This window comes from Pseudophryne corroboree, chromosome 12 (genome assembly GCF_028390025.1).
Source record: "Pseudophryne corroboree isolate aPseCor3 chromosome 12, aPseCor3.hap2, whole genome shotgun sequence".
In the NCBI taxonomy this organism is placed as follows: Eukaryota; Metazoa; Chordata; class Amphibia; order Anura; family Myobatrachidae; genus Pseudophryne; species Pseudophryne corroboree.
In genome coordinates, this window is record NC_086455.1 from 8,424,694 (window position 1) to 8,670,796 (window position 246,103).

General features: G+C 48.8%; 7 protein-coding genes across 10 annotated transcripts; 4 read left to right on the forward strand and 3 right to left on the reverse strand.

Annotated features, from left to right (window-relative positions):
• Window positions 1–8,688: 8,688 nt before the first annotated feature.
• Window positions 8,689–22,610, reverse strand: NUDT17 (nudix hydrolase 17). Its single transcript, XM_063946883.1, has 8 exons — window positions 22,300–22,610; window positions 21,889–22,011; window positions 21,010–21,193; window positions 19,718–19,743; window positions 18,691–18,783; window positions 17,055–17,153; window positions 16,783–16,919; window positions 8,689–8,979 (listed from the first exon to the last, which is right to left on the reverse strand). The coding sequence occupies exons 1-8, from the start codon at window positions 22,372–22,374 to the stop codon at window positions 8,808–8,810; spliced, it is 909 nt and encodes a 302-aa protein (XP_063802953.1). The 5' UTR covers window positions 22,375–22,610; the 3' UTR covers window positions 8,689–8,807.
• A 7,597-nt stretch (window positions 22,611–30,207) lies between these two features.
• POLR3C (RNA polymerase III subunit C) lies at window positions 30,208–42,987 on the reverse strand. The gene is made up of 15 exons (XM_063946882.1): window positions 42,799–42,987; window positions 41,929–42,088; window positions 41,586–41,841; window positions 40,844–41,035; window positions 40,330–40,412; window positions 39,791–39,895; window positions 38,460–38,552; window positions 37,995–38,075; window positions 37,835–37,886; window positions 37,660–37,720; window positions 37,395–37,545; window positions 37,200–37,301; window positions 36,789–36,838; window positions 36,352–36,501; window positions 30,208–30,477 (listed from the first exon to the last, which is right to left on the reverse strand). Exons 2-15 carry the CDS (start codon window positions 42,073–42,075, stop codon window positions 30,390–30,392), a joined length of 1,611 nt encoding a protein of 536 aa, XP_063802952.1. The 5' UTR covers window positions 42,076–42,088; window positions 42,799–42,987; the 3' UTR covers window positions 30,208–30,389.
• Window positions 42,988–43,048: 61 nt separating this feature from the next.
• RNF115 (ring finger protein 115) lies at window positions 43,049–75,378 on the forward strand. Its single transcript, XM_063946884.1, has 9 exons — window positions 43,049–43,258; window positions 65,461–65,519; window positions 66,457–66,514; window positions 68,230–68,438; window positions 68,630–68,701; window positions 70,878–70,950; window positions 72,444–72,537; window positions 73,210–73,325; window positions 73,962–75,378. Exons 1-9 carry the CDS (start codon window positions 43,169–43,171, stop codon window positions 74,091–74,093), a joined length of 903 nt encoding a protein of 300 aa, XP_063802954.1. The 5' UTR covers window positions 43,049–43,168; the 3' UTR covers window positions 74,094–75,378.
• Window positions 75,379–89,476: 14,098 nt separating this feature from the next.
• On the forward strand, window positions 89,477–153,635 carry ITGA10 (integrin subunit alpha 10). Of its 2 annotated transcripts, none has more exons than XM_063946886.1 (30): window positions 89,477–89,914; window positions 103,209–103,320; window positions 108,093–108,202; window positions 108,450–108,538; window positions 110,831–110,945; window positions 112,276–112,403; window positions 113,254–113,402; window positions 114,064–114,214; window positions 114,313–114,478; window positions 125,970–126,043; window positions 127,379–127,523; window positions 128,293–128,441; window positions 137,380–137,523; window positions 138,098–138,301; window positions 139,599–139,729; window positions 140,374–140,540; window positions 140,756–140,898; window positions 141,329–141,439; window positions 142,028–142,113; window positions 142,515–142,656; window positions 142,776–142,868; window positions 143,130–143,206; window positions 143,294–143,383; window positions 143,597–143,681; window positions 143,937–144,050; window positions 144,146–144,232; window positions 145,131–145,244; window positions 145,921–146,016; window positions 146,563–146,676; window positions 153,009–153,635. In XM_063946886.1, exons 1-30 carry the CDS (start codon window positions 89,863–89,865, stop codon window positions 153,075–153,077), a joined length of 3,507 nt encoding a protein of 1,168 aa, XP_063802956.1. In that variant the 5' UTR covers window positions 89,477–89,862; the 3' UTR covers window positions 153,078–153,635. The 2 variants fall into 2 exon arrangements, with proteins under 2 accessions (XP_063802956.1, XP_063802955.1); XM_063946885.1 differs by lacking the exon at window positions 89,477–89,914 and adding an exon at window positions 99,793–100,002.
• A 1,191-nt stretch (window positions 153,636–154,826) lies between these two features.
• Window positions 154,827–161,676, reverse strand: TMEM79 (transmembrane protein 79). 2 transcript variants are annotated; one of them, XM_063946888.1, is made up of 5 exons: window positions 161,534–161,676; window positions 159,770–159,954; window positions 158,183–159,410; window positions 156,834–157,047; window positions 154,827–155,773 (listed from the first exon to the last, which is right to left on the reverse strand). In XM_063946888.1, the coding sequence occupies exons 3-5, from the start codon at window positions 159,237–159,239 to the stop codon at window positions 155,617–155,619; spliced, it is 1,428 nt and encodes a 475-aa protein (XP_063802958.1). In that variant the 5' UTR covers window positions 159,240–159,410; window positions 159,770–159,954; window positions 161,534–161,676; the 3' UTR covers window positions 154,827–155,616. The 2 variants fall into 2 exon arrangements, with proteins under 2 accessions (XP_063802958.1, XP_063802957.1); XM_063946887.1 differs by lacking the exon at window positions 159,770–159,954.
• Window positions 161,677–167,680: 6,004 nt separating this feature from the next.
• Window positions 167,681–175,431, forward strand: LOC134980193 (transmembrane protein 150A-like). Its single transcript, XM_063946889.1, has 8 exons — window positions 167,681–167,700; window positions 168,958–169,025; window positions 169,978–170,114; window positions 170,672–170,843; window positions 173,678–173,739; window positions 173,845–173,928; window positions 174,501–174,597; window positions 175,023–175,431. Exons 3-7 carry the CDS (start codon window positions 169,989–169,991, stop codon window positions 174,585–174,587), a joined length of 531 nt encoding a protein of 176 aa, XP_063802959.1. The 5' UTR covers window positions 167,681–167,700; window positions 168,958–169,025; window positions 169,978–169,988; the 3' UTR covers window positions 174,588–174,597; window positions 175,023–175,431.
• Window positions 175,432–185,714: 10,283 nt separating this feature from the next.
• Window positions 185,715–231,181, forward strand: SMG5 (SMG5 nonsense mediated mRNA decay factor). 2 transcript variants are annotated; one of them, XM_063946890.1, is made up of 22 exons: window positions 185,715–185,851; window positions 201,417–201,515; window positions 202,668–202,791; window positions 203,052–203,208; window positions 203,554–203,643; window positions 209,878–209,967; window positions 210,669–210,747; window positions 212,250–212,375; window positions 213,018–213,086; window positions 213,574–213,782; window positions 213,903–214,034; window positions 214,381–215,046; window positions 216,033–216,202; window positions 216,332–216,407; window positions 216,492–216,667; window positions 218,027–218,185; window positions 227,100–227,159; window positions 227,591–227,750; window positions 228,348–228,438; window positions 228,524–228,598; window positions 229,128–229,266; window positions 230,470–231,181. In XM_063946890.1, the coding sequence occupies exons 1-22, from the start codon at window positions 185,787–185,789 to the stop codon at window positions 230,551–230,553; spliced, it is 3,096 nt and encodes a 1,031-aa protein (XP_063802960.1). In that variant the 5' UTR covers window positions 185,715–185,786; the 3' UTR covers window positions 230,554–231,181. The 2 variants fall into 2 exon arrangements, with proteins under 2 accessions (XP_063802960.1, XP_063802961.1); XM_063946891.1 differs by having other exon boundaries at window positions 185,732–185,825.
• The last annotated feature ends 14,922 nt before the right edge of the window (window positions 231,182–246,103 follow it).

Consider the following 246,103-nt stretch of genomic DNA (forward strand, 5'->3'; position numbering starts at 1 on the left):
GTCACACACCCGCCCAGCCACGCCTGCGTTTTTCTAAGCACTCCCGAAAAACGGTCGGTTGACACCCAGAAACGCCCACTTCCTGTCAATCTTTCTGCGTTCGGCCGTGCGACTGAAAGCATTGCTAGAACATGTGCAAAATCACGATGCTATTTGTCGCGCGTGCGCATTGCGGTGCACACGCATGTGCAGTTTAGCCGTTTTTTTTCACTGATCGCTGCGCTGCAAACAACGGCAGCTAGCGATCAACTCGGAATGAGCCCCTTAATCCCCTGCTGTATTGCTCTCTCTGTATTGTATTGCAGCTGAGAACAATAGATGAAAGGCTTATGCTAATTACCTTGGTGCACCTAGGTGCAGCAGAGAGGCCAAGATGAGCGTGGCTCCACCTGTATATTATTTAGTAACATGGTGCATAGCGGAATTGTGCTTATAGGTGGTCATTCCGAGTTGATCGCTAGCTGCATTTGTTCACTGTGCAGCGATGAGGCAAAAAATGGCACTTCTGCGTATGCGGCGCAATGCTCACGCGCGACGTACTATTACAACGAGCGATGTAGTTTCACACAGGGTCTAGTGAAGCTTTTGAGTCGCACTGCTGGCCGCAGAGTGATTGACAGGAAGAGGGCGTTTCTGGGTGGCAACTGACCGTTTTCATGGAGTGTTTGAAAAAACGCAGGCGTGCCACGAAAAACGCAGGTGTGGCAGGGCGTGTTTGTGACATCAAATCAGGAACTGAACAGTCTGAAGTGATCGCAAGCGCTGAGTATGTCTGAAGCTACTCTGAAACTGCACAAAAAAACTTTGTAGCCGCTCTGCGATCCTTTCGTTCACACTTCTGCTAAGCTAAAATACACTCCCAGTGGGCGGCGGCATAGCGTTTGCACGGCTGCTAAAAACTACTAGTGAGCGATCAACTCGGAATGACCCCCATAGTGACCAGTTCTTCCAGTGCACATCAGGGGCCTGAAGGTCACTGCACAGTGGGTTATGTAGAGGGAGCCTTAGTACTTGTCCATAAGGGCCCTGTAGGCTCTTGTAGCGTCTAAGAGCCGCACAGGATATTGATGAATAGAGTAGGAACGTAGGAAAAGACCAATTAGTAACACAATCGCTGTTCTATAAAAACTTCCATTGTTACTCCAGACAGTTAGCGCCAATACTCTGCGTTACCAGGTCCCCAGGAATCTCCAGAACGGCTGGGATGTAGCTCAGCTTGGGGCATATGATCCATTACTATGATGTCAGCCATGCTTGGTAGTGTAAACACGAGAGGAAAGCTAAATGGCTTACAATCATACTATAGGGTGTTATTAGGCTGTTCCTCATTGCAAACCCCTGAAATGAGGATAGTACATATCCTCTGAGGGTTAATTCTGTCCTCATGGATCCAGTTGGCATCTGCTGTATATGAACTACAACTCCCATACGCCTCTCCTGAAGAAGCACCCCAGTGCAAGGTTGCAGTTACTCACATTGCATGTCCTGAGCTGCGCAGGAGTCCCAGCCCTGTTGGTTGTCCAGGAGGCCATAATGCAGATAATGAATTTAGTTGTTCCCGTGTTATTGTGCCACACACGGATTGGGTGGCTGTTCCCGTATGTGAGCGCCAGGCGGACAGGGCTGAAGCAATGATTCATCATTAATGAGAAGTATGTATAGTGGACATGGGAATTCATGGGAAGTGCAAATGTGCAATTAGTCGGACAGCTCCTTTAATTGTCAATTCTGCAGCACTAGATCTCACTAAGCACGTTGCTAGCTGCACATTGTCACATTTACTACTGAGCCCCTAGGACAGCGGTTCCCAAACTTTTTAAAACCACGGCACCCTTATGTTTCAGATTTTTTTTAACGGCACCCTAGGTCAAAAGTGTTTTATTGAGGAATTTAGAAATAAATATTAAATGAAGTAAATTGTGTTTATATGTCATCCTTAGGGTCAGTTGTGTGGTTTCCTTCTGTTTGGCCACATATTTTATGACTGGCAGCCACCGGCTCTGGTTCTGTCTATTACATTGACCATAAATAATTTTAATTGGTCCTGGACCACCAAGCCAAGGTACCCCCGCAAGTGCCCTGAGGCACCCCAGGGAGCCACGGCACACAGTTTGAGAACCACTGTCCTAGGGATTCACAGGCCTCAGTGAAATGCGTGGCTGAGCCCACAAGCTTGGTAAACAGAATCTAACCATGGATCAAACCGTGCTTTTAAATGTGTATGCCACCTTTTTAAAATATGATTTTATAACATATATATATATATATATATCTATACTAAGTTTTAGAACACTTTTCCCATGCCTTCTCAGCTATAAACTAACAAGTTTATAGACACTGAGTGTAAGATTCATCCATACCACTACCAAGGTTTGTTATAGTAAGGAGTAAAAAAAGGTATAAGTATATGTAATGGAGGAAAGGGGTCAAATAAGTGTCTGACAGCTGCTAAAATGTATTATCCATAAGTACAGCCTTTGTGCTAGAATCGTTGATTGGTCATACTACCATTACGAACAGTCACGTCTAAATTAACCATTAGATCCCCCCTCCTCCTTATCCAGCGCTAATCTCCTATGGAATGCAGCGCCATCTACAGGCAAAGATAGAGTACTGCATCCCGTCATTCATTTTGAAAATGTGTCAACAAAGTCTATGCATACTATTCCCTGTATACATTGTCTTTCCTTGTACTATATGTATTTTCTCTATCGTCCTAGTGGATGCTGGGGTTCCTGAAAGGACCATGGGGAATAGCGGCTCCGCAGGAGACAGGGCACAAAAAGTAAAGCTTTTCCAGATCAGGTGGTGTGCACTGGCTCCTCCCCCTATGACCCTCCTCCAGACTCCAGTTAGATTTTTGTGCCCGGCCGAGAAGGGTGCAATCTAGGTGGCTCTCCTAAAGAGCTGCTTAGAAAAAGTTTAGCTTAGGTTTTTTATTTTACAGTGAGTCCTGCTGGCAACAGGATCACTGCAACGAGGGACTGAGGGGAGAAGAAGTGAACTCACCTGCGTGCAGGATGGATTGGCTTCTTGGCTACTGGACATCAGCTCCAGAGGGACGATCACAGGTACAGCCTGGATGGTCACCGGAGCCGCGCCGCCGGCCCCCTTGCAGATGCTGAAGTCAGAAGAGGTCCAGAATCGGCAGCTGAAGACTCCTGCAGTCTTCTAAAGGTAGCGCACAGCACTGCAGCTGTGCGCCATTTTCCTCTCAGCACACTTCACACGCAGTCACTGAGGGTGCAGGGCGCTGGGGGGGGGTGCCCTGGGAGGCAAATGTAACCTATATAAAGGCTAAAAATACCTCACATATAGCCCCCAGAGGCTATATGGAGATATTTAACCCCTGCCTGGATTCACTAAATAGCGGGAGACGAGCCCGCCGGAAAAGGGGCGGGGCCTATCTCCTCAGCACACGGCGCCATTTCCTCTCACAGCTCCGCTGGTCAGGACGGCTCCCAGGTCTCTCCCCTGCACTGCACTACAGAAACAGGGTAAAACAGAGAGGGGGGGCAAATTTATGGCGATATTTTGATATATATAAAGCAGCTATAAGGGAGCACTTATTATAAGGCTATCCCTGTTATATATAGCGCTTTTGGTGTGTGCTGGCAAACTCTCCCTCTGTCTCCCCAAAGGGCTAGTGGGTCCTGTCTTCGTTAGGAGCATTCCCTGTGTGTCTGCTGTGTGTCGGTACGTGTGTGTCGACATGTATGAGGACGATATTGGTGTGGAGGCGGAGCAATTGCCAAATATGAGGATGTCACCCCCTAGGGAGTCGACACCAGAATGGATGCCTTTATTTATGGAACTACGGGATAGTGTCAACACGCTAAAGCAGTCGTTTGACGACATGAGACGGCCGGAGCCTGTCCAGGCGACTCAAACACCGTCAGGGGCTGTGAAACGCCCTTTGCCTCAGTCGGTCGACACAGACCCAGACACAGGCACTGACTCCAGTGGTGACGGTGACGAATCAACCGTATTTTCCAGTAGGGCCACACGTTATATGATTTTGGCAATGAAGGAGGCGTTACATTTAGCTGATACTACAGGTACCACTAAACAGGGTATTATGTGGGGTGTGAAAAAACTACCTATAGTTTTTCCTGAATCAGAAGAATTAAATGACGTTTGTAATGAAGCGTGGGTTGCCCCTGATAAAAAGCTGATAATTTCAAAGAAATTATTGGCATTATACCCTTTCCCGCCAGAGGTTAGGGAGCGCTGGGAAACACCTCCTAGGGTGGACAAGGCGCTAACACGCTTATCTAAACAAGTGGCGTTACCCTCTCCTGAGACGGCCGCACTTAAAGATCCATCAGATAGGAGGATGGAAAATATCCAAAAAAGTATATACACACATGCAGGTGTTATACTACGACCAGCTATAGCGACTGCCTGGATGTGCAGTGCTGGGGTAGTTTGGTCAGAGTCCCTGATTGAAAATATTGATACCCTGGACAGGGACAATATTTTACTGTCTTTAGAGCAAATAAAGGATGCATTTCTTTATATGCGTGATGCACAGAGGGATATCTGCACACTGGCATCACGGGTAAGTGCTATGTCCATTTCGGCCAGAAGAGCTTTATGGACGCGACAGTGGACAGGCGATGCGGATTCAAAACGACATATGGAAGTTTTGCCGTATAAAGGGGAGGAGTTATTTGGAGTCGGTCTATCAGATTTGGTGGCCACGGCTACAGCCGGGAAATCCACCTTTCTACCTCAAGTCACTCCCCAACAGAAAAAGGCACCGACTTTTCAACCGCAGCCCTTTCGTTCCTTTAAAAATAAGAGAGCAAAGGGCTATTCATATCTGCCACGAGGCAGAGGTCGAGGGAAGAGACAGCAACAGGCAGCTCCTTCCCAGGAACAGAAGCCTTCCCCGGCTTCTACAAAAGCCTCAGCATGACGCTGGGGCTTCTCAAGCGGACTCGGGGACGGTGGGTGGTCGTCTCAAAAATTACAGCGCGCAGTGGGCTCACTCGCAGGTAGATCCCTGGATCCTGCAGATAATATCTCAGGGGTACAGGTTGGAATTAGAGACAGATCCACCTCGCCGTTTCCTGAAGTCTGCTTTACCAACGTCCCCCTCCGAAAGGGAGACGGTTTTGGAAGCCATTCACAAGCTGTACTCTCAGCAGGTGATAGTCAAGGTACCTCTTCTACAACAAGGGAAGGGGTATTATTCCACTCTTTTTGTGGTACCGAAGCCGGATGGCTCGGTAAGGCCTATTCTAAATCTGAAGTCCTTGAACCTGTACATAAAGAAGTTCAAGTTCAAGATGGAGTCACTCAGAGCAGTGATAGCGAACCTGGAAGAGGGGGACTTTATGGTATCCTTGGACATCAAGGATGCGTATCTCCACGTTCCAATTTACCCCTCACACCAGGGGTACCTCAGGTTCGTTGTACAAAACTGTCACTATCAGTTTCAGACGCTGCCGTTCGGATTGTCCACGGCACCTCGGGTCTTTACAAAGGTAATGGCCGAGATGATGATTCTTCTTCGAAGAAAAGGCATATTAATTATCCCATACTTGGACGATCTCCTAATAAGGGCAAGGTCCAGAGAACAGCTAGAGATGGGATTAGCACTGTCGCAAGAAGTGCTAAAACAGCACGGGTGGATTCTGAATATTCCAAAATCCCAGTTAATGCCGACAACTCGTCTGCTGTTCCTAGGGATGATTCTGGACACGGTTCAGAAAAAGGTTTTTCTCCCGGAGGAAAAAGCCAAGGAGTTATCCGAGCTTGTCAGGAACCTCCTAAAACCAGGAAAGGTGTCTGTACATCAATGCACAAGAGTCCTGGGAAAAATGGTGGCTTCTTACGAAGCAATTCCATTCGGCAGATTCCACGCAAGAATTTTCCAAAGGGATCTGTTGGACAAATGGTCAGGGTCGCATCTTCAGATGCACCTGCGGATAACCCTGTCTCCAAGGACAAGGGTGTCTCTTCTGTGGTGGTTGCAGAGTGCTCATCTATTGGAGGGCCGCAGATTCGGCATACAGGATTGGATCCTGGTGACCACGGACGCCAGCCTGAGAGGCTGGGGAGCAGTCACACAAGGAAGAAACTTCCAGGGAGTATGGACGAGCCTGGAAACGTCTCTTCACATAAACATTCTGGAACTAAGAGCAATATACAATGCTCTAAGCCAGGCAGAACCTCTGCTTCAGGGAAAACCGGTGTTGATCCAGTCGGACAACATCACGGCAGTCGCCCATGTGAACAGACAGGGCGGCACAAGAAGCAGGAGTGCAATGGCAGAAGCTGCAAGGATTCTTCGCTGGGCAGAGAATCATGTGATAGCACTGTCAGCAGTGTTCATCCCGGGAGTGGACAACTGGGAAGCAGACTTCCTCAGCAGACACGATCTTCACCCGGGAGAGTGGGGTCTTCATCCAGAAGTCTTCCACTTGCTGGTAACCCGTTGGGAAAGACCAATGGTGGACATGATGGCGTCTCGCCTCAACAAAAAACTGGACAGGTATTGCGCCAGGTCAAGAGATCCGCAGGCAATAGCTGTGGACGCGCTGGTAACGCCTTGGGTGTACCAGTCGGTGTATGTGTTTCCTCCTCTGCCTCTCATACCAAAAGTATTGAGAATTATACGGCAAAGAGGCGTAAGGACGATACTAGTGGTTCCGGATTGGCCAAGAAGGACTTGGTACCCGGAACTTCAAGAGATGATCACGGAAGATCCGTGGCCTCTACCTCTAAGGAGGGACTTGCTTCAGCAGGGTCCCTGTCTGTTTCAAGACTTACCGCGGCTGCGTTTGACGGCATGGCGGTTGAACGCCGGATCCTAAAGGAAAAAGGCATGCCGGAAGAAGTCATTCCTACTTTGATTAAAGCAAGGAAGGAAGTAACCGTGCAACATTATCACCGAATTTGGCGAAAATATGTTGCGTGGTGCGAAGATCGGAGTGCTCCGACGGAGGAATTTCAACTGGGTCGATTCCTACATTTCCTGCAATCAGGATTGTCTATGGGTCTCAAATTGGGATCTATTAAGGTTCAAATTTCGGCCCTGTCGATTTTCTTTCAAAAAAGAATTGGCTTCAGTCCCTGAAGTCCAGACCTTTGTTAAGGGAGTGCTACATATACAGCCTCCTGTGGTGCCTCCAGTGGCACCGTGGGATCTCAATGTGGTTTTGGATTTTCTAAAATCTCATTGGTTTGAACCACTAAAGAAGGTGGATTTGAAATATCTCACATGGAAAGTGACCATGCTTCTAGCCCTGGCTTCGGCCAGGAGAGTGTCAGAACTGGCAGCTTTATCTTACAAAAGCCCATATCTGATTTTCCATTCGGACGGGGCAGAACTGCGGACTCGTCCGCATTTTCTCCCTAAGGTGGTGTCAGCATTTCATCTGAACCAGCCTATTGTAGTGCCTGCGGCTACAAGTGACTTGGAGGACTCCAAGTTACTGGACGTTGTCAGAGCATTAAAAATATATATTGCAAGGACAGCTGGAGTCAGAAAATCTGACTCGTTGTTTATATTGTATGCACCCAACAAGATGGGTGCTCCTGCGTCTAAGCAGACGATTGCTCGTTGGATCTGTAGCACAATCCAACTTGCACATTCTGTGGCAGGCCTGCCACAGCCTAAATCTGTAAAGGCCCACTCCACAAGGAAGGTGGGTTCATCTTGGGCGGCTGCCCGAGGGGTCTCGGCATTACAACTTTGCCGAGCAGCTACGTGGTCAGGGGAGAACACGTTTGTAAAATTTTACAAATTTGATACTCTGGCTAAGGAGGACCTGGAGTTCTCTCATTCGGTGCTGCAGAGTCATCCGCACTCTCCCGCCCGTTTGGGAGCTTTGGTATAATCCCCATGGTCCTTTCAGGAACCCCAGCATCCACTAGGACGATAGAGAAAATAAGATTTTACTTACCGATAAATCTATTTCTCGGAGTCCGTAGTGGATGCTGGGCGCCCATCCCAAGTGCGGATTATCTGCAATAATTGTACATAGTTATTGTTAACTAATTCGGGTTATTGTTGAAGGAAGCCATCTTTCAGAGGCTCCGCTGTTATCATACTGTTAACTGGGTTTAGATCACAGGTTGTACGGTGTGATTGGTGTGGCTGGTATGAGTCTTACCCGGGATTCAAAATCCTCCCTTATTGTGTACGCTCGTCCGGGCACAGTACCTAACTGGAGTCTGGAGGAGGGTCATAGGGGGAGGAGCCAGTGCACACCACCTGATCTGGAAAAGCTTTACTTTTTGTGCCCTGTCTCCTGCGGAGCCGCTATTCCCCATGGTCCTTTCAGGAACCCCAGCATCCACTACGGACTCCGAGAAATAGATTTATCGGTAAGTAAAATCTTATTTTCTTTTTTAAGCTGACTGTTTCCTATGTCTATGTCACCACAGAGATCGGTGCAAATATACATGCATATATTTTCTTTTTAATTGTATACAAACTCCAAATACTGCCCTTATTGAGATAACGGTCATGTTGCCTTCAGCTGCCGGAATTAAACACACTTTCCAGTTTCTGAAGGGTTAACTCCGCAGCTGTAGTGTAATATCCAACTCATTTCACCTATTTATGTATTTAAATATATAATGTAATGTATTTAGTCTCTATGGTTTTTACTGGCTGAAGTAGAGAGGACTCCTGTAAGATTCTTCCACAGACTTAAGAAAACAAATACAAAATCTTTTTAAGGGGAATAAACCCTTTTTTATTTATTCATTATATTTGTCGTGTCATGTGTGCCAACTGCCACCGGGGTGGCGCTGAGCGGTGTAAGCCACCTTGTATATCACTGGTTGTATTAGACACTGATGGCGTCCTTCAGACGCAGGGTATCCAGCCACAATGCCAGTGCGTACTTGGTCCCGGTGCTTACGCGTTCCACGTCCTCTCCATCGTTGGGTGCGGTGTTTAGGAGAGTTGCCAAGGGCAGATCCTTCTGTGCCAGCGTGCCACCTCTCACTTCTGTAATTCTATAAGGACATTTCGCTCATTTACCATTACAGCAACTGATCCACCAACTACCTCTGTGATGTTATAGAGACAACGCTGCATATTCTTAATTTAACATTCGCCACCTCCCTCTCTCTCCCTGCATTTCACTAGCTCATAAAATTGCGTAGCAGTGCTCCTCACAGTGACTGTAAAATAAATGTGAATGTGATTGTGGGGTTGACATTACCCTAAAACACAATGTAGGAGGAAAGCTCTGTAATCTTGATTGTATGACATCCCCTCATTACTTTGTATACCAGTGCTCCTAACAGTAACTGTAGGAGGAGCTCTGATCATACCTGCCTGTATCACATGCCCCTCCTCCTTACCACGTGTACCAGTGCTCCTCCCAGTGACTGCTGCCTGTATCACATGCCCCTCCTCCTTACCACGTGTACCAGTGCTCCTCCCAGTGACTGCTGCCAGTATCACATGCCCCTCCTCCTTACCACGTGTACCAGTGCTCCTCCCAGTGACTGCTGCCTGTATCACATGCCCCTCCTCCTTACCACGTATACCAGTGCTCCTCAGTGACTGCTGCCTATATCACATGCCTCTCCTCCTTACCATGTATACCAGTGCTCCTCAGTGACTGCTGCCTATATCACATGCCCCTCCTCCTTACCATGTATACCAGTGCTCCTCCCAGTGACTGCTGCCTATATCACATGCCCCTCCTCCTTACCATGTATACCAGTGCTCCTCACAGTGACTGCTGCCTATATCACATGCCCCTCCTCCTTACCACGTGTACCAGTGCTCCTCCCAGTGACTGCTGCCTATATCACATGCCCCTCCTCCTTACCATGTATACCAGTGCTCCTCACAGTGACTGCTGCCTATATCACATGCCCCTCCTCCTTACCATGTATACCAGTGCTCCTCCCAGTGACTGCTGCCTATATCACATGCCCCTCCTCCTTACCATGTATACCAGTGCTCCTCAGTGACTGCTGCCTATATCACATGCCCCTCCTCCTTACCATGTATACCAGTGCTCCTCACAGTGACTGCTGCCTATATCACATGCCCCTCCTCCTTACCATGTATACCAGTGCTCCTCCCAGTGACTGCTGCCTATATCACATGCCCCTCCTCCTTACCATGTACACCAGTGCTCCTCCCAGTGACTGCTACCTATATCACATGCCCCTCCTCCTTACCATGTACACCAGTGCTCCTCCCAGTGACTGCTGCCTATATCACATGCCCCTCCTCCTTACCACGTATACCAGTGCTCCTCCCAGTGACTGCTGCCTATATCACATGCCCCTTCTCCTTACCATGTATACCAGTGCTCCTCACAGTGACTGCTGCCTATATCACATGTCCCTCCTCCTTACCACGTATACCAGTGCTCCTCACAGTGACTGCTGCCTATATCACATGCCCCTCCTCCTGACCATGTATACCAGTGCTCCTCACAGTGACTGCTGCCTATATCACATGCCCCTCCTCCTTACCATGTATACCAGTGCTCCTCACAGTGACTGCTGCCTGTATCACATGCCCCTCCTCCTTACCACGTGTACCAGTGCTCCTCACAGTGACTGCTGCCTGTATCACATGCCCCTCCTCCTTACCATGTATACCAGTGCTCCTCCCAGTGACTGCTGCCTGTATCACATGCCCCTCCTCCTTACCACGTATACCAGTGCTCCTCAGTGACTGCTGCCTAGATCACATGCCCCTCCTCCTTACCACGTATACCAGTGCTCCTCACAGTGACTGCTGCCTATATCACATGCCCCTCCTCCTTACCACGTATACCAGTGCTCCTCCCAGTGACTGCTGCCTGTATCACATGCCCCTCCTCCTTACCATGTATACCAGTGCTCCTCCCAGTGACTGCTGCCTATATCACATGCCCCTCCTCCTTACCATGTATACCAGTGCTCCTCACAGTGACTGCTGCCTGTATCACATGCCCCTCCTCCTTACCATGTATACCAGTGCTCCTCCCAGTGACTGCTGCCTATATCACATGCCCCTCCTCCTTACCATGTATACCAGTGCTCCTCACAGTGACTGCTGCCTAGATCACATGCCCCTCCTCCTCACCACGTATACCAGTGCTCCTCAGTGACTGCTGCCTAGATCACATGCCCCTCCTCCTTACCACGTATACCAGTGCTCCTCAGTGACTGCTGCCTAGATCACATGCCCCTCCTCACCACGTATACCAGTGCTCCTCCCAGTGACTGCTGCCTATATCACATGTCCCTCCTGACCATGTATACCAGTGCTCCTCCCAGTGACTGCTGCCTGTATCACATGCCCCTCCTCCTTACCATGTATACCAGTGCTCCTCCCAGTGACTGCTGCCTATATCACATGCCCCTCCTCCTTACCATGTATACCAGTGCTCCTCCCAGTGACTGCTGCCTATATCACATGCCCCTCCTCCTTACCATGTATACCAGTGCTCCTCCCAGTGACTGCTGCCTGTATCACATGCCCCTCCTGACCATGTATACCAGTGCTCCTCCCAGTGACTGCTGCCTATATCACATGCCCCTCCTGACCATGTATACCAGTGCTCCTCACAGTGACTGCTGCCTATATCACATGCCCCTCCTCCTTACCATGTATACCAGTGCTCCTCCCAGTGACTGCTGCCTATATCACATGCCCCTCCTCCTTACCATGTATACCAGTGCTCCTCACAGTGACTGCTGCCTATATCACATGCCCCTCCTCCTTACCATGTATACCAGTGCTCCTCCCAGTGACTGCTGCCTATATCACATGCCCCTCCTCCTTACCATGTATACCAGTGCTCCTCACAGTGACTGCTGCCTATATCACATGCCCCTCCTCCTTACCATGTATACCAGTGCTCCTCACAGTGACTGCTGCCTATATCACATGCCCCTCCTCCTTACCATGTATACCAGTGCTCCTTAGTGACTGCTGCCTATATCACATGCCCCTCCTCCTGACCATGTATACCAGTGCTCCTCCCAGTGACTGCTGCCTATATCACATGCCCCTCCTCCTTACCATGTATACCAGTGCTCCTCCCAGTGACTGCTGCCTATATCACATGCCCCTCCTCCTTACCACGTATACCAGTGCTCCTCCCAGTGACTGCTGCCTATATCACATGCCCCTCCTCCTTACCACGTATACCAGTGCTCCTCCCAGTGACTGCTGCCTATATCACATGCCCCTCCTCCTGACCACGTATACCAGTGCTCCTCACAGTGACTGCTGCCTATATCACATGCCCCTCCTCCTTACCATGTATACCAGTGCTCCTCCCAGTGACTGCTGCCTATATCACATGCCCCTCCTCCTTACCATGTGTACCAGTGCTCCTCACAGTGACTGGTGCCTATATCACATGCCCCTCCTCCTTACCATGTGTACCAGTGCTCCTCCCAGTGACTGCTGCCTATATCACATGCCCCTCCTCCTTACCATGTGTACCAGTGCTCCTCCCAGTGACTGCTGCCTATATCACATGCCCCTCCTCCTTACCATGTATACCAGTGCTCCTCCCAGTGACTGCTGCCTATATCACATGCCCCTCCTCCTTACCATGTATACCAGTGCTCCTCACAGTGACTGCTGCCTATATCACATGCCCCTCCTCCTTACCATGTATACCAGTGCTCCTCCCAGTGACTGCTGCCTATATCACATGCCCCTCCTCCTTACCATGTGTACCAGTGCTCCTCACAGTGACTGCTGCCTATATCACATGCCCCTCCTCCTTACCATGTATACCAGTGCTCCTCACAGTGACTGCTGCCTATATCACATGCCCCTCCTCACCATGTATACCAGTGCTCCTCCCAGTGACTGCTGCCTATATCACATGCCCCTCCTCCTTACCATGTATACCAGTGCTCCTCCCAGTGACTGCTGCCTATATCACATGCCCCTCCTCCTTACCATGTATACCAGTGCTCCTCACAGTGACTGCTGCCTATATCACATGCCCCTCCTCCTTACCATGTATACCAGTGCTCCTCCCAGTGACTGCTGCCTATATCACATGCCCCTCCTCCTTACCATGTGTACCAGTGCTCCTCACAGTGACTGCTGCCTATATCACATGCCCCTCCTCCTTACCATGTATACCAGTGCTCCTCCCAGTGACTGCTGCCTATATCACATGCCCCTCCTCCTTACCATGTATACCAGTGCTCCTCCCAGTGACTGCTGCCTATATCACATGCCCCTCCTCCTTACCATGTATACCAGTGCTCCTCCCAGTGACTGCTGCCTATATCACATGCCCCTCCTCCTTACCATGTATACCAGTGCTCCTCACAGTGACTGCTGCCTATATCACATGCCCCTCCTCCTTACCATGTATACCAGTGCTCCTCACAGTGACTGCTGACTATATCACATGCCCCTCCTCCTTACCATGTATACCAGTGCTCCTCACAGTGACTGCTGCCTATATCACATGCCCCTCCTCCTTACCATGTATACCAGTGCTCCTCCCAGTGACTGCTGCCTATATCACATGCCCCTCCTCCTTACCATGTATACCAGTGCTCCTCACAGTGACTGCTGCCTATATCACATGCCCCTCCTCCTTACCATGTATACCAGTGCTCCTCCCAGTGACTGCTGCCTGTATCACATGCCCCTCCTCCTGACCATGTATACCAGTGCTCCTCCCAGTGACTGCTGCCTGTATCACATGCCCCTCCTCCTTACCACGTGTACCAGTGCTCCTCACAGTGACTGCTGCCTATATCACATGCCCCTCCTCCTTACCACGTGTACCAGTGCTCCTCCCAGTGACTGCTGCCTATATCACATGCCTCTCCTCCTTACCATGTATACCAGTGCTCCTCCCAGTGACTGCTGACTATATCACATGCCCCTCCTCCTGACCATGTATACCAGTGCTCCTCACAGTGACTGCTGCCTATATCACATGCCCCTCCTCCTTACCACGTATACCAGTGCTCCTCACAGTGACTGCTGCCTATATCACATGCCCCTCCTCCTGACCATGTATACCAGTGCTCCTCACAGTGACTGCTGCCTATATCACATGCCCCTCCTCACCACGTGTACCAGTGCTCCTCACAGTGACTGCTGCCTGTATCACATGCCCCTCCTCCTTACCATGTATACCAGTGCTCCTCCCAGTGACTGCTGCCTATATCACATGCCCCTCCTCCTTACCATGTATACCAGTGCTCCTCCCAGTGACTGCTGCCTATATCACATGCCCCTCCTCACCACGTGTACCAGTGCTCCTCACAGTGACTGCTGCCTGTATCACATGCCCCTCCTCCTTACCATGTATACCAGTGCTCCTCCCAGTGACTGCTGCCTATATCACATGCCCCTCCTCCTTACCATGTATACCAGTGCTCCTCCCAGTGACTGCTGCCTGTATCACATGCCCCTCCTCCTTACCATGTATACCAGTGCTCCTCACAGTGACTGCTGACTATATCACATGCCCCTCCTCCTTACCATGTATACCACTGCTCCTCACAGTGACTGCTGCCTATATCACATGCCTCTCCTCCTTACCATGTATACCAGTGCTCCTCCCAGTGACTGCTGCCTATATCACATGCCCCTCCTCCTTACCATGTATACCAGTGCTCCTCCCAGTGACTGCTGCCTATATCACATGCCCCTCCTCCTTACCATGTATACCAGTGCTCCTCACAGTGACTGCTGCCTATATCACATGCCCCTCCTCCTTACCATGTATACCAGTGCTCCTCACAGTGACTGCTGCCTATATCACATGCCCCTCCTCCTTACCATGTATACCAGTGCTCCTCACAGTGACTGCTGCCTATATCACATGCCCCTCCTCCTTACCATGTATACCAGTGCTCCTCACAGTGACTGCTGCCTATATCACATGCCCCTCCTCCTTACCATGTATACCAGTGCTCCTCACAGTGACTGCTGCCTATATCACATGCCCCTCCTCCTTACCACGTGTACCAGTGCTCCTCCCAGTGACTGCTGCCTATATCACATGCCTCTCCTCCTTACCATGTATACCAGTGCTCCTCACAGTGACTGCTGCCTATATCACATGCCCCTCCTCCTTACCATGTATACCAGTGCTCCTCCCAGTGACTGCTGCCTATATCACATGCCCCTCCTCCTTACCATGTATACCAGTGCTCCTCACAGTGACTGCTGCCTATATCACATGCCCCTCCTCCTTACCATGTATACCAGTGCTCCTCCCAGTGACTGCTGCCTATATCACATGCCCCTCCTCCTTACCATGTGTACCAGTGCTCCTCCCAGTGACTGCTGCCTGTATCACATGCCCCTCCTCCTTACCATGTATACCAGTGCTCCTCAGTGACTGCTGCCTATATCACATGCCCCTCCTCCTTACCACGTATACCAGTGCTCCTCCCAGTGACTGCTGCCTATATCACATGCCCCTCCTCCTTACCATGTATACCAGTGCTCCTCACAGTGACTGCTGCCTATATCACATGCCCCTCCTCCTTACCATGTGTACCAGTGCTCCTCACAGTGACTGGTGCCTATATCACATGCCTCTCCTCCTTACCATGTATACCAGTGCTCCTCCCAGTGACTGCTGCCTATATCACATGCCCCTCCTCCTGACCATGTATACCAGTGCTCCTCACAGTGACTGCTGCCTATATCACATGCCTCTCCTCCTTACCATGTATACCAGTGCTCCTCACAGTGACTGCTGCCTATATCACATGCCCCTCCTGACCATGTATACCAGTGCTCCTCCCAGTGACTGCTGCCTATATCACATGCCCCTCCTCCTGACCATGTATACCAGTGCTCCTCCCAGTGACTGCTGCCTATATCACATGCCCCTCCTCCTTACCATGTATACCAGTGCTCCTCCCAGTGACTGCTGACTATATCACATGCCCCTCCTCCTTACCATGTATACCAGTGCTCCTCACAGTGAGTCTAGGAGGAGCTCCGATCACACCTGTCTATATCACATGCCCCTCCTCCTTACCATGTATACCAGTGCTCCTCCCAGTGACTGCTGACTATATCACATGCCCCTCCTCCTTACCAGTGCTCCTCACAGTGATTTCCAGATGAGACTTTGTATTGGACACCTCGTAACCACCTATAGCACTGCTCCTCACAATGTCGGTAGGAGGAGCTATTTAATCTCTGTCTCGTACGTCTCTCCTTGTGACCGTGCACCTCCGGTGATTTTCAGATGAGACGTTTATGTCTGTATTTATGACACGCCTTCCTCATAACCATGTGCCTGTAGTAGGAGGAGCTAGGTAATAATCTCTGACGGATTCGGTATGATATCCCGGTTGATGGGAGGCTAGATTACAGACACCGGCATCCCGATACTATAAATCCCGACAGGGGAGGTAAGACTGTTCCCTCCCTCTCCCCTACTCCTTTCTGTGCCGCAGCCAAACCTTCCCTCCTAGTGCCTAAACCTAATCTCCCCCCAATGGTGACTAAATCAGGAACCCAGACATAATGATCTACGTATATACAGAAGTTCTCTGCTAGTTGTATTAAACGTCCCTTTACTTTATACACTAATTACATTTCGCATTTCTTCCTTGCAAAACCGTTTGTAATACAATATATTCTGTAGATTATTACACTACTGACCGCCCTAGAGAGGATATGGTATATTTTGTTGACTGTATAATGTTGACAGTATTGTGAATGTAAGCAGTCGGCGTGTCAACAATGGCTTTTCCCGTTCACATTTATTGGCTTAACCCTAAAACCCATTGCTGAGAATCACAAAGCTCTTACAAACTTGTGTCCTTGATATGTTATCTTACTTCACGGAGGTTTGTAAACCCGGAACATTCTTCCCAGAATCCTTCAGTCCTTCCTCAGTGGCGACGATTCGCTCTGCGATCTGTGGATCCAGCCAGACACACGCGCTCACCTCCTGCTCGTCTGGGCGGAGTTTCTCCTGTTACGAGGGAGAAGACACAGTTTATCCAAGGAAAGGTTCACGCTCTGCATGGATTGGACCCCCAGCGGATCGCAGTAGATCTGTATTAATATCACTATCCAGTTCAGCTGTCTACGTTTTACTGTGACCTACCTGTAGCTCTTGGTGGGTCTCGTTGGACGAGACAAGCAGGTAAGTGACGATATGATGGCGGATGGGCGGGCCTCTGCTCAGTAATGGCGGGAATGCAGACTAGAGGGGAAGAAGAGGGATTTTCCAATTAAGACCATAAATTAAACATCTCTCAAGTGTACCGAGCTTCACAAATTTTTCCACCATGACAGAATCCCCCCCCCCAATCACACAGGAAATGATGCCAGAAGACAGAATGGATCCACTGCACATGCAGGAAGTGATAAAAGAAACATAACCCAGATGCATGAAAGGAAGTGATGTCAGAAGACAGATTTGTGGCCACCACACTGTAGTCTCAGTAGACAAGTGTCCTTGCCGAACCCCCGCACACACAGGAAGTGATGTCAAAGACTGAATGATGTCGTCCGTCTCCCTCCCCCCCCAAACAGGAAATTATGTTAGACAACAGAGTGGTGCCCACCAGGGCCGCCTAAACAGCAGTGTAGGCCCCTGGGCACAGCAATGCACTGGGCCCCCTACCCATCCTCCAGAAGTAGGGGTGGGGGGGTGCTATAGCAGCAGGTTTGGTGTCCTGCGGGACCTGGAGCAGTTCTGCTAATTACTCTTTTACTGCACAGATGGGGCAGGAAGGAGAATACTAAACTGTAGAAGGGGGCTTTAGGCTGAATGAAGAAGCCCTGGTACATGACTTCCAGAGTGGTAAGGGGTGTTTAATACGTAGGGGAGGGTCGATAGTGGAGTGGGCTTAATATTTATCATTTTCCGGTGGGATGGCAACTTGCTTTACTGCAGATATCTCAAGTTCCTGGAAATAGATTTCTAAGCTTTCAATGGGATAAAACACTAGAGAGTCCCACCTTTCAGGAGATACTGTGAACTTGGGGATCAGAGTTCAGGAGCAAGAGCAATTCACCAACGAAAATGTAATACTGCATATTAGGTGTGTGGAGCTGGAGCAGGGACCAGCTGCTGGAAGGCTGATATCTCTGGTTCTGGGCATAATAGAGACAATCTGCCAGTGTCCACCAAAAGGGGAGAGTCCCAGCTTTAGGATTATACCTTCATAAAAACTCGAAATCAGACAGAACCCAAGATATCTGGCTGGGAAGTGCAATTAACAGGCTTGGATGGGGGCCACTGCTTTCAAGTCAGATATCTCCGGTTCCCCAGGGCCGATTTTCAAAAATCTGGTACCCCTGGAAAGAGGAGACCCTCATCTATCAGCCTAGGGCCCTTATACTCCTGGGGCCCTTGGGCAAGAGCCCATTGAGCCCATACAAAAAGACGGCCCTGGTGCCCACACGCACTGGAAATTAGACCAGAAGACAAAATGGCCTAGACCACAAACAGGAACGGAAGCAGAAGACATAATTAGCCAATACCACATAAGTGAAGTGATGTCAGGAGACAGAATTCCCACCTCCTCACACTTCGGCAGGGATGTCAGAGAGCAGACTGGCCCCTATCACACACAATAAGTGATGTCAGAAGGCAGATTGGTCCCTTCCACACACAGGAAGTGATGGCAGAAGATAGAATGGCCACCCACCCCACACAGGAAGTGATGTCAGAAGGCAGAGGCACACTTTCACAAGTCCTAAAACAACGCAAAACCATGTCATACAGAATTTACCTCCCAGAGCCCTAGAATGCTCCAGGGTTGATGGGCTTCCTGCAGACTTAATCCAGTTTCCTCCTGCAGTTCCCGTAGACCAGCTTGGAGCAGCTGTTTTGTGATAAGACAAAGGATGGGATCATAGTCACTAAAGAACATACACTTTCCCGTTGTTGCACATAATATGGACAGATGATTGTGGGAAGTAATGTACGTGTATAGCCAGTACTTACTATTGCAGCTTGTTTACCTGGCAGCCATTTTTGTCAAGGTACTTGTAGTATTTCTACATTGTATTTGCCTGGGTTTCCTCGGCTTAATGCGTAAAGTGTCACGGGAAATAAGAACTATCTGCTAGGGCATGGACAGAGACCAATATAAATAAACCTGTCCGTTGTGTAATCTGTAAAGTGTAAAGGTGTACTCTCTCCCTACCCTCATGAAATACAGCAAAGGAACGGCCAAAGAACTACTGATGGGAAGAGACAGATACATAATTGTCTGTCTTGCGTGGCTTACAATCTATACCTGTGGCTTTAGACTAGTGGTACCTAAATGTGGTCCTCAACCGTCTATATTTTAGGGAAATCCCTACTTGTGTAGATAGTATAATTAAACTGACTGAGGTGCTAATTAAGTCACCTGTATCCAAGCATGGATATCCTGAAAACCTGGACTGTTGGGGTGCCTTGAGGACCGCGTTTGGGAACCGTTGCTTTAGACCAGAGGTTCTCAAACTCGGTCCTCAGGACCCCACACAGTGCATGTTTTGCAGGTAACCCAGCAGGTGCATAGGTGTATTAATTACTCACTGACACATTGTAAAAGGTCCACAGGTGGAGCTAATTATTTCACTTGTGATTCTGTGAGGAGACCTGCAAAACATGCACTGTGTGGGGTCCTGAGGACAGAGTTTGAGAACCTATGCTTTAGACTGAAACCCTGGTATATTATTTAGGAGAGGTGGGGTGGCTTACGCTGGGATATGGCAGACTGTGGACCTGTTAGGACTACCCAGGGGAAAAGGACCCAGTAATCCGCTTACCTGCTCTCCTGGCTCCATGTGGCCTCCTGTGAAGAGAGGAAGAAGATGGCTGTAACATGGGCCAAATGTGGAGTAAACCAGTCATGGGGCTTGTTCCCCCTTGGCTCCACCTTCCCGGTCTCTACCACCTCTGCAGGAAGGCGATGTATGGCATTCACTACCCCTTCTGCGACAAAAAGCTCTCTGCCCAGAGCCCCATATGGTCCAAAACTGTCTCTAAATGTGAAAGCTTGCCCCACACACCGGTTGATACTGCCAATGCCACCGCCAGGACATTAAATAAAACCCTGGTGTGCCACCAGTGGGTCTGTTAGCATAGTGAGGGGTGCCGATTTATATTTTTGCTGGTGGGTGCTCAAGTCTGTGATGCCTGCCGGTGAGGGGGCCAGGCCTCAATAAAATGGGTATCGTCTCACTAAAATGGGCGTGGCCTCACAGGAAAAGACTACCTTACACCCCAGTTTTTGACCCTACACCAACAGACCTCGGCCACTACAGGGAAAAAAAATAATTCCACCATATTAAGCCCCACACAGTAATGCCCCCTGCACCATATTATGCCACACACCGCAATGCCCGTGATACATTATGCCCTACGGTAAAGCTTCTAATTACTTTTAAATTACCTGCTCGTTGCTCATGTCTGGCCGGCATGAAGGGGACCGCCACGGACAAGAAGGACCCGTCACGCTCCTGGCCGCCCATCACTCTCCGGAGGCAATTGAAAACAAGGGACAGGGCGCGGCTGTTATGGGGGAGACGCCAGGAGCACAGCACCGCAGATCGAACCTCCGTTCTGCGTGGTGGTTCCTTAATCCAGCTCTGATCCTTGAGACCTGGCGGGCGCTAAGCTGCAGGCAGGGCGTGTGCGCGCACGCCTATGGGTGCTCAGAATTTTCCGTGGGTGCTCGGACCCGGGAGCACCCACGGAATTGGCGCCTATGAGCGCAGCTGTGCAGAAAGTCCAATAGTGAGGACTGAAGCAAAAGCAGAACATACAGAGGGAGCCACCTTTAACTTGGCCTTTAATAGGAGTAACTGAGCCAGGTCAGTCAGACTTAATCCCCTGCTGTGATGACTTTATCCCCTGCTGTATTGTTCTCTCTGTATTGTATTGCAGCTGAGAACAATAGATGAAAGGCTTATGCTAATAAACCATGATGCACCTAGGCGCAGAGAAGCCAAGATAAATGTGGCTCCGTCTGTAGCTGAGGGCTCAATAATCATCTGATCATGTGGTGCCAGCCTGATACACGTACGTTTATGCATTGTGACCCGAGCACGATACAGACCTGGGGGTACCCAGACATTGGGGAAGATTGTGAGGGTTTTGGAGCGTCTGGTCAGCAGAACCTTGTTGTTGGCGGACTGCAGTAACACAGTGACTCCCACGTCCACGCCTCGGTTGCGTATCACCTCCGGTAGGGAGGCAGCCTGATCGGAACTAAGGTTCTTGATGGGGCAGAAGGTGGGTCTCTGTGAGAGGGGAATTTAGGATGAAAAGAGTTACATTTGCTTTTATGCGGGTTCATTACAACGGTTAAGTTTTGCATTTCAGAAAAACACACAAATATACATTACACGGGGTATTAGGGATAACCTCCAGCTTTCTGCTAAACCCGTGTCTCCATACTTCCTAGTCTGACACCTGGAATAAGAATATTAATACGCTACAGAGGGGGCTGCTGAGCCGTGCTGTCATCTCTCCGTTAATGTCAAATAAATAAAGCAGACTGCATGCTACCATATATCTCTGAAAGTCTTCCCCACGTCTCCGGTCACTGAGAATATGGCTATATTTTATTCTGTCTCCGTTGCCTGTTTACAACTCTCACACATCACATACACAGAGCAAAGGACAGAGCATTAACATAGAATTATCCTGGCTGGCAATATACAGCACAATCTGTGAGAAACCTGCCACCGATGGTGGTGTACAATCGTTCAGCTGGCGGCGGTTTCACATTAGTAATAGAATGGTACATAAAGATTTGCCCCAACAGCTTGTTGCATGGAGCAGAATGCATGGGCCCGGCCCGCTGTGGGCAAACGGTATTCCGGGTCCATATGCCGCCCTCAGAGGCTTCAATCTGTCCTTTCCTGGCCAGAGTCATCCCCACTTACAGGGTCTTTGTACAGTACCACAGCCGATGTTAGCGCCACTTACAGACCTGCAGCTGCGCTTTGCTGGAGCCGCCGAACGGCTGATCCGAGACGATGAATCGATTCTGATCCAGGCCGCAGTTCACAACCGCTCTGTCCTGATGTCTGTCGCCATACAGCCCAGTGATATCCTGTAATACATACACAGAGGGTCTGATTCCGGGACACACGTAACTCTGACAGAATTCTGTCCGCCGTCCGCACGCAGAAGTCTAGTGCAAATATCCGCCAGTATTCTGAGTCGCGTGGATGTGTCTGATTCCGAGCCACTCGGAGATACGTAAAAATGCGCATCTTCGCTGCGACACGCACGCAGTCTCTAAACAGTCGCTAGGCGCAGCCGCATTCGCTCTTGAGTACGACTCAGAATAAGGCTCAGCTCAGTCATACGTACCATTTCTGTACCCTGCCATTATTACCTGTACAAACTGTGCACACTGCAGCAGAGAGTTGTCTTTCCTCAGATAAACCAGGACGCGCTTTGCAGACTCCATCTTGGTTGGTCGCCGACTAGCCAACGTACTTGCATTATATATCTCTTTGCCAGCAAATGCTATATCTGGAGAAGGTTCCTCACTTCAGGTGTGGGGGTTTACTGTGTAACCTTATATACATATATTCATTTATTCTGTGTTTTCCCTCAGTGACAGTCCTGAAGGCATGGCTGGAAACCTGAATTGCTCTAATGCTGTATACTATATACACTTGTGCACTTTGAAACAGGAAGCAATGGTAACCCAGAATCCTCTCTGATTACACAACCAGAAGAGCTGGTGCGCCCCCTGCTGGCACAGTGCTGGAACTGACTGCAGTTTACCTTGTGCTGTTCCTTGCTGACCCATTTTTCTGCCAGCCAGGGCTGTCCGGGCCGGGCCTGCATCAGTGAATGCGCTGTTAACGGTTTCATTACTTAGTTTATGGCAGTATTCTTATTCTATACCATTTTTTTTTAACTTGGTATTTTTATAAAATAAGATCAGAGATGCCCTCATACTAACCCACTGCCACACGCTCACTGTCTATCTGCCCCTCCCCTTTAGAATGTAAGCTCTCACAAGCAGGGCCCTCTCCCCTCATGTGCTTCTCCTTCCCTTACATATATCTGCATTTAAATACATACGTTATGGTGGTCATTCCGAGTTGATCGCAGCCCGCAACTTTTTGCTGCTGCTGCTGCGATCAACTAGTACACGCCTATGGGGGAGTGTATTTTGGCATAGCAGGGGTGCAATCGCTTGTGCAGCCCTGGACTTACCCTGTGCGACGATCCCTGCGATGCTGGAGCCGGCTCTGACGTCAGACATCCGCCCTCCGTTCTCCTGGACACGCCTGCATTTTCCTTACCACTCCCCGAAAACGGTTTCCAACGGTCCGGATCCGCCCAGGTACACCTTCTTTCTGTCAATCTTCTTTGCGGTCGGCTCTGCGACCGCTTCCATCATAGGCCACGACGTAACCCGGCGACACCTGTCACTGGTCAACATCGCGCACGCGCAATGCGGCCGCCGCGCATGCACATTCCGGACCTGTTCGCACCGCAGCGATAAACCGCTGCGTGCGAATGGGTCGGAATGACCCCCTATATATGTCTTGTCTCTGAGCATTGTAGAGAAGCGTGGAACTACTAGTTCCAGCATTCCCAGAGCCTGGATTTGAAAGCCAGAGGCCCCTGAAGATTTTCATGATCTCTCCGCTGATGACTTTCCCTCACAATGTAATGGTGCCAGAATGGCAAGGAATCATTACCGCATTAAGGGCGATGATTTATGAAGCAGTGATAACACTTTTCTCTTGCTTCTCTGATGGGGAAAGGGTTTATCACTTCTTCCTCCTATTTAAGAAGAGGCTTGCGACGTTGGGGAAAGGTAGCTGCCTGTGATGCACATCGCCAGTCACAGAATTACCCGATAGCAGCTTCCGTCCCCTGGGCAAGTCTTCACACCCACCTTCTATTCATTTGTTAAATGACGTCTCTGGTTTCTTCCGGTTTCTGAAACTAGTTATAGGAATTAAAAAAAAAAATATATATAAAGTATGGGGGTCATTCCGACCCGTTCGCACGCAGCGGTTCTTCGCTGCAGTGCGAACGGGTTGGGACTGCAGCTGCGCGGCACCCTGCAATGCGCACAAGCGTCGTTGCCCGGCGACCGCCACCGCAGAAAGTGATCGCATCGGCGATCGCAAGAAGATGGACAGGCGGGAGGCGTTCCGGGGCGGATACTCACCGTTTTCCTGGCGTGGTGAGTCCAACGCAGGCGTGTCCAGGTGTTTGGAGGGCAGATGTCTGGCGTCAGGACCGGGACCTTCATCGCTGGATCCATCGCAGAGGGTAAGTAACAATTACCCTGGTCTTGTTTTGCAGAAAACTTTTTTAGCCTAGCAGGGCCGCACAAGCGTTCGCAGCCCTGCTATGCTAAAATACACTCCCCCATAGGCGGAGATTAGTTGATCGCACGAGCAGCAATAAGTTGCTACGTGCGATCAACTCGGAATGAGGACCTATGTTAGGTACCATCAGTAAATAAGCACTACATGGAGAAATATCAGGACCATGGGGATGTAGCTGAAACTGTTAAGCCAGAAGACACAATAGCCCCCACCACATACAGGAAGTGATGTCAGAAGACATATCAGCACCACATACAGGAAGTGATGTCAGAACGCATATTGTCAGCACCACATACAGGAAGAGATGTCATTAGACATTTTATCATCACCACATACAGGAAGTGATGTCAGAAGACATTTTATCAGCACCACAGACAGGAAGTAATGTCGGAAGGATTATCAGCACCACAGACAGGAAGTGATGTCGGAAGGATTATTATCAGCACCACAGACAGGAAGTGATGAAGGAAGGCATATTATCAGCACCACAGACAGGAAGTGATGTCAGAAGGCATATTATCAGCACCACAGACAGGAAGTGATGTCAGAAGGCATATTATCATTGGGTTGGCATACAGATATGATTTAGTCCCAATTTCTTATTATTGTCCAGAGGGTTTTGGCCCCTTTGGCTAGTTTGCTTGGTTGGGTCACTACTAGCAGCCACAATATTGACCATTGATGTAATTTGGCATTGCAGTGATTTGGGGACAATATTGCACTGTGTATGGCAGGCGCAGATTGAGATTTTTTTTTTAAAGTGGCCTCAAGTGGGCAACACAAAACTATGCAGGATCAGCCCACGATTAGCAGGCAAGGCTAAAGCCAGAATACATTCACATGCACATGTGGTGCAGAAAACCACACAGACACCACAAACACGTAGATGTGGATTCCCCATATTAGGCTGCGTCACAAACCAAAGCCCAGCAATGATTACAGCAGCAAGAAGCAATGTAGAAGGTCCTGCTGCAAACATGATAGAAAATGACCATGGAAAAGCCGCTCGTTTTCTTCAGAGAGTTTGCATTTTCCTTCTCTCACAGTTCTGCCGCTTTCAGACGTGACCCAGGAATTTGCTGGGTCTAGCGAGACGCCAAATTCCCGGGTCTCCGCTCCATGACCCTGGTCGGGAGCAGGGCTGTAGATCTGGGGGTGTTTCCTTTCACACATGCAGAAATCCCAGGTTCATGTGATATGTATAAAGAAATGCTCTTCTGTGTATTCTACAGCGCGTATCTAGCTCTGTCCAGACGTAGCCTGATGGGATTACAATCCCATTCGTCTTGTCCTAAGTATGGCTGTGTAGATGCCTCCCATTTGTCTGTGGGTTTGGCCACCTCCTCAGTTACTTGCAGCTGATGCTGGAATGGGCCATACTTGGAGTATAGCCCCATACACATGGGGAGAGATGTGTGCTGAGCGATCTGTCACAGAACGCTCCGCACACATCTCTTCCCCGCTCAGCACACAGCGCAATCTGTCACAGACCGCTCCGCACACATCTCTTCCCCGCTCAGCACACAGCGCAATCTGTCACAGACCGCTCCGCACACATCTCTTCCCCGCTCAGCACACAGCACAATCTGTCACAGACCGCTCCGCACACCTCTTCCCCGCTCAGCACACAGCGCGATCTGTCACAGATCGCTCCGCACACATCTCTTCCCCGCTCAGGACACAGCGCGATCTGTCACAGAACGCTCCGCACACATCTCTTCTCCGCTCAGGACACAGCGCGATCTGTCACAGACCGCTCCGCACACATCTCTTCCCCGCTCAGCACACAGCGCGATCTGTCACAGATCGCTCCGCACACATCTCTTCCCCGCTCAGGACACAGCGCGATCTGTCACAGAACGCTCCGCACACATTTCTTCCCCGCTCAGCACACAGCACGGTCTGTCACAGACTGCTCCGCACACATCTCTTCCCCGCTCAGCACACAGCGCGATCTGTCACAGACCGCTCCGCACACATCTCTTTCCCGCTCAGCACACAGCGCGATCTGTCACAGACCACTCCGCACACCTCTTCCCCGCTCAGCACACAGCGCAATCTGTCACAGACCGCTCCGCACACATCTCTTCCCCGCTCAGCACACAGCGCGATCTGTCACAGACCGTTCCGCACACATTTCTTCCCCCGCTCAGCACACAGCGCGATCTGTCACAGACCGCTCCGCACACATCTCCTCCCTGCTCAGCACACAGCGCGATCTGTCACAAACTGCTCCGCACACATTTCTTCCCCCGCTCAGCACACAGCGCGATCTGTCACAGACTGCTACGCACACATCTCTTCCCCACTCAGCATACAGCGCGATCTGTCACAGACCACTCCGCACACATCTCTTCCCCGCTCAGCACACAGCGCGATGTCACAGAATGCTCCGCACTCATCTCTTCCCCGCTCAGCACACAGCGCGATCTGTCATAGACAGCTCCGCACACATCTCTTCCCCGCTCAGCACACAGCGCGATCTGTCATAGACCGCTCAGCACACAGTGCAATCTGTCACAGACCGCTCCGCACACATCTCTTCCCCGCTCAGCACACAGCGCGATCTGTCACAGACCACTCCGCACACATCTCTTCCCCCGCTCAGGACACAGCGCAATCTGTCACAGACTGCTCCGCACACATCTTTTCCCCGCTCAGCAAACAGCGCAATCTGTCACAGACCGCTCCACACACCTCTTCCCAGCTCAGCACACAGCGCAATCTGTCTCAGACCGCTCCGCACACATCTCTTCCCCGCTCAGCACACAGCGCGATCTGTCACAGACCGCTCCGAATACATCTCTTCCCCGCTCAGCACACAGCACGATCTGTCACAGACCGCTCGGCATACATCTCTTCCCAGCTCCGCACACAGACCGCTCCGCACACATCTCTTCCCCGCTCAGCATACAGCGCGATCTGTCACAGACCGCTCCGAATACATCTCTTCCCCGCTCAGCACACAGCACGATCTGTGCGTAACTTCTAAGCAATCTAGTCAGATTGCTCTGTGTGTACCCCCCTTAACACCCCCGGGGCTCTAGATCCCCTAATTGTCTATTTACTAAGCCTTGGATGGAGGTAATATGGACGTAGTTAAAGTACCAGATAATCAGCTCCTAACTGCCACGTCACAGGTTGGTTTTGAAAAATGACAGTTAGGAGCTGATTGGCTGGTACTCTATCTCCATCCAGTAAATAGACCTCTAAATGTAGTAAGAAGCACAAAATATTATCTCTGCAACTGCAAAAGAAAAGCCACCCGCAGCACTGGATCCATCCCAACTCTCCAAGTGTGTCTCTTTGTCAAGAATAAATGACTTTTCCTTCTTACAATGGATTGGCTGGAGGTGTCGCTCCACAAGGAGGCTAGGGTGCAGAATATTTTCGCATTACGGGAAAGTTATGTGGATACTTTGCCGTCTTGCACGCACACGCAGGTTACAACTTGCAGACCAGAATACTGTTGGGAGTATTCAGGTGCAGTCGCCTTGGTATGTATTTTTTGTTGACTGCTCTGTCTTATATGTGGGTTTGAGGCTGCCCCTTAGAGGACTAAGTTACCCCCTCCCCCCAATTCTACTTCCTCTTATCTTTATTTTCCATTATTATTGTTAATATCCCATTCAGACATTCTGGGTTCAGCGTATGTCTGCAAGATCCAACCCAGGTCAATAGTCCCAGGTCCATGACTTGATTACGGTCAGGGTTTTTCCCGGGTTGATGACCCAGCATATCTGGAAGGTGCAACCCACATCCGAATTACTCTGGTCATTCCTAAAAGAAATTGATTGGCTGGGGACTGTAGCGCTTGGAGATGACATCATTTCCAAGCGCCCTCTGAAAGCTGGAAGACCCAGGTCTGGCGTGAAGGGTGAGGACCCGGGAATAACCCTGGTCATCACCCGTGTGTGAAAGTGGTAACCCCCGGCTTCAACTCATGCTCTGTGTGCCGGGTCAGAGTCAGACTGAAGCCAGGGTTTTATGTCTGAAAGGGGTGTAACTGTTCTCCTTACATGTGTCATATGTTCAATACATGTTTTTTTGTTTTGTTTTTTAAACAAAAAGAACAACTACACGGACAGGTAGACCGGAAAGTACTGCTGGGTACCTGTGTGCGAAACACGGGTGCACCTGCTGTAATAAAATACTTATTTTGTATACTCACATACAATATTGCGTGACTTTCCGAGTCAGCCCAGCCAACCTTACACTATAATGTGATGCCTGACCCAAGTACAAACAAACTTGTCCAAACTCACCGAGGAGATTAATGATGCTTCTAAGAGTATATATTTACTGTCAGCAGTCTGAGAAATACACCCTAGTACACACACTAAGTGACTTACAGTATAACCTGGAGATTTGGAGTAGAAGAGTGAATCCATGTAGCTTCCATTAAGGCAAACAGTTGTCACCAAATAATACACTTACATCCAGGCTTCTCTAGGAATTCCCAGCTGCTGCAGAACATCTTTGTGAAGTCTGTGACGTGGTTACAAATAACTTCTGCAACCATTCTCAGTGCTACCTGATAAGATGTTCTGCAGCAGCTGAGCTGCATGACTGCTGCGGAGGCAAACCTCCAGTATATACTTATTAATGACTAGGCTGCACATGGGGGGCAAGTCATAGTCATTTGCCCATAGTGTTCCTCTGACCCATATGGTCCCTGCCGTTTCCTCTCCATACCTCATTGTCCTGACACAATCAGATTACTTGTACAGCACTGTAGAACATGTAGCGCTGACTGACGGTACACACGTGCTGAGATATAGCCTATCACAGATAGAAAGAAGCCGGCCTAACAATGGCCCAGATTATACTCAGGTTAGCAGGATTATTGACCCCCAGAGTGTCAGTTATAGCTAGCAGCTCAGAAATCTCCAGCCACCAGAGTACCCATGGTAAAAAGACCTCAAGGTAACAGGTCTTTGCAGACACCAGGACCCTGCCTGCTGCCATATTGTAATTCTCTGTGTACCATTATCCTTCTGGCAAGCCAAACACCCTTCTCTTTCACCACCAGATGGAGCCGACACTGCGTCTGCTGATGACTGTATTTCCCATATTCTAACAGAAGTGCGCCACCATGTGGTTTAGCCAAGAAGCCATCATATTTCCATTTGAAAGTCTAGCAGGTGAAGGGATCACTAGCAAAGATGAAGGATGTACCTGCTGAGAAGATCTGATCTGTACATTCCACTCCGCAAATTATTTTAGTCTTTGACCTATTCAATTAAGTCCTGCATCCTTGCCTTGGGAGCTATGAAAAAAATAAATGGAAAATGCACCTGCTGGAATGAAACGTGCTGGAACCCCCTAGGATGATCGCATGTTATGTAGAATCTATAGGTTTCCACACGTTACCAGAGAGTTCATCGCATGGAGAAAATGAAGAATTGAATAGCTCCAGCTGTTATCCCACGCAGTAAACCCTGCACCAAATTGGATGTGCCCCTTAGAGCAGATTATTCATTAGACACCATCGTTCACCCCCCAGCTGTGGAAGTACTCCCTGCCTCGGACATAACAAAAACAAGTAACAGGGACAGCACATCCGGAGAACACAGTGAGAAGTATAGATCAAAAGGGAAGACCAGAGAACGTGAAGCAGTGAGTAAAATAATCTCCAGAGACGTCTCACTCTGCCCCTGAAATACTGAGCACCGGGACACTTCCAGATGACAGATATGTGCGCCATAATACAATTTATCTGTCACAGGCTTCCATTTTCAGGTACAGTACGCACCCTTTTGCAGCTTTTACTAATTACATCTTTACAGCTTCCATGTTTTTCAGACAAGAGACATAAGACACTGATGACATATTAACGCATCTACAAAAATGGAGCTTGGTGCACATTGCACCACGTACTCTCGAGGACGCCAAAAGCAGCACTGAAAGAAACATAAACCATAGATACACACTGAGAATTCGGTTTACTATATACTTGTATTTAACATTACATTCTGCCGACAAGAAGCTACTCTCATTAACAGAGCATAAATCTTCCAGAGGAATATACCCTGTGTGATAAAAAAAAACAACATTTTTATTTCTTTCCAATGTGGAACAGATGTCTGGGGGTAGACATAAATACAGGTCTTTCCGCAGGTCATACAGGTATCTTGGCTTTCGTGCTATTGACATAAGACTCCAAAATGAAGATGGTCTCATCCACCTGGATCTCACTGGCGTCCAGTCTAGGGGTATTAAAAAGAAGAAAAAATAAGAATTTACTCACCGGTAATTCGGTTTCTCGTAGTCCGTAGTGGATGCTGGGAACTCCGTAAGGACCATGGGGAATAGCGGGCTCCGAAGGAGGCTGGGCACTCTAGAAAGATCTTAGACTACCTGGTGTGCACTGGCTCCTCCCACTATGACCCTCCTCCAAGCCTCAGTTAGGTACTGTGCCCGGACGAGCGTACACAATAAGGAAGGATTTTGAATCCCGGGTAAGACTCATACCAGCCACACCGTACAACTCGTGATATGAAACACAGTTAACAGTATGAAACAATAGAGCCTCTCAACAGATGGCTCAACAATAACCCGATTTAGTTAACAATAACTATGTACAAGTATTGCAGATAGACCGCACTTGGGATGGGCGCCCAGCATCCACTACGGACTACGAGAAACAGAATTACCGGTGAGTAAATTCTTATTTTCTCTGACGTCCTAGTGGATGCTGGGAACTCCGTAAGGACCATGGGGATTATACCAAAGCTCCCAAACGGGCGGGAGAGTGCGGATGACTCTGCAGCACCGAATGAGAGAACTCCAGGTCCTCCTCAGCCAGGGTATCAAATTTATATAATTTTGCAAACGTGTTTGCCCCTGACCAAGTAGCTGCTCGGCAAAGTTGTAAAGCCGAGACCCCTCGGGCAGCCGCCCAAGATGAGCCCACCTTCCTTGTGGAATGGGCATTGACAGATTTAGGCTGTGGCAGGCCTGCCACAGTATGTGCAAGCTGAATTGTACTACAAATCCAACGAGCAATAGTCTGCTTAGAAGCAGGAGCACCCAGCTTGTTGGGTGCATATAGGATAAACAGCGAGTCAGATTTTCTGACTCCAGCCGTCCTGGAAACATATATTTTCAGGGCCCTGACAACGTCTAGCAACTTGGAGTCCTCCAAATCCTTAGTAGCCGCAGGCACCACAATAGGCTGGTTCAGGTGAAACGCTGACACCACCTTAGGGAGAAACTGGGGACGAGTCCTCAATTCTGCCCTATCCATATGAAAAATCAGATAAAGGGCTTTTACATGATAAAGCCGCCAATTCTGACACTCGCCTGGCTGATGCCAGGGCCAATAACATGACCACTTTCCACGTGAGATATTTCAGATCCACGGTTTTTAGTGGCTCAAACCAATGTGATTTCAAGAAATTCAACATCACGTTGAGATCCCACGGTGCCACAGGAGGCACAAATGGGGGCTGAATATGCAGCACTCCTTTCACAAATGTCTGAACTTCAGGTACTGAAGCTAGTTCCTTTTGAAAGAAAATCGACAGAGCCGAGATCTGTACTTTAATGGAGCCTAGTTTTAGGCCCATATTCACTCCTGCTTGCAGGAAATGCAGAAATCGACCCAGTTGAAATTCCTCTGTTGGGGCCTTTTTGGCCTCGCACCATGCAACATATTTCCGCCATATGCGGTGATAATGTTTTGACGTAACATCTTTCCTGGCTTTAATAAGCGTAGGAATGACTTCCTCCGGAATGCCCTTTTCCTTCAGGATCCGGCGTTCAACCGCCATGCCGTCAAACGCAGCCGCGATAAGTCTTGGAACAGGCAGGGGCCCTGCTGTAGCAGGTCCTGTCTGAGCGGCAGGGACCAAGGGTCCTCTGAGATCATCTCTTGAAGTTCCGGGTACCACGCTCTTCTTGGCCAATCCGGAACCACGAGAATTGTGTTTACTCCTCGCTTTCTTATTATTCTCAGTACCTTTGGTATGAGAGGTAGAGGAGGGAACACATACACTGACCGGTACACCCACGGTGTCACCAGGGCGTCCACCGCAATCGCCTGAGGGTCTCTTGACCTGGCGCAATACTTCTCTAGTTTTTTGTTTATGCGGGACGCCATCATGTCCACCTGTGGACGACCCCATTGATTTACAATCATTTGGAAGACTTCTGGATGAAGTCCCCACTCTCCCGGGTGGAGGTCGTGCCTGCTGAGAAAGTCTGCTTCCCAGTTGTCCACTCCCGGGATGAACACTGCTGACAGTGCTAGTACATGATTCTCCGCCCATCGGAGAATTTTTGTGGCTTCTGCCATCGCCGTCCTGCTTCTTGTGCCGCCCTGTCGATTCACATGGGCGACTGCCGTGATGTTGTCTGACTGGATCAGCACCGGCTGGTGTAGGAGCAGGGATTTTGCTTGACTTAGGGCATTGTAAATGGCCCTTAGTTCCAGAATATTTATGTGAAGGGCAGTCTCCTGACTTGACCATAGTCCCTGGAAATTTCTTCCCTTTGTGACCGCCCCCCAGCCTCGTAGGCTGGCATCCGTGGTCACCAGGACCCAGTCCTGTATGCCGAATCTGCGGCCCTCCAGAAGATGAGCACTGTTCAGCCACCACAGAAGAGACACCCTGGTTCGTGGAGACAGGGTTATTAAACGATGCATCTGAAGATGCGATCCGGACCACTTGTCCAACAGGTTCCACTGAAAGATTCTGGCATGGAACCTGACGAATGGAATTGCTTCGTAGGAAGCTACCATCTTTCCCAGGACTCGCGTGCAGTGATGCACCGATACCTGTTTTGGTTTTAGGAGGTCTCTGACTAGAGAAGACAACTCCCTGGCTTTCTCCTCCGGGAGAAACACTTTTTTCTGGGCCGTGTCCAGAATCATTCCCAGGAACATTAGACGTGTCTTGGGGACCAGCTGTGACTTTGGGATATTCAGAATCCAACCGTGCTGGCTCAGCACTTCCTGAGATAGTGCTACTCCCACTAACAACTGTTCCTTGGATCGTGCCTTTATTAGGAGATCGTCCAAGTATGGGATAATTAAAACTCCCTTTTTTCGAAGGAGTATCATCATTTCCGCCATAACCTTGGTAAATACCCTCGGTGCCGTGGAGAGTCCAAACGGCAGCGTCTGGAATTGGTAATGGCAATCCTGTACCACAAATCTGAGGTACTCCTGGTGAGAATTGTAAATGGGGACATGTAGGTAAGCATCCTTGATGTCCAGGGATACCATGTAATCCCCCTCGTCCAGGCTTGCAATAACCGCCCTGAGCGATTCCATCTTGAACTTGAATTTTTTTATGTATGTGTTCAAGGACTTCAAATTTAGAATGGGTCTCACCGAACCGTCCGGTTTCGGTACCACAAATAGTGTGGAATAGTAACCCCGGCCTTGTTGGAGTAGGGGTACCTTGATTATCACCTGCTGGGAATACAGCTTGTGAATTGCCGCTAGCACTGCCTCCCTGTCTGAGGGAGCAATCGGCAAGGCGGATTTTAGGAAACGGCGGGGTGGAATCGCCTCGAATTCCAGCCTGTATCCTTGAGATACTATTTGAAGGATCCAGGGATCCACCTGTGAGCGAACCCACTGATCGCTGAAATTCCTGAGGCGGGCCCCCACCGTACCCGGCTCCGCTTGTGAAGCCCCACCGTCATGCGGCGGACTTGGAAGAGGAAGAGGGGGAGGACTTTTGTTCCTGGGAACCTGCTGTTTGCTGCAGCCTTTTTCCCCTGCCTCTGCCTCTTGACAGAAAAGACCCTCCTTTTCCCCGCTTATTTTTCTGGGATCGAAAGGACTGAACCTGATAAAATGGTGCCTTCTTAGGCTGCGAGGGGACATGGGGTAAAAATGCTGACTTCCCAGACGTTGCTGTGGAAACTAGGTCGGAGAGACCATCCCCAAATAATTCCTCCCTTTTATAAGGCAAAACTTCCATGTGCCTTTTGGAATCTGCATCTCCAGTCCACTGGCGAGTCCATAAACATCTCCTAGCAGAGATAGATAGTGCACTTACTTTAGATGCCAGCCGGCAGATTTCCCTCTGTGCATCTCTCATGTATAAGACTGAGTCTTTTATATGGTCAATTGTTAACAGGATCGTGTCTCTGTCTAGTGTGTCAATATTTTCTGACAGGTTATCGGACCATGCAGCGGCAGCACTGCACATCCAAGCTGACGCAATTGCTGGTCTGAGTATAATGCCTGAGTGTGTATATACAGACTTCAGGATCGCCTCCTGCCTTCTATCAGCAGGTTCCTTAAGGGCGGCCGTATCCTGGGACGGTAGTGCCACCTTTTTTGACAAACGTGTGAGCGCTTTATCCACCCTCGGGGGTGTTTCCCAACGTAACCTATCCTCTGGCGGGAAAGGGAACGCCATTAGTAGCTTCTTAGGAATCACCAATTTCTTATCAGGGGAAGCCCACGCTTCTTCACACACTTCATTTAATTCATCTGACGGGGGAAAAACTACAGGTAGTTTTTTCTCCCCAAACATAATACCCTTTTTTGTAGTACCTGGATGTAAATCAGAAATATTTAACACCTCTTTCATTGCCTCAATCATGCAGCGAATGGCCTTAACGGGCATTAAATTTGACTCATCGTCGTCGACACTGGCGTCAGTATCCGTGTCGACATCTACTTGTGCCACCTGAGATAACGGGCGTTTTAGAGCCCCTGATGACTTTTGAGACCCTTGGACCGGCACAAGCTGAGAACTCGGCTGTCCCGCAGTCGGCATGTCGTCAAATTTTTTATGTAAGGAGTCTATACGTGCACTCATTTCTTGCCATAATACCATCCACTCAGGTGTCTGCCCCGCAGGGGGTGACATCTCTGCTAAAGGCATCTGCTCTCCCTCCACATCATTATCCTCATCAAACATGTCGACACAGCCGTACCGACACACTCCACACACACAGGGAATGCTCAAATAGAGGACAGGACCCACAAAAGCCCTTTGGGGGGACAGAGTGAGAGTATGCCAGCACACACCAGAGCGCTATATAATGCAGGGACTAACTGAGTTATGTCCCTAATAGCTGCTTTTTATATAATATACTGTATACAATGCCAATTTAGTGCCCCCCCTCTCTTTTTCCCTCTTACTGTATTGTAGAAATGCAGGGAAGAGCCAGGGAGCTTCCTTCCAGCCGAGCTGTGAGGGAAAAATGGCGCCAGTGTGCTGAGGAGATAGGCTCCGCCCCTTTTTCGCGGCCTATTCTCCCGCTTATTTTGGGATTCTGGCAGGGGTATTTACCTCATATATAGCCCCAGGGGCTATATATTGAGGTATTTTAGCCAGCCAAGGTGTTTTTATTGCTGCCTCAGAGCGCCCCCCCCAGCGCTCTGCACCCTCAGTGACCGGAGTGTGAAGTGTGTATGAGGAGCAATGGCGCACAGCTGCAGTGCTGTGCGCTACCTTGGTGAAGACAGGACGTCTTCATGCCGCCGATTTTCCGAACCATCTTCCTGCTTCTGGCTCTGTAAGGGGGACGGCGGCGCGGCTCCGGGACCGAACATCAAGGCTGGGCCTGCGGTCGATCCCTCTGGAGCTAATGGTGTCCAGTAGCCTAAGAAGCCCAATCCGGCTGCAAGCAGGCGAGTTCGCTTCTTCTCCCCTTAGTCCCTCGCTGCAGTGAGCCTGTTGCCAGCAGGTCTCACTGAAAAAAACTAATTCTAAGACTATAACTTTCTAAGAGCTCAGGAGAGCCCCTAGTGTGCATCCAACCTCGGCCGGGCACGAAATCTAACTGAGGCTTGGAGGAGGGTCATAGTGGGAGGAGCCAGTGCACACCAGGTAGTCTAAGATCTTTCTAGAGTGCCCAGCCTCCTTCGGAGCCCGCTATTCCCCATGGTCCTTACGGAGTTCCCAGCATCCACTAGGACGTTAGAGAAAAAAAGGGGTACGTTAAAGTGATATGAAAATAAGTTGCATAGTAAAACCATATGCCCTCTGTAGCATCCTTCTAGCTGAATAAAACGTGAGTACTCCCAAGGCTCAGCCATGCTTATTACTTATATCAGAGTTTCCTAAACTCAGTCCTAAAGGCAACCCAACGGTTCAGGCTGTACTCACTTGTTCACGTTGCGCTTCAGGCTCTCCAGCTGCTGGCGCTCGGGGCCACTGATCATCTCCTCGATCTCCTGCAGCTGGGCTTCCTCCGCCCCCGTGGCCTGCATGGAGGTGATGATAGCCTCAATCCTCTGGGACTTCTCCAGCAGCCGCCTGCAAAGAGCGGACGAGGACAGTTCTCAGCTTCTCACCAGCAGAGGGCGCAATAATGACAATGAATTCTAATATCCTGAACTCATGCCAACAAAACACTGGAGAGAGCACACTTTCTAACCTTTCAATGTAGTAGGAGACAACACCATCCCAGAGTCAGGACACACAACAAAGGCTGACACTTCTACCCATCAACTCATTAGTGATATCACTGAGGCAGAAGTGTGAATGCGAGACACAGGCGACCTGTAAAGAGATTGACAGGTGCTGCGATCCCAAAAACTCACTTGTTCTCCTTGGTCTCGAACTGTCTCCTCTCGATCAGATTGGCCACAGTCTGTAAGAAACAAGAGAATGTCATTATACAGCCGCTGGCATAGTTTCTGCCCAACACACTGACCTGGCCAGGCAGAAAGAGCCCCCCCCACCTTCTCCCCAACTTGCGTCAACAGTTGCGCAGTAACTCCTTCCCCAAGCCTGTAGGTGGCACTGTAATTAATGGTTGCAGTGCTGGAGTGAATTACTTTAAAGAAAAATCAATGCAACCCCTATAAGCTTGAATGGGGAAAAACACCCAAATAAAAAAATCAAACAAAGTAGTAATCACAGAGCTAAAACTAAAATCCAGATTTGACCGTCGTCCATCAGTAACCAATTTTGTAGCTGGGTAATGAAAGCCAGAGGTCGGGCACAAGTACCTTGTAGCATCTCTGCAGCAACATCCGGGCAGTGGGGAGAGGATTCACTGCATACAGATAGAATGTCCTAGACGGAGCGTGATCTGGTGTTTTGGGGATTTCCTGTTGGTGGAAGATAATAGAGGTCAGCTACATTTGTTTCACGACTAGATCGCATTTGTTGCCACTTTTAGGGGCAAGAGAACAGACACGGACCTGCAGGTTCACCAGATTCACAGACAGCATTTTATACAGCATGTCCTTGGCCTCCTTAGCGGGGATCATGGCGAAATCTTCCACCTGTTTTTGTTCCAAGTGTCTCTTCCGAAGGAGGAGGCGGAAAATCCGGGCGCAGCGAGAGCCGAACCTGCAGGGTGCACGCTGCTCAGTTTGTGCGCAGACTTTACAGCAAAACAAAACAATTGCAGATGGAAATGAGGACAGAGGCGGAGAACCGGAGGAGCCGGGGGATTATATTTACCTCTCCTGCACTATGGATTCCAGATTGGATGTGGCCAGCGATGCGACAGCTTTGTGCAGATCTTATGGAGCGGAGTTAAGTCACCAACGAAGAAATAGAACATTTTAACGAAAACAAAATTGACAATGCCAAAACTTTCCTACTAACAAAATACAACAGTTTAGAATAAGGATACTGATGACAAACATCCCACCGCCGCTTTCCCCCGAGCGGCCAACAAACTCCAGCTGAAAGCGAGAAGGAGAGGGAATTACCATGTGCGGCCCATGTCTGCTCAATAAAGAGCAATGCATATCATTTGTATTATAAAGCAGGTAGGACGCCGGAGAAATTACCGGATCATCAGCAAGGAGGGACAGGTACTGGTCTAGAACCTGCTTGGAAATGTTGTATCCTGATGGTAAAGATCTGAAGATCTAGAAAATGGAACGGCAGAAAGAGTATTTGTAAATCACTGGTAATGGAGCATACAATCCTGGTTCACAATAAAAAACATCTGAACTGGGGTGTACCTATTAATCAAAAACATTAATTAATTATATATATATATATATATATATATATATATATATATATATATATATACACACACACACACACACACACACACACACACACACACACACACGCACACACGTCTATTTTCCTTGTGTGTTTGAGCTAGGGGTCAGGAAAGTATATTTTGGCCAAAGGACTGAAACTCGCCATATATGGGCATACAGTAGGTGGTGTCGGCCTGTGCGGACTGGAAAGGCGACATTGAGGATAACGTTGTGCGGCGGAGAGTAGCCGGCAGTTACCTCATTAGAGGACAGCGGCTGAGTGTATGCGGCGTCCGATGAGGTGGTGATTTCACTCATTCTCAGCATAGTCCGGACGATCTCGCTGCTGGTCTGCAATAGAAGAGGGAGCACAATGCTGAATACCGGTGACTAGCGGCGCAGCGACCAAGGCACACGCAGGATTGAGGCTGGCACACACAGAAGCCTCTGAGAAATATGCCTTCCCCTCCACCATGCAGGTCCACAGGGTCTGATGTCAAAAGTAGACAGCACAAAAAGGCCAACACAATTTAATGTAGTTTTTTTTGGGGGTGTCATGTTGTACGTTAAAAGTCATGTCACCCCAATTAGTGTACCGCTGCGCTCGCCATGCTTCAGGCAAGGTGGCTCACTACTGCTGCGCTCGCCACAGGTTACTACTCCCAATCGTAGTCCACATGGATGGTACAGGATGGAAAAGTTACAAAAAAACAAACCTTGTGTTGACCATTTGAACAGCTCGTCCTTTCTACTGCCTACCTTTGACATGTCGACCTATTGCCCCTGTCAAGTCGACCTACCATCTGGATACAGTTATAAGTACACCCCATTTCCATACTGTATTTCTGCCGACTGAAAATCACTCACTACACTCAAAAACAGCAAATCAGCGGACAGAAGAGTCAGACAAGACTGTTGCTACCCACTGTGAACATCGGACACTTCTTAGCAACACCTGTAGCCATAGAAACAGTCCCCGTACGACATACTTTGCTTCTATGGCTACAGAGGTCATTCAAAAGTTTTATATACTCCCAGCCATGTCGGAGTACCAGCAATCGGGATGGTTTCAAGGGAATCCCCCAGTAAGTTACGGTGGCCATTTTGATTCTCTATTATATCTGAGCGGAGTTACCCTGTAAAGTAAGTGAGGGGAGAAAGAGAAGAAAAGATGGATCTACAGGACTCTACGGAGGTACATAAAGCAGAGGTCATAGCGGAGTATGCAGGAAAAGAAGTAAAGCCAATTTCGTCTGCCGTCCAAGTTGGCCGGAGGTGCGGGTTGCCATTTACAAGGCATGGCTTTGCCTTGTAAATGAATGGCACTATAAAAACACCCCAGTTCGGCTGGCAACCCGCACCTCCGGCCAACTCGGACGGCTTTACATCCCACCCAATAAATGTCACAGGTATAATGTTATTAAGGAAAAATATTCCTTTAAAGTGAACGTGGTCTTTAAAAGGGTATTTTCCACCTTCCGATGACTTGTCTCACGCTCGTCATCCTGCTACTTTTACTAACCACGGCACGTCTTCCATCATGTACAAACCAGATGCATATTATAGGTTATTCCCTGGTCTCCTAGTACCTGATCCATTTTATTGGACACTGCGCTGATGATGGCCTGGTCTCGGAAGTGCTGGTGAAAGCGCTCGCTGTTGATCTGCCAGTAAATCCCGTCGTCCTGGCTGGTCTGAGGGAGAGAGGAGATGGACGAGCGTCATCACACAGTGCGGCAATGCAATGACGGATGTGGCTGCTCTTCGGGGGTCGTGGGAGCTAAGGTCTCATCATGCCGCTGCTGTGGAGAAGCTGGCCGGCATGCTGGAGCCTCATCTGCGTAATAGCAGGACAAACACGGGTTGCCTACATTTGGTATAGCGCATATATTACCAATATAAGCAACAGGTCACACTTGCATGACATATATCAGGTTATACAATAATCCTTCAAAACAGGGAATATTTTCCTCTGCAGACACGATGTACCGGGACTGAGGGCTACACCATGACACTTACCGGGAATCGTGGTCATAAATATACTCCGACACAGTTACAACGTCCGTGCTCAGGACAGGGAAATATATCACGCTGCCCTCTGCTGGCCTGGGATGCTTACTGCACTAACCTCTGCTCCTGCCTCTTTCTTTTGCCTCTTGCTCTGACTGGCGCCTTCATCATCATCTTCGGATCGGCGCCTCTTCCCTCTCCCTGCAGAGAGCAAGAGAGACGCAGTTAGAAGCAGACAGTGCCAGCTCATCACTCATCGACCCGTAAATAACGCAGAGCCTTGCCGGTCTGTACGGAGAGCACAGCAGGGGTCAGGTTACCCCAGTACATGTGTCCCTGTAACACCATTATTACTAGGTATACCCTTAACGTAGGCCCATCATCTATACACTAATCAATTCACTTGTGCCTCATGCCGCAGTCGCCTGTAAAATCGGTTCACCCCGCAGAATTACTGTCCAAGGCAATTTAAGATTTCCGTATTGATTTCCGTACACTAGTACATGGCGGGTGGCTCAGTAGTAAGAGACACAGAATTTGCGTCAGTGTAATCACTGCGCCAGCGGCTCACTTACTATCATAACGTACCTATACAGAACGGCAGGCATCCGCTACGGTTCTTTCTTCCTTACCGATCATGGTGAGCTTGGGGACAGTAAACATCTCTTTCTCATTGGTCAACAAGGTGGGCGCTTGGGGCCGACGTCCTTCTGTGCTGGGCGGGTCCTCGGAGTCAGGGAGTGCCGGGCACCGCTGCACAAAGTGCGTGTCCACCAGCTGGGTGAAGGTTGCCAACACCTCGCTGTATTCTACGTTCTTCCCATCTGCAGGAAGAGAAAGGTCATAATCCCCCAGTACAGGCTGCAAGGGATAATGCTAGGAAGAGAGAGCAGAAGAAAAGGGCCCTGCCTGTGGGGGGCTTACGTAAAGGTGTAACCAGGAGGGTGAGCTGGGGAGAGGGGGTAGAAGGGAGGTCAGAGGAGTAATGATGAGGGCTGAGAGGCGAGTCTTAGGAGTCTATATGAAGATGTGGATACTGGGAAAGCGTCTGACAGGGAGAAGTAGCAAGTTCCAGAGCATTGGGACAGCACGGGAGAAGACTTGGATGCAGGAGAGGGCGAGACAGTGGCCAGTGGATAAGCGGAGAGGGTGGGAGGGAGTGCGAGCAGAAATGAGATTGGAGGAATAGGACGGAGTGGAGTGACTGAGGGCTTTATGTGGGAGGGTGAGGAGTGTAAATCACTGGGAAGCCAATTAAGTATTTGGGAGAGGGGTAAGGCTGACACAGAGCGGTGGGAAAGGTAAAGGAGAGGGTGGCAACTGTTTATATAGTTACATTATTCCTGTAATGGAGCGCAAGTAAGTGCGAATCACCTTCTATGGTCTCAGTCAGTCTGTCAGCCACTTTCTTCACCGCGGCGCTGAGGGTCATCTTCCCATTCAGAAGCAGTTCCTCCACAATCAGCTCCCCTGTGTCTCCGTACAGGGTCTTAGCCGTGTAGATGTAGCGCGGGTATCGGAGGATGCGCAAGTAGCAGTCCCCATGGGCGGTGTACTCCACAAAGCCACGTTTATGCAGCTGGTAGGTCACCAGGTTGTGCTGAATGAGGACACACAGCGACTTCTTTACCTGCGGGAAGGAGATACCACTCTGTAACGGCTGGAGATGTATGTGAATGAGCCCCGCATGTGACGGGGCGGTGATGCTAGAACTTGCCTGATCCAGGGAGGTCCCCGTGTCATTAGCAATGACTCTCAGCGGCTGGCTGCCGGTCCGTATGAGAAACGTCCCCACGCGGTCTACGATCTCCCCGAAGTGTTCCTGCAGCAGCAGAGAGCTGAGCCGGGCCTCCACCTGCGTCATGTCCACCTCAGCTCTGCACAGGGGATAAATACACAATGTATACATTATAACTAGAGCTTATACAGTCTGCCCAACACTGCAGGCCACTGGGTTACACCTGACCGCACAATGACTGGCAGGGCATGCTGGGACTAGTAGTCCTACCACAGCAGGGCACCATAGGTTGCTATGGCTGGCAGGCTATGCTGGGACTTGTAATCCCACCACACTGGAGATCCAGAGGGTGCTCTGGCAGGCAGGACATGCTGGAATTTGTAGTCCTACCATACTGGAGATCCACAGTTAGCACTGACACCCAGGGCATGCTTGCTGGGACTTGTAGTCCCACCACACTGGAAATCCATAGATTACTATGGCCGGCAGGGCATGCTGGGATTTGTAGTCCTACTTCACTGGAGATCCACAGGTTGCTGTGGCTGGCAGAACATGCTGGGATTTGTAGCATACCCTCCAACATGACCCGCCCCACTAGGTACAAAATGCTCTGTTTCTGGACTTCCCTCCTAATTTATTATTGCCATCACCTGTGAAGAAACAGCTTTCTTATCATTTAACTAGTTCAACACAGGTGATGGAAATCATAAATTAAGAGGGAAGTCCAGAAACAGAGCATTATGTACCTAGTGGGGCGGGTCATGTTGGAGGGTCTGTTGTAGTCCCACCACACTAGAGATTTACTGACAGCCAGGGCAGAGACACAGGTGATGCTACCATGGCACTCACTTGATTCCAGGTCCTGTCAGCTGCCACCTAATACCATCACCAGGCCCTGGCTCTCCGCAGCCGGCTCCCTCTGACAGGTGGTTTGTAAAACGTTCTAGGTACAGTAAGGGCCTGTGTGTCCGCCGGTGTTGTTAATAAAGTTTATTGTGAGCAGCACTCGCTTGTTTCAGGTTGGCTCTGAGGGCGGGGCGTTCTGGCCGCCGTGTCGCTGTTCGCGGAGGACTGAGAGTAGGGGAACAAGTTACGCCGTCGCTGGGATAGAGCGTCTGTGAGTGGGCGAGGCGCGCTGGCTGCAGTCTCGCTGGTGTTGGGAGGACTGACGTGACGCGGAGACCCGGAGGGAGCGGGAGGAGGAGGAGGACAGAGGAAAATGGCGGAGGCGGCGGCAGCGGCGGCGGCTGTGTCCCAGCATCGCTTCTTCTGTCATCACTGTAAGGGGGAGGTCAGCCCCAAGCTGCCGGTGAGTATCTCCAGGGCAGTCCGTGTGGCCCCCGGGGAGGGGTGTCAGGCATGGGGGGAAGGCAGAGGGGCACGGTATGCTGGATGTCATGTCAGCTCGCAGTGACGGATGGGAGCTGTGCCCCTGCCCTGAGATGGTGTTCCCCCTTCCCCAGAGTGTGGCCCCTGTAATGCAGGCTATACCCCTTACTGATATGTGCTGTGGCCCCTGGCATATACAGTAGGTTATACCTCCTAATGGTCTGAGCTGTTCCCCCCCCCCGGCCCGCCCCTAACATGCACATCCCCCCAGTGTGACATCTGTCATCTCCCCATCCCTGGTGTGAGCTGTGGCCCTTGGCATTACAGCTGTGGCCCCCACTCATCACTGGTGTAAGCTGTGGCCCCCACTCATCACTGGTGTAAGCTGTGGCCCCCACTCATCACTGGTGTAAGCTGTGGCCCCTGGCATGGAAGCTGCCTCCCCCCCCCCCCCCCCAATACTGGCTGGAGCTGTGGCCCCTGGCATGGAAGCAACCTCCCAATCACTGGTGTGAGCTATTGCCTCTAGCATGGAAGCTGCCCCCCATCATTGGTATAATCTGTGGCCCCTGGCATGGAAGCTGCCTTCCATCACTGCTATGAGCTGTGGCCCCTGGCATGGAAGCTGTCATGTCCCCCCCCCCCATTATTGGTGGGAGCTGTGGCCCCTGGCATGGAAGCTGCCCCCCCCATCGGTGGTGTGAGCTGTGGCCCCTGGCATGGAAGCTGCCCCCCATCACTGGTGTAATCTGTGGCCCCTGGCATGGAAGCTGCCCCCCCCCATCGGTGGTGTGAGCTGTGGCCCCTGCATGTATCCTGTCTGTCAGCGTTCTCTCTGTCCTGTGCTGGGATGGAGAGATGGTGATTCTCCCCTGTATCGGTGTCCGGGTACCTGTCACCAGCAGTGAGTGTTCCTATAGTGACCGCTATACTCACAGTGTGTATATACCTGTACAGGTGTCTCCGGGTTACCCATGTACAGTTATGTATAATACCCAGCCGTATACAGTCAGGTTATGTATAATACCCAGCCGTATACAGTCAGGTTATGTATAATACCCAGCCGTATACAGTCAGGTTATGTATAATACCCAGCCGTATACAGTCAGGTTATGTATAATACCCAGCCGTATACAGTCAGGTTATGTATAATACCCAGCCGTATACAGTCAGGTTATGTATAATACCCAGCCGTATACAGTCAGGTTATGTATAATACCCAGCCGTATACAGTCAGGTTATGTATAATACCCAGCCGTATACAGTCAGGTTATGTATAATACCCAGCCGTATACAGTCAGGTTATGTATAATACCCAGCCGTATACAGTCAGGTTATGTATAATACCCAGCCGTATACAGTCAGGTTATGTATAATACCCAGCCGTATACAGTCAGGTTATGTATAATACCCAGCCGTATACAGTCAGGTTATGTATAATACCCAGCCGTATACAGTCAGGTTATGTATAATACCCAGCCGTATACAGTCAGGTTATGTATAATACCCAGCCGTATACAGTCAGGTTATGTATAATACCCAGCCGTATACAGTCAGGTTATATGTATTATACCCAGCTTGGGGCTCCTGGGTGTCTCTATCTCCTATATATAGTAGGGTTATGATACCCGGCTGTATACAGTCGGTACCCGGCCGTATAGAGTCGGGTTATAATACCCGGTTATATGTATAATACCCGGCTGTATACAGTCAGGTTATGTGTTTTTTATCCAGCTCGGGGCTCCTGGGTATCTCTGTATCCCCTATATATAGCCAGGTGTATAATACCCAGCTCGGGGCTCCTCAGGTGTATAATACCCAGCTCGGGGCTCCTCAGGTGTATAATACCCAGCTCGGGGCTCTTCAGTTGTCTCTGCATCCCCTATATACAGTCAGGTTATGTATAATATCCAGTTTTGGGGTCCCCGTGTGTCTCTGCATCCCCTATATACAGTCAGGTTATGTATAATATCCAGTTTGGGGGTCCCAGTGTGTCTCTGCATCCCCTATATACAGTCAGGTTATGTATAATACCCAGTTTGGGGGTCCCCGTGTGTGTCTGCATCCCCTATATACAGTCAGGTTATGTATAATATCCAGTTTGGGGGTCCCCGTGTGTCTCTGCATCCCCTATATACAGTCAGGTTATGTATAATATCCAGTTTGGGGGTCCCCGTGTGTCTCAGGATCCCCTGTATACAGTCAGGTTATGTATAATATCCAGTTTGGGGGTCCCCGTGTGTCTCAGGATCCCCTGTATACAGTCAGGTTATGTATAATATCCAGTTTGGGGGTCCCCGTGTGTCTCAGGATCCCCTGTATACAGTCAGGTTATGTATAATATCCAGTTTGGGGGTCCCCGTGTGTCTCAGGATCCCCTGTATACAGTCAGGTTATGTATAATATCCAGTTTGGGGGTCCCCGTGTGTCTCAGGATCCCCTGTATACAGTCAGGTTATGTATAATATCCAGTTTGGGGCTCCCCGTGTGTCTCAGGATCCCCTGTATACAGTCAGGTTATGTATAATACCCAGTTTGGGGGTCCCCGTGTGTCTCAGGATCCCCTGTATACAGTCAGGTTATGTATAATATCCAGTTTGGGGGTCCCCGTGTGTCTCAGGATCCCCTGTATACAGTCAGGTTATGTATAATATCCAGTTTGGGGGTCCCCGTGTGTCTCAGGATCACCTATATACAGTCAGGTTATGTATAATATCCAGTTTGGGGGTCCCCGTGTGTCTCAGGATCACCTATATACAGTCAGGTTATGTATAATATCCAGTTTGGGGGTCCCCGTGTGTCTCAGGATCCCCTGTATACAGTCAGGTTATGTATAATATCCAGTTTGGGGGTCCCCGTGTGTCTCAGGATCCCCTGTATACAGTCAGGTTATGTATAATACCCAGTTTGGGGGTCCCCGTGTGTCTCAGGATCCCCTGTATACAGTCAGGTTATGTATAATATCCAGTTTGGGGGTCCCCGTGTGTCTCAGGATCCCCTGTATACAGTCAGGTTATGTATAATATCCAGTTTGGGGGTCCCCGTGTGTCTCAGGATCACCTATATACAGTCAGGTTATGTATAATATCCAGTTTGGGGGTCCCCGTGTGTCTCAGGATCACCTATATACAGTCAGGTTATGTATAATATCCAGTTTGGGGGTCCCCGTGTGTCTCAGGATCACCTATATACAGTCAGGTTATGTATAATATCCAGTTTGGGGGTCCCCGTGTGTCTCAGGATCACCTATATACAGTCAGGTTATGTATAATATCCAGTTTGGGGGTCCCCGTGTGTCTCAGGATCACCTATATACAGTCAGGTTATGTATAATATCCAGTTTGGGGGTCCCCGTGTGTCTCAGGATCACCTATATACAGTCAGGTTATGTATAATATCCAGTTTGGGGGTCCCCGTGTGTCTCAGGATCACCTATATACAGTCAGGTTATGTATAATATCCAGTTTGGGGGTCCCCGTGTGTCTCAGGATCACCTATATACAGTCAGGTTATGTATAATATCCAGTTTGGGGGTCCCCGTGTGTCTCAGGATCACCTATATACAGTCAGGTTATGTATAATATCCAGTTTGGGGGTCCCCGTGTGTCTCAGGATCACCTATATACAGTCAGGTTATGTATAATAATCAGGTCATACCTGTTTCCCTGACCCTCTTACAGTATAATCATTTGCTGAGGACGCACGTTGATTACTGGCACATTGTACAGTGCTGAGTAGTTATTATTATCCTTTATTTATATGGCGCCACAAGGGTTCCGCAGCGCCCAATTACAGAGTACATGAATAATCAAACAGGAAAACAGCAACTTACAGTTGAAGACAATATAGGACAAGTACAGGGTAAATAAACATAGTTACATCAGCAGATGACACTGGAATAAGTATCTGGTGGCAGAAGACTGCTGGAGTTGATGCAGTTGAAGATTATTAAAGTAAGAAAAGGATAAGCACATGAGGGAAGAGGGCCCTGCTCGTGAGAGCTTACAATCTAAAGGGGAGGGGTAGACAGACGGGTGACGCAGATGGGGTATATAGAGAGCGTAGAACAGAGGGTTAGGATGAGATTTGGCTGGGTTTGGTGAATTATATGAGTTATATGGGTGACCTGTTGTTCAGCAGCTGCTGTGGAGCTATAAATCCTAACGTGTGTGGTTATTGCATGCTGGGACTTGTAGTTCCACAATGCTTGGAGACAGAAGTTGATTATGTCTGATTTAGAGGATAGGGAGGTATCCAGCATTTCATCCTGGCTTTATAATAGCTCTCACCCATTCCCGGCATTATACTATTACTATAGCTCTCACCCATTCCCAGCATTGCATCCTGGCGTTATACTATTGCTATAGTTCTCACCCATTCCCGGCATTGTATCCTGGTGTTATACTATTACTATAGCTCTCACCTATTCCCGGCATTGCATCCTGGTGTTATACTATTACTATAGCTCTCACCTATTCCCGGCATTGCATCCTGGTGTTATACTATTACTATAGCTCTCACCCATTCCCAGCATTGCATCCTGGCGTTATACTATTGCTATAGTTCTCACCCATTCCCGGCATTGTATCCTGGTGTTATACTATTACTATAGCTCTCACCCATTCCCAGCATTGCATCCTGGTGTTATACTATTACTATAGCTCTCACCCATTCCCAGCATTGCATCCTGGTGTTATACTATTACTATAGCTCTCACCCATTCCCAGCATTGTATCCTGGTGTTATACTATTACTATAGCTCTCACCCATTCCCGGCATTGTATCCTGGCGTTATACTATTACTATAGCTCTCACCCATTCCCGGCATTGTATCCTGGCGTTATATTATTACTATAGCTCTCGCCCATTCCCAGCATTGCATCCTAACGTTATACTATTACTATAGCTCTCACCCATTCCCAGCATTGCATCCTAACGTTATACTATTACTATAGCTCTCACCCATTCCCAGCATTGTATCCTGGTGTTCTACTATTACTTTAGTTCTCACCCATTCCCGGCATTGCATCCTGACGTTATACTATTACTATAGCTCTCACCCATTCCCGGCATTGTATCCTGGCGTTATACTATTACTATAGCTCTCACCCATTCCCGGCATTGCATCCTGACGTTATACTATTACTATAGCTCTCACCCATTCCCGGCATTGTATCCTGGCGTTATACTATTACTATAGCTCTCACCCATTCCCGGCATTGTATCCTGGCGTTATACTATTACTATAGCTCTCACCCATTCCCGGCATTGCATCCTGACGTTATACTATTACTATAGCTCTCACCTATTCCCAGCATTGTTAGTGTAACAATAATTCAGGATTCCCCACCTAGGGGTTTCCCCAACTGTCTCCTGTGTGCTAAATGTTTCCTTATTGCTCTTTGTACTCGTTGATAGACTGGAAACATCCTAAAGATTCCGTATGTGTTTCCCGCTTGTGGCGACGCAGCAGTAATTCCAAGTGGAGTTACGCGCTTGCGACCTGGCTGCTGGAGTGGATGAGGCAGATTCCAACCTTCAGAGCTGCCCGTTCTCCCATGCCAGGGGGTTTGTGTTTCTGATATGACATGGAGCCTGTCTCACAAGTGGGTACTACAGGGGAGTATTAATTTGCCGCCACTTGCAGAGCCATGGAAAGATGTGAGTACTAGCATTGTATACAGACACTGCAGTAGTGTCATTGCCCCCTGCTGCCCTCCCTCTAGAGGTGTCTGCTATACCACCTGCGGTATGGGTTGGGGAGCCCTGCTATTTGAAGCAACGCTTTTTGATAGGATGGTTTGAACGCCCTGAAGTGTTTTCTGGAAGAGGGGGTGTAAATCCATCTCGGATCTGCTGGCTGAGCGTTGGCAGACACTTAAAATAACTCCAGAGAGAGCGAGAGAGACGGACTCCTTAATCAGACAGCCGCTTTCTGCTTTCTCACCCTGGGTGGAGATGTGACGGATTCACTTTCTCTTGCCCGGGGGCCAGCCGTGTGAGTTATGACATCGGAAACATGACGGGGAGAAGTCACCTGATTCATACCCAGCCTGGCAGATGCCATCGCACCTTTGTCATAAAGGAGCCTTTTTGCAGTTGGCAACCCTCCGGCTGCGGGCTGGGCTGTATCCGCCAGGGAATACTGTGTAGGAAATGTCAACGTCTTTCTAAATGAATCCCGTTCTTAGGGGTCTGGAATCTGTGCAGGATGGATAGGAGAGGCCTGGGGGCAGATGGTGGGAAACCTCAGGTAAAGTCCTGCAGGAGGAATGCTGCCTGTAATGTTTGCATTAGTCGGTGACAAAGGTGTAGGGGAAGCATCCTGGGAAATAGCTGAACAACTTGCTGAATAAAGAGAGCTTCCTTCATGTTTGTACGCAGTGCCGGCGCCCACACAAGTGACCGATTATCGGTAGATGGGAGAAACATGGCGTCGCTACTGCCGTGGCCAGTCTGAATGACCATAGCATCACTCGGGAAGTCCCGGCCTTGTAAACCGAAAGCACCAGTGTGAGATATAATCATGATTATTGCTAACGGCGTTTGGACCTTATCCAAGTCAGTCTGTCTAGATAAACTTTCACTTCTGACTGAGGGAAGGCCGTGCAGCAAGAGGCAGCATTTATGGAGTATGTAGCCCCAGCGTACGGACAGTCTGCCTGCTCTCTTTCCTCTATCACCCCCATCATGTACACACACACACACACACACACACACACACACACACACACACACACACACACACACACAGGTAGGGACACCAGGCTGCCGGCCAGCACACATAGAAACGGCTTATTATAGCCCATGAGAGACACTGGGCCTGACTCTGAGTAAGAGGCGTCTTTTTCATGGTCATAAAGTGTGAGTTTTAGTGTACAGCGCAGAAGTGAATTCTCTGTGTGTTTGCGTAATGGAGTAAGGCAGATATTGGGTGATCTCGCTGTGCGGGAAAATGGGCATTTCAGGGCGAGAATTGAGTGACGATAATGCAGTTCTATCTTGTGGGAGTATCACGGGGGGATGAGGATAATATGCAGGATCTCAACAGTAAGAATCCAGACACCTGTCAGAATCCCAACAGCCTGCATACCTGACCGTAAATGTAGCAGGTGGGTTATGTCCGGGGGCGGTCAGGATAAGGCACCATTTGGGGGTAGCTAGTAAGGGGGTGTTAGGGTTAGTCACCATGGGGGGAGGTTAGGGTTAAGCTGCGGGGAGGGGTGAGGTTAGAATCAGGCACCAGGTCAGGGTCAGGCTGTGGGGGGGGGGAGAGGTTAGGCACCACCAGGAGGGAGGTTAGGGTTAGGCTGTGGGGAGGGAGGTTAGGGTTAGGCACAATCTGGGGCAGGTTAGGCACAATCTGGGGCAGGTTAGGCACAATCTGGGGCAGGTTAGGGTTAGGCACAATCTGGGGCAGGTTAGGCACTATCTGGGGCAGGTTAGGGTTAGGCACCACCAGGAGGGGGGTCAGGGTTAGGCACCACCAGGAGGGGGGTCAGGGTTAGGCACCACCAGGAGGGGGGGTCAGGGTTAGGCACCACCAGGAGGGAGGTCAGGGTTAGGCACCACCAGGAGGGAGGTCTGGGTTAGGCACCACCAGGAGGGAGGTCTGGGTTAGGCACCACCAGGAGGGAGGTCTGGGTTAGGCACCACCAGGAGGGAGGTCTGGGTTAGGCACCACCAGGAGGGAGGTCTGGGTTAGGCACCACCAGGAGGGAGGTCTGGGTTAGGCACCACCAGGAGGGAGGTCTGGGTTAGGCACCACCAGGAGGGAAGTTAGGATTAGGCACCACCAGGAGGGAGGTCAGGCTGTGGGGAGGGGGGTTAGGCACAATCTGGGGCAGGTCAGGGTTAGGAACCACCAGGAGGGAGGTCAGGGTTAGGAACCACCAGGAGGGAGGTCAGGGTTAGGAACCACCAGGAGGGAGGTCAGGGTTAGGCACCACCAGGAGGGAGGTCAGGGTTAGGCACCACCAGGAGGGAGGTCAGGGTTAGGCACCACCAGGAGGGAGGTCAGGGTTAGGCACCACCAGGAGGGAGGTCAGGGTTAGGCACCACCAGGAGGGAGGTCAGGGTTAGGCACCACCAGGAGGGAGGTCAGGGTTAGGCACCACCAGGAGGGAAGTTAGGATTAGGCACCACCAGGAGGGAGGTCAGGGTTAGGCTGTGGGGAGGAGGGTTAGGCACAATCTGGGGCAGGTTAGGGTTAGGCACCACCAGGAGGGAGGTCAGGGTTAGGCACCACCAGGGGGGAAGTTAGGATTAGGCACCACCAGGAGGGAGGTCAGGGTTAGGCTGTGGGGAGGAGGGTTAGGCACAATCTGGGGCAGGTTAGGGTTAGGCACCACCAGGAGGGAGGTCAGGGTTAGGCACCACCAGGAGGGAGGTCAGGGTTAGGCACCACCAGGAGGGAGGTCAGGGTTAGGCACCACCAGGAGGGAGGTCAGGGTTAGGCACCACCAGGAGGGAGGTCAGGGTTAGGCACCACCAGGGGGGAAGTTAGGATTAGGCACCACCAGGAGGGGAGGTCAGGCTGTGGGGAGGGGAGTTAGGCACAATCTGGGGCAGGTCAGGGTTAGGAACCACCAGGAGGGAGGTCAGGGTTGGGAACCACCAGGAGGGAGGTCAGGGTTAGGAACCACCAGGAGGGAGGTCAGGGTTAGGCACCACCAGGGGGGAAGTTAGGATTAGGCACCACCAGGAGGGAGGTCAGGCTGTGGGGAGGGGGGGTTAGGCACAATCTGGGGCAGGTCAGGGTTAGGCACCACCAGGAGGGAGGTCAGGGTTAGGCACCACCAGGAGGGAGGTCAGGGTTAGGCACCACCAGGAGGGAGGTCAGGGTTAGGCACCACCAGGGGGGAAGTTAGGATTAGGCACCACCAGGAGGGAGGTCAGGGTTAGGCTGTGGGGAGGAGGGTTAGGCACCACCAGGAGGGAGGTCAGGGTTAGGCACCACCAGGAGGGAGGTCAGGGTTAGGAACCACCAGGAGGGAGGTCGGGGTTAGGCACCACCAGGAGGGAGGTCAGGGTTAGGCACCACCAGGAGGGAGGTCAGGGTTAGGCACCACCAGGAGGGAGGTCAGGGTTAGGCACCACCAGGAGGGAGGTCAGGGTTAGGCACCACCAGGAGGGAGGTCAGGGTTAGGCACCACCAGGAGGGAGGGAGGTCAGGGTTAGGCACCACCAGGAGGGAGGGAGGTCAGGGTTAGGCACCACCAGGAGGGAGGTCAGGGTTAGGCACCACCAAGAGGGAGGTCAGGGTTAGGCACCACCAGGAGGGAGGTCAGGGTTAGGCTGTGGGGAGGGGGATTAGGCACAATCTGGGTCAGGTTAGGCACCACCAGGGGGGAAATTAGGGTTAGGCACCACCAGGGGGGCAGGTTAGGCACAATCTGGGGCAGGTTAGGGTTAGGCACCAACGGGTGTGGTTCATCAAATCGACAATGTTTAGGTTGACCACTATAGGTCGACAGTCACTAGGTCGACATGGATGGAAGGTCGACAGGGTTTCTAGGTCGACATGTGCTAGGTCGACAGGTCTAAAGGTCGACATGAGGTTTTTTGTTTTTTTTTTTGTTTTTTGGTGTCGTTTTCTTCGTAGAGTGACCGAGATCCCAAATTAGTGCACCGTGTCCCCTCGCATGGCTCGCTTCGCTCGCCATGCTTCGGGCATGGTTCCTTCACTCCGCTACCGCTTCGCTCGGCACACTTTACCGCTCCAATCGTAGTCCACGTGGATCGTTAAGTATGAAAAAATTCAAAAAAAGATTATTATTTTTTAAAAACTCATGTCGACCTTTAGACCTGTCGACCTAGAAACCCTGTCGACCTAGAAACCCTGTCGACCTAGAAACCCTGTCGACCTTCCATCCATGTCGACCTAGTGACTGTCGACCTATAGTGGTCGACCTAAACATTTTCGACCTAGATACTGTCGATCTTCAGACCGGATCCCGGCACCACCAGGGGGGAAGTTAGGGTTAGGCACCACCAGGGGGCAGGTTAGGGTTAGGCACCACCAGGGGGCAGGTTAGGGTTAGGCACAATCTGGGGGCAGGTTAGGGTTAGGCACCACCAGGGGGCAGGTTAGGGACCGGCACCACCAGGGGGCAGGTTAGGGACCGGCACCACCAGGGGGCAGGTTAGGGACCGGTACCACCGGGGGGCAGGTTAGGGACCGGCACCACCGGGGGGCAGGTTAGGGACCGGCACCACCGGGGGGCAGGTTAGGGACCGGCACCACCAGGGGGCAGGTTAGGGACCGGCACCACCAGGGGGCAGGTTATGGACCGGCACCACCAGGGGGGGAGTTAGGGTTAGGCACCACCAGGGGGCAGGTTAGGGTTAGGCACCACCAGGGGGCAGGTTAGGGTTAGGCACCACCAGGGGGGAAGTTAGGGTTAGGCACCACCAGGGGGGAGGTTCGGGTTAGGCACCACCAGGGGGGAGGTTCGGGTTAGGCACCACCAGGGGGCAGGTGCGGGTTAGGCACCACCAGGGGGCAGGTGCGGGTTAGGCACCACCAGGGGGCAGGTGCGGGTTAGGCACCACCAGGGGGCAGGTTAGGGTTAGGCACCACCAGGGGGCAGGTTAGGGTTAGGCACCACCAGGGGGCAGGTTAGGGTTAGGCACCACCAGGGGGCAGGTTAGGGTTAGGCACCACCAGGGGGCAGGTTATGGTTAGGCACCACCAGGGGGGGCAGGTTAGGGTTAGGCACCACCAGGGGGGGCAGGTTAGGGTTAGGCTGTGGGAGCACAGATACTCTTATGTTATAATTGATTGTAGCTGGATGTGTGATGGACTTTTGCAGACATATGGCAGCTTACATTGACTAACATTTAAGAGATGTATTTGTTTGAGTGTACAGCTGTTTTGGTGGCATTTAAGGAAAGGGGAAGATGTCCTGTTCATCTTCATCGACGAATCAAACATTCCGCTTTATTACTAATCATGGTATTTATGATGGCTTGTAGAACATGCTTATGGCAGGGCTTCCATCTCTCCTGGTGATCCCAGCACAGATAAAGCACACCCCAATATACCTCCCCAAAGTGGCCCCTGACTGTCAATCGCTTTGCGAATAAATCCTCATTGCGAGCGCTGTTGTGAGATTATTGCGGCACATGAGCAGACCGCCGGTTATCGCTGAACTGATCAATGGCTGCTCGGTCAGTAGAATGTGATGCAGTGTATACAGGATGCTGTACTACCTCCTGCCGTACACTCACTAATGGTCACATGATCACCGGGGGTACTACCAGGTCTGAGAACACCCAGATTAAATAATTACGTTTATTAAAAAATAATAATACATTTCACCTAAATCCGAATAAAGTGTTGCGCTGGAACCTGCACATATTTGACATGCCCTGTAGCAAAATTGCAGACTAGCCCGGTCATTAAGGGGTTAAATATCCATGTATAGGAATAATAGACACACGTGTGATCCCTGGGGGTATTTTTAGACACTGTCATCTCCGTTTCCTCTGCCTCTAGTTTTGAGGTTCTGGATCTCTGTCTGGATCTTTTCTGGCTTCCTGGATTTCTGCTGTGACGCTGTTTCTTGCCACCTCTCCCCCCTGCCCCCCCCCCCTTCTCCCCGCACCGAGGGAGCTGCAGATATTGGATGGGGGTCAGTGTATGAAGGTACTTGCTGCATCATCCACCCTCACACAGCAACCCCTAAATCTGCACGGTCTGTTTCCCTCAGTAGCTCCATCTATGTTATAGATGAAGGTGAGGTGTACTGTTCCCTACAAGTCAGCACAAAATCTGAGATTACACTCTGCCCACTGCCATATTTCTGTGAAAGCTTCACACCTCCCAACTTGCTGAGTTTCTTCAATAAACTGCCTTGTTATTATACTGTACAGACCTTATCACCTCCTTTCCATGGTAAGATTTCATTACTTTATACAAAGGCTGCAAATAAGACGGTTTCCGGTTCGCTGGAAACACGGGTGACCTCACACTTGAGATGTGACGGTAGCGCCACTTGGTGCAGTGTCTGACGGCAGTAAGGGGCAGAGCTGTCGGGAGCAGGCGGGTATAATGAACCACAGTTTGGTGTCATTATGCGGGTGTACGCCGGCATCTTTAATGGCTTTGTGCATACGCCCCATCGCTAGGGTCTTTTGCATGAATTACGCGTCACTGAGTTAAAGCGCAGATTCTTGCCGTCTTTGACACAGAAATATGAAATGCAGATATTTAAAGCTGCTCTTAATATCATTGTCATTTTAATCTGGCTTAAACATGCTGAGCGGTGGCGGCGGAATAAACAGCTTCTTATTCTTATTACGTGTTACTCCTTGGTGTAATCGTGTTCTACGTCACTGTAAGCTATTGCCCTCTGTTATCGGTCACCATGGCCTTTATTATGCTTTAGGCAGTGTCCTTAGAATTGCTGACAGGATGTTTGCTGTGCATAGGAAAATTCCTTCCCCCTCCTCCCGGGCACGAGTCATGTGAATTATGTCCTGTTGTGTGGTGCACAGGGCTTGTAGTGATGAAGATGAGTTTTTCCATCCTCCAGGCGATATTATAAAGTATAATGTAATATATTGCTGCGGGGGTAACCGCTGCTCATGTTCTCTCTATACCCAGCAGGCTCCATCTTGCACGTTGTAATCCTGGCCTTGGCTCCTATTCCAGCAGCGCTGATTTAATTTCTAATACGCTGTACAGATACCTGCGTTACATACAGACTTGGCCGTAGCTGTGGGATGTCGGGTAATATTACAGCATTAACCAGAGGTACCCTTTACATGGAGGATGCAAGGTCCTCTTTATCGGCTGTGATTTTTCTCTCCTATTGTGACTTATATTAGATTGCAAGCTCATGTGGTCAGTTTGTTTCGGGTAACAACCTGAATCTCTGGCCTGTTGGCTGAAACATTACTGATTTGCCTATGGAATAGCACTGTGTGGTTTTATTCTTACATAGGGGGAGATTGATAAAGTACCATCCAATGTTACAGGCTGTGTCTGAAAAATGACAGGAGGTGATTGGCTGGTACTTTACCTCTCGCCAACCTTATCTTTCTCCAAGCTTTCACATATCTCTCCCAATAATTCAGTTATTTTGCTGGAGGAGCTAATTAATGGCCACCCGACGGAGCAATTCAATTGTTGCCCTGTTGGGGCGCGAGGGCTGCGGTGGACGCCCTTCTGCTTGCAGCCTCCTGAGGTGGCGAGCAGACGTACGGATAGTCTGTGGTTTGGGCGCCCTAACCATGACTTTACACTGTGGGGCTAAACCCAGACTTTTGGGAGCGATAAGCGCAGTAATGGGCTCCCAGAAACAATTGAATTGTTCGGTCCGTCGCCCGTTACTTACCGTGGCGCCCAAAACACGGGACCACGCTGTATGTCACTGTAATCCTCCCAGGCCCGGATCACAGCGGACGCCATGGTGGGGGCTTCTGTATACAGATACTAGTTCCAGATTCCAGCATGACATTTATCCTGGGACGGGAGGACGTGGCTGTGTCACTCCCATCATTGCATTTACTGCTGCAGGTGTCCATGTTCATTCAGCCTCAATTCTGGTCCTTGGACATCCGTATAGTGACCGCCGGCCCGGTCAGGTTATGTGTATGTTCTGCATAGAGGACTCTGGAGCTTTTATCTGTGTTCAGCCCTGGAGTGGTGCAAGGAGATGGTTTCCAGGTAGTGTATGTAGTGGGTGCCGGCCGCAGCCTCCAGGTAGGGTTAGCTAGACCTGGTAATCTGTGGGTGGGTGCTGAGCAGGTCTGACAGGTTCTGCGCATACTGCAGAGAACGGAGGTGGTGTGATGTCAGCAATTGCCCTTCCCTGTCTGACGTGTACCCCCCCTTTCTCTAACGTCCTAGTGGATGCTGGGGACTCCGTCAGGACCATGGGGAATAGCGGCTCCGCAGGAGACAGGGCACAAAAGCAAGCTTTTAGGATCACATGGTGTGTACTGGCTCCTCCCCCTATGACCCTCCTCCAAGCCTCAGTTAGGTTTTTGTGCCCGTCCGAGCAGGGTGCAATCTAGGTGGCTCTCTTAAAGAGTTGCTTAGAAAAAGTTTTTAGGTTCTTTATTTTCAGTGAGTCCTGCTGGCAACAGGCTCACTGCATCGAGGGACTTAGGGGAGAGAAGTGAACTCACCTGCGTGCAGGATGGATTGGCTTCTTAGGCTACTGGACACCATTAGCTCCAGAGGGAGTCGGAACACAGGTCTCGCCCTGGGGTTCGTCCCGGAGCCGCGCCGCCGACCCCCCTTGCAGATGCTGAAGATTGAAGAGGTCCGGAACCAGGCGGCAGAAGACTCTCAGTCTTCATCAGGTAGCGCACAGCACTGCAGCTGTGCGCCATTGTTGTCAGCACACTTCACACAGCAGTCACGGAGGGTGCAGGGCGCGGGGGGGGGCGCCCTGGGCAGCAATGTATAATACCTGTATGGCGAAAAATACATCACATATAGCCCTTGAGGCTATATGGATGTATTTAACCCCTGCCAGATATCACAAACTCCGGAGAAGAAGCCCGCCGAAAAGGGGGCGGGGCCTATTCTCCTCAGCACACAGCGCCATTTTCCCTCACAGAAATGCTGGTGGGAAGGCTCCCATGCTCTCCCCTGCACTGCACTACAGAAACAGGGTTAAAACAGAGAGGGGGGGCACTGATTTGGCGATATGAATATATATTAAATGCTATAAGGGAGGAACACTTATATAAAGGTTGTCCCTGTATAATTATAGCGTTTTGGTGTGTGCTGGCAAACTCTCCCTCTGTCTCCCCAAAGGGCTAGTGGGTCCTGTCCTCTATCAGAGCATTCCCTATGTGTGTGCTGTATGTCGGTACGTGTGTGTCGACATGTATGAGGAAAATGTTGGTGAGGAGGCGGAGCAAATTGCCTATAATGGTGATGTCACTCTCTAGGGAGTCGACACCGGAATGGATGGCTTGTTTATGGAATTACGTGATAATGTCAACACGCTGCAAGCCGGTTGACGACATGAGACGGCCGGCGAACAAATTAGTACCTGTCCAGGCGTCTAAAACACCGTCAGGGGCTGTAAAACGCCCATTTACCTCAGTCGGTCGACACAGACCCAGACACGGACACTGATTTCAGTGTCGACGGTGAAGAAACAAACGTATTTTCCTTTAGGGCCACACGTTAAGGGCAATGAAGGAGGTGTTACATATTTCTGATACTACAAGTACCACAAAAAAGGGTATGATGTGGGATGTGAAAAAACTACCTGTAGTTTTTCCTGAATCAGATAAATTAAATGAAGTGTGTGATGATGCGTGGGTTTCCCCCGATAGAAAATTATTGGCGGTATACCCTTTCCCGCCAGAAGTTAGGGCGCGTTGGGAAACACCCCTTAAGGTGGATAAGGCGCTCACATGCTTATCAGAACAAGTGGCGGTACCATCTACAGATAGGGCCGTACTTAAGGAGCCAGCTGATAGGAGGCTGGAAAATATCCTAAAAAGTATACACACACATGCTGGTGTTATACTGCGACCAGCGATCTCCTCAGCATGGATGTGCAGAGCTGAGGTGGCTGGGTCGGATTCCCTGACTAAAAATATTGATACCCTTGACAGGGACAGTATTTTATTGACTATAGAGCATTTAAAGGATGCATTTCTATATATGCGAGATGCGCAGAGAGATATTTGCACTCTGGCATCAAGAGTAAATGCGATGTCCATATCTGCAAGAAGATGTTTATGGACACGACAGTGGTCAGGTGATGCAGATTCCAAACGGCACAAAGATGTATTGCCGTATAAAGGGGAGGAGTTATTTGGGGTCGGTCCATGGGACCTGGTGGCCACGGCAACTGCTGGAAAATCCACCGTTTTTTACCCTAAGTCACATCTCTGCAGAAAAAGACACCGTCTTTCAGCCTCAGTCCTTTCGTCCCTATAAGAGTCATATCTGCCCAGGGATAGAGGAAAGGGAAGAAGACTGCAGCAGGCAGCCCATTCCCAGGAACAGAAGCCCTCCAACGCTTCTACCAAGTTCTCAGCATGATGCTGGGACAGTACAGGACCCCTGGATCCTACAAGTAGTATCCAAGGGGTACAGATTGGAATGTCGAGACGTTTCCCCCTCGCAGGTTCCTGTAGTCTGCTGTACCAATGTCTCCCTCCGACAGGGAGGCAGTATTGAAAACAATTCACAAGCTGTATTCCCAGCAGGTGATAATCACAGTACCCCTCCTACAACAAGGAAAGGGGTATTATTCCACACTATATGGTGGTACTGAAGCCAGAAGGCTAGGTGAGACCTATTCTAAATCTGAAATATTTGAACACTTACAAAAGTTCAAATCCAGATGGAGTCACTCAGAGCAGTGATAGCGAAGGGAAGAAGGGGACTATATGGTGTCCCGGGACATCAGGGATGCTTACCTCCATGTCCCAAAATTTGCCTTTTCTCACCGAGGGTACCTCAGGTTTGTGGTACAGAACTGTCACTATCAGTTTCAGACGATGCCGTTGGATTGTCCAAGGCACCCCGGGTCCTTACCAAGGTAATGACCGAAATGAGGATTCGTCTTCAAAGAAAATGGACGACCTCCTGATAAGAGCAAGGTCCAGAGAACAGTTGGAGGTCGGAGTAGCACTATCTCAAGTAGTTCTACGATAACACGGGTGGATTCTAAATATTCCAAAACCGCAGTTGTTCCGACGACACGTCTGCTGGTCCTAGGGATGATTCTGGACACAGTCCAGAAAAAGGTGTTTCTCCCAGAGGAGAAAGCCAGGGAGTTATCCGAGCTAATCGGGATCCTCCTAAAACCAGGAAAAGTGTCAGTGCATCATTGCACAAGAGTCCTGGTAAAAATGGTGGCTTATTACGAAGCGATTCCATTCGGCAGATTTCACGCAAGAACTCTTCAGTGGGATCTGCTGGACAAATGGTCCGGATCGCATCTTCAGATGCATCAGCGGATAACCCTATATCCAAGGACAAGGGTGTCTCTCCTGTGGTGATTACAGAGTGCTCATTTCTAGAGGGCCGCAGATTCGGCATTCAGGATTGGATGCTGGTGACCACGGAGGCCAGCCTGAGAGGCTGGAGAGCAGTCACACAGGGAAAAAATTTCCAGGGAGTGTGATCAAGTCTGGAGAATTCTCTCCACATAAATATACTGGAGCTAAGAGCAAATTTATAATGCTCTAAACTTAGCAAGACCTCAGCTTCAAGGTCACCCGGTATTGATCCAGTGGGATAACATCACGGCAGTCGCCCACGTAAACAGAAAGGGCGGCACAAGAAGCAGGGGGCAGTGGCAAAACTGCAAGGATTTTTCGCTAGGCGGAAAATCATGTGATAGCACTGTCAGCAGTGTTCATTCCGGGAGTGGACGACTGGGAAGCAGACTTCCTCAGCAGGCACGACCTCCACCCGGGAGAGTGGGAACTTCATCGGGAAGTTTTCCGCATGATTGTGAACCGTTGGGAAAGACCAAAGGTGGACATGATGGCATCCCGCCCGAACAAAAAACGGGACAGGTATTGCGCCAGGTCACGAGACCTTCAGGCGATAGCTGTGGATGTCCTGGTAACACCGTGGGTGTTACAGTCGGTGTATGTGTTCCCTCCTCTGCTTCTCATAACCAAGGTATTGAGAATTATAAGACGTAGAGGAGTAAGAACTATACTCGTGGCTCCGGATTGGCCAAGAGGGACTTGGTACCCGGAACTTCAAGAGATGCTCACAGAGGACTAATGGCCTCGGGAGCTAAGAAGGGACTTGCTTCAGCAAGTACCATGTCTGTTCCAAGACTTACCGCGGCTGCGTTTGACGGCATGGCGGTTGAACGCCGGATCCTAAGGGAAAAGGCATTCCGGAAGAGGTCATACCTACCCTGGTCAAAGCCAGGAAGGAGGTGACCGCACAATGTTATCACCACATGTGGTGAAAATATGTTGCGTGAGTGAGGCCAGGAAGGCCCCACGAAGAAATTTCAACTAGGTCGATTTCTGCACTTCCTGCAAACAGGAGTGTCTATGAGCCTCAAATTGGGGTCCATTAAGGTTCAAGTTTCGGCCCTGTAGATTTTCTTCCAGAAAAAAAATTGGCTTCAGTTCCTGAAGTCCAGACATTTGTCAAGGGAGTATTGCATATACAGCCTTTTTTGTGCCTCCAGTGGCACCGTGGGATCTCAACGTAGTGTTGGGATTCCTCAAATCATATTGGTTTGAACCGCTCAAATCTGTGGATTTGAAATATCTCACATGGAAAGTTACCATGCTGTTGGCCCTGGCCTCGGCCAGGCGAGTGTCAGAATTGGCGGCTTTGTCTTACAGAAGCCCATATTTGATTTCCATTCGGACAGGGCAGAACTGCGGACTCGTCCCCAGTTTCTTCCTAAGGTGGTGTCAGCGTTTCACCTGAAACAACCTATTGTGGTGCCTGCGGCTACTAGGGACTTGGAGGACTCCAAGTTGCTAGACGTTGTCAGGGCCCTGAAAATATATATATATAAAGTCTGACTTGCTGTTTATATTGTATGCACCCAAAAAGCTGGGTGCTCCTGCTTCTAAGCAGACTATTGCTCGTTGGATTTGTAGTACAATTCAGCTTGCACATTCTGTGGCTGGCCTGCCACAGCCAAAATCTGTAAATGCCCATTCCACAAGGAAGGTGGGCTCATCTTGGGCGGCTGCCCGAGGGGTCTCGGCTTTACAACTTTGCCGAGCAGCTACGTGGTCAGGGGGGAACACGTTTGTAAAATTCTACAAATTTAATACCCTGGCTGAGGAGGACCTGGAGTTCTCTCATTCGGTGCTGCAGAGTCATCCGCACTCTCCCGCCCGTTTGGGAGCTTTGGTATAATCCCCATGGTCCTGACGGAGTCCCCAGCATCCACTAGGACGTTAGAGAAAATAAGAATTTACTTACCGATAATTCTATTTCTCATAGTCCGTAGTGGATGCTGGGCGCCCATCCCAAGTGCGGATTGTCTGCAATACTTGTACATAGTTATTGTTACAAAAATCGGGTTATTATTGTTGTGAGCCATCTTTTTTTAGAGGCTACTTCTGTGTTATCATACTGTTAACTGGGTTCAGATCACAAGTTGTACGGTGTGATTGGTGTGGCTGGTATGAGTCTTACCCGGGATTCAAGATCCTTCCTTATTGTGTACGCTCGTCCGGGCACAGTACCTAACTGAGGCTTGGAGGAGGGTCATAGGGGGAGGAGCCAGTACACACCATGTGATCCTAAAAGCTTGCTTTTGTGCCCTGTCTCCTGCGGAGCCGCTATTCCCCATGGTCCTGACGGAGTCCCCAGCATCCACTACGGACTATGAGAAATAGAATTATCGGTAAGTAAATTCTTATTTTCCCTTGCTGTAACATCCCCCCCCCCCCCCCTCCTCCTGCCGGCACAATTCCTCAGCATCCTGCTCCGTTACAAGGTGACTTCACAGAAATCTGGGCCATTACGTACTGTGTGTAGCCTGCAGGTGATCGGCCGCTCAGTTCCTGCATCCTCCGCTCCGTAATCCTCAGATCCTCGTCACCAACAGGATTATACAATATAATGCACAAGTGATGTAACTGAGCACATGTATGAGGCATCCTTATATTAAATCGGCTATACAACTACCAGACGTTAAGATGGAGTCGGCATTTTCTGTGTAGGGAAGTGTGTGCTCCTTCGTCTGAGGCGGCAACCACATCATGCGCTGAACTAATATTCATGCCGATGAAACCTACCCGTGACACTGCTTGGTGCCTCGTACCTCCTACAGTTAAATTTTCTTGATTAGTGCCTTGTACCTCCTACTGGGTTATATTTTTGTCATTGGTGCTTCATACTTCCTACTGAGTTTTTCTTGATTGGTGCCTCATACCTTCTACTGAGGTATGATTTTATAATTTATGCATCATACCACCTACTGAGTAACATTTTCAAGATTGTTGCCTCATACCACCTCCTACAGAGGTCTAACTTCATGATTGCAGCTTCATACCTTCTACTGTGTAACCTTTTCATGAATGGTGCCTCGAACCTCTTCCTGACCTATATTGAGTTGTATTTTCCTGAGTGGTGTCCTCGTATGTCCTGCTGAGTTACATTTTCATGTCGCGGTGCCTCATACCCATACTCATGAATATTATTTCAGCCACAAGAGCGCCTCCGCTGTGGGTTGACGCGGGGGTTCCTTCTAAAACGCTGCCACATATGAGGAAGTTTTATTTGAAGAACTATGACTTTCAAAATTGCCTTTTTAAACATTGCACCACCGCCGTTCTGTCACGCCGGAGCCGCGTCTCCTCCTTGCACGTACGGCCTAGCTCCGCCCACTCTGTAAGAATGATGGAAGCCATTACACAGTGCCCGGTGTGATATTGCGGCGCAGCCTGTCAGAAAATAGGATGTATACGCAGCGTTCTGCGATAACCTTCCTTCCACTCGTCAGTCTATTTTGGGTCTGTGACGCAACGCCGCAGGGATACTATAATAAACCTGACAAGGTGTCTGCCGGGATTTGCGTCGGCGAGGCTGAGAGTCTATAAATACAGCTGGCTTCTTACACATCACCTCTCCAGGAGGAGCCCCGTCCGCACCGCAGCTACCTGTCTCCGCCAGCGTCTGTCTAATCTGTACACAAACCTGCTGTCAGATGACTGTTATTATGTCTAGGTGTAGGCTGACGCTTTTGTTATTTAGCGCTGGCTTGGTTGATGCCTGACGTTACTCTGTGGTGGATTCCTGCCTGCGCTCGATTAGAATATTGGAAGGGGATGAGAGAACAGACCGCCGTGGATGCGTCTTGCTCGGCTGATTCCGTATTAATCCGTCCTGGGCTCTCCTGTTTATTTGAGAAGATGACAGATGGGGGTGTCGTGTCTCACAGGGGCGCTCGTCAGGCAGCTGCCGTGCACAGAGGCGATGGCTGGTTACCCAGCAACTGCAGTGCATCTCCCCCCTGGTTACTCAGTGCACCTTGCCCAGAGGTACAGGACACGAGGAGCAGCAGGTGGCTGAGAGCAGACCTGAGTGCTGTGTATGGTCTCTGTACAGTAACATATTGCGTGCACTCTTATGGCCGGGCAGTGTAGCTATATAATGCTGGGTCCTAGAGGCCTACCTGTAGCTGGCCGGCCCGCAGGGATTCTACCCCAGATCACCTGCTGTAAAGTCACCTGGGTTAAGGAGACGCCATCTCATTAACAGTTGTGATTAAAAGTGACTGCTCAGATATTGTTATGTACAAAGGTCTGCTGATGATCTGTAATGTCATTAATGTGCCAGCACAGCGGCGTTCCTGTTATCTCACTGTCCTTTTACCCTGTGCTATAAACCAGCGATGGGCAGCCTGAGCTATCACCTGTAGTCTCAAGACGTGTATGCCAGAATACCCCTCGCCTGCCCCAAAACAGAACACCTGATCTCAGGATGGACCCAGAATGCTCTGCACCTGCCCCTCAGATCTGCTTTCCCCGAGCAGGCTTACTCTATACCACGTTGGTATATAGGGTGCCACCTGGTTGGGTGTGGTTCGTTGGGTTGACAGTAACTAGGGCAACCACTATTGGTCGACAGTGACTAGGTCAACACCTGAAATAGGTCGACACGGTCATTAGGTGCGCTTGTCACAGGTTACTATTCCTAATTGTAAAGTATGAAAAAGTAAAAAAAAATTTTTATAAAAGTGTATAGCTCATGTCAACCTTTTTTCATGTGTCGACCTTTGCCATATCGACCTTAAGCATGTCGACCAATAGTGGTCAACCTAATGAGTGTCGAGCTAAAGACCGGATACCAACCTTGTTAATGAGCAATGAAGGAGCCGGTGCAGATCCGGTAACACCTGAGAATATACTTCCTGACATATATACAGAGCTGTTCCCACGCACACGGTGTGAATATAAATATACAGAGCAGTTCACGTCAAGTATCTCCATATGGCCTACAGACGCGGCCTGTGTCTCGCATATTCACTGTCCCTGCCCACATCTGCGTCTCTCATCCTCGCTCATTACTATTTCCCGTTTTTGGAAATCCCCCATGTTGTATTCTTTCCATTTAAACCCCCTTTTTCTATGCTGGTCTATTAGCGGTCGCCTAAAGACAGGCGCCAGGCCCTACTGGTCTGCACCCGTCGTGTCGTGCGGCACCATGGACCGCCTCCCCCCGTCTTACAGGTTTCCCTTTTGTCATTGCAGGAGTATATCTGCCCGAGGTGTGACTCTGGGTTTATAGAAGAGGTGACAGAAGACTCAGGGTAGGTGCTATAAATGTATTCAGATTTTATTTATGATATTTTTTGCTGTATGTTTGGAAATTGTAAAATGATGCTGTCAGTAGCTCCTGTATATATGGTATGGGGATCAGTATGATATGGTATCTTGTATTGTAGGTGAAGTAATCCCTTAAGTCACTGGTACCTGGCAGTTGTGTATCTGAGCTCTTAGGGTGTACAGTTACCGGGGCGTTCTAGTGTTACCCGCTCCTGAAGTACTGCGCTCAGCCTAGGTGTCTGCGTACAGTAGTGGGGCGTTCTCTGCTGCCACCCGCAGGCAGGTCTGTACGTTGGGTCCTCTGAGAAACCACCCTTTTTACAGGGTATCTCCGAAGTGCTGAACGTAATGTGATGGCAGTCTGTAGTAAAGGTACAGGTGATACGGTTGCACATATCTTGTCAGCACCAGTATCTGATACATCGGCGTACGTGGTGTTTGACGTAGCCGTCACGGGGAGCTGCCGTCCCTCGCTTTGTAGATAATGTGATGAGATCACACCGGAACTCTGTCTGTTTGCGTGGACTCGTATAGAGCAAGGGCTGGATAAATGAGGAGATGCATTTTAATTGCACACTAGTGGTGTACAGGGTAGGCGCTCTTTGCAGTGCGAAAAAAGAGGCAGGGCGTATAGCCGCATTTGTCATGGTGCTACACACGATGCTATTGGTGTGAGGATAGGTGTGGGCACACCTGTATACATTCCACACGTATATGACCCTGATGAAGCTGATTCTAGGGTCGGGCGTTCTGGTGTGATACAGCAGAATGCTTGGGGTGTATACTGCATCACAGGCCGCTCAGCCAGTGACTTATTTATCTCTCCGTATAGGAAAGTTCATCGGTCAGAGCAGTGGAAATAGCTGGCTCAGTGATCTTTGTTCGGGGAGGAGTTAATAGTATACCTTGTTTGTGTCTCAGTTTCCTAGATTCTGGAGGAAGCACTTTAGACGACAATGGCTCAACGCATTTTGCCGAGGTAAGTGCTGCTCTCCTGCATGTAGTGGCGGCTGCTGGGCTGCAGAATAAAGTCGCTTTGTAGGTGGCGCATGGAAATAAACGACACTTTATGTAGGTCTGAGAGCTTTGTGTGTGCTCTGTAATGTTTGTTCTTCTGTGTTAATCTATATAAATTGCCGGCAGCGTGTTTAGGGCGCAGGAGGCAGATCTTCATCAGCCGAGTGGCGTTTGCCGAGTGCCGGTGATCCTGCAAGACACTCTTTGCCGTTTCTTGTCATTGTGTTTACAAATTGGCGCTCTACTGCCCTATGTCCGGAGTGGTGGGCGATGTGTAGGGGTTATATAGGGACCGCCCTTGCAGGGTTGGTATAGCACACCGATGGAAAAAGCAATCTGAGTAGGCAAAGGGATTCCGCGTAGAAGAACATGGATGTAGCCTCGCCTCTGCCGCACAGCGCTAATACTGACGTCACACGCTATTCTGTCCCATCAAGTGCTAAAATGTATGATTCATATGCGTGTGTGTGTCGGTAGAGATTTATAGAATGGGGGCCACCAGATATACAGCATGGAATAAACTGCCCTCCAGGTGGGTGTGCACAATACACTAGAAGTTGTCGGAGCTTTGCGTGACAGCCACGTGCGCTGCACGGGCCACGTCAGGAGTGTGCGACCCTTCTAGTTGTCTCCTGCAGCAGTTCTTCTCATTACGTAATGTTTGCCCTGAAAGCAGCTCGTTACTTCCTGGCGTCATCTGTACTCCATAATGTAGCTCGCTCACAAATTCGCAGTGCAGGAGAGTACCAGCTCTGCTGGCGAGAACGCAGCTTTCTGATTGGCCCGATGGGTGATACTGGGGTAACTGATGAAGTGTACACAGATAGACGTCTCCTATTCGTACGATAACTGCACCTCGCAGAAATGGCGGGTTGTAAAGACCATTAAGCGGCCATATTTGCTGTTGGGTGAAGCTGTCCCTTTATCTCTCTTCCCTCCTATCACACTGTGCTGGGGTCTGTCACAAGCGTCAGCGCTGTGCATCTGTAAGTGACCAATGTGTGCCTGGGTCAGTATAGTGGGCGGCAGCCGAATATTCCCTGCTCGCCTGAACCAATGGGAGGGGCTCGTTGTACCCGCAGACCAGCGCAATACGTGCTCAGCATTCTTAACAAGCAAAAAAACAAATCTACCGACCCCGATTTATATTCAGTAATCTGGAGTGACAAATACGATGATCTGAATGCGGTGGTGTTGGCGCAACAGGGCGGCATGCTTACTGGATGTGAGCGTCACGTGATCACATCATATCACGTGGCCCCTGTTTTTCCAGGCACACCTTCTGCTTCAGTCTCCTGGATGATGCAATTAACCGGGGGTAGTCCAAGTCTTTAACCCTTTCCGACTCCTATGGCAAAAAAGTCCGGCTGTGGCTGCCATTGCTCAGAAATATATGTGAGAAGTCGGCTGCATCCATGACCCCTATCCACTTGGAAATGTTGCCGCTATAAGTGCGCATTTGCACCAGCCCTATTCTTGGTGTAAGGAATCCGGCTGAAATCAGACACAACTCAGTAGCAATTCCACGCCCACAGCGCACCCAGCCGTAAGTGATGGCGCGGTAGAAATCCGTACAGCTGTGTTTCCGGTAATCGCCCCAGGCTGCGGCGCAGGCCCCCTGCGTTATCTGTAATTGCGCCGTTGCTGTATTGTGATGCCTCTGCATTTCTCCTCCAGCTCTGGGACCATTTAGACCACACAATGTTCTTCCCTGACTTCCGGAATTTCCTGAGTACTAGCTCCTTGGACCAAGACGCCAGAGATGGGGAGCGGCGTCACCAGCCCCACCCAGACATCCGGGTGACCCGCCGGCCTCCCAGGCAGCCGATGACAAGGTATCGGTCCCGTGTCAGCTCTCGGCCCGACCGATCACCCGCCATCGAAGGGTAGGTTCTAGATGGGTTATGGGGGCAAACGTGACTTAAAATAACCCGCAGCGACCTTTTCAGTAGACTTTATTTGACCCCGCCAGAGACTGGCAAAGCAGTCCCCCCCCCCCCCTCCATGATGGCGTTCAGTAGATATTTACTATGGGTTCCTTTCATCTGTACTGACACACGTTGCCTAATATCCACAGCATCATCCAACAGATCTTCGCTGGCGTCCTCGCCAACCCCCCCTTACCTGGGTCGCCTCATCCGTTTTCCTGGTAAGTAGCGCTGTATGGCGTGCACGTGTGTAAATAATAAGTGGGTAGTGTATGGACGGTGTATTCTGTCACTTAGTACATAACATGCAGAGAGTGCTGCGTGACAGGAAATAAGTCTTATATGACGTTTCTGAGAGAGAATATTGAAACCAAACGCACTATGGTATCTGTTAATTAGGTGACGAGCGTTGTTTAAAAATGTGTGATATGTGTGAAGACAAGGAGTAATAAATGAACATGAGAGAAATATATTGGAAACAATGCGGTATGTTTGCAGCTATTTTTTTAAAATCTTTGTAGAGATTAGGCAATGTAAAATGCTTTGGAAGGAGACGGTGGCACAGTGCGAGTTGTGCTTTCCACTAACCCTGAGCTTACCCTAACCAGCGATGTTCAGTGGTACGCGTCACAGGCCATGTTTTCCTCCTTCTGCCTTACCAGCGATGTTCAGTCGTATGTGTCACAGGCCATGTTTTCCTCCTTCTGCCTAACCAGCGATGTTCAGTCGTACGCGTCACAGGCCATGTTTTCCTCCTTCTGCCTTACCAGCGATGTTCAGTCGTATGTGTCACAGGCCATGTTTTCCTCCTTCTGCCTTACCAGCGATGTTCAGTCGTACGCGTCACAGGCCATGTTTTCCTCTTCTGCCGGGCGCTGTGTTGTAACGGCTATAGTGCTCGGTGGTGCCCTGAACTTCACCAGCGGTCTCACTCTCCTCTGGCCAGGCACTCTATCGGATGGCATGCAGCAACCACGGAACTTGGTGGTGATATCACCGGCTAACGGAGCGTGGCAGGGAATGTTCACTTGCCAACTGTAGCAGTGTCTCTCGGTAACCTTCTTGTCCTGGGAGAGACTGCTAGAGTTGGCAATTGATCATTCCCTGCCACGCTCCGTTAGCCGGTGACGACATCACCAAGTGCCGCTGCATGCCATTCGATAAGACGCCCGGCCAGAGGACAGCGAGACCACCGGTGAAGCTCAGAGCACCACCGAGCACTGTAGCCGCTACAACACAGCGCCCGGCAGAAGGAGGAAAACATGGCCTGTGACGCGTACCACTGAACATCGCTGGTTAGGGTAAACTCAGGGTTAGCGGAAAGCACAACTCACACTGTGCCACCGTCTCCTTCCAAAGCATTTTACATTGCCTAATCCCTACAAAGAGTCTAAAAAAATAGCTGCAAACATACCGCATTGTTTCTAATATATTTCTCTGGTGTTAATTTATTATTCCTTGTCTAGACACACACCACATATTTTTGAACAGCGCTGGTCTCCTAATTAACAATCCATCAAAACGTATTTTGTATACAAGCTGCTTAAAATACTCAGCGCTAGATGTTATCCCGGTGTCTGACCGGTGGCTCTATACCACCACAGATGCTGCAACGCGTGTGGCCAGCGAGACAATAAGCGTTACTGGAAATAAGACCCAATCAGTCGGCTAATGCTATGGTATTAACGTTCTCTGGGCCACGCTTCTGGCCGGAATGCCGTTATCTGGGAGTTACTTATCCATGCCAGCTGTCATTAATACCCCCCGCCCTCCCCCGAGCATCACACAGCTGGTGTGTGGGGCGAGCTCCGGAGGCAGACACACAGGTGCTGGTTACACGGAGCAGATTCTGTTACACTAGTGTACTGGCGTGTCCCGTGACCAGACATAACATACATGCAGTAGCTGCTGCCCAGCCCTCTGTAATGCATATATCACCTCGCTTTCTGTATTATTGCTGATATGTATACCGTTTCCCCTTACCTACAGTATGTATCCTATAGGTGACGAGTGTTGGCATCATACAGACTTTTACAGCGTAGGGTGACCGAAGTTATATAGCGCTTTCACAGCTAGCATCTTGATTGGCACTTTGTCATGTGGCGCTGTGCGCTCGTCTGGCCCCCGCGTCGCTGTGTTCAGTGATGTGACGAGATCTTTTCCACACAACCTGAGTAACGCACAGAAGCAGAATTACTCTGACATTGCTGCAGCGCTGGCCGGGGAGCGGTTGTAGTAACATCTGTAGGTGGGATGGCGCGATGCGGAGAAGCGTTGGGCGCCATTAATTCTTCACCTTGTATGTTAGAGGAATGGCAGCCATGCATGTTGTACTGCCCCACCCGTCTGCTATGGACAGCGATGTCGGGCTAGAGTAACATTTGGTTTTGCTTGAAGGAGTGGAATGCTGCACTCCAATCCGGGGGACTACGCCTGGGGACAGAGCGGCCTGGATTCAATAGTCACTCAGGTAATGGTGTTTCCTCCCCATGTGATCTGTGTACCGTGTGTGAGTGCTGTCTGGGTTCACCAGTCTCTGGTAAAGGTGCGTGTACACGTGTGTGAACACTCTCTGGGTTTCTCAGGTAAAGGTGCGGGTACATGTGTGAATGATCTGTGTTTCTCAGTCTCTCGGGTAAAGGTGCGTGTACACGTATGATCCGTGTATGACAGCTCTCTGGGTTCCTCAGTTTCGGGTAAAGGTGCGTGCATATGTGTGGTTCGTATGTACACACACTCTGGGTTCCCTAGTCTCTTGGGTAAAGGTGTGGGTACACGTGTGATCCATGTGTAAAGGCTGTCTGTGTGATCCGTGTATGAACACTGTCTGTGTTCCTTATTCTCTCAGGTACACGAGTGATCCATGTGTGAAGGCTGTCTGTGTTCCTCAGTCTCTCGGGTACACGTGTGACCTGTGTATGAACGCGGTCTGGGTTCCTTTGGCTGGGTACACACTTGCTAGAGCACATCAGATGTGACATTGTGTAAGATTTCCCCCTGCAAATATCGTTCATACACACTAAGCGATATAGGCCCTCATTCCGAGTTGTTCGCTCGCAAGCTGCTTTTAGCAGCTTTGCACACGCTAAGCCGCCACCTACTGGGAGTGAATCTTAGCTTATCAAAATTGCAAACGAAAGATTAGCAGAATTGCGAATAGACACTTCTTAGCAGTTTCTGAGTAGCTCCACACTTACTCTGCATCTGCGATCAGTTCAGTCAGTTTCGTTCCTGGTTTGACGTCACAAACACTCCCAGCGTTCGCCCAGACACTCCTCCGTTTCTCCAGCCACTCCCGCGTTTTTCCAAGAAACTGCAGCGTTTTTTCACACACTCCCATAAAACGGCCTGTTTCCGCCCAGAAACACCCACTTCCTGTCAATCACACAACGATCACCAGAACGAAGAAAAAACCTTGTAATGCCGTGAGTAAAATACCTAACTGCATAGCAAATTTACTTGTCGCAGTGCGAACATTGCGCATGCGCAATTAGCGTAAAATAGCTGCGATGCGAAGAAAATTACCGAGCGAACAACTCTGAATGACCCCCATAGTCTGCTGTACTGGATGACGACACCCGGCCACATCCAGTCTAATTCAAAATCTTTAGATTTCATGCTGAAAAGTAAAGATATTATACATCGTTAATGACCCGAGAAGCGTGCATCGTTCGCAATATAGTGAATACACACTGCACGATGTGAGCGATATATCGGGTGCACATCACGAAGTGTGTACCCAGCCTTAGTCTCTCGGGTAAAGGTAGGTGTACACGTAGGATATGGGATGCCCCTGCCGTAGCAGAGTTCCCGCATTCCCATAAAGCAGGGACCCCTGTCTAGGACTAGTTACCAGGGAGGGCGATGGAAGAGAAGGGACGTGAGTATGCAGAGGCCACTGACCCTGTGTTCTAGGTGACGGTCTTGTTGTGTATTGTACTCATCATCTGCTTTCTTTCACAGCTTTTGGGCCAACTGGAAAACACGGGACCCCCTCCGGCAGATAAAGAAAAGATCTCCTCCCTCCCGACTGTCACAGTAACTCAGGAGCAAGTGGGTGAGTCCGGCTGGTCCACTATGTGCTGTCTACTATGTTCTGCTTCATTTGTTAGTGTGTTTGACTAAGTTTTTTTTCTTATGATACTGTTCTCTTCAACTCCCTTTCACTGACCTTGCGGTAACTGCCCCTGCCCGTTCCCCTGACCTCACAGTTACTGCCCCTGCCCGTTCCCCTGACCTCACAGTTACTGCCCCTGCCCCTGACCTCAGTTACTGCCCCTGCCCGTTCCCCTGACCTCACAGTTACTGCCCCTGCCCGTTCCCCTGACCTCGCTGTTACTGCCCCTGCCCGTTCCCCTGACCTCGCGGTTACTGCCCCTGCCCGTTCCCCTGACCTCGCAATTGCTGCCTCCTGCCCTTTCCCCTGACCTCGAGATTGCTGCATCCTGCCCTTTCCCCTGACCTCGCGATTGCTGCATCCTGCCCTTTCCCCTGACCTCGCGATTGCTGCATCCTGCCCTTTCCCCTGACCTCGCGATTGCTGCCTCCTGCCCTTTCCCCTGACCTTGCGATTGCTTCCTCCTGCCCTTTCCCCTGACCTTGCGATTGCTGCCTCCTGCCCTTTCCCCTGACCTCGCGGTTGCTGCCTCCTGCCCTTCCCTATACCTCGCTGTTGCTGCCCCCGCCCTTTCCTGACCTCGCGGTTTGATGGGACTCTTCTTTTACTCAGATATGGCTCTGGAGTGTCCGGTGTGTAAAGAGGACTACGCTGTATCAGAACAGGTCAGACAGCTTCCCTGCAATCACTTCTTCCACGGAGACTGTATTGTGCCTTGGCTGGAAATGGTAAGTTCCTATTCTGCTCTCTCCATGATTCGTCTCCATTCACCTTTTTCTTTCTCTGGCCATGGAAGGGTTGAGCGTTACCAGCACTTTTGTCCTGACTGCAGACTCGGCTCCAGTTACCTGTAGCTGGTATTGGGGAGTGTTTGAGACCCCAGTGCCCTTTAGCTGATTCTGTGTAGGGTTTGAGGCCCCAGCACCCTGTAGCTGGTTTTGGGTAGGGTTTGAGGCCCCATTGCCCTGTAGTAGGTTCTGTGTAGGAGTTGGAGGCCCCGGTTCCTGTAGTTGTTTGTGTGTTGGGTTGAAGGCCTCAGCACTCGGTAATTAGACGTGTGTTGGGTTGCAGGTCCCAGTCCCCCATAGTTGTTGGTTTGTGTAGTGTTTGAGGTCCCGGAGCCCAGTAGTTAATCGTGTGTAGGGTCTGAGGCCACACCACCCGGTAGTTAATCGTGTGTTGGGTTCGGGGCCCTAACACCCGGTAGTTGGTTGTATGTAGGGTTTGATCCCGCAGTTCCTGCCAGGTGGTCTTGTGTAGTGTTTGACACTGGAGTGTCCTCTTGGTGGTGGGAAATGCTTTGTTCCTGCATATAATGTATCCACCATGTATTCACCCATCTCTTCCTTACTGTCTGTCCGCAGCATGATACCTGCCCAGTTTGCCGAAAGAGTTTGAATGGCGAGGACTCCACGCGACAGGCTCCCAGCTCTGAAGCCTCCGCTAGCAACAGCTACAGTAGTGACAGCCAAGGTCATGACCGATGGACCTTCTGAAGGCCCCCAGGCCAGCCATTCCTACAGCTTGTACAATGTATAAGGACAGGCAGTCTGAGAGGGTCCAACGACGACCCATGGCGGTCACCACAAATCACCTACTCGGCATCCACGGAATGAAGGGACCTAACAAACTAACCGTTGCTTGGCGCTCTTAACATCCAGAAAAAAAACAAACACTTTTTTTTATTTTTTTTCCGCAAGCAGCGACTACTTGTCCTTTTAGCCCCTGAATAGTGGAATTCTGTGTTTCCACCGTCCTGTGATTCTGCCTCTGATGATAACTGGGCCCCGGTGTAACCCCAGACTAGGCCCACGGCCCCTGAGGAGTCTGGAACCTTCTCAGCCAACCAATCAGAGACCAAAATGAGAGCACCCTCTGTTCCTATTGGTTGGTTAAACACACATGATCTGCTCATTATGTGCTCTAGTAGAGGGTCTTCACATGGCTCGAAATAGGACTTAGTGACTGGACAGTGAACCCTCAACTGTTTCCCCTTCATGACCCCCATTACCGCTTGCCTCCGTGGACACGCATTTCGGGGCCTTGGTTTTCTGTTTTGGGTTTTTTTTGTCACATAATTTTGCCCCTCTTTCCCAGATTTCACCCCATTTCAATTTTCCTTTGGCCGGTCGTTGGGAATATTGAAGTGGTTCTACGGGAGCAGGTTGGCAGGAATCTATAACATTAAATAATTGTAAATTACGATAAATATGTTCATATACCCAGTAACGCGGTGTGTGTCAGACTTAATTCTTCCGTCTATCGGCCAGAATACCCAGCTTATCCCGTCTGGCAGCAATCTGAGCTCTCTCCAGGGGTGAGTGTAGGAGTTCCGGCCTGGAATAGCGTGTGTATCCTGGTATATGCGCTTACCGGATGCCCAACGCTTTACGGGCACAGCGAATGGGTGCACCGAAGTCTGTTCTTCGGCCGCACGTGTGAATATAAGGCTCTGATCATACAAATGTGTTCCTGGTTCCTGACCGAAAGGCTACGGTGTCCTGTATATGGAGCTCTCTCCTAGACCTTTACAGGAGGCTGATGACCACCGGCAGGAATAGGGGAGAGGACGGCGACCGTGCTGTTTTTAAAGGATATTTATTTTTCAACAAAAAAAATTACATGTGTAAATATATATTTTTATGAGTTTTTGGTAAAACTGGAAACTGCTCTGCAATGGTGAGTTATTGGAAATGTTCGGCAATTATTCCCCTTGCCAATATAAATGTATAATCAGGTTAATATTAAATCATAATAAAAATGTGAAAATGGCTGTCGTTACAGAGTTGCAGTGCGGTGTATCGCTGATCCGGATACGTCTGCGTGGCATTGCGTCAGTTACCAGATATTTAAAACCGAATTTAATCCATTCTGAAAACCGTTTTGTACATCGCAAGCTGGATCTGTTTTACTAGTGAAAGCTATTGTTCTAGGCCAAAGGTAGGCAATGTGCGCCTCTCCTGCAGTGGGACTACACATCCCAGCATACCCTGCTACAGTTTTGGCCTGTCCTATCTGCAGAACTGTGGCAGGGCATGCTGAGATGTTGAGCCCCACAGCAGCTGTAGAGGTGTACATTGCCTACCATTGGCCTAGAGTGATTGCTACTGGTTTTCTACTCCTCTTCTAGGCTATTAGAATACTAAAGACTTACAGACAGGAAGTGTGATGTGCATAGAGACTTTCCCCCACCCCCCCATCACTACAGTTACTGAGTGTGAGGTCTTGAAATGATCAGTACTAAATACCGCCGGCCGGAATCCCAACCACACAATCCCGACAGGGGTGGCGAGTGGAATGCAGCCCCTTGCGGGCTCGCTTCGTTCGCCACGCTGCGGGCACGGTGCCTCGCTATGCTCGGCACACTATTATATTCTCCTTCTATGGGTGTCGTGGACACCCACGGAGGGAGAATATGTCGGGATTGTGGCGGTTGGGATTCCGGCGTCGGTATTTCGACCGCCGGGATTATGGGCGGCGGCATCTTGACCGCATCCCCTTGAAATTATTACCTAGATCAGGCATGTCCAAACTTTGGCCCTCCAGCTGTTGAGAAACTACACATCCCAGCATGCCCTGACTCAGCTTTAGCATTCTCTTACAGCAAAACTGTCAGGGCATGCTGGGATATGTAGTTTCACAACAGCTGGAGGGCCGCAGGTTGGACATGCCTGACCTAGATGTTTCTAATTGTGTAAATTTTAGTGATGATACATTGCCACCTTGTGGCAGACCTGTGTTACTTCCATTTATAAGTACAGTGCTTCCTACTGTATTTATCACTCCAATTTAGTTTCAAGGTTTGTGCCCATTTTGGCAGGCGCTTGTTAATGTCCTATCGGTGAATGTGTTTATGGTATCGGACGGGAAACAACCTGCAAGGTCATCTAATTTGCCTCTGTGGAGGGTGGTTAATCTTCCACACGTTCATCAGAAATGCACATTTAGCCTATATTTGGGTGTTACAAAATATCATGAAGAACAAGTGGATGAGTTAATGTCCACGTTTAAAGCAACACACACGTTTTCCTTTATTTTCATTAATCCCAGAATGGACAGAATCCTATTTTTTGCCAGGAGGAGTGTTTAAAATAAATATAAAATAAGCATTACATTACGCTGTCCAATGCACTTTTCCATACAGTGGGAATATCTACCCCTTCATATCAAATGTGCATTATATAAATGAGCATTTATGTACATGTTAAATGATTCGGTGATATATTTAGCGAACTAGTTTTCGGGAAGTCTCCTGGAAAAAAAACAACTGTCTTCTTCTGGGGACACCCACAAGTACTAAGTATACCTGGCTATATGAATGGTGATCAGCGGAAGCTATGGGAAACCGGCTGCAGTACTTTGTTTTCTTGATCGCAAAAGTGGCCTTTATAGGTAACTGTATGGGCTGCTGAAGGAAACTTTTCAGACGACTCATTTGCTAAATTACACCTCCTCCTCCCCCCAAAAACAAAATGTATTTTCCCACTGCCATGATATTAAATCGGGCGACATTATGAATATTGGTAAATGTGCCGCTCGGTCTGTACTGTAGTTTGTGTTGTGATATTCTTCAGTTCCTTTACTGTACGAGTCCCCAACATAGCGGCTCGGAGACTACTCCATAGGCCAGGGGTTCTCAGAGGCCGGTCCTCAAGGTTCCCTGACATGCCAGATCTTAATGATATCCATGTGTGTGCACAGATGATAAAGACAAATGGACTGAGGTACTAATTGAATATCTGTGATTGAGCGTCACCGTCTTTAAACCCTGGGATGTTTGGGTGCTAACTGCTGCCATAGACCGGTTTTCCCTACGTCACTATCGTCCTTGCATTTTGAATCATTCCCTTGGTTATAGAGATCTGCTTATGTTTATAAAAGCCTACTGAATGGATCTGCTATCTTTCAATAAATATTTACTCATCCTACAAAAGGCACTGATGCCTCACACCTCAGTGATGTTACAAGGTACTGACTTTTCAATTCATCTTATGTCTTTAGTACCTTCTGAGCTGATGTTGCCCGAGTAATCTGGGTATAGTGGTGGACTCAAGCTAGTAGCTGGATCACAATTCACTTCCCAGCCAAAAATAAACTAATTATTTTTCTGATTTTCATTGACTTGTAGCATCTACTAAGGTCCAGAAGTTCCATCATCCCAGGGGCATTGGGGTGGGAGGTTGTCCTATCCAAGATGTTTGGGTACAAAGAGGCCCTCAGGACTTGGCAAACCTTATCATATCTCAAATGCACCAAATTAGGTTCCCAGTAGGTAAAGCTTGGTAATTGTGGTACTGTGTGTGGTTCCCCGGCTTGTACGATCACGTCACAAAACTGGAAAGACCTTTGTCCACTCATCCTCCAAGATCAGGTAAGGCCATCCATCCACGTACCTCATGGACACCTCGTGGTTGTCCGCTTGCCCCACTGTGATATCGCCGCAGCTGTTGCACGCATTCCTATGTGTGTGTTGTAAAATTTGTTCCCATTTCATGTTTGTATTATAATAAATGTAGCAATTGTTCTTTTTCCCATGAGTAAACAGCGTCTTTATGGTACTAGAAAATACAAACCCATAAAGGAGCATTAAAGCTTTGACCATATTAAGGTATTTTGATGCTACATTGGAAACGTCAACGTTGCTTTATGACAATATAACACGATTGTGATTATTCTATTTCGTGTCGGTTGCCAATATCACCTGATCATGGTGGAAGTGAAGTGCATACTGCTTTATGTACTCAACGCCTTATTTTAGTTTTGGGACCATTTTTAGGTCTAAGTGTTGCACTTATTTTTATTTGTGGGTTCTATGGGTCCTAGGGTAGGATCTAGTGCAGGTATGGACAAGGGCCCTCATTCCGGGTTGATCGCTCGTTATTTTTCATCGCATCGCAGTGAAATTTCGCTTAGTGCGCATGCGCAATAGTCGCACTGCGACTGCGCCAAGTAACTTTGCTATGAAGATAGGATTTTTACTCACGGCTTTTTCTTCGCTCCGGCGATCGTAGTGTGATTGACAGGAAATGGGTGTTACTGGGCGGAAACACGGCGTTTTAGGGGCGTGTGGATGAAAACGCTACCGTTTCCGGAAAAAACGCAGGAGTGGCCGGAGAAACGGGGGAGTGTCTGAGCGAACGCTGGGTGTGTTTCTGACGTCAAACCAGGAACGACAAGCACTGAACTGATCGCACAGGCAGAGTAAGTGTGGAGCTACTCTAAAACTGCTAAGTAGTTTGTGATCGCAATAATGCGAATACATCGGTCGCAATTTTAGGATGCTAAGATACACTCCCAGTAGGCGTAGGCTTAGCGTGTGTAACTCTGCTAAATTCGCCTTGCGACTGATCAAATCGGAATGAGGGCCAATAAGCGGTCTTCCGGCATCCCAGCATGATCTGCCATAAATTTGCTCTCCGCATGCTGTAACTGGCAGGGCTTGCTGGAAAGTGTAGTACAACAGCAGCTGCCTACCCCTGGTCTAGTGCTAGACCAGGCTGCTGAAATAGCAGGAGAGTGATGTTGAAGTGACCTCTTCTGCAAATTCCTTAAAAGCGGCGGCTGGAAGTCTTCTGATCCTCTGTGACCTGTGTGTAACCAGTAGTTTGCAGGTGTCCCCGAAGGCTGATGACACTGGAGACATCGGCTGCCCCCCTGTTGTCATTTGGGGTTCTGCGTACCTGAATGTGGGTTTCCAAAAATGTCATCTCCAGTTTGCCAGCTGGGAACCTTTATCCTAGGACTCCAGTTGGTTTGCATCAGGCACAGTTGTCTCAAGTCCTGGGCTATTTGGTTTCCATACTTGAGGTGTCTTTTGGACCTTTGACCAGAGACCGGACAGTCTTCATTTAAGATTTTGTCATAATCATGTATTGGGCTTGTTCAACTTTGTCCTCTTATCCCTGAAGGTGACATTGGACCCTGGCTGTACATTTCAAGTTAACATTGATAATATGTAATTTAGGATGTTTATGGTTTCCAGGTAAGCTTTAATGCATGTTCGGATGGTGAAATGCGTTAGTGAGGATTATGAAGTGATATCAAGTGTTGCTTGTTCCTGGCTCTCTAAGCAGATGTGGGGGAATCTACCCGAATAGAAACCAGTCCTACAGATGTGTCCTCATACATCCAGCCTCAATACGCCACGCAGGGCGACATGCCTGGCAGGAGTGAGCTGCTAGCTCCCGCACAACTCCGCGAGCGTCTGGGCTCTTTTTGCAGGAAATGTGTCTTCGTTGCAACACAATGTGACCAGGATGCACCAGGGCTGAGCCGATTCATTTAGTATGCCACACTTGTATATCTGTGTGTGTGAATGAGTCTGTATACAGAGCAGAACTTGTATTAGGTATATAGATACAGAGACTCTGTCACACACAGATGTACAAGTGACACATTACTCAGCACATTCTCCTGATGCATCCTATTGCCATTAAGAAGCATTTCGGCAGTAACGATGGAAAATGCTTGGAGAGTTTCACGTGACCTGATGTCTGTGGCTTGTAGCAGTAATGATGTATGAGGACACCTTTGTATCACCGATGGTGAATAAATAGCCTCTTTTGGCAATGAGTCTGTGTAAAAGCAGCTATTAATGCTGGCCAGTTGCAGAGCCCCTAGATTGCAGGTTTGCGCGTTCTGCTGGGCCTGAAGTATCTATGTGGGGGAATGGAACACTGTATGATCAGGGTTCTCCCCATAATGAAACCAAGGTAGCAGCCTCTCATTGTGTTGTGGGAAGTAGCAAGCCCCATTTCTCTTATGCCCGAGGATGCTGGGGACTCCGTAAGGACCATGGGGATTATACCAAAGCTCCCAAACGGGCGGGAGAGTGCGGATGACTCTGCAGCACCGATTGAGCAAACGAGGTCCTCCTCAGCCAGGGTATCAAACTTGTAGAACTTTGCAAAAGTGTTTAAACCTGACCAAGTAGCAGCTCGGCACAACTGTAATGCCGAGACTCCTCGGGCAGCCGCCCAAGAAAAGCCCATCTTCCTAGTGGAATGGGCCCTAACCGATTTAGGCAATGGCAATCCAGCCGTAGAATGAGCCTGCTGAATGGTGTTACAAATCCAGCGACCAATAGTCTGCTTTGAAGCAGGAGCGCCAAGCTTGTTGGCACCTAAGTTTTAGGCCCAAATTCACTCCAGTTTGTAGGAAGTGAGGGAAACGGCCCAGATGGAATTCTTCCGTAGGAGCATTCCTGGCCTCACACCAAGAAACATATTTTCGCCATATACAGTGATAATGTTTAGATGTCCCGTCCTTCCTAGCCTTTATCAGCGTAGGAATTTCCTCATCCAGAATGCCTTTTTCCGCTAGGATCCGGCGTTCAACCGCTATGCCGTCAAACGCAGCCGCGGTAAGTCTTGGAACAGACATGGGCCCTGTTGCAACAGGTCCTGCCTTAGAGGAAGAGGCCACGGATCTTCTGTAAGCATTTCCTGCAGATCCGGATACCAGATCCTTCGTGGCCAAACTGGAACAATGAGGATTGTTCTCACTCCTCCTTTTTCTTATTATTCTCAACCCTTGGGTATGAGAGGAAGAGGAGGAAATACATAGACTGACTGGAACACCCACTGTGTCACTAGGGCGTCTACCGCTACTGCCTGAGGGTCTCTTGACCAGGCGCAATAACTCTGCAGCTTTTTGTTGAGGCGGGACGCCATCATGTCTGTGGCAGTCCCCACCGAACTGCAATCTGTGCGAAGACTTCCTGATGAAGTCTCCACTCTCCAGGACGTATGTCTGGTGAGGAAGTCTGCTTCCCAGTTGTTTACTTCCGGAATGAACACTGTTGACAGTGCTCTTACATGATTCTCCGCCCAGCGAAGAATTCTGGTGGCTTCCGCCATCGCCACTCTGCTCCTTGTGCCGCCTTGGCGGTTTACATGAGCTACTGCGGTGACGTTGTCTGACTGGATCAGAACCGGTTGGTCGCAAAGAAAGGTCTCCGCTTGACGTAGGGCGTTGTATATGGCCCTTAGTTCCAATATGTGGATGTGAAGACAAGTCTCTTGGCTTGACCAAAAGACCTTGGAAATTTCTTCCCTGTGTGACTACTCCCCAGCCTCGGAGGCTCGCGTCCGTGGTCACCAGGATCCAGTCCTGAATGCCGAATCTGCGGCCCTCTAGAAGGTGAGCACTCTGCAGCCACCACAGGAGAGATACCCTGGCCCTGGGGGATAGGGTGATCAACTGATGAATCTATAGATGTGACTCGGACCACTTGTCCAGTAGGTCCCATTTGAAGTCCTCGCATGGAACCTGCCTAAGGGAATGTTTTTCCCAGGACTCGAGTGCAGTGATGCACTGACACCTGTCTTGGTTTCAATAGGTCCCTGACTAGAGTCATGAGTTCCTTGGCCTTCTCTATCTGAAGGTAAACCCATTTCTGGTCTGTATCCAGAATCAAACCTAAGAAGGGCAGACGAGTTATAGGAACCAACTGTGACCTCGGGAAATTGAGAATCCAGCCGTGTTGCTGTGATACCTTCAGCGAAAGTGACACGCTGTTGAACAACTGCTCTTTTGATCTCGCCCTTATTAGGAGATCGTCCAAGTATGGGATAACTGTGACTCCTTGCTTGCGTAGGAGCACCATATTTCCGCCAATTACCCTGAAATTGGTAATGCCAATCCTGTACCGCAAGTGTCGGTACGCCTGATGGGGTGGAAAAATGGGAACATGAAGGTATGCAGCCTTTATGTCTAGATACACCATCAAATCCCCCCCTTCCAGGCTGGCGATGATCGCTCTGGGCGATTCCACTTTAAATTTGAACCTTTTCCCGTATAGGTTCAGAGATTTTAATTTAAAAATAGGTCTGACCGAACTGTACGGTTTCGGGACTACAGCCAAGGTTGAGTCATATCGCCTTCCTTGTTGCAGGAGGGGAACCTTGAGCACCACCTGTTGGAGATACAATGTGTGGATTGTATTTAATATTATCTCCCTTTCTGGGGGAGAAGCCGGTAGTTCCGATAAGGAAAAACCGGTGAGAAGGCACCTTTCGAATTCCAGCTTGTAACCCTGAGAAACAATTTTTATTGCCCCGGGATCCACCTGTGAGTGATATCAGATGTGGCTGAAGAGTCGAAAACGTGCTCCCACTGGGACGGACTCCCTTAGCGGAGCTCCAGCGTCATGCGGTGGACGTAGTAGATGCCGGGGAGGACTTCTGTTCCTGGGAACTAGCTGTGCCCTGTCCTCTGGTAAGAAAGGATGCTCCTCGTACTTTCTTGTTATTCTGCGACCGAAAGGACTGCATTTGATAATGTCGTGCTTTCTTAGGCTGTGAGGGAATATAAGGCAAAAGATCAGAATTACCAGCTATAGCTGTGGAGACCAGGTCCGAGAGCCCTTCTCCACACAATTCCTCAGCCTTGTAAGGTAAACCTTCCATATGCCTCTTTTAGTTGGCATCACCTGTCCATTGCATGTTCCACAGGACACGTCTAGCAGAAATCGACATAGCGTTGACTCTAGAACACAGTAGACTAATGTCTCTTTGGGCATGTTTTTTTATATATATATATATATATATATATATATATATATATATATAAGACAGCATCTTATATATATATACTAGGGTCAATAAAATGGTATCCTTATCTAGGGTTTCAATCTCCGCTGATAAGGTATTTGTCCACGCTGCTACAGCGCTATAAACCCATGCCGACACAATCGCCGGTCTGAGTAGTGTACCAGAATGTGTGTAAATGGACTTCAAAGTACTTTTACTGCATGCTATCTGCAGGATCCCTGAGGATAGCTGTTAAGTCAGCGCTACCTTTTGGGTAAACGTGACAAAGCTTTGTCCACCCTAGGGGAAGATTCCCATCGTATCTTGGCCCTAGTAGGGAAAGGATACTCCCTGAGAATTCTTTGTGGGAATCTGCAGTCTCTTGTCTGGAGATTCCCGCTCTTTTTCTTCATGAGAGGAGGGAAATTTACCTCAGCTTTCTTCCCCTTAAACATGTGTACCTTCATGTCAGGGACAGATGAGTCATCAGTGATATGCAAAACATCTTTTATTACAATAATCCTATATTGAATACTTTTCTGCCAGTTTTGGCTGTAACTTTGCATTATCGTAGTCGACACTGGAGTCAGACTCCGTGTCGATATCGGTGTCTATTATTTTGGATAGTGAGTGTTGTGAGACTCTGAAGGTCTCTGACATAGGGACAGACATGGGTAGATTCACTGTCTGTTCTCAATCTTTTGTGCAATAAATTTACCTAAGCACTTAATTTTACATATCCAATCAGGTGTCGGCGTTGTCGACGGAGACACCACTCACACACACATTTGCTCCATCTCCTCCTTACGAGAGCCTTTTACCTCAGACATGTCGACACACGTACCGACACACCACACACTCAGGGAATGCTCATCTGAAGATAATTCCCCCACAAGGCCCTTTGGAGTGACAGAGAGAGAGTATGCCAGCACACACCCCAGCGCTATATGACCCAGGAAAAACACAGAAATTTAATGTTTACCCAGTAGCGCTGTTATTATCTGCGCCGAATTATGTGCCCCCCCCCTCTTCTTTAAAACCCTCTCTTCTACCGTGGTATAAGCAGGGGAGAGTCCGGGGAGCTTCCTCTCATCGGTGCTGTGGAAAAAAACATGGCGCTGGTGAGTGCTGAGGGGGAAGCCCCGCCCCCTCGACGGCGGGCTTCTGTCCCGCTAAAAGTGTAAGATTGGCGGGGGCTCCTGCATATATACAGTGTCCAACTATATATATGCTCCTTTTGCCAAATAAGAGGTTTATATTGCTGCCCAGGGTGCTTCCGGCTCTGCAAGGGGGACGGCGGCGCGGCTCTGGGACGGACGGCGAGGGTGAGATCCTGCGTACCAATCCCTCTGGAGCTAATGGTGTCCAGTAGCCTCTGAAGCAGGACCTAGCTTCAGAGAGTAGGGCTGCTTCTCTCCCCTCAGTCCCTCGATGCAGGGAGTCTGTTGCCAGCAGAGCTCCCTGAAAATAAAAAAAACTAACAAAATACTTTCTATCAGTAAACTCAGGAGAGCTCACTGAAAAGCACCCAGCTCCTCTGGGCACAGTATCAAACTGAGGTCTGGAGGAGGGGCATAGAGGGAGGAGCCAGTGCACACCAGGAACTAAATTCTTTCTTAAAGTGCCCATGTCTCCTGCGGAGCCCGTCTATCCCCATGGTCCTTGCGGAGTCCCCTGCATCCTCTAGGACGTTAGAGAAATAGAAAATCTTGCTCCTATGGGATACATTCAGAATCCTGGTGTTGGGATTCCGACATCAGATCCTGACAGATCTCACCAGTAAGTGGTGGGGTTAGGGTTGGGCTGGGGGCTGGTAGGGGTGAGCCTGCAGGCTGGTTGGGTTAGGAATACGGGTAGGGTTAACATACTTTTGTCTGTAGGGATTCTGCTGTTGGATTTCTGACTGTCAGGATTTTGTACCGAACCGATTTCCATAAACCAGCTGGAAAGGCTGGGGCCCTATGTCAGTAACTGAATGTTGTGACTTCCCGCGCTCTACGTTTTGCTTTTATCTCGCTTATTAATGTGTAATGCAATTACTGCAACAACGGAAACAAGTCGGTTAAATGCGTTGGCTGCAAGTTGCCGTTGTTTAGGCAATTTGCCCGGCAGCTCCCGGCCACAGACATTACCGATCTTCTTTCCTGGCCCATAGAGGTGTAGCGCTAACATAATTCTCTGCAATGTGCGCATTCCCCAAGTATTGAATTTCCCCCTTTTGGTTTTCACACAGATCAGTGCAAACCATGGACAACACAATGGTGACTTTGTACGCCTGACTTATGTAAGACAAAGGACTGCAGGGGGCTCTACTTCATATTCTGGAGGCTACGGCGTCCGTGCATGATGGATGGAGTTTTACTCCTGCCTAGAAGACACCTAAACTTGGATTTTCAACGGCAATTTTAGAAGCTTCCAGTTGCAACAAAGTGATTGGTTCATAAGTGACTGTACACAAAAGTTGTGCCAATAAAACACTGAAACATTGAGACATGGATGACGCGGTTTGTGCAATAGCTTTCTGAGTTAATATTGAGGGCTGCTGTAATATTTATTGCCATTAGAGGGAGCCCTGATTGTTTTATTTTTTAAAATAATTTATACTCTTAATATCCTGCAATACCACTAGATGGTTTCTGTGTTCTTGATTCTTAACCCAAATGATGTATATTAGAGTGTAGAAGGAAGCCGCATATATATATATATATAGAGAGAGAGAGAGAGAGAGAGAGAGAGAGAGACTCTGAGAGAACATACAAACTCGACACATGATCCTGGTTGGAATCGAACTCCTGATGAATAGGTAAACAAAAATGCAAACATAATGGGGTAAATTTACTAACATGGGAGTTCTATTTAAGATGGGTCATTAGGCATAGCAACCAATCAGATGCCAGGCATCTTCTAGAAGGTGCTAGATAAATGAGAAGTGAAATCTGATTGGTTGCTATGGGCAACATCCCATCTCAAAGAACTCCCATCTTAGTAAATTTACCCCAATTTCGGAAGTGGCCGCAGTAGGGCACACAGCAGTGTTTGTCAGTCACCTGTGTAATTTTATGCAAATGCAGCTACAAGCTCCGTGGCCGAACGTGCGAGTTCTGAGACTCCCACCGTCATCGTCCGTACACACTGTAATACTGATTTGTGCATCCTTATACACCATCAATGGTCCGCTGTGTTATCTGCCACTGCTGTCACTCTTTTGCCCGTACTTTCCCTCATCTGCGTCTCGACTATTCATTCCACTCCCCACCCCCGTCTCATCTGACCCCTCTGTCACTTGTTTCTGTCCCTTGTTTTATTTACTTTTCTTTCATTTGCCCTTCCCTTGTTTTTTCTGCCTCCTCTGTTACTCATTTCCATCTATCACTCTGCTTTCCTTTTGTCTCATTTGCCCGCTCTGTCTCTCTGCCTTCCCCTGGTCTCTCCTGCTCCCTCTGTCACTGTGCCTTTCCCTTGTCTCGCCTGCCGCTCTGCCTTCCCCTTTTCTCGCCTGCCCCCTCTGTCGCTGTGCCTTCCCCTTGTCTCGCCTGCCGCTCTGCCTTCCCCTTGTCTCGCCTGCCGCTCTGCCTTCCCCTTGTCTCGCCTGCCGCTCTGCCTTCCCCTTGTCTCGCCTGCCGCTCTGCCATCCCTTGTCTCGTCTGCCCCCTCTGCCGCTCTGCTTTCCTCTTGTGTCGCCTGCCCCCTCTGCCGCTCACCCTTCCACTTGTCTCACCTGCCGCTCTGCCTTCCCTTTGTCTCGCCTGCCGCTCTGCCTTCCCTTTGTCTCACCTGCTCCCTCTGCTGCTCTGCTTTCCCCTTGTCTCGCCTGCTCCCTCTGCCTCTCTGCCTGCCCCCTCTGTCACTCTGCTTTCCCCTTGTCTCGTCTGCCCCTATGTTTGAACTTTGGTGCATGAAAGTCTCAAAATATCTATTGAAATGTTAGGGTCTCCTGCCCTGTGCTGCCACGTCGTCATGGCAACCGGGAGACAAGTGCTAGCGGAGTAACCTGAGAGCAGCTGATACTCCGGTTCGGGTCTTTTGCTGTGCAGTGGTTTACAGGCTCTGTGCACGGCAGGGGATCCGGTGCTGGTTTTTGTGCTCACAGTCTGTGAGGTCTGAGTGGGGCGTGGACAGCACCTGCTATGTAAGGCCTCTTCTCAGGTTAAGCAGATGCTGCTGAATCTTTGTTGGTTAGTTAGTTCCTGAAAGTTAGCCAGTACTGTGTAGCTTTGTATTTGTTGTTGCTTACTGCATATAGGCCTTGGGATTTGGTACTACACTCTGCCAATCCAGACCTAGCAGTAAGACTGGAGTCAGTCGTTTAACTTGCTGGGGTTCTTTTGCTACTCTGTGAACTTAGCAAGTTTGCGGCTGTATTCTCAGATTTGCCTGCCTAAATCCTGTCTCACTGTGCAAGGTGTTCAGGTGTCAGTTTAGTGGCAGTAAGCTGAACCTGTGCACTGCAAGTGAGGATTAGGATTGTGGAGACTCTCCTTGTGTCTATCATTCCATCTCTGACCAAGGAGTTTACTGCCACACCCGTTGGTAACCCTTTAGGGTTTTGCTGTTGCCCTTAGCAACAGCATTTCGGGTTCTCTACGTATTAAAACACAACATCTTGCTTTTTCCATCTGAGCATTCTTAATACTTGGGAGACACCCAGTTTCTTAGCCTCTGGGCTTCTCTGTTCACTTTGTGTTTATTTTGTTACCCTATCACCTTCTGTGTACGTAATGTCATATTCCCCAGTCTGTCTGTGAGTTCGTTTGTTTTGCATCCCTATCTGTTCAGACACCAATACACTCCTGCAGGCACTGGTGTGCATAACAGTTCAGACACCAGTACATTCCTGCAGGCACTGGTGTGCATAACATGAAATCAGTTGGGTATTTCAATTACCATAAACTTGGTTACAAATTTTACGTCTACTCAGTCTATTTACAGTATTAACATCCCAAAATGACCGGAGAATGACAGGACCACCTGCAATTACAGAAACACTTTTGTATATGTAAAGTATGTGCAGTGGACTATATGATATAATATACACATAGGATCCATCTCTGTGTCACTTATGCATGTTGTCTAATTTGGGATACACCACTGTGTGTATCACAACGCAGTTCGCCAGCATGGTTCAGCAGCAGTTTTTGATGTTCATTTGTGAAATGCGTTTGGTTACAACATCTAGCATTGCAGCTTGCAGCTCCGTGGCAGCAAAATGGGATTTCTGGGTGTCACCTTGAGAACGCATGCAAGACATGGGTGTGTAGCTGGAGTGCCATGCTGGTCTGACTGCGTGCATGTATATGATACAAGGGAGGTCATTCCGAGTTGATCGCTCGCAAGCTGTTTTTAGCAGCCGTGCAAACGCATAGTCGCCGCCCACGGGGGAGTGTATTTTCGCTTTGCAAGTGTGCGAATGCCTGTGCAGCCGAGCGGTACAAAAAATATTTTGTGCAGTTTCAGAGTAGGTCTGATCTTACTCAGCCCTTGCGATCACTTCAGTCTTTTTGGTCCCGGAATTGACATCACACACCCGCCTTCCAAACGCCCGGACACGCCTGCGTTTTCCCTACCACGCCCTCTTTCTGTCAATCTCCTTGCGATCAGCTGTGCGTATGGATTCTTCGTTAAATCCATAGCTCAGTAATGATCCGCATTGTACCTGTACGACGCGCGTGCGCATTGCGATGCATGTGCAGTAGACCTGATTGCAGTGCAGCGAAAATCGTCAGCGTGCGATCAACTCATAATGACCCCCAAGGAATGTTCATTACAACAGCCCCAGACCTGGAGAGACCAGCCAGGTAATCCTTGGAGGAGGGTTGGGTACGTAATCCTGGCAGTCACAATCCTGCCGGTCAAGATGCCGACAGCGGAATCCCAGCGGTCAAAATCCCGACGGATCCCAGTATGTTAACCCTGTATCCCACCTTCCCTGCGCAGCTTAACCCTGGGCGCCCCACCCACCAAACCCAATGGACTCTGAAGGCCCAGAGCACCCTGACCCATTTTTGGGTGTTGGGCTTAATGATGTAACTTTCTCCTCCAGACACCCCTTACTGGCCAGTCAGAGGCTTCTAGGTGTGACCTGGGAGTAAAATTGTGGTTGCACCATTCAGCCTTAACCAGGGTTGTCTAATAGCAGGGGTGCAGATGGGAACGTGTATCTGGGTGGGTGCCTGTCAGACATACGTGAGATTTGGGCAGTTTGGCCGAGCCCCAGCAAAAACCCGAGACTCTCGCTATGTCTGAACGGTATATTACTGGCTCTTTCTATTCGCTTTACTCCCACCACAGAATCAGCCCCAGAGTACGGCTGTCACAGTCCGTCCTACACCAAACGGAATATAAAGCTTCCGAGTCTCACAGATGTTTGCAATTCAGCCCACACGTTCTGCATCCTCTCCTTCATTCATACCTCGCCAGCACATCTTGTATATACGTTTCCCCCAAATATGTCACTCGTTGCAGCGGCCACCTCTGCTGGGAGGCCGTACCGTGACTCCACACCCAGCCAGCTGTGATGTAGAATGCCGTACGCTGAGCGGGCAGCCAGGTCCAAGAAAAACCAGGATTATTTTTAGTGGCCAATGAAAGCAGCTGCCTGAGCCAACAAGACACAGAGAGTGAGGACAGAGCAAGCTTTCAGCCTGTGGCACGGGAACACCCATCGCCATCCTAAACTCCAGGCACTTGGGAAATATAGATATATAGATTTTTTTATACTCTACTAGCTAAGAGCATGGAGCCACACAGTCCTCTCCTTATCCTGCTCGCTCTCCTCCACGGACAAGGTAAGACCACGGTTCCAGGCTGCTAAATCCATGTCCCACACCCTTAACTTTCATCCAGCCGTTGCGTGTTGTTACACTGATGTGCCCAGTGTTGCTGTCCCCATGCCTTAGGAATAAGAAGCGTATTCACAGTCCTGCGATATGTCATTTACCATAAAATACTTTTTTTTTTTAATATATATATTTTAGGATTTATGGGGAGCTGTATCAAGCCTTGGAGAGAGGTAAAGTGAAGACAGTGCCCAAAATAAACCAGTTTGCTTCTGCCACTTCATAGACTGTGCTAGACAAATGACAGAAGCTTATTGGGTGCTTTGGCGGCTTCTTCACGTTCTCTCTCTCTCAAAGGCTTGAGACATTTCCCCCTTGGTCTGACTAAACATGTGGAATTTCATGGTAACTCATTTGCTTCTGATGGCACGTGACTTTTCTTGGTAACTCAGGTCGTTGTTATTATTATTAATATTGTCATTGATGTGTAAGGCACCACAATACAGAGTATGTGTAATAATTTTATTACACACTTACGGTAGGAACTGTGTGGTGCACAGGGCATGTATGTGCTGCAGGCAATGGGATATCTGCTTGGATCAGCTTGATGTAAATGATGCAGTTATCATTATTATGGCTTATATGATGCCACAAGGGTTCCGCAGTGCTTAACAAAGTGCATAAACAAATGAGCAAAACAAAATAGTGACTTATAGTACAGGACAAGTACATTGTATATAAACATTCCGCATTGGGGGACAGGACAGTGAAATAAGCATCAGGTCAGCAGAAACCGAGGGCTAGGTGCAGATGTAGGAAGCATGGAGTAGATGTTAGTCTAGGTAAGAGAAGGAAAAGCACATGAGGGATGAGGGCCCTGCTCGTGAGAGCTTACATGCTGAACGGGAGGGGCAGACACAGGGGTGACACAGAAGGGGTAGACAGTGACCATGATTGGCTGGTAGAAGTTGCAGCAGTCTAGCTGGCTCTGTGTTATTGTATAAGCTTTATTAAAAGTGTTACGGAGTCTGAGTTGCTTTCTCTGTGTATGATAAATGTCTACAGCATGTGTTACATTGTAAGGCAGAGTTATTAACACAAACTCTCTGAAGATCCAGTTGCATCCTCATACTGTAACTTAAAACATGAAAATTGTGAAAACATTTGATTGCTGCGAACAAGCCCCTTAATTTATTAGTGATGGTCAGTAATTTAGGATGAGTGATTGACTTTAACAGAAATATGGCAGGGTGCTGTGATCCACTTCTGAATGATTTTATGAATGAATATATGCGATTTAACCATGCCTGGATATGACAGCAGATCACATACCTTCTAATCTAGGCGAAATGAGGATACTCTGACCATATAGAGAGTTTATTTACTGGTTTGGGCTGTGCTTTCTGCCGAGTCAGGAATGGGTTCAATTGTCCTACACCAGCCACCAGAAATGCGGTCATCTGTCTTACACCAGGAATGGGGTCACCTATCCTACACCAGCCACCAGGAATGGGGCCACCTATCGTACACCTGCCACCAGGAATAGGGTTATCTATCCTACACCAGCCACCAGAAATGGGATCAGCTATCCTACACCTGCCATCAGGAACGGGATCATCTATCCTACACCAGCCACCACGATTGGGGTCCACTATTCTATACCAGCAACCAGGAATGGAGTCAACTATCCTACACCAGCCACCAGTAATGGGATCATCTATCCTACACCAGCCACCAGGAATGGGGCCACCTATCCTACACCAGCCACCAGGAATTGGGTCACCTTTCCTACACCAGCCACCAGGAATGGGGCCACCTATCCTACACCAGCCACTAGGAATGGGGTCACCTATCCTACACCAGCCACCAGGAATAGGGTCATCTATCCTACACCAGAAATGGGGTCCGCTTACCTACACGAGCCACCAGGAATGGGGTCACCTATCCTTACACCAGCCACCAAGAATGGGGTCACCTATCCTACACCAGCCACCAGGAATAGGGTCATCTATCCTACACCAGAAATGGGGTCCGCTTACCTACACCAACCACCAGGAATGGGGTCACCTATCCTACACCAGCCACCAAGAATGGGGACACCTATCCTACACCAGCCACCAGGAATGGGGACACCTATCCTACACCAGCTACCAAGAATGGGGTCACCTATCCTACACCAGCTACCAGGAATGGGGTCATTTATCCTAAACCAGCCACCAGGAATGGGGTCACCTCTCCTACACCATCTACCAGGAATGAGGTCATTTATCCTAAACCAGCCAGGAATGGGATCATCTATCCTACACCAGCTACCAGGAATGGGGTAATTTATCCTAAGCCAGCCACCAGGAATGGGATCATCTATCCTACTTCAGCCACCAGGATTGGGGTCCGCTATTCTACACCAGCGGCCAGGAACGGGATCATCTATCCTACTCCCAGAGCCGGACCTAGGCATAGGTAAACTAGGCAACTGCCTAGGGCATTTGGCATACCTAGGGGCACAAGCAGCTTCTGCTGATTAAAATGATATGCGGCATGCCTATTTTCTGTGTGTAGCATTTCATATGCAGATACAGCCACAGTCTCACACAGTATATAGGCATGCAGCATATCATTTTAATCGTCAGAAGCTGCATGTGCATCCTTGCCACATAGCAATGCAAATAAAATGCATTTTAATCACAAAATAGGCACCTGATGTTAGCAGAGCTGCCAGCTGACTTACGCCAGGCATCTCTGCTGCATGGCGCACTGAGGCAAGATTTATGAGGACACATCTGTATCCAAGCAGAGGCAGAGGTCACAGTGTTAGTGGCAGTGTGAGTGCTGTGTGTGAGTGGGTTGGTTGTGTAATAGTGTTCAGCATATATGTGTAAGGGGCAATAAGTGTGTCATGTGTATAAATGCATTAATAATGTGCAGCATATGTGTAAGGGACATTATGTGTGTCTTTATGTGTATAAGGGCATTATTAATGTGCGGCATATGTGTAAGGGGCATTATGTGTATAAGGGAATTAATAAGGGTTGGCATATGTAAGGCGCATTATGCTTATAAGGATATTAATAATGTGTGTCACATATGTAAGGGGCATTACTGTGTGGTATTATGTGTATAAATGCATTACTAATGTGTGGCATTATGTGTATAAGGTGCTCTACTGTGTGGTGTGGTGTAATGTATAGAAAGGGCACTACTGTGTGGTCTAATGTGAATAAAGAGTAATATGGTGTGATGTAATGTGAATAAGGAGCAATTCAGTGTGATGTAATGTGAATAAGGGACACTACTGTGATGAGTAACGTATGTAAGGTAAAGTGATACTACTGTGTGATGTAACATGAATTAGGTACACTATCACATGATAAAGTGTGAATAAAGTTTCACTACTGTGTGGCATAATTTGAAGTGGGGGCACTATTGTGTAGCCATGCCCCTTGCCAGCAAAAACACACACCTTTTTGGGCTGTGTCCCAAATGTGCGCAATGTTCCTGTTTAAAATATAGGGGTGGGAACACCAAAATAAGGGCTGCTATGGGTGAGGGGTGATGGTGCTGGGAAAGGGGTGTAGGGTCAGAGGTGGAACTAGCGGTGGTGCTAGGGGGCACCAGCCAAAATCTTGCCTAGGGCATCATTTTGGTTAGGGCCGGCTCTGCCTACTCCAGCCACCATCTGCCCTACACCAACCACCATCTGCCCTACATTTGCCACCAGGATTGATTTATTTAAACAGGGACTTCTTATTTGGATCCCCTGTAAAGGCTGGTGAGGGCTGTGACTACCCGACCTGGCACTTCGGCCAGTCACTCCTTCAGCCCAGTCCCACATTAAGCAACATTTAGGTGTTTTTTTTTTTTTGTCATTTCCAGTGAACCGAGTGGCCTGCTCTCTTTCCTGGTCCTGTGTCAGTGTTTGTCCATCACCCACAGGGATATTCCTATTATGAAGCGTTGCATACTGTAGCCCCCACCCAGCCGAGGTGTCCTGAGCTGTGGGTGGGATATATTTATATATACTCGCAGTGTGTACTTAGAGCCCATGTCAGCCTATAATTTTCCATCTTCAGAAACAGAAAGAATTTTAATAACAATGTCTCTGACCTTTACCCCCCTGCACATGGCATCCTACCTCCCAACTGCCCCCACATAGACAGAGGGACTACATTTAGTCAATCAACAATGGAAAAAGAGGGACACATATAGGGACACTTTGTTAAAAAACTAGAACCATCCCTGGAAATGATTTTAAAATGTTAGCAAATGTATGGATAGAGACATTCACACTCATTGTGAACGGTTATGTAAATATAGTTATGGGGGAGATGGATCAAAGCTTGGAGAAAGATTAACATGGAGAGAGATAAAGTACCAACCAATTATACACGCTGTATTTTGAAAAATGACTGGAGATGATTGGTTAGTACTTTATCTCTGTCCAAGGCTTGATACCTCCCCCCCCACCATGTCTTACTAGACCTGTGCGGAAGGACAAAACCATAATAAGACCTGGGTGTATTTTCCCTGTAAACCACACTCTGTGTAAAGACCAGAGACATATAAAGACCGGTATGTTCTCCACGTGTTTGCGCAAGTTTCCTATGGCTGCTCCGGTTTCCTCCCACACTACAAAAACATGCTGCTATCTTACCTGACGTCTGACCAGCAAATAACCCCAGCTTGTATGTGTGTACATGTGACGGGGAATTAGATTGTAAGCTCCACTGGGGCAGGGGCTGATGTGAGTGACTGAAATAATAAGAATTTACTTACCGATAATTCTATTTCTCATAGTCCGTAGTGGATGCTGGGAACTCCGTAAGGACCATGGGGAATAGCGGCTCCGCAGGAGACTGGGCACAAAAGTAAAAGCTTTATGACTAGCTGGTGTGCACTGGCTCCTCCCCCTATGACCCTCCTCCAAGCCTCAGTTAGGATACTGTGCCCGGACGAGCGTACATAATAAGGAAGGATCTTGAATCCCGGGTAAGACTCATACCAGCCACACCAATCACACCGTACAACTTGTGATCTGAACCCAGTTAACAGTATGATAAACGTAGGAGCCTCTGAAAAGATGGCTCACAACAATAAACAACCCGATTTTTGTAACAATAACTATATACAAGTATTGCAGACAATCCGCACTTGGGATGGGCGCCCAGCATCCACTACGGACTATGAGAAATAGAATTATCGGTAAGTAAATTCTTATTTTCTCTGACGTCCTAGTGGATGCTGGGAACTCCGTAAGGACCATGGGGATTATACCAAAGCTCCCAAACGGGCGGGAGAGTGCGGATGACTCTGCAGCACCGAATGAGAGAACTCCAGGTCCTCCTCAGCCAGGGTATCGAATTTGTAAAATTTAGCAAACGTGTTTGCCCCTGACCAAGTAGCTGCTCGGCAAAGTTGTAAAGCCGAGACCCCTCGGGCAGCCGCCCAAGATGAGCCCACTTTCCTTGTGGAATGGGCTTTTACAGATTTTGGCTGTGGCAGGCCTGCCACAGAATGTGCAAGCTGAATTGTACTACAAATCCAACGAGCAATCGTCTGCTTAGAAGCAGGAGCACCCAGCTTGTTGGGTGCATACAGGATAAACAGCGAGTCAGATTTTCTGACTCCAGCCGTCCTGGAAACATATATTTTCAGGGCCCTGACTACGTCCAGCAACTTGGAGTCCTCCAAGTCCCTAGTAGCCGCAGGTACCACAATAGGCTGGTTCATGTGAAACGCTGAAACCACCTTAGGGAGAAATTGAGGGCGAGTCCTCAGTTCTGCCCTGTCTGAATGAAAAATTAGGTAAGGGCTTTTATATGATAAAGCCGCCAATTCTGAGACACGCCTGGCTGAAGCCAGGGCTAACAGCATGACCACTTTCCATGTGAGATATTTCAATTCCACAGTGGTGAGTGGTTCAAACCAATGTGATTTTAGGAGACTCAACACTACATTGAGATCCCAAGGTGCCACTGGAGGCACAAAAGGAGGCTGTATATGCAGTACCCCTTTGACAAACGTCTGAACTTCAGGCACTGAAGCCAGTTCTTTTTGGAAGAAGATTGACAGGGCCGAAATTTGAACCTTAATGGACCCTAATTTTAGGCCCATAGATAGTCCTGTTTGCAGGAAATGCAGGAAACGACCCAGTTGAAATTCCTCTGTAGGGGCCTTCTTGGCCTCACACCACGCAACATATTTCCGCCAAATGCGGTGATAATGTTTTGCGGTTACATCCTTTCTGGCCTTGACCAGGGTAGGGATGACTTCATCTGGAATGCCTTTTTCCTTCAGGATCCGGCGTTCAACCTCCATGCCGTCAAACGCAGCCGCGGTAAGTCTTGGAACAGACAAGGTCCCTGCTGGAGCAGGTCCTTTCTGAGAGGTAGAGGCCACGGGTCCTCCGTGAGCATCTCTTGAAGTTCCGGGTACCAAGTCCTTCTTGGCCAATCCGGAGCCACGAGTATAGTTCTTACTCCTCTCCTTCTTATGATTCTCAGTACTTTGGGTATGAGAGGCAGAGGAGGGAACACACCCACGGTGTTACCAGAGCGTCCACCGCTATTGCCTGAGGGTCCCTTGACCTGGCGCAATATCTGTCTAGTTTCTTGTTGAGACGAGACGCCATCATGTCCACCTTTGGTTTTTCCCAACGGTTTACAATCACGTGGAAGACTTCTGGGTGAAGTCCCCACTCCCCCGGGTGGAGGTCGTGTCTGCTGAGGAAGTCTGCTTCCCAGTTGTCCACTCCCGGAATGAACACCGCTGACAGTGCTGTCACATGATTTTCCGCACAGCGAAGAATTCTTGCAGCTTCTGCCATTGCCCTCCTGCTTCTTGTGCCGCCCTGTCTGTTTACGTGGGCGACTGCCGTGATGTTGTCCGATTGGATCAAAACCGACTGACCCTGAAGCAGAGGCCTTGCTTGACTTAGGGCATTGTAAATTGCCCTTAGTTCCAGGATATTTATGTGAAGAGACGTTTCCATGCTTAACCACAAGCCCTGGAAATTTCTTCCCTGTGTGACTGCTCCCCAGCCTCTCAGGCTGGCATCCGTGGTCACCAGAATCCAGTCCTGAATGCCGAATCTGCGGCCCTCTAGAAGATGAGCACTCTGCAACCACCACAGGAGAGACACCCTTGTCCTTGGAGATAGGGTTATCCGCTGATGCATCTGAAGATGCGATCCGGACCATTTGTCCAGCAGATCCCACTGAAACGTTCTTGCATGGAATCTTCCGAATGGAATCGCTTCGTAAGAAGCCACCATCTTTCCCAGGACCCTTGTGCATTGATGCACTGACACTTGTCCTGGTTTCAGGAGGTTCCTGACTAGCTCGGATAACTCCCTGGCCTTCTCCTCCGGGAGAAACACCTTTTTCTGGACTGTGTCCAGAATCATCCCTAGGAACAGTAGACGTGTTGTTGGAATCAGCTGCGATTTTGGAATATTTAGAATCCACCCGTGCTGACGTAGCACCACCTGAGATAGTGCTACTCCGACCTCTAACTATTCCCTGGACCTTGCCCTTATCAGGAGATCGTCCAAGTAAGGGATAATTAAGACGCCTTTTCTTCGAAGAAGAATCATCATTTCGGCCATTACCTTGGTAAAGACCCGTGGTGCCGTGGACAATCCAAACGGCAGCGTCTGAAACTGATAATGACAGTTCTGTACCACAAACCTGAGGTACCCTTGGTGAGAAGGGTAGATTGGGACATGGAGATAAGCATCTTTGATGTCCAGAGACACCATATAGTCTCCTTCTTCCAGGTTCGCTATCACTGCTCTGAGTGATTCCATCTTGAATTTGAACCTTTTTATGTAAGTGTTCAATGATTTCAGATTTAAAATCGGTCTCACCGAGCCGTCCGGCTTCGGTACCACAAACAGCGTGGAATAATACCCCTTTCCCTGCTGTAGGAGGGGTACCTTGATTATCACCTGCTGGGAATACAGCTTGTGAATAGCTTCCAATACTGCCTCCCTGTCGGAGGGAGACGTTGGTAGAGCAGACTTCAGGAACCGGCGAGGGGGAGACGTCTCGAATTCCAATTTGTACCCCTGTGATACTACCTGCAGGATCCAGGGGTCCACTTGCGAGTGAGCCCACTGCGCGTTGAAATTTTTGAGACGGGCCCCCACCGTGCCTGAGTCCGCTTGTAAAGCCCCAGCGTCATGCTGAAGACTTGGCAGAAGCGGGGGAGGGCTTCTGATCCTGGGAAGAGGTTGCTTGCTGCAGTCTTTTTCCCCTTCCTCTGCCCCGGGGCAGAAATGAGTGGCCTTTTGCCCGCTTGCCCTTATGGGGACGAAAGGACTGAGTTTGAAAAGACGGTGTCTTTTTCTGCTGAGAGGTGACCTGGGGTAAAAAGGTGGATTTCCCAGCCGTCGCCGTGGCCACCAGGTCTGATAGACCGCCCTTTATACGGCAAAACTTCCATATGCCGTTTTGAATCCGCATCACCGGACCACTGTCGTGTCCATAAACTTCTTCTGGCAGAAATGGACAACGCACTTACTCTTGATGCCAGGGTGCAAATATCCCTCTGTGCATCTCGCATATATAGTAATGCATCCTTTAAATGCTCTATAGTCAATAATATACTGTCCCTATCCAGGGTATCAATATTTTCAGTCAGGGAATCCGACCAAGCCACTCCAGCGCTGCACATCCAGGCTGAGGCGATTGCTGGTCGTAGTATAACACCAGTATGTGTGTATATACCTTTTAGGATATTTTCCAGCTTTCTATCAGCTGGTTCCTTGAGGGCGGCCGTATCAGGAGACGGTAACGCCACTTGTTTTGATAAGCGTGTGAGCGCCTTATCTACCCTAGGGGGTGTTTCCCAACGCGCCCTAACCTCTGGCGGGAAAGGGTATAATGCCAATAATTTATTAGAAATCAGCAGTTTTTTATCGGGGGAAACCCACGCTTTGTCACACACCTCATTTAATTCATCTGATTCAGGAAAAACTATGGGTAGTTTTTTCACACCCCACATAATACCCTTTTTTGTGGTACTTGTAGTATCAGAAATGTTCAAAGCCTCCTTCATTGCCGTGATCATGTAACGTGTGGCCCTACTGGACATTACGTTTGTCTCGTCACCGTCGACACTGGAGTCAGTATCCGTGTCTGGGTCTGTGTCGACCATCTGAGGTAACGGGCGCTTTAGAGCCCCTGACGGTGTTTGAGACGCCTGGACAGGCACTAACTGATTTGCCGGCTGTCTCATGTCGTCAACAGTTTTTTGCAAAGTGCTGACACTGTCACGTAATTCCTTCCATACGACCATCCAGTCAGGTGTCGACTCCCTAGGGGGTGACATCACTATTACAGGCAATTGCTCCGCCTCCACATCATTTTCCTCCTCATACATGTCGACACAATCGTACCGACACACAGCACACACACAGGGAATGCTCTGATAGAGGACAGGACCCCACGAGCCCTTTGGGGAGACAGAGGGAGAGTTTGCCAGCACACACCAGAGCGCTATATATATGCAGGGATAACCTTATATAAGTGTTTCTCCCTTCTATAGCTGCTGTATATGTATTTTCTGCCAATTAGTGCCCCCCCTCTCTTGTTTTACCCTGATTCTGTAGCAGGACTGCAGGGGAGAGTCAGGGAGCCGTCCTTCCAGCGGAGCTGTGAGGGAAAATGGCGCTTGTGTGCTGAGGAGATAGGCTCCGCCCCCTTTTCGGCTGCCTTTTCTCCCGCTTTTTTTAGGGAAACTGGCAGGGGTTAAATGCATCCATATAGCCCAGGAGCTATATGTGATGCATTTCTTTAGCCATATAAGGTTTAAAACATGTTTTATTGCGTCTCAGGGCGCTCCCCCCCAGCGCCCTGCACCCTCAGTGACCGGAGTGTGAAGTGTGCTGAGAGCAATGGCGCACAGCTGCAGTGCTGTGCGCTACCTTATTGAAGACAGGAACGTCTTCTGCCGCCGATTTTTCCGGACCTCTTCGCTCTTCTGGCTCTGTAAGGGGGCCGGCGGCGCGGCTCCGGGACCCATCCAGGCTGAACCTGTGATCGTCCCTCTGGAGCTAATGTCCAGTAGCCAAGAAGCCCAATCCACTCTGCATTCATGTGAGTTCGCTTCTTCTCCCCTTAGTCCCACGATGCAGTGAGCCTGTTGCCAGCAGGTCTCACTGAAGATAAAAAAACCTATTTAAAACTTTTACTCTAAGCAGCTCTGGAGAGCTACCTAGCATGCACCCTTCTCGGCCGGGCACAAAAATCTAACTGAGGCTTGGAGGAGGGTCATAGGGGGAGGAGCCAGTGCACACCAGCTAGTCATAAAGCTTTTACTTTTGTGCCCAGTCTCCTGCGGAGCCGCTATTCCCCATGGTCCTTACGGAGTTCCCAGCATCCACGAGGACGTCAGAGAAATTCTCTGTACAGCGCTGTGGAATATGTGTGCGCTATATATAAGTAGATAATGGTGACGCAGAGTTAGTTAGTGAGCGGAGTGTAAATCCACCAGCAGAGGCGCAGCGGACGTCAGACAAACCCTGAGTGATTAGTACTGTGCCTCGTGTATGAGGGGTTTCTCACAGAGAGTCTCTGTGTGTGCAGATCTGCCTACGCCCTACACACCATCAGGTCACCCCCAGTACACTCACTGACCTGGCTGGGTGTGCAGGTGTAGCCCTTATAGGGGAGCCTCTACATCTTTTATTTCTGCCCCCTCACTGGCACAGTAATACCGCCTGTCAGGGGCGCAGTCATTCCTCATGTCACTGGCACAGTCATTCCTCATGTCAGTGGCACAGTCATTCCTCCTGTCACTGGCACAGTCATTCCTCCTGTCACTGGCGCAGTAATACCTCCTGTCACTGGCGCAGTAATACCGCCTGTCAGGGGCGCAGTCATTCCTCATGTCACTGGCACAGTCATTCCTCATGTCAGTGGCACAGTCATTCCTCCTGTCACTGGCACAGTCATTCCTCCTGTCACTGGCGCAGTAATACCTCCTGTCACTGGCACAGTAATACCTCCTGTCACTGGCGCAGTAATACCGCCTGTCAGGGGCGCAGTCATTCCTCATGTCACTGGCACAGTCATTCCTCATGTTAGTGGCACAGTCATTCCTCCTGTCACTGGCACAGTAATTCCTTCTGTCACTGGCACAGTAATTCCTCCTGTCACTGGCAGTCATTCCTCATGTCACTGGCACAGTAATACCTCCCATCGCTGGCACAGTAATACCTCCCATCACTGGCACAGTAATTCCTCCCGTCAGGGGCGCAGTGTCACTGGCGCAATACCTCCTGTCACTGGCACAGTAATACCTCCTGTCACTGGCACAGTCATTCCTCCTGTCACTGGCACAGTCATTCCTCCTGTCACTGGCACAGTAATACCTCCTGTCACTGGCACAGTCATTCCTCCTGTCACTGGCACAGTCATTCCTCCTGTCACTGGCACAGTAATACCTCCTGTCACTGGCGCAGTAATTCCTCCTGTCACTGGCGCAGTAATACCTCCTGTCACTGGCACAGTAATTCCTCCTGTCAGGGGCACAGTAATTCCTCCAGTCACTGGCACAGTCATTCCTCCTGTCACTGGCACAGTCATTCCTCCTGTCACTGGCACAGTCATTCCTCCTGTCACTGGCACAGTAATACCTCCTGTCACTGGCGCAGTAATTCCTCCTGCCACTGGCGCAGTAATACCTCCTGTCACTGGCACAGTAATTCCTCCTGTCCGGGGCACAGTAATTCCTCCAGTCACTGGCACAGTCATTCCTCCTGTCACTGGCACAGTAATACCTCCTGTCACTGGCGCAGTAATTCCTCCTGTCACTGGCGCAGTAATACCTCCTGTCACTGGCACAGTAATTCCTCCTGTCAGGGGCACAGTAATTCCTCCAGTCACTGGCACAGTCATTCCTCCTGTCACTGGCACAGTCATTCCTCCTGTCACTGGCACAGTCATTCCTCCTGTCACTGGCACAGTAATACCTCCTGTCACTGGCGCAGTAATTCCTCCTGCCACTGGCGCAGTAATACCTCCTGTCACTGGCACAGTAATTCCTCCTGTCAGGGGCACAGTAATTCCTCCTGTCACTGGCACAGTCATTCCTCCTGTCAGGGGCACAGTAATTCCTCCTGTCACTGGCACAGTCATTCCTCCTGTCACTGGCACAGTAATACCTCCCGTCACTGGCACAGTAATTCCTCCTGTCAGGGGCACAGTCATTCCTCCTGTCAGGGGCACAGTCATTCCTCCTGTCACTGGCACAGTCATTCCTCCTGTCACTGGCACAGTATTTCCTCCCGTCACTGGCACAGTAATTCCTCCCATCACTGGCACAGTCATTCCTCCTGTCACTGGCACAGTAATTCCTCCTGTCAGGGGCACAGTAATTCCTCCCATCACTGGCACAGTAATTCCTCCTGTCACTGGCACAGTAATTCCTCCTGTCAGGGGCACAGTAATTCCTCCCATCACTGGCACAGTAATTCCTCCTGTCAGGGGCACAGTAATTCCTCCCATCACTGGCACAGTCATTCCTCCTGTCACTGGCACAGTAATTCCTCCTGTCAGGGGCACAGTAATTCCTCCTGTCACTGGCACAGTAATTCCTCCTGTCACTGGCACAGTAATTCCTCCTGTCACTGGCACAGTAATTCCTCCCGTCACTGGCACAGTAATTCCTCCCATCACTGGCACAGTCATTCCTCCTGTCACTGGCACAGTAATTCCTCCTGTCAGGGGCACAGTAATTCCTCCCATCACTGGCACAGTAATTCCTCCTGTCACTGGCACAGTAATTCCTCTTGTCCCAGCATCCTCCTACAGTAGCTCAACTTTCCAGGCTGGGTGTTTGGAAAATGTGAATCTCCATTGTGAGAGAACCCTATAGTTATATAATAAACATGACTGTACCCATATGATATTATGTCCAAGTGTTAACGCCCGTATTAGAGCGGTGTATCATATATTGCAAAGCAAGACGTTCACCCTAAGTCTGCCACAGGCAGCTACTGTGCACTAATATAACGCTCAGACAGGAGGTAGAGGAGCTCACATTATAGGGAACTCTATCTATCTATCTACATACAAATACACACACAATACACAGAAGGCAGCACTTAGAATATTCTTACGTGTACAATGTTTTGGGGATATACACCCCTTCTGTATGTGGTGTATGGTGGGAGTGCTGTCCCTCTAAGGAAGGCACCAGAGCAATTGTTGATGCTTTACTGCATTACAGAGTTCCGGATTACATTGCTGCTATATATATGCATATATATATAATTAGTAAAGTCTGATTTATGTTCTAGGTTTTGTTACATCCTTCAACATTGACGCAAAGAGGCCGAAGGTCTTTCGCGGCCCTGAACATGCCCAGTTTGGCTATAAGGTTCTGCAGCATGAAGCGGACGGTCAGAAATGGTAAGCTGCATACTTCCTTCATTCCAATAAACTGTGGGTTCTGGTTCTCTCATTGTGGATCTGGGTCTGGTCTACAGCTTTGTGTAGGCCCGATGGTGACATAACATCCCTGTGAGCTCTGTTAGTTAGCCACAGAGATCACCCCAAACCTTTTTTATCCTCCAAAAATGCTTGAATCCAGAGCTTGTCCATCTAAATGTTTTTCCTGCCCACCTGAGGTCTCCCTCTGGCTTCCTGACCTCACGGTTTGGGCGTAATCCTAGAATTTATCCACCTGATCCCACAACACTTATCTCTAACCAAAACATTTTGTCCAGACCTCAACACAATCCAACAAGTTCCAACTGTCTCCATAAATTTCCTCCTTGGTCCACCCTGATCACCTCTGATAAACCCCAAAACTTTTTTTTTTTTTTTTGCTGAGCAAGGACGTAGTCTCTACCAAAAGGCCTCAAAACTATTCTACTAACATGGAAAACTACAGTACATGCTGACCACTGAATTTTTCTATCGAGCTTAAAATATCTCCCTGACCCTTGTTTCACCCGCTTGATCATGGACCTCTTTATGCTCCAGCTAGTGTAATCTTACGGACTAATCTCTCTGTAGGCCAGTGACGGGCACCATTTTTTTTTTTCCGGGTGGCTAGAAGAGTCCTGTGATCCAAGAGTCCAGGCCTTTGTGGGGAAACACTAGACCACTTGCTGAGAGCGAGTAGATGCCTGAGCTAGAGAAAGCCATCCGATCGTAGACTGAGGAGTGTGGGAAGATGCTGCACTCACGTTATGACAGAATCACAATGGAGAGGAGATGATCACTGCACCACATGGGATGAGTTCTAGGGCTTCACGAGGCCCGTTGGGGGACATCTGCTGCAGATATACCCCAAGTGGGGAACTTATCCTTCTATGGAAAACCTAAACAAACTTGTACTTTACAGGAGTGCTTCATGTTTTAATTTGTCTCCAGATGGCGGGTGAGTCTAACAGCGGAACCCAATTTATAAGGTCACATCCTAGTAGGAAGGGGCATCTCCCCCCACAGGCTGTATACTGAGGTATCCTATGTACACACAGAGCTCATATAAAAGCCATGTCTGGATACTGAATATGGGATATTTGGCGTTCTCATGTCCAAATGTATTTCCTGTAGAGACACAAAAACATAAGCACCTCTCAGGGCTGCAGCTCACGTTCCACCTGCCCCCGGCTGGGCGCATTATGTGCCTCCAGATCTCTTCTCCAGATGGAAAAATGGTTACCAGCACACAATACAAAATAACACTCCTGGAACTCCATCCCCTTGTTATCAGCTTGCAGATCCCGCAGGCAGTGAGGGGTTAAATGGGCAGGTTACGATATTGGATCACACATACCAGGCGCCTTTGATTATGGATTGCAAGCTCTTCAGAACAGTGGCAACGCTATAGCATCCATGTATCGTGTATTTTCTGTACAATGTTCCTTTGTGGAAGGACATGCTGGGGGTTGTAGTTCCTACGTGCTTTGCATTCTGCTGCAGGTCCAGCTTTGTATACCGTGCTCTGAGCAGAGATGGCGTATGTACTTGATGTGCGTGCTGTACGGTTCTATGTTCTGTATACATTAAGAATGTTGATGTAAGAAACACAGTACATGACAGAGATGAGGCAGCTACGGCTGCTGTTCTGCTCATCATCCTCCCTCAGCAATGAGATTCCCAGGCGCCTGCCTGCTATCCCCATCCTCACTGAGGCCAGAGGAAGGTGGGAGGACGGCCGGTAACACATTTCAGGGCCTGGCTAGGATGTCATGTAACGTCTGCCTGGAGAACTATTATTTCCAGGAGACACGAGAAACCATCTCCCTCTTGTGTAGATGGAAGTGGTGCGAAGAGATGTAAAGACAGGTTTTCAGGTTCCCAGAGCAGGTCATGTTTCCAGGATGTCCTTGATTATGCACATGCAGAAAGCATTCTATTAGCAGACAGCAATGCAGACAGGGAAGTAGGACCCCCCCAGCCCCCCAGAGGGTGGAGGAAACGCTAGTGTGTCTCTTCTCTCCTGTGACCGTTCCTCGCCACAGCCTGATCTACACCATGTAACCCTCTCACCCTTCTGTACACCACTCAGCACCCCCACAGGTGGATGCTTTCAGATGGACAGAGCTGGACACGGCACGGCGTCTGGTCTTCCTGGGTTGACAGAGCAGCTCTGTTTTTCCGAGAGAGAAATTTAAAAGTTGCTCAAGGCACGCTGTCATACTTTTGGTGAAAGTCTGCACCATGGTGGTCATTCCGAGTTGTTCGCTCGCTGCTGATTTTCGCTATGCTGCGATTTGTTGCTAAATGCGCATGTGCAAGGCACGCAGGGCGCATGCGCTTAGTTATTTAACTAAAAACTTCGTAGATTTGCTGTGGATCCTGCGGCGCTTTTCAGTCGCTCTGCTGATTGGTGAATGATTGACAGGAAAGGGGCGTTTCTGGGTGGTTACTGAGCGTTTTCCGGGAGTGTGCTAAAAAACGCAGGCGTGTGGGAGTGTCTGGAGAAACGGGGGAGTGGCTGGCCGAACGCAGGGCGTGTTTGTGACGTCAAACCAGGAACTAAACGGACTGAGCTGATCGCAATCTGTGAGTAGGTCTGGAGCTACTGAGAAACTGCAAAGAATTATTTGGTAGCAGTTCTGCTATATCTTTTGTTCGCTATTCTGCTAAGCTAAGATACACTCCCAGAGGGCGGCGGCCTAGCGTGTGCAATGCTGCTAAAAGCAGCTAGCGAGCGAACAACTCGGAATGAGGGTCCATGTCCCAAGTCATTGACTATTACAAACAATACATACACTGCTCTAATAGCAGCAATGACAACTCAGAAGTAAACTGCCAGGATAATGACATTATATTGCCTGCACGTACTGTAATGAAGAAGAAAATTTAATGTTTGCAAAACTGTGCATTGTGTATGCAATTCTTGATAAATGGGGCCCATAGCTTTAGACTCGGCTTGCGGCTCGATCTGGGTCTCGGCTATGTCTGACCAGACCTGATCTGGGTTGGATGTCCTGGGTTCACGACCCTGCTCGGTACCAGGGCTATTCCCGGGACCAACCTGGGTCACCTGCGATTTGAAAGGCATGACCCGGGTCACAATGACCTAGGTCATGCCTAATAGTAGCTGATTGGCGGGCACTTGGAGATGACAGCAAGCGTCCCCTGGCAGACGGAAGACCAGGGTCACTGGAAGACCTGGGTCCGGTGGGAATGGCTAGGACTCGGGAATAACCCAGGTGTGAAAGGGAGTAAGTACTGAAACCCCGGCTTCAACCTGTGTTCAGTGTCCAGAGTCTGAGCAGAGCTGAAGTCGCGGTTTACATCATGAAGGGAGTATCAAGCACACATGACGCTACTGCCAGCGGGTGTGAGGCCTTACGGAGTATTTATCAAAGCATAGAGAGAAAGTGAGATGTACTAAGACTTGGAGAAGATAAAGTAGTCAGTGATCAGGGACCAACCAATCAGCTGCTAGATGCCATGCTACAGGCTGTTTGAGAAATAAGTCAGGAGCTGATTGGTTGGTACTTTATCACTGTCCACTTTATCTCTCTCTAAAGCTTAGTATGGGAGTGAATCATAGGGTCGACACACTCATTAGGTCGTCGTGGAAAAAGGTTGACATGCTTTGTTTTTTTGTGTCGTTTTCTTTGTAAAGTGACCGGGAACCCCAATTAGTGCACCGCATCGCTTCGCTCGCCATGCTTCGGGCAAGGTGCCTCGTTGCGCTTGGCACAGATTACCGTTACCACTCATAGTCCAAGTGGATCGTAAAGTATGAAAAAGTTCAAAAAATTAAGAAAAAAAAGGGAAAAACACATGTCGACCTAGTGACCATATCAACTTACAGACCACGGGGGTCATTCTGACCAGTTCACTCGCTGCTTTTTAACGCAGCAGAGCGAACGGGTCCCTACTGCGCATGCGCCGGCGCATGCCAGACGGCCGAAGGCCGTAGCAGGGATGCGATAGACTCTGCCTGATTGACAGGCAGAGGCGATCGCTGGGCGAGAGGGGGCGGAACGGCGGCGTTTGGCCGCCGTTTCCTGGGTGCGGTCCGGCCAACGCAGGCGTGGCTGGACCGAACTAGGGGCGGGCCGCAGCGTCTGCGTGACGTCACATGCAGCCGCTGCGGGCCGGGGAGCAATGAGTAGCTCCCGGCCAGCTCGCTAAAGCTGCACTGGCCGGAAGCTACTCTTGAAGTGCAAAGGCATTGCCGCTGTGCGATGCCTTTGCACTTCTGGGGGGGGGGGGAGGGGGCGGCACTGACATGCGGGGCGGGATAGCCCTGTGCTGGGCGTCCCCCCGCATGTCAGTGTGAATGCTCGTAGCTGTGCTAAATTTATCACAGCTACGATCAACTCGGAATGACCCCTAATGTCGACCTAATGACTATCGACCTAAGTGCGGTCGACCTAGAGACTGGATCCCCTTAGTACATCTCCTCCTCTTTCTCTCTATGCTTTGATAAATACCCCCTTTAGCTTAATTTGTCGCTCATGTTTTACATTTGTTAGCACTTTCCGAGCCCCTGTGGTGCGTCACCCGGAGATGCCTCCATATTGGAAGCACTGGAGATTAGGGTCACTGATGGCGGCCATTTCCCCTTTAGTGCGCACACGGCCAGGGAGTGTGAGCCAGGATGTCAGTATTGCACAGATAATTCTGTCACCCGTTACCTCACTCCCACTGGTGACATTGCTGCGCTGACTGAGCCCTCCTCTAATTCTATACCCCTTATCACGCAGGATGCTGGTGGGAGCGCCGTGGGATGGGACCAATGGTAACCGACAGGGAGATGTCTATAAGTGCACCCTGGCGGCCCAGAGCAATTCCTCCTGCACTAAGGTCCACCTGGGTAAGTGGTCAATAAGTCTCTTCTCGTCATATGTTTTGTTGTATCTATGAATCTGCCGCTGAGAGACGCCTGAGGCCGGAAAGAAAATAATAATTCCACCTACTGAAGATTAATTTATATGGCAAATAGCGCGGTGCGCGACCACCTGTAATAGGATGGATGGGGGTCCCTGCGAGCTTGGACCTGTAGTAATGTTCTGCATGTTCTCTCCTGGTTTCTTATGTGTGACATTTGGTCTCCATTGAAGGAGAACTTGCTTTCCGGAACGTCTCCAAGGAAATGGATAATATGCACTTCGGGATGGCGCTGGCCCGGGATGCCCAAGGCGGATTTGTGGTGAGTGACCTTTGCGCCAGGAACCTTCAGAAAGTGTCTTGAACAAAATGATTAACTCTTTTGGCAGCAGGACCTTCCTGATGCATATTGCTGAGATACAATATCGGTGTAGAACAGTAGGCACCAGCGGAACGCGAAATGGAGTTTAGGTCAGACAGTTTATCCTTAAGCAGGTTTATTCAGGTGAACATCGGTTGTCAGCGGTAACGCAGTGTAATACAAAGGAAGCAGGTATGTTACCAGAGACAATGGGGGTCATTCCGAGTTGATCGTACGTACAACTTGACGCCGCCTATGGGGGAGTGTATATTAGCATAGCAGGTGTGATCGCTTGTGCAGCCCTGCTATGCTAAAAAAGTTTCCTGCAAAACAAGACCAGGGTCAGACTTACTTACCCTGTGCGACGGATCCAGCGACTAAGGTCCCGGAATGGACGTCAGACATCCGCCCTCCAAACGCCTGGACACGCCTGCGTTCAGATCTCCATGCCCCGGAACGCCTCCCGCCTGTCAGTCTTCTTGCGATCGCCGCTGCAAACACTTTTTCCACTGGCGGCGGCGCTGCCCGGCGACGATGGTCGCCGGTCAACGACGTGCGTGCGCACTGCGGCCGCCATGCATGCGCAGTTCCGACCCGTTCGTACCGCTGCGACAAACTGCAGCGAATGGGTCGGAATGACCCCCAATGGTAGCTGTGATATCTGCGGTACCACCTCCTCGGAGGAACATGTTCTGCACATCCATGCAGTACATCAGACAGTCTCACACTAAGATGGCGCAGGGATGCGGGATCTCGCAGTAAAGGTAGCGGTGGCCATCTTCAATACATACTGTAAGAGCAGGAGGTAGCGCTGGTGCGCACACACATATCACATCCATTTGCAAATCCTTTAGTCACAACCACAGCGTAGCACCCAGTCGTGAGGTCAGCTATGTGCAACACCGGGAGAGGTGCGTGTGGTGGCCCCAAAATTCCCCATAAAAGGTTTTGGTGGAAATCATGAATTTCTACTCTGGTAAATCCCTTAAACTAGAGATTCCAAAACCAAATGCTCCCAGCATTACAAAGGCAGATAGGGCCTTTAGTGGGAATCAAAACTCACTTCATCACTGCTATGAGGCAGTAACGCTAACCACTACACCAACCATGCTTCCAGTAAGGGGTTTATAAAAGCACAGGAATAAATAGACCTGGTGGTATCTCAAATGAAGAGTAGGAAGGAGTTTATGGTCAATACTGACAATTAGGGACAATCATTTCCAGCGACTGTTGGAAACTCCATGACTATCAAGATAACCCTTTACACATTATGCAGAAAGAGTAGTCAAGGCATGGCGGGGCCACCCAACAGACGTGGAAACTTACATGTATAGGTCATTATTATCCTAGATGTCACTGAAGACCAGGGATCGTTCCATGACTGTGTGTTATGACGGCGGTCCAGGCTGCGGTCACGGATCTAGCTGTCGCCCCTTCACAGGTCATGCCAGGTTCTCGCTGCACGCTGCAGGCCCTGAGTAGTGCACTCTGTGGGGCCTTGTCTTAGGTGGCTTAGGGGGTTAATGCCAGGATGTTGGGAGGGGGCAGAGGGCATATTTGTGGTCGGCTGAACGAACGCTGAGCCTTGCTGACATCCTGAGCCAAAACAAGCGTCTTGTGACTGCGGCCTGATCTGGGCAATAACAGGTAAGATTTCCGCTCAGTCCTGGGTAAGTGGCCCCTGGCTGCCTGATACACGCCCCTTTAAATTGCGAAATGTTTTCTGAAAAATAAATAAGAAAAAAATGAGTGTAGGCCCTTTTCCAGGGCAATCTGTTCTGCAACCTGGATATCAGTACAGGTAATAAGCAGACGGGTTACTTCAATCAGTATGCGTCCTCCTGCAACTGTTACAATATACCATGCTATAACTTCGTAGTTTCCCTCTGTGCTTTTCAGCCATTTCTTTACATTATCAGGAAGATATAGGATCCACAGTGATTATTCTGTCACTGAAGGGATTATCATAATTATTACTATTTTATATTTACATGGCGTTATACAGGAACTGATCATAACATACACGATGAATACAGTGAGATATGTAATTACATTAGGGAGTGACAGCTAGAGACAGGTATCAGCAGAAGCACTCAGTGCCCTGGGAAGGGCGGATAGAAAGGACCGGACTTGCTCACTGTGAAGTCAGAGTGTGCCAGAGACAGGAAAGTGCAGGGGAGAACCAGAGGGCGGAGGGCCCTGCCTGTGAGAGCTTACAGTCCAGGGGATTACACCCATCTCTGTCGTCCTCAGGCCTGCGCCCCGCTCTGGTCCCAGGAATGTGGCTCCTCTATGTATAGCACTGGAATCTGTGCCAGCGTTGATCAATCGTTCAAGCCTACTGGGACCATAGCGCCCACAGCACAGAGTAAGTCATCACCGTACATGTTCTTATTCTTCTGTCATGTGCTCATATATGGGGTTCAGTTCTATTTGTTGGGTCAGTTTAAGGTTCTATTTTCTCTGGAATTTGGCAGGATCACTTAGATCTGCAGGATCTTTGTTATAAAGATTCAGTTTGATCTGCAGGACCTATTTGATATGGATCCAGTTTGATCTGAAGGATCTGTGTGATTGGGAACCAGTTTGATCTGCAGGATATGTGTGACTGGGGTCCAGTTTAATCGGCAGGATCTGTGTGATATGGATGCAGTTTGATCTGCAGGATCTATGTGATATGGATCCAGTTTGTTTTCCAGGATCTGTGTGATTTGTGTCCAATTTGATCTGCAGGAACTGCATGATTGGGGTCCAGTTTGTTCTGCAGGATCTGTGTGATTTGTGTCCAATTTGATCTGCAGGAACTGCATGATTGGGGTCCAGTTTGTTCTGCAGGATCTGTGTGATATGGATCCAGTTTGTTTTGCAGGATCTGTGTGATTGGGGTCCAGTTTGATCCGCAGAATCTGTCTGATATGGATCCAGTTTGTTTTGCAGGATCTGTGTGATATGGATCCAGTTTGATCTGCAGGATCTGTGGGATTGGCATTCAGTTTGATCTACAGGATCTGCGTGATTGGGGTCCAGTTTGATCTGCAGGATCTGTGCAATTGGGGTCCAATTTGTTCCTTAGGATCTGTGTGACTGGGGTCCAGTTTGATCTGCAGGATTTGTGTGATTGGGTTCAAGTTTGATCTGCAGGATCTGTTTGATATGGATCCAGTTTGATCTGCAGGATCTGTGTGATATAGATCCAGTTTGATCTGCAGGATCTGTGATTCGTGTCCAATTTGATCTGCAGGAACTGCATGATTGGGGTCCAGTTTGATCTGCATGATCAGTGTGATTTGGATCCAATTTGATCTACAGGATCTACGTGATATGGATCCAGTTTGTTCCTCAGGATCTGTGTGACCGAGGTCCAGTTTGATCTGCAGGATCTTTGTCATTGGGTTCCAGTTTGTTCTGCAGGATCTGTGTGATATTGATCTGCAGGATCTGTGTGATATGAATCCAGTTGTATCTGCAGGATCTGTGTGATTGGGGTCCAGTTTAATAAAAATAATCTGCGTAATTGAGATCTAGCTTGATGTGCAGGATCTGTTTGTGGTCGATCTACATGATCTGTGTGATTGGGATCCACCCTGATCTTGGTTTCTGCATGCTTGAAGCTCATATTGATCTCCTGGGTTTAGAGGTTCAGTTTGACATGATGGGTCTGTATTTTGGGTTCTGTATTTAGCATCTTTCTTCTCTAGGGTGCTCCACATACATGGACATTGTCATCCTGCTGGATGGGTCAAACAGCATCTACCCCTGGTACGAAGTCCAGAACTTCCTCAGCAACATTCTCAGCAAGTTTTTCATCGGACCAGACCAGATCCAGGTCAGCCGTATATAATATATAGTGGAGGCGTCTGAAATCCGAGCTGGTTGCACAGCAGCCTAGAGGACTAGATAAATATACTATGTGTGCTCTGATTTATCTATAATGTGCTGTAAATGATATTACCATTAGCCAGTCTGCAAGCAGTATCAGCAATATATGCAATTTAATGTCGATGGTAACATCCTAATTGCGTAACCCAGGCATGAGGAAATGTGAACAGTTGCCCAAGAGGCCACATTTACATGATATCCATACAAATAATTTTCCATACACAAAATCCCCCAACAAACCTACACTGCTTTACATTGACTTTAAAAAAAAAATTTCTTTTCAAGTATGTCCCTTTAAATCAGGACCTTATCAGCAATATACATTTTTAATGTATATAATCCTCTTTAGCACATGAATGAACACTAAACGTGTCATTCCTATTCCCCAGAGGTCAGTTCATCCTGTGTGGTTTCCATCCGGCGTTCCAGTCTCTTTACATAGCAGCGGACGCTGATGGTAGCAAATTTACATTAGTAGCACAAAGCATAAATAAACCACACACATCTGTGAACCCAACAAGTCATCAGGATTCAAACACCAAATATGTGCCTGGAATAGGGCTTTTTGATATGTGATATATTTTGAGTGTCCAGATTGCTGGGTCTGCCACCAGTGCAGTTGCAAAGGGCATCACTCACGGTAGGGCAGAAGGGATGGAGAGGTCTGTGTTAGTGAGAGTGTTGATGACCTGGGCAAAGGAAGTGGGGAGGGGGTATTGAATAAGGCATGCGATAGATAGCCACATTCTCCGTCTTTCTTTAGCCAAGCTCATCCACTGTCTCCTTCCTCTGGGCAGGTAGGGGTTCTACAGTATGCAGAGATTGCAGTCCACGAGTGGTCTTTGAAGGATTATGCCACCTACCGGGAGGTGGAGGAAGCTGCCAAGAACATCAGTCGTCAAGAAGGGCGAGAGACCAGGACAGCATTTGCTATACACAAGGCCTGGTAGGCGCAACAGGACTTTATTCCACCTGCAAGTGTTATAGTGAAGAGACAGACAGAACCTTACTGCTCATAAGTGATAGATGAAATCAACTACGTTGAGATGACGCGCTGGGTACATGCGTGAGGCTTGCAAAAGCCAACAGCACATTGGTGGCTGGTCTTGTGGGGAGCAGTTTCTAACCATGCTTGATGGTATCTACTAACTCTTTCTTCAGTAACCTTTAGATGTCACCAGGTCTGGTTTGAGGGCCACATGGGCCTGGGCTGAGAGCATTCAAGGACCTATTGTGAGAAGCAGAGGAGGTGTGACCAGTGATGTGTGGGTGAGGCCATTGCCATGTGGGCATTACACGATCACCCCTATACTATCAGCTCCAATGTTTCTATCAATACATAAAAGTAGATTGATGGCTGACCGTATGGCCAGCTGGGCAGCAGGACATCACCATGCTGTCCTGATGATGGGCCTATTTTTATGTGAAGGGCTGGGGCTGCAGTCTCATCTGCCCCATTGTTGATCTGGCCTTGGTGTCACCAAGTGTGAGAGCCCTTCATGATATCTGGCATCTCCATGTGTCTCCCCATGAGGGCAGTAGTAGGCAGGTCTCTGGGTTACAATGTGCTTGGACATGTCTGTGACCGCCTATCCTGGTCGTTTCAGCTCCGAAGCATTCAGCCCGGAAAGAGGCGGAAGGGAAGGGGCCTCTCGGCTCCTCATCGTGGTGACAGACGGAGAGTCGCACGACGGAGACGAGCTGCCACTGGCCATGGCGGAGTGTGAGAAACGGGACATCACCCGCTACGCCATTGCGGTACATGACTTAGGCGCTATAGAAGTCCAAAGCGGTTTTTTTTCCAGTTCCTTCATTAACACTGAAACTTGGCATCTTCAACTTTTCCCCCTTATCAGGTCCTTGGGCACTATATGAGGAGGCAGCAGGACCCAGGGTCCTTCATCAAGGAGATTAAGTACATTGCCAGCGACCCAGATGAGAAGTACTTCTTCAATGTGACCGACGAAGCAGCCCTTAACGATATCGTGGATGCTTTAGGAGACAGGATCTTCAGTTTAGAAGGTACAGAGATACCCCAAGCCCCTCATTCCCCTCTCTCTGCAGTCTGCACCTGTGTGTTATGTTGTTAGAAGATTACAGCTTTCTGTCATCACCCACTGTAAAAGAGAGTGTCCAGGAGATGATCAAAAAGGAGAGGGGGGAAAACTCTACAGTACCACCTATGACCACTAGGTGGAGATGTAGAGTGATTATTCTCCCCGATTAGTTTTATTATATAGGGGATCATTCCGAGTTGTTCGCTCGCAAGCTGCTTTTAGCAGCTTTGCACACGCTAAGCCGCCGCCTACTGGGAGTGAATCTTAGCATATTAAAATTGCGAACGAAAGATTAGCAGAATTGCGAATAGACACTTCTTAGCAGTTTCTGAGTAGCTCCAGATTTACTCGGCATCTGCGATCAGTTCAGTGCTTGTCGTTCCTGGTTTGACGTCACAAACACACCCAGCGTTCGCCCAGCCACTCCCCCGTTTCTCCAGCCACTCCCGCGTTTTTCACAGAAACGGTAGCATTTTTTCACACACACCCATAAAACGGCCAGTTTCCGCCCAGAAACACCCACTTCCTGTCAATCACATTACGATCACCAGAACGAAGAAAAAACCTCGTAATGCCGTGAGTAAATTTCCTAACTGCATAGCAAATTTACTTGGCGCAGTCGCACTGCGGACATTGCGCATGCGCATTAGCGGCTATTCGCTCCGTTGCGACAAAAAAATAACGAGCGAACAACTCGGAATGACCCCCATAGTTTGTAGACTATATTAGGGTATGGTTGATTTATACATATTGTGTATATATGCGTGTTATGCATAGAACAGAAATGTGGTGTGGTATATGAAGTAAAGATGGAAATCTTGTCTGTCCTGTGATAGTTCTAGTTTCTATTATATTGTGTACATTTTGGAATCCCCACAATACATTAAATATTCCTGCTTTCTTTCCATTTTACGCAATAGTTAATACCCCAACATTCCTTAGCACTGCTTAGTTGGGTCGGGTGTGGCTTGGGCAGAGTGAGGTAATTTTCTTTTTAACTTGGTATGCAGTGTGATTGCTAATACATGCACCATACCTATATTCTATCTCAGGTGGCATAAGGCAGTGTCGCTCCCTTCATGGTGGTTGCAGAATAAGAAAGGAAGGCAATTGTGTTGAACTACAGAATCAGAAAGCTACTGCACTAATTACTTATAACTGTGCTATTGTTCAATTTATATCTCTCAACTGAGATTACTCTGTCTGCAGCCTTTTGGTGGAAATATAGCATATGCTGAAGCTGTCTGCAGCCTTTTGGTGGAAATAGAGCATATGCTGAAGCTGTCTGCAGCCTTTTGGTGGAAATAGAGCACATGCTGAAGCTGTCTGTAGCCTTTTGGTGGAAATACAGCATATGCTGAAGCTGTCTGCAGCCTTTTGGTGGAAATAGAGCATATGCTGAAGCTGTCTGTAGCCTTTTGGTGGAAATAGAGCATATGCTGAAGCTGTCTGCAGCCTTTTGGTGGAAATACAGCATATGCTGAAGCGGTCTGCAGCCTTTTGGTGGAAATACAGCATATGCTGAAGCTGTCTGCAGCCTTTTGATGGAAATACAGTATATGTTTAAATAAGAATTTACTCACCGGTAATTCTATTTCTCGTAGTCCGTAGTGGATGCTGGGAACTCCGTAAGGACCATGGGGAATAGCGGGCTCCGAAGGAGGCTGGGCACTCTAGAAAGATCTTAGACTACCTGGTGTGCACTGGCTCCTCCCACTATGACCCTCCTCCAAGCCTCAGTTAGGTACTGTGCCCGGACGAGCGTACACAATAAGGAAGGATTTTGAATCCCGGGTAAGACTCATACCAGCCACACCAATCACACCGTACAACTCGTGATATGAAACACAGTTAACAGTATGAAACAATAGAGCCTCTCAACAGATGGCTCAACAATAACCCGATTTAGTTAACCATAACTATGTACAAGTATTGCAGATAAACCGCACTTGGGATGGGCGCCCAGCATCCACTACGGACTACGAGAAATAGAATTACCGGTGAGTAAATTCTTATTTTCTCTAACGTCCTAGTGGATGCTGGGAACTCCGTAAGGACCATGGGGATTATACCAAAGCTCCCAAACGGGCGGGAGAGTGCGGATGACTCTGCAGCACTGAATGAGAGAACTCCAGGTCCTCCTCAGCCAGGGTATCAAATTTGTAGAATTTTTGCAAACGTGTTTGCCCCTGACCAAGTAGCTGCTCGGCAAAGTTGTAAAGCCGAGACCTCTCGGGCAGCCGCCCAAGATGAGCCCACCTTCCTTGTGGAATGGGCATTGACAGATTTTGGCTGTGGCAGGCCTGCCACAGTATGTGCAAGCTGAATTGTACTACAAATCCAACGAGCAATAGTCTGCTTAGAAGCAGGAGCACCCAGCTTATTAGGTGCATATAGGATAAACAGCGAGTCAGATTTTCTGACTCTAGCCGTTCTGGAAACATATATTTTCAGTGCCCTGACAACGTCTAGCAACTTGGAGTGCTCCAAGTCCCTAGTAGCCTAGGCACCACAATAGGCTGGTTCAGGTGAAACGCTGACACCACCTTTGGGAGAAACTGGGGACGAGTCCTCAATTCTGCCCTATCCATATGGAAAATCAAATAAGGGCTTTTACAAGACAAAGCCGCCAACTTTGATACTCGCCTGGCAGAAGCCAAGGCCAATAACATAACCACCTTCCACGTGAGATATTTCAGATCCACGGTTTTTAGTGGTTCAAACCAATGTGATTTTAAGAAACTCAACACCACGTTGAGATCCCAAGGTGCCACAGGAGGCACAAACGGGGGCTGACTCTGCAGCACTCCTTTTATAAATGTCTGAACTTCAGGTACTGAAGCTAGTTCTTTTTGAAAGAAAATCGACAGAGCCGAGATCTGTACCTTAATGGAACCCAATTTAAGGCCCATAGTCACTCCTGCTTGCAGGAAATGCAGAAATCGACCTAGTTGAAATTCCTCTGTTGGGGCCCTTTCGGCCTCACACCATGCAACATATTTTCGCCATATGCGGTGATAATGAGTTGCTGTAACCTCTTTCCTGGCTTTAGTAAGCGTAGGAATGACTTCCTCTGGAATGCCCTTTTCCTTCAGGATCCGGCTTTCAACCGCCATGCCGACAAACGCAGCTGCGGTAAGTCTTGGAACAGACAGGGCCCCTGCTGCCGCAGGTCCTGTCTGAGTGGCAGAGGCCATGGGTCCTCTGATATAAATTCTTGAAGTTCTGGGTACCAAGCTCTTCTTGGCCATCCACGAGTATCGTTCTTACTCCTCGCCTTCTTATTATTCTCAGTACCTTTGGTATGAGAGGCAGAGGGGAGAACACATAAACCGACTGGTACACCCACGGTGTTACCAGAGCGTCCATAGCTATCGCCTGAGGGTCCCTTGACCCGGTGCAATATCTTTTATAGCTTTTTGTTGAGGCGGGACGCCATCATGTCCACCTGTGGCCTTTCCCAATGGTGTACAATCCTATTGGAAGACTTCTGGAGGAAGTCCCCATTCTCCCGGGTGGAGGTCGTGTCTGTTGAGAAGATCTGCTTCCCAGTTGTCCACTCCGGGAATGAACACTGCTGACAGTGCTAACACATGATTTTCCACCTATCGGAGAATCCTTGTGGCTTCTGCCATCGCCATCCTGCTTCTTGTGCCGCCCTGTTGGTTTACATGGGCGACTGCCGTGATGTTGTCTGATTGGATCAGTACCGGCTGGTTTTGAAGCAGAGGCCTTGCCGGCCTCAGGGCATTGTAAATGGCCCTCAGGTCCAGAATATTTATGTGTAGGGAAATAACCTGACTTGACCAAAGTCCCTGGAAATTTTTTCCCTGTGTGACTGCCTCCCAGCCTCAAAGGCTGGAATCCATGGTCACTAGGACCTAGTCCTGTATGCCGAACCTGCGGCCCTCTTGAAGATGGGCACTCTGCAGCCACCACAGTAGAGATACCCTGGTCCTTGGAGACAGGGTTATCAGCCTATGCATCGGAAGATGCGATCCGGACCACTTGTCCAACAGGTCCCTCTGAAAAGTTCTTGTATGGAACCTGCCTAATGGGATTGCTTTGTAGGAAGCTACCATTTTTCCCAGGACTCGCGTGCAATGATGCACCGCTACCTATTTTGGCTTCAGGAGGTCTCTGACTAGAGATGACAACTCCTTGGCTTTCTCCTCCGGGAGAAACACTATTTCTGGTTTATGTCCAGAACCATCCCCAGGAACAGTAGACGTGTCATAGGAACCAGCTGTGACTTTGGACTGTTTAGAATCCAACCATGCTGTTGTAGCACTTTCCAAAAGAGTGCTACCCCGACTACCAACTGCTCCTTGGACTTCGCCCTTATAACGAGATTGTCCAAGTACGGGATAATTACAACTCCCTTTTTTTGAAGGAGTATCAACATTTCGGCCATTACCTTGATGAAACACCCTCGGTGCCATGTACAGTCCAAACGGCAGTGTCTGGACTTGGTAATGGTAATCCTGTACCACAAATCTGAGGTACTCCTGGCGAGGATGGTAAATGGGGACATGCAGGTAAGCATCCTTGATGTCCCAGGATACCATGTAATCCCCCTCGTCCAGGCTTGGAATAACCGCCCTGAGCGATTCCATCTTGAACTTGAATTTTTGTGTTCAAGGATTTTAAATATAAAATGGGTCACACCGAACCATGCGGTTTCGGTACCCCAACCCGTGTGGAATAGTAACCCCGTCCTTGTTGAAGTAGGGGCACCTTGAGTATTACCTGCTGGGAATACCGCTTATTAATTGCCTCTAGCACAGCCTCCCTGCCTGAGGGAGTTGTCAGCAAGGCATATTTTAGGAAACGGCTGGGGGGAGACATCTCGAATTCCAGCTTGTACCCCTGAAATACTACTTGAAAGAAACAGGGATCCACCTGTGAGCGAGCCCACTAATTGCTGAAATTTTTGAGACGGCCCCCCACCGTACCTGGCTACACCTGTGGAGCACCCGCGTCATGGTGTGGCCTCACAGGAGGCGGGGGAAGAATCTTGATTCTGGGAACAGGCTGACTGGTGCAGCTTTTTTCCCTCTACCCTTGTCTCTGTACAGAAAGGAAGTGCCATTTGACCCGCTTGCTTTTCTGAAGCCGAAAGGACTGTACCTTTGTCTGTGAGGAAACCTGAGGTAAAATTATTTCTTCCCAGCAGTTGCTGTGGATACGAGGTCCCAGAGACCATCCCCAAATAATTCCTCACCCTTATAAGGCTCTCTATGCGCTTTTTAAGTCAGCATCACCTGTCCAGTGACAGGTCTCTAATACCCTCCTGACAGAATGGACACAGGGGTGTATCTTCCTATTGGCCAGGATGGCACTCGCCAGGGGCGCCAGCCAAGGGGGGGCGCTGTCCAGAGGTGCCACCCGCGGGCAGTAGGTAGATTCACTTTTAGAGGCAGCAGCTATACCCCCACTCCCGTATAGTTCCTCACCAGCAGGGATGCCCAGTAATGACCACAGTATGCAGCAGCAGCTGCTGGGGGGTGTAGTTTATGTAGAGTTTCTTGTCTGTATTGTGGTGCGGTGCTGGACCCCGGCGCCAATTACAGTGGCTGCTGCTGCTGCTGCACTCTTTGATCATTAATGGGCATCCCTGCTGTTGAGGAACTACACAGTGGTGGGGGGATAGCTGTCGCCTCTAAAAGTGAATTTACCTAAAAGTGCTGCCTTTAATAGTAAAATCAACATGGGGGCATATGTGTGTCTGGCACTGTGGGGGCATATGTGTATCTGACACTGTGGGGGCATACGTGTATCTGGCACTGTGGGGGTATTTGAGTGTCCGGCACTGTGGGGGCATACGAGTGTCCGGCACTGTAGGGGAATACAAGTGTCCGGCACTGTAGGGGCATATGTGTATCTGGCACTGTGGGGGAATATGTGTAACTGGCACTATACTGGGGGACATTATGTGTAAGGAGAACTACTGTGGGTATTGTGTGTAAGGCTGCTAATTGTGTGTGTGCGCGCATGTGTAGGGGGTGTGATAATATATTTATAGTTTGACATCATTATATAAAATTGTGAGGCCATGCCCACTTTCCCAGGAGTGTGCACGCCTTCCCATATATATATATGGGCACTACTGTGTGGCATAATGTGTTTTAGGGGTACTACTGTGCAGGGCCGACTCCAGGTCTACTAGCACCCTGAGCGAGAAAATTTAAAAGGACCCCCCCATGCGCGCGCCGAAGGCGTGCGCGCTCCTGGAAAATTGGGTGTGGTTTCCTGGAAAAGTGGGCGTGGCCTTGTACCTTTATATCATCAAACTATAAATAAATATATTTTCACACCCCCTCTACGCACACAATTAGCAGCATTACACCTAACAGCCACAGTAGTGTTCCTTACACACAATGTCTCCAGTATAGTGTCAGACAACCTAATGTCTCCAGTATAGTGCCAGATACACATAATGTGCAGTGCCAGATAGATATGATATGCTCCCCAGCAGTTCCAGCTACACATGACATGCCCCGCAGCAGTGCCAGCTACAGATGACATGCCCCGCAGCAGTGCCAGCTACACATGACATGCCCCGCAGCAGTGCCAGCTACACATGACATGCCCTGCAGCAGTGCCAGCTACAGATGACATGCCCCGCAGCAGTGCCAGCTACACATGACATGCCCCACAGCAGTGCCAGCTACACATGACATGCCCCACAGCAGTGCCAGCTACACATGACATGCCCCGCAGCAGTGCCAGCTACACATGACATGCCCCGCAGCAGTGCCAGCTACACATGACATGCCCCCCAGCAGTGCCAGCTACACACATTATGCCCCCCAGCAGTGCCAGCTACACATGATAGTGTTCACTTTTTAAGGCAGGGTGCTGATCACAGGGAGGGCACATATTTAAGTTAGGAGGGCAAAATTATGTACGTACTATAATGCTTATTCCCATACCCATATGCCAAAGCATGGACAGTGCGCGACTAAGGCGCGCAGCGAAAATTTAGGGACGTTGCTTCGTGGGGAAGGTGCGTGGCCACATAATAGTGGCAATTCGCATTGCACCACACAGTAGTGCAGCTAATACACATTACACCAGGTAGAACCTCCTATACATTTTGTGCCGGGCACAGCACATTAGACACTTTGCGCCAGGCACAGCATGTTAGACACTTTGCGCCAGGCACAGCATGTTAGACACTTTGCGCCAGGCACAGCACGTTAGACACATTGCGCCAGGTAGAGCACTGAGACACATTGCCTAGCCACAGACGCCTAGCGGGAACACTACATGATATTCTCCCCAGCAGTGCCAGCTACACGTGACATGCCCTCCAGCAGTGCCAGATACACGTGACATGCCCCCCAGCAGTGCCAGCTACATGAAACATGACCCCCAGCAGTGCCAGCTACACGTGACATGCCCCCCAGCAGTGCCAGCTACATGAAACATGACCCCCAGCAGTGCCAGCTACACGTGACATGCCCCCCAGCAGTGCCAGCTGCACGTGAGATGCCCCCCAGCAGTGCCAGCTACACGTGACATGCCCCCCAGCAGTGCCAGATACATAAATGGCCACACAGTGCGAGATACATCCCCACAGTTCCAGATACATAAATGCCCCCACAGTGCAGATATGCCCCCACAGTGCCAGATACATAAATGCCCCCACAGTGCCAGATACATAAATGCCCCCACAGTGCCAGATACATAAATGCCCCCAGTGCCAGATACATAAATGCCCCCATAGTGCCAGATACATTAATACCCCTTGCAGTGCAGATATTCCCCCACAGTGCCAGATAAATAAATGCCCCCACAGTGCCAGATATGCCCCCACAGTGCCAGATACATAAATGCCCCCACAGTACCAGATACATAAATGCCCCAACAGTGCTGGAAACATAAATGCCCACACAGTGCCAGATATGTCCCCACAGTGTCAGATACATAAATGCCTCCACAGTGCCAGATACATAAATGCCCCCACAGTGCCAGATATGCTTCCACAGTGCCAGATACATAAATGCCCCCAACAGTGCCAGATACATAAATGCCCCCACAGTGCCAGATACATAAATGCCCACACAGTGCCAGATACATAAATGCCCACACAGTGCCAGATATGTCCCCACAGTGCCAGATACATAAATGCCCCCACAGTGCCAGATACATAAATGCCCACACAGTGCCAGATACATAAATGCCCACACAGTGCCAGATATGTCCCCACAGTGCCAGATACATAAATGCCCCCACAGTGCCAGATATGTCCCCACATGCCCCCACAGTGCCAGATATGCCCCTAATGCAAGATACACTTGTCCCCACAGTGCCAGATATGCCCCCAATGCCAGATACGCATGTCCCATGCCCCCAGTGCCAGACATGTCCCCAGTGCCAGATATCCTCCCCACCTGCCCCTGTGCTGCTCACCGCGCTTCTGTTGCTGAGTCTGCTGCTGCTCTTTAGCTGAGGGCGGGGAGGAGAGCGCAGCGTGCGCCTCTCCTAGCCCTCAATCTCCGGTGGCCGCAGCGGTGTACAGCTCTAACTAGGCGCCGGTCCGCAAGACAATCAAACCTTGCGGTCCGGCAGCCAATCAGCCTCAGCTGCCGGACCGCGAGCTCTGGTTGCCGGGCTTTGCATGTAGTGCACGTCTCTGCTAGAAGACGGACACTGCAGTGCTGCTGCTGTAGGGACGGCTCCAGGCTCCAATATGGCGGCCAGAGCAAGCAGCGCCCATAAAGTGCGGCGCCCTGTTCGGCCGCTCTATTAGAACATGCCTGGAGCCGGCCCTGCTACTGTGTAGAGTAATGTGAATAATGTACATTACTGTGCTGTGTAATGTGAGGGGTACTATTGAGTGGCCACACCCCTTTTTTGGCACACGTGCCTTCCCTATTTCAAATATGGGGGGCACCAGTCCTTTACTTTGCCAGGGGCGCTCGGACCCCTAAATACACCCCTGAATGGACATTACATTTATTTTGGATGCCAGCCGGCAAAATATCCCTCTGTGCATCCCCCATATATAAGACGACGTCTTTAATATGTTTTTATGTTTGCCAACTAGTATCCCTGTTTGACAGGGTCACAGACCACGCTGCAGCAGCACTATCTGCAGGTCTCAGTCTAGTACCTGAGTGTGTAAATACAGACTTCAGGATAGCCTCCTGTTTTTTATCAACAGGTACCTATTAAAGTGGCCGTATCCTAAGACGGCAGTGCCACCTTTTTTGACAAACGTGTGAGCGCCTTATCCACCCTAGGGGATATCTCCCAGCGTAACTTATCCACCTGGCGGGAAAGGGTACGCCATCAGTAACTTTTTATAAATTACCAGTTTCTTAACGGGGGAACCCACGCTTTCACACACTTCATTTATTCATCTGATGGGGGAACAAAACAGTGAAAACACTGCCTGTTTTTTCTCCCCAAACCTAAAACCCATTTTTAGAGGTGCTTGGGTTAAAGTCAGAAATGTATAACACATTTTATATTGCCGGGATCACGTCACGGATGTTCCTAGTGGATTGTGTATATGTCTCCACCTTGTCGACACTGGAGTCAGACTCCGTGTCGACATCTGTGTCTGCCATCTGAGAGAGCGGGCGTTTTTGAGCCCCTGATGGCCTTTGAGACGCCTGGGCAGGCGCGGGCTGCGAAGCCGGCTGTCCCACAGCTGTTACGTCATCCACCCTTTTATGTAAGGAGTTGACACTGTCGGTTAATACCTTTCACCTATCCATCCACTCTGGTGTCGGCCCCACAGGGGGCGACATCACATATATCGGCCTCTGTTCTGTCACCATATAAGCCTCCTCATTCAACATGTCGACACAGCCGTACCGACACACCGCAGACACACAGGGAATGCTCTAAACGAGGACAGGACCCACAAAAGCCCTTTGGGGGGACAGAGTAAGAGTATGCCAGCACACACCAGAGCGCTATATATATACAGGGACTAACTGAGTTATGTCCCTAATAGCTTTTATATAATATACTGTATACAGTGCCAATTTTAATGCCCCCCCTCTCTTTTCCCTCTTACTGTGCAGGGAAGAGCCAGGGAGCTTCCCTCCAGCCGAGCTGTGAGGGAAAAATGGCGCCAGTGTGCTGAGGAGATAGGCTCCGCCCCTTTTTCGCAGCCTATTCTCCCGTTTTTTATGGAATTCTGGCAGGGGTATTTACCTCATATATAGCCCCTGGGGCCATATATTGAGGTATTTTAGCCAGCCAAGGTGTTTTTATTGCTGCCTCAGGGCGCCCCCCCCAGCGCCCTGCACCCTCAGTGACCGGAGTGTGAAGTGTGTGAGAGGAGCAATGGCGCACAGCTGCAGTGCTGTGCGCTACCTTGGTAAAGACAGAGTCTTCATGCCGCCGATTTTCCGGACCATCTTCTTGCTTCTGGCTCTGTAAGGGGGACGGCGGCGCGGCTCCGGGACCGAACATCAAGGCTGGGCCTGCGGTCGATCCCTCTGGAGCTAATGGTGTCCAGTAGCCTAAGAAGCCCAATCCGGCTGCAAGCAGGCGAGTTCGCTTCTTCTCCCCTTAGTCCCTCGCTGCAGTGAGCCTGTTGCCAGCAGGTCTCACTGAAAATAACAAATTCTAAGACTATAACTTTCTAAGAGCTCAGGAGAGCCCCTAGTGTGCATCCAACCTCGGCCGGGCACGAAATCTAACTGAGGCTTGGAGGAGGGTCATAGTGGGAGGAGCCAGTGCACACCAGGTAGTCTAAGATCTTTCTAGAGTGCCCAGCCTCCTTCGGAGCCCGCTATTCCCCATGGTCCTTACGGAGTTCCCAGCATCCACTAGGACGTTAGAGAAAGCTGTTTGCAGCCTTTTGGTGGAAATACAGCATATGCTGAAACTGTCTGCAGCCTTTTGGTGGAAATAGAGCATATGCTGAAGCTGTTTGCAGCCTTTTGGTGGAAATACAGCATATGCTTAAGCTGTCTGGAGTCTTTTGGTGGAAATACAGCATATGTAGACGCTGTTTGCAGCCTTTTGGTGGAAATAGAGCATATGCTGAAGCTGTCTGCAGCCTTTTGGTGGAAATGCAGCATATGCTGAAGCTGTCTGTAGCCTTTTGGTGGAAATACAGCATATGCTGAAGCTGTCTGCAGCCTTTTGGTGTAAATACAGCATAAGCTGAAGCAGTCTGTAGCATTTTGGTGAAAATAGAGCATATGCTGAAGCTGTCTGCAGCCTTTTGGTGGAAATAGAGCATATGCCAAAATTGGGAATTTAGCTAACCTGTAGGATGTGAGCCTGAGTTATCATTCTAGGCTAGCACATCCCTTCCTCTGGCTACTGCCTTAGCAGGCAGCCAGTGGAGCTCTGATTATTAGAATGTTGTTCACCCATTACATAAATATCGTTCCTGCACCCACTGTGATTTGTAGTGCGACTCAGCCTACGTTGGGTGCACAGACTGTTGCTGATCCGTGTCTGGTGGGTTCTCTTCTCAGGGACACACGGGATGAATGAAAGCTCCTTTGAACTAGAGATGTCACAAATTGGATTATCCATGCATGTGTTAGAGGTGAGAAATTGGGAATGGGTACTGATCTGCTAATAAGGTAAGATTTGTTTATATGAAGACGGACGCTGTGCTGATCCCCTCCCCCATGTAAAGAGTACAAGTTGAGATATCTATGAAACGGCGGTTTCCCAAACTCCCAGAAATCCACGTAAGAAAACATGGCGCTGAATTGGTGTTTTCTGCCAATATTGGGTGTAGTACTTCTTAGAAGTATATAGTGTGGGTCTTAATGCAGAAAAGAATCAGGGGTTGGTGGAGAAGGGAGACAGGAGTTCTCACACCAGGTCAAAATCACATGTGGTTTTTAGAAAACCTGCCTCCCAAAAAATGCAGATATTAAACAAATAATAATTTAAAAAATAGCGCTTTTTCCGGGAGTAACGCTGGCGGTTTGGGACTTTGTAAGCCAGCACACATCGCAGTCAGCTGGAGTTTCCTTCCCCTGACCTTCAGTATGGTATATTCTGCAGTGCCGGCGATGTGCGACAATTTGCAAATTGCCACAAACATGGCGGGATGCCTTCCTTACCAGAAATGGCCTCTGCGGCCATAATTAAGAGGTCATTGTGAGGTCAGCTGATGCAGGGAATTTTTTCCGAATGCCATTTTTTAATCTTTCAATCTAAAATTAAATTGTTACTGAAAATGTAAAAATTAAATTGTTACTGAAAATGTATGCATTTATACAAAAAGAAGAGAGGTATATGACGTAACCACAAAACAGAGTTTTGTTACGAAAACTAATCTATAAATCCTATTGTAATGGTGATGCCAGCTTGCTTGTAGCGTCCTTATATTTAATAAAGTTTGCTGGGTTAATATAGTAGCTGAGGCATGCGAGGCACCAGTGATGAGTTCTGATAGACCAGCTCGTGTCCAAAGTCTTTGTGCCCTGAACCTTTCAGGTACCCTATTATCCACATATAATTGTGCTGACTGTATGGCACGCAGTGTCTCCTTCCTGGGGGTAGTAGTAGGTGGCCTTCTTGGACCATAATTAGTAACGTGTTCCCACAAAGTCTCAAGGGAGGACATTAGCCCAGGTAGCCAGTTCCTTATGTGTTGAACAGGCCCAAAAGACTTTGGCCATGAATTGGGATTGTAGTATCAGTTCAATAACATACGGCTGTATCTCGTTGCCTTTTAATTCACAGGGCCACGAAGCTGACTGCATATTGTTCAGCTGTGGCCTCTATAGACTTGATACATCACATAATTAGATGGACACCCGTCTTCCTACAGCGGAGACTAATGTATTATATCCTAACAAAATGGACATGCCATAATTCTGGCCTGTGGAAACGTTAACTCTGTGTCTGGTTTTGGTCTCTGTAGGATGGAATCCTGTTTGGCGCAGTAGGGGCGTATGACTGGGACGGAGCGGTACTGAAAGAGTCTGGGCACAGCCGGATAATGCCCCCGCGGGCCGCCTTCGAGAAGGAGTTTCCCGTCAAGATGAAGAACCACGCTGCTTACCTGGGTAATCTGGGACTGGTAAACTCTCAGCATGTGGTGGTGGTGGTAGTTTGCTTGTCTCTGAAACATACACCTGCCTGGGCCTAGATAATTGGAACTGGTCAGGGTAGCTGGCTTTGGACGTATGGCCGTGTTTGCGCAAAAGCGAACCCCCCACTGGCCATAAGGGAAAATGACATGTACGTCTAAATGTACCAAACTATTACTCTGGAATAAGGCGTATTTTCATCATGGGAGTCATCTCATTTTACTCAGCAGGAAACGGCTCTATATGATATAATGTAATTACAATTTTTAGAACATAACATCAGCCTATGTTACTGTGTGTGTTCCCAACAGTAAAGCGCTACGGAGTATGCTGGCGCTATTTATAAACAAAAGGCAATAAATAAAGTCACAGGCTCTGTGGAGACAGATCGAGGGGGGTGGTCTTCACTATGCCGGCTGTCGGGATCCCGGCGCACAGTATACCGGCGCCGGAATCCCAACAGCCGGCATAACGACACTTATTCTCCATCGTGGGGGTCCACGACCCTCCTGGAGGGAGAATAAAATAGCGTGGCGCGAGTAGCGCGCCACCGTGCCCGCAGCATGGCGAGCGCAGCGAGCCCGCAAGGGGCTCATTTGCGCTCGCCACACTGTCGGTAAGCCGGCGGTCGGGCTCCCGGCGCCGGTATGCTGGTCGCTGGGAGGGGGCAAGTGATTTATGCTATTGTGTAATATAGGATGGTGTCATTAATTCAGTACTACGGATGTGTTCTCCATCCCCTCAGGTTACACAGTGTCCTCCATCACGTTACGCAGTGGAAAGGAGTTATACGTGTCCGGAGCCCCTAGATTCAAACACAAGGGGAAGGTCATTCTGTTTGAGATGTCCAGGAATGGAGATGTCTCCATCTCTCAGGCGCTGGTGGGGGAACAGGCAAGTAATCCACGCGTAAAATGCTGATTAAACTTGCTTTAGAGACTTGTTATGATTGCATTAATATCATTGTATGCCTGGGGCCTAGAATACTCCCGTAGCCATACTTACCTACTTCTGAAAACTAGTTTCAGGGAGATTCCAGGTGGTACCAAAATTAGGGATGGCAAATCGTCCATCGATGATTCCTAATCATTGATGGTGTAAGGCCAATGTCGAATAGTTTTGCCATCGATGGGAGAGAATCAGATGGTTTCTCTCCATTGATGGCTAAGGGGTGTATTCAATACCTGTCGGAAACTGATGTCTTGTCGGGAAGACGGCAGTTTCCGACAGGTTTAAGTCAGAAGGTGTTCCGACCTATTCAATGCGGCCCCCGTTTTTTCCGACAAGTCGGGAAATCCGACTTGTCGGAAATCTGTCGGAATACACGTGGAGCGGCGCCACGTGCTTCTGTCAGAAAGGGGACCAAATCCAACAGGTTTTGGTCCCGTTTCCGACAATGTCAATACAACTTTGTAAAAAGTCGTTTTGACATTGCCACCGCCTCCTTCATCCACGCTGAGGGGAGCGGCGCCAGGGTGAGGGGAGCGGCGCCAGGGTGAGGGGAGCGGCGCCGGGGTGAGGGGAGCGGCGAGGTGAGCGGCGAGGTGAGCAGCAGCAACAGCCAAATCTGACAATCGGATTAGCCTCAAATCCGACAGTCGGATTTGGCCACTATTTGAATAGGGGTTAGTCGGATCCATTCTGACAAATGCATGTCGGAATGGATCCGACTCTTACTGAATATACCCTTTAGCCTAAATTAATATATATATTTTTTGATAGATGCTGAGACACAGAGCATAGCTCCGCCCCCAGAACAAGTGAAGCCCCGCCCCCGGTCTGAGATTGGCCCACAGGCCATTCACAGAAATAACAGGGATGGCCATCGATAAGTGAAACCATCAATGGTCTACCACAGAGGTTCTCAGACTCGGTCCTCAGGACCCCACACAGTGCATGTTTTGCAGGTAACCCAGCAGGTGCACAGGTGTATTAATTACTCACTGACACATTTTAAAAGGTCCACAGGTGGAGCTAATTATTTCACTTGCGATTCTGTGAGGAGACCTACAAAACATGCACTGTGTGGGCCCCCGAGGACCGAGTTTGAGAACCTCTGGTCTACCATAACATAGTTAGTGACCATCGATGGACACTCACAGTTTCACCATCGATGGTGAACAAACCGATGGCCATCCCTTATCAGAATGCTTTGCTCAGTGTGCCGTTGCTCCGCCCAGAGGGCTTGACTAGCTCCACCTATGGGCATATTACACCCAGTACACACAGCACAATATATATTGTATTATACACAACCCCCTCCCCTCATATTACATCTAGTACACACAGCACCATATATATTGTATTATACACAACACTCCCCTCCCTCATATTACACCCAGTACACACAGCACCATATATATTGTATTATACACAACCCCCTCCCCTCATATTACACCCAGTACACACAGCACTATATATATTGTATAATACACAACACCCCCCTCCCTCATATTACACCCAGTACACACAGCACAATATATATTGTATTATACACAACCCCCTCCCCTCATATTACATCTAGTACACACAGCACCATATATATTGTATTATACACAACACTCCCCTCCCTCATATTACACCATATATATTGTATTATATACAACACTCCCCTCCCTCATATTACACCCAGTACACACAGCACTATATATATTGTATAATACACAACACCCCCTCCCTCATATTACACCCAGTACACACAGCACTATATATATTGTATAATACACAACACCCCCTCCCCTCATATTACACCCAGTACACACAGCACCATATATATTGTATTATACACACACCCACCCCTCCCTCATATTACACCCAGAACACACAGCACCATATATATTGTATTATACACAACACCCTCCCCTCATATTACACCCAGTACACACAGCACAATATATATTGTATAATACACAACACCCCCTCCCCTCATATTACACCCAGTACACACAGCACTATATATATTGTATAATACACAACACCCCCCTCCCTCATATTACACCCAGTACACACAGCACTATATATATTGTATAATACACAACACCCCCTCCCCTCATATTACACCCAGTACACACAGCACCATATATATTGTATTATACACACACCCACCCCTCCCTCATATTACACCCAGAACACACAGCACCATATATATTGTATTATACACAACACCCTCCCCTCATATTACACCCAGTACACACAGCACTATATATATTGTATAATACACAACACCCCCTCCCCTCATATTACACCCAGTACACACAGCACCATATATATTGTATTATACACACACCCACCCCTCCCTCATATTACACCCAGAACACACAGCACCATATATATTGTATTATACACAACCCCCTCCCCTCATATTACACCCAGTACACAAAGCACCATATATATTGTATTATACACAACACCCCCTCCCTCATATTACACCCAGTACACACAGCACCATATATATTGTATTATACACAACCCCCTCCCCTCATATAACACCCAGTACACACAGCACTATATATATTGTATTATACACAACACCCCCCTCCCTCATATTACACCCAGTACACACAGCACTATATATATTGAATTATACACAACCCCTCCCCTCATCATACACCCAGTACACACAGCACCATATATACTGTATTATACACACACCCTCCCCTCATATTACACCCAGTACACACAGCACCATATATATTGTATTATACACAACCCCTCCCCTCATATTACACCCAGTACACACAGCACCATATATACTGTATTATACACCCCCCCCCCCTCATATTACACCCAGTACACACAGCACCATATATATTGTATTATACACAACCCCTCCCCTCATATTACACCCAGTACACACAGCACCATATATATATTGTATTATACACAACCCCTCCCCTCATATTACACCCAGTACACACAGCACCATGTATATTGTATTATACACAGCCCCCCTCATATTACACCCAGTACAAACAGCACCATATATATTGTATTATACACAACCCCCTCCCTCATATTACACCCAGTACACACAGCACAATATATATTGTATTATACACAACACTCCCTCCCCTCATATTACACCCAGTACACACAGCACAATATATATTGTATTATACACACACCCTCCCCTCCCTCATATTACACCCAGTACACACAGCACCATATATATTGTATTATACACAACACCCCTCCCCTCATATTACACCCAGTACACACAGCACCATATATACTGTATTATACACAACCCCTCCCCTCATATTACACCCAGTACACACAGCACCATATATATTGTATTATACACACACCCTCCCCTCCCCTCATATTACACCCAGTACACACAGCACCATATATATTGTATTATACACAACCCCTCCCCTCATATAACACCCAGTACACACAGCACCACATATATTGTATTATACACAACCCCTCCCCTCATATTACACACAGCACCATATATATTGTATTATACACACACCCTCCCCTCCCCTCATATTACACCCAGTACACACAGCACCATATATATTGTATTATACACACACCCTCCCCTCCCCTCATATTACACCCAGTACACACAGCACCATATAGATTGTATTATACACAACCCCTCCCCTCATATTACACCCAGTACACACAGCACCATATATATTGTATTATACACACACCCTCCCCTCCCCTCCCCTCATATTACACCCAGTACACACAGCACCATATATATTGTATTATACACACACCCTCCCCTCCCCTCATATTACACCCAGTACACACAGCACCATATAGATTGTATTATACACAACCCCTCCCCTCATATTACACACAGCACCATATATATTGTATTATACACACACCCTCCCCTCCCCTCCCCTCATATTACACCCAGTACACACAGCACCATATATATTGTATTATACACAACCCCTCCCCTCATATTACACCCAGTACACACAGCACCATATATATTGTATTATACACAACCCCCTCCTTCATATTACATGTAGTACAAGTACACACAGCACAATATATATTGTATTATACAGGTGTAGTATGAGTGGGCGGCGGTCGGGATCCCGGGGGCCAGCATACCGACGCCGGGATACCGACAGCTGGGCGAGCGCTAATGAGCCCCTTGTGGACTCACTGCGCTCGCCACGCTGTGGGCATGGTTATTCTCCCTCCAGGGGGGTCGTGGACCACCAAGAGGGTGAATATGTGTCGGCATGCCGGCGGTCGGGATCCCGGCCGGCGGCATACTGAAGACCACCCGTATTATACACAACCGCCTCCCCTCATATTACACGCAGTACACACAGCACCAGATGTGAAACCCAAGTGTGTATGACACAGGGGTTGGAGGTAAGTATACAGATAGGTGGTAACTGCAGATAGTAGAACCTTTTATTTTGCAGTGCACAGGTCTTCTTTATTCTTCATAGAGAGGAGAGAAAGGAATTCATTAAAGTTTGTTTCCAATTTGTCCGGACAGTACAGTTCCATTAAGTACTTATACGTTGCTGCACATATGAAGAAGTCTCTGCAATAAGGGACGAGGTTGTTCCATGTTTAAATGACTGGAATTTCTGTTTCCTCAGAATCAGTTTCTGGTTATAATGTCTAGATGGTTAATTAGCTCAGATTAGAATATCTCCATTCCTTTCTCCCTATGTAAATCCCCAGAAACTATGCAGGAATCAGAGCGTTCAGACATCTGTTACTCCATTAGGGATAAGCTGGGGCAGATGTATTAACCTGGAGAAGGGATAAAGCAGTGATGAAGCAGTGATAAGCGCAAGGTGATAACGCACCAACCAATCATTACGGATTTGAAAAATGACAGGAGCTGATTGGCTGGTGCGTCATCACCTTGCACTTATCACCACTTTATCACTTCCTTATGCCTTATCCAGGCATAATACATCTGCAGCGCTGTCTGTAACCTCTCTGTGAGAGGGAAGTATATCTTGCTTACATGTGAGGAAATGTTTAACGTTTGAGTTTTCCTGGTCTGTGACTGTCTTTCTGGAGCGTTAGCAATTATGGATCAGCTTGATAATGCGCTGACTGACTGAAGTATAATAATGTCTGTTCCTGACTGTACAGATGAGAGTCAGAGTTTTTGTTAACAGTTCACTATATATGATTAACTTTAAGCTTTTAATTGGCCACGTGTGAGACCTGACATGAGATGCTGTTTTTGCAATATTTGCAATATTAAAATCTGCTTAACTTTCGTCAGTAACATACTACACTGCAATTCCTGGTAAAAGCTCAGTGTCTAGCAGAGACACGCTCATTTAGGTCCATTTGCAGTATGTTTATTAACATGGGCTGTCCTGGGGAGCCAGTCTTTATAAATGCGTGTTGCCCTGTCACTGAAGTGTTTGGCTGGCACAGTATTCCTCTCCTGTAGTGGCTTCAGAGGGGCCAGGCAGCACTCTTTGTTTTACTTTTTATTAGGTTATCCGGGCAGTATGGGAGCCTGTCAGTGCTGCACTGACAGGACACCGCCGTCCATCTCCACAGTTACCTCAGGAGAGTTCTCCTGACTGGACTCATCACCCTCCAGATGTATCACTCCGCCCCTCACCTCAGAGACAGATTACACACACTGCTCTGTATAACTCCGCCCCCTCAATCTCCCCTCTGTGAGGGATATAAAGTAACACAATATATGTGAGTGACACCCCATTAAGATAAATGTACCCCCTGCAGGAGTGATGCATATATAAATATAGATTGAAGTTCATGTGGACACATTATAAATAAATATGAAAAGCTGAACCAGGTAATTATAGACCAGTTAGTCTTACATCTATAGTGGGGAAAGTATTGGAAGGTATTCTAAGAGATAGTATTCAGAAGTTCCTTGAAGTCAATAAGGTAATTAAAAGGAATCAACATGGGTTTATGAAGGACAGATCCTGTCAAACCAACTTACTTGGCTTTTATAAAACAGTAAGCGCAAACCTAGATCAGGGTAAAGAGGTGGATGTAATCTTTTTAGACTTTGCCAAAGCGTTCGATACTGTACCACACATGAGACTTATCTACAAGCTACAAGAATCAGGGCTAGGAAGCACAATATGCACTTGGGTCAAAAACTGGTTAGATAATAGGGAGCAGCGCGTTGTGGTTAATGGATCTTTTTCAACTTGGACTGAAGTGCTAAGTGGTGTGCCGCAAGGCTCAGTATTAGGACCGCTATTGTTCAATATTTTCATTAACGACCTAACAGAAGGTCTAGAGAGCATGGTGTCAATTTTTGCAGATGATACCAAATTGTGTAAGGCTATAAATACAGAGGAGGATGCCGAGTCTCTACAGAACGACTTAGTTAAATTAGAAGCATGGGCAGCCAAATGGAGAATGCGCTTCAACACAGACAAGTATAATGTAATGCACTGTGGTAACAAGAACAAAAATTACACCTAACTACTAAATGGGGTAAAATTAGGGGATTCTGTACTGGAAAAGGACTTAGGTGTCCTCATAGATAGCAAACTAAGCAGTAGTACCCAAAGTAGGACTGCAGCAAAGAAGGCTAATAAGATATTAGCATTCATAAAACGGGGTATTGATGCTAGGGACGAGAGTATTATACTCCCGTTATATAAATCACTAGTGAGGCCACACCTTGAATACTGTGTACAATTCTGGGCACCGTACTACAAAAAGGATATCCTGGAGCTAGAAAAGGTTCAGAGGCGGGCGACCAAACTAATTAAGGGCATGGAGACGATGGAATACAAGGAAAGGCTTGCAAGACTAGGCATGTTTATTGTTTACACTGGAAAAGAGGAGACTAAGAGGGGATATGATCAACATCTACAAATATATAAGGGGACAATACAAAGAGCTTGCGCAGGACCTGTTTTTGGTTAGATCAACACAGAGGACTCGTGGACACTCGCTCAGGTTAGAGGAGAGGAGATTCCGCACAATGCGGCGTAAAGGCTTTTTCACGGTAAGGACAATACGTGTTTGGAATTCCCTGCCTGAGGGAGTTGTAATGGCGGAATCTGTCAACACCTTTAAGAATGGGTTAGATAAATTCCTAATGGATAAGGATATCCAGGGTTTTGGTGCATAGTCATGCATTATAGTTACTATAAATAGGGATAAAATGTAACGGCTGACAGCAGCATCAGTCAGAAATTTTAGTCAAATCATCATGCATAGGAGACCACAAATAGGTTGAACTCGATGGACAATTGTCTTTTTTCAACCTCAGATACTGTGTCAGATACTATATATTGTATTATACACAGACAGACCCCCTCATATTACAATACACCCAGTACACAGAGCACCAAATATTGTATTATACACCCCCCCTCCCCTCATATTACACCCAGTACACAGAGCACCATATATATTGTGTTATACACAAACCCCGCTCCCCTCATATTACACCCAGTACACTCAGCACCATATTACATAATATACGCCCCTCTCCCCCATAATACATCCAGTACACACAGCACAATATATAATGTATTATACACCCCCCCCTCCCCTCATATTACACACAGCCCCCCCCCCCCCTCCCTCATATTACCCCCAGTACACACTTACTGAAGCTCTGTTGCTCCTTCCTGTGAAGAGCAGGAGCCGGCCCCAGGACAGTGAGGAGGGTGGAGGCAGCACAGGGCAGCCACATCCAGTGACACCCAGGAGCAGGAAGAGGAAGGCTGGGCTGTTACATGCAGGCCGCTGTGTGCGTGGTGGTCTGGGTCAGCCATAGTGATGCAGAGTCCTGGCTGCCGGCTCACGCGCTTCACTGTACTGCGGCACCGCTGTCAGTAGACCAGCTTTTGGGCTATTTCACACTAGCCGGTTTTGACCGAGGTGGCAAACTCCCAGGCGGCTTTTTGCTGTGCCGGGATTGTAGTGAATACTTAAGCCAGATGAGTCCTTTCACACGGCATAGACATGGCACGGTCGCCGTGTAGCAGCCGGATCTATCCACTGAAGAGGACGGCTGCCGTCCCTGAAGCCAGTGGAATGTGTGCGTGAATGTGCCCTTTCACACACACACCGGGTTTTTGTGCCACTGCTACTGCTGTTGCGCTTGCACACAGCATTAAACGCGTCTCAAAGCGGTTGTGTGTGAAAGGCACTGTCGGATGTCAAAAGGTCAAAGTTTGTCCGGCTTTTTGCCATCCGGTGATAACCGAAGTGTGTGAAACAGGCCTTATCAGACTGTCCGGCTATACCGCAGACCAGGACGGCTACCTCGTCTCCCTGCAGGACCCCCCCCCCCCCCCCGGCATTTCCGACTCGCACATGCGCAGTGCGGATCTTAATGGAGAGGACGCTGTAATATGGGAGGGCTGACAAGGTTTGCGGGGCAGCGGGAGGCTCATTTAAAAGTCCTAATCCTCCTGCTGAATGCAGAATGGTAGGCAAGCCTGCGGCCTAAGAATATTTTGTCTACAGACAAAAGTGCAGTATGAGCAGTGACCAGCAGGTGGCAGACTGTGCAGGAGATTAAATCATTATTTAAGATGAAGTTTGTTGTATATTCTAGGGCAGGATTTGTATAGAGCATACAGTGTACCTGTGCAGTGCATAGTATATTGTGTCATTCGGGAAAAGATAATGGTGGAATGAGAGATCCATGACATTGTGTACTTACCTCTCTGATCATTTTCATCACCCCTTCCTTGGAGATCCTGGTTTTGTCCCCTGGACAAGGAACCTGGAGCCGGGTTGGGGATGGGCAGAGAGACTTTTTGGCCCCAGGAACAGTCTGCACGGGCTTTCTATCTGTTCTTGGTTACATAACAGCTTACAGAATCTGGATAAGTTCTCCTCTCTTATATTTCCCCAGATCGGTTCTTATTTTGGGAGCGAAGTGTGCCCAGTGGATGTTAATGGAGATGGGGTCACTGACATCTTGCTGGTGGCCGCCCCTATGTTCCTCGGACATCATCACAAAGAGACAGGTCGAGTGTACATCTACCGCGTGGGCCATGTAAGTCCAAAAGAGAAAGTCATCTGCCACTGCAGCGCATTATGGGATTGTGATGGAGAAATGTGTACTCTAGAGAATGTAACAGACAGTGGGAAACATAGACAGTATGAGGATACCTGTGCAGAAAAATGGGGGCCTCTTCCCCGTCACTGTCCAGAACCCATGTACGTTTCCTCCTTTACTGGTCCTCAGAGAAAGATTAAGACCATATGAGCTTCTCTAAGCAAAAGTGTTGGTGTAAAACAACAGCTACGAACAAAGTATTATTTGAGAGGCTATACTGGAAGGACAGTAGGTGGCGCTGTATTATAAGTTGTCACAGTGTAGTCTCTCTTTGTTGTGATAGTGTACTGTGTTCCGGAATCGTCCTGTTAATGTTATGTCATGGCTTCTTCCTGTACTGGTGACAATGAGGTTTATCCCGGAATCTTCCCCTGTGCGTTTGATGATCATGTATCTAAAATGATAGGCAGAATCTGATATTTGGGGTGTACCTGCTCTGTGTAACACTACCTGCCTATAGGTGTGCCACTAGAATGAAAGTGTTATGTCCACTCTCTCCTCTCATACGCAGCTACATCTGACGCTGAACGGCACGCTGCACACAGACCGCAAAGCGCAGGATTCCCGATTTGGCTACGCCATGGCAAACGCTCCAGATCTGAACCACGATGGTTTAACCGATGTAGTGGTGGGTGCTCCACTAGAGGACAACCACCGGGGGGCAGTGTATATCTACCACGGGTATCGCAATACCCTATTGCCATCTTACAAACAGGTGAGCGGATTTGCGGCACAAGGACACAACTGCTGGCTGCTTACGGGGGCTGACAGCGCAGTGAGAAAAGAAAGATACCAATTATCCAGCAGCCAGTGAGAAGACGTCGTGTTGTGTTCATATTATCTCTCTTATAGTCATTGATTTTATACAGTAATACAAAGCTGAACATTACATAGAAGCTGCAGCTACCAATCTACGTAACAAGACGAAGCGAAAACAAACATTCCATACCAGTTACATCTTTATAGGGGGAGATGTTTCAAAGCTCAAAGAGAGATAAAGTACCAGCCAATCAGCTCCTGTCATTTTTCAAACACACCGGTAACATGGCAGCTAGGAGCTGATTGGTTGGTACTGTAGCAGGAGTCTTGCTAGAATGTGCTCTGCTACAAAAATCCACCAACGACCGACTCCAGGCGTGTGCAAAAACAACAAATACCTTTTATTCAGGTAGCTCAAAAACAAAGATATACATAAAACAAAGATCACTGTCTTTAGTATAACTACCAGGGAGGTTAGGCCCTGCCTCACTCCCTCTTACAAAATAAGGAACACTTCAGGTCCCGGCATCCTGACACTAGTGGCCCAGCCCTCCGGATCCCACTGTCCCTAGCAGGCCTATCACCTGGACACTAATTGCCTTCAGGAGCGCTGACTCATGGGAGAGACTCTGCTTTAAACCCAGCACCCAGGTGCTGGCTGATGAAGCAGCTTCTTGGGCTAAGAAGCCTATAAGACCTGGTCTGGGCCAAATGGATGGGAACCCGGACCATCCACACTTCCCATCCACCCCCAGGACCCTGTGTGTAGCTTACAGGTGGCAAAGTACCTCTCCTGCCACAGTACTTTATACCAACCTGATTGGATGGTACCTTATACCAACCTGACTGGTTGGTACTGTGTGTGCAAGGTTTGATACAGCTCCCCCATAATATGATGATGTTCATGCACCAGACCAATAACCACAAGCCACCTATTCCAACCATTGCCCCCACCCAATCACAGACTGATCAATATGGCACAATGGGGCCTTAGGCAAGATACTGGTTTGGTGCACCTTCCCTTCACACATAAAACTGGTTACAGTGATACGGGCTCCTCCGTGCCCACTGAGCTCAGGGTGCTTAGTGGATGAACCGTCTCGCTCCCAGTGGCTAACAGCAGAAAGTCAGTGGGCTCGGTGCTTTGCATTCAGAACCAAGTCATATCACCTATGATCCTCTGATCTTCAGTCTCCCAGCACACCCCAGGCTCAGCGTCCTTAATCTGCATTTTCCCTGTGTCCCTCCTGCAGAGAATAGACTCCGCCTCCTTCCACCATCCACTCACTTACTTTGGCCGCAGTGTAAGTGCCCAGATGGACCTAGATGGAGATGAGCTGGTGGACCTGACGGTGGGGAGTCAAGGAGCAGTTGTTATGCTGAGGTATTGGGGCATTTGTCTGTATATACAGAATATATCTATAATACAGATCCTATAATATAATAATAATAATATCACACATTGGAGCTTTTGACTGATGTTTTTCAATAGAGCATTCTCACGGTAATTTATTACTTCGATTGCAATCACCTGCTGCCAAGTACGGACTGGCCATCTGGCACTTGTGGCAACTGCCAGAACATCCGATGGCCTGTTGGGCCGGTCCGGCCGCGTGGCACACATAGGGGCAGATGTACTAAGCCTGGAGAAATGATAAATTGCAGTTATGGCAATTGAGGGTGGCTGGGGTAGGAGATGCAATTTAGGGAGAGGGTGTGACTTTGACTGTAGCACGGGTCTCTTGAGTGTGTGTCTTGGACACACAAAGGGTTCCAGACTTGAGATGTCCATACATTTAATTTATTTTTCCATCCACTTAGAAAATGCAAACCACAGTCATCTTTACTCAGTACAGCTGCCCGCTCTACTCTAGAGCCTGCAGAACTCTGTAATTAAATGTGGTCGCTGTGTGTCCTACGCTGTACGCAGCATATTAACTCCGTCCTGGCCAAAGCAGAATTGCCATAGAGAACTGCTTCCGCCCCCACCTGCCACTGAGTTTGACATTTGTGGCTTTTCCCACGCAGGTCCCGGAATATCGTTCGAGTCAACGCGACCTTGCAGGTAACCCCCACCACCATTAACATGCTCCAGAAGAACTGTCAGCGACAGGGCAAGGAATCCGTCTGCCTGAACATCACGCTCTGCTTTTCCGTCAACTCCAAATCACCGGGCAAATGGGACGGCCGTTTCGGTCAGTGATTTCAGTAAATTTTTAACCGTTTTGACAAGTATAGATCTTTATCTAATGCAGCGGATTTCATGTCTTACCAGCTACAAGAGAAGGGAGCATCCCAGAGCCTTTAATGGAGGCTTGCAGGAAACCGTTGTTTACAAACCAAATAGGAACCAAAGCTGTGGGTGATTTTAAACATAGACCATAAAACTTTTTCTTCTTTTATATCACAGGTCTTTACTACAACCTCTCCCTGGATGATCGGAAGGTCACCCCCCGGGCGGTGTTTGATGAGAACTTTCAGAAGCTTCTCAATAAGAGAATTCGAGTGACCATGGGGAAAGTGTCCTGTATGAACCTCGGCTTCCACGTTATCGTGAGTATAGCTCCTGATGTGACTCCATTTGGGTCACCATTTAATGACAGAATTTTGGAACTGAGACTTTGTGCAGTAAAAGATGTCAAGTAATTTGACATTGATGATGGTCTTGTTGAACCCTAAAGATACTTGTAGATCTGGAGCATTTGTGTTGACCTCTCATGGTTAAGTACAGATGGTTCTCATTGTAGAAGTTAATTTGTGTCCAAACGGTTTTCCATGGTTTGAGTATGTAAATACTTACAGGAGGAAATGTGGTGGAACATTTGTCAAAGAATGGGGAAATGGGCAGGCATATTGCGTGTGTGATAGGATCTCTCCTTGAACTTGTAACCCACGCATTTCACATCTATTTGGTGGTTTAAAAAATAAATACATTAAAAAATCTCTGCCAAAGCCATCACTTCCTAATGAAATTCTACCACAGGATACTGTTGACTATCTGCGACCGATCGGAGTTCATCTGCGCTTTAACCTGAGTGACACAGAGTCCAGCCCCATACTGGATGACCGATGTCCGTCATCTGTGAAAAAGCTGGTGAGTATGTCTGCACATGCCGTAGCTGGAACTGTGCTCTGGCGAAACCTAGAACATTGCAATTAGAGATAAGTGCAACTTTATGGCGTTCCACAGAAGCATAAAGGTCTGGCAAGGCAATCTTCAAGTTTTGCTTATACTGCACTGTTTGGAAATTCTGCCACGCATTGATTTTATAGTCTATAAGTACAGCAGGTGCAGGAACTTTATCGCATCTTCTGCCCTGTGGTGTGGTCGGGGTAAAATGAGGAAGAAGTCATAGTGGAACAAAAAAAATTATGATAAGAGCTCCATGCAGAACTCTGGAAGCAATGAAACGCGTCAAATATCGAAACCTTATTACAAATTATTTTTTTCAGAGGAACAGTATAGAAAGTCATATGCAATATAATCGTTTTATAACTGTTGCATCAAAGTGACTGCAGAAAACATATTGTAATATCAGTAGGACTTATTTTTGTTAAGCTTTCAACATCTTCATTCCAAAGTCCTGGGAACATTTGGCAGCTCCTTTAGGATGTTGTTTCTAGAGCATTAATCTTCATCTGTACATGGTAAGCTAATCACTATTTTCACTTTTGACTTCAGGTTGCTTTCTTTAAGGACTGTGGTGAAGATAACGAGTGCATCACAGACTTGTCCCTCCAGGCTTGGATGGACATCTCCGGTACACGGTAAGACTGTTGTCCTCATACATTATCTCATTGTAGTTGCCATTTTCAAAGTTCAAATCCCCAAAAACACTGTAAGCAACTAGCATTAAGCAAAGGTCCATAAGTCCATAAATCCATATATGATTTTGCAAGTATACTGGCCAAGAGGTCTCCAAGACTCTCTGACCAGAAGGCCTTGCTTCTAAACAACCAAAAAAAAGTAAAAATGAATAAGATCACAACTACCCCCAATTCTTGAAGGACTTGTTTCTCGTCTTCTCCATTCACAACCTGACTCATTGTGCCATTCATTATTCAACATTTTAGTACCACTAATTGGGTTCTGATGAGAGGGTCATTGACTGCAAAGTTCTTTGTGAAAGATGAAACTAGGTAAAGTGTGTGTGTTCTTCTTGCCTTAGGGATAAACCGTACATAATACGGAGAGAGCGGAAGAAGCTGATGGTGGAAGTGGAGCTGGAGAACCGGAAAGAAAACGCCTATAACGCCAGCCTGAAAGTTTGGTTCTCCAGAAACCTTCTCTTCTCTAGTGTCTCTGGAAAGGTAACCAGTGTTATCTCTTACTCCGCCCTTGCCAGTTACCGACCCAGCTGGTACGTCATGTAGACTGGTTTAATGTGAGAGACCCGTGTTATAATGCAGTGTTGTCTGTGGCCCAACAGGGAGAAGCTCAGAGTAAGGTGGAGTGCACAGTGCTGTCCCCTAACACCAGATCCTGCAGTGTGAGCTACCCCGTGTTCCGGTCCATGACAAAGGTGAGATACTGGCACCAGGGGACGAACCAGAGGGAAACGGGCACCAGTGGGCAGGAAGGAGGAGAGGCAGAGGGGAGACCAGGGCTGATAGGTGAGCCCAGAGGTCAAAGTGGCCGAGCAGTGGACAGGAGCAAGAGCTTGGAGCGCATGAGGTCAGGAAACGGGTGTGGGTAAAGGGATAGGCGTTGCAATAGTCAGGCCTGTTGAATGTGATCCTAAAGCATGAAATTTCATGTTAACCTCGTCACGTCCTTCTTCCAGGTGGCCTTTGTCTTGGAGTTCGAGTACAGCTGCTCCACACTCGTGAACCGAGTGCAGATCAAACTCGTAGCGAGCAGGTGAGCTGATCTCCGGGGGTTGCATAGAAGTGTGACGCGTATGATGTAAGCTGTTGGCATTGTACTAACCCTTTCCTCTGACTCTAGTGAGAATATGGAGATGAACCACACTCTGCACGACAACACGGTCCAGCTGGTCGCCAATGTCCGCTACGATCCAGAACTGTTCATACAAAGGTGAGAGACCTCATTGTTATACCCCGGATAAAGAATCTGGGCCCTCATGGTTATACCATGCACACAGCGCCCCCTACTGCTAACATGTGCTTTTATATCCCTTCTGAAGGAGTGAGTTGCAACATGGACATGGCTGGGACTTCTAGTTCCACAACATCTGGATAATCATGTGTTATATAATGATGTTGTACAGTAATACTGTTATGTTTGCAGTGAGTCCAGCCTGAACCGGTACGAAGTACAGCCAATCCTGCTGTCTACCCAAGAGCCTGGCCCAGAATTTATAACAAAGTTCAAGGTGACGTAAGGATGGGGGATGTTGGGGGGACGGGTGGCGTTACGTGGAGCGAGGTCTCAGTATTTACACACCCAATGTCACATTGCACTACAAATGTATAACCCGCAGACCAACACGCTTGATGCTGCCACTTGTTGGTCACTAAGTCAAGTGCACCCAAAATATTCCGCCCAGTCAGTAAAGATGGATAACAAACAGAACTTTTTGAAGCCAAGTGAATTGATTCCTTAAAATGTATTCTTGTCTTATGAGCAGATCCAATATGCCGAATGTTACCCCATTTACAACGTCTCTGTGCAAATCTACGTCCCGGCAATGGCTTATGGGAATGCGTACTTCATGTCGGTCTCCAGAATACTGGCGAACAATGTAAGATGGGAGGGAAGGGTGGCTTAAAAGAATACCGCCTGACCTTAATCTGCGCTCTCTTTGGGAGGTTAATGCAATCATTATGTGTTTGGTAGGTTACCTGTGTATTGTCCAATATGACCCGACCGAGAGCTGCTCCGCTGCCGTTTCACCCAGAGGACCTCCTGCACACAAACATTTTGGTGAGACTGCGGATACCAACACTAAAAATCAGATATTCAGAATGCTAACAGCAGCACAGAGTATATCAGGAGATGAGTGATGTGTCAGTGAGGACAGGGCTGCATGTGACAGGGGCAGTGACATGATGTGAGGAGGGGAATGGAATCAGCAGGAAGCCACAGACAGAGTTATATAGTGGGAGGAGCAGGGTCCCCAGCAGCACAGAGTATATCAGGAGATGAGTGATGTGTCAGTGAGGACAGGGCTGCATGTGACAGGGGCAGTGTCATGATGTGAGGAGGGGAATGGAGGCAGCAGGAAGTCACAGACTGAGAGTTATATAGTGGGAGGAGCAGGGCTCCCAGCAGCACAGAGTATATCAGGAGATGAGTGATGTGTCAGTGAGGACAGGGCTGCATGTGACAGGGGCAGTGACATGATGTGATGAGGGGAATGGAGGCAGCAGGAAGCCACAGACTGAGAGTTATATAGTGGGAGGAGCAGGGTCCTCCAGCAGCACAGAGTATATCAGGAGATGAGTGATGTGTCAGTTAGGACAGGGCTGCATGTGAAAACTAGTAAATCATTCTGAATTTGTAAACCACCAATCTGCAGCTGTTAAACAGATTTTGTAACTGTTCGTAGACAAAACAGTATTTTGTGTGACAAAACAGTATTTTGTGTGACAAAATTAATTTTGTGTCACAAAATCAGCAGTATATTATCATTTTTTTTCCTCTCAAATTAATTTAGTGGCTACAAGATTTATTTTGCTTTACAACAATAATCATTTTGTTATTTCGCAATGCGCAATTGTCCTTCAGTTCATTTGCACCAAATGTATTGTTGGAAAACCTGATTCCTGACAGTCCTCTGAGACACGACTGCTAATCTCCAGTGCTCTGTCTCCTCTGCCAGAACTGCAGTAACAGCTGGTGTGAGACCATCACCTGCCGGATCGCAGTACTGCACAGGAACACCGACCTGTCTCTCTCCATCCTCCGCATCATCCACAACCATTTCTTTACTAAGGTCAGTCTCCGGCTCATGGAACTATGTGTCATGAAAACTGTCCTACACACGTGATATGCTGGCCTCCCTCTCTGTCCCCCACCCTCTCTAAGAACAAGGGGCTCGTCTGAGACCCACAGTCCCTGGAACTCTAGGCCGCAGCATGGAAGCGATTGAGTTTCAGCCATCAACAAGCCGTCTATTGTTTCTCCGGGGAGAAATGTTCTCATATCCTACTGGGAATAGAACCGGAAAAAAAGTTATTTTCAGATCTGACGGTCTTATCAATCGCTGCATTATAGGGCAGTCTGCTCCGCCATTGGTCCCTGCCCCCACGCCGTTTATCCCATATCCACCACCAGATGCTCAGTACCACCTCTGCTGGGTGGTGGTTCCATGTAACCATTGCTGTCAGACACTGCGGTATACTAATAGCAGACAGGCCCCCTCACGGTGTATTATGTATAGTAGGCTCACTTGTAGAGGAATTGTAATAGACTGTACTAGATAAATGATATCTAGACTCCAGATCGGTTGCTATGGGTAACGCCATAAGTTGTCCTCTTTAGAAAGTTTGAGAAATATATGCCAGCAGCTAATAACAGGACATGCTTTAACTTGTGGTTCTACAAATGCTGGGAAGTCACCACCTGTGCCCGTCATTATTTGCTGGTGGAATAAATATCTTGTTTTGCAGGCAAAGTTCCGGTCCGTCAGGCTGGTCACTGAGTTTGTCCTTGATGTAAAGGAGGACGGAGCCCTGTTCACTGACAGCGCGAGGCACAGGACAGAGGTATATGGGGCGTACAGGTCTATAGGGGAGATGTAGCCAACCTTGGAGAAAGATAAAGTACCAACCTAGTTAGGAGCTGATTGGTTGGTACTTTATCTCTCTCCGCTTTATCTTTCTCCAAGCTTTCAAATGACAGAGGCTCTTCTAAAACTTTAAAAGCCACAGTTTAGTTAGTCTGCTCCAATATTTCAGTTTTCATTTAAACGTTCATTAGGGACCCAGATGAAAGTTTTGCAATACAGACTGAAATGTTGGACCAGACTAGCTGAACTTTAGCTTCTTCTGCATCAGTATATAACAAAAAACTGCGGTGACCACTTCTCTGGACACAGACACAACCACAGAGGGTGTCAGTCCTATTGGTAGATGTAACATACATTATGCTCAGTCACCCATATGCAGAGGTGCTATCTCCTAGAGTACGTAAATCAGCAGAAGTGACGGAGCCATTGCTTTGTAATGACAATAAAATGAGGTGACCTGTAAGTTATAGAAAGAGGTGTAAGCGGTGTAATGTGACCATTGGGTGATTTTCTTGCTTCACAGAGTGTCCTGGAATTAATGCACCCCGTCCTCCTCCCACTCTCCCTATGGATCCTCATTGGCAGTGTTATCGGGGGTCTTCTGCTGCTCGCTCTGATCATATTCATCCTATGGAAAGTAAGTCAGCGGCACAAACAAACTACAGACTGTACATGGAGCTGATCCCAGCCTGTGCGCCCGCTCACAACCTTCCTCTTTATCTGTGAAATTCATATTCTGTGTACACTTCCTTCACTCACAGTCATTCGCCTAATTCCAAAGATGTCAAGACAATAATAAGCATTTTGCTGCAGGGCTGCAGTACCTATAAACAGCCTCTAGGTGGAGCAAAATACAAACATGATGTTTTTTCTCTGCGCTGGATATATGTTATGGCAGCTGTATTTGAGCTGCAGCTCCTGTATGTGGGGTATTTGCTTATTTATACCTGAATAGATAATGAAATAGTGTTTTGTTTTTTTAAGAAGCGCTGCTCAAATATAATAAATATAACAATTTTTATTGTAAATTTTCAATTTTTACACTTACAAATACACAATAAAAAACACATTAAAAATGACCTACTTAAATATGTTAATATTCATCAATATTTTAATTTTGATGCATCAAAACTTACAGATCATGTGCACATATTAAGTCACTGACTCCAACGGTGGTATTCAAATGGTATATCACGCCCATTCTCCTTTCTAAAGTGATCCACGTTATTGTACATATCGCGCCATGGTAATCAGGTTGAGCTGCGTAAAGGGTTGGGCGCCCTCATTACCCCGTGGGTAGCGAGCTGAAAGGATTATACCACACCCATCGAGCAGAAATAGAACGGATGTGGATGGGGGTGAAAATAATTGAATACCGCCCTTATTATTCAGGAGACTAGGGGGCTAATTCTGAACTGCGCAGGCACCACAGTGCGCCGGCTCATGCCAGAGATGCAATCGGCATCTCGGCCAAGCAATCGCCTCTGCCTGATTGACAGGCAGAGGTGTTTGCTGGGTGGGCCAGCGGTGTTGGGCCGCAGTCTGTGCAATGCAGGCGTGCCCACACCATGCGGGGGGCGGGCCGCGGTGGCTGCGTGACGTCACACGCAGCCGTTGTGACCCGGAGAGCGACGGGTAGCTCCCTGCTCACGATCAGGAGCTGCGCTGGCTGGGAGCTGTTCTTCAGGTCCATAAACATCGCCGCTGTGCGATGCTTTTGTACCTGTGCGGAGAGGCAGAGCCAGACATGTGGGGCGGACTAGCGTTGTGCTGGGCGTCCCCCCTCATGTCTGTGTGACTGATCATAGATGTGCTAAATTTAGCACATCTACGATCAAGTCTGAATCACCCCCTAACTCGTTTCAGTTGTAACGCAGTAATACTAACCAAGTACTAACTGCGAGACTGATGGACATGAAATATGTTTGCAGCGTCCTTTGGTAGGAATCTGATATGAATAATTGTGTCTCCTGAATAATTACAGTCAGTGGCTTAATATGTGCACATGAGCTGTAAGTTTTGATGCATCAAAATGAAGACATTGATGAATATTAATATACTAGGTGCTTCATCGCGCCCTACGGGCGCTCTTCACACCGTCGCAAGGGGCTACGCCCCCTTAACCCTTGCATGCCTTTCTGGGGTTTAATATTTGTATTATATGGAGTATTACCTGCATTCCTTTGTTAGTGGTTAAATATTGCACAATGAAAGGGCGTGCGATGGTGAAGGAGGCGCAGCCCCTTGCGACGGCGTGAACAGCACCTGCAGGGCACGATGTACAGAATGTAGCGGGTGCGGGGGGGACTGCGGATGGTGTCTGTAGATGCTGCGGGTGGAGGGAGGCAGAAGTGGGGGTGGGGCCCAGATGGGGAAGGTTCGGGCGGTGCTGCGCGTGGGGGAGGGGCAGAGGAGTGGGGGATGCAGATGGGGGAGGGGTCCGGAGGCACTGAAGGTGGGGGAGGGGCAGGGGTGCCACGGGTGGGAGAGGGGCAGGTGTGGGGATGTTGTGGATGGATGAAGGGTTCCGGAGGTGCTGTTGGATGGGAAGGGACGGGAGTGCCGGGGGTGGGGTAGGGGACCGCAGGCACCATGGGAAGGGTAGGGGCAGGTACGGGTGTTGCAGCGGATGGGAAAGGAGGTCCGGAGGTGCTGCAGGTGGTGGAGGGGCAGGTGCGGGGGTGCCATTGGTGGGGGAGGGGTGGGTGAGAGGGGGACCGCTGATGGAGGAGGGTGTCTGCAGATGCTGCGGGTGGAGGGGGGCAGGTGTGGTGGGAGACATATAAGGGGGGTGAATGGTGGAAGGGGCCTGGAGGTGCTGTGGGTGGTGAAGGGGTGGAGGAGTGGGAGCCACGGGTGGTGTAGGGGGTCTGGAGGCACAGCATGTGGGGGAGGGGTGGAGTGCCGCATGTGGTGGAGGGGAAGGTGCGGAGGTGTGGTGCATTGGGGAGAGGTCTGGAGGCGCTGCGGGTACTGTACATGCCATAAAAGGTAGTTGGAGGGTATGCAGTAACAGAGCCAGGACAGGGGTGACAGGGTCAGTACAGGGTTGATGGGGCCAGGACAGGGGAGACAGGGTCAGAACAGGGGTGACGGGGCCAGGACAGGGGTGACGGGGCCAGGACAGAAATGATAGGGACAGGATAAGGGTGACGGCCAGGATAAGGGTGAAAGGGCCAGGATAAGGGTGGCAGGGCAAGGCCAGGGGTGACAGGGACATGACAGAACACAGGGCACGGGAGAGATTGGTATTAGGGACAAAACAGTGGTGACAGACAGATGTGTCTTACCGGAGTCACTGCTGCTGGCTGCTGCTGTTCCACTCCAACCTGTTGGGATCTGCTGCTGCTGGAGACTTGGCATGGCTGACTCTCTCAGGCTGGAGTCCTGCATCCTCTGCCCGTCCGCATCCCTCCCCCCTCCTCAGTCACACACCGCAGACCTCGCGCAGCTGCCGGGCACTGTGGTAAGGTGAGACTGGAAATGACTGGTTAGCCCCCAGGAGATGCTGCGGCTGGAGGGAGGAGGGGGTCATAGCATGCACGTGGCGCGGACCTCACGGCTTCCGGGCACTGTGGTAAGGGGAGACTGGGAGTGACTGGTTAGCTCCCAGGAGACGCTGCGGCTGGATGGAGGAGAGGGTCAGAGCCTGCAAGCAGCTCGGATTTCTGCAGCGCTACCCGCCGGCTAAAGTGTGTGAATGAGCTGGGCGCACTCCACTGCGGGTGGCAGTGCTGCAGCTAGCGGTGGGGTTGCCGGGGCTGGAAATAACAGAGGCAGTACGGAACCTGCACAGCAGCAGGTGCCCCACTAAACTGCAGCTAAGAAGCGTGGAGTGTGCCAGAAAGTGACGCTCCTCCGCACCAGAGAGACCCTGCTGAGTATGCCGATGTGGGGGGTCAAGCACACAGTGAGCCGGTGCCCGTCTGTCTGTATGACATACCCCTCACACACCCCCATACCTCCCAAATGTCCAGATTTTCGCGGGACAGTCCCATCTTTTGGGGTCTGTCCCGCTGTCCCACCCGCGGGTCGCAGTGTCCGGCGGTGGGGGGGGGGGGGGGGGGGCAGTTGGAAAGCTCCTGTACTCGCTGTTCTGCTTAGCAGAGCAGCGGTGAATAGTGGAGACAGAGGGAGAGGGGGCATCAGGGGGTACGGATTAATGGGGGGGTTCCAGCAGCAGAGCCGGATTAAGGTGGGAGGGGGGCAGGGGATACGTACCGTTGGCCCCACAGTTTTAGGTGGCCCCCCGGCTGGAGTAGCTCTGTTCCAGCTCAGAAGCTCCCCCCCCCCCCGTCCTGCCAGCAACAGCGGCAGCATTGTGCTACAGTCAGCACACGCTGCTGCATATTGGCAGGTCTGTGGTGTTGCAGGGAGGCAGCAGTCTCCCTGCTTTCTTCTCCCTGTGCGGGTGTGTAGGGGGAGCGACCACCTCCTCTGGATTTAGCCCTAGCTGAGGGGCCAAAATCCCATCAAAAAAATAAAAATAAAAATCTAAATTTGCATAAGGGGCGTGGCCGCGAGGGGCGCGATTAGGCCACGCCCCCAACCCACAGTAGGCACAGCAATGAGATAGGGCTCCCCTGTCACAAGTGCCCTGGGCCCCCCGGACTCATAATCAGCCCCTGGGAGCATGCCAGCAGCTCACAGAGCGCTGGGCATGCCCCCTCACTGACGAAAACGGGGGCCCTCCCGTGAAGCCACGCCCCCTTTTCGCCCAGTGTGTTTCCCTCCTTCTGCCTGGAGAAAGCTCCTGCAGAAAGCTGGGAGGTCTGCACCCCTGCCTGTGACATGCCCAATGCCCATGCTATCTGCTTCTGCTCCTAGTCTCCTGTAGATTTGGCCAGATCTCTGTGACTCATTTGACTAACTCCGCCCAGTGTTGTAACTCCGCCCAGCGTTAGCAAATGAATCACAAGGTCACAGAATAGGGCTATTATATAGGAGATTTGAGTTGGTCATTTTGAATGTGTTTTTTTGTTGTGTATAAGTAAGTGTCAAAATTGAAACTGGTCAATAAAAATGGTTATATTTGTTATATTTCAGCAGCGCTTCTTTAAAAAAAAACCTATTTGATTATCCATGTGGAGCAGCAGCAAATACTATCTGTAGAAGACAAAAGCTGCACTTACACACTGGGTCTCACAGTAAGAAATCTATAATCGGAGCTGAATATTTTAGAATGAAATACTGTATATCAAAGGGGGAATTTTCATATTTTACACATATTATAATGTATCTATTTAAATCCTTTCTACTAGCACTGAACCACTGAGCGTGCAATCTATAGCACTAGATCAATTTCTTAGGGGTCGGCTGCGAATCGTCGCGACAGGGGCCGCACTTTACGGCGGGCCAAATTCCAACAAATTGGTCCGAGCAGTTTTGTGCGAATTGGGGCTGATTCAAGGCCGCGAAGGGTGCTGTTGCCGGCGTTTAAACGCCACTGCAACGGCACTTTGCACCCTTCGAAGCTAATTGGATTGACCCCTAAGTCACGTATTTAAATAAAGGCCTGGCAGAGGCAATGAGGTCACACTGACGCTGATCGTGTTCATGTGTGAAGGATTTGGGTTATTATTTTCATAGAGACAGGCTAGCAGTGACAAGGAGCGGGGGCAGTGGAAAGTATACACCCCCCCCCCACACACCCCCCCACACCCACCTCTGAATATTGCAATAGGTAATTTGTTTTTATTATTATCCTTTTTTTATTTGGTCTGCAAGATGTCTACATTCTATACAAGGATTAACACTGAAATTGTGCATCACTACATGGGATATATATATATATACACAGGGCTCTCCAAAGCGGCTGTTAGCGGTGGTGGTGCAGCTGTGATATGACTCCCATTCCACGCTGTGCTCTGAGTCTTAGATGTGTCAGTCATGTCCGATACGCTGCATTTATAAAGCACAGTAATTCGTATGGGTGCATTGCTTATCTCAGCGTGCAAGCTATAATGGGGCCAAACCAATTGCAAGAATACAAAACCAAGCAATAAACCGCTTTCCTGGCCCATCCAGAAGGATAGTGGGTGAATTAGTGACCTGCGGCGCCACCATGTGATTGATCAAAGGCACTACACTTTGTAAATCAAACTTGAAACTTGTTTTTTTATCTTGTCCCTTGATTTTGAGATCTGTGTATTGAATTATTTTATTTTGCATTATATATAATTATTACCTTATGCATAAATGCCATGCATGTATCAGCTGCTTGTACTATATAACAGCAAGGGCTGGTGTATACTGTATAATACCACAAGAGCTTGTAAATATGACATCAAGAGCAGCTGTCCATCCAGCAAATAAATCACATTATTGCGGTCGGTATCGGTGTAAAATGCCTTCTGTGGTATCCAGGGGACAGAGCGCTGTTTATTGCAAGATCGTTACCAGCCTGTTAAAATGACGGAACAACATAACAGTACTGTCAGTGTCGGCGACTGTGTGCGCCCGAACGGAGAAACAGTGGAATTGCTCCGTCAGGTGCCATCTAGTGTCCGCCGGTGTGCAAAACACTTGAATTCCCCCTTAAAGAGGTGAGGAGCAGCGTCAACTTGTTATTATATAGGGTGGTGCACTGCCATCTAGTGACAACCAAAGGTTATTACAGTCAGACTATATATAAGCTTATTTTGTTCGTCAAGTTGAATGTAAAGCCGTCTAATAGCCATCTGGGATCGTAGTAAAATCGATTTTTATCGATGTTGGGCTTCCAGGGTTAAAATACACATTTACTAACATTTAAAAATTAACTCAATTTCACATCGATCAAACAAAAAACAAACAAAATCGAACTTTAGTAAATATACCCCCTGGTAAGTGATAAGCTCATAGTTGGCAACTGTCAGTAACCAAACCCCTCTTTCAAGCGGACAGTAAACCTAGGGCTAGGCTCCTGAGACTTGTAGTCCACCCCCACTCTTCCCATATTCACCATAATGCCATCTTTCTGTTTCACAGCTGGGATTCTTCACAAGGAAGATCCAGAGTGATGAAAAGGAAGAGGCCGCCAAAGAAGAAGACCAGTGACTTCCACTGAGATCTCCGGCAGATCCCAGTCAGTGAGAGACCAATCCATGCTGTGCCAGGCTCTGGGTGACTGGGAAACAGGGGTCAATGTTTATGGTTCTGGGGAGTTTTGCTAATCAACGGACCTCAAGCAATTACCGCTCAGGAGAACCAATATATAACCCCCAGGGTCCTCCAGGACTGGCCGTGAATACACCGAGGACTTGTCAGTGAAGCACGCCCCTGAGGGCCACACACTCTGAGCTGCGGCACAAAGGACCTTACAGGAGGGCCAGGCGTCACTGTACAGTACATTACACAAACTGTGACCGGACTCACTAAGGAGTAGTCTGTAATGAAGCATCACTCTGCTGCCGGGAAAGGAGACTGAGACTAGCGCAATGCTCTGCAGGACTGAGGGACACTGGATTGTAGGGCGCAGAGCCCCGTACAGCAGACACTGAAAGAAATATGGTTTGTTGTTGTTGCCATATGGTTGTTTAAAGTTCCAAACATGACCCAATGCTGTTATACCTGATAAATTGTTGTCATTCCACTTAATAAAGATGTTTTACACCCCCCGACGTCCTCTTTGGAGCACGGCAGCAATGGCCCAGAAGGTAGACCTGCGAGACTGGCGATCGCCAGCTCCATTCAGTGAAAACGATCAGATCACATTTATTATCAGTTATTTATATAGCGCACACATATTCCACAGCGGTTTACACAGTGTCCCTAACACATGTATACACACAGATATACACTAGGGTTGTTTTTTTTGGTCAGAACCAGTTAGCCTGCCAGAATGTTTTTGGATTTTGGGAGGAAACATACAAAACATGGGGAGAACATACAAACCACACACAGGAATCAGGTCCAAGGCCTCAGTGCTGAGGGACAGCAAGCGTACGATTGTGCCGCCATCCTGGCAATCTTTATTCCAGTCTTATTCTTCTGCAGTTACACCAACTGTGCTCTGACAAGGACGAAATAATAATTGCGGTTTCAAACCATCAATGGTTTCCTGGCATCAATGGATAACCCTAGTAAGTGTTCATGAAACAGATGCCTTTCAATTGCATGGGAGCTAGTGACTGGGTAGGCTGCACTCAGTGATGTCACTGGTTCCTAGTGATTGGATAGGCTGCACTCTCAGTGATGTCACTGGCTCCTAGTGACTGGATAGGCTGCACTCTCAGTGATGTCGCTGGTTCCTAGTGACTGGATAGGCCGCACTCTTAGTGAGGTCACTGGTTCCTAGTGATTGGATAGGCTGCACTCTCAGTGATGTCGCTGGTTCCTAGTGACTGGATAGGCCGCACTCTTAGTGAGGTCACTGGTTCCTAGTGATTGGATAGGCTGCACTCTCAGTGATGTCACTGGTTCCTAGTGACTGGATAGGCCGCACTCTCAGTGATGTTACTGGTTCCTAGTGATTGGATAGGCTGCACTCTCAGTGATGTCGCTGGTTCCTAGTGACTGGATAGGCCGCACTCTTAGTGAGGTCACTGGTTCCTAGTGATTGGATAGGCTGCACTCTCAGTGATGTCACTGGTTCCTAGTGACTGGATAGGCCGCACTCTTAGTGAGGTCACTGGTTCCTAGTGACTGGATAGGCCGCACTCTCAGTGATGTCGCTGGCTCCTAGTGACTGGATAGGCCGCACTCTTAGTGATGTCACTGGTTTCTAGTGACTGGATAGGCTGCACTCTCAGTGATGTCACTGATCCTTGTGAATAGGCGTATTTAAAATTAGAGCAGTCATGGTAATTAGAATTACAATTTTATTTACAATCTGATAAGAGGTCTAATAAATAGGACTTAAAGTGATATCATCTAATGGAAACTGGCCACAAATACTAACAAAAACAAAACAAAAAGGCGTGAAAAGTAAAAACTTGATGAATCCACTGTAGAGAAGCAGGAAAACAACTAAGGTCAACGCTGTAGTGAAGAGGAAAAGCCACACAGACCGTATCAAAGACAGCCGCACAGAAAGCAATAAATCACATTTGTGGTTGTTAAAAGGAGAATTTAGAGGCCCTGGTGCTAACCTGCTACTTTCTTTGTTAAAACATCTAATAAAACCTGTCCCTAAATCATGAAGGCTGGAAGTCATACCGACACTTATTGCCTGAGAAAGCCAAACAAATTTATTTGCTGCCATTTTTCATCATTGCTTGACCATAAGGTGGCGCTATTCTGCCTAAAAGTGGAACTAGTTTCCTTTTTAAAACTACAGATAAGATTAATAAAATAAAAAAACCTGGTAAATATAAAAATTCAGGGGATATTTCCTGACATAGCATTTTACCTGTGGAACAGATTCTTGTGCTGTGCGCCTAATACGTTACAGATCTTCTCATTATGTAACAGTGATACGCAAGGCGCATAGCAGACTGTGCCAAGGTGATTGAGGAGTGAGATAATCAGCAATAATACAAGTTATAAAAGTCCAGTATGAGGGAGCGGTGACCGCAGCGGTGGCAGTTGTGTAACAGACAGCGATCGGCGGCAGTGTGGTTAGTCCGTTTATCCAAAGGGGACGCTAGCCCTGAGCTCAGTGCCTGCTCCCCAGAAAAACCATCTTCTCTGGCTCCACCACAAACATGAAGTAAATGTTACAGATCAGCATGGCGAGCAGAGGCAGGAACGTCAGGCCGTAGCCGAAACCGCGGAATGATCGGCCTACTGCGAAAGACAACCAGTAAATCAGCCTGGAGTAAAAGGAAATAAGGCTTATTAGTGAGAGTCATGTGACAGAAGTATTATCAGATTGATAAATTGCACAATGGGGGTCATTCCGAGTTGTTCGCTCGCTAGCTGCTTTTAGCAGCATTGCACACGCTAGGCCGCCGCCCTCTGGGAGTGAATCTTAGCTTAGCAGAATTGCTAACGAAAGATTAGCAGAATTGCGAATAGAAAATTCTTAGCAGTTTCTGAGTAGCTCCAGACTTACTCCTACACTGCGATCAGCTCAGCCTGTTTCGTTCCTGGTTTGACGTCACAAACACGCCCTGCGTTCGGCCAGCCACTCCCCCGTTTCACCAGACACTCCCGCGTTTTATCCTGGCACGCCTGCGTTTTTCCGCACACTCCCAGAAAACGGTCCGTTTCCGCCCAGAAACACCCACTTCCTGTCAATCACACTATGATCACTTCAAAGTTGGAAATTCTTTGTTCGGACGTGAGTAAATCTACTAAGTTTTGTGCTAAAATACTTAGCGCATGCGCACTGCGTACCATGCGCATGCGCATTTTCGCCTTAATCGCTCCGTTGCGAAAATCGGCAACGAGCTAACAACTCGGAATAACCCCCCATGTAAGGAGTTAGGGCACCTACCTACAGCAGGGGAGGGATGGCACTACACACTAATAAACATACGTCGTAACACAGGGCACCAACATTTTGGGGGGGTGGGTTGTAAAACACTGAGGGGGAGAAGTACCAAAGCTTGGAGAGAGGTGAAGTGCCAACCAATCAGCTCCTGGCGTTTTTCAAACACAACCTGTAACATGGCAGTTAGGAGCTGATTGGGTGGTACATTATCTCTCTCCAAGTTTTGATTCGTCGTCCCCTGAATGAGCCACATCTTGTCAGTGCAACAGGACTCACTGCACACAACTGCCAGGTCTACCATAATATCAGGAGGAACCAAGCGGGGTCCAATAAACACATGTTTTTTAAAAGATTATCACTAAACCCCAGTTTTATAGGTAGGATGGGCAACAGGATGCGGCCAGAGACTCCCCGAGGCACAGAGCCAAGACACTTACTGAGACAGGGCGAAGAGACAGGTGAGGAGCGGGATGAATTTCAGCTGTCCCTGGGGCAGGTAGGTGGCCAGCACGGACAGGTTGAAGAAATACAGGACAAAGAGGAACGTGCTCTGCTTGACAAACCGCCTGTGGATCTTCACCTCCCGCTCTCGCGGTTTGAACGGGTTGAATGAGGAGACGCAGAGGCGCGAGGTCCCGTGTATAACAACGCCTGGGGAGGGAAGAGAGATGCAGATGAACTTTTCTCAATTTAAGGTCTCACAGAAAACACTACCAGAAACTGGACATTTATATACATTAGATTTACAGTTAAGTCTACAAAACGCAGCAAGGATTAGAACTGTTTAACCTAAACTAGGTTAGAAAACTGCCCCAGCTGGACACCTCTAGTTACACCGCCTTCCGGGCCTATAGTCTGGGGCTGAAAGTAGAACCAGCAGATAGCAAACACTTGTTACATAAATCTGTCCAGGCCCGGACATCATTTAATTAAAAAAAACTATATAATTCACCATCAAAGCCTATAGTTAAGTCATAAAATTATCAAAAATGCTTTTTTTTATCTTTTGCCAAATATTCCCTTTCTCGCACCGGGGGAGACATATCAAGCCTTGGAGAAAGATAAAGTGGAAAAGTTGGCCAAAGCACACAAACTGTCGTTTCAAGACTGTGCTAGATAAATGACAGCTGCAAGCTGATTGGTTGATTTCTGCCCTTTACAATGATGTCAGGGAACAGCGACATCACACCTCATATTGCTGCACTAGGAGCAAGCTCCCTGTGGGGTCTATTTATGAAGCAATGAAAAGAATAGAGAAGTGAGCCAGTGGAGAAGTTGTCCATGGCAACCAATCAGTGTTGAGGTAACATTTATAAAGTGCATTATATAACATATGTAGCAGCTGATTGGTTGTCATGGTCAACTTCTCCACTGGCTCACTACTCCATACTTTTCACTGCTTCGTGTATGTAAAGAACCTGCGAGCCCTGCGTGAAGGTATTTTTCATATATTTAAGGATTCTTGAAGTCTGACCCTTCATCTAACGAGCCTCCATTGCCATCTGTTGCAGATGCCTCTAGAACAGTGGTTCTCAATCTCGGTCCTCAGGACCCCACACGGTTCACGTTTGCCATGTTACCCAGCAGCTGCACTGTGTATCACCAACTGCCACATTTTAAAAATCTACAGGTGACCTGCAAAACATGGACCATGTGGGGTCCTGAGGACCGAGTTTGAGAACATGTGCTCTAGAACACAATGTGAGATCTAATATCTGATTGCTATGGAAAATTTTTTTTTTTTTTAGCTTTTACAAAAATTTTCAAATCAGGATTCTTTCCTTACCCAGAACGATGGGGAATGAGGCAAAAGCTGCACACCGCAATGTGTACACCAGCCGGGTGGGTATATCTGTCATAACCGGGGCATCGAAGGGTAGCCAGGCATAGGCCGCATATAGGAGGGCTGGGAAAACAAGCATAGAGACGACAAAGGACCCCACTATTTTCAGGGAGCCTTGGTGGCAAAAACAGCACCCTGGATGTACCAGCTCCTCGTCCATTTGCCTCCTGGGCGTACGAACTAAGGGCTCCAATTCCGGATCTCCCTTTTCAATATCCACCTTCTCACAGAGTTCCAGCTCATCCTTTGCCTGGAAGGTCCCCAACTGCTTCTCCAGTGGCAGGTGCTCCACAAAGAAGGCCACCTGTGAGATATTTTCCTCTCCTTCGTTCCCACCCTCCATCTTGGCCGCAAGGTCTTCGCTAGGCTCGTACAGACCGGCATTGCTCAGCCTCGTGATACAGTCTGGAGGTCGGCTGTTATCGGGGTAGGGCAGCGTCACCTGGGCGTTGCCCTGGCATTCTTCTTCAGACGAGTCTGTATGCCTTGATGCCTCGAAGCGGCTGTTGGAGTTTAAGGAGGCACAGTCATCGCTCAATGAAGCCTCTTCTGCTTTCTTCTGGTCAGCAATGCCGGGTTCTTGCACCTCCTCACACAAGTTCATATAGTTCTCTACGCACTCTTTACATAGACAAGTTGGCCTACCGTGCTTTTGGCAGCGTGATGGCGACGAGGGTAAAGCCTGGTCAAAGTACTTGGGACTTAGGTCTTCAATTTGATTAGACAGGGAGCCCTCTGGGTTATCCGAGCACCCGCTGGCTGCATCTGCGTTTGGGAAGGATGCCTCATTCTCTTCTACAGCCCAACACCTTACGTCGCTCTGGCCCTCTTTGGCTTCAGCACCGATTGAAGGTCTTAGAACGTCCATTTCATAGAACCCAACGCTTCTAGACTTCTTCCTCTGCTCCAGCGTCTCCTCCGACGCAAGGCCTGCCCCGTTATCTTCAGCATTTTTCTGAGATGCATCCGGTTTGACGGGCATCTCTTGTTTTGTCTCCATTTTGGTTTGTAGTCCCTCAGCCGGTGTGTGTGGGGTGGGGGTGGGGTTTCTCCGACCAAATACACCATTTACATCCACATCCTGGAAGGTGCAGAAGGATTTTCCAAAAACTTTTGGTCGATTCCAGTTATTTCTTCTTACTTATTTCAAGGCGGCTTCACTCCATGTCACCTGCAAATAAAATGAGAGAAAGCAGGAATTAGTTTGCGACATTACCGGTGATATGACGTATAAAGGGGGAATGACCCCATTATTATCTAATATTTAAAAAAAAAAAGGCATACATATTATGCATCTGGAACTTTCAAATAAATCTTCCAATTTTTTGGGGGGGGTTTGCTACTTAAAAGAACCTGAAATCGGTTATAATATCATGGTCGTTTATTTCTAAGGCAACGGAAAAATGAAAATGTTGTCTCCAGTCAGTCTATAACTCCAGCACCGACCTGCGACCCCTTATTCCTTCATCGCTTCCCACCTAATGCTCAGCCATGTCCCTGACACTATATAGACTCAGACTGTGTTCTTACTTGTGCCGTCAGCTGAGACATGAGCTGGAAGTTCCAGGTAGTTAGATGACGGACAGGTGGAAAACGTGCAGGCGCACCTGAGTCACACAGTAGCCGAGCTGCCTGCTGCAATCTCGACAAGTAAGAGGCATCATTACGCCGCCAAAAGCCGCCACACCTTCTGATGAAATCACTTTGTGGGTTTCCTGGTAAATTGATTTTTAAACTTAATGAGATCCCGCAAGACTCTAATTAAAGGTACAAGGAATGAAATCACTCTCTGCCTACATTCACACCAGCCTGCCACAGTAATAGGTGCGAGGACCCAACGTGAAACGTACAGCTCTCTAGAACCATGGGGCCTATGTGCTAAGTCTTGGAGACAAAGTGGATGGAGACAAAGTACCAGCCAATCAGCTCCTGTCATTTTTCAAACACAGCCTGTAACATGGCAGTAAGGAGCTGATTGGCTGGCACTTTATCTCCGTCCGCTTTATCTTTCTCCAGGGCTTAGTAAATAGACCCCTTTATCTTCATCCACTTTATCTCTCTCTACAAGTCCCAGCAAGTTGGCATTAGCACTGTCAATCAGTAAATCAATGCAACAAGTCTTTTACATTGGGGGTCTCATAGAAAAACATAGAAATGGCCCTTATGTACCGACCAAAGGTGCCCACAAATAAACCTTCTGCTTCTGGGGTAATTACATAACCTGGGCAGTGTCAGACTGGGACATGAAGGTCCCACAAGAGAATTCAGTGCTTGGGGCCCAGGATTAAGGGGTGTGTCCAGCCTCCAGAGGGGGCTGGCCAGACAACACAGAGGGACTTGGCCGACCATTACAGAGAACATACAACGTATTGGGCCTACTTTATAGAGGGGACAGGACTGCGTCTGGACCACCCACGGTGATAGGCAGGAGGGATAATCTTAATGTAGTTTCCACAGAAACAAACCAAGCAGCCAAGTTCACCCATGATCCTGCTCCTCCAAGTCCCTGACCTTCTAATAGAATATAACTGTGTGAGTGCGCGGTTTGGATGCTAACCCCTAGATGGGATGAGGCCCACCGGGGATTCACCCCCCTGTACACCTGTAGGCCTGTCCAACCCTAAACCTGGGGGGCTGATAATATTTTTTTTTTAACGCTTCCAATAAGATGCGTACCTGTGAAAACGAACGCCGTTTTCGGCGGCGGACTAGAAACGTCAATAGATTTAAATTTGACCAGTTAATAAAATGCGACTGGATGGAGATAAGGAGCGTTGCCCACGGTGACTGCTCTCTCTTTATTAAAATTCGGTGAACGCAAATTTTTTACTTCCAGATCAGTCACCAGGGTAACGTGTCGAAGAGTAATGTCACGGGATCCACACTACATCACATCCCGCTGGCCCGTTCTTATTAGTAACCCGGAATTACCGGTCACTGGCAACAATGGATAAATGATTAATAATGGTGTTTAAGGTTACAGCTGAATTGGCGGAGCTTAGTGTCAGCACAGCAGAGAGGTGTTAAGCATTAACCAGAGGGGTCACCAATATTAACCAGATCGCTGTCCAGGGGAATGTCAAAACAGAATTAACTTAATTTGTTATTAATAATAGAAACCCCCATTTCTATTAGCAATGAGCGGAGTTCTGTCTCCGGTGTGAATACGCCCCAGCCTCCGTGACTCACAGGAAGTGACTGCCACTGAATAAGGTGAAAGGGGACAACGAACTCACCCAGTACTTACAGGAACTCAGTCCCCCGTGGGAATAACACAAAACTGTGCCGACATACCTTGGTTTAGGGTCCAGTAAGTGTTCCCGATCGCTTCCTTGTCTGGCAACCTCCCTCCTGAACGCAGCACCTGAGAACACCCGACACAAGACTATTTACCTGCACTGGTCTAACCTGTACACAGTGGGCGGGGCTGGCACAGGTGTGGGCAGGCCAGCAATTGTTAACTCTTTCCTTTCCGCACAAGTGCACCGTGGACTTAAACAGTGTAAACAGGAAAACAGTCATTACCAGGGTGGAATAGGATACATATTACTTAGGCTTGCCATAATATCCCTTTAATCTGGAACACCTATGAGTTATGCAGGTTCTGTGGCTGGCTGACTTCAAGCCTAAATTTCACCTGGTTTTACTTTTAACCAGCCACGGAACCTGTGTGATTAATGTGGCATGGTTTAAAGGGATGATATGTATGTTAAGCCTATATAACCTGCACTCACAGAACCTCTGCAATGATCACACATTGGGTGTGCCATGTAGAGTCTGACAGCGGCTACAGCAGCACACCCCTCGTTACGGCCCTGCAGAACTTTTTTTCAGGCAGAGAACGGATAAAACTGGTGGTCACTGATCAGCAAAACTCTGCACTGTACTCCTCCTATATTATACAGCTGCTCCCCAGTCCTCCCCACAATTAAGCAATAAAGCACAATCAAGTTCAACAATAAACGGAGAGGACGCCAGCCACGTCCTCTCCCTAACATTTCCAATGCACGAGTGAAAATGGCGGCAACGCGTGGCTGCTTATATAGAATCCGAATCTCGCGAGAATCCGACAGCGGGATGATGACGTTCGGGCGCACTCGGGTTAACCGAGCCATACGGGAGAATCCGAGTATGCCTCGGACCCGTGTAAAAAGGGTGAAGTTCGGGGGGGTTCGGTTTCCGAGAAACCGAACCCGCTCATCACTAGCGGAGACCGCTACTGACTGGCATGACTGCGTCTACGTGCGGGTCTGCCTCATTCTCAAATGCACAAACACGCCTGCAATAGACGGCACGTAACACTAGATACAAGGGGTAAGCCCAGGAACGCCAAGTTTGGTTAGTTTAACATTTTAGAAGCCCCCACGGAAATAAATGAGCGCTGCTTTTGCAATTGACAATGGGGGAACTACGGAAGAGACCACCAATATCTGCTGCAGTATGATTTATGTGCATCCATGTGATCAGAGGGGTCCGTGTGTCGGCCCCTCCTCTTTGCGGCGCAGTAGACTTCTGCACATGCACAGATCTCCAGAAAAATGGCGCAAGCAACAGTTTACCGGTGATTTCTGCAGTGCCAATGCCAGACTCCGGAGAGGTACAGTATATATAATATATGGGTATACTTACCTACTTTGCTGCCCCCTCCTCCGGGAGGAGACAGCGTTGTAGGTGCATGGGGGCGTGGCCGGCAGCAGGATGGGCGTTCCAGGGGAGTGGCCAACAGGGTAGTGGACCGTCCGGGGGCGTGGCATCAGGACCGTATCATCGTGGCTCCGCCCCCCACTATGCAGTGCCGAGAAAAAAATACGCCCATGCATGTGGTACTTAATATTTGCACAAATATGTTTTTGAGAAATACACCCCATGGAGTCAGGTGTGACCAAATCTGCGGAGAAAGGAAAAGCGTAATCCTCATTAAATAAACGAGCATTGGTCTAACCCACCATGAGCCCCGTAACCATAGGTGTGCGCAGGGGGGGTGCCTGGTGCGCACAGGCACCCCCTAATGTCTGTCACCCCGATCTCACATGCCTGATGCATCGATCGCCGAGCAGGCTGATTACTGTCCCCTCTGCGCTACACCATGTCAGGACTGCATTACTGACCGGACGTCTGGGTTAATCAAGGGTGCCACTGACACCGGCTTTCAAACTCCCGGCTCCACCTCCATGTATAAAAACAGGGTGATGTGATGTGATTACGTCATGCTGCTCGCACGCCCACCCGTCACACGCGCCCCGCGCCCACCTCTCTCCTTCTATGCTATGCCAACGCCAGCCACTGATGAGGATCAGCATGCAGCCAGTGTTCCTCTTAGGAAGACAAATTCAATACTGGCAGGCGGTCGGCAGCAACATTGACACGTCACTCGTTTTTCCAGCAGCGTCAGTACTAGTCTGCGACTGTCAGTGTCAGTGAGTGGCTGACTTGTAAGTAAGCTGCTGCAGCTTGCAGGGGAAAGAGAGAGGGGGCCAGACCAGGCTGAGGAGGAGCAGTGTAATTGCAGTGAGTGCCATCAGGGATGTTTGTTTGGTGCACACCACAACATCTGACAATGTATCTGCTTTATTAGGATTGGTACAAGGGTGGATATTTTATATTGCGTTGACCGTCAATATATGGTGCTAGACACGCCCGTCCAACAGTGCACCCCCTAATAAAATGTGCTGCGCACACCTATGCCCATTACTAACGCCGCAGCGAATGACGAGTCCCCTAACAGCAGGTGAATGTGTAACTGCGACACACGTCGCCATATACACAATCTAGTGCTGAGGAATTACACTACCAGAGACAATAGCTGAGATTAGATTGATGTTTATCTGCCATTAAGGACCCAGACAATCATTGTCAGAGTACCACCCCTCCCAGGCCGGAACACAATGCCCCCTTATCTCCCAATACAGAGCCTCCTTGCTTCTAAATACACCACTTACAGGTTTTGTTAGAAAGCAAACAAGCAAATTACATTAGAGGACTGTGAGTGTGTCTGACATGGAACCACAGGACTCAAGGGAATAATGACCTGTTTCCTGACACACGGCAGATAGTAGGCTGCAACTTCCCTGAGAAATAACACGTGCCCCTATAGGCCCTCATTCCGAGTTGTTCGCTCGCAAGCTGCTTTTAGCAGCATTGCACACGCTAAGCCGCCGCCTACTGGGAGTGAATCTTAGCTTAGCAAAATTGCGAACGAAAGATTCTCAAAATTGCGAATAGAAATTTCTGAGCAGTTTCTGAGTAGCTCGACACTTACTCTGCATCTGCGATCAGTTCAGTCAGTTTCGTTCCTGGTTTGACGTCACAAACACACCCAGCGTTCGCCCAGACACTCCCCCGTTTCTCCAGCCACTCCCGTGTTTTTCCCAAAAACGGCAGCGTTTTTTCCACACACTCCCATAAAACGGCCAGTTTCCGCCCAGAAACACCCACTTCCTGTCAATGGGTGGTCTTCTGTATGCCGGCGGTCGGGCTCCCGGCGCTCAGTATACCGGCGCCGGGAGCCCGACAGCCGGCATACCGACACTTATTTTCCCTCGTGGGGGTCCACGACCCCCATAGAGGGAGAATAAAATAGTGTGGCGCGCGTAGCGCGCCACCGTGCCCGTAGCGTGGCGAGCGCAGCGAGCCCGCAAGGGGCTCATTTGCGCTCGCCACACTGTCGGTAAGCCGGCGGTCGGGCTCCCGGCGCCGGTATGCTGGTCGCCGGGAGCCCGACCGCCGGCCAGCCGTAGTGAACCCCCTGTCAATCACACAACGATCACCAGAACGAAGAAAAAACCTCGTAATGCCGTGAGTAAAATACCAAACTTCTTAGCAAATTTACTTGGCGCAGTCGCAGTGCGAACATTGCGCATGCGCAGTTTGCGGAAAATCGCTGAGATGCGATGAAAAAGAACGAGCGAACAACTCGGAATGAGGGCCATAGTCCCTACATCAGAAACTGGGATCATTACATCCCAAAGTCCCTACATCCCAAAACTATGATCCCTACATCCTGAAGCTGTGATCCCAAAGTCCCTACATCCAGAGCTGTGATCCCTACATCCCAAAGCTGTGATCCCAAAGTCCCTACATCCAAAGCTGTGATCCCTACATCCCAAAGTCCCTACATCCAAAGCAGTGATCCCTACATCCCAAAGTCCCTACATCCCAAAGCTGTGATCCCTACATCCCAAAGCTGTGATCCCAAAGTCCCTACATCCAAAGCTGTGATCCCTACATCCCAAAGTCCCTACATCCAAAGCAGTGATCCCTACATCCCAAAGTCCCTACATCCCAAAGCTATGATCCCTACATCCCAAAGCTGTGATCCCAAAGTCCCTACATCCAAAGCTGTGATCCCTACATCCCAAAGCTGTGATCCCAAAGTCCCTACATCGCAAACCTATGACCCCAAAGTCCCTACATCCCAAAGCTGTGATCCCAAAGTCTCTACATCAAAAACTGTGATCCCTACATCCCAAAGTCCCTACATCCCAAAACTATGATCCCAAAGTCCCTACATCCCAAAACTATGATCCCAAAGTCCCGACATCCCAAAGCTGTGATCCCAAAGTCCCTACATCCAAAGCTGTGACCCCTAGTACATCCCAAAGTTGTGATCCCAAAGTCGCTACATCCAAAGCTGTGATCCCTACATCCTAAAGTCCCTACATCCAAAAGCTGTGATCCCAAAGTCCCTACATCCAAAGCTGTGATCCCTACATCCCAAAGCTGTGATCCCAAAGTCCTTACATCCCACAGCTGTGATCCCTACATCCCAAAGCTGTGATCATTACATCCCAAAGTCCCTACATCCCAAAGCTGTGATCCCAAAGTCCCTACATCCCAAAGCTATGACCCCTACATCCCAAAGTCCCTACATCCCAAAACTATGATCCCAAAGTCCCTTCTTCCCAAAACTATGATTCCAAAGTCCCTACATCCAAAGTGTGATCCCTACATCCCAAAGCTGTGATCCCAAAGTCCCTACATCACAAAGCGTGATCCCTACATCCCAAAGCTGTGATCCCAAAGTACTTACATCCCAAAGCTGTGATCCCTACATCCCAAAGTCCCCACATCCCAAAGCTGTGATCCCTACATCCCAAAGCTGTGATCCCTATATCCCAAAGCTGTGATCCCAAAGTCCCCACATCCCAAAGCTGTGATCCCAAAGTCCCTACATCCCAAAGCTGTGATCCCTACATCCCAAAGCTGTGATCCCTATATCCCAAAGCTGTGATCCCTACATCCCAAAGCTGTGATCCCTACATCCCAAAGCTGTGATCCCTATATCCCAAAGCTGTGATCTCTACATCCCAAAGTCCCCACATCCCAAAGCTGTGATCCCTACATCCCAAAGCTGTGATCCCAAAGTCCGTACATCCCAAAGCTGTGATCCCTATATCCCAAAGCTGTGATCCCTACATCCCAAAGCTGTGATCCCTATATCCAAAAGTCCCCACATCTCAAAGCTGTGATCCCTACATCCCAAAGTCCCCACATCCCAAAGTCCCTACATCCCAAAGCTGTGATCCCTACATCCCAAAGCTGTGATCCCTACATCCCAAAGCTGTGATCTATTCATCCCAAAGCTGTGATCCCTACATCCCAAAGTCCCTACCTACCAAAGCTGTGATCCCTACATCCTAAAATCCCTATATCCCAAAATTGTGATCCCTACATCCCAAAGCTGTTATCCCTACATCCCAAAGCTGTGATCCCAAAGTCCCTACATCCCAAAAGCTGTGGTCCCTATGTCCCAAAGCTGTGATCCCTACATCCCAAAGCTGTGATCCCTATATCCCAAAGTCCCCACATCCCAAAGCTGTGATCCCTACATCCCAAAGCTGTGATCCCTACATCCCAAAGCTGTGATCTATTCATCCCAAAGCTGTGATCCCTACATCCCAAAGCTGTGATCTTTTCATCCCAAAGCTGTGATCCCTACATCCCAAAGTCCCTACCTACCAAAGCTGTGATCCCTACATCCTAAAATCCCTATATCCCAAAGTTGTGATCCCTACATCCCAAAGCTGTGATCTCTACACCCCAAAGTCATTTCTTGGAATACAAGTGGATTGGGTGTGAAATGTTGACAGTCATCATGTAGGCAGTTATGAAATGTCAACATGTTAATATGCCAGGTTGTGAGCGCTGTGTGAAAGGGGGCTGTAGCACGGGTCGCAGCCGTGTCAGGCTCCCGGCTGCGACCCGTGCTACAGTGGTGGAAAAGGGGTATCAGTACATTTTATTGAACGATGTGTGGTGAGCCTTTAATATACCTAAAACCTTGACCATTGGTTTGCTTTTATAACCACTTTTGAGAACAGTAATTCACATAAAATGTTGTGTTTCAGAATCTGGAATTAGGAGACGGAGAAGAGTCTTTTAGAGAAAAAGCAACTTTGAAGGAAGACATTGCGCAGGAGACCAGAACAGCATTAGTGTCAGGGCCTGGAGGACGCAGACATGTAAGTAAAATAAAATAGGGCCTTATTTCTGTGTCATACCTGATATAAAGTACATACAGGTGGTACCCCTGCTTTGGGGTAACTTTCTACACTTGTAGTAATGACATCAGAGTCTCTCCTGGCCTATATAAAGCATTTAAACTAAAAATATATCATTTGCGTCACCTGAATACCTATAGAAAGCCCTATCTGCCAGCAATGTAATATTTATCAGGGTGCGCAAAGTTGTTCCAGAAAAATAGTGCTCTGTGTAACCAGCGCCTAGCAAACCTGTGACGTGTATCGGTCATATATGTGAGGAGAGATAAAGTACCAGCCAATCAGTTCTCAACTCTCATGTTACAGGCTGTGTTTGAAAAATGACAGGAAATGATTGGCTGATATTTATCTTCATCAACTTTATCTCTCTCCAAGGCTTGCTTAGTACATAGGCACCAGAGCCTGTAAAATGACCGTTAGCAGCTGATTGGTTAGTACTTTATCTCTCCAAACTTTAATAAATCCCCCCAATCTGCCCAGTCATCAATACAGCTTTGTGCCAGGTAAATGTAGGTTATAAAGTACAATTGTATTTGCTTGACAAACATTTTGTAACAAAAAAACCTAGTATAAAAATCATTGTAAAGCTTTAAGGGGGACATTTACTAAGCAGTGATAAGAGCGGAGAAGTGAGCCAGTGGAGAAGTTGCCCATGGCAACCAATCAGCACTGAAGTAACATCTATAATTTGCATACTCTAAAATGATACAGAGCTGCTGATTGGTTGATGGGGCAACTTCTCACTGGCTCACTTCTCCGCTCTTATCACTGCTTAGTAAATGTCCCCCTAAATATGCAAATTCCTGTATGTGACACAACTATGACATCACTGAGCTTTATGACATCACTGCTGTGAGCCTTAGTAAGTGCTGGAAATACAGTTTTCCTTTTGATAGGTAGTAAAGGAGCGAGAGAACGAGACGTATAGTGGATTACTCTGATCATATGATGGAAATCCCTAGTTTAGCGTTCTTACCCTGCCTCTGGGTAACGTGGATGTGTGTAGGTGTCATCACCACCCTATGCATGACCCTAATTGGAGGACATTTACAGGAACTTGTACCCTATATCTGGTAAGCTATGTACTAATAATATAGTAATATATCAGGCTGTAATACACAGACAGAGCGCATGGCAAGGCCTGGGTAATGCGGAAATATAAATCACACAGTCACTGTGCAGGAATAATATACACTTCTATGTTTATTCTCTTCACAGTAGTACCGGAGCATACTATCCCGAGTCCGTGGTTTTCACAGTCGTGTTTTGCATCTCTGCTGTCCTTGGTAAGTGTCTTTTATATATATATATATATATATATATATATATATATATATATATATATATATATATAGTGATAAAATGTAGAAAGATAAAGCAGCAACCAATCAGCTCCTAATTGTCATCTCTCTCCAAGACATAATACATCTCCCCTTGGTGATTGATGTATCGAGCAGTGAACAGAGTAGAGAAGTTGCCTATAGCAACTGGAGCAGATGTTTCATGCTCTCTAACATCTCTCTCCCTCACTATTTATATATACATATACAGGATAAATATAAATATATATATGTACACAGTACACACACATTAGTACATACATATATACATAGAGCACACACACGCATGCATACATACATACATACATACATACATACATACATACATAAATACAAACACATACCCATCCTAGGTACTCAGACTCCCCCCCTGTGTGCGCCATTGTTATGGTATTGTTATTTAGGAACTAATGTAAAACCATAGTTGCCTACCCTCCCTCATTCTGCAGGAGACTCCCTGAAATAGTAGCAATCTCCCTCACTCCCTGAATGATCCCTCAATCTCCCTGAAAAAAAATAAATCATAGATACATACATTTAAATGGTATCATCAGTGCCATTTCCCTATATAGGTTATAAGACACAATTATCACTATGGCTACATGTATTTTAAAGGTTTCTTGTGACCACTTACAGTATATGGAACCTCTTGTAAAACACAATACACAAACAAATCCTGCAAAATATAAGAGTCTTTTCTTCAACAAGTAGATCTTACTAACTTTGGGGCTCATTTACATTTGGATGTAAGTCATATTTATTACACGCCTCTCAGATGTAGCCGTACATGTCTGCGCTGATAGGTGTTACTTTCACAATCTCCCTGAAATGCTTTTTCAAAAGTAGGCAAGTATGTGTAAAACTGATGGGCTGATATGATTTATTGTCGCTGTTTCAGGGGTACTGACCATGTACGTAATGTACAAGCGCATGACTGTACTTAGCAGTGAAAACGGGCGCCCTATTGCGCAGATTATCCTTCTCCTGACTGGATGGACAACCTGTGCAGGAATGATGATTCTTGGCATTTTTCAGGTTTGTAAACTCAACAAAGGCATCTTAACCCCCCCCCCTCCCCCCCCCCCCCCCCCCCCTCCTCCCCCCCCCTTCCTCCTCCCATCCATCGCTGATTATATGGTGCCCAGGCTAATGGATAGGAAGCCGTAACATAGTCCCCTTATCAGCTGTGTGTATAAGCGTGGCACCGTCCTGAGCTGATGTTATGCTGTCCGGTACTTCATACATTGCTCAGCCGTGCTGTCCCCATAGCGGACTGTGAGGACGGCATTACACAGCGATAACCCAGAGGTAGCAGCGGCGATATCACTGATTTATCAGGATAATAGTAACAGAATACTGATGGGCGTTCCTGGGGGCGGTGACTGGGAGGAGCTTGTAGCTGCATTTGTATATAGTCACAGATGGGTGACCGCCAGTAGGTGGCGCTGCGTGCACTTCTCCATGCGACTCAGTAACAGGCCCTGTATGTTATGATGCAGCCTGGACGACCTGCGTAACATTTACCGGATAATTGTATACAATGACAATACTGAATGATAAGCTCACATACGCCGTGTCTGCTTTTATTTCAGGTGAAGCCATATCCAACTCTGCACCTCATAGGGACATTGCTGGCAATTGTTCCAGGCACCATGTACAGCATCTGCCAGGCCTTCTTCCTGTACACAGTGTCCCAGTGCAGCAAACACCTCAGGCGCCTCAGAAGCGTGATATGCGCGATGGCGATAATAACTTCTCTGACATGTATCCTTTCCATGTGATAGACCATGTGACAGACGTGTGTGATCAGATGTTCCCGCCCCCTCCGGCCCTTCCTCCCTACTACTCTATGGAGAATGTCTCCCTCACCCCCATAAATATACTCACAGGGCCCGCCCAGCGATGTGCTTGGAGCGGTAGTGGGACTCCTGCGCGTGCGCAATCCACTGACAGCGCATGTGCGGCGGCCATTGCTGGTGAGGACTACATCATACTTGCCTACCTGACCCTCTCCATGAGGAGAAAATGCTCTGTTCCTGGACTTTCCTGGTAATGTATGATTGCCATCACCTGTGGTGAAACACCTTTCTTATCAATTACCTAGCTCAGCACAGGTGATGGCAATCCTACATTACCAGGAGAGTCCAGGAACAGAGCATTTTCTCCTCATGGAGAGGGTCAGGTAGGCAAGTATGGGCTACATAGCCTACAGCAGTACAATGCCATCTTCAGATGGAGTTAGCGGCGGGGGCCAAACCGCATCCCTCATACAAACCTATGGGGCCTTCAGCTGCTGGCGGAAATGGTGGGGCCAGTAGCGGATCTTGCCACGGGCAAGCAGGACTTTTGCCCGGGGCGCCGCCTTCCGGAGGGCGCCGCACCATGGCAAGATCTGCTACTGCTGTGCCTCCCGCTGTATCCCGCTGCCGCTGCCCGCTGTGTCCCACTGTGAAGGGAACTAGACGCTACACGTCTAGTTTCCCTTCGTGGAGAGGACCTTTGCTGTGCGGTGCGGCGCTTCTCTACTGTACAGGGGGCGTAACTGACCACACCCCCTGTATGAAGCCACACCCCTCTTTCCCGCCCGGGTCGCAAAAAGGGCTATAACCGGCCCTGGGTGAGGCTGCAGCTGACGTTGGAGATGCCCGCTGCAGTCCCTCCTTCATACATTGAGGTGATACCTAACATTTTGGGTATCCCCCGGAAACGGCTGTTCTCTGGGAATACACCACAAATATTGAATGTTAAATGGGCCCCTTAGTTCCAGATTGCACAGCAGTGATAAGGTGGCATCTCTGGTCTACAGCTTCTGCGGCCCCTCATAGAATGAGTGAGCGCCCCTCTGTTATCTTCTGCCCTGTGTGTATTAGAGGCTCATTCATTCCAGGTCATCTCTATTCAGTATCAGTATTTCCACTCACACACATGACCAAAGGTCCATTAGATGCCACACACATACCTCCCAACTTTGTAATCCTATGAAGAGGGACACATGCGCGGCTAAGCCGCGCGTGCTCCCGAAAAGGGGGCGTGCACTATGAAAAGTGGGCGTGGCTTTACGGAGGACCCGTGATCGCGAGCCACGCCCCGTTTTCGTCACTGAGGGGGCATGCCCAGCGCTCTGTGAGCTGCTGGCATGCCCCCTCTCCCACTGTCTGCGCTGAATAGACGCTGTGCGCAGGCTAAGCAGGGCAGCAATGACAGGAGCCTCCCAACTGCCCCCTTCCCCCCCTCCACTGCGGGACACTGCAGCCCGCGGGTGGGACAGCGGGACAGTCCCCAAAAAACGGGCCTGTCCCGCGAAAATGGTGACAGTTGGGAGGTATGCACACACAGGGGACCAGTCAGACCCGGATGCTAATGCAGAGGCCACATCGCATGTGTGCAGGAAGTGAACACACATTGTGCTCGCATTTCCGATGGATATGACTGCAAAGTGACTGACAGCGGAGGCTGTTGGGCGTCGTTGTTGCAGGGGCAGGCCTCGGGACCATTTTTGGGGTGGCTGCGTGACGTTACATATGCAGCCTCTCCCCTTAAAAAATGGCTGCCGACCACCTGCACGCTGCCAGGGATCAACCTTAGTTCCGATGCGTCTGCAGTCTAATTGCGGATGCATTCGGAGGCGGCATCACACATGCTGCGTGGCCTTACCCTGTGCTGAGCGGCCCTCGGCATGTGAGGAGATGCGTATGCAGCGATCTGCGCCCATTTCTGAATAAGGCCACAGTAGGAAATGGGAATCCACAGAACAGATGTAAGGGGAACATTTTGTGGACCTTTCACATCTGTCTGTCTTCAGTGGAAATAATGTCCCTCATTCCGAGTTGTTCGCTCGCAAGGCGATTTCAGCAGAGTTACACACGCTAAGCCGCCGCCTACTGGGAGTGAATCTAAACTTCTTAAATGTGCGACCGATGTATGCGCATTTTTGCGATCAAAAACGAGTTAGCAGTTTCTGAGTAACTCCAGACTTACTCTGCCTGTGCGATCAGTTCAGTGCTTTTCGGTCCCGGCTGACGTCAGAAACACACCCAGCGTTCGGCCAAGCACTCCCACCGTTTCTCCAGACACGCCTGCGTTTTTTCCGGAAACGGTAGCGTTTTCAGCCACACGCCCATAAAACGCCATACATCCGCCCAGTAACACCCATTTCCTGTCAATCACAATGCGATCGCCGGAGCGATGAAAAAGCCGTGAGTAAAATTACTTTCTTCATAGTAAAGTTACTTGGCGCATGCGCAGTGCGAACATTACGCATGCGCACTAAGAGAATTCTCACTGCGATGCGATGAAAAATACCGAGCGAACAACTCGGAATGAGGGCCAATATTAAATACAAAAAGCGGGTGTGTTTGCCCCTAAAAATCCAGCGGATGAAGACGTTGTGTAAAAGCACCACATGGTAAATGCCCCCCTGGAGAATGTTAGGGGAGAAGTACCGGGCTTGGGGAATAGGATACATAACCCTATCTGGCGTGTTGCTTGGTACCTGCAGCTAGACATTATGGGGGGGGGGGGGGAGAGACATCTTTGTTCTTCCTGATGAAGTATTTGTACAGTACAATGATGTTTTCCTTAATACATCCGCCTCTCAGTGACCGCCTCTTACATAGCTTCTGTAAAACTGTGCCATCCAGGAATCGTGTGTGTACTGCCGGTAGGTATAATCCTATTACAATCTACATGTATGTAATCAGCGTCTACCAATTATGTATAGTGGAACACGTGTGTGTCATTTCTTATATGTTCTTTTTCATTACAGGCCAACACTATCTCTGCAATTGGAGAATGGATCTGGGTAACTACCCTCATGCTGACCATTCTTACCTACACCCCGGAGTGTCAGGTATGATATCTTTATAAATGTATATATATATAATTACTGGGATTTTGTTTGCCAGTTATTTACATGTGCAGTGTTAGCCGGATGTAGCGACTCTTCCGGCAGCTGCAGTCCTTCTGACAGGCTGATCTCGGCTGTCAGTCAGAAGACCACCTCCGGCCTTGGGATGGCCTGGCCCGTTCTCTCACCATTGGTGGCCTCCGTTGGTCTATCTAGCTGATTTGACACTTGACGGACTCAGCTGTCAATCAGCAGCCCAGCCCGCCCCCAACTCTGGCTCATACAGTGTGTGCTTGCCCGAACCATCGATGGTTAATCCATCGATGATACAGCATTGTATATTTTACTTCCATTGATGGACCATAATGTTATTATCTTCGATGTCAACCATCAATGTGCACAGAGCCAATATCTATCCCTACACAACCCCAGCACTGAACTATTACACACCTGTGTATATATGTATATATATATATATATATATATATAGATCATTATGACATATTCCCATTAGATTTCCATTGACTTGCTGAAATAGTAACGTGTTCTCTTTGTTTCCTCTCCTCCTATAACAGCTGTTATGTATGAAATTTACCTGCAAACTAGATCAGGACTGGATATGTCCGAGGGAAAAGGTTCATGCTGGGCCAGAATACCCGTGAGCAATTACAGGTAACAAGCGCTACATTCATAGTGTATCCAGGGTGGATCGGGATGTGGGAGGGCCATCCGCTCTTCTGGGGGCTCTTTTGTCTGTACATATACAGTATGTAGCGCCATGAGTCTTGGTAAATAGACTGTGCATGGGGAAGGCTATCGCTGGAGAACCTTATTGCCGGCAGGCGCTACCTACTTAGTTACACAGTAAGAGAAATACGTCCATCTGCTTCTCTTCTCCTGCCCGGTGCTGGGGCCACAAATGCTAGCAGACACATATTTATCTCCTGCTAGTGCCGGTCATTCCAATCATACAGTATGTATTCCCCCTCTCTTATCCCCGTCCCTCCCGGTCATAAGTCCCAGATCCGCTTCTCTTTATTATCACAGATGTGTTCCTCATTAATGTCACGCTCTGCTTTCCTTTCTATTTCTCACAGATCTCCCTCAGCAGCAGACTGCGCCAATAGTGATTATACCACCAGTACTGTTAGCGGGCAGTGTACTCCAGTGCTAAATCCTGCTCTAGTATTGTGGTGCCCGGCAGGATGACATCACAAAGGTGCTACTGCGCGCCTAACCCTGCGCACTCCACTGTGTTAGAGTGCCGCAATACTGCACGGACGTGCTGCATGCAGAGACATGAACAAGTACATTGAAAAGATGCTGCCCATATCTCAGCAACTAACATCTGTAGGAATATATGTGGATGATGAAGAGGTGGCGATGGGGATGCTGCAGAATCTAACATGGGCTCATTTACCACCATGGCCCTAACTGTGTGGATTTTGCATGTACTCCCCGTTCTTGCGTGGGTTTTCTCCCGCAATATAAAAAATATGTAATAAATAATGTGTTGAAACTATCATCTAAAGTCTGTGGGTCTCTTTTATATATATTTATATTCAATTTTACAGACTGAGAATTTTTTTCTTAGGTTCTATAATTGTGATGTTTATGACCTTAGCTGTTCTCACACTCCTAGCCAGGGGCTGGATGGAAACATTCAGCCTGGGGAGTAGACACAAGCAAGTGGCCCCAGCTCTTCTACCAGCACATGCTGTGCAAAAACACTATATCTGACAAAGCAGAGACCATTCTAGTAACGTCTATACAATACAGATACCATTCTAGTGACTGCTATACAATACAGGGACCATTCTAGTGACTGCTATACAATACAGGGACCATTGTAATGACTGATATACAATACAGAGACCATTCTAGTAACTACTATACAATACAGGGACCATTCTAGTGACTGCTATACAATACAGGGACCATTCTAGTGACTGTTATACAATAGAGGGACCATCCTGGTGAGTAATATAATAGATGGACCATTCTGGTGAATGAAATACAATACAGGGACCATTCTACAGGGTGATGCAAAAGACGCAGTACACCCTTTTGTTTCAAAAACTGTGCAGGAAATGGGAAAACTGACTACTCCAGTAAGGGATGGATGAGGTGTGCTATCTTTTAGGGTATGTACCGAACATAGGCGCCATCTTGAAATTGGCCATCTTGAATCGAAGTCAGTTTTTTCAAATGGAAAGGGGGTCTCCTCTCCCCCACAGCTTAGCTCTATCCTCCCTCCACAGCCTAACCCTAACCACCCTCACAGTCTGACCCTAATCTCCCTCCGCAGCCTGACCCCAAACCTCTCCCCCCCACAGTCTAACTCTTCCCCCATAGCCTACCCTCCCCTGCAACCTAACCCTGACCTCCCCTCCCGCGCACAGCCTAACTCTAACCTCCTCCCATAGCCTAACCGTAACCTACCCAGCAGCCTAACCCTCTTCCACTCCACCACATCCTAACCTCCCACCCACAGCCTAAATCTAAGCACCCCTGCAGCCTAAACCTAACCTCCCTCAGCAGCCGCAGCCTAACCCTAACCTACCCCGGTGGCCTAGGCCTAACCACCCACCCACAACACCTTAACCTACCCCGGCGGCACAGGCCTAACCCTCCCACCCACAACATAACCCTAAAATGCCTAAGTAACATGCTATTTGTTACAAGAATAATGTGCTATATACAACCGAGATAGACAAACTGTAGCTGAAAACTTGCAGTGGAACTACAAGTCTCATCAGGCCTTTCAATCATCCAGTAGTTGCCAGAATTTGGCATTGCATTTCCAGTTAGCCTGTGACGTTTATGCATACAAAGTCACACAAATACACAATGACAGATATCTCAGTCAATCAGACCAGCGATAGGGATATCTCTTAATACTGAATTGTCTCCACACAAATAAGGGTGTATAAGGGTTGAGCCCTTTGTAACTCAGAGGCAAACATAATTACTCCCTTAGAACCGTCTCCTGTGGCTGCTATTGCATGTACCCTCACAGGACCGGATTAAAGTTTCTGGGGCCCCAGGGCAACTAAATTGTCAATATGATATGCTGGCAATGTTATTACAAATGTATAGATACTCCCAGCACCACAAATGTGTTACACACACTGCAGTGCCCCCAGTTCACAATACACAGAACCCCCCAGTCACATGATGCTAAAGTGCCCCCGACCCCCCCCCTCATGATGGTGATATAGCTATGCTTGGGAGCACCTCTTTACCTTCCTGTGTGTGGAGCCCCTGGAAGCCCTGGTGTTAGTCTGGCACTGTATAATCAGTAGTGGCCAGGGATGTGTAACAGAGTAACTCATAAATATGGAAGCACACAGAGAGCAACAAGCAAATAACCATTTTCCAATGGACACCAAATACAGTTTGAAATTTGGTTTTATTTTAGAATATATCCATGCCCCGGCCTGCCTCGCAGGGTGTTAGTAAGCATTCATAATAGGACAACACCCAGCAGAAGCAGAAAGCTCAATTTCACAACCTAACTTACCCTAATAAAAAGATTTATCTTGCAGTTCAGTGCAATGATTGGCTCTCTCTAATCCCATATGCTGCTGGTTGTTAGTGTCCTTGTACATTTTATTTCCGTGCTATCAACTCATAACACACCTCTTACTTCATACATGGTAATACACAGGTGAATGTTGTAAACAACCTATATACTGTGCATTGTACCAAAGAACTACTGAAACCAGCATTATGTACAGGGAACCTGTGCCATTGTCAGTGCACACAGAACAATGGAGGTAATTCTGAGTTGATCGCAGCAGCAAATTTGTTAGCAGTTGGGGAAAAAACCATGTGCAGTGCAGGGGAGGCAGATGTAACATGTGCAGAGAGAGAGTTAGATTTGGGTGGGTTATTTTGTTTCTGTGCAGGGTAAATACTGGCTGCTTTATTTTTACACGGCAATTTAGATTTCAGTCTGAACACACCCCATCCAAATCTAACTCTCTCTGCACATGTTACATCTGCCACACCTGCACTGCACATAGTTTTGCCCAACTGCTAACAAACTTGTTGCTGCGATCAGCTCTGAATTAGGCCCAATACCCAGAGACCTACTGAATGCAGATACTGAGACTTATGGGAAGTGGTGCTGTGTAGTGGCCAATGTACAGAATTAATAAAACAGATACCAAGAACTGCAGTCAGTATATATATATATATATATATATATATATATGATATACCATTAATGGTTTGATTGAGAGGGTTAACGCATGTTGTAGTATCTGGGCTTACCATAGCGGCTGTTAGAGGAGTTACCATCGTGGTGTAATGGGTTGAAGTAAAAGCCGCATTTACCATACTCCAATATAAACACTGTTCCTGGCTCACATACGTGCAGAACCAGACACCCGGTTACATCTTCCCTGAAGAAGGCGGAGCTGTAGTGGTGAAACGCGTTGCTTGTCGGAACAGCTCTTCAGACAATAAGACTGATGATGCAGCACTTGTGATATGTGGTCAGAGTGTTTCCTCTATGTGAAATAAAGCTATGTATGCACAACGGTGTATGGAGTGGTCCAGGCGTGGTCCCTATGTACTACTGCTGCAATCAGGTGATCTCTTATCATAGACACCAGTGAGGGAAGCCAGCTGCCACATTTATCATACAGCACACTATCAGCACTCACACTCACATTACAGAGTGCCGAGTACACTATAGATTTATATTGGTGCAGTGTGGCACTGGCTAGCGTTTTTATATGTATGAATTGATTAGTAATTCTATAGGGTGGCAAGGGGTAGTAATAGTCAGCGGTGCAAGTATGCGGGTACGGGTGGGTACGGCGTACCCTTAAGAATTTCGCCGTGGGTACGCGTACCCACACCGATGGGCCGCCGCTTGCTACCGCTGATGTGAGGGGAGGAGACCGCAGCCTGCGCCTCTCCTGCCCCTCAATGTCTTCTTTCAAATCAGCGCCGCCCGTGAGCCAATCAGAGCTTGCGGAGCTTTGATTGGCTCACGGATCGGCGCTGAATATTGAACTCACCCGCCGGAGACTGAGGGGAAGGAGAGGCGCAGGCTGCGCTCTCCTCCCCTCACACAAGTCAGCAGCAGCGGTGAGCAGGGGAAGGGGAGGGGGAGGGGATTCTGCTGCTGCTTCACGAATACCTGGTACTGTGGGGGGCAATGTATACCTGGTACTGTGGGGGGCAATGTATATCTGGCACTGTGGGGGGCAATGTATATCTGGCACTGTGGGGGGCAATGTATATCTGGCACTGTGGGGGGCAATGTACACCTGGTACTGTGGGGGGCAATGTATATCTGGCACTGTGGGGGGCAATGTATATCTGGCACTGTGGGGGGCAATGTATACCTGGCACTGTGGGGGCATTGTATATCTGGCACTGTGGGGGGCAATGTATATCTGGCACTGTGGGGGGCAATGTATATCTGGCACTGTGGGGGGCAATGTATATCTGGCACTGTGGGGGGCAATGTACACCTGGTACTGTGGGGGGCAATGTATATCTGGCACTGTGGGGGGCAATGTTTATCTGGCACTGTGGGGGGCAATGTATACCTGGCACTGTGGGGGCATTGTATATCTGGCACTGTGGGGGGCAATGTATACCTGGCACTGTGGGGGGCAATGTACACCTGGCACTGTGGGGGGGCAATGTACACCTGGCACTGTGGGGGGCAATGTATACCTGGCACTGTGGGGGGCAATGTATACCTGGCACTGTGGGGGGCATTGTATACCTGGCACTGTGGGGGGCATTGTATACCTGGCACTGTAGGGGGCAATGTATACCTGGCACTGTGGGGGGCAATGTATATCTGGCACTGTGGGGGGCAATGTATATCTGGCACTGTTGCGGGCAATGTATTTCTGGCACTGTGGGGGGCAATGTATACCTGGCACTGTGTGGGGCAATGTGTATCTGGCACTGTGGGGGCAATGTATACCTGGTACTGTGGGGGGCAATGTATACCTGACACTGTGTGGGGCAATGTATATCTGGCACTGTGGGGGCAATGTATACCTGGTACTGTGGGGGCAATGTATATCTGGCATTGTGGTGGCAATGTATATCTGGCACTGTGGGGGGCAATGTATATCTGGCACTGTGGGGGGCAATGTATACCTGGTACTGTGGGGGGCAATGTATATCTGGCACTGTGGGGGGCAATGTATATCTGGCACTGTGGGGGGCAATGTATACCTGGCACTGTGGGGGGCAATGTATATCTGGCACTGTGGGGGGCAATGTATATCTGGCACTGTGGGGGCAATGTATATCTGGCACTGTAGGGGGCAATGTATACCTGGCACTGTGGGGGGGGGGGCAATGTATATCTGGCACTGTGGGGGGCAATGTATACCTGGCACTGTGGGGGGGCAATGTATATCTGGCACTGTGGGGGCAATGTATATCTGGCACTGTAGGGGGCAATGTATACCTGGCACTGTGGGGGGGGGGGGGGGGCAATGTATATCTGGCACTGTGGGGGGCAATGTATACCTGGCACTGTGGGGGGCAATGTATACCTGGCACTGTGGGGGCATTGTATATCTGGCACTGTGGGGGGCAATGTATACCTGGCACTGTGGGGGGCAATGTATACCTGGCACTGTGGGGGGGGCAATGTATACCTGGCACTGTGGGGGGCAATGTATACCTGGCACTGTGGGGGGCAATGTATACCTGGCACTGTGGGGGGCAATGTATACCTGGCACTGTGGGGGGCAATGTATACCTGGCACTGTAGGGGGCAATGTATACCTGGCACTGTGGGGGGCAATGTATATCTGGCACTGTGGGGGGCAATGTATATCTGGCACTGTGGGGGGCAATGTATACCTGGTACTGTGGGGGGCAATGTATATCTGGCACTGTGGGGGGCAATGTATATCTGGCACTGTGGGGGGCAATGTATACCTGGCACTGTGGGGGGCAATGTATATCTGGCACTGTGGGGGGCAATGTATATCTGGCACTGTGGGGGCAATGTATATCTGGCACTGTAGGGGGCAATGTATACCTGGCACTGTGGGGGGGGAGGGGGGGGGCAATGTATATCTGGCACTGTGGGGGGCAATGTATATCTGGCACTGTGGGGGGCAATGTATACCTGGCACTGTGGGGGCATTGTATATCTGGCACTGTGGGGGGCAATGTATACCTGGCACTGTGGGGGGCAATGTATACCTGGCACTGTGGGGGGGCAATGTATACCTGGCACTGTGGGGGGCAATGTATACCTGGCACTGTGGGGGGCAATGTATACCTGGCACTGTGGGGGGCAATGTATACCTGGCACTGTAGGGGGCAATGTATACCTGGCACTGTGGGGGGCAATGTATATCTGGCACTGTGGGGGGCAATGTATATCTGGCACTGTTGCGGGCAATGTATTTCTGGCACTGTGGGGGGCAATGTATACCTGGCACTGTGGGGGGCAATGTATACCTGGCACTGTGGGGGGCAATGTATACCTGGCACTGTAGGGGGCAATGTATACCTGGCACTGTGGGGGGCAATGTATATCTGGCACTGTGGGGGGCAATGTATATCTGGCACTGTTGCGGGCAATGTATTTCTGGCACTGTGGGGGGCAATGTATACCTGGCAATGTGTGGGGCAATGTGTATCTGGCACTGTGGGGGCAATGTATACCTGGTACTGTGGGGGGCAATGTATATCTGGCACTGTGGGGGGCAATGTATTTCTGGCACTGTGGGGGGCAATGTATATCTGGCACTGTGGGGGGCAATGTATATCTGGCACTGTGGGGGGCAACGTGTTTCTGGCACTGTGGGGGGCAATGTATACCTGGCACTGTGTGGGGCAATGTATATCTGGCACTGTGGGGGCAATGTATACCTGGTACTGTGTGGGCAATGTATACCTGGCACTGTGGGGGGCAATGTATAGCTGGCACTGTGGGGGGAATGTATATCTGGCACTGTGGGGGGCAATGTATTTCTGGCACTGTGGGGGGCAATGTATACCTGACACTGTGTGGGGCAATGTATATCTGGCACTGTGGGGGCAATGTATACCTGGTACTGTGGGGGCAATGTATATCTGGCACTGTGGGGGCAATGTATATCTGGCACTGTGGGGGGCAATGTATATCTGGCACTGTGGGGGGCAATGTATACCTGGTACTGTGGGGGGCAATGTATATCTGGCACTGTGGGGGCAATGTATATCTGGCACTGTGGGGGGCAATGTATATCTGGCACTGTGGGGGCAATGTATATCTGTCACTGTAGGGGGCAATGTATACCTGGCACTGTGGGGGGGGGGGGGGCAATGTATATCTGGCACTGTGGGGGGCAATGTATATCTGGCACTGTGGGGGGCAATGTATATCTGGCACTGTTGCGGGCAATGTATATCTGGCACTGTGGGGGGCAATGTATACCTGGCACTGTGTGGGGCAATGTATATCTGGCACTGTGGGGGGCAATGTATATCTGGCACTGTGGGGGCAATGTATATCTGGCACTGTGGGGGGCAATGTATATCTGGCACTGTGGGGGGCAGTGTATATCTGGCACTGTGGGGGGCAATGTATATCTGGCACTGTGGGGGGCAATGTATATCTGGCACTGTGGGGGCAATGTATATCTGGCACTGTGGGGGGCAATGTATACCTGACACTGTGGGGGCAATGTATATCTGGCACTGTGGGGGGCAATGTATATCCACTGTGGGGGGCAATGTATATGTGGCACTGTGGGGGGCAATGTATATCTGGCACTGTGGGGGGCAATGTATATCTGGTACTGTGGGGGCATTGTATATCTGGCACTGTGGGGGCAATGTATACCTGGTACTGTGGGGGCAATGTATACCTGGTACTGTGGGGGGCAATGTGTATCTGGCACTGTGGGGGCAATGTATATATGGCACTGTGGGGGGCAATGTATATCTGGCACTGTGGGGGCAATGTATATCTGGCACTGTGGGGGGCAATGTATATCTGGCACTGTGGGGGCAATGTATATCTGGCACTGTGGGGGGCAGTGTATATCTGGCACTGTGGGGGCAATGTATATCTGGCACTGTGGGGGGCAATGTATATCTGGCACTGTGGGGGGCAATGTATATCTGGCACTGTTGCGGGCAATGTATTTCTGGCACTGTGGGGGGCAATGTATACCTGGCACTGTGTGGGGCAATGTGTATCTGGCACTGTGGGGGCAATGTATACCTGGTACTGTGGGGGGCAATGTATACCTGACACTGTGTGGGGCAATGTATATCTGGCACTGTGGGGGCAATGTATACCTGGTACTGTGGGGGCAATGTATATCTGGCACTGTGGGGGCAATGTATATCTGGCACTGTTGTGGGCAATGTATATCTGGCACTGTGGGGGGCAATGTATATCTGGCACTGCTGTGGGCAATGTATATCTGGCACTGCTGTGGGCAATGTATATCTGGCACTGTGGGGGGCAATGTATATCTGGCACTGTGGGGCATTTGTGTATCTGGCACTGTGGGGCATTTGTGTATCTGGCACTGTGGGGCAACGTGTATCTGGCACTGTGGGGCAACGTGTATCTGGCACTGTGGGGCATTCGTGTATCTGGCAATGTGGGGCAACGTGTATCTGGCACTGTGGGGGTCATATGTGTATCTGCCCCTTCCCCATATGTGTATCACGCCCACATTTTCATTGTCCACGCCCCATATGGCATTTGGCCACACCCATTTTTGGCGCGCGTGCCTTCGCCGCGCGCACACAGTACCTGTAAGACATTTTTTCTACTTGCACCACTGGTAATAGTATATGTATACCTTGGTAAGTATTGATATAAGGTGGCAAGGGTTAGTATTATATTAGCTAAGGGTTTATTATGGTATGTGGTGGCAGGGGTAATATAATGTTATGGGGGCAGGGGATAGTGACGATGTAGGGAGGCAGGGGATTGTGATGGTATAGAGTGGTATGGAACAGTGATGGTATAGGGTGGCATGGAAAAGTGACACTATACAGTGGCAGGGGTCAGTGATGTTATACAGTGGCAAAGGTCAGTGATGGTATAGGGTGGCAGGAAATATGATAGCATAGGGTGGCAGAGGTCAGTTATAGCATAGGCTGGCAGGGGTCAGTGATGTATGGGGTGGCAGGGGTCAGTGATGTATAGAGTGGCAAGGGATATGATAGTATAGGGTGGCAGAGGTCAGAGGTAGTATAGGGTGGCAGGGGTCAGTGATATATGATGACGGGTCACTGATATTATATGGTGGCAGGGGTCAGTGATGGTACAGGGTGGCAGGGGTAAGTGATGGTATAGGGTGGCAGGGGTCAGTGATGGTATAGGGTGGCAGAGGTGAGTGATGGTATAGAGTGGCAGGGGTCAGTGATGGTATAGAGTGGCAGGAGTCAGGGATGGTATAGGGTGGCAGGAGTCAGTGATGGTATAGAGTGGCAGGGGTCAGTGATGGTATAGGGTGGCAGAGGTGAGTAATAGTATATGGTGGCAGGGGTCAGTGATGGTATAGAGCGGCAGGGGTCAGTGATGGTATAGGGCGGCAGGGGTCAGTGATGGTATAGGGTGGCAGGGGTGTGTGATGATATAGGTTGGCAGGGGTCAGTGATGGTATAGGGTGGCAGGGGTCAGTGATGATATAGGTTGGCAGGGGTCAGTGATGGTATAGGGTGGCAGGGGTCAGTGATGGTACAGGGTGGCAGGGGTCAGTGATGGTATAGAGTTGCAGGGGTCAGTGATGGTATAGGGCGGCAGGTATAAAGTAGCAGGGGTCAGTAATGGTATAGGGCGGCAGGGGTCAGTGATGGTATAGGGCGGCAGGTATAGGGTGGCAGGGGTCAGTGATGGTATAGAGTGGCAGGGGTCAGTGATGGTATAGGGAGGCAGGGATCAGTGATGGTATAGGGCGGCAGGTATAGGGTGGCAGGGGTCAGTGATGGTACAGGGTGGCAGGGGTCAGTGATGGTATAGGGCGGCAGGTATAGGGTGGCAGGGGTCATTGATGGTATAGGGGGGCAGGGGTCAGTGATGGTATAGGGCGGCAGGTATAGAGTGGCAGGGGTCAGTGATGGTATAGGGTGGCAGGGGTCAGTGATGGTATAGGGTGGCTGGGGTCAGTGATGGTATAGAGTGGCAGGGGTCAGTGATGGTACAGGGTGGCAGGGGTCAGTGATGGTATAGGGCGCAGGTATAGGGTGGCAGGGGTCAGTGATGGTACAGGGTGGCAGGGGTCAGTGATGGTATAGGGCGGCAGGGGTCAGTGATGGTATAGGGTGGCAGGTGGCAGTGATGGTATAGGGTGGCAGGGGTCAGTGATGATATAGGGTGGCAGGGGTCAGTGATGGTACAGGGTGGCAGGGGTCAGTGATGGTATAGGGCGGCAGGTATAGGGTGGCAGGGGTCAGTGATGGTATAGGGCGGCAGGTATAGGGTGGCAGGGGTCAGTGATGGTACAGGGTGGCAGGGGTCAGTGATGGTATAGGGCGGCAGGGGTCAGTGATGGTACAGGGTGGCAGGGGTCAGTGATGGTATAGGGCGGCAGGGGTCAGTGATGGTATAGGGTGGCAGGTGTCAGTGATGGTATAGGGTGGCAGGGGTCAGTGATGATATAGGGAGGCAGGGGTCAGTGATGATATAGGGAGGCAGGGGTCAGTGATGATATAGGGCGGCATTGACACATTCCCCGTATTTTAGAAGAACCATGACTTTTCCAGGCACCGCCACCGCCACGCCTCCCCAGGTGACGTCGCCTCTTTGGGCCGCCCGCCCACCCCAGCACTGAGTCCCGGCTCTCGCGGTATTTCCGGGTGACAGACATGGCGGCTGCGCTATACGAGGGTCCCCGGTAACCGCAGTGATGAGCCAGGGAGCAGCTGACGGGGAGCCCGAGGCCAAGGTGCTGCATATCAAGCGGCTGTACCGGTGAGAGCGGCCTCCTGCCGGGGCGGACACTAAGGGGGACACAGAGGGGGTGGGGCAGAATGAGGGGGACACTGTGAGGGGGGCGGGGCAGCATGAGGGGGAGACTGAGGGGGGCGGGGCAGCATGAGGGGTACACAAAAGGGGTGGGGCAGAATGAGGGGGACGGAGCAGCATGAGGGGCACACAGAGGGGGTGGGGCAGAATGAGGGGGACACTGAGGGGGACGGAGCAGCATGAGGGGTACACAGAGGGGGTGGGGCAGAATGAGGGGGACACTGAGAGCTTGGGCAGAATGAGGGGGGCACTGAGAGAGCTGGGGCAGAATGAGGGGGGCGGGGGAACACTGAGGGGGATGGGGCAGCATGGTTGGGACACTGAGAGGGACCGGGCAGGATGAGAGGGATACTGTGAAAAGAATGGGGCAGGATGAGGGGGACACTGTGAAATGAATGGGGCAGGATGAGGGGGACACTGAGAGCTTGGGCAGAATGAGGGGGGCACTGAGAGAGCTGGGGCAGAATGAGGGGGGCGGGGGAACACTGAGGGGGATGGGGCAGCATGGTTGGGACACTGAGAGGGACCGGGCAGGATGAGAGGGATACTGTGAAAAGAATGGGTCAGGATGAGGGGGACACTGTGAAATGAATGGGGCAGGATGAGGGGGACACTGAGAAAAGAATGGGGCAGGATGAGGGGGACACTGTGAAAAGAATGGGGCAGAATGAGGGGGACACTGAAGTGGGGGGGGGGGGTCAGGATGAGAGGGACACTGAGAGGGGATGGAGCAGGATGAGGGGGACGATGAGAGGGGACGGTGCAGGATGAGAGGACGCTGTGAGGGGATGGAGCAGGATAAGGACACGGAGAGGGGACGGGGCAAGATGAGAGGGACACAGAGGAGGTCGGGGCAAGATGAGAGGGACACAGAGGAGGTTGGGGCAGGATGAGAGGGACACAGAGGGGGTCGGGGCAAGATGAGGGGACACTGAAGAGAATGGGGCAGGATGAGAGGAATACTGTGAGGGAGCTGGGGTAGGATGAAGGGGACACTGATTGGGGTGGGGCAGGCGGAGGGGGACACTGAGAAGGGGACGGGGCAGGATGAGGGGGACACTGAAGAGAATGGGGCAGGATGAGGGGACACTGAAGAGAATGGGGCAGGATGAGGAGACACTGAAGAGAATGGGGCAGGATGAGTGGAATACTGTGAGGGAGCTGGGGTAGGATGAAGGGGACGACACTGATTGGGTTGGGGCAGGCGGAGGGGGACACTGAGAAGGGGACGGGGCAGGATGAGGGGGACACTGAAGAGAATGGGGCAGGATGAGGGGAATACTGTGTGAGAGCTGGGGCAGGATGAGGGGGGACACGGAGGGGGGTGAGGCAGGATGAGGGGGACACTGTGAGGAAGATGGGACATTGTAAGGGGGATGGAGCAGTATCCTTGAGACAGTGAATGGGACATGCCATGATCCCGGAAACAGTAAGGGGACAGAGCAGGATAAAGGGGGTTGTAGCAGGATGAGAGAAGCATTGTTGAGGGTGACATGGCAAGGATCAGGGGGATACTGTGAGAAGGGCAGGGTAGGATCTGGAGGACACTGTGAGAAGGGCAGGGTAGGATCTGGAGGACACTGTGAGAAGGGCAGGGTAGGATCTGGAGGACACTGTGAGAAGGGCAGGGTAGGATCTGGAGGACACTGTGAGAAGGGCAGGGTAGGATCTGGAGGACACTGTGAGAAGGGCAGGGTAGGATCTGGAGGACACTATGATGGGTATGAGACATAATGAGTACACCGTGAGTGGGACAGGGCAGGATCAGGGTGACACTGAAGTGGGATGGGTCGAGATCTAAGGGACACTGGGGCAGATGTAGTAACCTGGAGAAGGCATAAGGAAGTGATAAACCAGTGATAAGTGCAAGGTGATAAAGGCACCAGCCAATCAGATCCTAACTGTTAATTTACATATTGGAGCTGATTGGCTGGTGCCTTTATCACCTTGCACATATCACTGGTTTATCACTTCCTTATGCCTTCTCCAGGTTACTACATCTGCCCCACTGTTAGGGGGACGAAGCAGGATCCTGGAGACAGTAAGGGGGCGGGGGCAGGATGATGAGGGACACTGACTGTGAGAGGAATGAGGCAGGATGAGAGCGACACAGTGAGGCAGGTGTAGCAGGATAAGGGGGACATGGGGAGAATAAGGGGGACACTGTCAGAAGGACAGGGTAATATCAGGAGGACACTATGACACTGAGGGGACAGGGTAGGATGAGGAGGTCCCTGTGAGGAGGATGGGGTAGGATGAGGAGGAGCCTGTGAGGAGGATGGGGTAGGATGATGGGGTAGGATGAGTGGGTGGGTCAGGATGAGAGGGACACTGAGATGAGGATGGGGTAGGATGAGGAGGTCCCTGTGAGAAAGGTGGGGCAGGATGAGTGGGATACTGAGATGAGGGTGGGGTAGGATGAGGAGGTCCCTGTGAGGAGGATGGGGTAGGATGAGGGGGTGGGGCAAGGGGAGAGGGACACTGTGAAGGGGATAGGTTAGGATGAGGAGGTCCCTGTGAGGAGGATGGGGTAGGATGAGGGGGTGGGGCAAGGGGAGAGGGACACTGTGAAGGGGATAGGTTAGGATGAGGAGGTCCCTGTGAGGAGGATGGGGTAGGATGAGGAGGTCCCTGTGAGGAGGATGGGGTAGGATGAGGAGGTCCCTGTGAGGAGGATGGGGTAGGATGAGGAGGTCCCTGTGAGGAGGATGGGGTAGGATGAGGAGGTGGGGCAAGGGGAGAGGGACACTGTGAAGGGGATAGGTTAGGATGAGGAGGTCCCTGTGAGGAGGATGGGGTAGGATGAGGAGGTCCCTGTGAGGAGGATGGGGTAGGATGAGGAGGTCACTGTGAGGAGGATGGGGTAGGATGAGGAGGTCCCTGTGAGGAGGATGGGGTAGGATGAGGAGGTCCCTGTGAGAAGGTTGGGGTAGGATGAGGGGGTGGGGCAGGATGAGAGTGACACTGGGATGGGGTAGGATGAGGAGGTCCCTGTGAGGAGGATGGGGTAGGATGAGTGGGTGGGTCAGGATGAGAGGGACACTGAGATGAGGATGGGGTAGGATGAGGAGGTCCCTGTGAGAAAGGTGGGGCAGGATGAGTGGGATACTGAGATGAGGATGGGGTAGGATGAGGAGGTCCCTGTGAGGAGGATGGGGTAGGATGAGGGGGTGGGGCAAGGGGAGAGGGACACTATGAAGGGGATAGGTTAGGATGAGGAGGTCCCTGTGAGGAGGATGGGGTAGGATGAGGAGGTCCCTGTGAGGAGGATGGGGTAGGATGAGGAGGTCCCTGTGAGGAGGATGGGGTAGGATGAGGAGGTCCCTGTGAGGAGGATGGGGTAGGATGAGGAGGTCCCTGTGAGGAGGATGGGGTAGGATGAGGAGGTCCCTGTGAGGAGGATGGGGTAGGATGAGGAGGACGGGGCAGGATCAGTGTGACACTGAGAGGGACAGGGCAGGATCAGGGGGACATGTGAGATTATAGGACATTAGCAGATGTATGTGGACATGTTATGAAGGAATAAGCACATGTTTACCAGGTCTGTGACAGTCACTGGGATCAGTGTGAGCAGGGGATGACTTCAGACAGGAAAGTCTGAGCTCTACTATTAGGACACACAGTGTTGGGGGCATGAGAGCAGCCATGACACGTAAATGGTTGCTAGAGATAATGCCGGCACATACCTAGACTCTATGTTTATATTCTCTTATTGCTTCCTTTAAAAATAAAACCCCTTTCATTACATAACAGTATTACAAAGTTCCAAAAGTAATGAGATTAAATTCCCACCACCTCTGGAGAGTAACCTGCACTAAGATAAAAAATGGCGTTATTACAGCCAAGTGATTGGGGTACCTTCCTGAATTATTAATAATACATAAGTATGAGGGTATCAAATTCTCCACAAAGATATGTAGCTAAGGTTCAAAGTGGTGCTACCAACTGGTTTAGTTAGGAATATATTGTCAAATCCCCATAGTGAGGTGATAAGAAAGAGAAAACAGTTATGAACTGGGGTGCACACAACCCAACTTATAATATCTATAAAACTTTATTACGGATTTATTGAAGCTTCCCTGTATGCCCACATACATCAGAAAATATGAATAAATTAATTTTTTTGTCTTATCGGGACTAATCGTCCTTTATTATTTAACGAGCGAAGTATAAAAATAAAGGAAATGTGAAAAAAGATTGAAAAAAAAAAAGAAATATTTGAATAAAGATTAAAAACAAATAGCAAATGTGTCCATTCCTTAAATTTTGAAATGTGCTTTTTCATCTAGACATTAATGAACCCAGAGATTGGGGCTGAATGAGGTACTGTATCAGCACTGACTCTGTTCATATAATTTTATAATTGCCCCATAAATTAAATAAGCTGTAAATAAAGTAATAGAACTAGTCTCTCACTGTGATAAAATACTGCAATACACTGTTTCAGTGATGATCCACAATATTAATAACAAATGTATCAAATTAGGTGCACTATAAATTCAGTGCCACTACCAGTCTGTCCAGTTATGTTCAAATGTTACAGTATATATAAATGTTACAACAGGGAAACACTGTTACTGACTGACAACTAATAGTAGATACATATACAGAAACCTGAGTGATGCTAATATACAAGCATCAAATAGTATTAAGCTACTGCAAGAAAAACTGAAACCGATATCTGCAGCGGTGAAAGTAATATCCTTCCAGCGGTAGTACACCTGCGTATGAATATCCGATCGTGTACCAGTATATATATTGCAGTGCTAATACATTTTCTCTATCGTCCTAAGTGGATGCTGGGGTTCCTGAAAGGACCATGGGGAATAGCGGCTCCGCAGGAGACAGGGCACAAAAGTAAAGCTTTTACAGGTCAGGTGGTGTGTACTGGCTCCTCCCCCTATGACCCTCCTCCAGACTCCAGTTAGATTTTTGTGCCCGGCCGAGAAGGGTGCAATTCTAGGTGGCTCTCATAAAGAGCTGCTTAGAGAGTTTAGCTTAGGTTTTTTATTTTACAGTGATTCCTGCTGGCAACAGGATCACTGCAACGAGGGACAGAGGGGAGAAGAAGTGAACTCACCTGCGTGCAGGATGGATTGGCTTCTTGGCTACTGGACATGAAGCTCCAGAGGGACGATCACAGGTACAGCCTGGATGGTCACCGGAGCCACGCCGCCGGCCCCCTCACAGATGCTGAAGCAAGAAGAGGTCCAGAATCGGCGGCTGAAGACTCCTGCAGTCTTCTTAAGGTAGCGCACAGCACTGCAGCTGTGCGCCATTTTCCTCTCAGCACACTTCACACGGCAGTCACTGAGGGTGCAGGGCGCTGGGAGGGGGGCGCCCTGGGAGGCAAATGAAAACCTTTAAAAAGGCTAAAAATACCTCACATATAGCCCCAGAGGCTATATGGAGATATTTACCCCTGCCTAAATGTACTAAATAGCGGGAGACGAGCCCGCCGGAAAAGGGGCGGGGCCTATCTCCTCAGCACACGGCGCCATTTTCTGTCACAGCTCCGCTGGTCAGGAAGGCTCCCAGGTCTCTCCCCTGCACTGCACTACAGAAACAGGGTATAACAGAGAGGGGGGGCAAAATAAATGGCAATATATCAATATAAAAGCAGCTATAAGGGAGCACTTAATCATAAGGCTATCCCTGTCATATATAGCGCTTTTTGGTGTGTGCTGGCAGACTCTCCCTCTGTCTCCCCAAAGGGCTAGTGGGTCCTGTCTTCGTATAGAGCATTCCCTGTGTGTCTGCTGTGTGTCGGTACGTGTGTGTCGACATGTATGAGGACGTTATTGGTGTGGAGGCGGAGCAATTGCCAAATATGAGGATGTCACCTCCTAGGGGGTCGACACCAGAATGGATGCCTTTATTTGTGGAATTACGGGATAGCGTCAACTCGCTTAAGCAGTCGTTTGCCGACATGAGGCGGCCGGACACTCAATTAGTGCCTGTCCAGGCGCCTCAAACACCGTCAGGGGCTGTAAAACGCCCCTTGCCTCAGTCGGTCGACACAGACCCAGACACAGGCACTGATTCCGGTGGTGAAGGTGACGAATCAACCGTATTTTCCAGTAGGGCCACACGTTATATGATTTTGGCAATAAAGGAGATGTTACATTTAGCTGATACTACAGGTACCACTAAACAGGGTATTATGTGGGGTGTGAAAAAACTACCAGTAGTTTTTACCGAATCAGAAGAATTAAATGACGTGTGTGATGAAGCGTGGGGTGCCCCGATAAAAAACTGCTAATTTCAAAGAAGTTATTGGCTTTATACCCTTTCCCGCCAGAGGTTAGGGAGCGCTGGGAAACACCTCCTAGGGTGGACAAAGCGCTAACACGCTTATCAAAACAAGTGGCGTTACCCTCTCCTGAGACGGCCGCACTTAAAGATCCATCAGATAGGAGGATGGAAAATATCCAAAAAGGTATATACACACATGCAGGTGTTATACTACGACCAGCTATTGCGACTGCCTGGATGTGCAGTGCTGGGGTAGTTTGGTCAGAGTCCCTGATCGAAAATATTGATACCCTGGACGGGGACAATATTTTACTGTCGTTAGAACAAATAAAGGATGCATTTCTTTATATGCGTGATGCACAGAGAGATATCTGCACACTGGCATCACGGGTAAGTGCTATGTCCATTTCGGCCAGAAGAGCTTTATGGACACGACAGTGGACAGGCGATGCGTAGAGGAGTTATTTGGGGTCGGTCTATCGGATTTGGTGGCCACGGCTACGGCCGGGAAATCCACCTTTCTACCTCAAGTCACTCCCCAACAGAAAAAAGGCACCGACTTTTCAACCGCAGCCTTTTCGTTCCTTTAAAAATAAGAGAGCAAAGGGCTATTCATATCTGCCACGAGGCAGAGGACGAGGGAAGAGACAGCAACAGGCAGCTCCTTCCCAGGAACAGAAGCCCTCCCCGGCTTCTACAAAAGCCTCAGCATGACGCTGGGGCTTCGCAAGCTGACTTGGGGGCGGTAGGCGGTCGTCTCAAAAATTACAGCGCGCAGTGGGCTCACTCGCAGGTAAATCCCTGGATCCTGCAGATAATATCTCAGGGGTACAGGTTGAAATTAGAGACAGAGCCACCTCGCCGTTTCCTGAAGTCGGCTTTACCAACATCCCCCTCAGAAAGGGAGACGGTTTTGGAAGCCATTCACAAGCTGTATTCTCAGCAGGTGATAGTCAAGGTACCTCTTCTACAACAAGGGAAGGGGTATTATTCCACTCTTTTTGTGGTACCGAAGCCGGATGGCTCGGTAAGGCCTATTCTAAATCTGAAGTCCTTGAACCTGTACATAAAGAAGTTCAAGTTCAAGATGGAGTCACTCAGAGCAGTGATAGCGAACCTGGAAGAAGGGGACTTTATGGTATCCTTGGACATCAAGGATGCGTATCTCCACGTTCCAATTACCCCTCACACCAGGGGTACCTCAGGTTCGTTGTACAAAACTGTCACTATCAGTTTCAGACGCTGCCGTTTGGTTTGTCCACGGCACCTCGGGTCTTTACAAAGGTAATGGCCTAGATAATATTTCTTCTTCGAAGAAAAGGCGTATTAATTATCCCATACTTGGACGATCTCCTAATAAGGACAAGGTCCAGAGAACAGCTAGAGATGGGTTTAGCACTATCTCAAGAGGTGCTAAAGCAGCACGGATGGATTCTGAATATTCCAAAATCCCAATTAATGCCGACAACTCGTCTGCTGTTCCTGGGGATGATTCTGGACACAGTTCAGAAAAAGGTTTTTCTTCCCGAAGAAAAAGCCAAGGAGTTATCTGACCTGGTCAGGAACCTCCTAAAACCAGGAAAGGTGTCTGTACATCAATGCACAAGAGTCCTGGGAAAAAATGGTAGCTTCTTACGAAGCAATCCCTTTCGGCAGATTCCATGCAAAGGGATCTGTTGGACAAATGGTCAGGGTCGCATCTTCAGATGCACCTGCGGATAACCCTGTCGCCGAGGACAAGGGTATCCCTTCTGTGGTGGTTGCAGGAGGCTCATCTATTGGAGGGCCGCAGATTCGGCATGCAGGATTGGATCCTGGTGACCACGGATGCCAGCCTGAGAGGCTGGGGAGCAGTCACACAGGGAAGAAATTTCCAGGGAGTGTGGTCGAGCCTGAAAAAGTCTCTTCACATAAGCATTCTGGAACTAAGAGCAATCTACAATGCTCTAAGCCAGGCGGAACCTCTGCTTCAAGGAAGACCGGTGTTGATCCAGTCGGACAACATCACGGCAGTCGCCCATGTAAACAGACAGGGCGGCACAAGAAACAGAATGGCAGAAGCTGCCAGGATCCTTCGCTGGGCGGAGAATCACGTGATAGCACTGTCAGCAGTATTCATCCCGGGCGTGGACAACTGGGAAGCAGACTTCCTCAGCAGACACGACCTTCACCCGGGAGAGTGGGTACTTCATCCAGAAGTTTTCCACATGCTATTAAACCGTTGGGTAAAACCAATGGTGGACATGATGGCGTCTCGCCTCAACAAGACACTGGACAGTTATTGCGCCAGGTCAAGAGATCCGCAGGCAATAGCTGTGGACGCGTTGGTAACACCTTGGGTGTACCAGTCCGTATATGTGTTTCCTCCTCTGCCTCTCATACCAAAGGTATTGAGGATTATACGGCAAAGAGGAGTAAGACTAGTGTCTCCGGATTGGCCAAGAAGGACTTGGTACCCGGAACTTCAAGAGATGGTCACGGACGATCCGTGGCCTCTACTTCTGAGAAGGGACCTGCTTCAGCAGGGTCCTTGTCTTTTTCAAGACTTACCGCGGCTGCGTTTGACGGCATGGCGTTTGAATGCCAGATCCTAAAAGGAAAAGGCATTCCAGAAGAAGTCATTCCTACCTTGATAAAGGCAAGGAAGGAAGTCACCGCGAAGCATTATCGCCGTATTTGGCGAAAATATGTTGCGTGGTGCGAGCAGCGGAGTGCTCCGATGGAGGAATTTCAACTGGGTCGTTTTCCTACATTTCCTGCAATCAGGATTGTCTATGGGTCTCAAATTGGGATCTATTAAGGTTCAAATTTCGGCCCTATCAATATTCTTCCAAAAAGAATTGGCCTCAGTCCCTGAGGTCCAGATTTTTATCAAAGGAGTACTGCATATACAGCCTCCTGGGGTGCCTAAGGTGGCACCGTGGGATCTAAATGTAGTTTTAGATTTCCTCAAATCCAATTGGTTTGAACCACTAAAGAATGTGGATTTGAAATATCTCACATGGAAAGTGACTATGTTACTGGCCCTGGCTTCGGCCGGGAGAGTATCTGAACTGGCGGCTTTGTTTTATAAAAGCCCTTATTTAATTTTCCATTCGACATAGGGCAGAGCTGCGGACGCGTCCGCATTTTCTCCCTAAGGTGGTATCAGCGTTTCACCTGAACCAGCCTATTGTAGTGCCTGCGGCTACAGACGACTTGAAGGACTCCAAGTTGTTGGACGTTGTCAGAGCCTTAAAAATATACATTTAAAGGACGGCTGGAGTCAGAAAATCTGACTCGCTGTTTATACTGTATGCACCCAACAAGTTGGGTGCACCTGCTTCTAAGCAGTCGATTGCTCGTTGGATTTGTAACAAAATTCAACTTGTACATTCTGTGGCAGGCCTGCCACAGCCTAAATCTGTTAAGGCCCATTCCGCAAGGAAGGTGGGCTCATCTTGGGCGGCTGCCCGAGGGGTCTCGGCATTACAACTCTGCCGAGCAGCTACGTGGTCAGGGGAGAACACGTTTGTAAATTTTTACAAATTTGATACCCTGGCAAAGGAGGACCTGGAGTTCTCTCATTCGGTGCTGCAGAGTCATCCGCACTCTCCCGCCCGTTTGGGAGCTTTGGTATAATCCCCATGGTCCTTTCAGGAACCCCAGCATCCACTTAGGACGATAGAGAAAATAAGAATTTACTTACCGATAATTCTATTTCTCGGAGTCCGTAGTGGATGCTGGGCGCCCATCCCAAGTGCGGATTATCTGCAATACTTGTACATAGTTATTGTTAACTAATTCGGGTTATTGTTTAGGAAGCCATCTTTCAGAGGCTCCTCTGTTATCATACTGTTAACTGGGTTTAGATCACAAGTTGTACGGTGTGATTGGTGTGGCTGGTATGAGTCTTACCCGGGATTCAAAATCCTCCCTTATTGTGTACGCTCGTCCGGGCACGGTACCTAACTGGAGTCTGGAGGAGGGTCATAGGGGGAGGAGCCAGTACACACCACCTGACCTGTAAAAGCTTTACTTTTGTGCCCTGTCTCCTGCGGAGCCGCTATTCCCCATGGTCCTTTCAGGAACCCCAGCATCCACTACGGACTCCGAGAAATAGAATTATCGGTAAGTAAATTCTTATTATATACCAGCTGTCAAAGATTAATTGATATAAATGTGTAATATAGTTGTGAACGCTAGCATAGCAATAATGATTTAACACAGATTGCCAATCACACATCAGTGCATATATTAGTACATACAATACTGTGCCACCATGATTATGTATAATATATATCAATCAGTTTATCAACTATACAAGTTGTATATATACACTGCTGAATTTTTTTTGGGGGAGATTAAATCCGTGGCAAAATAATTGCCACGTATCTGGGAAACACTTAAACTGCACCATGCATATAATCAAGGTTAAACATTATGAGGATACTAATATGCATGCAGAGGCGTAACTAGGGTTTTCGGAGCCCAGGGCAAGACGAAGAGTGGCGCCCCTCCCCCCCCCCCCAAAAAAAAAACAAACAAACAAAAAAACAAACCCCTCCCCCCAAAAAAACCCCAAAACAAAACACACACACAAGTATGTGCGTGCCTAAGACGCACACAAAAAAAAAATGGGCGTGGCCACACCCCAGAAGGGGTGTAGCCACTGAAAATGGGGCGTGCCGACATGACTCGCCTACCACCTGTGTTGTCTCTCAGCACACCTTCATTCAATTTTTGCACAGTACGCATGCAGTCCCCTTTTTACACAGTGCCAGATACACAGTTGCCCCACAGTGCCAGATACACAATTGCCCCATAGTGCCAGATCCACAGGCCAGATACATATTGCCCCACAGTGCCAGATACACAATTGCCCCATAGTGCCAGATCCACAGGCCAGATACATATTGCCCCACAGTGCCAGATACATATTGCCCCACAGTGCCAGATACATATTGCCCCACAGTGCCAGATACATATTGCCCCACAATGCCAGTTACAATGCCCCACAGTGGCAGATACATATTGCCCCACAGTGCCAGTTACAATGCCCCACAGTGCCAGTTACAATGCCCCACAGTGCCAGTTACAGTGCCCCACAGTGTCAGATCCATAGTGCCAGATACATATTGCCCCACAGTGCCACTTACATATTGCCCCACACTGCCAGTTACAGTGCCCCACAGTGTCAGATCCACAGTGCCCCACAGTGTCAGATCCACAGTGCCAGATACATATTGCCCCACAGTGCTAGATACATATTGCCCCACAGTGCCAGTTACAGTGCCCCACAGTGTCAGATCCACAGTGCCAGATACATATTGCCCCACAGTGCCAGATACATATTGCCCCACAAGACTACCCCCAACCCTGACAGATATTAATTGATCCGTGTAAGGTCTCCTATCTGCACCGATATGGATCACTACACCAGCATATAATATACTGTATAATGTGCTGACAGGTATCAGCTGATCCATATACTGTCTCCTATTACCACTGGTATGCATCGCTGTACCAGCATACCTGCAAATAATGCACATTAATCTGTTTGTCACCTATACAGATTATAGTGGTGCACTGGTGACATATATCATAAGGGATTAGGTATATAAAGCATTTATTCCCTCAATATCTAAGGGGGTGCACTTATAACTATTCCCTCGATATCTAAGTGGCTCTAATATGCATCGTGCATTCAATCCAGGTTTAACCTTATATTAGTATTGTTTAAGCAGTGTTCAATATAATGCGTTTTAAAGATATCAACTCATGTTGTATAATATTGCACTGCACAATATAGATGGTTAACTACTGTGCATGCTTTTCTTGTTAACTATGCCACTCACAGCACATGTAGATGATTCTTTTATGTGCATGCGGATCTACGTGATGTACCAGCGCATATCAATGGATCCATGTAGTATATCCTATCTGCATTAGTGTAGGTAACTGTTCCTATTCTATGTGCGGGCAATAGAGAGACCGTGACGGCAAGTGAAGATAGATCACGCATTAAGAGATAAGGCTATCATGGCGTTCAAACATTCATTCACAGTGTGATACATTTAATTGAATATTTTGCACAGCTTATGGGTTCATTACGATTATGTATTTAGTACAAATAGTAAAACGGGGGACACATTGCTGGCCATCTACTTCTCACAATGGCCCTCATTCCGAGCTGTTCGCTCGCTAGCTGCTTTTAGCAGCAGTGCACACGCTAGGCCGCCGCCCTCTGGGAGTGTATCTTAGCTTAGCAGAAGTGCGAACGAAAGATTAGCAGAATTGCTAGGAAAAATTTTCATGCTGTTTCTGAGTAGCTCCAAACCTACTCCTATCTTGCAGTCACTGCAGTCCGTTTAGTTCCTGGTTTGACGTCACAAACACGCTCTGCGTTCGGCCAGCCACTCCCCCGTTTCTCCAGCCACTCCTGCGTTTTTCCCTGGCACGCCTGCGTTTTTTAGCACACTCCCTGAAAACGCTAAGTTGCCGCCCAGAAACACCCACTTCCTGTAAAGCAAACAACGAACACTTGAGCGACTGGAAAACTTCGCTTGAGCTTCTGTAAAACTACAAAGTTTTGTGTGAAAGTACTTAACGCATGCGCATAAATGCCGATTTTTCACTTGATCGCTGCGAAAAACGACAGCGAGCGAACAACTCGGAATGAGGGCCAATGAGAGACTAGTTCTATTACTTTACAGCTTATTTCATTTATGGGGCAATTATAAAATGATATGAACAGAGTCAGTGGTGATACAGTACCTCATTCAGACACAATCTCTGGGTTCATTAATGTCTAGATGAAAAAGCACATATCAAAATTTAAGGAATGGACACATTTGCTATTTGTTTTTAATCTTTATTCACATATTACTTTTTTTTCAATCTTTTTTTCACATTTCCTTTATTTTTATACTTCGCTCGTTAAATAATAAAGGACGATTAGTCCCGATATGACAAAAATATAAATGCATTCATATTTTCTGATGCATGTGGGCATTTAAGCCTTACTGTACAATACTAATACATAACAGTATTACTCATATATACTGATTTCTCTTTCTGGGCTGGGAATCTCCAATAGTGAATAAATTAGAGTAATAATAACCGCTAGTCGGGAGGTTTGTAGCCCACCCACCACTGTGTTATCTCCAATAATACTTTGCAATCCTACAGTTTATATTTTTAGACATGAACTATTGAGGTAAAATCCATTCTTCAGTGACGGATCACTGCGGCTCCTTTCTAAAGAATAATATATACATATTACCGCCCTAGTCCGTTACACAGCTGAATCTTCTTCAGGATTACAGTGTCCCAATGAGATCCCATGAGCGTTAAAGAGCTGATTGTGTGTTCTACATTGTGTGACCTCCCCAGCTTGTCCTCTGTCTGGGACTACACCATACCAAGGTAGCAAGACTGTCATTCACTCTGTGTCTGCTCTTACATCAGTGCCACCACACACGTGTCAGCCTGCTGCGGAGGAGAGCGCGGTGGAAACATTTAGTCACACACACAGTTATTTCATGTATATTATTCATCTCAGGAATATAGAGCTCTTATATATACTGATGTTAAATATCCGCTTCATTTGCTCTGTCTGCAGCCGACCCTGGTCCCTTCGTCCGGACAGGAAGTGTCACCACAGTGTTTATGGATTAAAATTACTGTAGGTTTGGCAGTATGAACAGACCGGTGGTATTTAGGTTATATACAGTATGGGAGGTATTCAATTAGCCACACATTCACAGCAGTTTTTTCGCGATCAGCCGAAAATTGAAGAGAAAACGGCTTTTTGCGGGTATGCGCGCTCCCGTTTTTCAACCTATTCAATTCAAAAACGGGTTTCAAGTGAACATTTTTGCAGTGAAAGGTGCAGGTGAAAATGGGGAAATCAGCCTGTACCCCCAAAAATGCTGAACTAACATAGGATAACAGAAGAGAAGTGTATTAGAGAGCACATTAAAGAGTTTTGGGGGACATAAATTGTGTGAAATGGCTGTTATATGCATTTAAAAAAAAAAAAGCAAAATCATGCTAGAAAGTAAGTTTTTTTTTTTTTTTTTTTGGTGGGGGCAAAATAAATGCTCTCATTAAATTTGGGGTACATGAAAATAGGTACAAGTATGTATTTGGGTCATTTTAGGGTATTTAAATAAAAAAAAAAAAAGTGGGAACAGACCGATTACTCCTACCTAGGTGAATGATCACCGATAAATTTTCCCGGATAATTGAATAGGCTGTAATGGCGATTCGCGGGAAAAGTTCATTTTTTTGCGCGAGAAGTCCGTAATCACAGCTAATTGAATACCCCCCTTAGTCTTTATTGTAAGCAAGGGAAGGATGGCGTTGGCTCCTATGGAGGGTGGTACACTATTCAGGCCCTGACACATTGTGATTTTCCATATAGCCTGGACAGCCATTGGTGACAATACAAGTAGTGACCCACCCAGTGCCTCATGCCTCAGTGATGCTACATTGTTGACTGCTTTGTGTTTACTTTTGCCTCGTTTACAATGTCATGCTAACACCTAGACCTGTGTGAGAGACCCCTAAACTGCCATTTCCCCCCGCCGGGTCTTCTAAATGAATGGATCATCCAGGTCTGTGTCCGATGAGTTTTCGGGCTACTTCTGGATAGTCCTCATTGAGTTTTCAGCATGTCACCCAGCAGCTTAATGTTCCTGCAGCTCTGCACTCTACGTACCAGACTTACACATCAATGAATCGGTTTTATCACCGGACTATTAATAGGGTCTGTCTGCTGTGCGGATGCTGAGTCCCAGGGGGACAGGATGGTTCTGTTTCTTGTCATTAGGAGATTTTGGCAGCGGAGCATTCAAAGCCTGCGTCTTATGGGAGCTTTATAAATGATCATATCCAGCAGCTGATTAATGTGTGACAGGTCCGTGTAGAGCAGCAGAGGGATGAATATAATTGAGTGAAAGTGCTCCTGGCTTTTAAGCTGCCACTCAAAGGTAATTGCTGTTCTAAGTTTATCACAACAGCATCTGTGGAACTATGCACCCCAGCATGCCCTGCCACAGTTTTAGCTTTATCTAACCGCAGGACATGCTGGGATATGTAGTTCCACAGCAGCTGTAGTGCCACACATTGCCTTCCCCTGATCCAGTGTTCATATTACCTACTGCTCCTCGGGTGTTGAGGTCCCAGGATCCCCCCCCCAGCCTATAGCAGATTTGTGTCTTTGATGTAATGTATATGTGTATTATAGATATCTTTCTGTTCTGTACGGCAGGGCTGTGGTGGAGACGGTGCACCGTCTGGATCTCATTATCTCCAACAAGACGGCTTATCAGGAAGTGTTTAAACCTGAGAATATCAGTCTTCGCAACAAGTACGTGGAACCTCTGTCGTCCGTTCTACTGAAGGCGGTCTGTGGTCCGTGCAGTGTGATTAGGGAGCGTCCTGTAGCCTACCTTCTGCGGGGAGGGATGGGTTGCTGGTGCATGGAGTGGAGACCGTCCATTGGTGGTCATCACATATGAAGGCCTCAGCTGGCTGGCTCATTACTTACCTTGCTGTTGGCACATCAAGGATAGCTTGGGTCTGTGTAATAATTATGGTACAATGTGATGTCACACTGCGTCAGTAAACTGCATTTGTCTTGGTCAGAGCACCTGCCTGTTAAAATCACTTGCTGTACAGCCGGGGGTTGGAATACATGATCCTCGTACTGCTCACAGCAGCACAGAGTGTTAGGAGATGAGTGAGCTGATCACGTGGGAGGCAGGGAGCTGTGCCCCCGTGTGATTGGTCGGGACAGGGCTGTGTCATGATATGTGCAGGGGAATTGGGTTTTGTACAGACCGGGGCTAGTAGATGTAGGGCTCCCGTGACATTGATTTGGGGAGACTGTGGTGCCCGGCGCACATCTATATGAAATGCATCATCTCTAGGTAAGCCACCGATGGGTATATTAGCCAGTGGGCCACACAAAGGATGGCCAGTGAAAATTGTATTACAATGTCACACACAATTGTTGAATTATCAGAATAAATAAAATGATGATTCAGAAGTCTGGCTGCCTAAATATCAGTTTTCATCTTGATCCCATTTTCATCAAGTTAAGGGAGAGCAGAAAGCAACGCACTAGGCCCAAATGTGCAAATAAGGCACGCCATCACTGGAGCAGGGATTTCTGGGTATGCCCGCTACACAGCGTGCTCATTGGCCATTGCTTTCTCACTAGCAGCCAATCAGAGTACAGATCCTATCTATAGTGTATACAGTGCTGTCAGTTGTCCTTTCCCATCTCTTACATGTACTGCAGAGATCCCTCCCCTTCACTTATCCTTTCCAGCAATCCCAATCTTCTGTCCATGTGATGGTGGATGAGTTGGGTGCCAGTGATGTAGCGGGCACAGGGGCTGTTGCGTTCAGTAAAGTGCTGCAATACACACACCTAATGAAATCAATGTATACCGGTGCCATAGTCACCCTGATCCCGTGTTACTAGTGTGCTACCTATGGCGTGTTCCCCCACCAGGCTGCGGGAGCTGTGCGTCAAGCTTATGTTCTTACACCCCGTGGAATATGGCAGGAAAGCGGAGGAAGTTCTGTGGCGGAAGGTCTATTATGAAGTCATCCAGCTCATCAAAACCAACAAGAAGGTAAGTGTATGCCTCATACCTCCTCATGGGTCCGATAAGAGGCACAATTGCATGATATTCTGGAAAGAACATGCTAAATATGCTAACCTCTTACTGCTACACCTGCTTCTGAGCTGTTCCTCCAAGCCGTACTGCGCAATTTAGATGCACACACGAGAAGCAGATTGCAAGCTCTTTGGGTCAGAAAGTGAGGCACACGCTAGAAAGCAGCCTTGAACAGTAATAGATTAGTGATACGAGTCTCTTTTCTCCGCACACAGCACATCCACAGCCGCAGCGCCCTGGAATGCGCCTATCGCACTCACCTGATAGCCGGCGTGGGCTTCTACCAGCACCTCTTACTCTACATCCAGTCCCACTACCAACTGGAGCTGCAATGCTGCATCGACTGGACCCACGTCACCGACCCCCTCATCGGTCAGTGGCCAGATATCCTCCCATGCCGCTCCTAGAATAATGCCACGTTACAGGCGGATTAGTTTTACGTGTTGGTTGGTGCTTGGAAGCTTAAGTAAGAGGAGAATGTTGCAGCCTTGTGGCACCTTTTAGGGTGCTGGGACCCGCAGGTGTGACAAGTGTGTGTGGTGGGAGGAGGGGGGGGGGGGGAGAGAGAGAAGTGGGGGTGTCTGCTGAGGAGGTGTGCGTGGATGAAATACGTTTGTGTTCATGCTGGGAGGAGAAGTGACGCTCCGGGCTTGGCTAGATCTCACACTGCAGCGTTACCCGTCCTGACTGCAGCTCTGCTTTACATTCCTGTCACAGGCTGCAAGAAGCTGGTCTCTGCCTCTGCCAAAGAGATGGAATGGGCGCAGATGGCGTGCCACCGATGTCTCGTGTACCTGGGAGACCTGGGTATGATGTTTCATTGTCTGTCATCTACTGTCTTTATGTAATGCAGTGTGTGATAGAGAGAGCCTGTCTCCGTGCCGGTAAACGGATCAGTGTATGTTATAGCCCTAGGTTCTTCTTGTTGAACCAGACCAGAGAACCTGATTTCTGCTTGTTGTTATCGTATGCCCTGCTGGAACAATAGGCTCTATTATTCACAATATTGACATTGCAATTATCTCAGAGGAACCACACGCCAAACAACATCTATTGATAAAAAGGAGTTTTCTCTAAAGTCCTAAGTGGATGCTGGGGACTCCGTAAGGACCATGGGGTATAGCGGCTCCGCAGGAGACTGGGCACATCTAAAGAAAGCTTTAGGACTAACTGGTGTGCACTGGCTCCTCCCCCTATGACCCTCCTCCAAGCCTCAGTTAGATTTCTGTGCCCGACGAGAAGGGTGCACACTAGGGGCTCTCCTGAGCTTCTTAGTGAAAGTTTTAGTTTAGGTTTGTTATTTTCAGTGAGACCTGCTGGCAACAGGCTCACTGCATCGAGGGACTAAGGGGAGAAGAAGCGAACTCACCTGCGTGCAGAGTGGATTGGGCTTCTTGGCTACTGGACATTAGCTCCAGAGGGACGATCACAGGCCCAGCCTGGATGGGTCCCGGAGCCGCGCCGCCGGCCCCCTTACAGAGCCAGAAGAGCGAAGAGGTCTGGAAAAATCGGCGGCAGAAGACGTTCCTGTCTTCAATAAGGTAGCGCACAGCACTGCAGCTGTGCGCCATTGCTCTCAGCACACTTCATACTCCGGTCACTGAGGGTGCAGGGCGCTGGGGGGGGCGCCCTGCTGAGACGCAATAAAACATGATAAAAATACCTTACATGGCAAAAAAATACATCACATATAGCTCCTGGGCTATATGGATGCATTTAACCCCTGCCAGAATATACAGAAAAACGGGAGATAAGGCCGCCGAAAAGGGGGCGGAGCCTATCTCCTCAGCACACTGGCGCCATTTTCCCTCACAGCTCAGTTGGAGGGAAGCTCCCTGGCTCTTCCCTGCAGTCACTACACTACAGAAAGGGTTAAAAAAAGAGAGGGGGGCACTAATTAGGCGCAGTATTAAAAACACTTATATAAGGTTATCCCTGTATATATATATAGCGCTCTGGTGTGTGCTGACATACTCTCCCTCTGTCTCCCCAAAGGGCTAGTGGGGTCCTGTCCTCTATCAGAGCATTCCCTGTGTGTGTGCTGTGTGTCGGTACGTTTGTGTCGACATGTATGAGGAGAAAAATGATGTGGAGACGGAGCAGAGTGTCTGTAACAGTGATGTCACCACCTAGGGGGTCGACACCTGAGTGGATGTACTGTTGAAAATTACGTGACAGTGTCAGCTCTGTATAAAAAAACAGTGGTTGACATGAGACAGCCGGCTACTCAGCTTGTGCCTGTCCAGACGTCTCATAGGCCGTCAGGGGCTCTAAAGCGCCCGTTACCTCAGATGGCAGATACAGACGCCGACACGGATACTGACTCCTGTGTCGACGGTGAAGAGACAACCGTGATTTCCAGTAGGGCCACACATTACATGATTGAGACAATGGAAAATGTTTTATACATTTCTGATAATACGAGTACCACCAAAAAGGGGTATTATGTTCGGTGAGGGAAAAACTACCTGTAGTTTTCCTGAATCTGAGAAATAAAATGAGGTGTGTGATGATGCGTGGGTTTCCCCCCGATAACAATTGATAATTTCTTAAAAAGTATTGGTGTATACCCTTTCCCGCCAGAGGTTAGGGTGCGTTGGGAAACACCCCCTAGGGGGGATAAGGCGCTCACACGCTTGTAAGAACAAGGGCTCTACCCTCTCATGAGATGGCCGCCCTTAAGGATCCTGCTGATAGAAAGCAGGAGGGTATCCAAAAATGTATTCACACACATACTGGTGTTATACTGCGACCAGCAATCGCCTCAGCCTGGAGGTGCAGTGCTGGGTTGGCATGGTCGGATTCCCTGACTGGAAATATTGATATCCTAGATAAGGATAGTATATTATTGCCTATAGAGCATTTAAAAGATGCATTTCTATATATGCATGATGCACAGCGGAATATTTGCCGACTGGCATCAAGTATAAGTGCGTTGTCCAATTCTACCAGTAAAATGGTCAGGTGATGCGGATTCCAAACGGCATTTGGAAGTATTGCCTTTGAAAAGGGACATTTGGGGTCGGTCTTTTAGACCTGGTGGCCACGGCAACAACTGGGAAATCCACGTTTGTACCCCAGGTCGCCTCTCAAAATAAGACGCCGTATTATCAGGCGCAGTCCTTTGTTGGCAAGCGGACAAAAGGTTCCTCTTTTCTGCTCGTGACAGAGGGAGAGGAAAAAGGCTGAAGAGATTAGCCAGTTCCCAGGAACAGAAACCCTTTCCCGCCTCTGCCAAGCCCTCAGTATGACGCTAGGGCCTTACAAGCTCAGGCACGGTGGGGGCCCGTTCTCAATGAATTTCAGTGCGCAGTGGGCTCACTCGCAAGTAGACCCCTGGATCCTTCAGGTAATATCTCAAGGGTACATATTGGAATTCGAGACGTCTCCCCCTCGCCATTTCCAAACCGACGTCTCCCTCTGACAGGGAGGCAGTTTTGGAAGCCATTCACAAGCTGTATTCCCAGCAGGTGATAATCAAGGTACCCCTCCTGCAACAGGGAACGGGGTATTATTCCACACTATTGTGGTACCGAAGCCAGACGGCTCGGTGAGACCGATTCTAAATCTAAATCTAAAATATTTGAACACTTACATACAGAGGTTCAAATTCAAGATTGAGTCACTCAGAGCAGTGATTGCGAACCTGGAAGAAGGGGACTACATGATGTCTCGGGACATCAAGGATGCTTACCTTCATGTCAAAATTTACCCTTCTCACCAAGGGTACCTCAGGTTATGGTACAGAACTGTCACTGTCAGTTCAGACGCTGCCGTAGGGATGGTCCACGGCACCCCGGGTCTTTACCAAGGTAATGGCCGAAATGATATCCCTTCGAAGGAAGGGAATTTTAGTTATCCCTTACTTGGACGATTCCCTGATAAGGGTAAGATCCAGGGAACAGTTGGAAGTCGGTGTAGCACTATCTCAGGTAGTGTTGCGGCAGCACAATTGGATTCTCAATATTCCAAAATCGCAGCTGGTTCCGACAACTTGTCTTCTGTTCCTAGGGATGTTCCTGGACACAGTCCAGAAAAAAGGTGTTTCTCCCGGAAGAGAAAGCCAGGGAGTTATCCGAGCTAGTCAGGAACCTCCTAAAACCGAACCAAGTCTCAGTGCATCAATGCACAAGGGTTCTGGGTAAAAATGGTGGCTTCCTACGAAGCAATCCCATTCGTTAGATTCCACGCAAGAACTTTCCAGTGGAACCTACTGGACAAATGGTCCGGGTCGCATTTTCAGATGCATCAGCGGATAACCCTGTCACCAAGGACAAGGGTATCCATCCTGTGGTGGTTGCAGAGTGCTCATCTTCTAGAGGGCCGCAGATTCGGCATTCAGGACTGGGTCCTGGTGACCACGGATGCCAGCCTGCGAGGCTGGGGAGCAGTCACACAGGGAAGGAATATCCAGGGCTTAGGGTCAAGCCTGGATACATCACTTCACATAAATATCCTGAAGCTAAGGGCCATTTACAATGCTCTAAGCTTAGCAAGACCTCTGCTTCAGGGTCAGCCGGTGTTGATCCAGTCGGACAACATCATGGCAGTCACCCACGTAAACAGACAGGGTGGCACAAGAAGCAGGAGGGCAATGGCAGAAGCTGCAGGGATTCTTCGCTGGGCGGAAAATCATGTGATAGCACTGTCAACAGTATTCATTCCGGGAGTGGACAACTGGGAAGCAGACTTCCTCAGCACGACCTCCACCCGGGAGAGTGGGGACTTCACCCAGAAGTCGTCCACATGATTAAAAAACTCGACAGGTATTGCGCCAGGTCAAGAGACCCTCAGGCAATAGTTGTAGACGCTCTGGTAACACCGGGGGTGTACCAGTCAGTGTATGTGTTCCCTCCTCTGCCTCTCATACCCAAGGTACTGAGATTGATAAGATGGAGAGGAGAAAGCACTATATTCGTGGCTCCGGATTGGCCAAGAAGGACTTGGTAACCGGAACTTCAAGAGATGCTCACGGAGGATCCGTGACCTCTACCTCTAAGAAGGGACCTGCTCCAGCAAGGACCCTGTCTGTTCCAAGACTTACCGCGGCTGCGTTTGACGGCATGCCGGTTGAACACCGGATCCTGAAGGAAAAAAGGCATTCCGGATGAAGTCATCCATATCCTGATCTAAAGCCAGGAAGGATGTAACCGCAAAAACATTATCACCGCAATTGGCGAAAATATGTTGCGTAGTGCGAGGCCAGTAAGGCCCGACGGAGGAAATTCAACTGGGTCGATTCCTACATTTCCTGCAAACAGGAGTGTCTATGGGCCTGAAATTGGGGTCCATTAAGGTTCAGATTTCGGCCCTGTCAATTTTCTTCCAAAAAAGAACTAGCTTCAGTCCCTGAAGTTTAGACGTTTGTAAAAGGGGTACTGCATATACAGCCTCCTTTTGTGCCTCCAGTGGCAATTTGGGATCTCAATGTAGTTTGGGTTCCAAAAGTCACATTGGTTTGAACCACTTAAATCTGTGGAGTTAAAATATCTCACATGGAAAGTGGTCATGCTGTTGGCCCTGGCCTGGGCCAGGCGCGTGTCAGAATTGGCGGCTTTATCCTGTAAAAGCCCTTATCTGATTTTCCATTCGGACAGGGCGGAATTGAGGACTCGTCCTCAGTTTCTCCCTAAGGTGGTTCCAGCGTTTTCACCTGAACCAACCTATTGTGGTGCCTGCGGCTACTAGGGACTTGGAGGAATCCAAGTTGCTGGATGTTGTCAGGGCCCTGAAAATATTTCCAGGACGGCTGGAGTCAGGAAATCTGACTCGCTGTTTATCCTGTATGCACCCAACAAGCTGGGTGCTCCTGCTTCTAAGCAGACTATTGCTCGTTGGATTTGTAGTACAATTCAGCTTGCACATTCTGTGGCAGGCCTGCCACAGCTAAAATCTGTAAAAGCCCGTTCCACAAGGAAAGTGGGCTCATCTTGGGCGGCTGCCCGAGGGGTCTCGGCTTTACAACTTTGCCGAGCAGCTACTTGGTCAGGGGCAAACACGTTTGCTAAATTCTACAAATTTGATACCCTGGCTGAGGAGGACCTGGAGTTCTCTCATTCGGTGCTGCAGAGTCATCCGCACTCTCCCGCCCGTTTGGGAGCTTTGGTATAATCCCCATGGTCCTTACGGAGTCCCCAGCATCCACTTAGGACGTTAGAGAAAATAAGAATTTACTTACCGATAATTCTATTTCTCATAGTCCGTAGTGGATGCTGGGCGCCCATCCCAAGTGCGGATTGTCTGCAATACTTGTACATAGTTATTGTTACAAAAATCGGGTTATTATTGTTGGGAGCCATCTTTTCAGAGGCTCCTCTGTTATCATACTGTTAACTGGGTTCAGATCACAAGTTATACGGTGTGATAGGTGTGGCTGGTATGAGTCTTACCCGGGATTCAAAATCCTTCCTTATTGTGTACGCTCGTCCGGGCACAGTATCCTAACTGAGGCTTGGAGGAGGGTCATAGGGGGAGGAGCCAGTGCACACCAGTTAGTCCTAAAGCTTTCTTTAGATGTGCCCAGTCTCCTGCGGAGCCGCTATACCCCATGGTCCTTACGGAGTCCCCAGCATCCACTACGGACTATGAGAAATAGAATTATCGGTAAGTAAATTCTTATTATAAACAGTTGTTTTTCTCCCTATAATAATGTAGTGGCTATACAGACCAGAAACCCTCGCTGCTATAGTATAATATGCTTCAGTATAGAATAACAGTGATGTTTTGTGTCCGTGTTATCACACAGCTGACATGTCTGAGCGTCCCACTTAACCCTTTTTTCTTAGCCTCCTGATAAAATAAGTACCCTTCCTTCCCCGGATTACCCGTCTGTTCCACAGGCCCAGCCCTTTTTGGTTTCTTATTTGGCACTTGCCAATATTTCTGTGCTTGACCAGTACTCTCCGCATTTAGCGTAATACCAGGATAAAAGATATTATGTTGGGTTGCCAGTAGAAAAGCTTGTCCCGTCAGTGTTTCTCCTAGAGTATCGGCGCTCACCGAGCAGTAATGTACGTTCCTGTGTCGCCAATCTTCTTGCAGCTCGATACCAGAATGAACTGGCACTGGTGGACACAGAGAAGTTAGCGGAGAGATTTTACTGCCAGGCGCTGACGGTCGTCCCTCAGATCGGTGAGTTCCTATCGTTGTCTGCTATTGATGCATGGCTATGGTCTGCGCTAATTGGCGAGAGGCGCAGTGTAACCATCTAATATCGCATTGGTGATTATAAAGCGCAACGCTCAGCACAGATTCATAATAAACGGTAATGAGAGCGTCCACAACATCAGCAAGCGCCATCATGTGGTATAGACGTTGTAAACGCTCATCTCACGCCCTGTTTCCAGGTAATGAATTTAATTGCAGCATCGTCTACGCTTGAAGCCTTGAAAGATTAACTGGCTGCCACAGGCTCATTACACCACTCATCACATGTGGATGCAGTGTGCCAAGTATAGTTTACAGGCTTTGAAGGGGTTAATTAAAGGGCCCCAGAGTTCACCCTAGGAGTTGTCTAATACCAGGGAGTCTATAATAGCATTCATAATTATACAGGACTATGGAGTTTTCAGAGTAAGGTCGTACGGCGGGGGAAGATTTTCCTCTTAGGCACAGCAATCCTGATGTCTGTAATCCCATTGCATAACACCGCACTGTTTTAGCCAAACCATGGTTAATAGGGAATATATAATAGAACTGTACTACTCCGTGCAGTACCAGCCTTCTCCAGTTCTGCACAGGTATGGAAACTTTTACACATGTTTGGGAATATTATAATTAACATTGTTATAAGGTTATCTCGTCTCGCTCATTGTGATCTTTCTCTGGGACAGGAATGCCGTTTAACCAGCTGGGCACATTAGCTGGGAGTAAGTACTACCACGTGGAGGCCACTTACTGCTACCTGCGCTGGTGAGTGATGTCGTGGCTTGTGCATGTCTGTTGCCGTCTGTCTCGCAGTAAATTTAACAGCTAATTCCATATTTAAATAAAAATCTATTATTGGGCAAATATTAACTCTATTAATGTGTCTGTGTTATTGTTGGGCCAGAAATAGATTTTGCAGAATATCAGCAGCAATATTATATTAGTAGGGAAGGGAGGCTTGCCGTGACCTTGTAGCTCTGCGTGGAATGACTGTAAACTACAATTCCCAGCAGTCATTGCAAGCTAGCATCCCATAACCGCGCTGAACACGCGCTGCCTCTCCTCTGTGCCATCGTCCCCAAGGTGCCTGCAGCGCCGGTGGGTCTGCAAGTGATGTAACTGATGTGCAGGCTTAACTTAAGTCGCCATCGAATGATTTTTCCAGTCTGTGCGTATCCCTGAACCTACTCCTACAGTGCGATGAGAACACACACCCTCCCTGAAAACGCTTGGGAACGCCTGCATTTTTCCTTATACTCCCAGAAAATGGCCAGTTACCATCCCCACACGCCCTCTTCCTCTCAATCACCCTGCGTACGCCTAGTGATCAAAAAAGAGACAGGATTTTTTCAAAGTTTGGCCTGCGCATGCGTAGCCTTTTGATAATCGGCTGCGGTGTGATTTCGCTCAACAGCGATCCGGTCTAAATTAGGCCCTAAATCGTATTACTCAATGGGAAGTAATCCATTGCTACCAATCATTAGCTCTCGGGTACCATGTGTGCAAATATGGATAATTTGGCTGCATAGATTTACTATTTGAAAGTGGAATTCTTTTATATACCAGCAGAGGGCGCTGTAGCCATCAGATTGAAAACGTTAACACTAACAAATTGAATTTTATTATTGGCTAATTATTTCTGAAGTATATTTACATATTTTTTTAAAAATGTGAAAAATGACTTGACATTATTCATGTTTTGTTTTCTTACAAAACGGGATTCAAATTGGTTCATTTTGAAATAATTTCAACTGACCATCTCAATACTCAATAATATGGCGGATAAAGTAAAAAAAACAAAAACAAAAAACTGCCTTGAATGTTCTTTGATCTTCATGATGAAGCGTTTGTTTGAAAATGTACAATATTGTGAGATCTCAGACAAGCGCACTTATGTTGAAATCAATGAAAACACTTTTAACTGCACAAATGGACTCCAATCAATCACAAGGACACCTAATTGCACCATGGTTTATTTTGGGGTGCGTATTTATGTCATCCATATGTAACTGTTTAAGTATAGGCATTAGAACATCTCGCTACCTCATACATTTATTATTGGGCATCTACTAAATAATCTAAAACTATCAGCTGTCTGGTATGGGAGTGTCACTGTTCCAGCTCAATGTGTTTCATTCTTCTCTCTATTAGCTTTGTGCTTTAGATTGTCAGCTCTTCAAGTTGTGAGCATCTTGTTGCGTCAGTGCTGCTGATCTTTCATACATACCTCTCACCACCATGTCCTTGGTCTCTCCCCTCCTTGGCAGCATCCAGTCAGAGGTATCCTTTGAAGGGGCTTATGGCAACCTGAAAAGACTGTATGACAAGGCGGCGAAAATGTATCATCAGCTGAAGAAGACCGAGAACCGTAAACTATCGCCTGGCAAGAAGAGGTGAGGCCGGCCCCCCTTGTGTCTCAGGGACGGATCTAGACTTTTCTTTAGGGGGGGGGGGCGGTTTACTGTTTAATCTTGACTCCTCCCTCTACAGTCCCAACTCCTCCCATCTGCAATCCTAACTCCTCCTCTCTCAATTCTGACTGAACTTTTTGAGTGAGACTGAGATAGAGCTTGTGATCGTTCTATGTACATGTGACTGTGCTATGGGGTAATTGTATTTAGTAGCCCTAGTACCCACACGCCAGCAAGTGAGGGGCAAATGCTCTGTAACCCTTGCTCTCCTGGCTCCTCTGTGCTGCTGTGATATAAGCTGCAGCACATCGTTCTGCCTCAGGCTCTCCCAGTAGAGCTCTCTTCTGCTCAAAAGTGGGCGTGGCTATGACTGTGTTAGGGGGGGCCGTCGCCCCCTTCGCCCCCCCCTAGATCCGGCCCTGTTGTGTCTTATGCAGGTAATAGGTGGTGACCCCAGGAGATCACGTCCTGTCGTCACCGCACACCATTACCTAGGGCTGCGGAATAAAGGGGGAGAAACATAGAAGATTATCCCAGGCAACACAGAGACGAAATATAGACTGGAGAAAGAGGACGTTTGGTTTTCATAAGCATTGATTTATAAACTGTGTTCTGGTTCCGCAGATGTAAGGACATAAAGAGGTTACTGGTCAGCTTCATGTATCTCCAGAGACTGCTGCAGCCGAAGAGCAGGTCAGTGACCCTTCTCTTCTCGCCCTCCTGTCATGTTGTACTACAGCAGCTGTCCATAGTATACATAAGATAAGAATAATTTATTGTCACTACAACATGTTCTGTCTAGTGGGAAATACATTTATATCAGGGGTATTCTTTTTCTGCTTTGTACATCCCGGGAGCATCAGACCGTTCCTCCAGTGGTACAGCGTCCTGTACTCGGTGCCGTCTGGTCTTATTATTGCTTTCAAAATACTGATGAATACGAGAGCCATGCGTTCTGTGTAAATCATGCTATACATCTCCAATATAGAAAGTGGGCTGTTGGTGGAGAAAGCAGAGCACTGGCCAAATTGCTTAAGAAGCTCCATGAAGTGGTTTTCTTATTGGGCTGACCATACAGGGATTTATCCTGGGCAAAAAGCGGGGTAAACGGTATACTTGTGTCTTTCTACCATACATAATGAGAGTGGTAACCGTGTGTTTCTCCGCTCCACTCACCCAGCTCAGTAGACTCTGAGTTGACCTCTCTCTGCCAATCGGTCCTGGAGGATTTCAACCTCTGCATGTTCTACCTGCCCTCGTCCCTCAACCTGAGCTCGGTCAGTGAAGACGAGGAGGAGTATGAAGGAAGCTACTCCTTTCTGCCCGACCTGCTGGTCTTTCGGATGGTGGTCATCTGTCTGATGAGTGTCCACAGCTTAAAGCGGGCAGGTGAGAGTGTCCGGAGGGAATAAAGGAAGACTGTGTGATGGTCCATGCTTGCTGTCACCAAAGACTTGGGTAATAGCCCATGTCCAAAATTACTAAGGATTTGTTACACTATATTTCCAGATTCCAAGCAGTACAGTGCGGCCATAGCTTTCACACTGGCCCTGTTTTCCCACCTGGTCAACCATGTTAATATAAGACTGCAGGCCGAGCTGGAGGAGAGCCCCGTTCCCGCCTTCCAGAATGACAGCCCAGGTGAGTTTCCCGGACTGTTCTTTGTCATGGGGTCACTTGATGAATCATGAATAAATTGAGGATTTTGTAGAGATCAACCCAGTTGTAGTCCCAAAGTAGTGTAACTGACGCGTTTCATTGTGGGATGACCCATAACTTCATCTGTTGTTCCACAACGAAACGCTCCAGTTATGCCAATGGGACAATGTTTACAAAATCCTCCGCTTAATCATCACTTTCATTAATCTTACGGTTCTCTCCAACATCACATCTGAAATACAGTGCACCTAAATATCTTTCCGCCCGTGGATTGTGTATTGCAAATAGTAACAAGTAGCATTCCATTGAATCTGATTGCCTTCCGCAGATGATCCAGAATCCAGGGAGGTCTCCGAAGTGAAAGACGTAGAACCGGAGTTGAACCAGGTCAGCAAACAGCCACAGACGAAGACTAGAAACAAGAAAAGCCAGAAGTACTCTCGCCTATCTTGTCTCAGGAGGAGGAGACACGCTCGGAAGGCGGACGAGAGCGACTTGAGCGAGGGCTTCGACTCAGACTCCAGCCACGGCTCGGCTAAGGGAAGCGACAATTCAGAGAGCGCGTCGGAGAAGAGCGACGAAGAAGCAGCATTTGACATCGAGTCAGACTCTGATATGAACAGCCAGGAATCCCGTTCTGACCTGGAAGACATCGAGGATGACCCTGGAGATGAGGGAAAGAATCTGAAGGAGTCTAAGGAGTCTCCCAAATCCTCAGAGGAGAAGATAGAAGTAAAACCTGTGAGCACTGCTAAAACAGATATCCAGGAGCTCCCTGCAAATGGCCCAGGTCCCGCTACCACCGAAGCCAGCATGGCCAGCAACCTTCAGGCCATGTCCACGCAGATGTTCCAGACCAAGCGCTGCTTCCGTTTGGCGCCCACCTTCACCAATGTGTTTGTGAAACCTGTAGCTGAACTGGTGGCCCCCAGCTCCACAGAGAAAGAACCATTAGTGAATGGAGATGTGGAGAACACCAATAACATGGAGCAAGGTAAGGGTCAGTCTATCCACAACTTTCTGGGCTGTTGGAACGTGTTGAACGTTTAAAGGCAGGTATATGAGAACGCGGATATGTTTTGGGATTACAGAAATCCAGTAATCACTCTTAATCCATAGACCCTATATTCTTTACTTTCTGTTTTGTTTCTAGCAGAGTGTAAATATAATTTTTCTCTTCTGCAGTTTCTCCATCTTCGGCTGGTTGGGTGTGTACAGTCCCCCATGTACACCCAGCCTCCTTTTTTTTGTTGTCAGAATAAGGACGTCCGTGTTTGGGCAGAGCTCCTAGGATAGATTTTCTGGTTAATCCGCTGACCTCAGATAGATGGCGATGTTGCAGGAAAGCCTTGGTCTAGAGCAGTGGTTCCCAAACTTGGGCTGGGTCATTCTGACCTGGTCGCACGCAGGCGGTTTTTTGCGCTGCTGCGACCAGGTAATCTCCCCCTACAGGGGAGGGGGTTAGGGCTGTGCAGGGATGCAATCGCTTGTACAGAGAGCCGCCCGCGCTCATGCACAGTTCAGACCCGTTCACACGGCTGCGAGAAATTGCAGCACGCAAACGGATCGCAATGACCGCCTTGGTCCTCAAGGACCCCTAACAGTTCGTGTTTTCTAGGGCTCCTTACAGAATTGCAAGTGAAATCATTAGCTCGACCTTTTAAAATGTCAGTGAGTAATGAATACGCGTGCATCTGCTGGGTGATATGGAAAACATGACCTGTTGGTGGTCTTTGAGGACCGAGTTTGGGAACCACTGGTCTGGATGCTCTCTACCAGGGAATGTGGACAAGGCCAACTAAATTAGATGACTGATCCCAGTAGGGCAGGTACTTTTCCGCGGTTACCTTATCCTTGCTGTCGGTGAGTGTTGGCCGGAGTGTACAATCCCGTGGTGACTTTTATTTGACTGTCTGTCCGTCCTTGTTATTCAGTTGGTTTTAAATGCTCCCGTCGTGTTGTTTTTTGTTTGTTTTTTAGGAGAAATCTCTGACTCGGAGGGAAGCATCGTGAGCAACAAATCAGGCCACAACGAGAGGACTCTTCAGGAGAAACTGGAAGTTATCACTAGCGAGGGACTCCTGGCCAGTGTCAAGATCTTCCTGGACTGGCTAAGGACCAACACGGATATAGTAATCATGTGTGCGCAGGTAGGAAGCCCAGCCACCGCACAGTTTCGTCTCATTTGCGAAATCATTTTTATCAAGCCTTTCAGGTGACTTTGGATATACATTGCGCTGCTGGTAGTAGGCTTTAATCATTCCCTGGTTGTCTTGCAGAGCTCCCAGAGTTTGTGGAACCGATTGTCTGTGCTTTTAAACCTGTTGCCGTCTGCAGCCAAGATCCAGGAATCTGGTAAGAGAGCAGTTGCAGTGTTACAGTATTCCTGACGCAGCTAGGTGACTACTTACTTTTTATATGTCACTGTCTGTGTCTCAGGCATCCCCTTGTGCAGCGAAGTGCAGAGTATACTGCCGGATTCGGAACAGCCAGACCTGACCCACCATTTACTGCTCCCAGAAGACGCGGCTTTGAGGAACCTGCCACCACTGAAGGCCACACACCGCAAGGTCAATTTTGAGAAGGAAAGGCCTGTGCTCACTGTTCTGGAAGAGGTAACTGGCTGGAGCTCTACAACCGTCCTCATGGCTGAATGACATGTGACATGTTAGTGGTGTAATGACATTGCCAAAGTACTGCTGTAGGGCTTGGACAGTACAGGGAGGGGAGGGTTGGGTGTTATTTGGCATTGGCGAACGCTGAGTAGATCCAGACGCTAATAGTGTACACAACCGCTCCGAGAACCTGTAGTGAACATAGACGGACAAATTAACACTGATGCACCAGGAGAGCGTCTGACTCCCCACTGCTAACATCAACCCTAGGGATCGCGTTCTCATACTACTCTTGGAGCCTATGGTCCCCAAGGCCTAGCGCTGGTGCACCCGAGGTGGCAGCCGCGTCAGCGACTGTTTGGTAGCCTCCTCCCAAAACAGTGCGGCTTTGTCCACGCTCCCTCTCTAAGCGGAACCGATGCCTTACCTTCACCCGTGCTCCGGGCCACAGCCTGGTAACGTCTGCTGGACTTGCTAGTACATCCTACACAGACGCCCACCGAAATAGCACTGTACACGTGGGTAAGTGCTGTCGCGACCCGGCGGAGAGTTGTTGGAGCGACTCTTTCTAAGGTACGTGTAAGACGCTTTTTAGAAAGATCACTCAAGAAAAATAGTAAGACTATAAAAATAAAATAAGAACGCTTAAGGCTGCTAAAAACCAGCAGCCCTCTGACCATGGCCCGACTCCTGCTGCACCAAACAAAAAACTGATTATCCTAAGCCAGGAGGCAGGGATATATGGAAGGGCCCGTTGCATGCTGGGAGGCTGAAAAGCTTTGACTGTTTGGTGCAAATCCGCTGTTGCGTCGTCATATCCCAATGTTATACTGTGGATAACGTGGACCCTGCAGGAGATATATATATAATATAAAATTAACCTAGTCCTGGACAGCTCTCCATCCTCTTTATAGCCAATATTTGTAAAGCTTGTTGCTTATTTGGGCTAGTGTGTCATAGTCTAAGTGGGAAAGGTCAGGACCAGAGCTCCACCCCTCCTCTTTCTCTGAGTAGGGTCCCTGCTGCCTAACTGATCTTTGGGAGTAATACTGAGCAGCTATCTACAGAAGGAGACAAAATGTTGCATAAATTCCTCTAGACCAGTGGTTCTCAAACTCAGTCCTCAGGACCCCACACGGTCACATTTTCCAGGTCACCCGGCTGCTGCTCTGTGTATCACCAACTGCCACATTTTAAAAATCTACAGGTGACCTGCAAAACATGGACCGTGTGGGGTCCTGAGGACCGGGTTTGAGAACCACTGCTCTAGGCAGTGTAACGGTCGTCCTATTACTGTACAGTGGTCCATAATTAAGATCTGCTCTTAATGATTAGATTCTGTGTGTGCTTCTCTTTCAGTCCATTGTCCGCAGCTGCTACATTCGCAGTTTTGGCCATTTCCTCACCCGGCTGCAGGGCAACGTCCTACAATTCAATCCGGACCTGGGGATCTTCACCAGCCTCGCCGAATCCCAGCAGGACAACACCTTACACCAAGCTCAGGCCCAGTTCCGCATGGTGAGTGCTGCATTCCCGTCTTCTCACCCTCCACTTCCTGCCCGCTGGAGTCACTGTATTGGGCACATAGCCATGGGTGATTGTGGATCCCCCCGGCAGTAGTTTGTCCTGTATTCACTCAGCAATAAACATTGGATAAAGTTAATAAAACAGTGACCCCTACCATGTACCTGAATTATCAGTGTGACAAAACACACCGTACTATCCTCTATTCTGAGCCTAGCTGTGTGGTTCCAGCTGAGAACAGAGAACAGCAAATGTACCGTATATACTCGAGTATAAGCCGAGGCACCTAATTTTACCACAAAAAACTGGGAAAAATTACTGACTCGAGTATAAGCCTAGGGTGGGAAATGCACGGTGCCAGGGGTTTTCATGCTCAGGGTGTCATGCTCGTTGCCAGGGGTTTCATGCGGTAGGTGTTATGCTTGTTGCCAGGGGGTAATGCTTGTTGCTAGGGTTGTGCCCCCAGTGACAGATATCCCCCCACAGTGCCAGATAAAAACATGCCCCCGTTGCTTTGCCCCCAGTAGTTATGCCCCTTCTTTGCCCCCAGTAGTTGTGCCCCCTCTTTCATTGCCCCAGTAGTTATGACCCCTCTTTCTTTGCCCCCAGTAGTTGTGCCCCCTTTCTTTGCCCCCAGTAGTTGTGCCCCCTCTTTCTTTGCCCCCTGTTGCTGTGCCCCCGTCGCCGCTTACCAACACACAAACACACACAAAAACAATACTTACCACTGCCCCGCTCCTGCTTCCCGACCGCTTCTTCTGCTGCCGCGCTGCTCCGCTCCGTCTGTCCGCCCGCTCCGTCTGTCCACCTGCTCCGGCGCCCGCTTCCCGGCACCCGATCATCTCTATGGGAGAGACGTCATGACGTCTCTCCCATAGCAACGCCGCACAGACACTAGAGGCCAATAATGACCTCTAGTGTCTGTCCCTGGAGCCGGCTGCAGCGGACGCCCACACAGCCCACGGCGTCTGCTGCAGCCGTTGACTCGAGTATAAGCCGAGGGGGGCTTTTTCAGCATAGAAAAATTTGCTGAAAAAGTCGGCTTATACTCGAGTATAAACGGTAAGTGATAGTATTTCATGTTCTGACGTGGTACGGGAGCTTTACCACTAGTGAGTTATCTGTTCCAGATCCCAGCCGGAAGGTCAGGATCCCGGCGTCAGAATGCAGACAGCCAGAATCCCGATCGTTCTTCCAGCGGGTCTCTTTAGGCATTAGAATGGGGGTTAGGGTGCAGGGATGGGAAAGGTATGGTTAGGTACCGGGGAGGGAGGGTTAGGGTTAGGCACCAAGCGAGGAGGGTTAGGTTTAGGCACCAACAAGGGAGGGTTAGGGGAGAGGGCAGGTGAGAGTTAGAGTACTTTTCAGGGGGCTGGCAGGATGCCGCAGTCGGTAGTCTGACCTCCGGCATCTCATCCATCGGGATATCGTACTTAGTGGACCCCTAACCACTGCCTAAAACCGGGTGTGGTTCGTTTTATCGACAGTGTCTAGGTCGACAATGTTTAGGTCGACCACTATAGGTCGACAGTCACTAGGTCGACATGGATGGAAGGTCGACAGGGTTTCTAGGTCGACGTGCTAGGTCGACAGGTCTAAAGGTCGACATGAGGATTTTTATTTTTTTTTGGTGTCGTTTTCTTCGTAAAGTGACCGGGATCCCAAATTAGTGCACCGCGTCCCCTCGCATGGTGCCTTCGCTCCGCTACCGCTTCGCTCGGCACACTTTACCGTTCCAATCGTAGTCCACGTGGATCGTTAAGTATGAAAAAAATCCAAATTTTTTTTTTTTAAACTCATGTCGACCTTTAGACCTGTCGACCTAGCAGATGTCGACCTAGAAACCCTGTCGACCTTCCATCCATGTCGACCTAGTGACTGTCGACCTATAGTGGTCGACCTAAACATTGTCGACCTAGACACGGTCGATAAAACGACCGGATCCCCCTAAAACCGTAATGTTTTCTAGAAAACCTCCATGTAACATTTGCATAGTTGCTCTGTCTCCAAATCTGGAAGGAACTGTTGTCTTTAATGATGTCCTCTACAGGAGCCATATTGTTTCATCACTGCTGCACCGTAATCCCCCTTCCTCTTATATACATAGGGGTACTGGGGGGGTAAAATATCCGTGGGACGAGTGATAATTTGGCATCTCCTTAAGGGACGGTGAGTCGGCTAATCGGCATTCATGGCAGGCTGTGTCAGTGGTGAATTCTGTATCCGGTTGCATCTAGTGTAATTCCCTATCCGGTGTATTCGGGAGATGTTTTAGTTACTCCCTGATCTTCATATTAGCATCAGGTAAATGAATGAGGAGCTTTCCCGTAGGTCTACCGCATGACTGCCGGGTTATGCGGAGCTTGGGAAGAACACTAAGGAAGGAATTCAGTTAACTGCTGTAAATTACCACGGCTAAATGATGTTTTACGAACTAAAACCGGTACATTTCTGTGCGCAAAAAAATATGGCATTAATTGAAAAAACCCATCAGCCAAGCAACTGCAAAAAAGACAGGTTTTTTTTTATTTTTATTTCTCTAACGTCCTAGTGGATGCTGGGGACTCCGTAAGGACCATGCTGGGGACTCCGTAAGGACCATGGGGAATAGCGGCTCCGCAGGAGACTGGGCACAGCTAAGAAAGAATTAGGACTACCTGGTGGGCACTGGCTCCTCCCACTATGACCCTCCTCCAGACTTCAGTTAGAATCCTGTGCCCGGCCGAGCTGGATGCACACTAGGGGCTCTCCTGAGCTCCTAGAAAGAAAGTATATGTTAGGTTTTTTATTTTACAGTGAGATCTGCTGGCAACAGACTCACTGCAGCGAGGGACTAAGGGGAGAAGAAGCGAACCTACCTAACTGGTGGTAGCTTGGGCTTCTTAGGCTACTGGACACCATTAGCTCCAGAGGGATCGACCGCATGGAACCGGCCATTGGTGTTCGGTCCCGGAGCCGCGCCGCCGGCCCCCTTACAGAGCCAGAAGCAAGAAGAATCCGGAAAATCGGCGGCAGAAGACATCAGTCTTCACCAAGGTAGCGCACAGCACTGCAGCTGTGCGCCATTGCTCCTCATACACACTTCACACTCCGGTCACTGAGGGTGCAGGGCGCTGGGGGGGGCGCCCTGAGAAGCAATAAATACACCTTGGCTGGCAAATATATCACAATATATAGCCCCAGAGGCTATATATGTGATAAATACCCCTGCCAGAATCCATAAAAAAGCGGGAGAAAAGTCCGCGAAAAAGGGGCGGAGCTATCTCCCTCTGCACACTGGCGCCATTTTTCCCTCACAGTTCCGCTGGAAGGAAGCTCCCTGACTCTCCCCTGCAGTCTACACTACAGAAAAGGGTAAAAAAGAGAGGGGGGGGGGGGCACTAAATTTAGGCGCAAAATACATATATAGCAGCTATAGGGGATATAATTTAGTTAATCCCTGTATTATATAGCGCTCTGGTGTGTGCTGGCATACTCTCTCTCCGTCTCCCCAAAGGGCTTTGTGGGGTCCTGTCTTCTGTCAGAGCATTCCCTGTGTGTGTGCGGTGTGTCGGTACGGCTGTGTCGACATGTTTGATGAGGAGACTTATGTGGAGGAGGAGCAGGTGCCTATAAATGTGTTGTCACCCCCTGCGGGGCAGACACCGGAGTGGATGGACTTGTGGAAGGAATTACGCGAAAGTGTCGACTCCTTACATAAAAAATTTGACGACATGCCAAATGTGGGGCAGCCGGCTTCTCAGCCCGTGCCTGCCCAGACGTCTCAAAAGTCATCAGGGGCTCTAAAACGCCCGCTACCTCAGGTGACAGACACAGATGTCGACACGGATACTGATACCAGCGTCGACGACGAAGAGACTAATGTAATGTCCAATAGGGCCACTCGTTATATGATTGAGGCAATGAAAAATGTTTTACACATTTCTGAGGTGACCCCAGGTACCACAAAAAAGGGTATTATGTTTGGGGAGAAAAAACTACCAGTAGTTTTTCCCCCTTCTGAAGAATTAAATGACGTGTGTGAACTAGCGTGGGCTTCCCCTGATAAAAAATCAGTAATTTAAAAAAAAATTACTAATGGCGTACCCTTTCCTGCCAGAGGATAGGTCACGTTGGGAAACACCCCCTAAGGTGGATAAAGCACTTACGCGCTTATCAAAAAAGGTGGCACTGCCGTCCCAAGATACGGCCGCCCTAAAGGAACCTGCTGACAGAAAGCAGGAGGCTCTCCAAAAAGCTATATATACACACACTGGTATTATACTGAGACCAGCTATTGCCTCAGCATGGATGTGCAGTGCGGCAGCTGCATGGTCAGACTCCCTGTCAGAGAACATTGACAACCTAGACAGGGACACTATATTGCTAAACGTAGAGCATATTAAAGACGCTGTCTTTTACATAAGAGCTGCACAGAGGGATATTTGCCGGCTGGCATCAAAAATAAGTGCACTGTCCATTTGTGCCAGGAGAGGGTTATGGACCCAGCAGTGGACAGGGGATGCAGATTCCAAAAGGCACATGGAAGTTTTGCCTTATAAGGGTGAGGAGTTGTTCGGGGATGGTCTTTCAGACTTAGTTTCCACAGCAACAGCTGGGAAGTCGGCATTTTTGCCACATGTCCCCTCACAACCAAAGAGAGCACCGTATTATCAGGTGCAGTCCTTTCGCCCCCAAAAGAGCAGACGGGGTAGAGGCGCGTCCTTTCTGCCCAGAGGCAGAGGTAGGGGAAAAAAGCTGCAGCATACAGCCACTTCCCAGGAACAAAAGTCCTCCCCCGCTTCTTCTGCTAAGTCCGCCGCATGACGCTGGGGCTCAGCAGGCGGAGCCAGGTACGGTGGGGGGCCGTCTCAAAAACTTCAGCAATCAGTGGGCTCGCTCACAGGTAGATCCCTGGATCCTTCATGTGGTATCTCAGGGGTACAGGCTGGAATTCGAGACATCCCCCGCCGTTTCCTCAAATCTGCCTTACCAACGACTCCTTCAGAAAGGGAGGCTGTGTTAGAGGCAATTCACAAGCTGTATTCCCAGCAGGTGATAGTCAAGGTGCCCCTACTTCAACAAGGACGGGGTTACTATTCCACAATGTTTGTGGTACCGAAACCGGACGGTTCGGTGAGACCCATTTTAAATTTGAAATCCTTGAACACATATTTAAAAAAATTCAAGTTCAAGATGGAATCGCTCAGGGCGGTTATTGCAAGCCTGGGAGAGGGAGATTACATGGTATCTCTGGACATCAAGGATGCTTACCTGCATGTCCCCATTTACCATCCTCACCAGGAGTACCTCAGATTTGTGGTACAGGATTGTCATTACCAATTCCAGACGTTGCCGTTCGGCCTGTCCACAGCACCGAGGGTATTTACCAAGGTAATGGCCGAAATGATGATACTCCTTCGCAAAAAGGGAGTTTTAATTGTCCCATACTTGGACGATCTCCTGATAAGGGCGAGGTCCTGAGAGCAGTTGTTGGTCGGCGTAGCATTATCTCAGGAGATGCTACACCAGCACGGTTGGATTCTGAATATTCCAAAGTCTCAGCTGGTTCCGGCGACATGTATACTGTTCCTAGGGATGATTCTGGACACGGTCCAGAAAAAAAATGTTTCTCCCAGAGGAGAAAGCCGAGGAGCTGTCGTCTCTAGTGAGAGGCCTCCTGAAACCAAAACAGGTGTCGGTGCATCATTGCACGCGTGTCCTGGGAAAGATGGTAGCTTCCTACGAAGCGATTCCATTCGGCAGGTTCCATGCCAGAACTTTTCAGTGGGACCTGTTGGACCAATGGTCCGGATCGCATCTTCAAATGCATCGGTTGATAACCCTGTCTCCAAGGACCAGGGTGTCTCTGCTGTGGTGGCTGCAGAGTGCTCATCTCAGAGAGGGCCGCAGATTCGGCATACAGGACTGGGTCCTGGTGACCACGGATGCCAGCCTTCGGGGCTGGGGGGCAGTCACTCAGGGAAGAAACTTCCAAGGACTTTGGTCGAGTCAGGAGACTTCCCTACACATAAATGTTCTGGAACTGAGGGCCATTTACAATGCCCTAAGTCAAGCAAAGCCCCTGCTTCAAAACCGTCCGGTTCTGATCCAGTCAGACAACATCACGGCGGTCGCCCATGTAAATCGACAGGGCGGCACAAGAAGCAGGGCAGCGATGGCAGAAGCCACAAGGATTCTCCGTTGGGCGGAAAATCACGTGTTAGCACTGTCAGCAGTGTTCATTCCGGGAGTAGACAACTGGGAAGCAGACTTCCTCAGCAGGCATGACCTCCACCCGGGAGAGTGGGGACTTCATCCAGAAGTCTTTCAACTGATTGTAAACCGTTGGGAAAGGCCACAGGTGGACATGATGGCGTCCCGCTTAAACAAAAAGCTGGAAAAATATTGCGCCAGGTCAAGAGACCCTCAGGCGATAGCTGTGGACGCTCTAGTGACACCGTGGGTGTACCGGTCGGTTTATGTGTTCCCTCCTCTTCCTCTCATACCCAAGGTACTGAGGATAATAAGGAGAAGAGGCGTAAGAACTATACTCATTGTTCCGGATTGGCCAAGAAGAGCTTGGTACCCGGAACTTCAAGAAATGATCTCAGAGGACCCATGGCCTCTGCCGCTCAGACAGGACCTGCTGCTGCAGGGGCCCTGTCTGTTCCAAGACTTACCGAGGCTGCGTTTGACGGCATGGCGGTTGAACGCCGGATCCTAAAAGAAAAGGGTATTCCGGAGGAAGTCATTCCTACGCTTATTAAAGCTAGGAAAGATGTAACCGTACAACATTATCACCGCATATGGCGAAAATATGTTGCGTGGTGTGAGGCCAGGAAGGCCCCAACGGAGGAATTCCAGTTAGGTCGATTTCTGCACTTCCTACAGTCGGGGGTGACTATGGGCCTAAAATTGGGTTCCATTAAGGTCCAGATTTCGGCTCTGTCGATTTTCTTCCAAAAAGAACTGGCTTCACTGCCTGAAGTTCAGACATTTGTCAAGGGAGTGCTGCATATTCAGCCTCCTTTTGTGCCCCCAGTGGCACCGTGGGACCTCAACGTGGTGTTGGGTTTCCTAAAGTCACATTGGTTTGAGCCACTCAAAACCGTGGCTTTAAAATATCTCACGTGGAAAGTGGTCATGCTTTTGGCCTTGGCTTTGTCATGTAAAAGCCCCTATTTGATTTTCCATATGGATAGGGCAGAATTGAGGACTCGTCCCCAATTTCTTCCTAAGGTGGTATCAGCTTTTCACTTGAACCAACCTATCATGGTGCCTGCGGCTACTAGGGACTTGGAGGACTCCAAGTTACTGGACGTAGTCAGGGCCTTGAAAATTTATGTTTCCAGGACGGCTGGAGTCAGGAAGACTGACTCGCTATTTATCCTGTATGCACCAAACAAGATGGGTGCTCCTGCTTCAAAGCAGACTATTGCTCGCTGGATTTGTAGCACAATTCAGCTTGCGCATTCTGTGGCTGGCCTGCCGCAGCCTAAATCTGTAAAAGCCCATTCCACGAGGAAAGTGGGCTCTTCTTGGGCGGCTGCCCGAGGGGTCTCGGCTTTACAACTTTGCCGAGCTGCTACTTGGTCAGGGGCAAACACGTTTGCAAAATTCTACAAATTTGATACCCTGGCTGAGGAGGACCTTGAGTTCTCTCATTCGGTGCTGCAGAGTCATCCGCGCACTCCCGCCCGTTTGGGAGCTTTGGTATAATCCCCATGGTCCTTACGGAGTCCCCAGCATCCACTAGGACGTTAGAGAAAATAAGATTTTACTCACCGGTAAATCTATTTCTCGTAGTCCGTAGTGGATGCTGGGCGCCCGTCCCAAGTGCGGACTGTCTGCAATACTTGTATATAGTTATTGTTAACTAAAAGGGTTATTGTTGAGCCATCTGTTGAGAGGCTCTGTTATGTTCATACTGTTAACTGGATATAATATCACGAGTTATACGGTGTGATTGGTGTGGCTGGTATGAGTCTTACCCGGGATTCAAAATCCTTCCTTATTGTGTCAGCTCTTCCGGGCACAGTATCCTTACTGAATTCTTGAGGAGGGTCATAGTGGGAGGAGCCAGTGCACACCAGGTAGTCCTAATTCTTTCTTAGCTGTGCCCAGTCTCCTGCGGAGCCGCTATTCCCCATGGTCCTTACGGAGTCCCCAGCATGGTCCTTACGGAGTCCCCAGCATCCACTACGGACTACGAGAAATAGTTTTACCGGTGAGTAAAATCTTATTTTTTCCCTATTTGTGCAAAAATGGATTACGGCTAATTGAATTGCCCCCTTAATGGGCTCTGTCTTCTCCCGTCCGGCGCCATGCAAGCTGTTAGGCATTGAAGGAGCCATGCCTGACAGAGAGCGCTCTATCCTGAGAACCCGGCCTGCCTTCCTAGCGGAACAAACAGATTGCCCACTTCCTCCTATACCTTACAGCGTTCCTGCTCTGCTGGCATGGGAGAGGCCGCTATAGATCATAGTCTCACGTATCCGAATTGGGCTAAAAAGGACCTCAGAGGACCTGGTGACCGCTCATAGTGCTCTGTACCTTATTCACTGCCTGTAGAGGGCAGCACTCGCAATGGTAGAAATGATGCAGCTGGCATACACTGGTAGCACTTTTAGCACTTACATCATGGGTATGTTCTGTGTCTCTCCGTCTCTGTCAGCCAGAGGAAATGTGAGCGGATAGAGACGACGAGTAGGATGTTACCTAGGGGTTACTGTCCTTCTAGCATGTTTGGTAGCGGTGCCGTCCTCACGGAGAGGGGAGTGCTGTTCCCGTTGGCTGGGGCCTCAGTCAGACAGACTGCGACAGCTGGCACAACCAATAATAGCCACGGTCACTTCCGCTGGGAAATGAAAGGAGATCCTCTGCAATTTTGTGGCCTTGCCAAGTTATCATCTCTCTCTCCCCCCAGGCTCAGGAGGAGACTCGGAGAAACCGTCTCATGAGGGACATGGCACAGCTACGACTTCAGGTACCCAGTCCATAATGCTCTGTCTGAGATAAGCTGCCGGCCAAGGTTTTCCCCGTCCCCTTTCTATACTGGCTGCAGATCAGGTCCTGTGGCACAGTCATCGAATACAGAAGCCACATAGAGAGGACCATTTACTGCGCGAGTGGCTGGGCTAGTGCAAGTGAACAGGTCCTAGAAGGCCATGGGCAGTGCACTAGGCTGCCCATACGGTACCCACACGACAGACCTGGCAGTCCCTTCTCATGTCTTCATTTCCATTCTCACATATACACTTGTTACACCAGATTGCAGGCCGCCTTAATGTGAGCTGAACCAATATTTAGCCTGTTATTTCATTTGAAGCTAGTTCCTTGGGAATCGATTGCATTTCCCCACTCGAACGACCAGATACGACAGAACCATCCTTATATCTGCCTCTTTTGCCGCCGCAGTTGGAAGTATCACAGCTAGAGGGCACCCTGCAGCAGCCTAAGTCTCAGTCGGCCATGTCTCCATACCTTATACCGGACACTCAGGCTCTCTGCCAGCATCTGGGTATCATCAGACAGCTGGCAAACAGCGGGCGCTTCATTATCATCATCCCCCAGACAGGTAAACCCCGGTAATGTACTTCTTACTGAATAAACATTGACTGGTTAACTACATCCATTAATGTCAATTGTGACCCTTCCGACCCATCATCCACCGGAACGATCATTTTATTTCTTATCACACGTAGGGAATAAGAAGTTACTGATTTTCCTATTAACCACCATCCCTGTCTCCTTGGCTGTCAGAACGGTTGTGTCCCTCCTTGAGAATCCCAATGGCAGCTTCCCGGTGGATGCATCTGTGATATTGGATGCTTTTATCTGATTGGATGATTCTCTTCTGCCTGGCCAGCTCTCAGATGCTGGTGGGGGCTTTTGGGATACACCCTTTGTAGCGGATATTCAGGGGGCACATGAATTATAGTTAAAATATTCCTAAAAGCAGACGTTCCCTTTTTATATGAGTAAACCCTCTCTTGTGATTTTGTATGAAGCAGTTTGGCGCAAGGGCGGAGAAAGTTCGCCACAATGTTTTTGTTTTATTTAAGTGTGGAATTTCCGATACCAGACATCCCTTTAATGATAGTTAACCATCAAGGTCAGACTTGTAACTGTACACTGGGTAACCCCAATCAATTTGCTCGCTTCTGTTATCCAGTGATAGACGGCTTAGACTTTCTGAAGAAGGAGAATCCCGGAGCCCGGGACGGCATCAGATACTTAGAGGCGGAGTTTAAAAAAGGAAACCGGTAGGAGTCGCGCTGACCTGGCCACAGTGAGTTTGTCTGGCACGGGAAAGGGTTAACCGTTATCGCTGGTCTCCTTGCCTTTCAGGTATATCCGCTGCCAGAAGGAGGCTGGGAAAAGTTTTGAGAGGAACAAACTAAAGCGGCAGGACACCGACGCCTGGTAAGAGGCAGCAGCCCGGCCCCCCCAGGAGCCCCTATCCTGTCAGGCTGAGTGTGGACAATGACTGGATCAGGTTCCCCACAGTATGACTCCCTCTGAGCCAAACCGTTAGTCCCTGTTGTTCAATAAGACGGCCATTTTTGGTAGGACCTGCCAGCTATTTGTGTAGTAAATTCATAGTGTTAAGCCATAGCATACTCATCCTTTTAGGGTTACGATGATTGCAATTCAGTGTTATGTAGAACAGGCTAAGGCACTCTGTAGCTCAAGAGGGGGCTGGACTGCACACCCTTATTTTAAACATAAGAGGTGCTACCTAGCTGGAACTTGTAGTGCCACACTGAGAAAAAAATGCAGGTACACTCTCTAAGCACTAAGAATACTGGTAATCAGAACAATTATAATAAACTCTACAATTTAAGGTTGAGGTTCTAAGCACAAAAATGTGGGCCCACCTAATCTATAGTCCTCCAGCTACCGTGGACCTAAAGGGCCCAGCATCACTCCGCTGTCCTGTATTCCCCGGCAGGCACCTATATAAGATTCTGGACAGCTGCAAGCAGCTCACGGTGACGCAGGGCAGCAATGAGGAGGAAACCGCGGGAATGGTCACCATTATTACCGGCTTCAAGCTCGATGACCCAGAATGTTTCTCATTCGCCATGCAGGTAGGTGCAGGATCCGAATCCAGGGCGTCTGTTGACTAGCAAACCAGTGGACAGGTGTGCCAGCCAGCAAGAGAACTTTCCTATTTCCAAGATATCTGTTCATGTGCGAATCAGAAGCGAGTTCTGGTGCCTGTAGTGTAAACACGCAGAACAGAGCGTTATAGTTGTCACACGGGGTTATCCTGCCAGATCGTACCCCTACACGCTCTGCATCTGGTGCGATCATCTGTTATACCGCTTTTACCTTGTGTAGCAATTTAGATCTGAGATAATATAGGTGTACTACCAGCGTTCACCCAAGATTTGTCTGCGCAATAATACCTGCGTGGTATCTCCTTTAGAAAAACATCCACTGATCACTGTCAAATGGAATTTGGTACATAGTTATATGTAAAAGGGGAGACACCTGATATATCCATTATAATGCAGCCTGTGACATCGCTGCAGCACAAGCCACTTTGGGGGAGAATTATCAAAGCTTGGAGCGAGAGATAAAATCCCAACCAATCAGCTCCTGTCATTTTTCAAACACAGCCTGTAACATGAGAGTTAGCAGCTGATTAGTTGGTGCTTTTCCCCTCTCCAAACTTTGCTAAACCTCCTCATTTGTGTTGCCGCTAGCTCCTAGCAAGTTGTATATTCGTTTGTCACTCATCTGCTACCTTTATGTTGCAGGTTGAGTATCCCTTTTCCAAAATTCAGAATCCCTCATTTGTGGGTCCCCTACGGAGATAATGACCTATATATTATAAAATATGTGTATATATAAATATGTTATATAGATATATAATATATATGTATATGTGTCATTATCTCAGTAGGCGAACCAAAAATGTGTGATTTTGAGTAAGGAATACTCAACCTGTATTTTAATATGTCGTGTCCCATTCCCCCCTCCCCCAAATGGATGTGCAGTGTTTGTAAGAAGATAATTGTCCAAGATTAATTGTGTGTATTAAAAACACAGGAAACGTCTGTGCTTCCACATCTGCTTTGGTCAGACCAGCAGTAAATTTGTGTATACTGAAATATAAACTTGGCACGTAGCTTGGGGACTGTGGGTTCCCTTATTAGAAAATAGGATTTCCCAATATGTTGGAAATAGAGGAAGGAAGATGCGGTGTGCAAGCCAGGGTTTGTTATATTCTGTTGCGATATTAGAAGGTCAGGTGCCTTTCTGTTGTAACCCGATTGTCATGTCAGTCCGCACTGCAGGCCGCGTCCGGCTCCAACATCGAGATAAAGAACGTCCTAGATTTCTACAAGCAGTGGAAGGAGATGGGCTGAAGTGGCGGAGATAAGACAAATGCCCAAAACATAAACACAAAGCCTTCACACTCTCCTTCTGTGCCGCTGCCACCGCTGCGGCTTCCGGGAACAGACACGGCGACGATTTTGAAACGACCTAAAAAATGAGTCAAACTGCAAACAATTTAAACCAGTAAGCGTTAAAATAAATAATTTTTTTGGTGTCTTGTACGAAAAACACGCAGCTCTTCGTGTCCGTAAGTCTGTGGCAGCGGTAATACAGGACTGAAGGAGTTTGCAGCTTCCGCTGGCGGCCGGGGCTGGAGGCGTGAGCCTGGCTTTCATCTTCTGCTGTGTGGTGACCTTCGTGATTGACGTGACCTTGGGTTAAAGGTGTCCATCTACCAGACCTCTGTCTGATCGGGACTGTACCACGGCGAATCATTCTCTTGTGTAGTTTGGTGAATGGACAGCGCAAATCCTCCATCATGCTTCTCCCTTCATTGTCACCCCCCCCCTTCCCCCCACCCCCACCCCTGTTTCTCACCCACCCTTATCATTACCCACTGTCCTCTGTTTTCTTTCTTTAAATTCTTGTCAAATGGTTTTCCCATGGGAGCAATTTTAAAGGATGCCAAATAAAGAAAACAGTGCGATTTTTATTTAACCTACGCTCGGAAATGTTATTTTCTTACATTGCGTGTGGGTGAGGGTGTAGTTTTAACTTCCAGTGCACATCCTACTACAGAATGAGAAGGGATGGGGCCATAGTTAAGTTGCAAGGACATTCAAAAAAATAAGGTAGATGAAAGTACATTTACAGAGAAGGTCCTAACTGAACTTTCAAAACCTAAAAGTGGATAAATCAATGGGGCCAGATGGGATACACCCAAGGATACTCAAAGAGCTAAAAGATGTGCTGGTTACACCTTTAACAGAATTATTTAACCAGTCACTAAATACAGGTGCCATTCCAGAGGACTGGAAAAGAGCAAATGTAGTTCCACTGCACAAAAGTGGAAGCAAGGAAGAAGCAAGTAACTACAGACCAGTAAGCCTTACATCAGTAGTAGGGAAAGTAATGGAAACACTATTTAAAAAAAAAAAAAAAAGAGTTGTGGAATATTTTAAATCAAACAACTTACAGGATCCAAAACAGCATGGATTTACTGGTGGGAGAACATGCCGAACAAATCTTATTGACTTTTTTGACTTTGTGACGAAAATAATAGATCATGGGGGAGCTGTAGATGTAGCATATCTAGACTTTAGTAAGGCATTTGACACTGTCCCACATCGCAGTCTGCTAAATAAACTTGAAAGCATGGGGGTGGATTATAAATCAGTTAAATGTATAAAAGCCTGGTTGCAGGATAGGAAACAGACAGTTGTGGTAAATGTAGTGCAATCTGTGGAGGGAAATGTTACCAGTGGAGTACCCCAGGTATCTGTACTTGGTCCAGTTCTCTTTAATATCTTTGTTGGTGACATTGCAGATGGTATTGAAGGGAAGGTATGCCTTTTTGCAGATGATACAAAGATATGCAACAGGGTAGACACACCGGGAGGGGTAAAACAAATGATTAATGACCTAGGTAGGCCTTGAGAAATAGCGAAGAACGTGGCAAATACAGTTTAATGCTAAAAAATGCAAAATCATGCACTTTGGTCACAAAAACCCAAAGGCTAAATATAGTATCAAGGGTATTATAATGGAAACTACTGAGGAGGAAAGGGATCTAGGAGTCACTATTTCAAGTGACTTGAAGGCAGGTAAGCAATGCAACAAAGCAATGAGGAAGGCTAATCAGATGCTTGGTTGCATAGGGAGAGGAATCAGTAGCAGGAAAAATAAGTGATAATGCCACTGTATAGGTCATTGGTACGGCCTCATCTAGAATACTGTGTCCAGTTCTGGAGACCATATCTTCCGAAGGATATAAATACATTAGAGAGTGTAGGGCAACTAAAATGGTGCGTGGCCTACATCACAAAACTTACCCGGAAAGGCTAAAAAATCTTAACATGTATAGTATGGAGGAGAGAAGGGAAAGGGAGGACATGATAGAAACTTTCAAATACACAGAGGATCTTAACAAAGTTCGGGAGGGAAACATTTTTCAAAGGAAGAGAAGTATTAGAACTCGAGGACATGCACTGAGACTGGAGGGGGGGGGGGGGTCAGGGGAAATTAAAGGAAAAATTACTTCACAGAAAGGGTAGTGGATAAGCGGAATAGCCTCCCATCAGAGGTGGTAGAGGCTATGACTGTATAGCAATATAAACATGTTTGGGATAGGCATATGAATATCCTTACGAAGAATTAAGGTTCAAAAAGGCTTGAGATTACCTAAAGGATAAATAAAAGGGGCAGACTAGATGGGCCAAGTGGTTCTTATCTGCCGTCAAATTCTATGTTTTATGAGTATGTAGCCAATCAATTCATTTTGATTTAGTGATGTCACAGGGCCCCATGTTGTCACTAGTTCATAGTGGTATTGGTTCCATCCGCAAAACAAGAAATAAATCTTCCTCCACTGTGTAAATGACGGGCTGCATTTTGGTGGTATTTGCCCCGCATGTGAATGTGTGCTCTTAATCTGCGTGTTTGCGTTGTGGCAGGAACACGACAGAACTGAAGATAGCTGGACCATACGCAGAAGTTGCATTTTGCAGCAAATGGTTACTCTTAGATTTGACCAATACAAGGCTTACATCTTACATTTCTGTATCACTCTTTGGCTTTTAAAATATATGTTTGTTGTAGAAGAATTTACTAAAAACCTAAATCTGCCTGAGTCTATCTTAACGAAGCATGTATTTGCTGGACATTTAGCAAAGAATTCCCATAGACTGCCATTGTGCAGAGGTAAATGTGATTTTACAGAGGCTTTAAATCACCAGCCTAGGTACGGAGAATGGCCTGCCCCTTGTAGCGCCTTCAGTGCCAGATTCGTGCTGTAGGAACCACCTTCTGTGATTAGTCTTTAGTGGCAGGTACATCACCTGTGTGTGTGTGTGTGTGTGTGTAGGGGGATGGTTTCACCAGTTCCTCTCTGTCTCCAACTAGAGGGCCGGCTGCCTCCCTGCTCCCTAGGCAATACTCAGCGGAGAGATGCTGAATGTTAATGAGCTGCAGAGAAGAGCATTGTTCCCAGGAATAACTTTGAGGTTTGCTGTACCTTAACCACCTCACAGCCGCAGTGGCCAAAAACAGCAACTTCCCAATTCTCCGCCTGATTTTTTTGAGACACTGCGCAGGAGGGAAGGGGTTAAAGGAGTTTTCAAGTCTCCTTTTTAATCGTCTCAGTCTTTGGAGTTTGCAGCGCAGCAAGTTTTTGTATATAGTGGTGAGATCCTATCTGGGACCCCATGGCTCATTAATGAGAGCACATCAGCCCCTACATCAGTGAGCAGAAATGACAGACTGCAGAATTTGATACCAGAGAGACCCGCATGAGTCCACCAGCGGCCCTGAATTTCATGCAGCATCTGCAGCCGAGACTAGATAGGGAATTCTGTTCTGGCGTTTCAGCTGGAGAGTTGTCACATGAATTCAGCGTGTTAAATGCCCACCCTCCCTCTCCCAGCCTCTTCAAGAGCAACTGTCGTCAACTTTACGCCCCAGAGCCAGTATAAGGGACAAGGACCTGATGAATATTAAACTCTGTAGACTTCTGCAGTGATGAGATTAATGTCAAAGAGGTTGAATCCAACATCATTGCTGAAACCACCGATCCTAAGTGCTTAATATGAGTTTGTTGGGCAAACAGACGACCAAATAGGTTACTCACTCCCTAGGACAAGGGGTAGATAGAATTAGGAATGCTGCTCCTTGCTACAACAAGGCTTATACACACAGCTGCGCTACGTGGGTGTGACTAAGTAGTTGTGTGATGGAATAAAGGATTGTGGGAGCCGGTGGGCGGGGCATCTGACGCCAGTTAGTGGCCGGATGACAGAGAGGGTTGGTCGTGGCTTAGCTAGTGGTCAGGGAAGCCATGATAAAGAAGCCACCTGACAGAGCAGCCTGAGTGAAGCGTGGTATCATGTTTTATGTTAAACACTGATGTGATTGCGATAGCAATGTTTATAATTGTGATTGTAAGACTGGCCAGATGGGGAAGACTTTGGCACAGTTGGGTAGCCTAACAAATGTTGCAACAATTGTCGCTAACATTCCCTGTTATAAAGTGTAGAATGAGAAACAGGTTGGAGTGTTTTGAGTTATATATAATCTCCATATGAGATAGGAGGGTTATCTAGAAAAGAGGAAGACTGTTTTTTTTTTTTTCCCTTGCCCAAAACTAGGAATTACTTAACATATGTATTTATTGGGTGTAGTATGGTATGCCGGTGGTGCCAGCAGCCAGACCGCCGGCATACCGACAGCGTGGCAAGCGCAAATTATTCTTCCTCCAAGGGGGTCGTGGACCCCCACGAGGGAGAAAAAGTGTCGGTATGCCGGCTGTTGGGATTCCCGCGCCGGGATCCCGACAGCCGGCAACCTGAAGACCACCCGTATTTATTATGTGTTTAAGAACAAGGAAACAGTGATCTCCCTTTTGCGCCGAGAGTCCCTCAACGTTGTTGGTTTGGATTATGAAAATATCCTCTTACCAGGACCCTACCTGACTGTATAGCACTAGAGTTAACGGACGCCCATTGTTCATATCCTAAATGGTAGGAATGAGAACCTGCTTCTGCTATTTCAGAGACCTTCAAGTACATGTAGATGGTGGAAGTGCACCAATCAAAAGCGGTAGTAGACTCACAGGGGTGAATGGAATAGCCTGTGACTTGCGGGCATTGGACCGCTGACCAATATTTTAAGGGGGAACCATTGAAAAGGGAAGACCAAGTCTTTTTTTTTTTTTTCCTTTTTTTTTAATGATTGTCTCTTTAAAAAGTAGGGTCAGGTTTGACAATGCCTGCAACTTCCAGGCTATCACATTTACCCCACAGTCTAATTAAATAAGCCTCTTATCAAATCAGCCCTAGAACTGCCAATGGCTCTACCCCACGTGTCTTCACCATCTTTTACCGGATATGCTTGCCTCCCATTCACCATCGCAGGTGCTAATGGGTGATTGGTCTTTGGAATAAAACAGGTGAATAAGTCCTGTAACTGCGGGATAATAGCATACCATCGGTGCTGGCACTGCTTAGCCCGTCACGCAAGCAATGGGTGGTTTCAGCCGTTCTACTCCTGCACCTGTTCACACGTGAATAAATATACCGCAAACTGCATCCCACAAAGCCGGGTTCTCATGCTCCTTCCCCAAAACAAAAGCTTTGGGATTCTGTGCTGTATGAATATAGGGGGTCATTCCGAGTTGTTCGCTCGGTAAAAATCTTCGCATCGCAGCGATTTTCCGCTTAATGCGCATGCGCAATGTCCGCACTGCGACTGCGCCAAGTAAATTTGCTATGCACTTAGGAATTTTACTCACGGCATTTTCATCGTTCTGGCGATCGTAATGTGATTGACAGGAAATGGGTGTTACTGGGCGGAAACAGGCCGTTTTATGGGTGTGTGCGAAAAAAACGCTACCGTTTCCGGAAAAAACGCAGGAGTGGCTGGAGAAACGGGGGAGTGTCTGGGCGAACGCTGGGTGTGTTTGTGACGTCAAACCAGGAACGACAAGCACTGAAATGATCGCAGATGCCGAGTAAGTCTGAAGCAACTCAGAAACTGCTACGAGGTGTGTAATCGCAATATTGCGAATACATCGTTCGCAATTTTAAGATGCTAAGATTCACTCCCAGTAGGCGGCGGCTTAGCATGAGCAAATCTGCTAAAATTCACTTGCAAGCGAACAACTCGGAATGACCCCCATAGTGCAGAAATGTGGCCGGAACGCGACCCCACACACCCACATTCCACTCAGGGCCTCTCCATATAGAAATACAATACTGAACAACGGCCATGGATAACATTCAGCCTGTTCTCTTTTCCACATCTGTGTCCTCTGAAAATGTGGGATCTAGACCCCCACCACCACCCCCAAATAAGAACAAAAATATCTGCACTGGTATTAATAACATGTACACGCTTATACACTTAGTTTGCTGGAGAAAAATAGAAATGTTTAAGCCATGTTCTCTGTTGTCCGTCACAGTGGCCTCAGCGATGGGTTTATGGCAGCAGGAGAGAGGCGCGGATAATACAAAGACCACTTTACAGCCCTCCGAACAATGACTCTGCTTCTTTCTCATGAACAAGAGATGGGAGTAATAATCTGCAGAATGTCAGAGGGTAGATGGAAAGAGCAATGTTCTGCAGGTCAGTAATGTAATAATCTGCAGAATATATTACTATGTACCTGTCAGCGGTAAATAGGACAGAGCAATGTTCTGCAGATCACTAGAGAGGTCAATAATGTAATAATCTGCAGAATATTTCACTATGTACCTGTCAGGGGGTAGATGGGACAGAGCAATGTTCTGCAGATCACTAGAGAGGTCAGTAATGTAATAATCTGCAGAGTATATCTCTATGTACCTGTCGGGGTAGGAGGGACAGAGCAATGTTCTGCAGATCACTAGAGAGGGCAGTAGTGTAATAATCTGCAGAATATATCTCTATGTACCTGTCAGGGGGTAGGAGGGACAGAGCAATGTTCTGCAGATCACTAGAGAGGTCAGTAATGTAATAATCTGCAAGATATATTACTATGTACCTGTCAGGGGGTAGACGGGACAGAGCAATGCTCTGCAGATCACTAGTGAGGTCAGTAATGTAATAATCTGCAGGATATATCATTATGTACCTGTCAGGGGGTAGATGGGACAGAGCAATATTCTGCAGATCACTAGAGAGGTCAGTAATGTAATAATCTGCAGGATATATCACTATGTACCTGTCAGGGGGTAGATGGGACAGAGCAATGCTCTGCAGATCACTAGTGAGGTCAGTAATGTAATAATCTGCAGGATATATCATTATGTACCTGTCAGGGGGTAGATGGGACAGAGCAATGTTCTGCAGATCACTAGAGAGGTCAGTAATGTAATAATCTGCAGAGTATATCACTATGTAGCTGTCAGGGGGTAGATGGGACAGAGCAATGTTCTGCAGATCACTAGAGAGGTCAGTAATGTAATAATCTGCAGAGTATATCACTATGTAGCTGTCAGGGGGTAGATGGGACAGAGCAATGTTCTGCAGATCACTAGAGAGGTCAGTAATGTAATAATCTGCAGAGTATATCACTGTGTACCTGTCAGGGGGTAGATGGGACAGAGCAATGTTCTGCAGATCACTAGAGAGGTCAGTAATGTAATGATCTGCAGGATATATCACTATGTACCCATATCAGGGTGAGAGGGAAGGTGTCAGGGAGACAGCGGGATGTTTATGGCTGTCAGTAAATGGTAATGATGTTACACTGCACATGGCAGAGACGCCAGTTACTGATTGAGGGATGTTGGTAAATGCGCATTAATGACATAGTGCGACGACATACGCGAGCATTCGTCTATGAGCGCGTCCGTCCGTGAGTGTCCTTGCGGCTTCATGTGTATGGCCGCAGCAATTATCGTTATTGGCACACCCTGCCATGCTGGGTGTGACACAGGCGTCCTGTTGGCATGCCTCAAACAAGTACGCTAGTCGGCCTGTGCGCCCATAACACTCCTCCGACGTGGATCCGTTACAGGCATCAATGGTAACCGCCTAGAACGCCTACTTAGCAGATGGAGAAGTGGCGTGCACAGGGGAAACACCCAGTCCTGTATCCTCCGGCGCGGTGCAGATGTATACTGCACTCTGCAGTGGCTTTCTTCTGTGCATTATCGTTATCGTGTGGCGGGACAGACGTGGTATTACCTTACCGCACTCTTCTTCCGTTCCTCTAATCAAGACTTTCCTCCCAATCCCAGTAAGCGTGATCACGCCACCTTCTGCTTCTGCCAAGTATTACATCTAGGTGGAAAATATATCATTGTCATTAACCCTTATTTATATTGCATCAACATGTTGTACAGAGTGTTTATTTGTTCACAACACTTATTGTGACCCGGCACTGACACTCTATGGGGCTGATTCTAAGGTGGGAGCAAGCTACTAAAAGCAGGTAACTTTGTATCTGGAGCAAACCATGCTGCACTGCAGGGAGGCAAGTACATGTATTGTGTCTGCATGCAGGGTAAATGCCGGCTGCTTTTGCATGTAGCCCACACGTGCTGGGCAGCTGTATACACTGATAGATATATCACCCATTCCATCTGCAGGTCATCGGCAGGTGCCTACGTCCGATATGTCTGTGAATGACGTCATACACAGACATATTGCGTCTTCTAGATATACCGGCATGTCTGGCTGTGTGTACAGGAAACCCGCCAACCGATGTCTGCAGGGACCACAGCTGGGCGTGCAAATTCAGATGCCTGCCCAGTTGTGTCGTCTGCCCAGACTTATTGAATGGCCAGTTGGTGTTTATGCTTACTAAATCAGCCGCTATGTCGGTGGATCCATCGCCATAGTGTGTTCCCAGCCTTACGCTGCAACACGCCCCTTCCAAATGTAACTCCCTCTGCTCATGTTACCCAGGGGCACAGCTAAAGGCTTTGAGCTAGGACATACCCCCTCCCAAATGGAACAGGTGCAGAGAGTTACATCTGCCCCATGCAGTGCAGCATTGTGTTACCCAGGTGCACAGTTACTAACTCTGAGCTAGGGCACACCCCTCCCACATCTATCTCTCCCTGCACCTGTTACATCTGCCCCCTGCAATGCAGCACGGTGTTACCCAGGTGCTCAGTCACTGGCCCCCTGCAGTGCAGCACAGTGTTACCCAGGTGCTCAGTTACTGGCTCTGAACTAGGACACGCCCCCTTCCACATCTAACTCTGCACATGTTACATCTGCCCATCTGCAGTGCAGCACGGTGTTACCCAGGTGCTCAGTTACTGGCTCTGAGCTAGGACACGACCCTCCCACATCTACCTCTCTCTGCACCTGTTACATCTGCTCCCTGCAGTGCAGCATGGTGTTACCCAGGTGCTCAGTTACTGGCTCTGAGCTAGGACACACCCCTCCCACATCTACCTCTCTCTGCACCTGTTACATCTGCCCCCTGCAATGCAGCACGGTGTTATCCAGGTGCTCAGTTACTGGCCCCCTGCAATGCAGCACGGTGTTACCCTGGTGCTCAGTTACTGGCTCTGAACTAGGACACGCCCCCTCCCACATCTAACTCTATATATGTTACATCTGCCCCTCTGCAGTGCAGCACGGTGTTACCCAGGTGCTCAGTTACTGCCTCTGAGCTAGGACACGCCCCTCCCACATCTACCTCTCTCTGCACCTGTTACATCTGCTCCCTGCAGTGCAGCACAGTGTACCCAGGTACTCCGTTACTGGCTCTGAGCTAGGACACGACCCTCCCACATCTACCCCTCTCTGCACCTGTTACATCTGCCCCCCTGCAGTGCAGCACGGTGTTACCCAGGTGCACAGTTACTGCCTCTGAGCTAGGACATGCCCCCTCCCACATCTATCTCTCTGCACCTGTTACATCTGCCCCCTGCAGTACAGCACGGTGTTACCCAGGTGCTCAGTTACTGGCTCTAAGCTAGGACACCCCCCCTCCCACATCTACCTCTCTCTGCACCTGTTACATCTGCCCCCTGCAGTGCAGCACAGTGTTACCCAGGTGCTCAGTTACTGGCTCTAAGCTAGGACACCCCCCCTCCCACATCTACCTCTCTCTGCACCTGTTACATCTGCCCCCTGCAGTGCAGCACAGTGTTACCCAGGTGCTCAGTTACTGGCTCTAAGCTAGGACACACCCCTCCCACATCTACCTCTCTCTGCACCTGTTACATCTGCCCCCCTGCAGTGCAGCATGGTGTTACCCAGGTGCTCAGTTACTGGCTGCTTCTGCTTTGGTCCCACCTCAGAATGAGCCATGTCATGACCAGACATCTTTTGCTTTTTATCTGTAGTACATTTACAGGGAGCCCATTATGTTGCTGTGCTGCCAGAATCCGGTTACTCTCTCTGGTGCTGATGCTGACCTGTGCCAACATTTGGAAAACGCCTGTGCGTCTGGTTCAGGCCCACTTTTTTTTGCCATCGGTACAAAGCCCTAATATACACCCAAGCAGCGCTGGGAGTGGCTGTCAGGAGTACATTCCCCACCTGCCAATCACAAGCGAGGGATCATCCACCAATCATTTCGCTCATAGGATTATATGTACTAAGCCTTGGAGAGTGATAAAGTAGAGAGACAGAGAGATAAAGTATCAGCTAATCATCTCCTAACTGCCATGTTACAGGCGGTGTTTGAGAAACGACAGGAGCTGATTGGTTGGTACTTTATCTCCAATCTTTGATAAATCTCCCCCACGGCGCGTTAAGCGTCAGTGCCCGCGTCGCTATATTCTGTTGCCGCCGTGAACCCCGACAGCTGTGCCTGGGTTGGAAACAATCTGTTCTGGGTCACATCTTCTTTTCCTGGCTCGGGGATGGCTGTGCTGTGTGGAGCTGGATGCAGCGGGGCTTACAATGGTGGGTGTGTACAAAAGGGGGCACAGTACTGGGGCTGTTCTAGGGCAATACAAAGGACTGTCTTACAGAGTCCGGATCTCCTGACTAGCAGCAGCCGGCCAATAGCAGCCAGGAACGAGAGACACTATGGGGGGGGGGGGGGGGGGGGGGAATCTAGCTGCGTTCCAGGAGCCCAGCCAAGGAATGTGGTGAAAAAAGCAGCCCGTGGAAGCAGTTCTCCAGCATTCAGTTCCATCCTGAAACAGCAACGCCACCCAGAGCCTCCAGTGGCACAAGAAGAACCCATGACAGTGTCAGCCTCCAGGACCAGGTCAGTCTGGGGTGAGGGCAGCCGGCGGGCATTGTTCTGGCACTAACTCCCTGGCATCTGTTTCCCGTCACTCAGCTGGGCGATTTCCTATTGCAGTAGCTGTCAGCGTACCTCTGTATCCTATCATCAGGTTCTAGGGGGGATGTAATCCAGGTGTCGCAAACTCCCAGCCTCCTTGAACCCAAGAGCTTGCACTTCAATTATTTCATTCTATTTTACTCCCGTGGTAAAAACGTTCTCCTATGTCTGCTCCAAACTGTTTTATACTGATGTCCGTACAGAAAATGACTGCCGGCCGGCGTTTTTTCATTGGCTTTGCCAAGATTCCTCTGAGAATGAATGGAAAGGAGATTAAAGGACGTGTGAAGAGGGTTTACCAGCTTACGCAACGCCAACACTTTACTTTACCAATTCTCTTTGCCTTAGCAAGTTCTTTTACTGACTTTTAGTTTTTCTTTCTGACGGGTGGAAATCCCTCTAATTCTGACATTTTGAATCTTTTTCCTTTACACCTGGCAATTCACCTGCATCAAAGCAACCGGGTATTTTCTGGTTTACGTTCTGATTTGGGATATAAATGATTTGGTCAGATGACTGTCACTCATGTCTGTGTTTGTGGCTACAGAGCTGCAGTGTATGGTGGGTGATTCCGTTCACCAGTGTTGTATCTGCAGGGGGTGGGTCTGTGTCCTGTCACCGACAGCGTGGCTATGTGTTTATACTGTGTAATATGCTCACATGGCTATGTTGCATTATATACAGTATGGCTGGTCTCTATCACATGTATGTTACTATGCGGCTTTGTGTGTCCTGGGAATACTATGTGATTTTCCCATGGTTGTTTTACGGAAAATACTCAGCCCTGCATGTAGAAAGATAACATATGAAGAATGTAGACTGTAAGCTCTAATGACTCCGGTAGTGACAAAATGTTCTGTATAAAGTCATGTATATGTAGACCATATAAAGGTTACTAAAATCTAACCTACACTATAATGATCAGAGCTATACACCGGATCCCCAGGATACAGAGAGGGAGCGATATCACTGTATACATCACCTGTAATATCACCTACAGTATAGTGATCAGCGCTATACACCGGATCCCCAGGACACAGAGAGGGAGAGATATCACTGTATACATCACCTGTAATATCACCTACAGTACAGTGATCAGCGCTATACACCGGATCCCCAGGACACAGAGAGGGAGCGATATCACTGTATACATCACCTGTAATATCACCTACAGTACAGTGATCAGCACTATACACCGGATCCCCAGGATACAGAGAGGGAGCGATATCACTGTATACATCACCTGTAATATCACCTACAGTACAGTGATCAGCGCTATACACCGGATCCCCAGGACACAGAGAGGGAGCGATATCACTGTATACATCACCTGTAATATCACCTACAGTACAGTGATCAGCAGTATACACCGGATCCCCAGGACACAGAGAGGGAGAGATATCACTGTATACATCACCTATAATATCACCTACAGTACAGTGATCAGCACTATACACCGGATCCCCAGGACACAGAGAGGGAGCGATATCACTGTATACATCACCTGTAATATCTCACCTACAGTACAGTGATCAGCGCTATACACCGGATCCCCAGGACACAGAGAGGGAGCGATATCACTGTATACATCACCTGTAATATCACCTACAGTACAGTGATCAGCGCTATACACCAGATCCCCAGGACACAGAGAGGGAGCGATATCACTGTATACATCACCTGTAATATCACCTACAGTACAGTGATCAGCGCTATACACCGGATCCCCAGGACACAGAGAGGGAGCGATATCACTGTATACATCACCTGTAATATCACCTACAGTACAGTGATCAGCGCTATACACCGGATCCCCAGGACACAGAGAGGGAGCGATATCACTGTATACATCACCTGTAATATCACCTACAGTACAGTGATCAGCGCTATACACCGGATCCCCAGGACACAGAGAGGGAGCGATATCACTGTATACATCACCTGTAATATCACCTACAGTACAGTGATCAGTGCTATACACCGGATCCCCAGGACACAGAGAGGGAGCGATATCACTGTATACATCACCTGTAATATCACCTACAGTACAGTGATCAGCGCTATACACCGGATCCCCAGGACACAGAGAGGGAGCGATATCACTGTATACATCACCTGTAATATCACCTACAGTACAGTGATCAGCGCTATACACCGGATCCCCAGGACACAGAGAGGGAGCGATATCACTGTATACATCACCTGTAATATCACCTACAGTACAGTGATCAGCGCTATACACCGGATCCCCAGGACACAGAGAGGGAGCGATATCACTGTATACATCACCTGTAATATCACCTACAGTACAGTGATCAGCGCTATACACCGGATCCCCAGGACACAGAGAGGGAGCGATATCACTGTATACATCACCTGTAATATCACCTACAGTACAGTGATCAGCGCTATACACCGGATCCCCAGGACACAGAGAGGGAGCGATATCACTGTATACATCACCTGTAATATCACCTACAGTACAGTGATCAGCGCTATACACCAGATCCCCAGGACACAGAGAGGGAGCGATATCACTGTATACATCACCTGTAATATCACCTACAGTACAGTGATCAGCGCTATACACCGGATCCCCAGGACACAGAGAGGGAGCGATATCACTGTATACATCACCTGTAATATCACCTACAGTACAGTGATCAGCGCTATACACCGGATCCCCAGGACACAGAGAGGGAGCGATATCACTGTATACATCACCTGTAATATCACCTACAGTACAGTGATCAGTGCTATACACCGGATCCCCAGGACACAGAGAGGGAGCGATATCACTGTATACATCACCTGTAATATCACCTACAGTACAGTGATCAGTGCTATACACCGGATCCCCAGGACACAGAGAGGGAGCGATATCACTGTATACATCACCTGTAATATCACCTACAGTACAGTGATCAGCGCTATACACCAGATCCCCAGGACACAGAGAGGGAGCGATATCACTGTATACATCACCTGTAATATCACCTACAGTACAGTGATCAGTGCTATACACCGGATCCCCAGGACACAGAGAGGGAGCGATATCACTGTATACATCACCTGTAATATCACCTACAGTACAGTGATCAGCGCTATACACCGGATCCCCAGGACACAGAGAGGGAGCGATATCACTGTATACATCACCTGTAATATCTCCTACAGTACAGTGATCAGCGCTATACACCGGATCCCCAGGACACAGAGAGGGAGCGATATCACTGTATACATCACCTGTAATATCACCTACAGTACAGTGATCAGCGCTATACACCGGATCCCCAGGACACAGAGAGGGAGCGATATCACTGTATACATCACCTGTAATATCACCTACAGTACAGTGATCAGCGCTATACACCGGATCCCCAGGACACAGAGAGGGAGCGATATCACTGTATACATCACCTGTAATATCACCTACAGTATAGTGATCAGCGCTATACACCGGATCCCCAGGACACAGAGAGGGAGAGATATCACTGTATACATCACCTGTAATATCACCTACAGTACAGTGATCAGCGCTATACACCGGATCCCCAGGACACAGAGAGGGAGAGATATCACTGTATACATCACCTGTAATATCACCTACAGTACAGTGATCAGCACTATACACTGGATCCCCAGGACACAGAGAGGAGCGATATCACTGTATACATCACCTGTAATATCATCTACAGTACAGTGATCAGCGCTATACACCGGATCCCCAGGACACAGAGAGGGAGCGATATCACTGTATACATCACCTGTAATATCACCTACAGTACAGTGATCAGCGCTATACACCGGATCCCCAGGACACAGAGAGGGAGCGATATCACTGTATACATCACCTGTAATATCACCTACAGTACAGTGATCAGCGCTATACACCGGATCCCCAGGACACAGAGAGGGAGCGATATCACTGTATACATCACCTGTAATATCACCTACAGTACAGTGATCAGCGCTATACACCGGATCCCCAGGACACAGAGAGGGAGCGATATCACTGTATACATCACCTGTAATATCACCTACAGTACAGTGATCAGCACTATACACCGGATCCCCAGGACACAGAGAGGGAGCGATATCACTGTATACATCACCTGTAATATCACCTACAGTACAGTGATCAGCACTATACACCGGATCCCCAGGACACAGAGAGGGAGCGATATCACTGTATACATCACCTGTAATATCACCTACAGTACAGTGATCAGCACTATACACCGGATCCCCAGGACACAGAGAGGGAGCGATATCACTGTATACATCACCTGTAATATCACCTACAGTACAGTGATCAGCGCTATACACCGGATCCCCAGGACACAGAGAGGGAGCGATATCACTGTATACATCACCTGTAATATCACCTACAGTACAGTGATCAGCGCTATACACCGGATCCCCAGGACACAGAGAGGGAGCGATATCACTGTATACATCACCTGTAATATCACCTACAGTACAGTGATCAGCGCTATACACCGGATCCCCAGGACACAGAGAGGGAGCGATATCACTGTATACATCACCTGTAATATCACCTACAGTACAGTGATCAGCGCTATACACCGGATCCCCAGGACACAGAGAGGGAGCGATATCACTGTATACATCACCTGTAATATCACCTACAGTACAGTGATCAGCGCTATACACCGGATCCC

Bases quoted from the DNA above. Each gene is read 5' to 3' on its own strand.
- SMG5 (XM_063946890.1), top strand. From the start codon at position 185,787: ATGAGCCAGGGAGCAGCTGACGGGGAGCCCGAGGCCAAGGTGCTGCAT. The intron at 212,376-213,017 runs GTGAGGCCGGCC...CTGGTTCCGCAG, and splicing joins CTATCGCCTGGCAAGAAGAG to ATGTAAGGACATAAAGAGGT. The intron at 216,668-218,026 runs GTAACTGGCTGG...CTTCTCTTTCAG, and splicing joins TGCTCACTGTTCTGGAAGAG to TCCATTGTCCGCAGCTGCTA.
- LOC134980193 (XM_063946889.1), top strand. From the start codon at position 169,989: ATGTACGTAATGTACAAGCGCATGACTGTACTTAGCAGTGAAAACGGG. The intron at 170,115-170,671 runs GTTTGTAAACTC...CTTTTATTTCAG, and splicing joins TGATTCTTGGCATTTTTCAG to GTGAAGCCATATCCAACTCT. The intron at 173,929-174,500 runs GTATGATATCTT...CTCCTATAACAG, and splicing joins CCTACACCCCGGAGTGTCAG to CTGTTATGTATGAAATTTAC.
- POLR3C (XM_063946882.1), bottom strand. From the start codon at position 42,075: ATGACGCAGGTGGAGGCCCGGCTCAGCTCTCTGCTGCTGCAGGAACAC. The intron at 37,546-37,659 runs GTAAATATAATC...TGCACCCTGCAG, and splicing joins GAATCCATAGTGCAGGAGAG to GTTCGGCTCTCGCTGCGCCC. The intron at 36,839-37,199 runs GTACTTGTGCCC...TGTTTCTTACAG, and splicing joins TGCTGCAGAGATGCTACAAG to ACTGTGGCCAATCTGATCGA.
- NUDT17 (XM_063946883.1), bottom strand. From the start codon at position 22,374: ATGGAGTCTGCAAAGCGCGTCCTGGTTTATCTGAGGAAAGACAACTCT. The intron at 19,744-21,009 runs GTCTGTATCGTG...CTCTCTTCACAG, and splicing joins CAATGTCTGGGTACCCCCAG to GAGGCCACATGGAGCCAGGA. The intron at 18,784-19,717 runs GTAAGCGGATTA...ATCACAAAACAG, and splicing joins ACATGGAGCCAGGAGAGCAG to CTGCTCCAAGCTGGTCTACG.
- RNF115 (XM_063946884.1), top strand. From the start codon at position 43,169: ATGGCGGAGGCGGCGGCAGCGGCGGCGGCTGTGTCCCAGCATCGCTTC. The intron at 65,520-66,456 runs GTAGGTGCTATA...TTTGTGTCTCAG, and splicing joins GAGGTGACAGAAGACTCAGG to TTTCCTAGATTCTGGAGGAA. The intron at 72,538-73,209 runs GTGAGTCCGGCT...TCTTTTACTCAG, and splicing joins AGTAACTCAGGAGCAAGTGG to ATATGGCTCTGGAGTGTCCG.
- ITGA10 (XM_063946885.1), top strand. From the start codon at position 99,801: ATGGCGCACAGCTGCAGTGCTGTGCGCTACCTTATTGAAGACAGGAAC. The intron at 108,539-110,830 runs GTGAGTGACCTT...TGTCGTCCTCAG, and splicing joins ATGCCCAAGGCGGATTTGTG to GCCTGCGCCCCGCTCTGGTC. The intron at 128,442-137,379 runs GCAAGTAATCCA...ATATTTCCCCAG, and splicing joins AGGCGCTGGTGGGGGAACAG to ATCGGTTCTTATTTTGGGAG.
- TMEM79 (XM_063946887.1), bottom strand. From the start codon at position 159,239: ATGGAGACAAAACAAGAGATGCCCGTCAAACCGGATGCATCTCAGAAA. The intron at 157,048-158,182 runs GTAAGGAAAGAA...TTCCCTCCCCAG, and splicing joins CTCATTCCCCATCGTTCTGG to GCGTTGTTATACACGGGACC. The intron at 155,774-156,833 runs GTAAGTGTCTTG...CTTTTACTCCAG, and splicing joins TGTCTCTTCGCCCTGTCTCA to GCTGATTTACTGGTTGTCTT.